The 274,411-nt window shown below is 45.6% G+C and overlaps 5 protein-coding genes and 1 non-coding gene across 30 annotated transcripts; 3 read left to right on the forward strand and 3 right to left on the reverse strand.

Moving 5' to 3' along the window:
* The first annotated feature begins 1,421 nt into the window (after nucleotides 1–1,421).
* On the forward strand, nucleotides 1,422–89,611 carry TSEN2 (tRNA splicing endonuclease subunit 2). 6 transcript variants are annotated; one of them, XM_089919737.1, is made up of 12 exons: nucleotides 1,422–1,498; nucleotides 33,731–33,945; nucleotides 35,664–35,745; nucleotides 39,872–39,908; nucleotides 46,429–46,954; nucleotides 48,118–48,195; nucleotides 54,279–54,329; nucleotides 56,650–56,788; nucleotides 62,884–62,920; nucleotides 64,056–64,167; nucleotides 65,211–65,300; nucleotides 66,161–89,611. In XM_089919737.1, the coding sequence occupies exons 2-12, from the start codon at nucleotides 33,757–33,759 to the stop codon at nucleotides 66,218–66,220; spliced, it is 1,401 nt and encodes a 466-aa protein (XP_089775863.1). In that variant the 5' UTR covers nucleotides 1,422–1,498; nucleotides 33,731–33,756; the 3' UTR covers nucleotides 66,221–89,611. The 6 variants fall into 6 exon arrangements, 5 of the variants coding, with proteins under 5 accessions (XP_089775863.1, XP_089775861.1, XP_089775862.1 ...); XM_089919735.1 differs by having other exon boundaries at nucleotides 65,211–89,611; XM_089919736.1 differs by lacking the exon at nucleotides 1,422–1,498 and adding an exon at nucleotides 28,642–28,703 and having other exon boundaries at nucleotides 65,211–89,611.
* MKRN2OS (MKRN2 opposite strand) lies at nucleotides 73,617–79,780 on the reverse strand. Its single transcript, XM_022562770.3, has 4 exons — nucleotides 79,529–79,780; nucleotides 76,290–76,339; nucleotides 75,128–75,290; nucleotides 73,617–74,326 (listed from the first exon to the last, which is right to left on the reverse strand). The coding sequence occupies exons 1-4, from the start codon at nucleotides 79,744–79,746 to the stop codon at nucleotides 74,086–74,088; spliced, it is 672 nt and encodes a 223-aa protein (XP_022418478.2). The 5' UTR covers nucleotides 79,747–79,780; the 3' UTR covers nucleotides 73,617–74,085.
* Nucleotides 89,612–90,202: 591 nt separating the features above from the next.
* MKRN2 (makorin ring finger protein 2) lies at nucleotides 90,203–118,607 on the forward strand. The gene is made up of 8 exons (XM_022562802.3): nucleotides 90,203–90,288; nucleotides 103,191–103,319; nucleotides 104,260–104,441; nucleotides 105,611–105,915; nucleotides 106,820–107,034; nucleotides 109,120–109,230; nucleotides 116,941–117,085; nucleotides 117,265–118,607. The coding sequence occupies exons 1-8, from the start codon at nucleotides 90,263–90,265 to the stop codon at nucleotides 117,400–117,402; spliced, it is 1,251 nt and encodes a 416-aa protein (XP_022418510.1). The 5' UTR covers nucleotides 90,203–90,262; the 3' UTR covers nucleotides 117,403–118,607.
* On the reverse strand, nucleotides 114,037–191,216 carry RAF1 (Raf-1 proto-oncogene, serine/threonine kinase). Of its 4 annotated transcripts, XM_022562800.2 has the most exons (17): nucleotides 190,898–191,216; nucleotides 148,071–148,303; nucleotides 141,059–141,171; nucleotides 138,183–138,285; nucleotides 137,733–137,890; nucleotides 136,032–136,130; nucleotides 134,274–134,427; nucleotides 131,143–131,170; nucleotides 130,908–131,035; nucleotides 130,439–130,556; nucleotides 124,288–124,372; nucleotides 123,324–123,500; nucleotides 121,843–121,889; nucleotides 120,543–120,661; nucleotides 120,021–120,152; nucleotides 119,750–119,884; nucleotides 114,037–119,521 (listed from the first exon to the last, which is right to left on the reverse strand). In XM_022562800.2, the coding sequence occupies exons 2-17, from the start codon at nucleotides 148,275–148,277 to the stop codon at nucleotides 119,378–119,380; spliced, it is 1,947 nt and encodes a 648-aa protein (XP_022418508.1). In that variant the 5' UTR covers nucleotides 148,278–148,303; nucleotides 190,898–191,216; the 3' UTR covers nucleotides 114,037–119,377. The 4 variants fall into 4 exon arrangements, with proteins under 4 accessions (XP_022418508.1, XP_089775858.1, XP_022418509.1 ...); XM_089919732.1 differs by lacking the exon at nucleotides 136,032–136,130; XM_022562801.2 differs by lacking the exons at nucleotides 141,059–141,171; nucleotides 190,898–191,216 and having other exon boundaries at nucleotides 148,071–148,266.
* Nucleotides 168,266–168,338, forward strand: TRNAR-CCG (transfer RNA arginine (anticodon CCG)). Its single transcript has one exon. It is a non-coding gene; the product is annotated as a tRNA-Arg (tRNA).
* Nucleotides 191,217–215,272: 24,056 nt separating the features above from the next.
* Nucleotides 215,273–269,184, reverse strand: TMEM40 (transmembrane protein 40). Of its 17 annotated transcripts, none has more exons than XM_022562791.3 (11): nucleotides 264,272–264,369; nucleotides 247,643–247,771; nucleotides 246,949–247,050; nucleotides 241,071–241,124; nucleotides 238,745–238,780; nucleotides 238,340–238,372; nucleotides 237,904–237,951; nucleotides 233,810–233,881; nucleotides 233,655–233,729; nucleotides 233,092–233,154; nucleotides 232,176–232,335 (listed from the first exon to the last, which is right to left on the reverse strand). In XM_022562791.3, the coding sequence occupies exons 2-11, from the start codon at nucleotides 247,761–247,763 to the stop codon at nucleotides 232,316–232,318; spliced, it is 624 nt and encodes a 207-aa protein (XP_022418499.1). In that variant the 5' UTR covers nucleotides 247,764–247,771; nucleotides 264,272–264,369; the 3' UTR covers nucleotides 232,176–232,315. The 17 variants fall into 17 exon arrangements, with proteins under 17 accessions (XP_089775888.1, XP_022418499.1, XP_022418502.1 ...); XM_022562794.3 differs by having other exon boundaries at nucleotides 247,700–247,771; nucleotides 264,272–264,368; XM_089919753.1 differs by lacking the exon at nucleotides 264,272–264,369 and having other exon boundaries at nucleotides 247,643–253,138.
* Nucleotides 269,185–274,411: the final 5,227 nt, after the last annotated feature.

Genomic DNA, 274,411 nt, shown 5'->3' on the forward strand with positions numbered 1-274,411 from the left:
GCTTCTTGTCCTGCTGGCCTGGCTGTGACCAGATGGCCGTCTGCAGGGGGACTCAAGGCTTTGGAGGACAGAGTAGAGCAGAAGGCAGCAAGCAGGGCGGCGCCGGGCTCCCCTCTCTGGCCAGCGCAAGCTAGCCCTGAAAGCCCCCCCTCTCAGGCCTGGCTCCCACTCTTCCCAGAGATCCCTGTCTGTTGGAAATATGGGAAAATCAGATTCTGATGATAATTTATGTGGGTATGGAGGAGAGGTGATTCAGACATTCCTGGGCCCGTCAGGTGAGCCTGTGGATTGGAGCCACAGAAAGTCAGTTCCGTGAGCAACAGAGAAGCCTGTGAATTGGGTTCAGGAGCCTTACTGGGTAACAGAGTCTTCAGTGTGGGGAGGTGCATTTCTGAGCCCAGCGGGGGACGGTCACTGAAATCTCTCCCTGGCCCAGCTCCACAGACTTATATCTGGGTCCTAGGAAAGAAGAGACCTCTGGGTTAAGCCTAAAAGAGCTTCTTTAATAAATCTCTGTTCCCAGTTCTTTTCATGGGTTCTCTGGCTGAGTCTTACAAGAATCCAACGGGGCTCTTGTAAAATTCCTATGCCCCTTTTTAAGAAGAGGTAAGAGAAGCTCAGAATTGCTGAGTAATTTGCACGTTTTTAAGTTGACAGAGAAAGGGGTGAGCCAATTTCCCACACTGCACCTCAGCCCCAGATGAAGCTCTGACACTCCCAAGAAGTCCAGTGAAGTCAGGCAGCCCCCAGACCAGGAACAGCCAGTCTTTTCAGGTAGCACCTGTCAACCTCTAGAACCTCAACCTGATTGGCCCACCAAAGTCGCATGACACACCACCTACCCAATCCCTGCATCCAGGAGGACGCTAAAAGCCAATGGGCTTATCCCTGTGTCTCATGCCCACCCCTGAAGCAGGGGATGGAGCCCCGCCCCCTCCAGCACTTTGGGAAGGTGAGGACATCTCTAAACAAAAACCAGGAGCTGTTGCTAAAGGAAAAGGAAGTGATTTCTGGAGGAGCAAATAGCTGGTGACGGCTTCAGTCGTGTGAGGGAAACGTGATATATTCCATCCACAGCAGACGTGGAGCACATACAGAATTGTGCCAGGGCCCCAGCAGGCACGCTCAGGCTGAGCAGTTTGAAGAGGGCTGAATAAAGGGGTCTGTTTCTAAAGGGGCAGGTAGAGTGTAGAGAGACCACAAGGGGCAGTGCAGACCGAGGGCAAGGCTTAGTGACAGAGAGACAACAGTCACCAGAATCTGGAGGGAGAGTAAGCTGTGGGGAGAAGACAGCTGGCAAGAGAGCGACTTTGGTCCAGGGAGGTGGCCAGCTCATGGGGCCCTGACAGGGCAGGAACCAGGGGAATAAGCCCCCATCCGGCTCTCTTTCTCTCTCTGTCTCAGGTGTGCGTCCTGTTGACTACAGCTGGCCAGAAACCACAGGGCAAGGATGTCGATTCATGCAAACTGCGCAGGTCAGCCTCCAGCCTGGAGAAAGGTAGGATGTGGATCTAGGGAAGCAGATAGAAGGTGCCCAGCACATTGATGGCTCAGCAACTCTTGAAAGCAGTGCCCTTGGTCCTCATGCTGGGGAACTCCACTGCAAGCAGCGTTGTCACTGTTAAGGGTGCTTGAAAACATGTCCCGGGACACGTCCAGACTCTGATTCGGTATGTTTTAGAATGGGTTCACCTGGGTCTTGGGTGCAGGTGGTAGCGGGGGGAGGTGATTACAGGAAGCAGCAGTGAGGGCGTGAGGAGAACCAGACAGGCAAGGAGAAAAAGTCAGTGTGAGTGTGTGGTGGCAACGTTGCTAGCCTCTCAGTGGATAAATACTCCCAAGATTGTTCACCGGAAGCGCAGTCCCCGTCCCCCACTGGTTGAGGACTGACCTTGGGGGTGTGCTGACCGTGTCTGCATGTGGGTCTCAAAGGCTCCCACAACCTGGGAGAAAATCCTGGGGCAGAATGTGGAAAGATGTGCTGCACGTACCAGACATGGGCCTCTGACAGCTCGAGGTGGGTCTGAGCCTGCACAAAAGCATCCCCACAGCTGTGGCTGATTAGAAGTGGGCCTGGGATGTGACGTGGGCACCAGGTGCATGTGCCAAAGGGGTCTTGTGTGCAGCCCCAAACCTGCACTGTAGGTGCACATCCCAGGTGCTCCTGAGAGAGACGGTCAGTAGTCCACAACTGGGCAAACTTCCAAGCAGGGTAAAACACTATGTTTTAGGTGCTGGGGGCTGTGAGTAAGTCAGAGTCCCTCAGAAGAGGGAATGAGCGGTTGATTGCGCTGATATGTAATCTTGTGCCTTGAGTGTGTCAGTTATCTACTGCTGAGTAACAAATTACCCCAAAATCTGGTGGCCTAAAACAATGATGATCATTTGTTGTCTCACACAGTATCTCTGGGTCAGATTTCGAGGCAGCTTAGCTGGGAGGTTTTGACTTGGATTGTCTCAAAGGTTGCATCCAGGTGTCAGCTGGGCTGCATCCTCAGAAGGCTTGGCTGTGGCTGTGGGATCTGCTTCCAAGATGGTGCACTCGCATGGCTATTGGCAGGAGGCCTCAGCTCCTCACCATGTAGACCTCCCTGCTTGAGTGTCCTCACAACGTGGCAGCTGGCTTCCCCCAGGGTGGGGGATCCCAAAGAGCAAGGCAGCATCCACAATGCCTTTTATCACCCAGGCTTGGAAGTCACATTCTGTCATTTCCACAAGGTCCTATTGGTCACACAGGCCAGCCCTATTCACCATGGGAGAGGACTACACGGGGCATGGATACCGGGAGGCTTGGATCACTGGGGGTCACCCTGGAGGCTGGCTACCACCCCAGTGTTTGCCCAGAGCCTGGCATGTACAGCCACCCAATTAGTGTTTGGCGAGCGTTGACTCTGTCCCAGCATCGTGCAAGGCTTGACGCAGCCCCTACCCACAAGGACTCGTATTATTCTTGGAATTTTAAGATAGAGATTTAATAAGGAAAGGCCAGTACAAGCTAGTGGTCAAGAGAACCATAAACGAATAGGCTCAAGGAGCTCAACATGGCCCAGGAGGCAGTCCAGACGCCTTGGTGGCAGGCGGAGAACCAGCTGAGCCCCTGTTCTGCCCTCAAGGGGAAGTTCCTTACTGCTTGCGAGTTGGGCGCAGGAGGTCCTGGGCCTGTAAGCCGAGTGGCTGGGTGACATTGAGCCGATTCTGCCCTCTGTTTCCTGCCCGATGACTGACAGCACCCAAGATGGTTGCTCCAGTTTGGGACAAGCCTGGAGGCTGAGAGCTGGACAGGCCCCGAGAGGCCGTCTAGTCTCACATCCAATGTGAAGAAAGTGAGTCCAGAGAGAAAAGGGGGTTATCTAAGGTCCCTGGGAAACTGACACAAACTCGGCACCCACTTTGAGCCAGGCCTTGTCCTGGAACCTTCACCCCCATCGTGCCATTTAGTCTTTACAGCAACCCTGAACTGTAGGAATGATAAACCACGTTTTACAGAAGAGAACTGAGCTGTCCAGGGTCAGAACTAAGAAGTGGTGGGGCCTAGATTTGAACCCTGGTCTCTCTGACCCTGAAGGCCATGCAGGGTAGAAGGTGGACAAATGGAAGACGGTAGAGTCGAACGTCTGTGCCCCTACCAACGGTGGGCTCTGGGGACCGTGTTTATCTCCAGCCCCCTCCAGCCCTGGCTGAGCTCCCTGGATGGTGCCAGGGACATGGGGCGTGTTTAGCAATCCCCGGGTAGAGCCGGCCGCTCTGGGACGGAGCACGCGGTGGTGACACCATGGAGCTCTTGGCTGTCTCCACCGTCCCCGTTGCAAGAAGGGCAGCCACCACGTGAGACAGTTATTGCCACACACGTGGGGCTCAGCATCTTAGGATAAGGCCACGGGAACTCAGGGGACCTGAGCTCTGGTGCAAAGGCTCATATGATCAGGACCGATGTTGTGTAATGGTTTGGGTCAAGGGTTTGCTAGTCAGAGGCCCCGATAAACAGTGCTGGACTCCTTAGATACAAACACAACAAGCGTTTATTGGGTATCCGCTGAGTGGCAGCCACAGGCCAGGGCGCCGAATATACATTATTTCATATTTTCACAGCATTCCTGGGACGGGGGCGGTATCGTCATCTCTCTTGTAGGTGAGGAAACTGAGGCTGAGGGGGGCGATGACATCCACAGTCACAGTTATTTAGGGCCTGAGTCAGCATTGGAACTCGGGGCTCCGGGACTCTCAGACCCCCTCCCCAGGCTGCGCCTCTGTTCTAAGGACGGGGATCTCTGCCCCAAGGGTGCGTGGTCAGAGGGGAGGCCCTTTCTTTGCATTGACCACAGGGTGCTTCATGCAGCACCCGTCCAGGTTTGCAGTTTCACCCAGGGGTTAAACATGGGCCATTAGGTGTCTGAGAGAGTGGCCTTCAAACGCTGCCACTTGCAAGCTTTGTGGCTTCGGACAAAGCCTCTCAACCCGTGTGAGTCTCAGTTTCCTCCCACCTAGAGCAGCCTAAGAATCTGTGCTGCGGGCTGCCCTGAAAGGGGGATGTGGCTCAGGTACTCCGTAGCCGGGATCTTGACTTCCACGAGAGCCTGGGCACCCCTTAGCGGGACAGTCACCATCTTATTAACCTTCGCATCTGCTGAACACGGAGCCTGGTGCACTCCAATCGACGGCTCAAGGCCCCGGGTAAATGTCATCACCTCTGAGAAGCCTCCCTCGATGCCACTGGCCCCCTTCACCGTGTTCTCAGTTCTGTGTTCCTTTAACGCCCTGGACAGACCTCTGTGTTGGCATTGATCGGGATGGAGAAGAATATAGTTTCATGGCGAAGATCAAGGCGGATCTGGAGTCCAGTCCACCCCTGCCTTTCTAGCGGCCCTGGACAGGTGACTCCACCTCTTTGATCGTCAACATCATTTCCTGAAGATAGGAATGGTAACCCTGTCCTCTCAGGGTAATTTGTTCATACTCCTAGCACAGGAATTGACACAAACTAAATGGGTAATAAATGGTATCATCGTTGTCATGGTTGCCGGCATTGTTACTGTTGTTATGCAAATATTCTTTTGTCTGTCCGTCTCTTCCCTCGGGCTCTGAAGTTGCAGGAAACCCAGGAGGACAGGGGAGCCTGACCTCTGCTGACCAGTCCGTTCTGTGCCAATATCTACGCTGGGGGCTTCGCTTATGCTGTGATCCTGTTTGACTCTGCTGGCCGGTGGCACTCTCCTCATTCTTACAGAGAAATGCCCTGAAGCCCAGAGAGGTGAAGTAACGTGTGGAAGGCTGCACACCATGGAGAGGTGGAGTGGGTCTTCTAAGCCCAGCTCCTTCCACCAAACCTATCTCGTTCATCTCTGCATCCCAGGGCCCAGCATGACAGGGACCCGAGAAACGCCTGTTGACGAACGATCAGCGTCCCAGCTCAGGCCGTGACACATGACGTTTAGGAGGGGGTCCGCTTAGGCCTCGGGGTGTGTACTTTGCAGAGGCAGAGAAGGGCACTTTCTCCCAGGTCTGATGCAAACACTCATGCCGGGATGGATGAGGGTTGCTGGACACACAGCCACTGGAATCCGGTCCCTCCCTGGCTGGCCCAGTGTCATTGCTCCACACTGGCTCCCGTGGGGACCGTCCACCTCAGCCCTGGCTGGGCTCCACATCACCTCTGGACCCCGACTTAGAGCATCCCCACCCCCATGTCCTTCTTCTGGGGCTGGAGGGAACAACCTTTCATTTATTTTTCTTCACTGTGCAATTCATTTTATTTTAGAAAAAATATATAGTTAATAGAGAATGAAATTCTCTATTTATTTCAAATATTTATTTCAAAACGAAAACTGAGGAGTTACGGATTAACCACAACATGACACAGAGAGGCAAGCGCCGTTCACATCTTCCAAACTCCCAGTCTACGTGGACACATGCATACCTTTACATAAATGTCTTTTTTACCAAAACGCTGTTTGGAAACCTGCTTCATCATCTAAAAAAATATTATGACAACAATAATTCCTGTTCGTGATAGACAAAGCGCAAACTGTGGATGATACAGGACAAAAGCAAACGTGGCCACCACTGCCGACCTTTGGTGGGGCTTTCCTCTCCATCGACATTTCTTCGCTGTAGGTGACGCAGACAAGGCTGTGCCACGGTGCTTGAGGATAAGCGTCAACATGTTTTCTCTCTAAATCCGATGAGGATGTTTTCAGGGTGGGTGAACATGGGAAGTTGAAGCAGGGCCTCTGGTCTTCACGCTCCCGTGGCCACGTGTGCAGGACTCGCTGGTCTCTCAGAGGCGGGCGGCTCTGAACCCGCAGGCCCAGCCAGGGTGGAATGGTTCCCTGACCCAGGTCCCCCCCCCACCCCAGTCACAGTCACTGCTCCAGCATCCACCCCTCCTCCCCGGCCTCCGTGCCGTAGGCCCATCAGCAGCTCAGCCGCCTCCAGGCCACCTCCCAGGTCCCCAGTCTCTGGGGACACAGCCCCTTCCTTCCCACTTCTACCCCTTCTATCCAGAGCCATCCAGCACCATCACCTCTGGGAGCACAGGCTTTAGGGGAGAAAAGGCCAGTAAATTCTTCTCTGGGAGAAGCTGATGTGGAGAGGTGGAGATGCAACCTCTCTTTCCTCCTGGAATCTCCTACAGCAGTAAGAACCAGTCAGGAGTTAATATGCCCACACAGTGTCCCGCCCGCAGCAAATGCCTATAGCAAACAAATGCACAGTGGCACTCTTTTGTAACCTCTTTCCATTCCCTCTCTCCTTAATGTTTTTTCTCCTGTTCAAGCTCTTCTCCTTCTCCTCTACTTTCCTGGCCCCTCCAGCCCTCGCTGGCCTTGCCTTCTTTTGAACTCCTAAGGCTGAAGGATCCCGGACTGCAGGGCCTCCAGACGGGGTGGCTCGGGTCACCGCTGTGTGCGCTGGGCTTGGCTGGTCTTCAAGCGCTGTGGGCTCAGGCACTGCGTCTGCCCTTGGTGGATCCCGGGAGGAAGCAGCCAGGGACTTAGCAGGAGGCACTCTTGACCGAGAGGTAGGAAGTTAGATGGAAGACATCTGTCCCCAAACCTCACCTCCATTGGTGCAACATAGAGGCTTCTTCTAGGGTGCGTCTGTGGGCCCAGAGCAGCAAGTGTCAGCCCGAGCTTAAGGGCAAACCTGGTGTCTGTGGCTGCCGTGGAGTGGTGGGGAAGACCTGGAGAAGCTTCAGCATCATCTGGGGTGTGGGCAAGCCCGAGGCCGGCAGCCGGAAGCCAGCATCCTGGTTAGTGGCAACACCACCTGTGCAAGGCGGCCCAAGACCAGGCGGTACAGACGTGGGAGGTCTTGGAGCGTCTGAAGGAAGTAAAGGTGGATGATGGGTGTCCGATGGCTAACCCAGTGACCCCAGTGGCAAAAGAGTGGCCTTCTCAGTGCCCCAGCCCCTCCTGTGGCTTCACCCAGTCGATCTGGTTTAGCTGGAGCCTAATTCGGGCCACACAGGTAGTCAAGAGGAAGGACCCAGAGGAAGGAACTGCTTTCTTTTTATGTGCTCTTTGCATCTAGATTCGTGGTAGCCATAAAATGAGCGATCCCTGCCTTGGCCAACATGGTGTCCAGACCATCGGTGACTTTTTCTCATTGCCAGTGTCATCAGGATGAACCCCAACAGGGCGGCTAGTGCAGAGCTGTCTGCCCCTAAACCAAGTGGTCCTGACAAGTGAACTCCTCCCTTCCCCTGACTGGCCTGTGGTACTTCTGCTTCTTTCTGTGCTGGTGGCTGCACCTCACATGAGTGTCGGGTTCCAGCAGTGCTGCCCGCTCCCTGAATTATCGTCTGCTCTCTGAAAACTGAGTCACCTCGTAAAAACTCTACGTGTATTGAAGTCATTTCTAAATCCAGCACGTACCCAGCACATCGCGGGTTCTCAACTGGCATTTGCGCTTTCATTCAGTCGGAGAACTCAGGGAAGGGGCCTAAAGGAAACCCATTTTCCCTGTCGACTCCGGTGTAGCTGCCAGCAGATCCAGGCCCCTCTGGCCAGGTCACTCCCTGGCTCAGACACCTTCAGTGGCTCCCTGTGACCTACAGGATAAGATTACAAATCTTAACCATCATTGAAGACCCTCACAGTCTGACTCCAGCTGGCCTTTCCAGCCTCACCTCCCAGTCTAGCCACACAGGGCCACGAAGTCTTCTCCAGCTGTCCCTGGTCCGTTCGGCGTTCGAGGCCCAAACCCTCCCTGGGTCCTTCCTTAGTTCTTCCGTAGCACTTTTATTCTAATCCTCGTCAAAAGGGAACTTAGATTCCCGTAGGGTTTTGGCCATCCGTCACAGGTACTGGAACTTCCTGGGTTGGAGGTGTTGTCTTAGCTGAGAATCCTCCATGCCCTGTGCTCAGAGGAGCTCAGTCGATACCCAGTCACTGCGCCAGATGCTTTTTACAAACAGGAGCTCATCACTATGGCAACCTCGCAACCCGGGCAGTGCTTTCCCCCAAACGAAGTCTCAGGTTAAGCAACTCGCCTGAAAGTCGCATCCACTTAGCTTCAAAGGTAGAACTCTTTCCAATGTGTCCAAAATATGAAAAATAAATCACTCTGCTTCGCAGAAGCAGTGTTACCTGGACCTAATCCCACCTCTCGTGGAGGCTCCCTACCAGGGCAAACAGCCCCCTTCTCTGAACTTCAATTTCCTCAACTGTTACGGGGCATGATATTAATAGCTTCCTTCTTGGGCTGACAGAGATAATGCACGCAAAGCGTGCGCCCTGGTGATAAGTCCTCTTCCTTCCTGGGTGCCCTGCCCCATCTCCATGTGGTGCACAGGCCCCTGCGATGGCTGAGCAGTGCTGGCTGGGGCAGGGCAGGAGGCAGGGCCCGGTCCTTCCTGAGGTTCCCCAGAATCCCACCTCTGGCCCCTCTGGGCGGGGGGTGGGCGGGGAGCCAGGCTCCCTGGTCGCTGATGAAATGTGTCTGTTGTGTGCCTGTTGGGAAACGCTGAGAGCGGAGAGGACGGCACAGCAGGCATTGCGTCTCCCTGCCGGGTCCAGGCTGCTTGAGCAACCCCCTAACCCTGGCAGTTGCTCCATCTGCAGACAGGGCGATGATGCCCCAGGGCGGGTGTTGCACCATGTTCTTAGAAAGCCGCCTATGTACAGGCATTTCCATCTGGGGCCTGGGCTGGTTTGTTTAGTCACTGTCTTTTTCACTTCCAAATTTCTGAGGGCAAATTGGGAGACAGCGAGATGGTGAAACGAGCATCATTAGCCAACTCTCTCTGAGGGCTCACCCTGCGCCCTGCGCTGTGCTGAGGCCTTACGTGTGAGATCTCGGGGAATCCACACCCCAGCCCTTGCACTAGGTACCGTTCTTCCCCTCACTTGCCGAGGAAAACACTGAGGTCCAGAGGGTCACAGGGCTTGTAAATGGTGGAGCCAAGATGTGAGCTCAGCCTGCGGGATTCTGGGACGCTTCCCCGCTGCTCCGCGCTGACCGAGGGCTGACAGCCTGGGTTTTGAGATCAGGTTGTCCTGGGGTTGAATCTCAGCGACGCTCCTGCCTCGCTCCGTGTCCTTTGTAGGCCCTGCCTCCTCTCTGGGCCTCCATTTCCCCACCTGGAGAATCAGTGGCTTAGAACAGATCACTGGTTCTCAAATGTTTCTTTAGTTTTCTGTAAAAAAAATAAAATGCTTCAAGCAGCTATGGACTGCAGACAGGCAGGAGGGAACTTCGTAGGGTGAGGGAAACGTTCTAAAAGTGGATTGTGGTGATGTCTTTTCTAAAAGACCTTGAATTGTATACTTACAACGGGTGAATTTTATGGTGTGTAAATTATCCCTCAATCAAGCCGTAAAGAACTAGAATGTTTCATGAAACAGCGACATTCAACCCTCAGGACCCCAAAGGATTGTTTGAAAGCCATCGGGCCACTTGGACTCTGGATGGCCTTCAGACTCTGACCTTGTGGAATTCTGAGGTCATTTTAGTTCACTTTGCGCAGCCGGCTGTGGGTTCTGTGGGGACAGGGATGCCACCTTCTCTGCTGCCACCCCAGCCCAGCACGTGGCCCATAGCAGGTGCCCCTGGGAGTCGTGAGATGAGTCGGTGCGTGGCGGGAGGGTCGCCTTGTACATTCTCTCAGTGTTCACACGCCTTGGGGCTGCTTGGAGGAGGGCATTATGTTTTCATTTCTTTCTTTCTTTCTTTTTTTTTTTTTTAAACCATGCTGCATGGCTTGCTGGATCTTAGTTCCCCGACCGCAGATGGAACCCGTGCCCCCTGTGCAGTGAAAGCACAGAGTCTTAACCACTGGACTGCCAGGGAAATCCCATGTCTTCATTTCTGAACCCCAACTCCCAGCAAGGATGCACAGAGTAGGTACCTGGTAAGGGTTTGTTGAATTAATTTAAAAAGTGAATGAATAAATGGCTCAGTCCCTGCTCAGGGGACAAGCTGAGGAGGCAAGACATCAACTTGTTTTCAGACCTAAATGGCGTCGGACGCACAGCGTATATGCACACTGTGTATTACTTAGTGTGTAACTTTAGGGCAAACGAAATTTACTGGGAAGGCCCGCGGGGGACTCGCAGCTCATGCCACGGGAAGGATGGGTCCCGGGTCTACGCAGCAGACCCAGCTCATCTCTTTAGGAAGCCTCTACGGGACCAGGCCGCTGTAACCATTCTCGTTCCTTGTGTTACTCCCCCTCGAGATGCAGACCCCAGGAGAAGGGCATCTGATTGGCTTGGCTGGGGCACTTCCATTAACAGACTGCATTTAGTGAAGCAGAGAGGGGCTCAAAACCCAAACTGGGTTCTGCTTCTAGAAGAAGGGGAGATACATGCTGGGCAGATCAAAGCAACCGAAATCCACCGGAAAATTTCTCTAATTGCAAAAGAAGGAAATGAGAGTTGGAAGAGTTACCAGGGGGGCCACCCAGGCAAGGCAGGGAAGGTCAGCACCGCGAACGTGGGGCCATCACTGAGCGCCAGATACGGCGCGGTGGGGAGAGGGGGCAGAGGGCAGAGAAGGAGGTAGGCGGTGGGCTAGGAAGTTAAGGAGAACCAGGGCAACTTATAGTTTGTTCTATAAAACTCTTGGCCAAGCTACTGACTAACCCTGATAGCCATCTCTCAGCACCCGGGGCCATTTCCTCTCTGTTCTGGAAGCCTCAGGAGCCCACTGGCTTTGATGAAATGGTCCGAGGAGGACCAGTGTGGGCCAGGTGCGCTGATGCCTCTGGGGTCCTCAGGCGCCCACCTGAGGCGTTTGCTGTGTAGCACTTGCTGCAGCTCCAGCCCCAACTCATATTCCATAGAAGATGGGGGAAAGCAAGAATACTTTGCTGTGGCCCCTGCTGTGGACCTGTTTTCTGCTTTAACGCTCACCGCTGGCCTGTGGGGCGAGTATTAACCCCATTGGGCAGTCTGAGCTGCTGAGAGTGACAAGTAGCAACGTCAGAATTTGAACCCAGGACCGGCGAGCTCCCTGCTTGTACCACGTGCCTCCCCACTGGTTGCTTCAGCTCAGACAAGTCCTGCGACTTCTGTGGGTTTCCCCACCTGCAGATCAAGGAGCTAAAAGCTGAAAGAGAGGGTCGTCTCCAGCCCTAGTGAGACTATTGAGAAGCATCCCAGACGGCCCCAGAGGCGACGGGGACAACCCGCCTCTGGTCTCCCTGGGCCCCTACCCCCCACCCCCAGAGGCGTCCCGTCGCCGGCGCACAGGCGCACAGCCTCTGTGGTGATGAGTACGTGCTCCGACACACACACAGACCTCGCAAACAATGCAGGGAAATAAAGTTCTCACAGGAAACATTATCATATTGACTCACGACAGACCCATCCATAAAACAAACTCCGGGTACCTGGGACCGGCTCACAGAGCAGCGGCCTGGGAGATAGCAGCCAGGCCGCACTCTCCTGGGCCTGGGAGGAAGTGGGTGCCGCCAGGGGGAAGGGCAACTTCCCCTGGCTGCTCTGACGCTGGCCCGGGATCTGAGTTATTTGTCAAACAGAGAAAAAAAATGATGATTTTTCAAAAGACGCACAAGTCCCAGAGCGTTATGGCCTCTTTGCCTTGTCACAAGAGCTCTGTTGCAAAAAGCCCGCTCAATACCGTGGTATTTTGCAAGTGACTTGCCATGTCGATGCAGAAAATATGACCGTCTCCAGAGGCCTTTGTCTTCATCAGCCCTTGCTCAGCAAAGCAGCCTTGACCATTGCCAGTGTGGAAAGAAGTTTCGATCCAGCCTCTTTTCAGATATGGGAAGGCAGGTTGGTGTGTGTGCGAGGCCTCAGGTGGACAGAGCTCTTGCTACATGTAATCGAACTCTGTTTCCTCATCTGCAAAATGGGAGCAGTCTTGAGACTTCAAGTAAGAAAATGTAGGTTTTACACACGGTCCAGCGTTTGTTTTCCTGACCCTTTGTGAGAAGCACCTTAGAAAAGCGACTTGGGAACCTGGAGACCTTCATCCGAGTTCTGACTCTACCCTTTCTTAATCCTGCGAGCGTGGGCAAGCCCCGGCCCCTCTCTATATCTCGTTTTCCTCCTCTGGCAAAGCAAGGGTCTAACCAGCCCTGACCCGCCTGCCTCCCAGGGTGTGACATAGCTGTTAGGGGAGCTGGGTTGTCAACCAGGCTTAGGCCACTGAGTCGTGAAAGGTTCGAGTACCAAGGAGGTGGTGCCCGGAGCGTTTGGGTGGTTGCAATCTCGGCTGAGCCCTGGACATGGTTTCACATCTTGGTGCCTTATGTATGTTCTTCTAACAGGTAGGTGGTTCCTTCTCTTATCTTCCAACAAACTTCTATTCATCTTTCAGAGCTCAACTTCAATATCCCCTTTTCTCTCTGACAGCCCTAAACCTCCTCCAAACAGTTGCTTTCTCCTCTGTGCTTCCACAGTGCCCTGTCCTCTCTGTCGTAACAGCTACCATGCTGTCTTATCATTTACTTCTTTATAGATCTGTCTCCTGCCCGGGGATAGAAGCTTAGTCAGTTCGAAATTGATTTCTGAGTATTTTGCTCTAAACTCTTAACATTTCCTCACCACTTTTAGGAAATTTCCCTCCCTACAGTGGTAACTGTGAGGACCGTTGTTCTTTAAGGAATCTCCGAGGATGCCCAGGTTTACAACAAAGTGTCCTTCAAGGAAGTCAACTTTGCCTTCAAGCTTTAGAAGCTTGTTTTTCTACCGGATAGACGCCCAACGCGTCTGCACTAAAGGCAGCTTATGCGCGCCTGCATTTTTAAGAGGTTTTAATGTGTAACTGTTTTAATTCTTCCCAGGAAGATATTTCCTAGGCGATAGAGATACTTTGTAAATAATACACTTCTTTTGTGTTGGAGGTAAAGTTTCAATGAAAAGTCAGTGCACCAAAGTACAACTGTTTCGCCGGCCCCTAAAGTCAGCTCTGAGGATGAGAGAGAGGATGCGTTTCAGCTCTAAGGAATGAACTCCTTGGGATGGACGTCTGTCAGGCAGAGTTGTCTAGAGCACTTCCTAGAAATCTTGACCCGTCGCTGTCAGTGGGGAAGGCTAATTAAAGGAAATAAAAGACTAGTAGCCAGGAGATTCCAATGTGCTGAAAAAACAAAGGCAGCCAACCTGGAAACTGAGAGTTGAGTCAGCTCTTCACTTCGTTCCGTCCGGCTCCCCCACCCACCCAGACACTCTTTTCTTTCCCTGATTTTTCCACCACCAACACCCACTCGCCTCTGTTTACCCCAAGGGATCAGTGGAGACAGGCTTTGAAGCTAAGGCTACTGCAGTCTCTCAGGCCCTGACACCAACTGTGGACCCCTTGGGGGCTGGCGCTGGCCAGGCAGCTGACCATGTGATTCAGAGTGAGGATGGGGAAATGCAAGGTAAAACTACAGCTGCCTCTCTTCCTCCATCACAGTGACTAAAACTAAAAAGACTGACCGTAGCAAGTGTTAGTGAGGATGTGGAACAGCTAGATCTTTCATATACTCCCGATGGGAATACAGAATGGTACATGGGGAACCACATTGGCAGTTTATTGTGAGGTTAAATATACACTTTACCATATGACCCAGCCGTCCACTCCTGGGTACTTTCTTTTTTTTTTTTAAAGGGCTTCAAATGCTTGGCTTTTTAAAATTATTATTATTTTTTTTTTATTTTGGCTGTGTTGGGTCTTTGTTTCTGCGCGAGGGCTTTCTCTAGTTGTGGCAAGCGGGAGCCGCTCTTCATCGCGGTGCGCGGGCCTCTCACTGTCACGGCCTCTCTTGTTGTGGAGCACAGGCTCCAGATGCGCAGGCTCAGTAGTTGTGGCTCACGGGTCTAGTTGCTCCGCAGCATGTGGGATCTTCCTGGACCAGGGCTCGAACCCGTGTCCCCTGCATTAGCAGGCAGATTCTCCACCACTGCACCACCAGGGAAGCCCCCTGTGTACTTTCAAAAGTGAAATGAAAACGTACATCTACACAAAGGCGTGTATGTGAATGTTCAGAGTAGTATTGTTCACAGTAGCCAAAAGGTGGAAACAACCGAAAGGTCCATCAGAAGATGAACAGATCAATGAAATGTGGCCTGTGCATACGGTGGAATATTATTTGGCCATAAACAGGGAATGATGTCCTAATAGATGTTCTATTACATGGATGAACCCTGAAAACATTATGCCAAGTGAAAGAAGAGAGTGACAAAAGACCACGTATTTTGTGGGAATCATTTTTATGAAATGTCCTGAATAGGCAAATCTATAAAGACAGAAAGTAAATTAGTGGTTGCCAGGAGTGAGAGGGAGGAGAGAATGAGGAATGATTTTACTAGTGGGTAAGAAGTTTCTTTGGAGGGTGTGAAAATGTTCTACAATTGATTGTGGTGATGGTTTCACAACCCTGAATATATTTAAAACACAATCGTACACTTGGAAAGGGTGAGTCGTGTGGTATGTGAATTACACAGTGCTGAAGAGGTCCGTGACTCCAGCCGACAGAAGCATGCACCCAAGGTAAGGAGTCCTGTAATTAGGTCTGCACATCAGATCGGGCTGTGGAATCCTGTTCGGCTGGCAGCGTTTGAAAACTGTATTTGATCTCTTTGCCTGGAGGCTGGGCATGTGCTCTCCAGTCCCCTGTTAGGCACTCAGGACTGACTTGTTCACTCAACCTGCTCGGCTTCATGTGTCCACCCCTGCACCAAGCCTGGGGGACCCCTGGGCGCCCAGGGTTGTGGGGACATCGCCCTGACCTGGACTGAGCGCCTCTGGAAGCTGCTGCACCTCATCTTTTCATGGTGTCCGATCATAAGATGCCCCACGGCTGGCAAATAGAGCTGCCGCGTCGGTGAATCGGCAGAGAGCAGACCCAGGGCTGGACCCCACCGTCAGATGGGTCTGACGTGCCGGTGTGCCCTCTCTTGCGTGACAGAAATAGTACAGACCACTTATGGGGCGCTTATTGTGCCAGCGCCAGAATAAACCTTAGTCTGTAGCATCTCACTTAATCCCCACCACGGCCCCACGGGGGACCCCCGGGTGCCCACTGGTGGTTGTGTACTTTGCTCAAGGCCACCCAGCCATAAGTGTAGAATAGGGAAGGGACCCCGGTTGGTTGGGCTCCAGACCCACAGGTGGCCTCGCCGGGGTCACAATGGCAGAGCCGGAAGGGCCAGCGTGTCACCTGCTCATACCGCACCTGCGCCAGGAGAGAGCAGAGGGCGGGGAGGACACAGGGCTTGCCCGAGGGCCGACAGCCAGAGCTGGGCTGTTCACCCCGTGACCCTCCGGCCGGTTATACTGGCTGCAGATCAGGAGCTCAGAGGAGTAGGGGTTTTACCCCGTGACAGGCAAGAAGAAGGGGACAGAAACACCATGGGCGTTTCTGACCTGAAGAGTTAGGTTTAGAAGATTACCAGGCAGAAAGTTACCACACTGAGAGAGAAGATGGGAGGGAGGGGAGGGGAGGGGAGGGGAGCATGGCAGGGAAGGAAGGAGGAAAGTCTTCTCAGCTCAATGAATATTTGGTAGATGAGTGGTTTTATTTCCTGGTTTGTTGGTTGTTTCTGGAGACATCCATAATGGTCCAAGCAGAGGTTCAGTTCTGTTCGAAGTAGTTCCAGAACCTTCTTTTTATTCTTTAAATATTTATTTATTTATTTGGCTGCATTGGGTCTTAGCTGCGGCATGCGGGATCCAGTTACCTGACCAGGGCTCGAACCCAGCCCCCTGCATTGGGAACCCAGAGTCTTAGCCACTGGACCACCAGGGAAGTCCCCAGAACCTTCTTATTGAAGAAAACCCCAGCGGCACACAGGTGGGAGCCCAAGAATTCTCCAGACTTTGAGAATGGATGCTTTTGCTTTTCATCTGTTTTGGCCTTTGCTGATGGCGGGCGGATAAGGCTTTCTACATTTGAGCCAGCTTTCTCCGCCGGGCTCTTTCACAAACATTCCAGATGGACTTACCATCTTGTGGGTTGTGGGAAGTTCTCATTCACTGAATTTATATCACAGCCTAAAAACGAAAGAAACAGGAAACTGTATTCACTTTGAAAATGAATTCACGTGTACCAATCAAAAAGAAGTCTGTAGCATTTTTGAAAACGCGTTTACAGATTCCTTTTTTCCTCTTTTCATTACTGCAAAGGACTTACTCTTTTCTGGTATCAGGACACGGACAGTTACCCCCCAGCTGCCGTCTCTGCCTCTCTGGAGGGGCTGGAGGCTGAGTGCTGGGTCCAGTGGGCACAGAGATGAGTAAGACCCAGGCCACCAGGTCTTCACAAGGCTAAGGCATGCTCGCTAAACAGCAGCGCATGCCAGGCCTAGGCTGATAAGGGCTGTGGGAGAGGCTTAGATAAATGTCCTGAGATTGTGGAGAAGGGAGAGGGCCTTCCGTCCAGGGGAATCGGGCAGGGCTGAAGGATGGAGACCAACTGGCTGGGGAGACTCAGTGAGGAAGGCCATCCTGGCCGACTGCCCTACTGCTTCCTCACCGGCACTGCAGCTGCCATGGGTGGTCCTCTGGCAGACACCGTGCCCTGCACATGATCCACACGTCGTTTAATCCTCAGAGCAACCCTCGGAGGCAGTCCCCCTCCTGCCCCCTCCTTTCAGATGAGCAAACTGAGGCCCCCGGGGGCTAAACCCCTGCCCAAGGTCACAGGAGAGTTGCAGAAGCAGGCTGTGAATCCCACTCTGTTTGAAGCCAAAGCCCTTGCTCTTAGGTCCACTTACCATTTTCAAAGAACTTTCTAACGCATTTATCCCATTGATCTTCCCGTACCTGAGTTTCTCTATGTCTCACCAGCCTGTTGGCACAGATGAGTCACTACCGGCAACGGCATGAATTTTACCTGCTCGGCCCCTCCCCTCCCCTTGCTCACCCTGGTCCTGGGGCCACGTGCCAAGCCTCACCACCGCCAGCTGGTGTCACTGGGAGTGTCCACCTTTCCCTTCACCCGCCCCCCCATTAAAGTTCACTGCCCAGGCCTTCCCCAGCCAGCAAGCCGAGCGTCCAGCACGTGATCAGCTGCCCCACTATCGCCCTTCGGTAAACCCTCGTCTTCTCCTCTGGGAAGGAAGAGGGGTCAGTTCACTTCCCCACAGGTTCCCTGAGCAGCAGCTAAATACGATGGTGAACCACAGAATTGAGAGAAACGTGTCAATCAGCCCCGGCCCTGGTAAGACACCCACAGGAACAATTACACCCTAAGCACCACGTGTGGGGAGAGCACCACCAGGGCATCCCACTGCTGTGGGGAGGGCCGGTCGTGGCTGGGGAGAGGCCCATGTGGCCGCCATCCACAGAGGCCGTCGCCTGCACCAGATCCCCAGCTCAGAGCTGTGCTGGCGTCAACTCCGTTCATCTTCCCCCAGAGCCAGCCGGGGCAGCGACCAGCGTTACTTCCACGTTAGAGAGGAAACGCTGAGGCTCAGAGGGATGAAGTCGCCCCCTGCCCGAGGTCACACAGCTAGTGAGAGGTGGAACTGGCCCACTCAGGTCTGAGGGCCGGTGCTCTTGGTGGCCGTCTTCACGGAAGTGGGGACAGCAGATCTCGGCGCTGGAAAGCCAGCCCAGTCCCGGCTCCATCCCTTCCTGCCTCAGGACTCTTGGGCTAGAATCAGGTTGTTACTTCCCAAGCTGCACAGTCAGCTGGAACAAGAATTCCTGGAGCTCAAGTAAAAACCATGGGGATTGTCTCCCAGTTCACAGAAAAGATATCAAGTGGTCGGTCAGAGCTGTTTTAGCCTCGAGTCTTTCTCCCGCACGGTTTTCAGAGGCCTTGGGAGCCCATGTCCCTCGTTCCTGCCAGATGGAGCGTGCGATGGGACCTGGCTGGTCAGGCACCGTGACAGTGAATATCACCCAGCCTGGCGAGCGCCCTACACGCTTTGCTTCGTGTCGTCCTCCACACGAGGGCATATTTGATCTCTGTCTGACAGGGAACAGCGACCCAAAGGGGGGCGCGTCCTGCCACAGGTGACCCAGGCGGTGAGTGGCCGGCCCTTGACCCACGTCTGGGGGCCCTCAAGCCGGAGCTCTTAACCGCGACTTGTATGCGTTTCTTATTTTCCATTTTCTCGGTGGTTCTCAGCCCAGGCCGCACATCTGAAAGGCCTGGAATACTGCCTGGACCCATCCCAGACCAGTTAAATCAATCTTCAGGGGTGGGAGTTCTAGGAAATGCCCAGTGGTCCACCGAGAGCCTGAGGCTGACCTGGAAAGAGGAGAGAATTGAACTGTAGGGCAGGGTCGGGGGTGGGGGGGAGCTGATTCTTCTCCCCCTCACCTTCCCTTCCATCTCCTCCGCCTCCGGCCCACCAGGAACTGGCTTCCAGCCTCCCTCGTGGTCTGGGACCATTTGGCATTTGGGCTAAGATTTCCGTGTGGCCCCTCCTCAGCCTGGTGCATAATAGGTGCTCAGTAAACATTTGGTGAACAGATTCATGCAGAGCCCCTCAGCCACTCCTTCCACGATGGGCTTGATGGTTGTCTGCTGCAGGAGTTTAAAGAGCCCAGCAGGTAGCATTAGGCTCCCGTCAGCAGCACATGGGGGTGCCTCTTGCATCACCCCTTTCCCAGCAATATGTATTCACTTAAAAAAAGAAATCCTTTCTAATTTAGTAGGTAGAAAACAATCTCGGTTTTGGTTTGAATTTACATTTCTTTGAATACTGGTGAGGATGAACATTTTTTTCATGTGCTTCTTAGTCATTTGTATTGCTTGTTCTGTGAATTGTCTGTTCCCAATTTACTAATTTACAACAAGAAATATAACTGCCAAAGGGACCGGATACACGTGTCCTCCAGCCAACACCCTACTCCCTGTAGGCACACTGCACGGGAGGCCAAATTCTAATCAGAACGATGCTTGGTGAGCACAGAATGAGAGAAGAGAGGGGTTGGTTATGCGATTCCAGGGTTTCAGGGCATCAGAGCAAGCTAGACCCGCTGCCGGGGTCCACCGAATCCCTGGCCGGGATGGCGTCCTTCCTTCTCTGTCCTCCGCCTCCCCGGCTGCCTGGCCCTTCTTCAGATGGACATGTTCTCTCTTTAGAAACATTACTATTTAGAAATTACTACATTCATCTTGGGCTCCCTCTGGCCTCGGAGCCCTCCTGGGTCAATGCTTGAACTCTCGAGGCGGTCTTCCGTCCTAATTCCTTTGCCTCCTTGGACCGCCTCCGCATTCCCCAGGGATTTACAGAGTGTAGCTGGTACACTTTAGGGTGTCTGCCTCTCTCTCGTTGTCTTGGAATTGCCCCTTCCCGTAAGTGAAAGCAGCTTCAGGGGGTCCGTGAGACTCCACACACATTCCACGTTTGGAACAGTTCTATCCTTGAGCAATTTTCCAAGCCTTTCCTTCGGCTCTCCTAGAGCTCTCTGACCGCCGCAAGGTTAAGATCCACGGCTAGAGAGAACCCTGAGAGTGCAAAGCAGCTACCCAAAGAATAAGAACTCCAGAAACCAGTGAGAGGGGCGCCAGGCAAGCATGTGGTCTGGGAGGGTGCCTAGAGCAGGAAGGACAGGAGATTTCCTTCGAGGGTGAGAGGAGAAGGAGGGTTTTAGGTGGGCAAGGCCTGGGGATCTCTGGCCTGGAATATGCAGCAGCCTCCTTCCAGGGGGCTCTCAGCCCTATTGACCCTCCTCTACCCCCGGCCCTCAGAGTGACCTTACGAAACCAAATCCGACCGAGCCACTCCCCGCCTTCAACCCTTCCTGCGTCCGCATGGATAGCAGTCAAGGCCTTTCACAGCCTGGCCTCCACTTTCCTTTCCAGGCCTGCTTCTCTTCCCCATTAGACTGCTGGATGGTTCCTGAATATCCCATGTAGGCAGGGCCTTCTGCCTGGGACGCCCTTCCTGACTTGGCCAATTCATGCTCATTCCATAAGTCCCAGCTCAAACGTCCAGTCCTCCCTGAAGTCTTTCCTGAGCCCCCTCCCCTGCTTGAAACCCTTCGTGGTAATAGCATTTACCACATTTACGAGAGTAGCTTTTCCAAGCATCCCTTCCTGCTGGACCCTGAGAACGCTGACATCAGATACCACATTTGGTTTATCTGAGGGTCCTAACCTCCAGCTCGGTGCCGCACGGAGCAGGGGCTGGATGGGACGTGCTCATGCGGAAGCACCAAGCCCAGAGAACAGGGAGCTCTGGACCTGGCTCTGGACCTCTGGGGCCTTGGGAAGATTCCTTCTTCTCTCGAGACCTCAGTCTGCTTCTCCATAGAAGGAGAGCATGGGGACCCAACTACCTGCAATGCCATTGATTAAGACTTACTCTGCATCGGGCACTATTCTAGAAATAAACATATTATAATAATTATATAATATACGTAATAATAATGTACATGAATATTTCTGGTAGAATGAAAATGCAGAAACAAAGTCCTTGAAGTTACTTGCAGTCTAATTATAGAACCAAGGAAGGCAGGACCAAGACCTCTCAGGGGGAGAGAGTTTTAACTTTTGGGGAGCAATGTATTTCATTACAAGAAAATCATGCTGCTCGTGGCCCCAAAGAGGAGGTGTAGAGAAGCAAAATAAACGTGGATGTGAGAGTCAGGCAGAGCACAGCTCAAATCCCAGCGCCACAACTCTCCAGCTGTGTGACCTCCAGCCAGTCACTTTACCTCTCTGAGCCTTGAAGGGTGGAGATTTTCTAGTTATCTCAGAGAGTTGCTCAGTGAGGACTCAGTTGGATGTAGGACTCCGTGAATACTAGGACCCCTTTTCTTTTCATCCCAAGGAGTGTAAGCTACATGGAAAGGGAGCTTGGACATGGGACTTCAGCCTTCTAAGCCTCCGTTTCCGCATCGGCCGAGTGAGGGCCGCCACAAGGGCTGAGGTGAACTGAGACTGTGGGTGCAGAGAACTGTGCTGAGATGTTGAAGGATTGTTAGCTTCCCTCCCAGCCTGGCAGGGGGGCATGAAGCCCAGCCCCATCTTCTTGGGCAGAAAGCTTAGAACAAGGGATTCAGAGCCCTGGAGACAGCTGAGAAGGAAGCACAGTCAAGAGTAAGAGTCAGAGGCTGTGGAACACACGACGATTTGCTTTCTCCCGTCAGAAAATGCTCTTAAACAAACAGCAAGTTTCCTCCATTAATAAGGCCTGTGGAATGCAGATGAGATTTTTTTTCCTTCTCCTTTTTTTGCTGATTAAGTTCCCTCAAAACCCCCTTAAGAATTTTAATAAGAAATGCGAAAATCAACAAAAGTCCAGCAAACCCTTTCCTGTTATTAAATAAAGGGAAAGTAAATATTGCAAATTGGACATATTTCATAAGAGGATGTTTTGTTTGGGCGAAAAAAAAATGAGAAAGAAAAGAAAAAGCTATTTGCTTTCTGGCAGCAAATACATGTCTTTGCTGAATTTTGGTTTCAAATTTGATGACTGGGGCATTATTCCTGGTTTGCCTGGAATTCAGGCCTTTTGACATCTGAGGCGGACATACCCAGGAGAGCAGGAAAGCCAGGTTGGGGCCACGTTGGGCCTCTTCTCCTGTCTCTCCTGTGAACAGACCAAAGAGTTCTTCAACCACCCAGGAAATTACAATCCTGAGCTCAGATGGGGATGACCTGCAGGGGGTCACACACAAGACAAGAGCAACTTGGAACAAAGAAAATTTCCATGGGAAAGAGGAAAAACAGAACAAAACACAAAATGTTCTCTTTACCTCCTTTTTAGGATAAGATACAAGACCATCAAACTTACTGTATCAGTACAGCACAGTGGCCCTGCAGTCAGGCAGACCTGGGTTTAAATCCTACCTCCGCCACTTCTTCACTGGGTTACCTTGGGTTAATTACATAACTTCTCTGACTCAATTTCCTCACCTTCAAAATGGGGAGTATAAATGTATTCACTAATAGAGCTGTAAGGAGGATTTAAGTGAGTGGGAAAATGAACCAATACAAGGAAAATGCTAGGCTCTACCTGTATGTCTTATTATTTTGTGTATTATGACAAATGTAAAGGATGAGGAAAAAGAGAAAAAGAAGACTTTATTACTTTGTAGTAATAGATAGTTAGCGCTCATGACCTCCCATGCTGGTCACTGCAGCCCCGGGAGGTGGACAGAGTGAGAACCGCCCTTAGTTTCTGGTTGCAGCACCTGCTTCTGGAAAGTGGGCGTGACCCCTCCAGGCCACACATTAAATGGTCCATGTCACCATGAGTTCAGAGAAAATGAGCAGAGGAAAGGGAGGGAGGGAGAGAAGCCAGAGGGTGTAACCGCTTCCGCCACCTCTCTCGCACACAGGAGCCACATCTTCCCGGGACTCCTGCACCCCGTCCTGGTCCTCTCTGGCCCCCTCACAGGGTTCCCATGGCCTCACCTGCCGCCTGCTGCTCCCCGGCAGGCACGACAGTCACAGGGTGGTGGGACCACTTGTGTGATGCCAGGATGGGCTCTTCCTCTGGAAACGCTGGAGAACTGGACCCCACCAGCCATATTCCCATAACAACAGAGCCAGGCCTGTGCATTTCCGGCCTAACCTGTGTGCCACTTCCTCTGATCACCTTCTCCCAGGTTCCTCTCCGACCCTCCCAGAGTACTGGCACCCACCCCCCCATCTTCAAACCGTTGATCCTAAATAGGAAAATTATTTTGGTTTTGTAGTTTTCTATCTTTGTAGTTATTGGTTTGACTGAAGCATCTGTTTTTGCAAAGATTAAAATGAGAAATGAATACAACAAATAATTTAACAGTCACCTACAGTCCCAACCATATATTTGCTTCTAGTTTTTTTTTTTTTTAAGAAATAAAATGTAAAGCTAAAACCCCTTATCTACTACCCAAGTCCCACAGATAACTAATGACTTCGGTGCATAACCTTCCTGTGATCTTAAAAGAGTTTAGCACACCTATACACTCAGGACTTGGTACTGCTTGGGGTGTGTTTTAATTTATACAAAAGGTATCATAGGATTCATATTCTGCTTCTGGCCTTTATGAGCCAACATGTTTGTGAAATCTATCCATGTTGATAATCATAGAAGAGCTACCTTTTCATTGCTGAATACTTTTCCACTTTATGAATCCTTCGTACCACATTTTATATGTCCATTCTTCTAGGGATGGGCATTTATGTTGTTTCCCTTTTTTATTATAAACCATCATGCTTCGATTTAAGAAAAAAAGGAAAGTCTTTGTATGTGTCTCCCTGGGCATCTCTGCCCAAGTTTCTCTAGGAAATTTACCCAGAAGTCGAATGTGTTTGATTAATCACAGGGAGGAGTAGGCATACCTGGGATCCCCTTCCCCCTCCAGTGCTTAACCCCAGTGTGTGACCTTGGGCAAGTCACGTCACCTCTCTGAATCGATTTTCTTACCTGTAAAATGGGTGTGTGTTAGGGCTTCGCTGGTGGCGCAGTGGTTGGGAGTCCGCCTGCCGATGCAGGGGGCGCGGGTTCGTGCCCCAGTCCGGGGAGATCCCGCGTGCCGCGGAGCGTCTGGGCTCGCGCGTCCAGAGCCTGTGCTCCGCGGCGGGAGAGGCCACACAGCGGTGAGAGGCCCGCGTACTGCAAAAAAAAAAAAAAAAAAAAAAATGGGTGTGTGATAACCCCTAACTCACTGGGTGGTTGTCAGAGAATTAAGTGAGACTATCTCTAAAAAGTAGTGGGAATTGAGCAAATGGTAGTTGTCCAGCGGCTCCCACCATCCAATCCACGCTACAGGTTTTTCTAGCAGCCAAAGTAGGATCTAAAGGCAGTGCGCCGCCCTTTGCTCTAGGGACTCTGGGCCCAGCAAAGCACTGCCTTGGGGTCTTGCCCAGCCCACCCCTTACACCTGCTGCCAACTCTACCTCCCTTCCTAGCCTGGTGTCACCTCCGTAAATAATTGAGCAAATGTAACCTTCAGCGTCTCAGTTTCCTCGCCTGTAAAATGGGACGATAACACCTGCTTTGAATGACTGTTCTGAGGCTTAAATGCTAGCGAATGTCTGCAGGGCAGTTGTTAAAGTGGAAATGCCCTTTCCTGCACGCCCTGGACCCTTTCTCCTTCACAGCAGAGAAATTATCTGAGGTTTCGTCTCGCCGGCAGGGAGAAGCTGAGCTGAACTGTGTCCCTCGTTTGATTTTCATTTCCAGCCCTTGCGTTTTCCGTTGCGTGCCGCGGGTGAACGCGTGGAGCCTTTCGCTGGGTCCCTGTGTTTGTTTTCCTCGCTGGAAATTGGAGGCTGGGTGGTTTAAATTTGCTAAAATATCCCCATCTAGTGGCCTCGCTGAAATGCTGCAGGGCTCATTCGGGCCCCCGTCTGGGAAAAACAATGAGGCGACGGCGGAGGCCGCCCAGCCCAGCTCAGAAACGCCAGTGGCTCCCCATTGTCTACGGGGTAAAGTCCAAATGCCAAGCCTGGAATTCAAGCGCCTGCACGATCGGGCCGCGCCCTGCCTATCGGACCTTATCGGCGTCTTCGACCTCGTAACCCGCCAAGCCCGGCTCCTCCCTCTGCAGAACTTCCAGGCCCACACCTCCTGGCACGTGGGCCTGCCCTGTGCCCCCGACTGCTGTCTCCTTCCTCCTCCACGCTCTCCCCAGGCTCAGCGCAAAGGCCACCTCTTCCCGGAAGCCTCCCGGGTCCTTCAACCCATCTGGGTCTTCCCTGACCTCCCACCAAAACTTGCTGTGGGTCATTTTTGTATTTCCATATTTAAAGCTGTGCTTTGTCAATGCACTGCCCTCCCATATCCCACATGATAGATGAAAGTGAATGCAAGCCCCTTGGTCCCGTGGATTTGGATCCTCACCTGGCCTCCACTACTTCCTAGCTCTGAGAACCTGGGCAGGGAGGGAACCTCAATTGTGAAATATTGGTGAGAACACCTATCTCACAGGACTGTGGTGACAGTCAAGATTGGATGCAAAGTGGCTGGCACATATGAAGGCCCAATAAATTGTTAGGTGGTCACATAAAATACAGGATACCAAATGAATTTGAATTTCAGATAAACGATTTTTTTTTTAGTGTAAGTGTATCCCAAATAGTACATGCAGGTTCTGTGTTACCCTTCATAGACACATGATGTTAAGGATTATTGTTCATTTTGTTAGATGTGTTAATGATATTGGGAATATACATATACAGTCAATCGTCATTATTGGCAGATTCTGCATTTGCAAATTCACCTCCTGGCTGAAATGTATTTGTAATGCCAAAACCGATATTCACAGTACTGGATCACTTACAGACACGCACATGCGTAGACAGGAGAAAAATTTGAGTCTCCCAATATGCATGTCCTCAGCTGAAGTCAACCGGTGATACTCTGTCGTATTTCAGCTCTCATATCATAAACAAGTGTGCTTTTTGCCATCTCGTTAGTGCCACGTTTTTCGTGTTTTTGTGATTTGTGTTGGTAATTTTAAAATGAACCCCAAGGGGCTTCCCTGGTGGCACAGCGGTTGAGAATCTGCCTGCCAATGCAGGGGCACGGGTTCGAGCCCTGGTCCGGGAAGATCCCACATGCTGCGGAGCAACTAAGCCCTTGCGCCACAACTACTGAGCCTGCGGTCTACAACCCGCAAGCCACAACTACTAAGCCCACAAGCCACAAGTACTGAAGCCCACGCACCTAGAGCCCGTGCTCCACAACAAGAGAAACCACCGCAATGAGAAGCCCGCGCACCCCAACGAAGACCCAATGCAGCCACAAATTAAAAAATTAATAAAATAAAATAAATTTATTAAAAATTTAAAATAAATAAAATGAACCCCAAGCAGAGTGCTGAAGTGCTGTCTAGTGTACCTAAGCCAAGAATGCCGTGACGTGCCCTATGGAGAAAATACACTTGTTAGATGAGATTTGTTCAGGTGTGAGTTATACTGATGTGGGCCATGAGTTCAATGTTCATGAATCTACAACAGACATTAAATAAAGTGTTTTTAAAAGAAACTACACATAAAATAAGGTTGTGTATCGATTGGTTGATGAAAATGTTGTGACCAGAGGCTGCCAGGAACCGACCTGCATTCCCTTAGAAGCAATGGTTCAGTGTTCACCAATTCAGTGTTCATGGTGACTCTATAGAACTTCTGTGAATAACAAGAATCAACTATATAGATATATATGTAATAAAATTTAAATTCTTACCTGTTAGAGTCACATATTTAAATATTATGAGTGAAATTATATGATGTCTGGAATTGCTTTAAAATACACCAGCAGTGGGGAAAAGGTGTATTTATGGAGAGTGTAAAAGAAACAAGATACCAAAGGTTGAAGATGCTGGAAGTGATCTACTTTTGTGTATGTTTGAAAAGGACCATAACAAAATGTTTAAAATACACACTATTGGGAGTTACCTGGTGGCCTAGTGGTTAGGATTCCACACTGTCACTGCTGTGGCCTGGATTCAATTCCTGGTCAAGGAACTGATTTCCCAAAAGCTGCACCACACAGCGGGGAGGGGGGGAAACACCAAGGAGAAAATCTTGGGGGAAGAATATCTTGTTCATTAGCTTTCACTCTGGACCCTCTGTGGGGACAGGGCTCCAGATGATGGCCCCTGAGATCCCATTACGGGCGCCTCCCAAGCCGAGTGCCGAGCGCCGAGCACCCGCTGAGGTTGTGGAGACCTGGCTCTAGTCTCAGCGCCCCCTCAGACTTGCTCTGTTACCTCTGGCAACTCACGGTGCCTCTGAGCCTTTTTTCTTATCAGTTAAGTAAGGAAGTTGAACTGGACAACCTCGGAGTTCCCTTTCATTTTTAAAAGCCTCTCATTCTAAATCCAGTATTTCCTCCATTGGCATGTTCTGGTGCAATATTACAGCCTCCCTCCACCTCTCTCTTCCCAGCCCAAAGCATCCTGATACCACTATTCTGTGAATGTTGCTCAAGTTCTCCCTTTTTTGCAACGTTGTAACCAGGAAGATATTCGGCTTTTGATTTCTCTAAAATCTGAACTCCTGAGCTAAGCAGTTAAGGCCCCTGCAGGCAGACCACCCACTTAATGCCACGTCTTGAGCTCTTTCTACTAGGAGCTCGCAGTCCAGTTAAGGAAGACCAGGCATCAGGGACAGCATAGGGGGCACCAGACTATTGTGGGAACACAGAGGCAAGTCACCCAAGCCAGCCTGGGAAAGCAAGAGGAAGTCTGAGGAAGAGATATCTGAGCTGAGGCCTAAAGGGTGACCGGGAATCACTGCTCCAGACAGGGGAGAAGGATGTTCCAGGTAGAGACAACAGCGTGTGGGAAGGCCTGGAGACAAGAGGAAGTTAGGAAAGGTCCAGATTTCAAAGCCTGTCTCACCTAGCCCCATAAATCTCTCTGGCACAATTTGCCACCCTTCCCTGTCACCCACCTTCCCCACCTGCCCAGCATGTGTGGTATGTGTGCTGGGGACCCTGGGGTTCATATTTAGGAAGGTGTTTATTACACTCCCTACCAGGCCTCCTTTAAAATAACCAGGTGGGAGAAACTTTTACAATTCCCAGGGCACTTTTGTTTTGCTCTTCCCTCATAATCCTGACGACCCATTTTTCAATAGAGGAAACTGTGGCCCAGAAAGGTTATGTCATTCACTCAAGAGCAACCACACAGCCAGTGAGCGGGGAGGTGGGGATGCAAATGCCGGTCTGACTCCCGGCCCGTTGTCCTTGACTTGTCCTTGACGCTGCACAGGGCGGCCAGAGCCTACAGGGGCTTTTGGTCAGTGCCCTGTGCGAGGGGGCACTTCTTACAGGTTCCCTGCATGCTGCACTTAACACAAAAAAGCATTGAGAAAGCTGAAGTCTGCGGGCTGAGCTCAGCGGACCCGCTTCCTCAGGGCTGGGGTCATATCAAGTCCGGTCGCTTCAAGAGCCCCATCTCCCCAGGGGCGAGGACCCCAAGTCCTTAGACCTGAGTTCTGAGTCTGGTCCTATCACTCTTAACTCCAGTACCTCCCAACTACGTGACATTGGATAAGTAACTTAGATCTCATCTGTAAAATGGATCTTGCGGGATTGTTTTGGGGATTAAACGAGAGCAGCATGTGTGCACGGGGGTAGCGCTACGATCACGGGGAAGGCAGGAAAGAGGACGCGCGGCCTCTGCCTTACACCTCGCGAGGAACGAGCAGCACCCACTGAAGACCCGCCTTAAGGCCCTGCGCTGCGCGGGTGCGCTCCGCAAACACCCCGTGGGCCCTCCCTCGGGCTCTGCGGCTGCGCAGTCGTCCGGCTTTGCGGCCGCACTGCTTGACGGCAGCGGTGCCGCGCCCTCCCCCCCCCCCCGGCCGGCGTTGCCGGGGTAACGGCGAGCGCGTTGGGCAGAGGAAGGTAAGGCTCCGGGGTCCGGGAGCAGGTCGCGTCCCGGGGAGCTGAGCGCGGTGCCGCAGCACAAGGGGGTTGGGGGGGGGCGTCTCCGCCGCGGGAGGAGACATCGCCTTTTTCGAAAGCCCTCTGGGGCGAGAGCGGAAACGGCCCACAGACGTTCCCCGGGTCTCAGGGTCGCACCAGACTGGGCCGGGACGCGGGGCCTGGCTTCCTTGTTCCACCGGAATTAGCCCCTTTCCCCTTCTCCGTGTACCCGTAGTCCTCTTTTTTATGTTCTTTCTGGAAACATTAACGCCACGTGCAGTGCTGGGGACAGAGGACGTCAAGGTGCACCTGACACCAGCTGTGCCCGAGTGGAGCTTTAGCCGCTAGTAGGATTGCTGGGGGCGCCACTCTAGGGAACCAGCAAAGGGATGCGTAATGACAAGGAGTTGAGGGTTTGTTGGGCCCTTAACACTTCTTGATCATTAGTTGCAGCTACAGCTTCCGTCGGGCTAGCACTTCGCATGGTAGGCCCAGTACCAGGCTCCTTCGCACAATTACCCATCTAATCCTCACAACAGCTTGCAAAGGTTTATCGTTTGTTTACATGTCTAGTCTCGGGTTCTAACCTGAAAGCTCCCCAGAGACAGGATTGTTTGCCTTCTCCCTTTAATCCTTGCCTCCCCTGGCCCAGCAGGTACGCATTCGGAGCTTCAGTGGTTTTTTAATTGGGAGAATGTGAGTTGTGCTGAGTGGGAGGTTTTAACCAGGCTGGTTTGGCAAGGTGGGCCCACAGGGTTGGAAAGTCAAATGAAGCTACCCCCCCCCTTTTTGTTTTACTTTGTTTTGTTTGGAATAAACATTTACTGAACACCTAAAAGGTGTTAGCTTATCTGCTCAAGGGAAGAATTAGTAACAAGTCCTGATTTTGATAGAAAAGTAAATGTACTTAACATTATTGGTGCCTCCAGTTGGTATGCCCAGGTTTAGAAAAGGAAAAGTAACAACTGCTTCCTTACATGTGCGTAGCAGTCAACCCCTGAGTCCCTTTCCTCACCTGTACAGTGGAGTTGGCTGTTGGCACTGAGTTTGAATAGGCCATCCTATCACCAGTAGTTGACAACTTTGGCTACATATTGAAATCACCTGGGTCCCACCCCAGAATTTCTGATGTAATTATAGGTAAGGCCTGGGCATTGGAAGTTTCAGAATTTCCCCAGGTGATTCTAAGGGCATCCAAGCCTTGAGAGCCACTGTTATATATGACCCCAGTTTAATTTTCTTAATCTTTTCTTTTAAACTTTTTTTTTTTTTTTCCCTCTGCCCTGCCGACTGGCTTGTGGGATCATAGTTCCCCAACCAGGGTTGAACCCGGCCCCTCAGCAGTGAACACATGGAGTCCTAACCACAGGACTGCCAGGGAATTCCCTCTTAATCTTTTCAGTTGTCATTCCCGGCTTGAGAAGCTGCAGAGGCATCAAGCCTTCACATCCCAAACCCCCTGACCAATGGCCCAGTCCTTCCTATACATTTGTGTGTGCTTCAGACAGGGGTCCTCTTTGAAGCCAGTCTTCTCACCGTGCCCTGTCTCCCTGCCTTACTGGCCTCTCATCTTCCCAGCTGTGGCGCTGTGGCCAAGTGACCTACCCTCTCTAAGCCTCCATTTACTCATCTGTGAAATGCGGGTAGTGGTACCCACGTGTGTAGTGTTGGCACAGTCGGTGCGTGGCATGTTGTACCTCCAACTGATGGTTAGCTGTTGTAATTGTACTCACATCCCACATCTCCCGTCATGCTGGTCTCCTATCTTGGCACTGAAGAAACATTTCTGAAATGCCTATTGCAGATATGGAGAATAACAAACTCAATCCTTCCTCCCCTGCTTTGCCTTCCCAGTTCCGCACAAGGCAACTCTTCTACGAAACTATGACACGAGAGATCTTCTGGTTTGTCCTATTGAATTTTTTCAGCTTTATTGAGAGATGGTTCATATACCATAAAATTAACCCTTGTGAAATGTACAATTAAGTGATTTTAATACATTCAGAGTTATGCAGCCAACACCATCAATGCAATCTAATTGTAAAGCTTTTTCATCCCTCAAAATAAACCCCATACCTATGGGCAGTCATTCCCCATAGCTCCCTTCCCCCAGCACCTGGCAGCCACTAATCTACTTGGTGTTGCCCTTTGGATTTGCCTGTTCCTGACGTTTCATGTTCACGGTCTTATACAATGTGTGGTATTTTGTGACTGGCTTCTTTCACTCCACATAATGCTCTCAAGGTTCACACATGTTGTAGTCTGTATCAGTACTTCATTCGTCTGTTAATTGCTGATAATATTCCATTATATGGATATAACCCATTTTGTTGATCCATTCATCTGTTGATGGACATCTCGGTTGTTTCTACTCTTTGACTATTATGAACAATACTGCTGTAAACATTTATTTATTTATTTATTTATGTATGTATGTATGTATGTATGTATGTATGTATGGCTGCATTGGGTCTCCGTTGCTGCGCGTGGGCTTTCTCTAGCTGTGGCGAGCGGGTCTACTCTTCATTGCGGTGCACAGGCTTCTCATTGCGGTGGCTTCTCTTGTTGTGGAGCACGGGCTCTAGGTTCACGGACTTCAGTCGTTGTGGCATGTGGACTCAGTAGTTGTGGCTCCTGGGCTCTAGAGCACAGGCTCAGTAGTTGTGGCACACGGACTTCGTTGCTCCGCGGCATGTGAGATCCTTCTGGACCAGGGCTCAAACCCGTGTGCCCTGCCTTGGCAGGTAGATTCTTAACCACTGCACCACCAGGGAAGTCCTGTGTACAAATTTTTGTACGAACATGTTTTCAGTTTTCTTTTATCTACCCAGGAGTGGAATTGCTGGGTCATATGGTTACTTAGTGTTTAACATTTGAGTGGCTTCCGGACTGTTTTCTAGTTCTGTTCAATTTGAAGAGGAAGAAACTGGGTTCAGGGAGCTTTACCTGGGGTGTTGAAAGTCACATGATCGTAATGGCAGCTTTGCATATATGGGAGGCCTACTAAGAGCCAGATTCTTGATGTGCTTCCTGTCTCATGTGCAGAGGTGGCACTAAACCTGGGATTTTGAGGTTTTGTGAAAAACTGGGAATCTTTTGTGGCAGGAGCCTTCTGTCATGCAAACTTGGGTAGGAGTACAGAGTTCTTGCCATCAAGTGTCATAGCTCATTTTTGCCTTTTTTTTTTTTTTTGAGAGTGTAATAGCAATCTGAAAGGGAAAATCCTAAACAAACCAGGCAAATTGAAACAGAACTATTTCACTTGTCTGAGAGAATTTAATTGGAAGTTTTTGAAGTTAGCCATTAAAATTTTCCCTTTCTTAAAAATCTCAAATGTAATATATACAAATCAAATACTAACCAGAGGTTAAGTTATAAAAGTGCAATGATCATAAAAGTTCGAATTATTCCTGGAAATCCCTAGAAGGTGCCTCACTAGAGACCCACATCCTGCCTCAAAAAAGCCAATACGACATCATTTTAATTTTTAGAAAAAATTGCCGTTCCTTCAATTGAATGCTAAATGCAGTACAATTGACCCTTGAACAACGCGGGGAGTCAGGGCTCTGACCTTCTCTGCAGTCAAAAATCTGAGTGTAATTTATAGCCGGCCCTCTGTATCCCCGGTTCCTTCATATCCGAGGTTCTGCATCTGCGCCAACTGTGGATGGTGTAGTACCGTGACATCTACTCTTGAAAAAACTCTGGGTGTAAGTGTACCCATGCAGTTAAATCCCATGTTGTTCAGGGGTCAACTGTAGTTGCTTGGGTTGAGTGATAAATTGGCAAGTGAAAATCTACTTACAGCCATTATTGAATTGCAGCCTGTGTGTGTTTTGTCCTTGTTTTGTCTCCTCGGGTTGAGGGTAAGGCCTGGAAGGGAGAGGTACTGGCTTCGCCTTCCTTTCCTCCTTCACAGTGCTGGGCGCATGGTAATTCCATAATTCTCTGTAACCCTTCAGCCCCTAACCTGGGGAAACAGTGAGCCTTCAAACAAGAGGAGGCCTGCCTGTGCTCACAGCAGAACCCAGAGGGAATAGCGTGGCCTTTGGCGTTCAACAGACCCGGGGTCATCCAGGGCCACCACCCTCTAGGCCTCTGACAACATCTGTCCAACCTGGCTCTGTTTCCTCATCTGTCACACGGTGTTCTTAGTGCTAATAGTAATAGTGCCATAATAGTAATCATAGTGGACGTGCAGAGCACTCAGTGCTGTGTGCCGGGGCTGTTCTAAGCTCCTATGGGTCTAAACTATAAGATGGAGTCTGTATTTATCCTTATTTTGCAGATGGGGAAACCAAAGCACAGAGAGATCAAGTAACTTTTGCCCCACATCACACAGCTGGGCGGTGGTGAAGCCGATTCCCATCCCTGCCCTCTGGCTTGACACTTGCTGCTCTTAGCCACTCACGCTTGGTGCTGAGGAATAGACCCTTAAATGATGACTGCTGCTGCTGTTGTCACTATTATTAATTTACCCGAAAAACTGGGAGATGATTGACCACATGTTTGGAACATATTTTAAGGTCCTTTTTTGGAAAAGGAGGTGCTCACTAGATTTACTTCTTTGAGGACAGGGTCCTTTTGGTTTTCTCTTTATATCCTTAGCACCTCTGATGACTGGGAGCCTCTGGTGGGTGCTCGGTAAATGTCTGTCGGCCGCTTGAGAGGCTGGGAGGAATCCTCATGGGCAGAAATCCTTTTGTGCTCGCTGTCAGGAGACCTACAAGTGGCACTGTGACCATGGACGTGTCACTAGGCCTCAGTCTCATCAGCTGGAATGAGAAATGGTACCACGGCATTGTCGTGGGAAGTAATCGAGATGCCCTAGGTGGGTAGGCTTTGTGCTGCGCAAACAAAATCTTCTCGTTACTCTCTCTTTTTGTTCACTGCTTTGTAAATATTTTTCCCACAGACCACAAGGTTTTCTGAGCCTGGATATAAATGTACTCACATGTTTGGTCAGTACAGTTATTGATTGACTTGTTTCTTTCTCCCTATTACAGTCTTTAAAGAACAGTTACCTTGGAAAATGGCAGAGGCAGTTTTCCGTCCCCCAAAGAGGAAAAGAAGAGTGTATGAGAGCTATGAGTCTCCACTGCCGATCCCTTTCGGTCAGGACTGTGGTCCTAAGAAGGACTTTAGAATATTCCGGGCCGAGATGATAAACAACAATGTGATAGTGAGGAACGCAGAAGATATGGAACAGCTCTATGGGAAGGTATGTGCGGGCAGCCTCAGCCCTGCTGCTTCCTGACAGCCCGGAGCCAGCCACTCTCTCCGCATCCACCCCCAGAAACAGACCATGAATGACCCATACGTTTTCCTTGCCGTTTAGTCCAATGTAGGAACAGAATCAGGTGCCCCGAAGCCATAAGCCCAGAGGACAGCTCCCAGCCACAAACCCACATTTCGTCAGTGAAGCTGGGTCAGTGCGTTGACCTTTCTTGTTTTTTGATTATAAAAGGAACACATGTTCATTGTAAAAAAAAAAAAAAAAAAAAAAAATTCAAGCAATTTACAGCAATGTAATGGGTAAAAAGTAAAGATTTCCCTCCTGTCACTGCCACTCCATCCCCAGAGGTAACTGCAGGATGGCACATTGTTCTGGCTCAGGACAAACCAGATGGGGCTTCAGCAGGTCCTTTGCTCGCTCTCCTGGTTGAGGACCTCTTCTTACATGAGGACGAGTTCCAGTTTTGGCTTTTTCCATCAGCCATAGGTTTGGAATGAGATTGGAAGCTTGCTTATTTTTTCCCCCATAGCCAATTCAACACTGGAGGCAATTTTTTTTTTTTTTTTTTTGCGGTATGCAGGCCTCTCACTGTTTTGGCCTCTCCCGTTGCGGAGCACAGGCTCCGGACGTGCAGACTCAGCGGCCATGGCTCACGGGCCCAGCCGCTCCGCGGCATGTGGGATCTTCCCGGACCGGGGCACGAACCCGTGTCCCCTGCATCGGCAGGCGGACTCTCAACCACTGCACCACCAGGGAAGCCCCAATACTGGAGGCATTTTTAAAGCAGCTTTATTGCGCTATAATTTACAGCCATAAAATTCACCCATTGTAAGTGCCTGATGCAATGACTGTGATGAATTCATAGAGCTGTGCCCCCACCATGACAGTCCACTTGTAGAGCATTCCCCGTGGCCACAGAAGGCCCCCTGATGCTCACTGTACTTAATCCCTGTCCCCACGCCCAGCCCAGGCACTGCTGATCCACTTCCTGTTTCTGTAATGTGCCTTCTCTAGACATTTTATATAAAATACATGTTGTAGTCACCTTCCCAAAGTGGGATACAGTGGGTGGCACTGACCCCAGTGAGACAGGGGTCTAGGCCAAGGGCAATCTCCTCCCCATTCGCGATATGTAACATTAAGCGGAGGCTTTGTGAAGCGCCATACACATGACTTATTGTGATTGTCAATCTGGGTGGAGGGTATAGGGTGTTCATTTTATTATTCTTTCAGTTTTCTATGGGTTTAAATATTTTCTAATTTTAAGAAATGGGGAATGGAGAATCAGTGTTTTTGGAGTCAGCAGGAGGGAGAAGAACAGTACCTCAGTTCTGTGAACAGGAGAATCCAAGAAGCTTTTTGTCCCTGGTGGACTTGGCTCCCGCTTTTAGGCCACTGTTCCTAATCCACGTGTGCAGAGGAGATCCTGCCTCTGCCTGCCCTTCACCTTCAGCTTACCAGACCTGGACTGAGGCCACTACTCACGAGACAAGCGAGGTGCCCTGGAAACTTCCCAGCTCCCTTCAAACGGTCAGAGAGAGAAGACGCTAAGATATTCACTAGTAATCATGAATTATCTATAATCAGAGGGAAGATGTCAAGCTGTGAAAAATGCAATGACTGTCTTGTTAACTCAAGTAGTTATTCTCCCTCAGCTAAAAAATTGATAACTAAACCTGAACTATTTTTTCTCTTCCCGGAAGGGTTATTTTGGAAAAGGTATCCTGTCCAGAAGCCGTCCAAACTTCACAATTTCAGATCCTAAGCTGGTTGCTAAATGGAAAGGTAAACTTGTGCAACATTCAGTTCTTTTGGCCAATTATCTTTTTCTTCATTTTTAGCTCTAACACCAGATTATACAGTAAAATTCTAGAGGAGAAGTAACATGCCACTGGCAGTTTTACTGGTAAAAATAGCAACTAGAGTAATTCTAATCAAGGTGAAAGGGTTCTTATGATTGGTGAAAATGTGTTTCGTCTAATTTCTGGAATTATCAAAAGTGTTATTTAGGCTTTTCTGTTGTTAAGCATTGCTCAGCAGAGTCCTGTGTGTGTGGAAGGTACTAGTAATTAAGTGCCTCCTCACCTGTGTGCAAGGTGGGTTTTATATTTTATCTCTAGAATTGGAATTTACAACAATAACCATGACATTGATGTATTTGTGAAAACATACTAATGTATATGGTTCCCATTTGCTGTTCCTCTTTAATTTATAAAGCTTTCATCTGGGTGTATTTTTCTAAGGGAGTCTCATGGTAATTACATAACCAATACCAGCAGGTTAAAACAGAATTAGAAAGGATTTTTTAAAAACATTTTATTGCAAGACAAAATACAAATTAAAACTGCACTGAGATACCATTTCAGCAATCAGAGTGACAGAAATCAGAAAGTTTGCCAATGTGCCCCATTGGTGAGCCCCTGAGAAGCACTCTCACGCATTGCTGGTGGGCGTGCAGGTGGTATGGCCATTACGAAGGGGACTTGACTGTCTCGAAAAACCATATATACATTTGCTCCCCCCCGTCCTCCTCTCCCCCTAACCCCTGGTAACCTTAATAGGCTTTCTGTGTCTTTGATTTTGCCCATTCTAAATATCTCATATAAGTGGAAACCTTTTGTGTCCTTCACCTAGGATAATTTTTTCAAGGTCTATCCATGCTGTCTATCCATATGTTTTCATTTCTCTTCTGTGTATACCTAGGAGTAGACTTGCTGGATCATATGATAATTCTATTTTAATTTTTTGAGGAACCACGAACTGTTTTCCATAACACCTGCATCATTTTACATTCCCACCAGCAATGCGTAAGGTTTTCCAATTTTTCCACATCCTCACCAACTTGTTCTTTTCTGTTTTGGTTTTTGATGATAGCCATTTTAATGAGTGTGAAGTGGTAAAAGTTTTTCATTTTAATGAAGTCTAGTTTATCGTTTTAATTTTTTTTTTCTTTTCATGTGCTTTTGGTGTCATACTAGGGAACAATTACCAAATCCAAGCTTGTGTAGATTTTCCCTGTGTTTTCTTCTAAGAGGTTAATAGTTTCAGCTCTTAAGTTTAGGTCTTTGATCTATTTTGATTTAATTTTTCTATGATGTAAGGTATGGGTCCAGCTTCATTGTTTTGCCTGTGGATATCCAGTTGCCCAGTATATGCATTTACTTTTTGGTTTTTTGTTTTGTTTTTTGTTTTTTTGCGGTATGCGGGCCTCTCACTGTTGTGGTCCCTCCTGTTGCGGAGCACAGGCTCCGGACGCGCAGGCTCAGCGGCCATGGCTCACGGGCTCAGCCGCTCCGCGGCATGTGGGGTCTTCCCGGACCGGGGCGTGAACCCGTGTCCCCTGCATCAGCAGGCGGACTCTAAACCACTGCACCACCAGGGAAGCCCCTATGCATTTACTTTTAACCCAGCAATTCCACTTCTGGGAATTTATCTTAAAGATACACTGGCAAAAATATGAAAAGAAAGAGCCCAAGGCTATTCATTGCAACACTGTTTCTAATGTTAAAAGACTGGAAACAACCAAAATGTCCATGGAGGGTGGGGATCCCAGCTGAATGAACTATAGAACATTCATATAATGACATGCTGTGGAGCTGAGGTAGGAATGGGACATCACTAGGATATATTTCTAAGCAAAGAAAGCAAGGTAAAGGAAAGTATGCTATGGCTTATCTAGAGGCAGGGGAATATAAATATATTTTTGGAATGTAAGGAAGGATAAATCATAGTTTTTTTAATGCCTATGGGCGAGGGATGGAACAGGATGGAGAGAGAGGTGAGACTATAGGTTTGACCTTGGAACCTTGTAAATGTATTACATGACAATAAGGTGGTGTAGCCACAGAGGAAGCTCTTTTGAGTGACTTTAAAACATGGTAATTTGACTGTTCAGTCCTAATGGGATAGACTTTGTATCTCCTGCCACAGTGTTGTTTAACAGACCACCCCCAAATTCAGTGGCTCTCAACAGCAACCAGATTGTTCATTTGAGTTGCTGGGTTTGCTGGGTGGGTCCACTGATCTTGGCTGGATGTGCTCATCCATCTGGTTAGTTATGGATCCACTGGCTGCACTATTAGAAGTCCAGTGATGGATGTAGCTGGACTCATTGGTGTCTGGTTGTCTGTTGGATGGCGGTCAGCTGGTCTAGGATGGCCTCAAGTGGGATGAGGCGGGGAGGGTACCGGGTATGTCATCCTCCACAGGCCAGCCCGGGCATGTTCTCATGGTGATCGTGGATGTACCGAACCATTTAGAGATGAAGTGATATGCGGGATCTGTTTCAAAATAATCTGGGGGCCAGGGGAATGGGCAGAAGAACAGGTAGAGCACCGTTGGCCATGAGTTGATTTCAAGCTGAGTGATGGGAACATGGGAATTTATTACACTGTTCTCTCTACTTTTGTATGTTTTCAATTTTTTCATAGAGTTTTTAAAAGGGAGAAAAAAAAAAATAGAGCAAGTAGCAAGCATAATGACCCTGCCTGTCCCCATCACCCAGCTTCAGCAGTTACTAATATTTGGCCCCCCAAAAATAGAAAGTTTTCAAATAGTGTAATGGTCTTAACAGTTGAGAATCTTTTCCTGATCTATGTAGTAACCAAGTTTTAAGTAGGGTAGAAATTTGAAGGAAGTGAATTTAGGCCAAGGAAACAGAGATTAAGGTTGTGGGCTGCCCTCAGGAAGTAGGTCTCAAATGTCCATTTGAACATTTTGGCTTCAACCTCATCTTCTACCCCCTCTCCACCCACGCTCTTCTACTCGTTGGTACCACGGCCACCTTGGGCTGCCGGCCGATGTGTGAAACTGCCATGCGTTTGCCATCCCCAGCCTTTGTGCATCGTGTCCTCTGCCTTTTTCCCCTGGTCCGCCTGGCGAACTCTTACTCATTCTTCAGAGCCCCACTCGATTACTCCTTCTCCTTTGTGTTTTCTCCTAACCCTTCCAGGTAAAGTAAGCCAGTCCCTTTACAATATGTACTGTCCTTGCTCAAGAAGGGTTAGAATCAGCTTGGGTTAGAGTCAGTCATGTCTGGTCTGTCTCCCCAACTAGAGTGTGAGTATCTCAAGGAGAGGGGATTTGCTTTATTACTTCTGTATATCTCGTGCTTGGCACATGGAAGGCTGTCAGTAAAACTTGCTAAATTGTAGCTTGTTGTTAAATTACCAGAGGAGGGAGGTCTCCTTAGGTCAAATTACTAAGGAGATAGGAGTCTGTGAACTCACCTCCCTAGGATTTTAAAGCCGAAAATCATCAATTCCAGGCCTTTAGGGTACCAGAGAGGAAGCCGAGTATGGATAAAGGAAAGATGAGCTGCCCAAAGGCAGGGTGAGGGAGGACCAGGACAAAAACCCACTCTGTTAGTGACCTGGTCAACATTTTAAGGGCAAGACTCTTCCAGCCAGATGCCCAGAGCTGGAACTAGAGCCTGGAACTCCCAAACCCACATCCAGAGCTAACACCGCCATGAGATCTACTCCAGCATCCCTTTCCTTAGGCGCATGTGAGCAGCTGTCACAGAAGGTGCTTGATGGAACACGGAGAACGGAGGTAAAGTGTGTAACTTTAGGGCTTCGGTACTCTCGCCTAGAAGTTGAGGGCCCGAGCATTCGGAGGTGGCAGAGTTTCCCCTTCCATGCTGCCACTGCTTAGCTGGAGTGTTGAGAAGGATTTCGAGGCCACATCTGAGCCTGGCAAGGGTCCTGACGGGTCAGCAGCGCCCGCCAGGGCGCGCGTGCAGGGAGTGATGGTGCATAAAGCATCTGTCTGGCTGCTTGGACAGGATTCATTCGACCTTCTAGATGTGAGATTTTGTGAATCTTGAAATTCTTTGTCGTTTCTGGGTTGTCAGTGTTTTCCCCCTTAAGGAAAATTTGTCTAAACTAATAGCACTTCTTTGTTGTTGCAGATGTGAAGACAGACATGCCTGTAATCACGTCAAAAAAGTAAGTCTTGGTGGACTTTGACCTTGGGCGAAATTATGGTTTAAATCAGATCTGTTTTCAGGTAGCCTTTTCTGATGTGGTTGTGCACACCTTTTTTGTGTGTGTGTGGTAGTAGTAGTAGGTGTGTCCTTGCAAACTATGTCCGAATTTAATGTGGATCAAATCATATTTGAATTGTACTAAGTAAGTTTATTTTAAAAAGTAATCCTAAGCCAAAACCTTTGCCAGTTCAATTCCTTCCAAAATATGAACACTAATCCTGTAATATATATTGTCTGTAATCACTAAGGTACTTAGGTTTGGAGCTGGCCTCCTGCGCTGTGTGGGCGTCAACAGCCCTGTCCTCTTTCATCGCTCCACACTTGCGGCGTTAGAGAAAGCCGCTTTCCCAGAGGCTCTCACACAGACCACCCACACAGCCACGATCCTTCCTTCCTCTGGGCTTTTGTTTCTGCTGTTCGCGTTTCCCAGAACACTTCTCCCTAACCTACCAGGCACGCGTGCTGCTGGGTATTCCTGCACGTCCAGCCTACGTGCCAGTTTCCTGGAGCGTCTCCGCGCCGCCCTTTCCTCCGCTGCCGCCGCAGAATCTGCCTTGGCGCCTGTCGCTGTGCCGTACGTCACACACTGGACTTAGACTGTCAGTTGTCAGAGGGCGGGGACCATGCCCGGTTCCCCTCTGCAGCCCCACACCCAGCGCTCCCTTGGTAGGATTTTGTTGGGTAAATGTTCCTCATTCTAAACGCTGGTCGTCCCTGCGGGACAGCTCAAGTTGCAACTCTTCCATGAAGCCTTCTGAAACCGCTCAAGCCTATAGTGGTTCTTCATCTTGCTTCTGGCATGTACTGGCAGAATCTGACAGCTCCTTTTCATGCTCTGAAACCCCACAGCCAGGGAGTGCCCGAGAGGCAATGGCACCTGGAAGATCTCAGGGGCTGCTCTGGCCATAGCCACAGGCTGGGGGACGGCATAGGGCCTGAGAGGGCCTGGCCGAGCCCCCGTTCCACTGGGAGCTGCAGTGTAGACTGGCTGCTGCAGCCAACACTAGGATGCAGAAACAGCAGAAGCCCGTCCCTCAGAACCGCATCCCGATCGAGCTGGCAGGACAGATGACACGGCAGCAAGCCCGTTTGAATATGTGAGGTTCTCGGGGGTGGGGGACTGCTGCCCCCCCCATCTGAAGGTTAACCCTCGGTAAGCTCTGTAGAATGTGCAACATTCCAGGAATTCTGTTGAGCCTTGCGTCAGTTTCCTAGGGCTGCTGTAACTAAGTACCAGAGACTTGGCGCTTTTTTGTTGTTGTTGTTGTTTTTTGCTGTGTCAGGTCTTAGTTGCGGCAGGCAGGATCTTTGGTTGCAGTGCGTGGGCTTCTCTCTAGTTGTGGCACGTGGGCTCTGTAGTTGCAGCACTGGCTCAGTAGTCCCACAGTACGTGGGATCTTAGTTCCCTGACCAGGGATCGAGCAGGCATCCCCTGCATTGCCAGATGGATTCTTAACCACTGGACCGCTAGGTAAGTCTCAAACTTGGCAATTTAAGAGAACAGAAATTTATTCTCACGGTTCTGGAGGCCAAAGTTCCCAAATCAAGGTGTCAGCGGGGCTGTGCTCCCTCAGGAGGCTCTAGGGGAGGGTCCTTCCTGCCTCGTCTTAGCCTCTCGTGGTGGCCAGCAGTCCTTGGCCCTCCTTGGCTTGTAGACACATCACTCCAGTCTTCCTCCATCGTCGCATGGTGGCCCGCCTTGTGTGTCTCTGTGTCTGTGTCCAAATTTCCCTTTTTTTGTAAGGACACCAGTTAGTCTGCCCTCATCTTGACTTCATTACATCTGAGAAGACCTGTTTCCAGATAAGGTCCCATTTGCAGGTGCCAAGAGGTAGGACTTCAGCACATCTGACAGTTCTGTCAGGAAAGTATGCCCTCCCCAGCGCCACCCCCCATCAATACTTGGTTCATCATTAGTTCGTAAAACTTGCGGTCACAAATGTAAATTTCGTTAACTCTTAGAAAAATGGACTCTTTTTCATACCTTGAGGTTAGTTTTCCAACTTAAGTACGTGTTACAATTGTTTATTTTCTCAGAACTTCGGATCCCTCTTTCCAGTGGATCCACTATAATCGGCCTTTTCCCAACAGTAGCCGTCCTGGGGTGATGAGAACCTTCCGTGTGATCTCTTCTGGACGTGAGCATCCAGACCCTCAGGTGATGCACCTGCGGGCTGAAGATTGCAGGGTTGTGTCGTGGAAGGACCAGCCCTGAGGATGGTGCTGGCCCCCTCCTGACCTGTGGTCCTCTCTCCAGCCAGCACTTACTGCGGGTGCCCACGTGTAGGGCACTGGGTAGGTGCTGGAGGTACAAGATGAGGAAAGATCTCTGTCCTCTTCTCGGGGATTTAGAGTCTAGTGGGAGGGGAAGAGGAGTAGACAAATGAGCTCTTCTGTGATAAATATTATGATGAGGTATCGCCAGCAGCAGCAGCGTTGTCATAGCCAATCGGTACTGATTCTCCAACAGTGCTGTTACCGGTCCACATGTTTTACCCGTATCCTCTCAGCTCGTCTTCTGGAGAAACCTTTGAGTTAGGTGTAGTTGTTTCCATCAAGTGCATAGGGAGCCTACAGAGAGCTGCCCAAGAGTTCGTGAGCTCGAACCAGGAAGCACGACTCCGGAGCCTGGACGGTAATCTCATAGTTGTATGTGCCGGCATTTCTGGGGTGTATTCCATGTAATAGGCACTGTGTTCATAACAGCTTTGTGGATTAGCTTTTCATGTCCTCACATCACCCCTAGGTGGTCAGTCCTATAATTATCTGTCTTGGAAAGCGGAGGAAAGAGCACCGGAGGAGGTTAATTAACTCGCTCAGGGTCAGTACTTGGACCTAAGCAGCCTGCCTCAAAACCGTTTTGCCGTGAACTTCCAGTAATAATTAGGCCTCAGTCAGTAAGAGGTGAAGAAGGATGTTGGCTGCAAATGGAAGAGGTGTGCTTGAGGGCAGAGGCACCTGAGAAGCTGAGCCGTATGCACACGGCCCCGCTCGGTGCTCTTGGGGCCCCAGAACGGCTCTGCACCACCAGGCGCTTCGCGGCTTCTCATCGCACCTGCCACCTCCTCCCGCTCTCCCCTCATGTTTTCCAGTTTTTACTTTTTACTCTTCTCTTCCTGCTGCTTCTCCAGCAGTGTTCAGGGTTAATCACAGCAGGACTTTCTAAGGCATTGCCAGCCATTGAGAGGACACCTTCTGCTCTGTGCCCCATTGCCATGTGTCGATCACAGGCTGAGTCAGAGGCTTCCTTCCACAGGCTTTAGCAGCCGCTGTTGCATTCAGCTTCCATAAACAAACATCTGAGGTCATCAGAGGCAGGAAAGCGGTGTGATCCCGGCATTTGGCAGAAGAGCAGAAGGTGTCAGATGCTGAGTGGCTCAGCTCAGAGTCACAGAAGAGCCAGCTCCGGAACCCAGATCTGGTACAGTGCTCGACCCGCACGGCTGCCCCTGCTCCCAGAGAGCGATTCATTAAGGTGTACGTTTCCATCCATTAAAATGTCATTTGTATTTTTAAATGTAATAAGTATTGAGTCGAAATGATTTTATTTTTCAAGTCTCCCCGAAATACCCCACAGTCATAAAGTAACAAATATTTATTGAACACTTACTATGTGCTGAGCACTTCACATGTCTCATCTCCTTTCATCCTTACACCGCCCCCTGGGGCAGGTCCAGTTATCCCCGAGCTTTGGAGGGGAGGGCACGTAGCTGGTACGAGAACCTCATGCTCACAGTGAGGACTTGAGCTCACATCTGCCTTGACCACTCTGGTGCTAAGAAACTGAGCAGGGACCTTTGTGCGTGTGCACTCTCTCTCTCTCTCAGTTCCACATCTCCTGCTCAAAGTGGGAGCTGTTGAACCTTTAATGCTGTGGTTCTTTCACATATTTTAAATCAGGGAATTTGATGAAAGTTGTGGATCCCTTCCCCAGGAAAATACACATGACACGAAAATTTGTGTTCAGACACAGGAGATTCATAGACCCGTGAAGGCTTTAGCCAGTGTTACTGGTGACACGAAGAACATAGATCCTTTTAGATCCCTCATATGAAAGTCCTTCTAACTGCACATGAGAGAGGCTGTACCTTTCATGCAGGAGAGGAGACACCCTGCTGCTCTCTGGGCAGCTACATTTTATGCTGATTATAAAAAGGAGTGCATAACGTGATCCTTATGAGGTAATGGTACTATTATCTCCATGTTAGGGGTGGGGAAACGGGCACAGAGCAGTTAATTCATTGGCTTTGTCACCCAGTTACGAGGGATAGAGTAAGGGCTGAACACAAAACGTGCAGGACCAGAGTCCGCATGTGTAATCGCTGCACCATCCTGCCTTATAGGTGTAGAGCAGCCTCGCCAGGTCTTAATCTTTACATCTAAGATACAGTCCCCAGTATATAGGGCTGCATGCTTATCCCCCCGTGTAGGATAAGCAGGGTGTGGACAGCTTGGAGATTGTTCTGATGTATCAGGGTTAATCAACCACAGATCTCTTTTTCAAAACAGCAGAATGGGACTTCCCTGGCGGCACAGCGGTTAAGAATCCGCCTGCCAAGGCAGGGGACACGGGTTCAAGCCCTGGTCTGGGAAGATCCCGCATGCCGCAGAGCAACTAAGCCCATGCGCCACAACTAGTGAGCCTGTACTCTATAGCCCACGAGCTACAGCTACTGAAGCCCGTGTGCCACATCTACTGAAGCCCACGCACCTAGAGCCCGTGCTTGGCAACAAGAGAGGCCACCACAATGAGAAGCCCACGCACTGCAATGAAGAGCAGCCCCCACTCACTGCAACTAGTGAAAGCCCGCGTGCAGCAACGAATATCCAGCGTAACCAAAAATAAATAAATAAAATAAATTTATTTAAAAAAAAACAGAAGCCAGCTTCCTTGCTTCACCGTGTGTAAGTTTATAGACCATGATGTATCCCATCATCCATACACAGGCAGGATACTCAAGGTGAAGAGAAAAGTGACATCTGTCTTCCCACAGCCACGTGTCTTCTTCCATTCTTTGCAGACTGATTGCTGTAGGTGGAGGCTAACGGTGCTTGAGTTTTGCAATGTCTTTCGCCTCTGCGGATCAGATTCCACACACGTGTGGCATCTTATGTCACATGACGCATCCCAGCAGCCTTGTCAGGTGTTGACGCTGCTTCAATAGGCAGAATCCTTTTGTGTTGCCTGTAACTTGGGAAGTGTTCAGGGCTTGCCTTCAAGTTTAAGAAACTAAGCATGTATTTTCTCATTAAAATATACTTTGAAAATTATGGGAAAAAGGGCCATTTTTTATTAAGATGCTTGGGTGTGTGTAACTGTACTCATTTCTTTGCGTACCCGGGGGAGACGTTCGTAAGTACTGTACTGTGAAAAATGTTTATTAAAATTCTCATTTTGCTCTCCAATACTAAACAAAGACTTCCTGCTGTGACTGAGACACACATCTGAAAACATGACAACCAAAACTGAAAATAACGCAAAACAAACCCTGACAAAGGATGGCCATTTTCTCTTTAAATTTACCTAAATCATTTGGTCCACCAGTTTTAAATTACATAAGTTTTCATACTTTGTTAAACTGGGGTCATTTTTTTTCAAATTAAGCAAATTAGATGAAGCTGTGTAATAAAAACAAAAAGTAATAGGGCTTCCCTGGTGGCGCAGTGGTTAAGAATCCACCTGCTGGGCTTCCCTGGTGGCGCAGTGGTTGAGAATCTGCCTGCTAGTGCAGGGGAAACGGGTTCGAGCCCTGGTCTGGGAGGATCTCACATGCAGCGGAGCAACTAGGCCCGTGAGCCACAACTACTGAACCTGCGCGTCTGGAGCCTGTGCTCCGCGACAAGAGAGGCTGCGATAGTGAGAGGCCTGTGCACCGCAATGAAGAGTGGCCCCCGCTTGCCACAACTAGAGAAAGCCCTGGCACAGAAACGAAGACCCAACACAGCAAAAATAAATAAGTTAATAAACTAAAAAAATAAAAATAAAAGAATCCACCTGCCAATGCAGGGGACACGGGTTCGATCCCTGATGCAGGAAGATCCCACATGCCGCGGAACAACTAAGCCCATGCACCACAACTACTAGGCCCGCACACCTAGAGCCCACGAGCCACAACTACTGAGCCCGCATGCCTAGAGCCTGTGCTTTGCAGCAAGAGAAGCCACCGCAATGAGAAGCCTGCGCACCACAATGAACAGTAGCCCCCGCTCGCCACAACTAGAGAAAGCCCACGTGCGGCAACAAAGACCCAACACAGCCACAGATAAATAAAATTTAAAAAAAAATTTTTAAAGTAGTAGATAATTATTGCAGAGCAGTTAGAAAGTGCAAAAAAGTATAAAGAAAACAACCTACAGCCCATCGTTGAGAAGAACTATAGACATTTTGGCCTACTGCCTTCCCATCTTTTTCACACATTCAGCTGTCTTTTCAATATTGAAATTTAAGTGTTGTTACTAACAGAATTTCTGCTTTGCAGGTATCAGCGTAGCGTGGAATGGGCCACAAACCTCATGCGAAGACAGGGCCAGGATGAGAGCACAGTGCGTAGACTCCTTGAGGATTACACAAAGCCCCTTCAGCATCTTTGTCTGCAAAGGAATGAAGAGGTCCAGTTGTGTAATGAGCTGAACTCTGGAATGGTTTCCAAAAGGGAAGGCACAGCAGATAGAGAGAAACTTTCTGCCATGAATGGGGTTGCAGGAAAGTCACACGATCTGGAGGATCCCAGCAAGCGATCAGACTGCCTGCAGGAGGGCTCCAGGCCTGACCCAATACCTACCCACGGCCCGGGTGAACATGTGGCGGAGGTCACCGCTTCTCTGCCCCACGTGCACTGGGGCAAACAGGATGTTCTCCTCCCGCCCTCTGGCGCTCAGCCTGGGGACAGCAGCCAACGAGCGGGTCTGGTCCCGGCCAGAGAGAGAGGGCCTGAGCATCACTGCGTGCTGGTGGAGGAAGTCGTGTGTGACGTGAGTGAGAGGGAAGACGCCTCAGGTGGGAACGTAAGTAGAAGGAGAGAGATCACCTCCTCCAGAGCCATCTGTGTCTGACCCAGAGGAGATGCTGGCCAACAGGGACGTCCCTTACTCGGAACTGGTAGCAGGCCCGTGTTCAGCACCCGGGACATGTGAGAGCTGGTGCAGGACACACACTGCAGACCCTCCAAGGGCACCAGCCAGCCCTGAGGGCTCAGTAGTCGTGAGGGCTGTTTCAACTGAAACTTCAAAGTCTGTGAATAGCTTAACTTTAAAAAATATATGAATATATATATATATAATATTTAAATAACGTATATCTGTAATACATAACACATAAAGTAAAGCAGGTCCAGTAACATTCTCTCCCTTGCCAGGGAGAAGAAGAAATGCAACGGTAGTTACGCAGTCTTGAGTGTAGCGGTGGGCAGGGGCTCAGGTGGGGAGGGCAGCCCTCACAGGAGGAGGCTGGGGCGCAGAACTAGACCCACTTCATTCAGGGACCTACAAGATAGTTGCCCCAGCAACATCTGTGGCAGCTAAAAGTGAGAAACAGTCTAATAGTTAAATAGCATGAGAAACACCCGTTTGAAGAAATATCTCGCCTTTAGGGTGGAGTTTATGAAGTCTCATTAAGAACTTGGCATATGCTTGTGAGGTGCAGTTGGGTGAAAAAAAGCAACACATTAAACTGACCAACCAAATGATCACAACTGCAGGAAAAGTTCATGGGCGATAAAAGAAAGGAACTAAGTCAAAATGTTAATACAGTTGACCCTTGAACAACATGGGTTTGAATGTGGGTCCCCTTACGAAAGAGGATTTTTTTCCGTAGTAAATACCGTACTGCTGCACGACCTGCGGTTGGTTGAATCTGCAGATAGGAAAGAACGCAGACATGGAGGGCCAGGGCCGGCTGTGAGTTACATGCAGACCTTCGACTGCCCGGAGTCAGCACCTCAGCCCCCTTGTTGTTCAAGGGTCAGCTGCAGTAGAAAAACGAAAACTTATTTTTCTGCATAAATAATAAATTATTTTTCTACATAAATAAATTATTTTTTAACAGAATTAATCCAACAAATGTGAATCGGGGAAATTTAGAAGAAAACGTTCGTTTTAAAATGCACCCTCCTCCAGGTAACACATAGTGCTTCCATTTGTTCTGTATGTATTTTTTTTTTCCTCTTCAGATGTCGCCAAAAAAGAGACTGATATGCAGAAGAAATCCATTTAGGCTCTTTGAGTACTTGCAGCTCAGCCTGGAAGAGGTATGTTCCCAGCATGTCGTCTTCTCAGCTGTCGGTCTCTGGGCCTGGGCCATGCCACGTAGATAAGTCCACCTCAAAATGCAGTTCCGCATGCAGTTCAGAGTCCACATGCAGTGAAATGCCTGCATTTCACTCCTCGGCCTTCATTTCATCGATTCTAAGATGTCCATTTAGGGCAGGCCTGCCCCGTATCACCCCACAGAGGTTTCAAGGGGGTTGTCTGAGCACTTCTTTTCACATCAGGGTTTCTGATTGTCCAGATATTGTGTTACTACTTTTTAGCAGCTTCTAAAAACATACAGGTTTATTGAGACACAGAGCACATACCATACCATTCATTCATTTAAAGTGTGTAGTGGGTTTTGGCATATTCGTGGAGTTTCACCAGCTTTTCACAGGCTTCGATGCATGCCCCGAGTCATGTAGCGACTGCTAATTACGTAAATGGATTCTAGGTATTTCCTTCTGCAGAATTACTAACACGTGTTCCCTTTACTGCGTTCTCAAAAGTTGCTGCAAGTGGCTTTCTGAACCTGCCTTATATTTTCCGTCTGATTTGGGGTTCCTCTGTCCTGTGTTCACGCGGCCATCAGTCCCCCCTTTTTTGCTTATGTCTGTACTGTACCCGAATTTGATGACAGCGCCCCTTCCTCTGTCTCCTGTCCTTGGCTGTGCCCTTCTGCAGGGGTGCTCCTGCCTGTCTGGAGGCTCCTGCAGCATCTAGCTCAGTGCTTGGCGTATCTGTTGGTCTCAGGCAGTGCTTGTTGAAAGCATCCACGCTGGTCATTTCATAGATGTGTTCACAGAGAAGTGACTGTGTCTCCGTATTCTCTTCACCTGCTAGGCTGTGCTTCCTTCCTTGCAGTGAGGCCAGCGGTACAAAGAACGGGCTCTCAGAGCAGGAAAGGACGTTGGGATTTATTTACTTCCTCTCCTCAGTTCACAAATGAGACAGCTTAGTCTGCTGTTGAACACAGCAGCCACTAGGCACATGTGACTGTTGAAACTAATTAAAATTGTGCAAAATTAAAAATTCTTTTCTCGGTTGTGCCAGCCACACTTCAGACGCTCAGCAGGCACCCGTGGCTGCTCTGTTGGACAGCGCTGGGGACACCATCCTCTAGGTCCTTGACTTCTCTGAGCCTCAGATTTCTGCTCTGTAAGATGAGGGTGATGTAACACCTTGTTCATAATATGTTCTGGAATTAAGTAGTGCACGTGATGGCTTCAGCACCGTGCCTGGTGTATCGTAGATGCTCAGTAAGCATTGTGCCTGCTGTTTCTGTCATTACCATCATTATTAAGTCACTTGTAAAAGCTATTTAGTGGCTGCTTGGAACTCTTCCTTTTGCAATCAGTGTTTAGCAAAAAGATTACCAGGGACTTGCTATGTGCCGGGCACTGGGCTGAGTACTAACGGTACAGAGAGAAGCAGAATGTGGCTCTGGTCCTGAGAGAGCCACAAATTGCAGTTCAGTGTGACGGGCCCCGTGTGGTGTGTGGGCTGTGACTGCTCCTCTTGTACCCCACATCTGACATCTGTGAGGCGCTTGATAATTATTTGTTAAGTGGATGTGTGCAAGGTGGGATGGGCACAGAAACTGGTGGGCTCCAAAGGGATGCGAGCCACCTGGAAAGACTTTACAGGGTTGGTGGTACCTGCAGGTGTTACAGAGTAAATAGGGGATTGCCACGTGGACACGGGACGGCAGGCCCTTGCATGCAGCGTGGTCCCAGAAGCGGCCGCCCAGGAGGGGAGATCACGGAGGGCGCGTCTATGAGTAGGGGTCTGACCTGGTCCTGGTGGCACCGGGGCAGTGCAGGTGGCTGTGCAGGGGAGTGGCAGGGACCGGAGCTGGCATCCGGGTGAGGGCAGGCTGGAGGGCTGAGCCGACAGGAGGCAGCCAGCCTCTCAGCTGTAGGGGCAGCAGCAGAGGGCGGAGGGAGAGGATTCGGTGTCAGAAGCTGGGGGCCGAGCCTCACTGCTCCAGGCGGGGACCAGCTGATGCTTTTCACTGACCGTGTTGCTCCCTCTTCCCACACAGTCGCTGAAGCAATGCCACAGTAATGGGAGGCAGGAGGCGAGGTGGTTCTCGTTCTTGGAGGCCACTGGGTTCCTGAGAACATTCCAGAGACGTGTTGCAGAAGTTTCCAGGGAGCGTGCAGTTAAGCCTGGCTCCGCTTCCCAGTTCTGTTTTGGCAGGTTCCCTTGGATGAATCACCCGTGTTTGGTGGCACCACCCCGTACAGTGTAACATGTTTCCATAAATGTCCCCCAGGAACACGGGCAGCCCTGCTGTGGTGATTCAAAGCGGTTCTTAGGTTTTGAGGGTGGTAACACCGAGCTGACTGAGAGATCTGTCTCTGAGAGCTGTTTTTCATTTTAACGCTTCAGGCCCTGACCGGATTTAGTGACAAGGCATTAAAACCATCATTAAGCTCATCCGTCCATCTTATTAGTACTATCACAGTAAAAACTTACTCATGAGATTTCGAGGGTCTAGTCTCCAGCCTCCACAGACCTCCCCGGTCTGCTGATGACTTAATTCTAAATAAAGCCAACTCCGTTGGATTAAGATCCTCCCCATCTATAATAAGTGCCTAAGAGCAGCTTGCATAGGTTCATAAAAGCTATTTTAGGCCAATTAAAAACAAGGCTTTGGTTTCATCAGTTCTTAGGGAAATGTGTGTTTGCTAATAATGGAAAGTTTCTGAGGAACTTAAATTCTGATGGATACCAGGAGGTCATCTCTTCCTAGGCAAGGACTGGATTGAACCTTTCCCAGCTACAGTGTCTTTTTAGAAAGGCAGGGAAACGAAATGAATTGAGCAGTTAGGTGCTTTGCATGCTTTTGGGGTGGGGGGGGGAGGGGGGTGCTGTGCCTTGCGGTTTGTGGGATCTTAGTTCGCCGACCAGGGATTGAACCTGGGCCACAGCAGTGAAAGCAACTCCTAACCACTGGACCACCAGGGAACTCCCAGCATGGTCTTTGTAAGTGTTCAGGAAATCTAACCTCATTAAATCTTTAAGAAGGCTTGATCATCCCCATTTTCTAGATGAGGTGGGAGGGTTTAAGTGATACTTCCAAGCTAATGAGATTTCAGCCCAGGTCTGCTTATCTCAGAGTGTCTTCCTGTTCTACCACTGTGAACCCAGAAGGGAAAGTTGAGGGAAAACGAAACGAAAAGAATGACTTGGCTTTTTGAGGAACCACGTTTTCTTTTCTGTTGCACCTTTTGGCCACCATCTGTATCCGTCTGAAAAAGCAGTGTGTTGCGTTAATAAGTAGTGGGCCACAGGAGAGCAAGCGGCAGGCTGTCACTGGTAGCTAAAGGAGAAGCAGGACAGTGTCCACCCTGAGGAAACGGAACTGGGAGACCTGCCCTGGGTAGCCTGGCCACGTGCTCCAGACCATGGGTGGGATCCACACCTGCTTCTTTATTCTTTCAGCACAAGCATTGAGCCCCTTCTAGGTCAAGGGCACGGCAGGCAGAGTTTCTTTCTCACAGAGTTTACATTCTAGCTGGAGAGACACACTTAAGAAAGACACTTTCAGGCGAACATAAATGCTCTAAGGAAGTCGATCGGGACGGGGTCACGCAAACTGGGTGGTCAGGGAGGAGCTCTCTGAGGAGTGACCTTTGACTCTGGGTGTGGGAGCAGCAGTTACAAAGGCGAAGGCAGGAGTGAGCTCAGTGTGTCCGGGGACGGAAGTGAAGCGACCGTCTAGGGAGAGCGCCGGGCGAGTGCCACGAGACACCTGGGAGCCAGGGGCCTTCACGTGCTGAGAAGGTAGCTCGGGCTGGCCTAGGGGACGGGCTGCAGGGCCGGAGCACAGAGGCCTTTGCAGAAGTCCAGGTGGGAGGCAGTGGCGGCCAGGATCAGGGCACTGGACCCAGAGAAGCGGGCCTGGCAGGTAACCACCTGCATCTTCAGAGAAGCTCTCGATTTGGATCTGGGTAGAACTCAAGTAGTTCTCAGGGACTTCCCTGGTGGCGCAGTGGTTAAGAATCCGCCTGCCAATGCAGGGGACACGGGTTCGAGCCCTGGTCTGGGAAGATCCCACATTGCCGCGGAGCAACTAAGCCCGTGCGCCACAACTACTGAGCCTGCACTCTAGAGCCCCCAAGCCACAACTGCTGAAGCCCGCACACCTAGAGCCCGTGCTCTGCAACAAGAGAAGCCACCGCAGTGAGAAGCCCGCGCACCGCAAGGAAGAGTAGCCCCCGCTCGCCGCAACTAGAGAAAAGCCCACGCGCAGCAACAAAGACCGAACACAGCCAAAAATCAATCAATCAATCAATCAAATTTAATAAATAAATAAAGTAGTCCTCAAACCACTGTACTCTTAAAAATTATTGAAGGACCCCAAGGAGCATTTTTACTTGGATTATATCTGTCAGCGTTTACCAAATTATACATTAACATGAAAACTTAAATATGTGTTTATTAACTCATTTTAAATTAATGATAATAAACCCACTATACATTAACATTATTTTTATTAAAAATAGCTGTATTCTTTCAAAACAAAACAAATCCAATGAAAAGAGTGGCGTTGTTTTTCATTTTGGCGAAGACTTTAAGGCCTGGCTTAAGAGAAGTCCCCCGGATTCTCACATTTGCTGCTGCGCTCAGTCTGTTGTGGTGTCACGTGTCTTGGAGCCTCTGGGAAGAATGAGTATGAACGAGGCCAATAATGCCTTGATCTCACAAAATGGTTTTGACTTTGAGAGCTCCTGCAAGGGTCACGGGGACCCCAGGATCCCCAGACTGACCACACTTAAAGGACCACTGCTGTAAAGAGAAGTGTCATCAGGTGGCCAGGAGAGGATGACGGTGGGGTGGATTGGGGCAATTCCTGAGGGTCAGGAAGGTGTTTCCTTAGCAGGACCTTGTCGCTGCTTGAAAGCCCTGCACCTTCACAGCCTGTGTACTCTTGAGTCCTGAGCCCTGAGCGGGGAGGAAAAAAGCCCTCAGTACCACTGTGGTGGAGCAGAAGCCTGAGGGCTCAGGGCAGGGACCACCTTCCTGCTGCCACCTGCACCAGAGGGCCCTCCAGGATACCTGAAATCTCACCTTCCATCCTCATGTTAAAAAAGAAAGTAGTTGGGCTTCCCTGGTGGCGCAGTGGTTGACAGTCCGCCTGCCGATGCAGGGGACACGGGTTCGTGCTCCGGTCAGGGAAGATCCCACATGCCGCAGAGCGGCTGGGCCCGTGAGCCATGGCCGCTGAGCCTGCGCGTCCAGAGCCTGTGCTCCGCAACAGGAGAGGCCACAACAGTGAGAGGCCCGCGTACCGCAAAAAAAAAAAAAGAGTAGCATTTAGAGCCACCATTTCTTCGTCACTGACTACTACAGACCAGCCTCACCTGAGCTCTTGAGGCATGAACGCAGACCCTAATCCCCTTGTACAGGCAGAGCTAACACCGGGGCCTGTTTGCTGTTGTCAGTGCTGGGCATCGTCTTGTTTTTGCCAGAAAGTTATTTTTATTTCCGTGTCAGTGTGATTTTACTCAACTGGGCCCGACCTTGTCTGCCGCTCCTCTTGCCTCCCCATGTGAGTGAAACATGGTGCCTTTTAATGAAGTTAATGGAAAGATGGGGTTTACTCGATCGGAAATCACTTTACAACAAGAGTGACCAAGAAACTCATTTGGTTTACACAAACCAAGTCTGCGTTGCCCACTTTCCACAATTTCTACTTATCTTTTTCTATAAATTCTTTTCTCACTTTAGTAAGGTTATTTGACAGAGGAAAATCCAATGAGCAAAGGTTTCTATTGTTGTTTTTGCTATTTATATCATTTTTCAGCTTAGCCGTGTGGTTTTTATAAAGAAAAAATACATGGAAAATTTCATAGAAATGTTTTGTACTGATTCTAAACCATTTTATTACATTCATATTTTAATCCTTGAAATTTAAATGAATTTCACATATTTTAAATGTTTAAAAATATGTGACCATTTGGATGGTGATAAGGACATTAATTTGTATTTAACGCAAAGAGAAATCAGTCTGTAAAATAATTTCTCAACGTGGAAGTTTCTGATGAGCATTTTCTGCTTGCCCTGTTTTTAGGCCTTCTTCCTGGTCTATGCTCTGGGATGTCTAAGTATCTACTATGAGAAGGTAAGATGTTTTATTCAGACACAGTCCACTTAAAATTTCCCTGATGTGGGCTTCCCTGGTGGCGTGGTGGTTGAGAGTCCACCTGCCGATGCAGGGGACGCGGGTTCACGCCCCTGTCCGGGAGGATCCCACATGCCACGGAGCGGCTGGGTCCGTGAGCCGTGGCCACTGAGCCTGCGTGTCCGGAGCCCGTGCTCTGTAGCGGGAGAGGCCACAACAGTGAGAGGCCCGCGTACCGCAAAAAAAAAAAAAAAAAATTTCCCTGATGTTAAAAGCAGGTTGTAGTAATTTCCATTGCTTTAATACAAATGGGTCCACTTTCACTGGATAAAATTGGAATTGAATTTTTTCTCTAAGTTTAGGCTTTGGGTCCTGAATTGGGATTGTTCAGGCAAAAGCCAGCTTTGACCCTTTCAGACTGAATTTCATTCCCAGAGACTAGGAGGATAGCAGTATCTTCTATAATGATCAGGAAATCTGTCAGAGCGGTACCAAAAATTAACAGCAAAGATAGAAACTAGCCGTGTTTTAGCACCTGCTTCGGTAAAGGCTGTGAGTTGGGAACTTTATATGCAGTACTTCTGGTCCTCAACTTGCGCCTGTAAAGACTTATAGACGGGGTAACTGAGGCTGAGGAAACACGTAACTCACCCAGGGTCACACAGCTGGTCTGGTTAGAATTAGTATTTGAACCTATGTCAGGACAGCTCCAAAGCCCATGATTTTGTGCTGTATCCTGCTGCCCTTAGCAGAACTTTAATCCCAGTGCTTGCCTCCTGGTAGAGGAATTGGGTGGAAGGCGAGACTTCACCGTACACTTTTGTACTTCTTGAATTTTGGCCCATGTGAATACAATACCTGTTCAAAATAATTCACGTGAAATTAAAATTAAGATGAAAAAGGTAAGCAGAACATTAGAACAGAGAAAATACATTTTATTCTGTTGTTGGGGGTACGTATTTTGTCATTCATCCGCTTCTAACTGTGTAAGTCCCCTTCATGAGTATCCCAGTGGTTTGGAAACGGGTGTCTGGCTGACGGGTGACCTATTGTCTGAGAGGGGGGCCGTCCTTAGCCCACCCCACCTCCTCCCCTGGGCCTTCACTGACATTTGTCGGGGCATTCCAGCTGCTCCGTAGAACCCTCAGCCTCTGAAACTCGGTGGGCTGTCCAAGCCAGAAGTTCAGCCTTCTCCACAAGACTGTTGCTTGTTTTGGAGGGGGGTGGATTTCAAGACCACACACATATGGAGTTTCCACCTTAGGAACAACCGGTTGTTTTGTTTGTTTGTTTGTTTTTTAAAGGAGAAAAGAAAAAACAAAAAAAACCCAACTCTAGCTCATACTTATGGTGTTAAAATCTCAGACTGAGACAAACTGAGCAAGTCTCATTGAGTGACCGATCCGTAAACCAACTAACTGAAGGACTGGCCGTTTTAGTCAGCACTGAAATGAAGCGGAAAACCTTCCAGACTTACCTGGTCTTTCCTGTTGTGTTTTTGTGTTGGCACATCAGAATGTTCTCTGAACCGTTCTCAGTGTCTTCAAGTCCGACCTTAGCAACAAAATTCCCTTTGAAGCAGTTGGATTACTGACTTGTGCCTTGCGATAAATGTTCTAGTTTCAAACACTAAATGGAACATCTTTTTGTAAAAATGTTACAGAATTATTTTTGGCTTTTCTGAATGTGGCCTGACAAACCGCAGCTACCCATTAGGGTCTGTGCGTGCTGCAACGTGCGCCCTCTGGCTTTGGTGGACACCCGGCCCGCCCCCATTCCTCTGCCTGGACTGTTCTCCCACCAGCAGCCCCTCCGCTGCCCTCCCCCGCTTCGCTTGGCTGTTTCTAGTCTGCAGGGTTGCTGTCTCAAGGGGGCCTCTCACAGGTCCTCTGGGGCAGTGCTGTCCAGTAGAAATATGATGGGAGCCTCAGATGGGAGCCACATGCATAGTTTTAAATTTTCTGGTAGACACATTAAAAAGGTTTTTTTTAAGAGTCAGCTGAAATTGATTTACATTATTTACACAGTATATTTAACCCAACATATTTAAAATTGCTGGGATAATTTATATTCTTTTTTTCATTCTCAGTTTTGAAATTCAGTGTTTTTTTTACACTGGCAACACATCTAAGTTCAGAGGAGTGGCTGGCTGCCGCCACACTGGACAGCACGGGTCTGGATCTTGTGGTTAAACCCTTTGTCATGGGCACCGTGTTTGTTTATCTTCTGCTCACACTTAGTATAGATGTTGTTGATTCACCGGCTGTGTAATGGGTGGATACATATGTCATAATGCTTTGTTTTCCCCCAACAACCGTAGGAGCCTTTAACGATTGTGAAGCTCTGGAACGCCTTCCGCGTAGTTCAGCCTACGTTCAGGACTACGTACATGGCGTACCATCACTTCCGAAGCAAGGGCTGGGTGCCCAAACCGGGACTTAAGTACGGAACTGATTTGCGTAAGTGATTCTTGGCTTGGCAGGTGTGAGCACCAGGGTTCACATCAGATCCTGGGGTGAAAATCGAATCGGTTATATGTGCTGTTGCTGTTTTTTCCTGAGATGATGGATGTCCTCCTGCCTTAGATAATCATGTTTGGATCGGGGTGGAGGGTATGTTTTCCTCTTTTCTGCTCTGAGATCTTAGAAGAGAGTCCACAGCCCCTACCCCCGCCTCTCTTTAGTGTGTGATCGTGTGATGTAGGGCAGTCCCTTATCTTCTGGGGTAGTCTCACCTGTCAGATTGTGTGCAATGCCATTAATAATCATTGTAGAACTGTGGTGATAATCACAGCTGACATTTATTGAGCCCTTATTGTGTGCCAAGCATTGTAGGAGACGGTTGACATGCACGACCTCGTTTAATCCTAATAGCAGTTCTAAGAGATCAGAGCTCACCATCCTCGTTTTTCTGATAGGGAGACTGAACTTGTGAGAGAAAGGGTCATTTGCCCCTAAAAGTTTCCCGGGTCAGTAACTCATAGTCCTGGGCTTTGAATGCTGGAGGCCAGGCCCTTGGAAACTTCTACACAGTACTGCCTCCCTCATCTTTATTTATAGGAGGGAGTTGGGACCTGCTGAGCACCTCATTCACCAGATAATTGCTCAGGGTCTTGTGTGAGCCAGATCTTCTTAGGTGCCGGGAACACAGAGGTGCACAAGACAGACAAAACTGCCTGGGTGGAGCTGCTCACATGCTGGGGCGGGGCAGGGGTGGGGAACAAACAAGCAAACACATAAATACGTACTGTAATTTCAGGGTACTAAGAAAAATAAAGCAGAGTAAAGGAACAGAGAGTAAAAAAGAAACTTAGGGTGGTTAGGAAAGGGACTCTCTGAAAAGATGTGCCCCAAACAACAACAGAAATATGACTACAGTGAGGGAACAGGTCACTTGACAGTCTGGGGAAGAATACCCAAGGCACAAAGGAGCAGCCAGTGCAAAGGCCCTGAGGCAGGACTTAGGAGCAGCACGAGGACAGTGCGTCTAGAACTTAGAGGTCCGAGGGGGAGAGTGACGTGAGGTGATGTCTGGGGAAGATCACGTGGGGCTGGGCAAAGACTTGGGGTGTTATTCTGGTTATTGGAAGTCCTGGGAGATTTTGAGCAAAGGAGTGACATATTCGGTAACTTGATTTAGTGGGACCTTTGTGTACTTTCTTACTAATAGACGGCGGGGGGCGGGGGGCAGGGGACGGGAATGGAAGCAGAGGGAGTAGTTAGGGAAGCTGACCTGACCAGCCCTGCGGACAGAATGATCAGGACCAGCTCGAGATTAGTTTGCCAGGTTTCCAGATGATTGCGTGGCCCACAGGTCACAGCGTTTCAATAAGTGACGTAGCTGTTGCACTGCCGCCACTGGCTCCCCGTCCTGCTCTCCTTTTCCTGCCCTGTGAGAATAGCCGCTCCGTGTGAGCGCTTGGCAGGCCAGTGTGCTCACCGAATGGGTGAAACCTGAGCAGAACTTTCCAGTCGACCAGGCCACAGTGATGCGCTCTGAGGAGGTAGGGGTAACGGAAAGAGCTCTCCGGGCTCACACCGGTTCCATGTCTTACTACCTGTGTGACCTCAGGGAGGTCAGTTCATCTCTCTGGGCTTCCGTTCACTCATCATGTAACATGGATAACAACATCTTTATAAGACAGCATCTTCTTTATAAAAAATAAAAACAAAACGTTGCCGGGGGAGGGACCTCTGTTGAGTGCCTTGTAAGCATACCTTATTGCGTGTGTTTTCAGTACTCAAGCCGTATTTGTGGATGGTGAGTAGAGAAAACTTTCCGCATTTAAAAATAAACTGCCTTATAAGGCTGGATGAAAGGACAGACAGATGGACAGACTTTTAAAAAGAAAAGAAATACATCAACTGCTGTTTCCCAGCCCCCCAAGGGCTTTGCCCCAGGAGGGGTGTATCGTGCCCTTGGAACTGCTTGTGTGATTAGCCTGAGACCAGGTTTCTGGCCCAGCAGTGCCATGAAGGGTGTCTTCACATCTCCTGCTTTAGGGAGAATTCAGGAGCTGTGCTAGCCTGGGGTGAGAAGAGCAGCTTCCTAAACTTGACCTCTTCTCCAGGCATGGCTACATGGTGCTGCTGGTCTTTTAACAGTATCATTTTAATTTTGAAGGCCAGTGACGTGATCACACATACCCTAGAACTGCCGACACAGGCTACACCCAGGACGTGCTCCCTTAACAATTGTTTCTGCTCACAGAGGTAATGACTCATGACAAAGGGCCGTTAGGAAATTCACATCTTATCAGGGAAACCCTTCCCTTGACTAAGTCTTGTCAATCAGATTTCATTCCAGGAGCAGCGCTTGGAACAGGTGATAAGATCTCAAATCAGGCACAGCTGCTGGGCCAGTTGACCTTGATTGCCCTGTGCTGAAAAACAGGCCAGAAATCACTTGGGAGCCTTTCCGTACATCCCCCCCACCCCAGAAGCTGCTGCTGGCTCGTATGGTGACCAGGTGCCAAAAGCACCAGGTGCCTTGGTGCTTTTCTTCTCCCGTCTTATTTCATCTTCACGCTCCGTGAGGGGTGTGGCGCTCACCTCCTTCAGTAGCTGAGGAAATTGAGGTTTCGAAGGGTCAGGGGAGTTGCCGAGGGTCCCGCAGCTGGTTAAGTACAGAGGTTAGGGCTGTTTGGGTCCCGGCTCTGTGTACTTCCCACCACACCTGACTAACATTGCCAGCCAGAAAGCCGAAAACCAACTCCAGCCTTCTATTTTTGTCTTACGCATTCCCACCCATTCCAATTTTGGGTCCACGTGGACTGAGTTTGACCATGTGATTCCCCAGCTCCCTGCAAATTAGAAGTTGCAAAACAGGTAGAAGGAGGGGAGCCGTTAGAAGCCAGCAGAGTTACAGGATGTCCAGAGAAGAACCATCGCTGGTCGTGGCATCGGCCCAGAGCTGGTGGCTGGCTCTGCCCCCGGGGAGAGGCACTGGGGCCCTGTGCTCCTCACAGAGCAGGGAGGTGCACCTTCCTCCCATCCCCATCTTCAGTTCTTTCCCAAGCCACCCTCTTGGCTTATTCTTCTAATCAGACTTTAAATGTTTTTGTTAACATTTTCCACATTTGCACACATAATCCATATTAAATCATAAGTGTTTTTGCATGCAACTCCTGAGAATATTCTCCTCCATAATTATGGCATCATATAATACCTAAGAGAAATCAGAATTATTCATTAATATTAATCAGAATAATTAACAATTCATTATTGATTATTCATTAATATTAATTAATTATTCGGTAATACAATATCATCAAAAATATCCAGTCCATATTTCAGTTTTCCCACTTGTCCCCACAATGTCTTTTGTGGCCGTTTGGTTTTTGATTTTTTTGACAGGCTCCACTCAAGATTCATTTGTCACATTGAGTGCATTTACCACTTTTAGTTTCCTAGGGAGGCCATGAGAAATGACCACAAACTGGGGACCTAAAGCAGCAGAAGGTCTAGAGGCCGGAAGTCTGAAACCACGGCATTGGCGGGGCCGTGCTCCCTCCTTTCCTTCCCGCTTCCAGCTTCTGGTGGCGCCAGCTGTTCCTTGGCTGTGGCTCCATCCCTCCAATCTCTGCAAAGATCCTTTTTCCAAATAAGGTCACATTCACAGGTCCCAGGGATTGGGACGTGGACATATCTTTTAGGGGCCACCGTTCAACCACTGCAGTCTCCTCAGTCTTTTTTAATCTAAAAGAGTCCCTCCACCTGTTTGTTTTCTGTGACGTTGACTTTTTTTGAAGAGTCCCGTAGGGTGTCCCACAGTCTAGGTATGTCTGATCACTTCCTCATGGTTAGATTCGGGCTTGCCGTTTTTTTGCAAGCACGGGTGATGTGTGTCCTCACTGGGCCACGTCCAGGGGTGCCTGATGTCAGGTTGTCCTACTGCTGGTGATGCCGTTTTTTATTGTGTTTTATTTTTATAAAAATAATTTTTTTTATTTTTAAAATAGGGCAGCCATTGTCGGGTGTCTGTGCTTTTCCTTTTGTAGTTCACAAGTGACTTGTAGGGTGACACTGAATATCTGGTTCCCTAGTAGTTAACAGTGGTTGCCCAAATTGATTATTGCCCTGATCACTGTGTTCTGACTCTATCATTCCTTCCGCACGTCACGTCTGGTGTTAGTGTGAGAAAGCACGTTTCCTCTCTTCTCCCTCTTCGTTCAGACTTTATTTTTAAATACCCACTATTTCTTAGACTTCTGAAGCTTTCATCTTTCTACCTGGGAGGCATTTTTGTAAAACTATTTCATTTTCCCCTCTGAATACACTGTTATCATCGTAATCTCTATTTATCATGGGTAACTCTTCGAGCACCTCCACCTGCATTATTGCCCCCATTTTCCATAAGGAGATTGAAACATAAGTGTCATCATATGGTCTTGGCACTGCTGAGCCTTGAGTTGGGGTCTGACTGATGCCATGTTTATGCCTTTAACCCCTAAGCTGCACCTCCATCATAGTCGGGCATCTGAATGGCCTGAGTTGGGGGTCGGAGCTGCTTTCAAGCTGTGTCACCTTCCAGATGCATCTGAGGTGAAGGATGTGTAACTGACCATAGATACTAGCATATGAGGGCTAGAGAAGATTTTAATTTCCCCTCGTCTTCATTTTATGATTTTGGAGACTGAGGCTCAGGGAAGTTAATAATGTGTTTAAAGCGACACAATTAGGAGTGGCAGAGATCAGGCCAAAACAGAACCCCGAATTCAGTCTCATCCCGGTACAGGGTCTCCTTCCACTGCACCACATCCCCAGAAATTGAGAAATGGGTGTTTAGATATTTACTTAAATGTGGGCCCTTACACAGTGAATTTGAGCTGACTTGCCAAATACTTTAAATACAATTTAAATAGGAAATATGTTCATAAGAAGGAAAGGTGACCATGGAAAATATACGTGAAGGGTTACTGTATCATCCATTGGGTCCTAAACTTGTTCTGACCTCGTGGTGCGTGAGCTAAAGGGAAACGTGATTAAATACCGGGTTTATGCCCAAAAGGAAAAGTTCTGCCAGTTCCTCGAAGGAAACAAAGCTTTTCTGCCTTGGTTTTTGCACAAGCTCACGGATATAATTGTTAGTTAAGGTGATTCCTGCGGCTGTAGTTACATATAAATTCCAGATTTCATGGGCTTAATTAACACTAGAAGTTAATTCTGTTCATGTGAAATCCAAAGCCAGTGTCTGAGTGGTAGGTGGACCAACTCCCACAGGGACTGCAGGGGCCTGGCTTCTTCTTGTGGTCCCATGAGCTTCACTCGGCCTCACAAAGGAACAAGCACAGGCTCGGTGCCAGGGAGGGTTTTCTGGGCCAATCAGGAAGTGCCCCGGGACACACAGCCACTCCTTGCTGCCTGGGAGGCTGATACGGTGTCTCTCACGTGCCTGGAGAGAGAGCAAACAGATCTGGTGGGCAGATCTCCGCACGCTGCCACAGGCTGTGTGCCCCCGAGGGCTCGCCTGCACTTCCACAGTCCACGGCAGACCCCGGCCAGCCACTCTGACCTCCACAGACTGAATGAGGTAGGCAGGCGGGTCTCCGAGTGGCGTGTGTGCTTATGTGACTTTTTCCCCACTTGACTTTGAATTTCCTAAAAGTAGGCATGAGTCTCATTCATCTTTAGCACCAGCACCTATCCTGTACCGGCCAGAGGAGCTCAGACCCTGAATGACGATTCAAAAGATTTGAAATGAATAACTGAATGTTGGTTCTTATTATACCAACTTGACATGCTTGACATGATTTCACACTCTCTCTCTGGAGAGTGTAAGACAAGAAACAGGACAAAAATTGCTTATACTTGGATTTGGAATTCATTTGTGGGGTGCAGGTGGGACGAGGGTATTAGGGTCTTGGCAACAGATTTGCTTTGCTAATTTTTGTTCCAGGGGAAAAGACAGTTTGGGTTTTAAAAATAGACCACAGGGTGTATTACGGGTTACCCACATAGAGAGCACTGGGTGTTTGAAGAAGAAAATACTTTATAAGTATAAAATGAGACTTTGATTTCGAGTGGTTACACGTTTTCTTTCTTTTTCTTTGCAGTGTTGTATCGAAAAGGCCCTCCATTTTACCACGCAAGGTTTGGAGTGATTTTTTTTTTATTGGAGTATAGTTGATTTACAGTGTTGTGTGTGTTTCTGCTGTACAGCGAAGTGATTCCGTTACACGTACACATATATTCATTCTTTTTTAGTTTCTTTTCTCATTTTGGTTATCACAGAATAGTTGAGTGGAGTTCCCTGTGCTATGCAGTGGGTCCTTGTTGGTTATCTATCTTGTACATATTAGTATGTGTGTGTTCATCCCAAGCTCATGATTTATTGGAGTGATTTGTAAATAAGTTAATGGCTTAAAGTGACAGGAGGAGATTTCTGAGCCCCAATTTAATCTTCGGAGGCACACAGATAATTAGAGTCAAATTCCTCCTGGTTTAATAGGAATAGATACTGTATGTCTGTCCCTTATAAGTTGAAGTTGTTACACTATCTATAAAATAATAAACAGGTCAGCATAATTTATGTTTTAGCATTAAACATTGAGTTAATCTATGCAGTTACTACTATATAGTAATTATTCATCTTCGTATCAGTGAGTATTATTGTCTAAACAGTTGAGCGAATTCACGGGTTTCACGCTGGGAGAAATATTTCTGTTCCTTTCCTGTAAGTGCTGAATCAGGCTTATAGTTTGTAATGTAAAGTGTGAGTTTTTCATTAATACTTTTCCCAGTAGTAGTCTAGGGGGATTCAGGATCAGATGCTGTGTGTTTTATTTTCTGTATTTTCGTTCTTGGTAGGACAAACAATGTTATTTTTATTTTATTTTAATATTTATTTATTTATTTTATTTTTGGCTGCATCGAGTCTTAGTTGCGGCACGCGGGATCCTCCGCTGCGATGCGTGGGCTCCTCGTTTGCGGGGCTTGGGCTTCTCTCTAGTTATGGTGCTTGGGCTCCAGAGCACGTGGGCTCTGTAGTTGTGGCACACGGGCTCTCTAGTTGTGGCCTGCATGGTCAGTAGTTGTGGCACGCGGTCTTATTTGCCCCACAGCATGTGGGATCTTAGTTCCCTGACCAGGGATCGAACCCACGTCCCCTGCGTTGGAAGGTGGATTCTTAACCACTGGACCACCAGGGAAGTCCCAAGCACTGTTCTCTGTAAATGGGTTGACTTCATGTTTTTTATTTTTAAAACACCCTTGCCTTGTTTTCCAGTTACTCTGTCATCATCGAGCTGGTGGATGACCATTTTGAGGGCTCTCCTCGCAGACCTCTCAGCTGGCGGTCCCTGGCTGCCTTGAGCAGAGTTTCAGTCAGTGTCTCCAAGGTAACACCGCATCAGCTTTGGGGTTCACGTGTCATTTAAATGGTTGGATTTTTCGTCTTAATTGTGGTAGAAGCATAAAAGTCACGTGTAGGGACCGCAGAGCATTTATGTGAACGAAGCTCTGGAAGCTGGTCCTCCTCTCCGTTTTTCCCCCCACCGGCTGGTGCACAGCTCCAGGGATGGAGCTCCGAGGTTTCCCATAGTGATGGGTGTCAGTGGGCATTGCCTTCCTTCCTGGGGGCAAGCCCAACCAGCACGTGCTCAGAATCCACTCCCACTCATTCACAGATGACTCAAAAAACATTGACGTGTTTGTTTTCATAGGTAGCAGGTCTCTCAAAGAGAGAGAGGAAGGGAATTAATATTTATCGCTAAACACCTTATGTCTTTTCTCACTACCCTGTTATTATCCTCATCCGAAGGGTGAGGAATCAGAGTCAGAGATGTTGGGTGACCAATCCAAGAGCACACAGCTCATGAGCAGAGCTGGGATTCAAACCCAGAGCCACGTGACTGCCCCACCTGTGTTCTCCGATATCCCACTGCCGTCAAGTTAGGAGGGACATTTCGTCTCATACCAGGACTACGAAGAATGAAAGTTTTGTGTGTTCTCTGTTACTCAGTAACTCTCTGAGTTCTCCTTCCCACAGCTGCTGGAGGCGTGCAGGGCGTTGAGGCCTGAAGGGCCAGCAGGGCCAGATGGCAGCTGCCTGGGCGCAGGCTACGTTGCTTAGGCTTTATCCTGTGCAAGTAACTTTGTCCTAGGGAAATAGGGGTCTAAACTGTTTCCAGTATTGAATATTTTAAATGCTGTGTTTGTAATCAGCATATGTGCTCTGTTTGCATTCTCCTGCCGTGTCAACGATGACTGAACGGCAGGTCTTTGGTCCAGAGTGGGGCCTGGTTACGTTCCCGGGAGGAAACGGACATGCTTTGTGAGCTTCGAGTAGCACACACTGAGAGGGGGTGGAGGCGGCTGCATTTCCTGCCCAGATTTGGATTTGTTTTGTGGGATACGGAGTTTGTTTTTCATGTCTCAATAGGAATTTATGCTGTGCTATTTGATTAAACCCTCCACCATGACTGACAAAGAAATGGAGTCACCAGAATGTATGAAACAAATTAAAGTTCAGGTAGGTGAACTCGGAAACAAATTCACGTCGTCACAAAGGCTCTGCCCAGCGTATTACGTCCCTTGGAACCGGTGGTCCCGAGACAGGACGGGAAAAGCATCTCGCCTCGGCAACGAGAGCCCTCTCAGGTCCTTCCCCTCTGAACCCAGCCTCGCTCCCCCTTAACCCTGTGGCCCCTTGTTCTGTGATGTCCTCTGGTTTCCGCCCCTGTCGGGAGCAGCCCAGACCTCTCCTGGGTCTCGGCCCCTGAAACGACAAGTATCACTGTTGGCTCGCCGCCTCCTTGAACATCTTGTCTGGCTGCTGGGGGCCTGTGTTGGGCTGAGGCTCCCGCATCTTCCTGGCGGGATTTTCTCTGCCGGCACTGCCGACCCGCCATCCAGTTGCCCATCCCGCAGCAGGCCAGCTGTTGGTCCCCAGGGCCCAAGCGCCTCGTCCCCCTGTTTATCCTGCTCACACCCACTGGCTCAGCTCTTCATAAAATGCCAGTCGAGACCCACGTCTCCCTTCCCCGTGCTGCCCCAGACACACCGGCACCGTCACAGACCTGGTACTGTGTTGAACAGTGGGTTCGCACCAGCACTCCTGTTCCTGAAATGTGCTGGTAGGAGACCACAGCAAGGGTAGCTCTTAAAATCTTGGGGTGATTACTGTAGATGCTGTAGATGTTTCCACATAAGGTTTGTTTGCTACATTCACATTTCTCCAAATGTTTAGTTACAAGGAATGGGGAGCAGGTATCATCCTTGTACAGACAGCTCTCTACAAAATACCTCTGCGATGCTGTATGCCTGGCGTGTTCACGTTCGTTCATTTCTGTTTTTGCAATTCAGTCGCCTTTGTATTTTGATTGGTTACAGGAGGTGATTCTAAGCCGTTGGGTTTCTTCACGGGAGAGGAGCGATCAAGATGAACTTTAACAACTCAGCCTCAGGTTTCTGATTTCACCAGCAAATATTACTGAGTCTCCTGTATAAGCCAAGTTCAGGGCGAGGTAAAGAGTCCTTTTATTGTAATTGCCCATTAATGTAAAAGTTTTAAAGAGCGTGGCACTCCCAGCACCGGAAAGTGTTAGTGTGTTAAAAATTGAAATTACCCAGGGAAGAAGAGCCCTGTGCGGGGACTACAGGTTCTGTCCTTGGAACGGTCACTCACTGACCCCGGGCCTCTCGCCTCAGGGCCTCGTCCTTTCTGCGAGGGGGCTGGACTAGGCCAGTCCCAAGAGGACCCTCCCAGCAACAGGCAACTTCTGTTACTCTCTGATTTTACCTGAAACGGTAGCTTCTCTCCAGGTGGCTCTGCAGTGTTCAGGGCACCACTGTGCACCTGCCTCTCTCATTACCCACATCCAATCTGTCCTGGAAGAGGGGCTTCTGTCCACAGGTCTCCAGCTCTCCAGGAACTTCAGCCAATTTCGCAAACATGGGAAATTCCATTTACTGCCTACCAAGGATTTCTGTATCATAGGAAGCATTTTAAAACACATTACCTCATTATTTAATTCTCAGTGAACTTATTGGTGGGCACGTTGTGTAGAGTACACAACGATATTGTACAGGATTAGATAAGAATTGTATCTTGCTTCACTGAACTCGTTATAAAATAAAAATATGTGGTGAAAAAATGAATGGAGATATATACTGAATGCAATTAATATTTGGTAAAACACAGTAAACGAAGCCCTTTTTTAAATTGTTTAGATGACAATGAAGAGTTGCCTGAGGGGCAGCGGGGGGTGGGGGGGGAAATGGGTGGAGGGGACGGTGAACGATGTCTGAGATTCACCCAGCGCCCAAATTCACATCACTGGCCGGCAGCCTTCTCCTTGACACCAAGTGCTTCAGAAGCGGACGGCTAAGAACCATGTTGGGAAGCTGTGGGATGAAAACACCAAAATGGGCCTCTGTTTGCATTCCCTTGACCTTGGGCTTAAAGCTCCTGATTCCTGAAGATTCTGCTTGAGGTTGAGTGTTTAAGGGGGTGCTTCTCTTCTCACGACCGTTTCGTCGGCGTGATCTGCATCTTACAGATTTGGAGTCCAGGTGATGGAGCTCCCCTTCCTTCCCTGTTTCAGACCAGTAAGGCCCATCCGTTTGAAAGAGCCTGTGGCAACCTTCTTGCTCTTCATCAGTGATGAGAATAGTTGGTCAGCATTTTTACCGTCCGCCTTGCTTACTCCAGGCTCCATACACCGCAGAAGACTTGGCTTTGAATCACCACTTTATCAAAACCTTGAAAGTCAGCAAAAAATTTCAAGAGCCGTTTCTTTCCTATTTCATTCATCATTTGTGATGACACTCCTTTCCAAGCCTAATCAGTGCATCGAATGCCTTTATGGTAAAAACTCTGCCATGAATCCTTCATCAAAGTTCAGTCACCCTGTCAGCTCTCCAGGTACTGTACCATCAGGTGATATGCTTTGAAGGTTGTGGTGACTCCTTGGAATAAAGGCTACATTAAAGGTGTGTGAAAGCGGAAAGACCACAGTTATTATCCGTAACTGAAAGCTCTAGAAGGATGCCTAGAAGCATCGTCTTCCGTCAAAGAAGCCTTGTGTGAAAGATTCTCCTGCGTCATGTGTATGGTTTGGACACCGTGTAGCAGGCCATGCGCTTTGTTTTCAAAAAAAAAAGAAAAGCTCAGGTTCATCAAGATTGGAAATTTGCTCTGCAGTACAGCCACCTTCGGGAATTTCAGGGGTTCACTGGGGGAGCTGCTGCAGCCTTACATGCAGCTGCAGTCAGGCTTACATAAATCTCCCAGACCTTCCAGGCTGGCTTTAAAACCGAAGTCCGCCACCAAATCCTCGTTCCCCATCACGTTTCTAACTCTCCATCTGTACCAGCATGTGCTCACTGGCATCACGCTGACTGGCTGTGCATCCTCCATACACGAATCTCACTAGCTTGATAAAAATAGCTCCCATGCTCCAGAAGACTGCGAGACTTTGTGGAACCCACGCATTTCACAAGTTGTGCTTTGTCACCCACCCAATGCAAAAACCATACACAGGAAAGGGACGCACGTACTTGGCCGAGGTTATATCTTTTATATGATCACCCTTCTCAATAGACTGTCGCTCCAGCTTTTTTTCCTAACAGAGGGGATTTCCTCAGCCTCTGAAACTCACCTGATTTCTTCATGGACTTCTCCACTTCCAGAGGAGACAGTTTCACCTAATAAAGTGGGGAAAGTGAGGTGGTAACACACTACACACCTAAACAGCGTAAGTTCCCGGCAGTCGCCTGAGACAGCGGCGTGTGCTGCGGCCTCTGTTCGGTTCAGACACTCAGAACTTGAGTGATCTTGCTGCAGGCTCTTACGTATTCGTCATTTTTCACTTGGATAGCCAATATGGGCTAATGTTTTTTTGCAAACCATTACAGCCAATATTTGGATAGTGAGAGTCGAGATGGGGCAGATACCTTGGTGTTCTTGTTTAGCCCGTAGCAGCCTCTGAGTTCAGGGAGTGGAACGCTCCACAGGAGGAATAGGGAGGCTCAGAGGTGTGGCCGCCGTATGCCACCGCCAGGATGTCCACGCGGGGGACTTGAACCAAGAGCCCTCGGTACCTCTGTGAGATCACCACAGCTGAAGTGACACCGGCCCAGAAAAATCATGTGAGTCAACAGAACAGCCCTGCTAGGGCACATCCAGTGGAGGTTAGAGGGGAAGGCCACCCACCACTCCAGGCACGGCCTGGGGTGTGCTGGCAACGCTGGGCAGTGGTCCCCACCTCAAGGTTGGGGTATAGCCCGGGTCCCCTGTCACCAGGAACGTGCTGGTCCATGTCACTTGGCACACAGTGTCAGGGGTTCGCAGGTTCCATGAGGACCCTCTGTGGATCCAAGGTCAGGAACGTCGGTGCAGAGTGTGGTTCTTAGCTCGTAGTTTCCCCAGAGAGAATTTTATTGAAGTCAGTGTAGTGGAATGAGCCTTCTAGAAAGGAAACATTGAGATCTCAGCTCTGCCTCTCGTGGTTCTGTGACCTTGGACGATTTACTTGCCCTTATGAGCATTGATTTTCTTATCTCTAAGATGGGCCGATGATACTGTTTATGACTCTCACCTCAGTAAAAGAAAGTAAAAATAATAATATAATGTCAGTGGGAATTCCCTGGCGGTCCAGTGGTTAGGACTCAGCACTTGCACTGCCGTGGGCCTGGGTTCAACGTCTTGTCAAGGAACTGAGATCCTGCAAGCCACACGGCACCGCCAAAAAAATAATAGTGTTCCCCCAGCGGGTTGCTGGAGGATGCAGCGGGCTGGTCCTTACAGGGTGCTTTAAGCACAGAGCCTGGCCCGTAACACCCTGCAGCTCTGCAGCTGTGAGGGTTCATCTGGGGGAAGGAGGAGGCACCATGTCCTTACAGCCACCATGCACACTGCCTGTGACAGTTGCTGTTTACACGGGTGATTATCGTAGGTTGATTCTCCTGCCTTTGTAGAGGCTGGCCTTTTCTGACCTCAGCCCCAAACTATAAGGGGAAATGGTGATATCTGTGCCTTCACTGTTCTAAAATTCCCTCATAAAGAGATTCAATTCTATAAAATAATTCGTTTGTATGTAACACTTGGCAGGGATTAAACCAACATGAATGGGACATAGTTTTAGGCAGGTTTACCAGGCTGGACCTGGTTAGGTTTCCCAGCATTTTTGAGCATAGTATACAGATCTGAAAGTTCATTGTTACTTATTGTTAAAGTTTTTATTTTGTCTTAATTATTTTACCTTTATTAAACCATTTTCATTTTCTTTAAAAAAAAAAAAGCTGCTCTTTACTTGAATGTGGTTTTTAGTGTTCCCCTGTGGGGAAAGTACTTAGGCTAAAAAGAAATTAAATGTCTCTCCTCCCCATCACCCACCTCCCGTCTGTGATTTTTCCAACCGAATTGAATTTTTAAAAACCTGATTACAGGGACTTCCCTGGTGGCGCAGTGGTTGAGAGTCCGCCTGCCGATGCAGGGGACACGAGTTCATGCCCCGGTCTGGGAAGATCCCACATGCTGCGGAGCGGCTGGGCCCGTGAGCCATGGCCCCTGAGCCTGTGTTTCAGGAGCCTGTGCTCCGCAACGGGAGAAGCCACAACAGTGAGAGGCCCGCGTACCGCAAAAAAAAAAAACCTGATTACAGACTCAATTATCCCATGAATGTTAACTTCCTTAAGACTGTAACTGAGGCCCATTTCTAAAATTGAGAGAGATTTAAATCCATGAGTTTATCTTAAATCTTTGGTTTTTTATATATAAGCTGAAAATTTTTAGTCTTTTTACCATTTTGTGAAATATACGGTTGCCTCAGTTAAGAATACATGATATGGAAAAGCAAATTTGTGAAGTTGTTAAACTAAGGCAGTACTTTTTATTTCAAAGTAATTCACTATGATTTCTTTTAAGTGAAAGTTTTTTAGCGTTTAAAAATTTTTGGAATCTTTCCATTTTCAGAAGCAGTATTTCAAAGGTAGATATTCTTCTTCCTGATGTTTAGATGGCACATTCTGATAGAGTAGAAAGGGTGGAATCAGAAAAATCTGGGTCCGGGGCTTCCCTGGTGGCGCAGTGGTTGAGAGTCCGCCTGCCGATGCAGGGGACACGGGTTCCAGCCCCGGTCCAGGAGGATCCCACATGCCGCGGAGCGGCTGGGCCCGTGAGCCATGGCCGCTGAGCCTGCGCGTCTGGAGCCTGTGCTCCGCAACGGGAGAGGCCACAACAGTGAGAGGCCCGCGTACCGCGAAAAAAAACACAAAACAAAACAAAAAAAAGAAAAACCTGGGTCCAAGAGTCCAGGTCTACACTAGGAAAACAGTGGTGACCTTGGGAACATTGATTAATCCCTCTGAACCTCAGTTTCCTCACCTGTGAAGTGGGCATAATTACTAGCTCCTGAGTTTGTTTTGCAGACTAAATGAGATGGTCTGTGAAAGAATCTGGCACATTATAGGTGTGCTTTTTTCCCTTCCAGATGAACCAAAAGTATGAGCATTGACATAATTATTTCCTCTAGGAAGTAAAAAGCCTATTTTATGCCCTGGTAGGTAACACAGTGGAGGAGGAGGTGACAGAAAAAGTTCGAGGTAAAGTAGTGAAGACAGCTCTGGGGATGGGGGAGGGGTACCATGGTAAGCACTTCCTGCACAAAGGGAGCGAGGTGCAGCCATTGCGGGTGGCTTCTTGTTTTTTTTAATATTGTTTTTGGGTTTTCCTGGTTATAAGAGTAATCCATGCACGCTGTGGAGGCTTTGGAAAAATGCCTTCGTGTGGGTTAGTTTAGTCTTGCGGATCGGTGACTCTGTGGCCTTGTTGTGAACGGGAGCCCAGCCGTCCATCATCCCAGGAGCGCTGACGGAGACAGATGTGTGCCCAGGGCTGCGCTCACCGCTGATGTGAAGGAGTGCACTTGGGCTGCCAGGTGGACCTCTGAGATTTCATCTGGGGTTGGAGTTGGTGCCAGTGCTGAGGATTCTCAGCTCACACTTCTGCAGAGCTGAGCCACGTCGCCCATCTGTCTGTGGTATTCTGATGCCCCATTTCCTTTACTGGGGTAAAACCTGTAGGCTGGTACTGTGGTTTTGTGAGCAGGGCATTTGTAGCCTGCTGAAGTGAAAGAAGAAATACGAGGCCGACCGCTACCAAAGGCACCTCCAGGGTGTAGAGCAGCCCCGAAAATAGGGAGTGGGGATCGTTAAAGCTTTGTTTGAAAATCAAGGTCAAGCACTTGGAGAAAGTAGCATGAAATTAGCGTTTCTAATATTAACAATTCTTTTTTTTTGACTGCATTGGGTCTTCGTTGCTGCGCGCGGTCTTTCCCTAGTTGCGGCGTGCGGGGGCTACTCCTTGTTGCGGTGCACAGGCTTCTCATTGTGGTGGCTTCTCTTGCTGCAGAGCATAGGCTCTAGGCGCACAGGCTTCAGTAGTTTTGGCACGCAGGCTTAGTAGTTGTGGTTTGCGGGCCCTAGAGTGCAGGCTCAGTAGTTGTGGCATACGGGCTTCGTTGCTCTGTGGCATGTGGGATCTTCCCGGACCAGGGCTTGAACCCATGTCCCCTGCATTGGCAGGCAGATTGTTAACCACTGTGTCACCAGAGAAGTCCCAACAATTCTTATTTTAATTGTTTTATGACATGTTTCTTATCTCCTGTTCATATTTGAGTGCTGATGAAAGCAGAACGCTTATCTTCTCTTAACGATGGCAAATTACTGACCCAGTTGCCGTGCACCCTGCGTGCCACTGGTCGCTTTCGGGTTGCTGGGTGCTGGAGGTAACTGCACAGGCTTTGCAGTCAAACCTGGTCTGAACCCTGGTTTTGCCACTGGGTGCCTTTGGGCAAGTCCGTTTCCCTTGTCATCTGTAAAATGGGCATGATGTCAGTACCTACCTCACAGGATGGTCTTAGAGATTAAAAGAGAAGAGTAAGAAGTGTTTACTCTGGTGTGGAGTCTTTTATGAATACGCGTTAATTGCAGCTGTTATGATTACTAATAATAGGTAAAGAACTGGTCCAGGGAAGCAGAGTCCTAAGACAGAGCTTAAAGAGAATGGGGCAGATCGGAATATCCCCCAAACCCCACGCTCCTTTCATCTTTACCCGCTGAGGTCTTTATGATTCCTTGAACACAGAGTAGCAGGCAGGTTGTTTAAGGTGGTCTCATTTTCCAGGTAGGAAGTTTTGTATTTCTTAAAGAACAGTCCTAAAACTTAACAAATGCAAATGTTGAGCTGCCTGCATTTTTTCCCACTGAAGTCGCTAGTGTGGAACACTGACCAGTGCCTCTTTGGAAACAAGCTTGAAGAATCTGTAGCAAGTTTTCGGAATATCTTTATTACTGAGTAACTATTGCTACCTTGAAGATGGGTTTGGTTTTTGGAAATTAGGCATCATTCGGTACCCACGCTGAGGAATAAGATTAGGTGGATAGTATATCACGTTTGGTCAAAAACAAAGAGTTCTGGAAGCAGTTTCCAAAGAGGAATCCTGAAATGTTTTGATCACTGGCTATTTAAAGTCTGATTATCTGGGTGTAAAAATTCTAATGTGCTTGTTAACAATCCTTGTGGTTACTCATCTCAGTCGTCCCCTTCCTCCTCCTGAAGGTATGAGAGAAAGAAGACGGACTTTCATCATGTCCTTTCTGAATTCTGCACCTAGAGTGGGCAGAGGAGGTGATTCGCTGTGGTAACTCCAACACCCCAACTCCCCACCTCAGGCCAGGGAAACAGCTTGATTGAGGAATTGCCAGTCCTGTTTGTGCATGTAGACACAGAAAGGCTGACCCAGGAGGAGTGCATGGTTCCCGGCTCAGATTCTGAGACCTTTTTTCTTTTTTTTTTTTTTTTAACTATTATTGATTGTCAAAAGGTTACCATGTGCTTTTTACATAAAAACAATGAGGTGAAGGCAGTCATTACTTCATAAACTGTAAGGGTCTCTTCCTACAAATCCCCAATTTCTGGATTCACAGTGGAAGGTGAATTTGTTCCCTACTTAATTTATAGGAAGAGTTCTCATTGCTCTGTGAAAAAAAGATGCTGCCACTTTACGCTGTAACATGGACCCCAAACTACTGTGAAAACAATTTTAGTTGTGGTGCCTACAATTTTGAAAACCCAGGACAATTTTTATTCATTTCGTAAATTCTTACACTGCAGTAAGCTGAAATATGCGTAAAGGGAAGCCGTCTAACTCTTTTTTATTAACCACAGTTGAAGACATGTAGAGGCCCAGTAGCTGTTCCAGGCGGGAACCCCCAGACATCACTTCCTGTCTGCTCTCAGGCGCAATGCGCGCTCAGCATGAGCCGCTTCCCGGATGTGGGCTTGTCTGGGGACCAGGGGGCTCGATGACGTAGAAGCCGTGCTCTTCTATCATGCGGTAGAGCATGATGTACTTGGAAGCCTTCCTCGTCCTCGGGATCACGAACTTCTCCGTGAACTCGTCCCGGTCCAGCCGCTCCTCGCCCTGTGTGGCCAGGACGCAGTTAATGAACTTGAGGGCGTAGCTGTAGCAGTTGTGGTGGTCTTCTTCGTACCTTATGGGGCAAGGGCGTCGAGAAGACAAGGCTTAGCCCTGAGCTGCCCAAGGCCTTTCATAATTTTAACCTCGCTGCAAGCTGGGCCCCCATGTGTGCTGGCCCCCTTGATGACAGAGTGTCCAGAGGTGCAGTTCAGAGGGACACTTGGCATCTGGGGCTATTTCTGCTTGCAGCTTAAGTACAGCTAGGACTCACCGAGATGTCCAGAGTGGTGACTCAAGTTGCATATAGGCCCCAATTTGGAGAACTTAATTTCACTGAAATTCTAGATTCTCGAAGTGGAATTCCATGTCTGAGTTTTATGATATCCTACAGTGTCTAAACTTATTTCAAGGGAAGCATCAGAACAATTTAAGTCCACAAGTATGCTATGTATCTTCTACAGTGATAAGGGGGCAAGGAATCGATAAATTAATTTCAAACTTGCTGAAACTTAAAATGGGGGGAGCTTTAGATAGGTTTACATTTTGAACCTCATTTAAAATTGTTTTGTTTTAAGGGAATATAATACTGTGGGTTTTGCTGTACGTATTATTAAATGTCAAGTGTGTAAAAGAGTCAAATAAGTAAAATAACTAGAGTACTAAGGTCTGGTCCCTTCAGCTCTTAGAGTGCTGTGGTTCTATTGGGGAAATGTGTGCTAGCTCACCTCTGCAGAAACCCCAAGTAATTCAGCCCCTGCTTAATTCTGTTACAGACGCTACTATCTCAGTACAGGCTGAACATGAAAGTCAGTGCAGCTTAGCATCCTCTGTGATCTGTGATGGCACCTGGTGGTGAGTGAGGGCCTTGTCCTACCTGTGAGGCAGCCAGGCCCCCGTGGTGGAGAAGTCTTCCAGGTACTTGTCCCACTGGTCCATCAGTCCGAACATGCCGGGCTGCAGGAGCGGGATGCTCACGCTCTGCCCCCAGCCCGCTTCGTCTCGCTGGACACCGTGCACCGTGTAATTATACACGACTCCTGCCGCCAAAACCAAAATCACACGGAGGCGTCAGGGGAAACGCACCCCGGTGAACGGGACAGCAGCCACCTGCTAACTGCACACAACAGGAGCCCAGACAGCACTTCCCAATTGCAGTCCGAGAGCTCTCGAACCCCCTCCTCCAGGGAGCCTCTGCCTCCTTGCTCTCAGCACCCGAGGTTGTCCCAGAGAAACGAGACAGTAATAGGTGCTGGGGTGATCATCTCCAGATATTTTTGTTGAAGTTCTCTGTCTACAAAGGCGTCCGTCTCACTTCCTTAAATCAGCAGTACATTTCTCCCGACAAAGACTGGTGCAGATTTGACTGTTCGTGACAGTCAGTGAGTTCAAAACCCAGTCCTAGGTTTCTGTTCACAGTGTCAGTTCTCCTGCCTCAAGGGAGCAGCAAGGGCTGTAATCAGACTTCACCTGTGGGACCTGATCGCAGCCGCAAGTGGCTGGCCTCGCTCACCATTCCCAGGCCTGCACCCTCCTGCTGGCGGCACTCCCCAGGCCTTTTCCTGCAGACTGTGCCCTCCAAGCTAAATCTGGCCAAAGGAACCATTTTATTTAAATGTGCTGCTTTTCTGAGTTTTTAAAGCAAACTTTCACAGACCCTACCGCACGCTCAGGTGCTGTGTCCCCCCAGTTTATCCTTGGTGTTCCTGCTTGGCCCCTGGAGACCCCGAGTATGAGGACCCAGTGGCAGTGGGCTGAGTATAGCATTGGGAGCAGAGGGTCTGCTTCTAACACAAGATGAGGTCTTGGACAACTCAACCTCTCTGGATGTCTGTTTCTTCCTCTCTTAAAAACTAACAAAAAACATACAGGTTTGCAATGTTTTTAATGTTTTCTCAGCTTTTGGCTGAGAAAACATTAAAGAGCTTTCACATACTTAGCATTGTGAGTAATGTTGCCACATTACTTTTTCTCTAGAAATACTGCTCTCTTCTAACCAGGTATTGGGGGAACTTTTTAAGCTATGAAAGTGCACTTACCATTTGTGTTGGTTATCCCCACGTGAAGATCAGACCTTCCGTCATACTCCCTAGAAGAAACAAGAGCGTTTTTGTCCTCTCATTTGCACACACTAGGCGCGTGGAATTGGTATTTAAAGTGGGAGGAGAACAGTGGGCCTCCCCTCTTGGCCGGTGCCAGAACTCGGCCTCGGTGCCAGAGGCCAGGTTAGTGGAAAGGCCAAGAGTACGTGTGAGGTAGAAAACAGTGCCCTGCACCCCCTCTGGATTTTCTTGGCCCCCGCAGTCCTAAAGGTGAGTGTGCTGGAAGGCCAGCCCTGCTGGAGCGTAATGTCAGCATGACGCCTGGCTCTGCAGCAGAGGGGCCCACCCGGCTGTCAGCTGTTGAGGAAGCTCCTGATTCTTTCCTCCTTAAGTGTGAGAGGGCAGCCTGTTCCTCAGGCCAACGTGGGTGGGAGGGTCCTGAAAGCACCTCAGTGGACTTCTACCTTTGAAGCTAATATGGTCTTGAAGCCTGTGGCCACACTCACTTTTCCTGGACAGCCCTTCTTTCCTGAAATTATTCTTCCCCCGTGACTGTGCACCAGATGTATAACTCCAGGTAATTTAACCTCTATGTATGATCCCAGGCTATCACTTATTTGCCCCGAGACTTTCTCACCTGTAAGATGGAAATAGCATTAGCCTCCTAGCGAGCTGGTTGTAAGAGTAAAATGCCTATTGAGTGCTACCATGTAGAGGTGTCAGATAAGTCAGGTAATTTTTAAATGACGAGCTCCTTTGTCAGACCACAGTTCTGAACGTTTGCTTCCTCGTTAAAGCAAGCAGTCCCGGGGTTTACAATGGCCAAGGACACAAATGGCTGCCCCACCTCTTCAGAGCAATCCCCCCAGGCCGTCTTGTTGCAGCCACTGTGAGTTTTCTGAGACCCTGTGGGTTCAGAGGTTGAGAATGAAGCTGGGAAAAACAGTAAGTCTTGGGTGGCCGATCACAGTGCTGGACCTGGATGTGTGCCATCCCCAGATCACTTCCTGCATGTACAGCCTCTCTGTTTCCTGCCTAAATCCCAGGCATTCCCTCTCACTCCCGCTCTCCTCCCTCTCCTTCAGTTATTTCTCATTCATGCAACATGTCAACTATGGGCCTGTCATTTGAAGTGAAGGGCTAGTGACACAACGGGAAATGAGGTCCCTGCCTCACAGGGTTTGCCTGCTTCCAGAGAAGACTTTTTTAGTTTTAGTTTAACAAGTTGTTAATAGATTGAGAAGTGTTACAGAAGCATGTGATGGGGCAGGGCCAGGGCCACCCCTATCCCATATGATAGTTTTGTACAGATTAAGAAAAGGTGCCCCTTCTTCCTGCAGATGCAGCTCTGCCCAGGGTGCTGCCCAGGGTGAGTGGAATGCAGGCTGAACTTCAGTACCCGCCACTGCCTTGGCCAGGTGCCTTTGTGCAGTCCACAAGCTGCACAGCCCTATATGGCAGCCCTGAGGGATCCTCATCTAGTTAGATCAGAGCCTCCGTGATTCCTTTGAGTCACTGCTGGTTCTCTTAAGAAGTAGATGAAATTGTCTCAAGATGAGTTGTGGGAGTTGGTCCTGAGGGTTTAGAAACAGGATGAGAGGGGAAAAAAATAGTCTGGAACTCGGCCTTCAAGGGACTGGTGGGCAGGGGGCTACTTGGGTTCTGCAGATCCTGGCCTGAGTTCCTGAGGGGGATTGGAAGATGCCTAAGCACACGATGTATTTCAACACCACCACCTCCTTTCTGCTGCTGCCGAGGGAGGCCAGGCCTGTTAGTGTCACCACCACATCACAGAAGAGATGAATGCTTTTCAGGGGCTAGCCTGAAAGCCTGTCGCGTGTTGTGTCATTTCTGGAGAGCAGGGCTGCAGCTTGTTCACTGTGACATCCCTAGCATTTCCCACACAGAGCTGCTCAGTGAGCACCTGTTGAATGAACCAGCGTTACAGGAAATGAACTCTGAATTTTAAGCTCTGTTCAAAAGCTTTCGGAATCCAACCAGTTACTAACTCCAAGTTAGCGTGAATGAGGGGCCTTATAAAACAGTTTGGGCTTCATGAATCTGGTTAGGGTAGAAATGAAGGTTCTCCCAGTCACGTTCTGAGCTGACTATGAAAGTATTGGGACAGGAAGGAGCGTGTTGGGCGTGTTGGTTCAACGTCGTGCCTGGCACCCGGGCCAGCTTTATAGGCCTTTTCGCTGACCCTCACAACTCTGCAAGGTCAGCGGGTCATCATTTTACAGGTGAGGAACCAGAGACTCGGAGAGGGTCCTGGAGCTGGTCTGAATCAGGGTAGGAATGGGGGGCTTCTTGGCGTACAAGCCTGCACGGTCCCCTCTGCATCCCGCTGCCTCCCCGAGGAAGGGTCAGGAGTGCAGTCTGTTGAGCCCCTAGTGTTTGACCAATGCCTTGTACACACATCGGTTCGTTTCATCCCCATAGGGACTGGAAGGAAATTGATTAAGGAAGTTAGCGAGCAGGGAAGTAGTCAACTCCAATTTTCTTATCCCAAACCGGCACTAGAGGGCACGAGGGACTCAGGAGGGTATGTTTCAAGGAGGCAGGAAGGTCTGGGCATCAGACCACAATAGTGAGCACGACACACTTCCCAAAGCTCACACCATTGCTCATCACTGTTCTCTTGAAACCTGGCTTGTGCAGGGCCAGTTCCAATTCCACCTGTAAACTCAGGACTCTGAAGAAGGCACCATCCTTCCTTTTGATTTCTGAAATATTTCTTAAAGTCAGGTGACGTCTACCATTGAAACAGACCAGCTCTAGTCTCAATTTCATGCACCTCCATGCAAAATAGTCTGTACGTGGCCATTCTTCAGGCTCTGTGCAGGGTACCTGCTTGTCACAAATGTTACAAACTAACTCGAAGTAAAGGTATTATTTTGATGAGATTAGCTGCTGGGTCATTTTCCCAGTTAGCCTCTTAGCACAAAATCTATGGGTAAAAAAAATCTCCAGGCTATCGATTCCTCTCTCTTAAAATTGTATAAGCAGGTTTGACCTTCGTATATTCTTGCACTTATCATTCCAGGAAAGTATGCACCCTTCTATTCTTATGAAACAAAAAGGCCTACATTTTAGGATTTAACACCAGACCACTGAAAAGATTATCCACCAAATCTCACACTGTATATATAGCACGTTAGAAAAAGAAAGTTTAAGTGACTAAAACAGAGAAGGGAAGCTTTGCACAATCTAGTGCAACACATAAAACACTGTACCTAAGAAACGTCCCTTGAGTTGGTCTGAGGAGGAATGAACACTCTTCTTGATGCCCATCCGTAAACGGATTAGGGATGCTGACAGGTGCTTCCTCCAGCTTCCTGGGGCCCATGTCCTGCCGGCAGAGGGGGCAGCATGGCGGCACGCTGAAGCTGTAGATGTACTTTTGACAGTGGTTGAATTTGATAATAGGCTTCCCAGCCTCTGGGCGCTGCATGGCTTTCTCCTCCTGGGCAAGGAGGGGTGCGTTCCCCAGGACTTCCTTTTCCGCGTTACATGGCCAGCAAATGCCCTCCATCCGAGTAACCTGATAACAGTGATGTCATTCTGACTGGTGGCTTCAGAAGCCAAAACAGCTAGGGTTAACCTGTAACCAGGCCTCCCCATAAACAGGTGTCTTAAAGAGCCAGCTTCATTTGTGCTCACGACGTTTCTTTCTAGCCTTTGTACGTTTTGCAACAGTCGATAGCCAGCTCTTGCTCATTCTCCAAAGCCCTACCTTTCTGTGAAACCTTCCTCAGCTTCCCCCAGCGTTCCCTTACGCTGGAAACAAACTGTATTTGTTTCCACCAGCGCTGTTATTTATTTTGTCTGTGAGCTTCTTGGAGTTAGTGACCCACAGTTACTTTTGGTTTTCTAGAATAGGTTATATCATTTGGGTTTTGGATAAATAAATGGAATCCTTACTTTGAGGCTGTTTTTCTTTTGATATTTTATATTGTAGAAGGACTCATGCTCATAAAAAATTAACAGCACAGGGATAGGGATAGTGGTTACCCAAGGTGGTGGGTGCTGACTGGAAGAGGGCATGAGGGGGCCCTGGGGTCTGGGGTTGTGCTGATTCATTATCTAGGTGTTGATTATACGAGAATATTCAGTTTGTGAAAATACATCAAGCTGTACGTTTTACTATATGCACTTTATGATTCTTCAGTTTTAAAATAATTTTAAGCAGCTGCATAAGGATATGTGGAAAGAAAGGTAATGCCCCGCCCCCATTTCTCATAGCATTTTTCCACCCACCATATTGTACTCCCGGGAGAAAACTGCAAGGTAAAATAAGTGACTATTTCCACATACTTTCTTCAAACCCCAATGTTGTTTTACTGTATACTGTTTGGAAATTTGTGGTTTTCTCTCACCTTGGAGACTTTTTCACACTATCAGTGGTATAGGTCCAGCTCAGCCTTCCAGATGCCTGCAGAGGAGTCCAAAGTTTGGTGGCAACACACTTTCCTTAGCCAATCGCCTCCCAATGCCTGTGGTTCCAGAGAAAAGCGATCATAGAGGGAAGACCCACAGAGAAGGTGTCATGGCAGGTAAAGGCGCTTCAGAAAGGTGTTTCCTAATGTGCATTTAAATAAGGCACGGTATGCTGAAGTGCAGAAAAGCACGTATTCAGTGTAATAATATGGAATGATGATCAGACTCACAGCAATAAAAGAGACCTTAGAAATCATTTCAACCAACTTTCTCTTGTTACAGCGAAGGCAGACAGCTTATAGCTAGACACGCAGCTCAGGTGACAAGGATCTGAGATTGTTCATTATTAATATAAACCACCGCTACTGTTCGATTGTTTGTGTGACCCAAGTTACTTTCAACTGAGAATATATTCATCTTCATGACACCAATACCAAGAGGTATTTTTAGTCCTCTGAAAAGAAACAGAGGAACCATGCCTTAATAAACATTTTTAATATGCTAGCATTCTTTTTCTTAAATCGTTTCTTGATCTTTTCAGTGAACAGAGCAGGGTAAAAAAAGGTGCACACACACACATGCATACATGCATACACATAAGGATTACATGCTGTTTCCAATTCAACTTCAGGACTAGTGTTTTTACTTAATCTCTTCTGTATTACATTTGTATCTCTTTTCCTCCACACTGAAAACCTTGGTCTCAAGGATACAGGGCATGCTTTATCCCACTTTACACAATCTCAGAGTAGCAATAGTAATACCACCACCTCTAATTACGATTAGAGTGTTTTTTAAATTTTTGCACATACTCTCCCCATCTTCCTCTCATGTATTTAAATGGTTATCCTGTTTCTTCACTGTCAAAGCATCTGCCATTGTAAACAATAACCTCTCCCCTCTAGCCCTTGCTAAGGCTTAGTTTTACACACAAATATCTTTTCATGCTCACTATTAGTCCTTTCCTCACTCTAATAATTATGAAGTTCATTCCTAGAAGATTCCTCAGGAAGGGCTCATAGGAAGACTAGTTTCTGAGTTCTTTCTTTTTTTTTAATTTATTTATTTATTTATTTTTGGCTGTGTTGGGTCTTTGTTGCTGTGCGTGGGTTTTCTCTAGCTGCAGCAAGTGGGGGCTACTCTTCGTTGCTGTGCGCGGGCTTCTCATTGTGGTGGCTTCTCTTGTTGCAGAGCATGGGCTCTAGGCACGCAGGCTTCAGTAGTTGTGGCTCACGGGCTCAGTTGTTCCGTGGCATGTGGGTTCTTCCTGGACCAGGGCTCGAACCCGTGTCCCCTGCACTGGCACGTGGATTCTTAACCGCTGCACCACCAGGGAAGTCCCTCTCTGAGTTCTAGTATGTCGATAACTCATTTCTGTTCTTTAGGTCGGTTTTGCTGGATATAAAATCCTTGGCTCGCATTTTCTTTAATATGTTATTCCATTTTCTTCTGGTATAAAGCACTGCTGTCAAAAGTCTGATGACAAAACAATTTTCTTTCTCCTATGTTCTTTTTTGCCAATATGCCCAAAGGATATTTCTTTTTTTTTTTTAAAGATCAGTAATTTTATTATACGTCTTGATGTTGTTTTTTAGGTTGATTTATTCAGGCTTGTGGTATGTTCTGTGTAGTTTTTGAACTTATAAAACTTTATTTATTTTAAAGTTATAGTCTTTATAGTTATTATAAAATATTGGCTATATTCCCATTTTGTACAATATAGTCTTGTAGCTTATTTTATACCTAATAGTTTGTTCCTCTTAACCCCCTATCCCTATATTGCCCCTCCCTGCTTCCCTCTCCCCACTGGTAACCACTAGTTTGTTCTTTGTATCTGTGAGTCTGCTTCCTTTTTGTTATATTCTGTGGTGTGCTCTTTGAATATACAGTTTCGTATCTTTTTTATTTCAGGAAATTGTTCATAAATTATAATTTTGTGGATTTGTTCTGTTTCCTTTGTTTTGGTTTTGGTTTTCTTTTTTTGGGGGGGGGAGTATAGTTGTTTTAAAATGTTGTGTTAGTTTCTACTGTACAGCAAAATGAAGTAGAGTTCCCTGTGCTATATAGCAGGTTCTCATTAGTTGTCTATTCTATATATATTAGTGTATATATGTCAATCCAATCTCCCAATTCTGTTTTGATTTTCTTCTTCATGAAATTCTGTTCTCTGTATGTTGGATCCCTTTTTCTATCTACAATATGCCTTACTTTTTTAAAAAAAATGAAACAAAATTTACATATAAAAATCACCCATTTAAAGTGTACAGTTCTGTGGTTTTTACCTAATCTAAGTTCAGAACATTTTTATCACTCCAAAAAAGAAACCTTGTACCTGTTAGCAGTCACTCCCCATTCTTCCCTCCCACTAACCCCTGGCGACCACTAGTCTGCTTCCTGTCAATGGATTTGTCTATTCTGGACATTTCATATAAGTGGAATTATATGATATGGGGTCTTTTGTATCTGGTTTCTTTCACTTGGCATAATGTTTTCAAAGTTCATCCATGTTGTAGCATGTATTGGTTGTTCATTCCTTTTTTATGGCTGAATAATATACCATTGTACAGAGGTACCACGTTTTGTATATCCTTTCATCAGTTGATGGACACTTGGATTGTTTCCATTTTGGGGCTATTATGAATAACACTGCTATAAACAAGTTTCATATTACTGTACAAGATTTTGTGTGGACATATGTTATCAATTCTCTTGATTATATACCCAGGAGTGGAATTTCTGGGTCACATAGTAACTCTGTATTTAACATTTTGAGCAACTGCCAAACTGTTTTTCAAAGTGGCCGCATCATTTTCCATTCCCACCAGCAATTTAAGAGGGTTCCAATTTCTCCACATCACCAACACTTGTTATTGTCTGTATTTCTTGTTTTAACCTTCCTAGTGGGTTCGAATTGGTATCTCATTGTGGTTTTGACTTGCACTTCCTTAATGACTAATGATGCTGAGCATCTTTTTTTTTTTTTTTTTTTTTTTTTTTTTTTTGCTGTATGCAGGCCTCTCACTGTTGTGGCCTCTCCCGTTGCGGAGCACAGGCTCCGGACGCGCAGGCTCAGTGGCCATGGCTCACGGGCCCAGCCGCTCCGCGGCATGTGGGATCTTCCTGGACCGGGGCACGAACCCGTGTCCCCTGCATCGGCAGGCAGACTCTCAACCACTGTGCCACCAGGGAAGCCCCGATGCTGAGCATCTTTTCATGTGCCTGTTGGCCATTTGTATTTCTTCTTTGGAGAAATATCTATTCAAATGCTTTGCCCATTTTTTAATTGGGTTATTTGGGGTTTTTTTATTGTTGATTTTGTGTTCTTTATATATCTTTGCCTTTTTTTTGTATTTTTTGTTTCTTTATATATTCTGGATATACTATATATATTCTAAATACTGTCTTTTCACTTTCTTGATGGTATTATTTGAAGCACAAATTTTTTAAAAATTGAGTAAGTCAGATGTATCAATTTTTTTTTTGTTTCTTATGCTTTTGGTGTCCTATTTAAGAATCCATTGCCTAATCCAATGTCATGAAAATTTATGATTATGCTTTCTTCTAAAAGTTTTATACAGGGTCATATCATTTGCAAGTAAAGATAGTTTTACTTTTTCTTTTCCAATCTGAATAACTTTTATTTCTTTTTCTTGCCTAAGTGCCCTGGCTAGAAATTCCAGTATAATGTTGAATAGAAGTGTTAAGAGTAAACATCCTTACCTTGTGCCTCATTTTAGAGGGAAAAGTTCTAGTCTTTCACCATTGAGTCTGATGTTAACTGTGGGGTTTTGGTAGATGATCTTATCAAGTTAAGGAAGTTCCTTTCTCTTCCTAGTTTTTTTGAGTGTTTTTGTTATGAAAGGGTGTTGGATTTTGTCAGATGTTTTTTCCATTTCTATTGAAATGACCATATTTTTGTTTTCTATTTATATGGTGAGTTACATTGATTGATTTACATATGTTCAACGAATCTTGCACTCCGGGGATAAATCTCACATGGTCATGGTGTATAAGTCCTTTTTATATGCTGCTGCATTCCATTGGCTAGTATTTTGTTGAGGGTTTTTATATTTATAAAGTATATTGGTCTATAGTTTTCTTGTGATGTATTTGTCTGGTTTTTGTATCAAGGTGTAGTACTGGCCTCATAGAATGGGAGGTATTTCCTCTTCTGTTTTTTGTAAGAATCTGTAAAGGATTAGTGTTAATTCTTCTTTGAATGTTTAATAGAATTCACCAGTGAAGCCATTGGTTTGGGGATTTTCTTTGTGGGAAGTTTTTTGATTACTAATTCAGTCTCTTGTTAGAGGTCTATTCATATTTTCTACTTCTTGAGTCAGTTTCAGTAGTTTGTGTGTCTAATCCAAATATGACGTGAAGAGAATGGCACTTCAGCTCCAAGTTCTTCCCCCACCCCTGAAACCCATAATCCCAGTCTAATCATAAGGAAAACATGAGATAAATCCCAGTTGAGGGATATTCTGCAAAATATCTCACCAGAACTTCTCAGAGCTGTCATGATCATCAAAAATTAGGAGATTCTCAGAAACTGCCATCCCAAGAGAAGCCAAGGAGACAGGATGACTAGATGCAACGTGGTGTCCTGGATGGGATCCCGGGACAGAAAAAGGTATAAACTAATGAAATCCGAATAAAGTATGGGCTTTGGTTTATAATAACGTATTAGTGTTTCAACATACATTGCCATATTGATACAAGATGTTAATAATAGGAGAAACTGGATGTGGAGTGTATGGGACGTCTCTACTATCTTCACAACTTTTCTGCAAATCTAAGACTATTCTAAAATAAAAGGCATGTTTTAAAATGGGAGCAAATACTCCCTCATATAATAAAGGCTGAGAAAATTAATCGTTGGAAGATCTTCAGTATAAGAAATACTAAAAGAGTTCTTCTGGCTGAATAAAAATGATCCTAGATGGAAACATGGAATGGTTGAAAGAAATGAAGAATACCACATTTTAAAACAACATTCATTACAATATGTTGTTGGGTTTAAACATATGCAGAAGTAAATTATATGATAACAATAGTACAAAATGGGATAGGAGAGTTAATGGAGTTATCATAGGTTTTTTGCATTGTTGAGGAAGTGGTACCAGTACTAATTTAAGGCACTAGTACTTTAGTAAATTCACAGACGCATATTGTAATCTCTAGGGTAATCGTTAAAAGAATAATTTTTAGGGGCTTCCCTGGTGGCGCAGTGGTTGAGAATCTGCCTGCCAATGCAGGGGACACGGGTTCGAGCCCTGGTCTGGGAAGATCCCACATGCCGTGGAGCAACTAAGCCCATGCGCCACAACTACTGAGCCTGCACGTCTGGAGCCTGTGCTCCACGAGAGGCCACGATAGTGAGAGGCCCACACACCGCGATGAAGAGTGGCCCCTGGTTGCCGCAACTAGAGAAAGCCCACGCACAGAAATGAAGACCCAACACAGCCAAAAAATAATAATTAATTAATTTAAAAAAAGAATAATTTTTCAATGATAATTAAAAGTGTATAATCAGGGCTTCCCTGGTGGCACAGTGGTTGAGAGTCCGCCTGCCGATGCAGGGGACCACAGGTTCGTGCCCCGGTCCGGGAAGATCCCACATGCCGCGGAGCGGCTGGGCCTGTGAGCCATGGCCGCTGAGCTTGCGCGTCCGGAGCCTGTGCTCCGCAACGGGAGAGGCCTGCGTACCGCAAAAAAAAAAAAAAAAAGTGTATAATCAATAAAGAAAAATATGGAATAAATGAAAATACTTAATCCAAAGGAATACAAGAAAGGAGAATAAATAACAGATTATATGAATGGAAAATTAATAGCAAGATGGTAAATTTAAATCCAACTGTATTACATTTAATGTAAATGGTCTAAATAATCCAATTCAAAACAAAGATTATCAGGATTTTAAAATTAATCAACTATATGCCATTTACAGGAGATACAGTTTAGATATAAAAATACCAGGTAAGTTGAAAATAAAAGGATGGAAAAAGATATACCATACAAAGACTATCTGAAAGAAAGCTGATATGATTATATTAATATCAGACAAAGTACACTTTTAAATTAAAAGAATTTCTGGACACATTCTAACACATTCTTTCACTGATATAACACTGCCCTAATTAACATGTGCAACTAAGCACAAAGAAGGACATTTCTTAGTGATGTGTTGAAACAAAAAAAAGCTAAAGCAATCTTAAATTTGTCTGAACCTAAAACACAGCTTCAAAATATATAAATCAGATGTTGACCAAACCAAAAGGAGAATAGACAATTCCACAATGGGATTACACTAGAAATCAGTAAGGAAAAGATAACTAGAAAGTCCTCAGTTGTTTGGAAATTAAGCAGAACACTTCTAAATAACATACGCGTCAAAGAATGGAAATTAGAAAATATTTGAACTGAAGGATAAGGAAAATATAACATAAAAACTTGTGGAACACAATTAAAATGTACTTAGAGGGAAAATTATAGCTTTAAATAGTTAAAAAAGGAGAACATTTGAAAACTGGTGATCTAAATTTCCATCTCAGGAAGCCAGAAACAATAGCATTGTGAATTCGAAGAACATAGAAAAAGAAAATAGTAAAGATATGAGCAGAAATCACTGAAATAGAAAAAAACATGTACAATAGAGAAAATGAATAAAGCCAAAATCTTGTCCATTGAAAAGATTAAAAACATTGATAAATTTCTAGTAAAATGGATTTTAAAAAGAGATAAAACACCAATTATTAATATCAGTAATGAAAGGAGACACCATTACAGATCATTTTTTAAAAGAACATATTATTAACAACTCCATGTTTCATAATTTAGATGAAATGGACTAATTTACTTGGGGGAAAAAAAGCTTCCCAAACCTGATAGAAGATAAAATCTGAATAGCCCTATATGTAATACAGAATTAAACCTTTAATAAAAAATCTTATGACGTTATGTGCAGGCTGAGATGGCTTCAGTGGTATGTTCTTCCAAATATTTAAGGAAAAAATTAATAGCTATATTACAGACTTTTCCAAGGAATAGAAAAGAGGGAAGACTTCCAAACTCACTTTATGAGGCCAGCACATCTCAGGTACAAAACTTGACATGGACATTACAAAAAAGGAACACTACATACCAATATGTCTTATGAATAAGGATGCAAAACTCCTAAACACAATATTAACAAATAGAATCTGATGATTTATAGAAAGAATAATATATCATGGCCAAGTGGGGGTATAGCCAAGGAATCTGAGGTTGGTTTAACATTCAAAAATCAATCAATATAGTTCAACACATTAACCGAATAAAGGATAAGACATGGTTTTCTCAATAAATGGTTTTCTCAATAGATGGGGGGGAAAAAACAGATTTGATTTAAAAAACAAGACATATTCATGAGTAAAAACTCTAAGAAAACTAGAATGATAAAGAAACTGCCTTAATTTGATAATGGATAGTTTCAAAAACTCTAGGGCTAACATTTTAATTAATGATGAAATATTAAATACTTTCCGTGAACTCAAGAACAAGACAAGGTGTCCACTATTACCACTTCTATTTACACTTGCACTGAGATTTTCAGTAGTGCAATAAGACAAGAAAAAGAAATAAAGGATATGAAGGTTGAAAATAAAGTGAAACTGTCATTATTTGTTGATGGCATGATTGTGTGTGTAGAGAATACAAAAGAAACAAAATTAATACATGAGTGTAGTATGGAGCAAGCAACAAACAATTAGGACATTTTAAAAAATATCATTTAAAACAGTATCAAAAAAACTCATCTGGGTACCTGGGAATAAATCTAATAAAAGTTGTTGAAGACTTGTACACTGAAAACTACAAATTTTCCAATATTCTTCCTAAGTTTCTGAGAGAAATTTCAAAAGGTCTAAGTAATTGGAGGTATATACCATGCTCATTCATCAGAAGACAGTATTTTTACAGCAAAGTAAAAACAACAAAGAGCTGTGTATAACAACATGGGTAGATCTCACGGAATGTTGGTCAAAAGAAGAAAGACAAGAGTACATACTCAATTATTTCATTTATATGAAAGTGAAGAAAAATTGAAACAATTGTTCAAAGAATTGAACAATTGGGAGGTATTGACTGGGCAGTGGCATAAAGGAGCCCTCTGGAGTGTTGATAAAGTTCTTTATATTGATCTAGTTACTGGTTTCATGAGCGTATACATACGTAAAAATTCACATATGTATATATGTATTTTGTGCACTTCCCTGTACTTTGCTATTATCTCAAGTTTTTACAATTTAAAAAAGAAATTTTGAAAAAAGCAATGGGAAACTACTGAGAGGTTAATAGAGGTGAATGACATGATCCAATTTATGTTTTAAAAACAGGTTTTGTGGGCTTCCCTGGTGGCGCAGTGGTTAAGAATCCGCCTTCCAATGAAGGGGACACAGATTTGAGCCCTCGTCAGGGAAGATCCCACATGCCCCGGGGCAGCTAAGCCCGTGCGCCACAACTACTGAGCCTGCGCTCTAGAGCCTGTGCTCCACAAGAGAAGCCACAGCAACGGGAAGCCCACGCACCGCAACGAAGAGTAGCCCCGGCTCGCCGCAACTAGAGCAGGACCGCGTGCAGCAACAAAGACCCAACGCAGCCAAAAATAAATAAGGTAAAATTAATTATTTTTTTAAAAACAGGTTTTGTGTGACAGACTAGAAAAGGGCAGGAGCAGAAGCCAGAAGACCAGTTAAGAGGCCAGTGCATGGGCCCAGGCAAGGAGTGCCACTTGCTTAGACAGGAACCATGACGGTGGAAATGGAGAGAAGAGGGACGCTTTGGAGACGGGTGTGGAAGCAGGATCTGCAGGATGTAGTCAACCAGAGGAAAGTGTCACGAATGTCTTTTGGGGTTTCCACCAGAGGAAATGGAAGATGAACAGTTGAGGAATGCCAGGAAAGAAAATGAGGTCTAAAACTTGGGGTGAGAATGGAGATTTTGAAGAAGAGCAAAATCTTTGGATTTTGCCCAGGAGAGGGCTAAGGAATTCCTTAAGTGGGAGGCGAGGCTTGGCGGGAACAGCTGAGGCCGGGTTTGAGAAAGGGACCTAGGGAGGGTTTGGGTGGGTAGGAGTATTTGGGATTAAGGTGCGCAGCGGAGAGGCGGGAGGTGGGCCTCGGGAGGGGTGCGGTAATTCTAGGCCTTGAGAAGCCGCTAAGAAATGCAGTTGGAGAAAGGGGCAGACCCATAGGAACTAATGGTCGGCACCCGGGATAAAACCCGCAGGACTGGGAGGCTAGCCAGGACCCGCCCAGGAGGTTTGAAAATGCCGGATTAGGAGCGCCCGAGATTGGGGGTCGACTCAGCCTCACCCCTGGGGCGGAACCAATTGTGACGGCGGCGAGGTTTGCTGCCGGCGCTACAAAGGTGCCGCACGGCGACGACGGCGTGCGCCGGCGTGACGCGGCCGCGCGGGATGGGCAGGGCCGAGGCCTAGGCGGCGACGAGAGCGAGAGGCCGCGGCAGGACGGCGGCTCTTCCACCCGACCGCCATGAGCACCAAGCAGGTCACTTGCAGGTCAGTGCGAGGCTCCGCAGGTCCTTCCCCGGGTGCGCCCCAGACCTGCGTCAGGGAAACAAGCCGGAGCGGTGTCGTGGAAAGTGGCTCCCGGTTCGGGGTCCGGCTTCCGCAGGCGAGGCGGGCGCGGCGGCCGAAGCCTGGGGCCCGGCGGCAGGAGCCTGGGACCCGGCGGTGCGTGGCCGAGCCTCGTGGCGACATCTGGACGAAGCCAGCGCGGGCGGCTGGAAGGAAGGAGTGCTGGTGGGGTCCTGGGGGCCGGGCCAGGAGGGTTTAGCTGGAAAAGGTGATTTGGAGTTGAGTAAAGGGGCACCAGGAGGTGGCTTACAGATGGAGATACCACGCAGGTGTAGGCTGTTAATCGTCGGTGAGGGCCTCAAAGAAGCTGGGGCCCCGAAAGCGGCCTTGGTTTCCTAAGAGTTTGGAGAATTCCGATGCAGCGTAAACTTGCAGAGTTAGCGAGTTAAGAATTGCTGTGTGGAAAATAGCATTTACTGGAAGTTTGTTCGTTGCCCCGCATATTCCCAAGTCATTTATACTCGTCACCAGTCTTCACTACTAGGCAGACATTATTCCTGTTTTGCATTGCAGGAATCTCAGGCTAACGGAGGTTGAGATTCTCATCTTACTGAGAGACCCATTTCCGTGGAGAAATACAACATTAATGGGTGGCTGGTTGTAGAAAATTCAAAGCCGGGTGGCTGCACTGCTCCTGTTAAATACAAATAACTTGATGAGTAACACCCTCATTCCTTGCTAAGCGTGTGGCTTGAAGGTACTGGGATCCTAGTCTTATTGGACCTGGAAAGTACGATTTTTCTTTTCATAATTGGTTTAAGTCTGTGTGGGAAACATTGATTAGGGGGGAAAAAAACCAGCCCACAGTTGTATGGTTTGATTGTGTAATGAGCAGTTTATTTAATTATCATCTGTGTTGTTACCTTTTTTCGTTAGTATGAATAGTTGAGACAGTGTAATGTAAAAAGTTTCCTGTTAGCATTAGTCTATATTAACTGTTCAGTCAGTTTATGCAAGGCCTAGGTGACGTATATTTAGCAGTTGTCAGAAACTTGCACGTAAGTGTCTACAGAAAAGAGTTTTACTAGGTTATTTGTAATAGAAGGTCTTTTGTGAAGACCTTTGTGTATGTTTATTTTTATTTGTATAAAGTTCCCCCTGTTGGAGCAATATTCTTAGTCATTGTGGACTGTATAGCAAATTTTGGTTACTGCTCCGAAGATGCGGCCACATAATGGTGCACGTTTATATGATGCTTTGTAATTGAATCTCAACTCTGTGTGGTAATCTAATTTTACAGATAAGGAAACCTTATGCTCAGGCTTGAACCTTGCCCCTAATTCACATCTAACTGCAGGAACAAAAATGTAAATCAGGATCATCTTGGGTTTTCTCCTTCTATACTAGGAGATGGCCTGACCTAAAAGCTTTAATTCTGTTTTTCCCAAATAGGGGTGTCCTGCAGGAAGTTGGTGCAGAGAAACTAGAGTGGGTTGGAACGTTGGGAAGGAATCAATTCTGTTTAAGTACTAACTGTTGTTCGTTGCAGGGGTTTGCAGTGTGCTGGGTGCTCTTTGAGGTTCTTTACAAACGTGTCGCATGTAATCCAGCAACATGCACCATTCCACAGATCATAAAACCAAGCCTCGGCATTGAAGTGACTTGCCAAGGTTATTCAGCTTCCAGGTGGCAGATATGTGGCATCAGAATTTATGCTCTTGTAGACCCTATGGCTCCCAGATAAGTTTCGGAAATGCTAAATTAAAGTTTCTTTATACAGGAATTTTCAAAGCTTTTAATATGGTCATATGAAAGGAACACTCAGCCAAAACCATAAGGAAAATAAAGGTTACTTGCAAAGAGATGTGAAGGAGTTGGGCCTCACAAGGGCTGCCTTGCCAAATAAAAAACAACACATATTTAAACAGGAAAAACGACCATATTACCAAGCGTACCAGGTTTACGTTAGTGTGCTCATGATGGGAAAGCTTTTCTCACTTGATTATCTTATTCACTGAAGTCATATCTCCACACATTGGTAACTTACATGAAATGATCCAGGTATGATTTATTTGGGGGACCAGATCTAAACTGGGTGGTCTGCTGTTTTTGGTTTATGTCAGGGTGCAAACTGTTTTTTGGTTTGTTTTCCTTGCTGTGGGGTGTGATATACTTGCTTATTCTGAATGTCAGCTGGACAGGGAGTTTGTTTTGCTTCCATTCTAATACGAATTATTTCTCTCAGAGAGATGGATGTGAAATGTTAGGATTCCGAGACGTAATGACAAAGACACTGCATATTTATTGCCTGGAATGCAAGAATGGCCCCTCACACAGTTGTGCTATCAGTCAGCTCCCCTGATTTCTTGACATTCCACTCTATCCAGAATTTCAATCTGGGGATCCTTTTTTGCTGATTCTTTTTCCAAACCATCTCCCTATGTCTTCCAGTCTGTTTTCAAAGCCCTGGTGCAGGCCTTTATTATTGCTTGGTAACCAGTTTGTTTGTCCTCCTCCTCAATGTGATGGAGGTCCCTTTGTTTTATAATCAGTAGTACAAGACCTAGAATTACAGTTTCCTGAGAGTCGGGCCTAGAGCTTTTGACTCATTGAAAGTCACAAAATATGGGGCATCTTGTGGCCAGTGAGTGGTAGGAGGAGCTTGAGCTCCAGACTTGGGCAGTTTTGGATTCTGATTCTGGTATCACAGCCTCTTTATCTGTAAAATTGGGATAGTAATGCCTAACCAGCAGCGTTGGTTAAGAGATTAGATAACAACGACTAACCGTCCTAAGAGCATTTATGGTCTGTTAGGCTAAGCCCTGACGTGCAGTCTGTGAAGTACAACTATATCATATTACAGATGGGGAAGAAGGTTTGGAGATTTAATTAATTTGCTCAAGGTCACAGGAAGCTCTCTGACCTCAGAGTCTTCCTTTACCCACTACGCTGTACTTTATTTCATCCCCACCTCTTATCAGTTATTTCAAGCCTACTACCATGCCTCGCATTAGCTGTGTCCCCCTTGATGGACCTTTTGTCACAAGCGGTACGGCCATAGAATTTAAGTCTGTGAAATTATGTGCGAAAACAGAAAGGAAGGTGACACTGAGAATGCAAATTACCCATATACCTGGAAACGATTTGCAAAAGTGTTTTGCTAGAGGCAGGCACCGTTGAAAGACCTGCAAGAAACCAGATTGATTCTGTTTGGTTCAGCCGTCAGGCACAGCGAGAGCCGCTGGCAGTTCTGTGGCCAGTAGTGAACCTCATATCCTTTGCAGCGTATAATAGCCACACCATCTGAAACGGTCTTTGGGGTCACCCAGGATAACACATGACTTTGGAGTGTCCCCTAGAAAGAATCTCCCTGCTCTGAGTCTCCAGCCATGCACTTCCCCCCTCATACTAGCAACAGCCCACACTCCTCCCCAGCTCCTGTCTCAGTCTTCTCTCTAGGAAGATATAAGGGATGGTTTGGCCGTAGGGAAGGGTGAGCAGTTGGAAGTTTATTACAGGGTGTAACATGAAAAGGGCCTGGATTAAGTTTAGTATAACCTAGATGCTGAGGAATCGCTATAAGCGGATGACAGAGATGCCCCGAAGGACAGGCAGGATGCGCTCAGGGAAGTTTTGTGTTTGTCACTGGGGAGTGGAAATGGTGACATATGCTACAAAAATAGGGCTGGCTGGCTCTACCTCTTATAACACTTGTTTCACACCCACCTTTGTTGAAGGCAGTGATGGTGGCCTAGAAGCTATTTTTGAACCTGTTAAGATTTCAGCTCAGTCACTTACAGAAGTAAAATGGCTTGCATGAAGTCACCAGCTTATACGTGACAAAACTAGAAGCTTTAGGTGGTGGTTAAATATTTTGGATTTTTGACGGGAAGGATAGTGCAGTTTGGAAGGCAAGTTTTCTGAATAGGACTTCCTCTTGCATGCCTGGTTAACAGGTAGTATCTGGTAGAGAAGCTGTGGTAGTCTCTTATCCTGATTCTTTCAGGAAATCTTGTCTAGTTCTCCAAAAGAAATTATTAATGAAGTATTTGTTAGATCTCTCTTTTGTGAACCTGTTTATGTAACCAGTGTGAACCTGTTCTCTTCCACTCGTTGTGAGTTTACTAATCCCGATCATCGGATTTGGCTCTTGGCACTGATTTTCTTTGTTTTTTTACTTTTATACCTTCAAAGATTACCATACTTGAGGATGATTGGAACAATGTCACAGTGTTGAGTAGCATTTCCCAAGAAGAATTACCAGACTGCTTAGAAGCGTAATAAACTTTCGTGTCCAGGATCCCAAGACCACCCCTACAGCTGGTGATTGGCTACCGTGACCCACGGGACTTAGCGCATAGTCGTACTCAAGGCTGAGATTTAGTGAGGAGTCAGATGGATCACAAGGGAGAAGGACTCAGGCGGCATCTGGAGGAGCCCATGTGCAGGCTTCCTGCCCTCACTTCCTCCCATAACGGGTCACAGCACACTCTTCCTCCCGCAGCAGAAATGCAGCAGCAACATGTGCCCAGGGAAGCCCACTAGAGATCCAGTGCCCTGGACGGTCACCCTCTGCCCAGCAGGTACCCAAACCAGGCTCCCAGAAGGAAAGCAGATGTTCAGCGTAAACCACATTGTACACAGTATAGGCACAGTGAGCCACTTCGATCACTTAGAGACAGTTTATATCAGCGTAGGGGACTGTTTACCAGCCAAGTCCCAGGTGCTATAAGCAGGGCCTTGCCTCGTAAGCAGGCTCAGACCTGCTCTATTAACTCTGCTGCATACTTTTTAAATCAGTATTGTGACAAGATTCTTTTCATATAGGCCTTTTTTTTTAAGTTTCTAACAAGAATACCCTTCGTTTGCCAGATTCTGAGCCTTTTTTCTTTCTTTTTAAGTAAATCTGCAGCAGCCTTATAGCAAGTTACTACACAATCTCTGATTTAGTGGAAGACTCCCAGTGGGTGTTGCCTGGGAAAAGCATAACTGACCACCTAGAAAAGACCCTATAAGACGCCACCTTAGTATCGTCACTTACATCACAGGTCCAGTCATCTTTGTAGGCTCAGAAATTTGATTCTGTTGGTGTATTTAGAGATGGCTCATGCTACCCAAACTCAGTAGAAACTGACATACAAAGTAGAATACCCTTTTAACATTTCCCGGGAGAAAAGAAATTGTCAGGTGGGCCTGGTCAGCACTTCTGCTTTTGGGGAGATAGACAGGTGGAGAAAGTTAGACGTGTGCTTAGGGAGCAAGGAGGGATGGAAGGGCTTCAAAACCTGTGGTCTCCAGCTCAGCAGCCTCCCAGGCCCATTGTAGGGCCGAGGTGCAGCATGACTTGCCACCTGTGTTCTCTGGTCCCCTTTCTCTGGGAAGGACAGTCCGGACCTTCTGACCTTCCTTAGAGTCAGCTCCCTTTCCCAACGTTTGAACGTTGTCAGTAGTTCTCGGCACAGCCACATAATTGGTTAGGTTTAGGCTTTCTGTGTTCAGTCGCATTTGGTGATGTTCCAGCTGCGTCTTCCTCAAGTTATTCCCAGGCTTTTTTTCCCCCCCCTTGATGTATACTTGATGTACAATATTATGTAAGTTACAGGTGTACAATATAGTGATTCATAGTTGTTAAAGATTATACTCCATTTATATTTCTTATAGAATATTGGCTGTATTCCCCATGTCATACAGTATATCCTTGTAGCTCATTTTATACCTAATAGTTTGTTCTACTTAACCCCCTACCCCTATATTGCCCCTCCCCCCTTCCGTCTTCCTACTGGTAACCACAAGTTTGTTCTCTGTATCTGTGAGTCTGCTTCTTTTTTGTTACATTCACTAGTTTGTTATATTTTTTAGATTCCACATATAAGTGATAACATACAGTATTTGTCAGACTTATTTCACATAATGCCCTCCAAGTTCATCTATGTTGCTCCAGATGGCAAGATTTCGTTCTTTTTACTGGCTGAGTAGTAGTCCGTTGTATATACATGTACCACATCTTCTTTATCCATTCCTCTGTTGATGGACATTTAGGTTGCTTCCACATCTTGGAAATTGTAAATAATATTGCTGTGAACATTGGGGTGCGTGCATCTTTTCAGATTAGTGTTTTGCATGTATCCTTTCAAATTAGTGTTTTGGAGGTTTTTTTATATACCCAGGAGTGGAATTGCTGGGTCACATGGTGGTTCTTTTCAGTTAGTTGGGAAACGTATGTACTGTTTTCCACAGTGGCTGCACCATTCTACATTCCCACCAACAGTGTAGGAGGGTTCCCTTTTCTCCACACCCTCACCAACATTTGTTGTTTGTGTTCTTTTTTATGATAGCTATTCTGACCGGTGTGAAGTGATCTCTCACTGTGGTTTTGGTTTGCATTTCCCTGATGATTAGTGATGTTGAGCATCTTTTCATGTGCATGTTGGCCAGCTGCACGTCCTCTTTGGAAAAACGTCTATTCAGGTTTTCTGCCCATCTTTTTTAATCAGGTGGTTTGTTTTTTTTGATGTTGAGTTGTATGAGCTGTTTATATATTTTGGATATTAACCCGTTACCAAATCATTTGCAAATATTTTCTCCCCTTCAGTAGGTTGTCTTTTCATTTTGTCGATGGTTTCCTTTGCTGTGCAGAAGCTTTTATGTTTAGTTTGTTTATTTTTTATTTTATTTCCTTTGCTTTAAGGGACAGATCCAAAAAAATATTGCTACGATTGATGTCAAAGAGTGTTCAGCCTATGTTTTCCTCTAGGAGTTTTATGGTTTCCAGTCTTAAATTTACGTCTTTAATCCATTTCGAGTTTATTTTTGTGTGTGGCGTTAACCGGATGTTCCCAACCATGTGTTCAAGAGCCCCAGCTCTCTTGGGTCAGGGGCCCCAAGTTGGGAAGCACTATACCGTGGAGCTGCCAAGAAAGCACACTGTGGGCTGGAGCGGTGGGAAGGTTTCTTGGTCCAGCCAGGACTCGTGCTGGTCATGAAGGAAGGTGGGTCATCACAGTTAAGTACAGTGAAAGATGGGGTACAGTGTTGCAGAAAGGGGCCACGGTATGGACAGAGGCAGACTGACAGGAAAATCAGTTTTGGTGGGAAGAGGTCAGGGCTGTCTTGGGAAGACCAGAGCTGGGGTCCCCTACTCAGCAATTAGATCTTCTCTGAGTCGTCACACCTCTCTGAGCCTCAGCTTTCCTGTCTGCATCATGGGTATAGAGCTAATATTCCTCAGAGTAGTATCAGGATTAAGTGAGATAAAGAAGTAAAAGTGTTAGACAGAGTGCTGATGGCACTGCTTGTTGGAGTTGTTGTATTTTTCCTCATTTCATATATTTCTGATCACACACTTGTTCAGAGGGAGGGAGGGCCCTCCTTGCCCCGAAGTCTTCATTCAAAAGGTATGTGTTATCCCTCGCTAAAAAGATAAACTGTCACAGCCATACGGGAGAGGGGAGAAATGGGTGAAACCAGAGTGCTTGGGAGTTGATAAGGTGAAAGCTGGTGTGGAAACATCTTGGGAGTTACCCTACCACTGTCTGCTTTTGTATATGTTTGAGACTTTCCATAGTGTATTTTTTAAGTTAAAACATGGGTTCACAGATAAAGCCCCTTTACAGAGCAACCTCCTGACGGGCTCCTCTCACCTACACTTCCAGCCTCTCCAGTCTGTCTTCGCCCTGCAGCTCCAGTGGCCTTTCTGCAAGAGGCCTAGGAAGGGGGTTTAGTGTGTCTCAGGGCTTGACTTGGGCCCCTTGTCCCTTATTGGGAGGCACACTCATCACTATTCCAGCTGCCCCAGTCAGGCCTGATCCTCCATCTGTCTCAGCAGGCCTGCCACACCCTCGTGGGGCCTCACTTCCCTGCCTTTCTGTGTGTTTCTGGCACATACTCCTCCCGCCCATCGGCACCCGGGCATTCTGTAGACTGCTTGGCTAGGCGGCCCCTGGGCCAGCTCCCCCTTCTCTCTGCCTCGGTCCATGGACTGTGACTCCTCAGCCCTCTGCGTGCATTGTGATAAGGCCCAGGTCCCTCTTGTAACTAACTGTCAGCTTAATCGGCAGCGTTTTTTTACTAAACTAATAAGAGCTGAACTTTGGGGGTACCCACTGTGAGATAAGTATTGTACTGAGCATTTATGTGGGTTTTTTTAAACCATACTCTCTCCAGTATTCGATACTTACCGTAATTTTTTTAAAATAAATTTATTTTTGGCTGCGTTGGGTCTTTGTTGCTATGCGCGGGCTTTTCTCTAGTTATGGCGAGCGGGGGCTACCCTTCGTTGCAGTGCGCGGGCTTCTCACTGCGGTGGCTTCTCGTTGCGGAGCACGGGCTGTAGGCACGCAGGCTTCAGTAGGTGGCTTGCAGGCTCAGTAGTTGTGGCTTGCACGCTCAGTACTTGTGGCACACGGGCTTAGTTGCTCTGTGGCATGTGTGATCTTCCCGGACCAGGGCTCAAACCGGTGTCCCCTGCATTGGCAGGCGGATTCTTAACCACTGCGCCGCCAGGGAAGCCCTTCATAATCTTTTAAAACTAAAGCAACCATTTACTATTACAAAAGCAGTATATGTTCATGGTAGAAATATTAGAAAGTACAGATCAACAAAAATAAGAAAATACCATGGGGGAAGGGTAAGCTGGGACAAAGTGAGAGAGTGGCGTGGACATATATACACTACCAAATGTAAAATAGATAGCTAGTGGGAAGCAGCCGCATAGCACAGGGAGATCAGCTCGGTAGTTTGTGACCACCTAGAGGGGTGGGATAGGGAGGGTGGGAGGGAGAAGCAAGAGGGAGGGGATATGGGGATATATGTATATGTATAACTTATTCACTTTGTTATAAAGCAGAAACTAACACACCATTGTAAAGCATTTATACTCCAATAAAGGTGTTTAAAAAAAAAAACAAAACACCATATGCCTTACCCTCAAGGATTGCCACTCGTAAAAAGGCTGTTGTCGGGCTTCCCTGGTGGCGCAGTGGTTGAGAGTCCGCCTGCCGATGCAGGGGACACCGGTTTGTGCCCCGGTCCGGGAAGATCCCACATGCCGCGGAGGGGCTGGGCCCGTGAGCCATGGCCGCTGAGCCTGCGCGTCCGGAGCCTGTGCTCCGCAACGGGAGAGGCCACAACAGTGGGAGGCCCGCGTACCGCAAAAAAAAAAAAAAAAAAAGGCTATTGTCTGTCTTTCCACATTGTTAAAATGCAGATGTGTGCATGTGTGTAGTTAGTGTTTACCAAAATGAGAGCATACTGTATGTGCTGTTTTAAAATTTTTTAATTGTGGTAAAATGCGCATAACATAAATGTACCCTCTTAACCATTTTTAAGTGTCCAGTTCAGTGGCATTAAGGACATTCATACTGTCGTGCAGCCGTCACCACCATCCACCTCCAGAGCTCTTTTCATCTTCCCAACCTAAAAACTGTGTCCCCTTTAAACACTGACTCCTCATTCTGCCTCCCCCAACCCGACAACACCCATTCTCCTCCCTCTCTCTCTGAATCTGACTATTCTAAGCACCTCTCATAAGTGGAATCACACGGTGCTGTCTTCCTGTGTCAGGCTTCCGTCAGTTGGCATAACGTCTTCAAGGTTCATCCCTGTTGTAGCACAAGTCAGACTTTCCTTCCTTTTTAAGGCTGAGTAATATTCCGTTGTATTTGTAGACCACATTTTGTTTATCCATTCATCCTCTGATGGACGCTTGGATTGTTTTCACCTTTTGGCTACTGTGAATAATGCACTCTGAACAGGGATGTACAAATACTTGAGTTCTTGCTTTCAGTTCTTCTGTGTATATACCCAAGAGTGGAATTGCTCAATCATGTGGTAATTCTATTTTTAATTTTTTGAGGAACAGTTGTACTGTTTTACGTAGCGGTTACACCATTTTACTGTATATTCTGTTATATAATATGCTTTTCTCAGTTAATAATCTTCAACTTCCCATGTCAATAAATTACCTGATACCTAGTCCGTATTCAGATTTCCCCATTTGTCCCACAGATGTTTCTTACAGCTGGTTTGTCCAAACCAGAATATAATCCAGGGCCAAATATTGCATTGGTTATTACATACCTTATATTCTGTCTACTAATCTAGTGCAGTTTCCTCCTTTTTAAATTTTCTTCTTTTAACAGCTTTATTGAAGTATAATTTACATACCATATGTAGGGACTGTGTCTATACGTAGTCTATATAGGCTGTATAATCTTTATAAGGACCATTCTGTTCCTATAGATTTGCCCCTTTTTTAACACTACTTATAAATGGATTCATACAACGTGGCCTTTTGTGTCTGACTTATTTCACTTACTGTAGTGTGTTTGCATCTCATCCTTGTAGCATGTATCATTATTCCTTCCTTTTTATTGCCAAATAATATCCTGTTGTATGGATATATTACATTTTGTTTATCCGTTCACCAGTTGATGGAATTGTCAGTTTTCACTTTTTGACTATTATGAATAATGTTGCTATGAACATTCATGTATTATACACGTATTTGTGTGAACATATGTTTTCATTTCTCTTGGGTAAACACCTAGGACTGGAATTGTTGAGTCATATGGTAAATTTATGTTTAAGTTTTTAAGAAACCACCAAATCATTTTCCAGACCCAGGCCCCCTCCCCTTATTTTTTTCCATGACGCTTCGTTGGTAAAGAGATCTGGCCCACCTGCTGCCTCTTCTTTTGTATTAACCTGGTTGCTTCCTCATGAGGTCTTTTAGCTTGTTCCCAATCCCCTGTATTTCCTGTAAACTAGAAGTTAGATCTGAAGTTTTGTTGGATTCATTTAAATGTTTTTGGCTAGGATACATGGCAGGTTATGTTGTATACTTCATTCATATTGGGTAACATCAGCAGACATGTAATGTTTGAGGTTTTTTGTTTTTTGTTTTTCCATATAGATACTGGGTCCAGCATCATTTGTTGAATTACCTTGACACGTTTATCAAAAGTTAATTGATCGTGCATGTGTGATTCTATTGACAAGCTTTTTTTTTTTTTTGCGGTACGCGGGCCTCTCACTGTTGTGGCCTCTCCGGTTGCGGAGCACAGGCTCAGCGGCCATGGCTCACGTGCGCAGCCGCTCCATGGCATGTGGTATCTTCCCGGACCGGGGCACGAACCCGTGTCCCCTGCATCGGCAGGCGGACTCTCAACCACTGCGCCACCAGGGAAACCCCCGTTATCCTTTTTAAATATAGCAGTGTGTACATGTCAGTCCCAAACTCCCTAACTATTCCTTCCCTCCACCCTTCCCCCCTGGTAACCGTAAGTTCGTTCTCTAAGTCTGTGAGTTGTTTTGTTTTGTAAATACGTTCATTTGTATCATTTCTTTTTCGATTCCACATATAAGCCATATCATGTGATATTTCTCTTTCCCTGTCTGACTTTACTTCACTCAGTGTGACAATCTCTAGGTCCATCCATGTTGCTGCAAATGGCATTATTTCATTCTTTTTTATGGCTGAGTAATGTTCCATTGTATATATGTACCACATCTTCTTAATCCACTCCTCTGTCGATGAACATTCAGGTCGCTTCCATGTCTTGGCTATTGTAAACAGTGCTGCAATGAACGTTGGGGTGCATGTATCCTTTCGGACCATGTTTTTCTCCAGATATATGCCCAGGAGTGGGATTGCAGGGTCATATGGTAGCTCTGTTTTTAGTTTTCTAAGGAACCTCCATGCTGTTCTCCATTAGTGGCTGCACCAATTTACATTCCTACCTACAGTGCAAGAGGGTTCCCTCCTCTCCACACCCTCTCGAGCATTTATTGTTTGTGGATTTTTTGATGATGGCCTGTCATAGCTGGTTTTAAAGTCCTTGTCTGCTGAGTCCATCATCTGTCATTCCTGTTAATTGACTAATTTTTCTCCTGGCTACGGGTCACATTTTCCTGCTTTTTGGTATGTCTAGTAATTTTTGATTGGATGCCAAACATTGTGAGTATTTTTGAGCATTTGGATTTTTTGGTCTTCCTTCAAAGAATGTTAAAGTTTGTTTTAGTTGACAGTAAGTTATTTGCTATCAGCTAGATCGTTTTGAAGCTTGTTTTTTTTAAAAAAAAAGAAAAGAAAATGTTTATTAGGGCAGGTCTAAAATCTCTTTATTTGGGGACTTGTTTACCCTTAATGCCAAGGCATGTCCCTCTACAGTTTCCTCTGAGTATTCAGCCAGGCCTCTCTGCTCTGGCTGGACAGAACTAGAATGCCTCCCAGTTGTTCTTTCAGGGCCAGAATTGGACAACTTAGTGGAACATTCTTATATGTGTCTCCTGGTGCTCCACTATCTTTTTTGAGCCTCACCACAGTTTATAGTAGAGTAGGCAGTGTAATTTTTGTTTTATAGGTAAAGGTAGGAAGGCCCAGGGGAGTTGGTTTTGTGACTTGCTTACACGTGGCACAGCTAGATCTCGAGCCCAGGTCTCTGACTCCTTTACAACCATACCCTTTAAAATCCATGAGAACAGAGCAGTCTTTCAGTGTGCATTTTCTCAATCATGAGGCTCACATTTTACGTATGTGGCCTATCTTAAATCAAGAGGATATATCTTAAGACAAATGCATGGGATCATTTTTCTTCCAGAAAAGCTGTCATTGAAATAGATGTGGTGCATCTAAAATCACTGTCTTGGGCTTCCCTCGTGGTGCAGTGGTTGAGAGTCCGCCTGCCAATGCAGGGGACACGGGTTCGTGCCCCAGTCCGGGAAGATCCCACATGCCACAGAGCGGCTAGGCCCGTGAGCCATGGCCGCTGAGCCTCCGTGTCCGGAGCCTGTGCTCCACAACAGGAGAGGCCACAACAGTGAGAGGCCCGCGTACCGCAACAACAACAACGAAAAAAGTTTTATGCCTCTGCTTGTCTCATCAGGTATTTTATGCATGGTGTGTGTCGGGAAGGAAACCAGTGCCTGTTCTCACATGACTTGGCAAACAGCAAGCCATCTACCATCTGCAAATACTACCAGAAGGGCTGTTGCGCCTACGGAACTCGTTGCAGGCAAGCACCCGCTTCTATCGCCAGCTGTTACACTGAGTTCACTACCTTCACGGATTTAAATCCTGGGTCTTGATGATGGCAAAACTTTAGTTTAAAAGTAATGTTACAAAAATAATTTTGAAACCTCAAATTGAGCACCATAAAAATTTTAATTTTTCGAAGTCACTTTTCATGTCTATTCTTATGAGTCTATAGTTATAAATTTGCCCTCAGAGTATACATAAGATTTTCTATCTTGCCTTTTTTTAACATGTCACAAGCTCCGTCCAGTGCTGCTACTTTATGTCTTACCTGTAATTTTATAGTTCTTCATAATGTTGACGTACCATCATTTTATTAACTATCCCTGTATTAGATACTTAAGGGGCTTCCAGTTTTTTGCTGTGAGTGCTATGAACATTTATGAGCATGTAGAATCATCCTTTTTTACTGACATCTGTAGGCAAGTTTTGTAACTTCTAGACAGGAGAAAATTCCAAAACCTGTTCCTGTGCTGTTGTAGTGAAGGGCTGATCTGCTTTCCTGGGCTGCAGAGCTCCCTTCAGTCCTTCCTCTGTGCTGCCTGGGATGTGGGAAGTTGGCCCACTCAGCCCTCCCCCTGCCAGTGGGCGCCCCCAAGAGACAGTCCAGGAGAAGCCAGTCAGTCAGCATCTCCGGAACCGTCGGGCTCTCTTTGTGTGGTCTGGGCAGTGCACCTGTCCCACCCAAGCCCCACAGGACACTTAAGTGGAGGTGATAGACAGCAGTGCACTACTCACTCTGAATTGCCAGGTAATGCTCACTAACTGATAAGACTTTTACCAGTTAAAAGACAGGGAACGATTGTCTCATTGTCCCCGTCTGCAGATGGAGCAGAAGGAGGGGTGTTCCAGGTCTGGGGAATGCGGGAGGCATGTGCCTGTGGTGTGTCCGTAATGCATCTGCTGTGTGTTTTGTTCAGGTACGATCACACGAGGCCCTCTGCTGCAGCTGGTGGGGCCATGGGCACTGTTCCCCACGGGGTGCCCTCCCTGGGTTTCCACAGTCCTCACCCTCCTTCCGACCTCACTGCATCAATCGTGAAAACTAACTTACACGAGCCTGGGAAACGTGAAAAGAGGACATTGGTACTTAGAGACCGAAGTGAGTGAGCAGAGTCCTTCTGTTGCCTTTTTGAACAGCACTCTTGCTTTCCTTGGCCTTCTCTTGTCAAGGGGGCTCCTAACCTCACACCCAGAACAGTCCTGAGAACAGGCTACATCTGGCTGCAGGGCGTTCAGATGACGCATTAGGCCTCGTGTCCGTGGTGGGGCAGAGCGCCAGGTTTGCCTGGCAAAACATTGAAAGTGGCCTTTTTGTCACCATGTAACTGTCATCTGCATAGTGTGGTTGCCCAACTCCGAGAAGCACCAAGCTGTTCATTTCAAAGCTACATGTTTTGTTGAAGAGCACGTTTCACTGTTTGTCTTCTTGGTCAGTTCATAGTCTTAGTTCTTAGGCTGAGCCAGTTCCATCTTTGGAAATAGAATAGCATGTTCAGGTTTGGGGAGTGATCTGTACCCTGGAGCAGGGTTTGTGTGGGTAGAAGGCTACAAATCGTAGTTGTTTTTATTGGCTGGTCCTCACCAGGTGAAGGGGTTTCTACTTCTGGAAATTGTTCAGCATAAGATAGGCAGATCCCATCCTAAGCAAACAATAAATCCATTGCGTCAGATATATCCCCTCGGAAAATGTTAGAAGCATGATGGGTAGGCAGCAGCTCCCGTGTGAGAAGCGGGTGGGTGGCCAAAGGACAGTTTGACTCTGGCCTCAGGACCCAGAGACTTGCTCCAGATTTTCATTCTCCTTCACTTTAAAAAGATTGGTAACTTTACTGGTAAAAAGGAAACCACTGTATTCTATTGACCTCATTCTGAATTCCTTTTGACTTATACTTTGTTTTCTTTTAAATTTTTTTTTTTTAAGTGTAACTGGTCCATGTGTTGAGATTTCCATACTTGGCATTCTTAAAAAGGAACTTTAGTGTTATTTTATATAAATATATCATGGTCTGCTTTGCTATTTCCCTATGTTGCCAATTATGTTTTTTTGTTTTTTTATTATGATTCTAAGTAATATCACTCTGAACATTTTTTCTTTTATTTTTCCCCTCTTGGCCTGTTTTTTTCCATACATCCCAAGAGTGAAATTCCCAAAGTCAGGGTTAATTTGTCAGGTTTTGACTGATTGCTTACCAGAAGGGTTGGGCCAGTTTTCATGTGTGTGTGTGTGTGTGTGTGTGTGTGTGTGTGTGCCGTGTGTTTTATTTTAAGATCTCTCTGGCATGGCTGAAGAAAAGACTTGCCCAAGTGTGGTGAGTAATCCCGGAGGCTGCAGCGACCTGCAGAACAGCCCGGAGCTGAAGCCGCTTTCCTACCTAGAAGCGATCAGGAGTGGTCTCGACAGCTTGGAAGCTAGCAGCTCCTACAGCAGCGAGCAGCAGCTGTGCCCCTACGCAGCTGCCGGGGAGTGCCGATTTGGGGATGCTTGTGTCTACCTGCATGGCGAAGTGTGTGAAATCTGTAGGTTACAAGTCCTGCACCCCTTCGACCCAGAGCAAAGGAAAGCTCACGAGAAGGTACAGTTGCAAGCCTTTACGGGAACTCTTTTTAAGGAATTTGAAGTGCACTAAGTGACAGAATCGGTATTTCTGTAAGCAGCTTTCTGCCAGTAATACCTGCATTGTGTACCTGGCCAGCCAGGCCGAGTTCTGGAGAATTTGAGGAGTTCGGTGTCGGAAGGGACCTTGCAGGTCATTAGGCTCCCGTGTTTGTGCGGGCTTCTGCTCAGCACAGAGCTGTGGAGGTTGTCTGAACCCTCTGCCGTCCCCCGGGGGGTGTTCAGGTGAGCACGGGTTAGCGCTTCCCTCCTCCCCAGGGACATGACATCCGGGTGCTGTGCTGTGGGTTCGGCTCATGTGTGCATCCGCTGTGCGAGGGCCTGGGTCCTAGGTCCTTTGCATTGATTCTGGTGCCTGATGCGTGGTGCTGCGCAGGGGACATGCTCTGTTCACCTGCCTCCTGAGTGTGAAGGGATTCGTTCAGTAACTGGTTCTCGTAGGAAGAAGTGATGCTGCTGACCTCTGACCCTGGCCTGTCAGCCTGATGTTTTAGATTAAGGGTTATTTGGCATTAACGGTGTTGGTGTTGGGAAAGGCGGTACCCAGAGGGGCAAGGAGACCAGGGTCCCAGTCTTTGGGACCTCTTTGACCCCACAGTGGCCCTCTAATCTTCTTGGGCCTCTGGTCTCGGCTTTAAATTGGAAGTGACCGTGGAGCAGTGCCGACAGGCGGGGGCGACCCAGTGGTGGTCTTGAGAGAGCTTTGTGTCCCGAATGCAGTGCATGGCCGGGCCTGCCGGAAGCAGCCACAGTCCCCGTTCCTTCCCGATCCTGGTTGTACTGTGTGGCCGGCAGTCATTCTGGGCTCTCACCACTCCCCAGCCCAGAACCAAAGGTTTCCTTCCCACCTCCCTGTACTTCAGATCTGCATGTCAACATTCGAACACGAGATGGAGAAGGCCTTTGCCTTCCAGGCGAGTCAGGACAAAGTGTGTAGCATCTGCATGGAGGTTATCCTCGAGAAAGCGTCAGCCTCAGAGCGGAGGTTCGGGATCCTTTCCAACTGCAACCACACGTATTGCCTGTCCTGCATCCGGCAGTGGAGGTGTGCCAAGCAGTTTGAGAACCCAATCATCAAGTAAGTGCAGCAGGGGTACCTATAGAATCTGGGAGAAGGTTTGATTGGGGATTTTCTTCCATCCACAGGGAAGCCTTCCCTTGTCCTCCACAGGTGAGTGGTGAGTCCTTGAGCAAGGACTTGAGCAAGTCGCAGACCCTCCCTGAGCCCAACTGTCTTTTCCTTTAAAAAGGAAGGTGACAATTCCTGCCAGGCATTTAGGGTGTTGGGGGGGACACTCAGCAGGGATCCTCTGTGTGAGAAGGCCCATTTGCCTCTGGCACAGTTACTGGCGGTCCGCCCGTAGGCCGATTGCCTTTTTTTCTTTAATCTGTAACGTAGGGCTTATTTGAGGACTAAATGGAATAGTGCATGTAACACATTTCACATAATGTCTGATACATGGGATGTACTCAGTGAGCCAACACAGGGTTTTATCCCCCAGCCTTATTGAGAGATAACTGACACACAACATCATAGGATTCTCAAATTCCGCAGTGGGGTGGGAGAAAAGCTAAGTCATAGTGAGAAGTTACCGCGTGCTGTGTACTGTCAGAAACTTCACATACATTAAGTCATAATTCTCTCAGAGACCCTCTGATCATCATTCTCATTTTATGTATAGGGAAACTCAGGTATGGTGAGGTCAAGTAACTTGCCTGAAGTCACACATTCGTGTGGTAAAATAACAGCTTTATTGAGATAAAAATGTACAATTCAGGGCTTCCCTGGTGGCGCAGTGGTTGAGAGTCCGCCTGCCGATACAGGGGACATGGGTGTGTGCCCCGGTCTGGGAAGATCCCACATGCCACAGAGCGGCTGGGCCCGTGAGCCATGGCCACTGAGCCTGCGCGTCCGGAGCCTGTGCTCCGCAACGGGAGAGGCCACAACAGTGAGAGGCCCGCGTACCGCAAACAAAAAAAGTACAATTCATGGTTTTTTTTAATATATATATATTCTTAGTTGTGCAGCTGTTGTTACTATAGTCTAATCTTAGAACATTTTCATCATCTTAAAAAGAAACCTCTGCCTACAGTCACTGCCTGTTCATCCCTCTTTCCAGCCCCTGGCAACCACTAATCTCCTCTTTCTCTATGAATTTACCTGTTCTGGACATTTCATATAAATGGAATCATACAATATTGTGGCCTTTGTGTCTGGCTTCTTTCACTCAGCATGTTTTCAGAGTTCACCCATATTGTAGCATGGATCAGTACTCCTTTTTTTTTTTTTTGCGGTACGCGGGCCTCTCACCGCTGTGGCCTCTCCCGTTGCGGAGCACAGGCTCCGGACGCGCAGGCTCACGGGCCCAGCCGCTCCGCGGCATGTGGGGTCTTCCCGGACCGGGGCACGAACCCGTGTCCCCTGCATCGGCAGGCGGACTCCAAACCACTGCGCCACCAGGGAAGCCCCTCCATTCTTTTTTAGTGACTATAAATAATATTCCATTGTATGGCTAGACCACATTTTGTTTATGCATCCATCAGTTGATGGACATTTGGGTTGTTTCCACCTTTTGGCTATTATGGCTAGTGTGCCTATGAACATTTGTGTATTTGTTTGAATACTATTTTCAGAACTTTTGGGTATACCCTTAGGAGTGGAGTTGCTGGGCATATGGGAACTCTGTGTTTAACATTTTGAGAAACTGCCAGACTGCCATCCATAGTGGCTGGACCATTTTACATCCCCATCAGCAACATAGGAGGATTCCAGTTTCTCCGCATTCTTGCCAGCACTTAGTTGGTCTTGATTTCTGATGTCAGCCATCCTTGCAGGTGTGAAGTGATACCTTAGTGAGGTTTTGATTTGCATTTCCCTGATAACTAATGGTACTTGAACATCTTTTTCTGTGCTTATTGGCCATTTTGGAGAAATGCCTACTCAAATCCTTTCCCCATTTTAAAATTAGGTTGTCTTTTTTATTGTTGAGAAGAACATGTTTCAACAGTAAATTAGGTTAGAGGATTGCGTTTGTACCTTTTAGAATTCCGGGGTGGGAAAAACACCTGGAGCGGTCACGCATTTGAGCACAAGGTTTAGTGGTGGAGTACGCACAGGATTTGTAACTGAGTCTCTCCCTTACTAACCTGATTCTTACTTCAGGTCTTGTCCAGAGTGCCGTGTGATATCAGAGTTTGTAATTCCAAGTGTGTATTGGGTAGAAGATCAGAATAAAAAGAACGAGTTGATTGAAGCTTTCAAACAGGGAATGGGGTAAGTACTCTGCGCTCAAGCGTGATCTGGTGCGGGCCTGGCTCTTGTTTCCATCTTTGCTTCATGCAGGGCCTCCCCTGTGGGGAGGCCACTCAGTGTCTTTTCTCTCGGGCAGCATGCTGGGCTCTGGGGACACAGAGGTGAGCAAGCAAGGCTGTGGTGAAGTGGACTTGCTTAACGGTTTTTAAGCTGAGCAGTGTCCCTTAGAAATCCTGCTTGTAGTGCTAAGATAGCCTTTTTAGCTCTGATCATTCGTTCAACAAATAGAGATGAAAGATCTGTCTGATAGGCCTTTTCTAGTTGCTGGAGCTACAGCATTAAACAAACTAGACAAAAATCCCAGCCTTCACACAGTTCACATTCTACTGAAGGAAAAAAATAAGAATAATAAGAAACAAACAAGAAAATAAGAAAATGTTTATTATATGGTAGGGCTAAGGAGTGAAATAAGCCTGGGAATGGGGATAGGAAATGAGGGGATTGCAGTTTCCATGCTGGACCCCAGAGGACACGTCAGTAAGGCGACCTGTGAGCAGAGATCTCGAGGAGGCAAGGCGGCGAGCCATGTCCATGTGACTGAGAAGAGCGCTCAAGAGGGACGGGGCTGTCACTGCAGAGAAAGCTCTGAGGCTAGAGCGTGTCTGCCTTGTTCGGAACAGCAAGGCGGAGCTGCAGGAGAGAAGCAGGTGGGGAGAACACTGGAGACGAGGACAGGGGGAGTGGGGTGAATTGTGTCGGGCTCTGTACGTCATTGGATAGACTAGCTTTTTTATTCTGGCTGAGGTGGGCAGCCGTCATACGATTTTGACCAGAGGAGTGACATGATCTGATATATTCTGAAAGGATCACTGTGGCTGAACCACTGAGAATATATTGAAAGAGGAGGCAAAAGTGGAAATGGGGAGACCAGTCAGGCTGTTACAACAGTCCAGGCGAGATGTGGCAGTGGCTTGGACCAGGGTAGGAGGCATGGAGGTGATGGCAAGTGGTCAGATTCTGGACCTGTATTAGAAGAACTGGGATGGATTTGCTGATGCGTTGAATATGGCGGAGGATTCAGATTTCACTTCCAGTGTTATACCACTTGTCATTTCTTTGCTGCACTTCTATCTTTGTTGGCCAGTTTCCTCTTTCAGTTATCCGTTTTTGTAAAATGTCTTGTGGATGTATCACTGGGCAACAAGGAGGCAACACAGCTCCACTGAATAACAGATGCACAGTGACCAGTCACCGACAGACTTGGGAGGAGAGTTAAGATGGTCAGTCACTGACCATGGCGCACATGTGCTGTTCGTATGGTGGTTTGGACTGAAGAGCTGACAGTGTGTGCTTCACATGGTTACTCACAGTTGTGTGTTGTGGTGACAGAAATTTGAACTGTGTTGCTGGGGGACCAGTGGCACTTAACGAAACCATGGTGGATTCATTTCCTGTGGCTGCTGTAACATTACCACAGACTGGGTGCTCAAAACCCCAGACATCTGTTCTTTCACACTTGTGGAGGCTGGAAGTCCAAAATCCAGGTGTGGGCAAGGGTGGCTCCGGAGGCTCTGAGGGAGAATTTGTTCCAGGCCCCTCTCCTGGCTTCTGGGCGCAGCGTAACTCCAGTCTCTGCCTTTGTCTGCTCTGTGTCTCTCTCTCCCCTCTGACTCGTGTAAGGGTCTCTCGTAAGACCCTCCCATTAATCCAGGATGATCTCATCTTGAGATCCTTAACTCCATCAGCAAAGATCCTTTCTCCAAATAGAGTCACATTCACAGGTAGCAGGGCTTAGGATTTTGAGCTGTCTTTTGGGGGCCGCTATTCAACTCACCGTACATGGTGTATCAGTCTGTTCCAGATTAACAGCAGACTGGGTGGCCTATAAACAGCAGGCATTTATTTCTCACAGTTCTGGAGGCTGGGAAGTCCAAGATCAAGGTGCCAGCATGGTCGGGTTCTAGTGAGGGCCAGCGTCCTCTCACTGCGTCCTCACATGGTGGAAGGGGTGAAGGAGCTCACCGGCTCTCTTACAAGAACACTAATGCCATTCTTGAGGGCTCCACCCTCATGACTTAATCACCTGTCTCCTAATTCTGTCCCACTGGACATTAGGATTTCAGTATATGAATTTTAGTGGGATCCAAACATTCAGACCACAGCACATGATCAGAACCTTGCAAAGCAAGGGCTGCCTGTTTACCCCGGTTGTTCTGTGCCCCTGCTGATGGATACCTCTGCTGTTTCTGCTGTGTTAGCTATTTTGAATATTGTTTAGAATTCCATTTTAACTTGCATCTTTTTAGCTTATCTCTTTTTTTTAAATGGTTTTTTCTTGGGATTACAATATACTCCTAATATTTTAGTCAGAATTAATGTTCCTGCTGCCTTATATAATATGCAGTTACTTCCTCATTACCATCTTTGTGCTACAGATAGAATGCATATCATACATTAGAACTGCACAAGGTAATAATTTTTTATTATTTAGGTATAATTGACAAATAAAATTATGAAATACTTTAAAGTGTACATCATGGTAACTTGATATACACTGTGATAGGAGTCCCCCGTCTAGCTAATTAACACATCCATTGCCTCACAGTTTTTTTTTCTACCGTCTTAGCAATAGTGTTGTCAACCAGAGTCACTGTGTTTTATCTTTATTCATCTTAATAGGTGATAGTTTGCACCCTTTCACCAACCTCTCCCTATTTTACCTGCACCCTTGCCTCTTGCAACCACTTTTCTACTGTTTCTATGAGTTTTTTTTTTTTTAGATTCCCACATAAAAGTGATGCCATCCAGTATTTGTCTTTCTCTGACTTATTTCACTTAGCATAATGCCCTCAAGGTCCATCCATGTTGTCACAAGTGGCAGGATTTCCTTCTTTCTTGTGGCTGAATAATATTCCATTTTGTGTGTATGTGTATATACACAGTCACATACCGCATATTCTTTATCCATTCATCTGTTAAACAACTTTTTATATCCTGGATATCGTGAATAGTGCTGCAGTGAACATGGGGGTGCAGGTATCTCTTCTAACAGGTGTAAGGTGATATCTAATTGTGGTTTTGATTTGCATTTCCCTGATGATTAGTGAGATTGAGCATCTTTTTATGTGCCTGATGGCCATTTGTGTGTCTTCTTTGAAAAACTGTCTCTTCAGTTCCTCTGCCCATTAAATCTGATTGGTTTTTTTTTTTTGCTACTGAGTTGTATGAGTTCTTTGTACATTTTGGATATTCACCCCTTATCAGATAGGTGACTTGCACATATTTTCTCCCATTCAGTAGGTTGTCTTTTCATTTTGTGATGGTTTCCTTTGTTCTGCAGAAGCTTTTTAGTTTCATGTGGTCCCTCTTGTTTATTTTTGCTTTTGTTGCCTTTGCTCTCAGTGTTAAATCCAAAAAATCATCTCCAAGACAGATGTCAGGGAGCTTGTTGCCTATGCTTTCATGTCTTACATTCAAGCCTTTAATCCACTTTGAGTTAATTTTTATGGTACAAGATTGTGGTCCAGTTTCACACTTTTGCATGTGGCTGTCCAGTTTTCCCAGCACCATTTTTTGAAGAGACTGTCCTTTCCTCATTGCATATTCTTGGCTCCTTTGTTGTAAATTAATTGACCATATATGAACAGGTTTATTTATGGGCTTTCTATGGTGTTCTGTTGATCTGTGTGTCTGGTTCAGTACCATACTGTTTTGATCACTATAGCTTTGTAAACTAATTTGAAATCAGGAAGTGCGGTGCCTCCAGCTTTGTTCTTCTTAGGATTGCTTTAGCTGTTCAGGACTTTGTGGGTCTGTACAAATTTTAGGATTGTTTTTTCTATTTCTGTGAAAAATGCCATTGGAATTTTGGTAGAGATTGCTTGCTTTGGGTGGTATGGACCTTTTAACAGAATTCTTCTAATCCGTATGCATGGAGTATCTTCCCATTTATGTGTTGTCTTTGATTTCATTCATCAGTGTCTTGCAGTTTTCAAGTGTATGACTCTTTAACCTCCTTGGTGTTTCTAGGTATTTTATTCTTTTTGATGCAGTTGTAAATGGTATTTTCTTAATTTCTCTTTCTGATGACACTTCATTGGTAGTATATGAAAAAACAACTGATTTTTGGATATTGATTTTGTATCCTGCAACTTTACTGTAATGTATGGGATTTAATATTTACATGCATTAGAACCTCACAAGGTAATAACTTTTGCCTTAAAACTTGTCAGATATATAATATTTCCAGTGCTCTGTCATTTGGTGTGTAATTCCTTCCAGTTGATACAGTTGCCCTTCAGCCTCAAGAACTGCCTTTAACATTTTTGCTGATCTGCTGGTGATGAGTTTGAAGGTTTTCTTTTTATCAGAAATGGGGTTTTTTTCCCCCATTCTTGCAAGATATTTTCATTGAATTTATTGGTCTAATTGGTCTTATTCACATGTTTGCCACCTCTTTCAATGAGTAAAATTCTGAGATGATAGTTTGGGGTTTTCCCCTCTCTTCTTTCAGCACTTTGCAAATGTCGTTCCACTGTATAATCTGGCCTCTGTAGTTTCTGATAAGTCATGTGTGATTCAGATTGTAGTATGTCATTTTTCTGGGTCTTTATCCTGGTTTTCAGCAGTTTCATACTTTGCCTGGGAGTGATTTTTTTCATATTTTACTGCTTGGTTTTCTCTGAATTTGTAAGTTTATATTATTCACCAAATTTAGAGAAATTCTGGCCATTGTTTCATCACATTTTTTACTACACTGCTTTTCTTCTGGGATTCTAATTACAGGTGATAGACTTTTTTATATTGTCCTATAAGTTTCAGGCTCTGTTCTTTTTTTTTTGTCCAGTCTTTTTTCCCCTCTGCTCATGTTCTTGAACACATGTATAGTAGGTGATTTGAAATCCTTGTTATCTTGAAGTTAGACTCTGTTGATTGTCCTTTAAGAATGGGTCACATTTTACTGATTCTTCATTGAGTTGAGTCATTTTGGATTGTAACCTAGACACTGTAAATCTGACCTTGTAGAGACTCTGGATTCTGTTAGGTTCATTTATAAAACGTTAATGTTTTTGTTTTAATAGGCAGAGAAATTGTTTCGACTCAAACTCTTGGGCAGCAGTTCAAATCTCAGTTCAGTTTTTTTATCCTTAGCTGAGTTGCCTTGAGCCTGCTGCATTGATGTGTGGGTTAGGGACTGGCCTGGGATTTGGGAGGACTTAGTATGCAGTATTTGGATGGGTCCCTCTCAGGCCCTTTTCTTTGGGGGACTGTTTCCTCTCTTCCAGTGGTTGATTTCCACCAACTCTTTTTGTTCTTCAGGCCAGAAAGACTTGATTTTTCCACTGGAGTTTTAGCCACCCTACGTAGATACTTGCCTGGAGCCTGCTCTAGGTTAAGTGCTATTTTTTCTTAAAAAGATAACTCAGTCTCTTGCCATTCCATTCTTCCAGGTGTCTAATCTCTTGAAGAATCCTACTTTTGTTCACTCTCCAGTGCCTTCAGGTCTTTTAAGAGTGTCTGTATTTCTAGTTCATCTGCAGGAAGGGTACTAAAAGCGAAACTGTGTATTATCTTTTTAAATAGTTCCTTTAAGTTGCATATTGATTACTAAAGGCTTGATATCTTCTTGTTTTACCATTTTTACCTCCTGCGATGTTCTGTGTGTCCACCAGAGGGCAGGAGTGGCAAGGCAGAGGGGTCCAGCCTGAAGAAAGGAGCTCTGCTGCAGTTCTCCGAAAAGTCACGTTATTGCTGTTTGGGTCTTCCTGGCCTTGCTTTCTGTTGATGACAGTGTTTTCATGCATTCTACAGACATTTACTGAGCTGCAGGCCAGGTTCCCTCAAGCTAAACACCAATGTGGGATATAGAGTAAAAATCAGTCATGGGAGATTACAGAAGGACAATTACGATACAGGTTATCTGGTGACAGATTCATCATGAGAGGCCGGAGCCAGATGTCACAATAGAGAAGGCACTGGGATCCACCTAGGAGTGTCAGGGAAAGCAGGATGGGAATGGGACCCTGAGCCCTGAAGCATGAATAGTTCGTGTGTCGGGGTTGGGGGCTGGGATGGCAGATGCGATGACATGGATGCAGAATGGTGCAGATTTTGTGTTTGGGGAGCAGTGGGTGTGGTCCCTGGGGTTGAAAGAAGTGTATCGAAGGATGTGGGACCTACAGGGACACAGGCACAAGTCTGAAGGGGCCTTGAGTGGTCTTTAAGAACAGGACGACAAGGGACACACTGGGGAAGCTCCTCTGAGGTGTGTGAAGAGAGTAGAACCTGGTGAGAAGGCCAGTTGAGACTGGACCACAGCAGGCAGGCAGGCAACAGAGGATGGTGCCCCGAACGCGTCAACGGTGTGGGAACCGAGAAGATGGTCGACTGGGGAGGTGCTTTGTAGGCAGAAGTCACAATTGGATGTGGGCGCTGAGAACAGAGATGGAGTAGGAGTGATCTGGAGGCTTATGTCCCTGGTAACCAGATAAGGCTGGGGGAGGGGGGCAATCATTTTGGGGTGGGGACCAGAGAATAATGTTTTGAACCTGACGAGTTTGTTAAAGCCAGCGTCCCGCAGACCCTGTTAAGAACTTGCCACTTGAGCGGTCATTTGAAGATCTGCTCAGAACCTTGGGGACAGTGGGCCATGGATGGCGTCTGGTCCACAGACTTCTGTTCAAATCCACTCCCTGGTCACCTGTGCTTGAGTCAGACCTGGTGGAAATGGACAGCTGCTGGGGAGCTTTTCTTTGTGCTGCTCTGAGGCCTGCCTCAGGGGCTTTCACCACTGTCTCTGCCGTTGTCCCCTCGTCTGAGAAAACAGGGAACACTGACGTCAAGAAGGTCCCTTCCTTGTCTGCCACCGCCACGTACCCCATCCCCGCGGCAGCCTGCCCTTTCTGCTGGGATTTGGCTTCATTTCTGCACCTTCCCCGCCCTTCTGGCTTCTCGGGCATCTCTTCCTCTGCTACGTGGGATCACTTATGATCACATAAGCCAAATTTCATTTCAGCGAGAAGGAATGGGAGTTGTCTGTTTGGTTCTCAGTTTCCTCAGGAGCAGGGGTTCGTAACATAGGGGTCTGTAGCTAGAAACTGAAGATGGGGGGAAAATCTTTTTTAACTTTCTGGTAACTGTATTTTGTAGACCTATGTGTCTTCTTTTATGCATTTAAAAACATTGTTCCGAGAAGGGTTCTGTAGCACATAGAGTTACGAAGCCCTGCTCTGGAGGGTGGGGAGCAAGGAAAATTGGAATGAGACTTGTAACTTTAGGCAGCTGCTAAAGCCTGCTGCTTTCGCTGTGACTCCTAAGTGAAGGCTTCCGGTAGTCACCTTGGCGTCATTGCTGGCCAGGAGGAAGGAGAACTTTCCTGGGTGAACCTCCTGTTGGGACTTTGAGCTGAGGCAAGTAGCCCAGCTTCAGAACCTTGGAGCCCAGACAGCTGGCCCAGAGGAATGCTCAGGCCTACCTGCCCCTGGAGGCCTTTGGAGCACTGCAGGCTCAAAACACAGTGGGGGCCCTGTGCACGTTCAATTCCATGTGAGGCAGCATATCGTGGTGCAAGTACCGTCCAGCTTGGAAATCGGCATCCAGCCTCTCTGACCTCATTTTCAGCCCCTCTGACCTGAGGCTGACCTGGCTCTGATAGGGATGGAGGAAGACAGTGGTTCATCTGCACCCCAGATTTTCCCACTGTTCTTTTGATCCTTTCTTTCTGCTTTTCAGAAAAAAAGCTTGTAAATACTTTGAGCAAGGCAAAGGGACCTGCCCATTTGGAAGCAAATGCCTTTACCGCCATGCTTACCCTGATGGGCGGCTAGCAGAACCAGAGAAACCTCGGAAACAGCTCAGTTCTGAAGGCACCGTGCGGGTAAGGACTTCGCCATCTCTAGTCAGGAACACCCACCTGTAGGCATTTCCGGGGACTGCTCCTGGCCCCTCCTCGTAGCTTTGGCAGAAGGGCATGTGGTAGGCAAACAGAATAGAAGCTACTCAGCTTTCACGTTGCCTTTAGCAATAACCAGGCATGTTTGCTGGCTGTTTTTGCAGTTCTTTAATTCAGTGCGGCTCTGGGATTTCATTGAGAACCGAGAAAGCCAGCATGTCCACAACACTGAAGACGTCGACATGACAGAGCTTGGGGACCTCTTCATGCACCTCTCCGGAGTGGAGTCATCAGAACCCTGAAGAGTAGGTGGTCGCCCTGCGTCTTCGGCTCCACCAGCCGAGGCTTCCCCAAGCCAGGGTGTGCAGAGCTTCCTTCACGGCAGCCTGGGGTGGCGTGTCACTTGAATTTGAGTGGGGTTGTATTTAACCTTGGTCTCATCCACTCCATTATTACAGCCATGGGAAGAGTGAGGATATAAAATAACCTGAACACATACATGGAATTGCTGCTTCCCTAGTTGCTGTTTATGTTAGTTGCACCTCAAACTCCTCAGGGGGGCCAGCTGACCAGCCAGCGTTTTCACTGATTGATTCAGACCAGCCTGGCTTCCGTCCTCGAGGACCGTGCGCTGCCCCTAAAGCAGCAGATTCATTTATCTTACCAAAGGATTCCTGTGTGGTGAACCTCCCTAGTATACTGAAATAGTGTGGTCAACACTGGATTTGTATATTGCTTTTCAAAAACCAAGTGAGCGCTGCACACCTCAGCACAAAACTTGACTTAGGGCTCTGCAGTGTCCCAAATCAGGGGAGAAGTCTTGTTGCAGGACGTTCAGCAGACAGGTATAAACCTTTTCTTACCTGGGGGTGGGGTGGGGGGGCTCTTGAAGTAGCAGGAAGCAGAGATATGGCCCCTCTTTTCCGGTTTGTGGTAGGGTAGGGTCACAATCGGAGGGAAACTCTCACCTGCTGGCTTGTGCCCCGAGGGTTCATGTATGTTCTTATCTGTAAAACCTGGCTTTGATTTTAAATTTTATAAAAACAGCACCCAAGAACAGTTTCTGGTTCTTGTCTAGCGGTGGTCCTAAAGAGAGTACAAGTCTTCTGTCATTAGTAGTGATTTTAATTGAAGGAGCATAACCTTGTGAATCAGAATGCAATCCAAGCCTAAATTATCTATTTTTATAGACAGCTGTAGACACCAAATGTTTTATAAAATGCATTACTTTACTTTAAAGAAAGTCTCCTCTTTACCTGAGTTTGGAGTTCTTAAGTGAAGGGTGACAAAGGCTGAATTCAATTCCCAGCAGAGGCTCTGGGCCCATTTCCTGTTTCTTGAATTCTGCTCCCAAAGGCATGAACAAAATGGAGTTCAAGCTGTGAGCTCAGGATTACTTTAGGAGGAACAGCCATTAAACCCTACATTTAATTTATTTTATTAAAATAACAAATTGAATAACTGTATTTTGTCAGGCGCAATAAAAACAAAATTAAACCCAAGAAAACCTGTGTTCCTGGCTTCCTTGAATACGATGTGATGTAGGGACAAGGCTGGCGGGGCAGGGGTGGGGGGGGCCCGCCCCCGCCCCATAGGGGCAGCTCCTGGAAGACAAATTCAGCACAATGGAAGACTGCTCCCTGAGAGGGCGGAGACTGGGAGGGGCAGGCCAAGCACCTCTTCTGGAAAACCATCCCAAAGCACTAGAGACCTTCAAGAAAAGGCAGTGTCCCCAAAGTCAAGTCCATAGTACCAAAGCAGGCTCCTCCAGGCTGCCACGGTCTCGACAGTCCTGGGCTGTTTGGTGCATTATGTGCAAAACTACCTGTTTGGTGCCACACCACGTATCTCTGAAGAGAAGTCCTGTGATAAGCGTTCCTCATAGGAGCTGATTTCCAAAATCCACATGTCCCCACGTCACGGCTGGTTTGCCTGCTACCTGCATTTCCCCTCTGAGTGCTTTTTCTTGCCCTAAAAATACTTGAAACAGCTGGGGCCCCAGATCATGTACTGCCATCAGCAGCCACCGGTGCATCTGAAGGAGGCTCAGCTCATGAGCACAGGGGTTGTGGGGGAGCAGGACAAACCAACACTGCAAATGGCTTCCTCCTCCCAGGGCCAGAGGGGTAGAAAAGGCAACGTGAAGTTAAGGCCCTGTGAGTGGTCTAGAAGGTCCTTAGCAGCAGCTTCTCTGAAGACGAGCTCTGTCCCCGCAGAAAGGTGATGCCTGCTGACTTCCCTTCCCACCTGGTGGCCTGAGTGCAGGTGCAGAGTCAACTAGAAGACAGGCAATCTAGGGGATGTGGTCAGCGTGCAGGCATTGATGTCCTCGGTATGGGCCGCCCGGTGCAGGGATGGCTCAGAAGCGCTCCGGTTGATTTTCGGTAGAGAGTGTTGGAGCAGCTCAATGGAAGAAAGGATCTGAAACAAGGCCATAAAATGCTCTCATGGCAGGGGACAGGGCATTCTGCAGCAGCAGCTTTCAATCTGGGCCAAAGACACAGGCTGTTCTCCCCACCCCCACCTGCATCATCTTGTGGAGAACACAAGTCCCTCCCTATAGAACAAACAGCAAGAAATTTCTCTCCTTGTTTGTATCACTAAGAACTCCTGCTTTAATCAGTTCTAGCACCTTGAGCCAAGTCTTACCTGGGGAAAAAGAGGCCTCTCTTCCTTAACTTTCTTCACACAGTCGGCTACCAGCCTCTTCATTGCTTTGGGGCAGTTCTTGTACAGTTTACTAAGGTCTGGGGAGGCGTACCCTCGGCCTACCATGAAGATGATCTAAGGGAGAGAAAGCAGTTGAGGGAACAGGTGGATGAACAACAGTGAAAGCAGCACCTTCCACCCTGTGTTGCTCAGACGGGCAGAGCCCGGGGGCTTCCACGGTGAGCGGGGTCGTTGAGCACCAGTGACGCACCTGATCGCGGTTGCTGATGTGGGAGTAGGGCAGCTCCCCCGTCATAAGCTCGTACAGCACAATGCCGTAAGAGTAGACGTCAGACTGGAAGCTGAACGGGTTATTGTCCTGCATTCGAATCACCTCTGGGGCCTACGGGGACAAAGTGCATTTGTCACCATCTGTGCCCCACAGACATGCAGGAGCCAGGCTGTCCCTTGGGCTGGGTATGAAAGTCCCCGCCTCAGCCCTGCTGTAGCTCTTTCCCAAAGGGCTCCCACTCTCAGGCTCAAAGGAGCTCAGGAATCCTGTCTCTGAGATCCAGCACTCCCCATCACCTAACTCCCCCCGAGCTGTGCTTCAGCACTTCCTCATCGCCAGCTTCCTCCAGGAAACCCAAATTTGCCCAGGGGCTGCCAACACTACAGGTGTCACCGAGGTGGTCGGGAAATGTAGAGAAATGCGGGAAGCCTGCATACAGACCTCCCATCACATCACCCCTCCTGGCCCTGCACCCTGCTAGAGGGAGCCCAGCCGCCTCACCATCCACAAGATGGAGCCGGTGGGTTGTTCAACCTGCTGAGAACCACTCCAGCGCGACTTCACTGTTGCCAAACCAAAGTCTCCAATTTTCACCGTCAGGCCTTCATGGAGAAATATATCTCAATGCCTGTTAAGGACTGTGGTTTTAAAAGAATGGTCAAGTTACTTTTGAAAAACTTACCCAAGTTCTTAACTAGCACCATCTCTCGGCCTCCCATCTGCCCCAGCCTTCTCTGCACTGGGTTTGCTAGTGCTTTAGAACACGGCTCCTTCCAGGAGGTGCTCCGGGCACCAGATTCTCTGGCTCCAGCCACAACAAGCCAGTTTGCCCCCCACTGCTGCTGCTGCCTCCATTTACACACCTAGGAGCCGGGTCTCTGGCCTTGTGACATTGCCACATAACGTAGGTGCCTTTACGCCCCAAGACTCTGAGCATGGCCTGCTGACTGCTTACATCCATTCGCCTGCATCCTGCCCTCCAATGGCTAACGGAAACACCCTGAGTCCTGAATGCTGTCTGCCTGAAGGCATTTCTCACAGGATAGGTACCACTTGGTGACTTCGAAATCAAAACCAAACACCTCAGTTCTGAGTAAAGAAGCCAGGCAGTTTAAGGCCGACTTGTGTGATCTGCTGATGCCCAGTAGTTCATACCTCCTTAAAATCGGTGGTGTCTGCCTTCATGGTATAATATGTTGGTCCCCAAAAACCCACCACTAAAAGATATCCTGTGTCTCAGACCCATGCCCAAAATAGGCCACATCCCATCATGCGACCCAACACAACTGCTGTGCCTCTCACTGGCCAAGAAGCAAAGTGTAGCTGTAATGCCATACTCCCTTCAAAGAGAAAGGCTGGTGGAGGGAGGCAGATGTAAAATTGTTACATTTCACACTCTACAGCAAGAAAAACACCTTTATTCATTCCCCTTCCGTAAAAGCACATTAAGTCTTGGAAAGGGTTGATTCCAACAGTAATCTCTGAGGAAACCATTTCTGTGCATTCAAGAAACAATTTTAAGTAGTAATTTTTAAAATCTTGCAACTTTTGGCTTGCAGCTACTGTCTGACCAGATATACAGTCCACAAACTAGAAGTAAGCATAAAAGACAAAAGGCCCATTCTCCCAAGTTAAATTTAGTAATAAAGAGCATTTAAAAATTGGCCTGTTTCAAGCATAACCCAAACGGGTATCTCAACTTTCATGGAACTCTTTCCAGAGTCACTTTTGCTGAGGTAAACTTTAAAAGTGTCCTAAATTTAGAACTGAGCAGTCAGATGAAACTACCACCAAAGGATACTGTTGGATTTCATGTCTCTGTGGATGATGTTCTTTGCATGCAAGTAGCTGTGAAGGGAAAATAAGTCTATTAAAACCAGTTTGAGAGATATTGGTAGAAAGCAGCTTCAAATTACATCTAAGAAGTAAACCACTTGAAGGCCTGACTCCTAGTTGAGAAGTCACTTTCGGGGATTGGCCCTGCACTGGTTCAGCCTGGTCCACGTCAGGACTTATAACCTGAAAGTGAGGCCACAGCACAAACAGGGAAGGTCTTCTTTCAGCATCAGTTTTATTCAAAAAGTAATTCCAACAACCCAAATATCCATCAACTGATGAACAAATAAAACGCTGTATACAATGGGATATTCTTCAGCCATAGAAAGGAATGGAATACTGATACACACTACAACATGGATGAATCTCTCAAAAACACGCCAAGTGAAAGAAGCCAGACACAACAGACTTCATCTAGTATCTTGAAAATCTTCTAAAATTAGTGGTGATGGTTTACACCTCCGTGAATATACTAAAGAAACTGAATTGTACACTTTAAAGGGGTGAATTTTAAAAGTGAATTTCATCTCTAAAAAATAACTGACTAGTCATTTCTGGAAATGTACACAATGCAAATTCCATATGAATTTTAAAAATACAACATGAGATTTTATAAACCACTTGCAAGCACAGCTTTAGTTAAGTTCCTAGTCGTCGGGGGGTATGAGGAGTTCCCCCTGCTCCACATTAGGGGTACTTCAAAGGAGAAGTTTGAGAAGCACTGCCCTGGCTTAGCCAAGAATGAAACGCACACGCACACCCCTTTCACAGAGAAATGTGTCAAAGCACAAAGACCCAAAACAATAGTATTTAATGGAGGTGCTATGGATCACCTTAATTTAAGCATTCTCCAAAAGGAAAAGTTACACAGAACGTGACACCTGATCAAACCTTTACGTGGAATAAGCACACTTGATGGGCTACGCCTCAGACACGATGCCCACCAGAAGGTGGCAACCCGCACTGTGTTGAGTGTTTGGCTGAAATTTTTTTTTTTTTTTTTTTTTTTGCGGTACGCGGGCCTCTCACTGTTGTGGCCTCTCCCGCTGTGGAGCACAGGCTCCGGACGCGCAGGCTCAGTGACCATGGCTCACGGGCCCAGCCGCTCCACGGCATGTGGGATCTTCCCGGACCGGGGCACGAACCCGTGTCCCCTGCATCGGCAGGCGGACTCTCAACCACTGCGTCACCAGGGAAGCCCCTGTCTGGCTGAATTTTAAGGGCAGTTGCTGGAACCTGAATCTGAGCCCTAAGGGGGTAGCCTCAGCTTGGGCAATAAACCTGAATTTCTTGTTCCTTTGGCCCACCACACAGGTTCATTTCCAGCTATGCAAAAATATCACAGAAGTCACTTAACGGGCTTGGCTTTTCCTAATCTTGGTTCTGATTTAGGGACAAGTTGATCCTTGGACCCCAGATTTTCTACGCGTCAGGCCATTCACTCACTCCATTCCCTGAGCCGTCTGCCGGGCAATGTCAATCAACTGGAACATCTGGAACTTGGTCTCCTGGACGTGCAGGTGTTTATAGAGGCTGCTGCCCTCGCACCACTGGGTCACAATTGCCAGGTTGTCCTTCGTCATGTATCCCATGAAGAGCAGGATGTTCACGTGCCGGGTTTTGCTGGAGAGGGGAGGGGAGGAGAGAAGGAAGGCTCTGAACCTTCCGCTGCTGCAGAACAGGGAGATCTAGTCTGCTTTCCCACTGTCTCCGACCAGACCCTGCATGTTCCTGACACCACCCATGCTTACAGTCCAGGGGCTGGCAAAGCAAACACAGCCGACTGCTGATGAACCAGCTGGTGTTGTGAGCTGATAGAGGGGCTGCCGTCACTGCCCTCAGTGCTGGCCTTGATCATACAGAGGACGTTCTCTTTCATCAGCATATATTCACCAATCTCCCCACAGGGGTCACAAGGACCCCTCATCTATGGAATCCATCATTATTCAGTTTATTCCTACGAGTGTAAACAGTGACTCAAAGACTTCAAAACTGACGGTTCTGAAGTCCAAATTAAGGCAACTTAGCTATAAAGAGTTCTTGTAAATAAATGTGAAAACAGAACCCATCTCTCCCTACGCCAAAACAAAACCCAGAGATAGAACCTGGGCTGTTCTATCAGCGTAGTGAGCCCAGAGACCTGAGGCAGTGGAAGGGGGTATGCTCATCAAAGGGGGCTCTTCTAAAGGCTTAACAAGCGCATAAGCTGGAAGAAACCTTCCACTCCTTTTCACTCATGAGGGAGTTGTTTCAACCATAGGACTCCACAGTGAACACTCACCACCAGTCCCAGCCATCAGCCCTCAGAGACAGGTCATGATACCATGCAGCCTACTTCCTCTGCGGTGCTTGTACCAGCATCCACGCCCCGCCCCTGCCACACCAAGGGACAGGCCAGCTTTCTACTCACCGAAGGACAGCCACTTCATTCCTGAAGGCCTGGAACTGCTCTGGTGTGGGGTCAACAACCTTTAGAATCTTTACTGCAACGTCTCCTGCAAATTAGTTTACAGTCAGTGCAGTTGAATGATCTTACTTTGTTATTTTTCATGTACACTAGATCTGAAGAAGATATAATTAATCACTTATTCAAAAATCATACACCTACACAGATGGAACAAATACTATGCAAATTTCTGAATTATCAAGTAGCTTAAAAAGTTAGATTATACTACTGTCCTTAAAATACTGCCCCCACAGGCCTTGAACCAGCTTGGTTTAAACTGTTCCTGTCAAGCCTGGCATCCCCAGCGGTGAGGTCATGTGTGACAGGTCACAACCTGGGCCTGTGAAGATGACATCAGCAGATGGATATGAATGGCCCAGCAAATACTGAGTCTTCGGGGCCAGGAGGCTGGGGCCCGGAAGCAGGCCAGTTAGTAAGCAGTTGATGCTAAACTCAGCAGCCACATTTCAATGAGACCTGAGAAGCTCCCTTGTACAAATTCAAAGACATATATTGAAATTAAGCGTCTCGGCCTTCAGTGCCGTTAGAAAGTAATCCTAATGATTAATACTGATTGCTTACTATACCCTGGCACTGTCTGCTCTCACAGGTATTACCTCCTTTAATCCTCGTAGCTGCTCTATGACGTTAATACTGTCGTCCTCATCTTACAAGCAACAAACTGAAGTTTAGTTACTTGGCCGAAGTCATATAGCCAAAAGAAAGTGCTGGAGCCAGGATCAGAACCCTAGTCTGACTCCAATAGCTGTACTTCTAACTAAAATACTGACTACTGACTGTCAATCACTGTGAGTAAAAACCAGCCTCTTCATATAACTTCAGAAACATCCAGGGATCAATTCTACTTTACAGGTGCTACCGATTTAGAAGCCACTTTCAGAAGTGTTATGTCATACTTATAATAGTTGTAAAGCTAGTAAATTACCTGAAGCCCCATTAGGACCTCAGCTTTTCATGACAAATAACTTTACTAAATACAATCATCAAACAAAGTAGGAGTTAAGTTCAGTGGCACTTGGAGGTGACTTAGTTCCTCCACAGCTGAGCATGTGCCCTTGGCAGCACCCCCCTGCAGTCTGCTGGAGCACTCATTCCACTTTTGGGGAGCACCAAATGGTACAGAGATGGTTCTTATGATAGGTCCCTAACTGTTGCCCTGTGATCTCTGTTTGTATCATCTAAAGCTAAAATCCCCACTTAGCAGCAGCTTCCAAATTGGTTCTTATCCAGTTCACTGGCACATGAACTTACTGAGGGCCCAGGGCTGCCTGGAAGGTGCTGCTGACTTTGGATGGCAGAGCTGCATATGCTATATTCAGAGCTACCTTATAACTAGGAAGATGGAGCTGGTAAACTATGCAGCCCCAACCTCAAGTTCCTTATGACTGAGTAGAGGGACAGGAGTCTTTTGCATAATTGCCCATTCTGGAGCAGTCTGAGCCAAGACAGGATTGGGGTCAGGGGATGACAGAGGAGGGGAGTAAATATCTTGGCAGAGAGGATATAGAAAAGTTTTCTGAAGGAAATGCGATATAAGCCAAAGGAAGGGGCTGTTCTAGACTTGGTACACCAGGAACAAAGGTGAGGTAAGGGGGATGAGAGAAACGCCAAGTTGTGTTTGGGAAACTCTAACATAGCATGTGATTTGACACCTGTAGGACAGGAGGGAGGCCAGGGAGGAGGAGTCTGCTACAAGAACGTGGGTGCAATGCAGGCACATTGGTGACAGCAGGGATAAAAAAGGAGGAGATGGAGGCAAGAAACCCTGTGAAGGTGAACTGACTCAATGTGGCAGTCAACTGAGAGGAAGGGCCAGGAGATGGCCAGGCAATAGATGGGGGTTTAAAGGGACAGGCTGGAGATAGGGATGCAGAAGAAAGACTTGGGGAGATGCTGGATGGTCCCTCAGAAGGGGCTGCTTCCTAGTTCATGAGCCTAGTTTTGCAAGCCCTTCCCTTTCTCACAGCTTTTCTCTGGGCATGCTCCAGTCGTCGCTGAACTCACCCTCAGCGTCACCCATTTTGGACCTGATCAGTAATGCAACCTCAGACCTCAGATGATCCATCAGCAGCCAAAGCCTGTTCACAGTGACTCGCTCTGACCTGCTGTCAGCTGAACATCCTCCACCTCTAGCCTCTACTTTCTGGACTCGTGAACAAGACTTATTCCTGTTAAAAGTTCATCCTTTCTTTGTTCTATCATAGACACTTCAAATCCTCCCATCTTTCTAAATCCAAATTCTGTTATCCAAATCTGCATGACACCGATGTGTAAGTCATCTACAATACCTGAGTCATGCAAGTCACTGATGGGAAGACTGAACAGGGTCAAACTAAAAACAGAGCCCACGGCACCATAGGGATCCAGAGGCCAGGCAGCTCACGGTTAACAGTTACGGTAATAGATTATGTGCACTTTCTTACTGAAACCCAGAGACCATACTCTGCGTTACAGCACACCCTCATTTGTATGTGTACCTTCCAAGGACTGCCATACCAGCGATTCAGTCTGGTAGGAACAATGGGCAAACACCATAGGAAAACCAATTTCAACTCCTATACAAAATGGTTTTCTACTGGTAGGAAATGCCCAGAGCTAGAATGACTTTTCAGGTAACTCATGAGCTCCCTTATCACTCTGGTTTTCAGGACAAGGCTGGGCAAACCTCCTAAAGGTCTTACACAATCTGAGACCCCCATTTCACCCAAATGATATCCAAAGTCTTTATGGCACCTTATAACCCACACCCCAGACCTCACTGCTATTAGCCTCTCCCTCTCTCATTCTACTAAAGCCATTCAGACCTCCTTGAGTTCCTCCGACAGGCCAGGTGAGTGGCCCATTTTGCATCTGCTGTTGCTGCTTCCCAAATGCCACTTCCTCAGCAGACTCCTCCCTAACCAATCTACTAAAAACTATGAACCAGGCCTGCCACTCTATACCTGCTTTCCTCCATTTTTCTCCTTAGCACTTAGGACACACTATCTCCTTTGCTTTTCTTGGTTATTATGCCCACCAGAATATCAACTCCGTAAGAGAAAGAATTTTTATCTGTTTTGCTCAGGGCTTCATTCCTAGCCCCTAGAAAAATGCTCGGTATTAGAAGAATGCTCAGGAAACACTGGCTGAAGAAATGAGTGAATTCTAAGATGCAACTGTCAGCAAGGCAAGTTATGAATTGAAAAGCTGTCTGTTTGAAGCTCTGGAGTTGGAAGTGGCCACAGCCTCTAGCAGGGAATACCGGGGACTTAGTTGCTCAGCAGTCCTCGGCACCAAGCACATCATGACTAAGTCCACCTCTCCAGCATTCCGTGCAATAGGCATTCAGCAACACTGCTTAATAACTACATGAAGTACTCATTATTTGTCAAACCAGAACTTCTTACTTTCCCTTCATAGTAAAGTCAGAGGCAAATGTAGTACAAGCAAGTTAAGATACATGGCTGTTGGGTATCATGTTTTTAATAACATATTAATATTATTCATCTACCATTGAAGAAGGAAGAGCTATCATCACTGGTGAATTTCAAATGTTTTTACCCTTTTTTTTTTTTTTTTTTTTTGAGAGGTACGAGGGCCTCTCACTGCTGTGGCCTCTCCCGTTGCGGAGCACAGGCTCCGGACGCGCAGGCTCAGTGGTCATGGCTCACGGGCCCAGCCGCTCCACAGCATGTGGGATCTTCCCAGACCGGGGCACAAACCTGTGTCCCCTGCATCGGCAGGCGGACTCTCAACCACTGCCCCCCCAGGGAAGCCCTGTTTTTACCTTTTTAAACACCAATTAATTTCCCTGCTTTAATCATCTGTGATTGTCTAAAACTTATTATACACACCCCTGCTTTCTAGAATGGAAATAGAATGAACACCATTCCTCCACTTCTTATTGACTCAGTCAAAATGACAAACCTCAGCCTTAGGCTGGGCTGGGGATCCCCATAGATGGTTATACCAGGCTGCTGACTTCACACTGTGGCCCAAGAGTGTTCTCAGGTTTGGGGATCTGCTCTTGAGGGGGCTGCCGCCTTTTTCTCATGCTGTAAGTGACCTCGCTGCTAAAAGTCTGACAGCTTCAACTGCTATATTCATCTCTTTTAATGTGTTGTTTGTAATTAGCAGAGGCTGCCAAATCAGACCCCAAATTCATGCCCCAAAGGACACTCTGCACTTGGGCCCAAAAGGGTCTCTTCTGTACATAAAGTAAGTGCGCTGATTAGTTCACTGATCTGAGGCCTCCACTTTGGCTGCTTTAAGACCTTTTCTGTTCATAGCCGATGGGCAGAACTGGCAGGGGTGGGGGGGGGAATCACCAAAACAGCTGTAATTTTTAATAAATTGAATAAAACGTTCTATTATATATAGGAATTAGAAAAGCAACGGGGAAAAAAAAAAGGAAGCAAATATAGCACAAAATACTCAATCTAGAAATTACGCTTTCCTTGACCCTCTCATTTTCCTCTTCATTCACAGACCACAGCTTGCTTTCTGAGGGGCTAAAAGTCCACTGCTCCTCGCTCCTCTGACTTTTGACACTCTTAAGTTAGAAAAAGTAGAATCCTAAAGCATTAGATGTTAGCTACATCCTGACAGTTGTCTTTATGGAAGGAACACTATAGCAGATACATCTCCTTACCATCATCTAAAAGTTCGAGACTGAGACAAAACGGAAGCTCAAGGCAGTACTGTGGCAAATCTAATGCTCTGAAAAACTATGAACCCCCAAATAAAAGTGCTCAATCAGAGGAAGCTTAAATTTGGGTGCAACTTAAACTGCATGTATTGGCTTTTAGCTGAGGCTTAAAAACAGATAAAAATGATAAAATGCTCCTAATGGAAGCATTAAAAGCAGTGTTTTCTGCTCCACTTCCTGCAATTACTTATAGCCTTCTTGTCTCAGATACAAGCACTCAATCTCACAAAACTGTGTTTTTCTTTTCTAAGGGATCACCAAGACATTTATGACATCTATGTAGAAAATATTCTGCAACAGCATAATTTCTCAGTGACCCAGGAGGCAGGCCAGTAGTATATTAGACGCAATTTTTGAAAGAAAAGGAATCACCCTACATGTATCTACAAACGTTCAGTCCTTTGCCAGTTCCTGCAAAGAACGAGAAATTTGTCAGATGATTAGTTATAAGTGGAAAATCCACAGTGTTTCTGTTTTTAACAACTTGAATTTTAATGCTCTAATGTATTTTACGCTCATAACTTTGTCCATTTATGTATAAAGATAAATACGGTGGCATCCAAAGTAGAAACACAGGCATCTAGGCACCCTAGGTTTTGTGTGTGGTTTTGTTGTTGTTGTTTGCTTTATTAAAATCTGAATTTAGAAGAGATGTCTTTTGGGGAACATGTAGCATTTTCCAGAAAACAGTCTATTTTCTGGCTGACATCCTAAAGCCAGAGGCATTAAAAACCTGACAGAAATGTTAAGTATGTTGACAAAATACAGAAGCTTTGGCTACAGACCTTAAAATAGAAAGTTTCTTCCAAGTGACAAAGTGTTTCCATTAAAATAAGAATGCCAACTCCCCACAGATTCAAGAATTAAGTCTGTGCATTCCTGTTTGATAGAGATTCCCACAACCAATCCCAGGGCAGAGCAAAGAAAATCGGTTTTAGGAGGCTCCTGGCTTTCCTGTGCACAACTGTTTGACCATGGGTATGTGAGTTCCCCCTCTTGGGGACCTTGGTTTTCTGGCATGTAAAATCTTTAAGGTCCTTTCCAGTTTTAAGTTTCCAGAATCCATGCCCCTCCTAATAGCAACAGACTCTTAAACACATTTAAGGAGTTTCAAAGCATGTTCCTCCCAGGCGCACACTGTATTTAATCAGTTTATAAGAGACTGTGACATTTCACTATGGTGCTCAACTCTTTTTCACCAATTTCTCATTATCCTGAAAACGTTTTCACACCAATTATAGCATTGTTGAGTCTTAGAACAGTATGAAACGTCACTGAGATACCATTAAGTTCAATCTTCAGATGCAATCAAGTACCCTTGGAGAGGTGCTGCTGTGAGCCTGCCTGGCACTCTCTGGACTGAAACGTGACTTCACCCTGGTAGTAAAGGAAGGGCCCCAAACTTACCATGCCACTTGCCCTTATAAACAGTCCCAAAGGAGCCTGACCCAATCCGAGTGGAGAGCATCACTTCACTGGCTTCTATTTCCCAGTAATAGCTTGAATCTCTCTGTCCACGAGGCCTCTAAAACAAGCAGAGATCACTGTTATACTTCATGGACTGTTAAAAGTCTGTTGAACGAGGGTGTCAAAGAAAAGATCAACCCAACTCCATCCATTCCCATATCTTTTAAAGATAGACATATTAACTATAATTCCAGTTTTTGTCTTTTGAGAAAATACCGTTTTAGTTGTGCCCTGCCTTGCAACAAACCAGCAAGTTTTCCAATGTAAGCATGCCAAAAATGGCATTGATATTTATAATGTATTCATTTAATTAGAGTCCCCCAACCCTAAAATTAAAGGCATTCTCATTTCTGACTAAGCTTTTCTTATTGAACCCTAACATGCAAGAGGTACTGTTAACCATACTCACAATTTTGTTTTTCTCCTGGGTGCTGGATCCCGGTGCCCGCTCTCTCTGTGCCGGCACAGGGGTTTTGGGCTGTGACCAGCCTGTTGGGCTCAGATTGTTGGGACTGCTGGACAAGGCTGAAGGTGAGGCTTAATAGACAAGACAAACAGAATTCACACATGGGTAAGTCAACAGAAGATGCACAGCATAAAGAGAAAAAGCCCATGACTATTTGCTAAATGACTTAGACAAGTACCTGATTCACCGTGACTTCGAATTGCATCCTGAAACAGAAAAGGAAAGCTGGTCAATTTCTGCACTAGAAAAGATGTTCTCTGGGGGAGGGAAAGGGAGAAGGATTTACAGGAGCAAAGTTGATTATAAAATCTCTAAAACACCAAAGGTCTAATTACATACTCTAACTTTTCTTTGATTAAATTCATCAAATGTCTGTGGTCAATAGCTCCAAGATCGTTATCATCAAATATTAGGAGGACTGATGCTAATTTCTCATATACAATAAAGCAGCATTCTTTTTTCTCTCTAGAAAGCAATGCACACTGCAGACTGATACTCTTTAAAGGAAGGCTGGCAAAGTTACTATCAAGGTGAGCTCCTTCCAGTGGCTGGGGATCTTGCTCCACTAAAGCTCAAAAAAATAATAATAAAATATTTTTAATGAAGGGTTCAGTGGCAAGTTCACTGTTACTCCTCTAGGAGTTGGATTTGCTATGGGTAAGCACCATGACTACATATTTTATCCAAACCTAAAACCATAGAAAGCTGGAAGGACCGTAAATCCCCTAATCTAAAACCTACATTTTACATATAAGAAAACACATATGAACAGATAAAGGAACATGGCGAGTGTCACACAACCAGTAGGCGGCAGAAACAAAACTAAAAATCACCACCCACGGATCTCAGCCATGAGCTCATTCATCACAAAATGCTCCTCAGATCTTATGGGTAAGCTCTGAAACTAGTTACATTCTACTCAGGTGAGAGGTCAAAGGCTACCTTGAGAATTTATTAAACTGTTTAGTTGGAACAGTTTAAATCACAGGGCTCTCCATGAGACCTAAATCCTCATTTTTATAAATCCTCACTTGGAGTATATAAATAACAATAATAGAAAAACACTTGGTCCCCATATCCTCAAAGAGAATTATTTCTCTTGGAAGTCTTACTCTGTTTTCTTTGTGTAACCACAGTAAAGACAGGATCCTTTTTTTCACACAACTGTTACCAGAATGCTCACACTCTATAACATCTTTACAAGAGATAAGAAGAATCACAGGCCAAGCTGCGCCTCCCCCACTTTCGCAGCCCCACCCAAACATCTTCAGAATTTACCAATAAAGCCTGGTTCTGGGGTTCTCAAACCTGGCCAGTCTTCAGAATCACCAGGAGAGGTGTTTAAGAATACAGATTCCCAAGCCCCTCCACCCCACTAGGACTGATTTAACTATGTCTGGGAGGGAAGGCGGGAAACCTAGGAATCTGCATGCTTTTAAGTATGACAGGATGACTGCCAGGTAGACAAAACTCTGTCCAAAATAACTTGAATTTCAGTAGAATATTTAGCAGCTGTAGCTTTATTATTCAACTAATCTATTCTTTGTTTTTAGTCAAAGCGTGGCACAATGTATTTTTACTGACCAGAAGTACATTCCCATGCACTAGGATTTTTTCTTAATGTCGTAATTTTCTTCCCTGTATCCACTTACATACCTCATACTTAATTCTGTGCTAATTTCTACAGTTGGACTGATTTATCATCATCTCGAAATCTAAATATTAAAGAGAACTAAGATGGTTTAAACAAAGCAAGAAAGTGTACTTTTAAAATGCTGAATCATATGTGATTTTTAAAAAACAGGAATCAAAATTTGGTCCGCTTCTAAAGTACAGAGAGGATTAAGCACCACAGATGTGCTAGTTATTCTATAATAAAACTTCAAGAATTTTCACTTTTCATGTTCCCTCTAAGTAGCAGAGTGTTTATACAGGACTAAATCACATATCAGAAGAAAAGTAACTGGTATATTACTGTATTATTATCAGGGCTAGTGACAATACAATAGAGACAATAAAACTCATAGCTTGCATACACGACCCCCTCACAATAATCTTGTGATAACCAAAGTGCCCCCAAATGACAAGTTTAGGCCCCACATTCGAAAGCCAACTCTTTTGCTGAGCCTCTCCCACATCTGATCGGTAGGACAAGTATGTCGAAAATGATCTGAGGTCTGACTGAGGTAAGCTGTGCCTGAGGTAGTGGGTGGCCCTGAGGTTTTTCAAGGAACAATTCATGATGTAGATAGAGCACAGCTGTCTTTGATAAAAGCTTATCAAAGGATTTTCAGGGCATACCAACCAAACTGACATATTTTGTTTCTAAACAAAATATAAATAGAATAGTGATGCTGTTGAGTAACAGCTAAACAAATCTAGCATTAGTCTTTAGTTGAAAATGATTTTTAAAAAAAATTTTTAATACCCTTGGCCTCAAAATCTCACTTGAGAAACTGATTTCACCTATCAACAATACCACATAAAGTTATTTTTTTATTCCCAAATATGCTATTGCCAAAAAAGAAAACATGAGACCAAGTCTGACAAGAAACATAAAATTTAGTGATTGTTTCATTTTTGACAGGCTACTGTCTGACAGTCTTAGCAATCCTGCTACTTTACAAGAAAGCAAAGGCATGAAGAAGAATACCTACTCTTCCCCTCAAACAAAATCGTCTGGACCACGCCCTGGGAGAAGCATTCAGGCTGTTATTCTAGTCCAAAGCAATGAGAAATAAGAATAAAGAACAAAGGAAGTATTTTAAGTGTATTCAGTTGTTAATAAAGATGAACTAGAAAGCAAACCAAACAGAACATACAATAAAGCCAAGGAAAGAAAAAGCAGTTTGAAAACACTAGCTTTGCGCATTTTTATCTTCCTAAATACCTGCTTATTAAAATCCTGTGACTCCACCCTCTTATTTCTAAATAAAATCACTTAAAAGTCTTTCAGAGAGTTTGTAGTCCTCTATCACTATTATTTTCTTTGCCACATGAAAAAGAAACTACTCTTTATGTATCTTATTCACTAGCTCACTGAAATCCTATTCAAATCTAACATGGAAACAGTTCAAATGTTAACATTTCTTCAGGAAGTTTCAGTTCTCCATTTGAATGATATACCAACCAGATTAATTAAGCTAGTCTCAAGATGCAGTGAATAAGAAATTCAGAAAGTCCAGAGACCTGACAAAGTGCTGCAACATTCCTTATCAGGTTTGAAACCCAAAACTCTCTTGACACAACCCTCAACCCCACCCAAATAACTAACTGACACTCTTCACCACCCGCAAAGGACCCTATTACCTCAATCATCCTGCTGTCCACGGGCAAGGTGGTGCTGACCATGTGGACATTAGGTGTGGACGTCGACCTCTGCCTCTGGGAGAGGGAACCTTCAGAGGAGGGGCTGGAGGTGTTGAATGTGAAAGCGTGGGGTGTGGAGTATCTGTGCTGGGAACTAGGTGAAAAGGAGAAAGAAAATTCCATGGTTGACACTCAGGCCTCTGTATTGGTAAAGTCTTTCAACTACCTATTTTCTGTTTCTTCTGTTTAGATGCCTTTGCATGCAAATTTTTAAAAAGTAAATAATATATGTGCTCAGAATTCATGTGAAAAGAAATAATACGTTATAAGTTTTCTTCTATTTAATAAATCACCTCTACAGGATACTCCGAATTTTTAGACCATCTCTGGGAAAGAACAGATTAGTATTTGTCAACCAATACTACCCCCTACTAAAGCTAGATGGAACTCGCCCAGGTTAATTTAGAGACTAAATTAGAAAACTTTAAGGAAGATTTTTTAATAGACGGTTAGATCTGCCAAGCATGTCTGCAAACAGGCCAGCATTTTATCCACTGTGCATTCTCTCCCCCCGTAAACAGCTCACAAAATCAATTAATGTGAATTCAGTTTTTAGGTTTCAATACCTAACCGTGAAATTTATCACTGGACTCTTTTACCCAACGCCACTCTCCCACCAACCAAACTGGGAACACGCATTAAGTATAACATTTTCATTATTTGCTCCAAAGATTACTCGGGAGTTTTGTTTAGATTCAAGTAGCACCATGCATAGATTCAAGAGATAAAAGACTTTTTTTCTAAGAGAAACTGCTCTATCACAATTGCCTTTCCAGGCAATTCAACATTAATGCCTTCAGAGGCCTGGTTTCTTCTACCTAAATCTTCAGAAGCAAGTACAGTTTTTCAGTCAGGTTTGCTTTTCAAATTATCAAGAAAAATAAAAGTCATATACAAATATATCCAGATATCACTTCGGTACAAACTCCTTGTTCTGAGATATACTGCCTTTAACAATTTCCATGAGTCTTACAAAGGCCAGTAAATATTATATGATTATATATAAATTAAAGTCAGATATTTTGGACAAAGGTGTAGATTTATTTTAGGTTCCAAATTCATGTGTAACAGTAAGGCATGTGGACTCAACAAAACTCTGATTTTAAAGCTGGAAAACAGAGTAAAGACAAATTATGTGCAAACTCACAGGCACGTTAAAACAGGTATTTATATTAAAAATCTAATTAGATTCTTTTCAAGATGGCAGTTTATTCAATATTGGGTTGGCCAAAAAGTTCGTTCAGGTTTTGCCGTAAGATGTTACGGAAAACCCCGAACGAACTTTTTGGCCAATCCAATACCATGGTTTTAGCAATGCAAGGCCATAAGAAGCATTTCAAAGTTGAGGGTTTTATTCTTACCGAACCATTGTATATTGTTTTGGGATGCTTTCCCTGAGGCTCATTGCATACTGAGGAAGGCAAAATCTCAAACTCTTTAAAATGTAATGAGATACAAGGGACATGCTAGGATAATAGAATAAACTGCAGTCAGAGTCACTTTCCAGAGTTTAAGAACTAGAGGACCACAGAGAAAAAGTTCTGTTTTGCTCTAACGCCAATGCTGAGTTCCACAGAAGCAGCAATGGGTTTACACAGAGAAAGGAGGGAACGCAAGGGAACTCTTGTATTCATGCTTTCAATCCCACCTGCCCCAATAAAACTTTCCAAAAGAAAAGCAGTAGGTAAAAAAAAATACCTAACAGGCATCCGGGAGACAGACTCTCGCATCCGACGCATTGTCAAAGAAGGCAGTGCTGGGATCCCACTATCACCAACAGTGGAATTTGGGAACAGCCTAAATGAAATCAGAGGAAGACTGGTTTATAGACTTGCAGTAGTAATTTTACAGTCAGTGGGCCTGGCCTTGCAAACTCACAGCTACTCAAACTCAACTTTTCCTAGTCACATTTTACTGGACCATTTCAGGCTACCCAGGGTAAGGGGGTACCCAAGTGACTGGGTTTGAATGACTACAGAATGTGAACAATCTTGACCGGCCAATGAGCACAGAGTCTCTAGTGTGCATTTCTAGGGAATACTGGCCAAATGTCCAGCCATATCAAAATAATGTGTTCTTTTAAGCTAGAGTAGGGCAATTCATAACCTGTATCACACAGAGCTTTTCAGAAACATTCTGTCTTAGAAACGCACAAATGAAAAGACAGAAGTATGAAGGATAGATCACCTTCAGCACCAAAAGTCATAAATAAGAGGAAAAGTGATATTAACATTAACTGGGCATCTTCCCTCCATGAGATGAGCACTTGGTGCCCGGTAAGTTCACATGTTATCTCAGTTAAGCCTCAAAAGAACACTGCAGGGCTTCCCTGGTGGCGCAGTGGTTGAGAGTCCGCCTGCCGATGCAGGGGACGTGGGTTCGTGCCCCGGTCCAGGAGGATCCCACATGCCGCGGAGCGGCTGGGCCCGTGAGCCATGGCCGCTGAGCCTGCGCGTCCGGAGCCTGTGCTCCACAACGGGAGTCTACAACAGTGAGAGGCCCGCGTACCACAAAAAAAAAAACAAAAAACACTGCAACCATGGTAATACCCCCGTTTTTCAGATGAGTGAGCTGAGGCTCAGAGGGGATTACAGATAGTTAATGACAACATTGAGATTTTGACCAATGTCTGCTGGACTCCAAAGTTTGTGCTGTTTATGCTACCCAAGCTCTCTTTGCAAAAGCAACACGTGACTACCACGTAAGCAAAAAAGATGTTCCCGTGGTAGTTTAATGATAACGTTCCCTTAGTTTTTCTGGTACCTTCAAAATAGGATAAAAGTTCACCTTTGACTTTTCATATCCCTGTTAATAGTTTTTAAGAGGTTCTTTGGAATATGTAACTTTTAATTTAAACCTTACTAAAAAAAACCAGTTTGTCTATATGGAATATATTTTAGTAACTGGTTTGTCTCCTGAGGGATACATGTGTTTTTTAAGGTTTACTGTAATATCATTTTAAGACTAATGTTTTCCCTAGTTTGAGGTGAAGAAAACAGCACCAACCACACTTTCTGCTCCTTCTCGATGTCAGAGGTCTGTTCAGTGTTGTTTAAGAGTAGACAGAGTACTGTCTACTAGCAACCTAGTAAAAAAAAATCTGGGGGGGGGGGTGGGGGGTCATATCCCTCTGCTCTTTGCCTTACTGAAGCACAGTATATCAATCTCTATTTGACAGGTAATACTCCTACCAACTCGTTTTAGAGTGTTATATACCACCTTAAAACTTGCTAGTTTCAGAACTGTCATGTTTCTAAAGTAGATCGTTTCCAGATCATGATAATTCATTTAATAAGTCTAAAACCCAGACTTGTCAGTCAAATATACAGTATGCATCCTCAAAAGGGGTTTATATCTCCCTGCCCCCTTATATTCTTTGAAAAAAGAACAATGCCTTACAAGAGTTGTCTGATATTACTCCAGTCCACACACATAGTAGGTACTTTGGTGCTACAATGCTCGTGAAACTTGTAGCCACAAGTCTGACATCTAAACCCATTTAGCAGGAACTTCTGACAGATGTCACAGAAGGCAAGTTTCAGGAAGGTCTTCCGAGCCTGGAACAAGAACACAGGTGTAAATTATACTGAATAAACAACAAAATAATTTCCTTCTTGACCCCCAAGAGGTTTTATGAGAATGGAGAATCACACTTCCAACATCTGTAAAATTCATACACAGAAATTAAAGTACATCTGTGATCTAATGACACCTAAATTGCTTTACTGTAAACAATGGCACAGCTTTAAACAATCCAACAACATATATACTTATTATCTCTGAGAAATTCCTATTGTGCCAGCCAAAGCACCCAGCATACCACAAAGAGAGAAGAGATCTGCAACTTACAAAGTTGTGTGTTGTGAGTGGAACATGATCCAGGAAATCTACTTGAAGTTCCTCTCCAATCAACGAGGCAGCATCAGTATTCCAATCTAAACGTGCTTTTTTACTAAAGAGGATTTTAAAAAACATAATATGAAAGGGAAATACTTAAATTAGGTGAAAGAGTTGAATACCAGTAATAACAACAGCTACCATTTAGCTCATGCTACATAAACATAAAACTTAACTTAAATCCCATACAACACTGACATTTAATTCATACAACAAACCTATAAGGACTTCCCTGGTGGCGCAATGGATAAGACTCCGTGCTCCCAATGCAGGGGGCCCGGGTTTGATCCCTGCTCAGGGAACTAGGTCCCACATGCATGCTGCAACTAAGAGTTCGCATGCCGCAACTAAGGAACCCGCCTGCCACAACTAAGACCCAGTACACCCAAATAAATATGAAAAAAACAAAAACAAAAAACCTATGAAGTGGACATTATTATCCCCATCTTAGAAATGAGAGAAATGGGGCTCTAAGAAGGTAACTTGCTCAAGGCCACACACAGAGTGTAAGGGCCTATTTGGAATCCAGGTCAGTCAGACTCCAAAGCTTGTACTCTTAGAATAAAGTTTTTTTTAAACAATAAAACAATCTCATGATAAAGGAAATATGCAATAAACTGGACTTTATAACATTAAAATCCTATAAAAATCCTAAAATCCTACAAAATGGGTTACAAATATTGCTACAGTAGCAAAATTTAATCACTAGCCTACTTCAATCTAGAAAATACATAAATAGAAAGGAATCACAAATAAAATGCACTTTTCTATGAAGATTGGGCTCAAATCTGTAGAACTGTCTGCAGAGTCTATACATATAAATTGATGAAAGACTCAACTGTCTTAAAATTTACTCTGAAACCACTCTTACTGTGCCTAAACAAGACAGAAAAATAGGTACATTTAAGTAAAAATTAATTCCCAGTTCCTTCCTCATGTCTTATCTAGTTTATCTGGCCCATTTCCTGAAGGAAGAATATTCTCAGGTAGGGAGAGAACACCACATACACAGCACCATTCTAACCTCTCCCTTCACCTTCGAGAAGCCTATTAGAGCCATCTTTCTCATTACATGGCAGTAAATAATCCATCCCTTAATATATTTCCCTATACAAGGTCTGGGAAACCCAACATTACTCCAAAGTCCTGTTTTGCCCTAATGAAGAGGGAGAGGGTCAGTCCTGTTTCCTAATCAGTCTTGAGGTGCCATCCATCCAAAAGAGAACCTAGGGTAGCTTCAAACAAATACAGCGTGGACAAGAGTGGCTCAAGCCCCTCACTGTCTCAGAGTCTCTCTAGTCTTTAGGGAGCGCCAGGCACTGGCTTGGGGACCAACCTGGGACTGTACCCACATAAAACTGGCATCTGCTTCAAAGATTTTGCACTTCAGCAAAAAGCCCCTAAGCTGAGAGGAATAACATAAACAGATGAATTTATGCTCACCCTTTTTGTTGCAGCAAAAATAGAAATGAAACTTTTCTGATAAGGAAAATAAACAATGAACAGGCTGGGGAAACAGCATAAACAGGACTGAAAGAGTTAAGCAATCTTGGTTATTCTTTAGCTGTTACTACTAACAATCTTGGTTATTCTTTAGCTGTTACTACTAACAAACACTTGTAGCTAGACTTGTCCTTCACAAAGCTAAACAAAGGTAATTACTCTCTGATTCCATATGAATTGTTCCCTGCACCTGGCATTTATTCTGGCTGCATTCTCTTGTAGCAAATCACCCCTTGTAGATGTTTACATTCATAAAGTAGGTCACCCGGCTGATAACCCAGAGATAAATGGACCCAATTACCAGACTGCCTGATGCCAACGGTGACTGTTTTAAAATACTGCAAGAAGAATACAAGACCTTCACCACTCTCATCCTTATCACTTACCCTGGACTGCTAGTTCCACCTGTAACACCCCCTGTAATTCCCCAGGACAGGGGGACACAGTTCTTGAGGCGCTAGCCTGCTGTGTCTTCCCTTTGCCTGGCAAAGAAAATAAAAAGCTTCTCTATTTCTTACCTTCCAAATCTCTGTCTCCGTATTTTTATTCGGCATCAGTGAACAGGGAGCCAAATTCTGGCAACATTTTGAGTACTCATTACCTAAGCTAGTCTCTCAAACTAGGGAGCCCCTTGAAATATAAAAGATGCAAGCTAAAGATCAATAACAGAACTAGCACTTTCCAAGAAGAAGGTAAAATTAAGGTTGTTATCCCAGATTTGGGGGGAAACAGTAACAGGTAACAGTCACAGATGGCTCTGATGCTACGGGGTATTACTCCTAGACTTTGAGGCGATGCCTCTATCTTGCTACCACCATTAGGAATAGGATGAACTACACTGATCCTCCTTGAAGCAGAAATTCTCCTGCATCTTTTAGCCCTGTATCTGTCAAACTGCTGGGATTCAGTAAATATTAACTGAATAAAAATGAGTGAATTATAAAAGTTAATCTCTTAAAGACAGTATTCTTTAACTATAAATAATAATGAAACACTTTCTGAGTACCCGCTCTGTTAACTGCATTATAGCAAACACAAAAATCTTGCTCTTGAGAAACATACCATCTGACATTACTGTTTCCTTCTATGGAAACACTACCCAACAACTAACATGTATTTTATATTCCAATGCAATATTCAAGCAAAATTTTCAAGTTCTTGGTATCTTATTTTTCTGAATTGTCTCTTTATAAACAAGGGTATTCAAATATTCACTATTCTATAGGAAGCGAGTACAATTTTTTTTTTATGGAAACACTTATTATTTGAAGCTAGGAAATCCTTACTAGTATGAAGGAAGAGCTGGCTGACTTTTGAGTTCTTACCCCTTGTGTTCGTGGAGAAGTCTGAAAACTGCACAGCACTCTGGTTGCAGGCCCCTCACCTTGAGAGCTTTCATAAGGCAGTCATGCAAGCTCATTCCATTCCGCACATTGACCTACAAACAAAGGATCACCTTTAGAACCAACACAGGCTGCACAAGCACATCCCTTGGAAAGGTGAATACAGAAATAAATCCACCAGTCTGTAAGGGTATATGTAGAAGATTTTATGACAGCATTGCTTGTACAGTTGATCCTTCAACAACATGGCTCTCAACTGCACAGGTCCACTTACACGTGGATTTTTTTCAATAGGAAATACTACAGTACTACATGATTTGTGGTTTGTTGAATCCGAGGATATGGAACAGCAGATACAGAGCACATATACCAAGGGATGACTGTAAGTTATACTCGGATTTTCAAGTGCACACGGGGTTGGCGCCCGTAACCCCCTTAGTTGTTCAAGGGTCAACAATAATGGCAAACACACACACAGAGGAAGCACCCAGAATGTCCAGCAATAGGTAAGTGCTTGAATAAAGTACAGAACATCTGTATGTGTCACACGGTGCTGCTAATATATTACTTATAATGACTCGTCAGAGGGTGTTCATATTAACTGGGGGAAAGTATTTTTCAGAATGATACAAAGAGTAAGATTATTTAAAGGGTGAGGAACCTATATATGTTTATATATGTTATATGAGTGTGAAAAGATACTCAGCTGTTACCCCTATGAGAAAGTGGTTGGGAGAGAGAAATGATCAACTTTCCCTTTCTACATCTCTAATTTGTTTGACTCAATGAAATGTTCATGCAAGCATAAATATCCGCCAGAAAGGAAAATAAGCCAACCCAATCTATAAACAAACATGAGTTCTTCTGATCAAAACTTTGTATTTCAACCTATTTTCAACAAAATGGTTGATATTCCTAACAAAAATTCCATCTCACATGCACTTCACACTAGGGAGGGCAAGCAGGAAGTGGAGGAAATAAAGCCTCTGCCCTGCTGTCAGGACAAACATCACTGCTAGTTTAAATAAATCTGCACACCCATTCCAGACAGCCTTAGCAGTATACGCCCCTTCACATCCCCCTGTACCCAATCCTCAAAAACTCAGCAGGCACTCAGAAGCCTAACAGAGGGACTTCCCTGGTGGTCCAGTGGAAAAGAATCCGCCTTCCAATGCAGGGGACGCGGGTTTGATCCCCGGTCAGGTAACTAGGATCCCACATGCCGCGCGGCAACTAAGCCCGCACGCCGCAACTACTGAGCTCATGCACTCCAACTAGAGAGCCTGCGTCCTGCAAACTACAGAGCCCACGGGCTCTGGAAGCCACGCGCCCTGGAGCCTGTGCGCCACAACTAGAGAAGAGAAAACACTGCACCCCACAACTAGAGAGAGAAGCCTGCGTGCCGCAACGAAGAGCCCACACACTGCAACGAACGATCCTGCATGCCTTAGGACTTCCCTGGTGGTGCAGTGGTTAAGAATCCACGTGCCAATGCAGGGGACAAAGGATCGATCCCTGGTCCAGGAAGATCCCACATGCCGCAGAGCAACTAAGCCCACGAGGCACAACTACTGAGCCGGCGTGCCTAGAGCCCATGCTCCACAACAAGAGAAGCCACCGTAACGAGAAGCCCACACGCTGCGACGAAGGGTAGCCCCCGCTCGCCACAGCTAGAGAAAGCCCGCATGCGGCAACAAAGACCCAACGCAGCCACAAATAATTAGTTAAAAAATAAAAAACATAAAAAGATCCTGCATGCCTCAGTGAAGATCCCGCATGCCACAACTAAGACCCGATGCAGCCAAAAATAAACTAAATAAATAAATAAATCTTAAAAAAAAAAAAAGCCTAACATAAAGTGTGAGTGCCAGGCTGCTAATAATGGCAACTATATAAAAATTTCACTGAAGCTCTTAAGCATTTCAATAAAAGCCCTATACATTTTGTTTTTAAAGCCAATAAAGTTAATCAAAAGTAAGGCAACTAGACAGTATGGGCTGCAGAGAGAGCAGAATGTAGATTAGCAGTGCTTGCAAACTGCCCAAAGTAGAGTCCTTCCACTGGGTGAAAGTGTGACAGCTGACAGTGGCCAACCCAGCCCCTTCCCAGACGGAGGTGAGTGATGTGTGTACTTATTTTAAAGGTTTAAAATATTTTAAAATATTCATTTACAGTGTTTCACAAGTTTATTTTAAAGGTTTCTTGAAGCAGTGATACCCTTAGAAATATCCCACTAACTTCCAGCTTCCAGACACAAAACAACAAAGTAAAGGGAGAGAGAATGATCTGAACTATGAATACACCAAAAATAAGGACAATGAAAAGTAAATCAACACACACATTAATAGAATCATGACCTGTATCAAATACTGTGCAGTAGTACTTTGAAAACCGTAAAGTGATATCTGTGCTATTTAATCTTCATTAAAAGTCACAGCTCCAAGAGCTAAACAGTTCTTTAAATATCTTCTAATCCAGTGGGGTTCCCAAATGTGGCTGATATTACAATCATCTGAGGAGCCTGTGAAAATATTTTCCTGGCCTGCCCCCTCTAACACATCCATCTGATTCAGTCATCTTGAATGAAGCTCAGGAATCTGTATTTTAAACTGCTTCTCGGGTGATTCCAGTGGTAATTAATGGGCCTCAGCTATGATCCAATCACTCATCCAATAATAATTAACAGCAGCAGTTAGTCAAAGAGACACATGTTTACAAACAAATGACAAGAAAAATTCAAAAAACAAGCAACTACTAATTATTCTAAAATTATTTAAATCAGACGTAGATCCTCTCTATCACTCTTCTCTACAACTCCCCATGGACACAGGTTGTAATCAGCTAAATCTGACTAATCTCTGGAGCCCACTAAGTGATTATGATAGTCATTCTGGGCTCCAGCAGTGAAGCAACCTGGGGATGATTAGAAACAGCTGACTGGCCATGCTGGCCAGCAAATGACTCCTTCCTCCTTCAATGCTCCCCTGAAGCTGGGTGCCTAGTGAAAGAAGGTGGTTCTTGCAGAGACACACAGTCCATCTCTGGTCAAAGAAACAGAAGAAACTAACTTTCTCTGACAGAACCTTCTCAAAAGCTGTCGGAGAAGTCAAGCTTCCAAATCAGTCATCCCCAACCACCAGCTGTGCTCAAATGAAGGCGGTCAAGTATACACAAATGCCGGACTTCCCTGGTGTCGCAGTGTTTAAGAATCCACCTGCCCATGCAGGGGACACGGGTTCGAGCCCTGGTCCAGGAAGATCCCACATGCCGTGGAGCAACTAAGCCCGTGTGCCACAACTACTGAGCCTGCGCTCTAGAGCCCGCGAGCCACAACTCCTGAGCCCACACGCCATAACTACTGAAGCCCACACGCTCTAGAACCCATGTGCCGCAACTACTGAGCCCATGTACTGCAACTACTGAAGCCCACGTGCCTAGAGCCCGTGCTCTGCAACGAGAAGCCCCCACTCGCCACAACTAGAGAAAACCTATGCACAGCAACGAAGAACCAACACAGCCAAAAATAAAAATTTAAAAAAAAAGGATACACAGATATAGAAAACACTCAGAAATAATCATAACTGCCATTTTACTTATGAACATGTAGTCAGCATGAGCCTCATTTCATAAAGGTCAGGAAACAGAGGCTAAAAATATTATGTAATTTGTTTAGATGATACAGCTTATAAAAGGCAATACAGGGATTTAAATTTGGGCCTTGTTGTCTTAAAGGCCCATACACTTAATTATTATGCCAAACTAAGTTTCCCACTCTTCCAGGCAAACTGGTAGATGGGGCTGGAGAAGATAGTGGCAGTAATGCCCAGAAGCAGCACCAGATGATCTTCAGCTTCCCATCACATTCAGACTTCCCACCTGGGCTCTCCACTTAAGGTAAGAAAGAAAATTATTGAGAAATAATGGGTAAAAATCACTTTGCAAATGAAAGACTACTGTTGAAAGATAAGGGGATTATTATTACTATTTATTTTGCCAGCCATTAAACTTTCATTTGTAGGAAAGGGAACAAAAATAAATTTACTCACACTTTAAAATGCCTTTGAGTTTTGCCTTCAGTTCAAAATGTACCTAAATGTACAACACTATAACTGGAAGGCTCTTTAGGGTCACAAAAGAAGTGTAAAGGAAGTTTTAGTAAAGTGGAGAGGTTGAACTGTTAGAAACAAACTGAGAAAACTCTGGACTGTACTTGCCAACCTTGGAACCTTGCCTCGCCTAGGTACACAGAATAAACAAAATGCACTGCTTTTACACAAAAAACAGAGGGTGGGAAAGGAGGAGGTGTGGACGTTTTGAGGGAAGGTTTTCACAAATGTCCCAGGGCAAGCAAAATTAGCACAACTTCACTTTTCAGTTTCAACCAGGTGTTTTTTTTTCCCCCTCCCAGCATAGTAAGAAATTTTTTGAGCAGTAATTTCTTAGAAAAGTTGAGATTTTGTGTCAGAAACTATGCAGGAATAACTGGCTAGTTTAGTGCCCTTGGAAAACAGCTGTGATTTTTAAGCTACCTCCAGCTTTGCCACAAGTCCTAGGAAATTTACCAAAATAATTTTTTCTAGGTAATTTTATTTCCTTCAATATACCTGTAATACCAAAAAATTTTTAAATGAACAGTTTGCTTTAATATCAGAACAAAACAATTTTTTAATCACCAGAAATGTCTAAGGGAATTTTTCAAAGAACCCTTTGAAATACATCCCCATAAGAATGTACTATTTTCACCTCACACCAGTGAGAATGGCCATCATCAAAAAATCTACAAACAATAAATGCTGGAGAGGGCATGGAGAAAAGGGAATCCTCCTACACTGTTGGGGGGAATATAAATTAGTACAGCCACTATGGAGAACAGTATGGAGATTACTTTAAAAACTAGAAATAGAAGAGCTACCCTATGATCCAGCAATCCCACTCCTGGGCATATATCTGGAGAAAACCATAATTCAAAAAGATACATGCACCCCAATGTTCATTGCAGAACTATTTACAATAGTCAGGACATAAAAGCAACCTAAATGTCCAACAGCAGAGGAATGGATAAAGAAGATGTGGTACATATATACAATGGAATATTACTCAGCCATAACAAAGAACGAAATAATGCCATTTGCCGCAACATTGATGGACCTAGAGATTATCACACTGAGTGAAGTCAGACAGAGAAAGATAAATATCATATGATATTGCTTATATGTGGAATCTAAAAAAAGGGTACAGGGCTTCCCTGGTGACGCAGTGGTTGAGAGTCCACCTGCTGATGCAGGAGACACGGGTTCGTGCCCCAGTCCGGGAAGATCCCACATGCCGTGGAGCGGCTGGGCCCGTAAGCCGTGGCCGCTGAGCCTGCACGTCAGGAGCCTGTGCTCCACAACGGGAGAGGCCACAACAGTGAGAGGCCTGCGTACCGCAAAAAAAAATAATAATAAATAAATAAATAAGAGTGTACTATCTGTTTAGAGGAAATGTCAGTAAAGAAGACATTTCAGGCAAGACAAACAACAGAATGAAGGCCAAGAGCTGGGATAAAGCAAGGGGTGTGAAAAGAACATAAAGCAATAAAATCTGCAACTGGAACGCCAATTAACAAAGACCCTAAGTGGAATCCTATTACACTGCTGGTGGGAATGTAAATTACTGCACACACTATGGAAAAGAGTATGGAGGTTCCTTAAAAAACTAAAACTAGGGACTTTCCTGGTGGTGCAGTGGTTAAAGAATCCACGTGCCAATGCAGGGGACATGGGTTTGAGCCCTGGTCCAGGAAGATCCCACATGCTGAGGAGCAACTAAGCCCATACACCACAACTACTAAGCTCTAGAGCCCTTGAGCCAGAACTACTGAGCCCGCACACCACAACTACTGAAGCTCGCGTGCCCTACAGCCCACGCTCCACAACAATAGAAGCCACTGCAATGACAAGACCACACACTGCAAACGAAGAGTAGTCCTCGCTCGCCACAACTAGAAAAACAAAGCCTGCATGCAGCAACAAAGACCCAACATGGCCAAAAATAAATAAATAAATAAATTTATTAAAAACAAAAACAAAACTAATACTAGAGTTACCATATGATCCAGCAATCCCACTCCTGGGCATCTATCCAGAAAAGATGAAAACTCTAATTCGAAAAGATACATGCACCCCAGTTGACAGCAGCACTATTTACAATAGGCAAGACATGGAAACAACCCCAATGCCCACCAATGGAATATTACTCAGCCATAAAAAAGAAATGAAATATTGCCACTGAAGAATACCATACTGGGATTTCCCTGGTGGTCCCATGGTTAAGACACTGAGCTCCCAATGCAAGGGGCCCAGGTTCAATTCCCGGTCAGGGAACTAGACCCCGCATGTCGCAACTAAAGATCCCGTGTGCCGCAACTAAGACCCAGCACAGCCAAATAAATAAATACTTAAAAAAAAAAAAAAAGAATACCATACCAAGTGAAGTCAGACAGAAAAAAACAAATATTATATGATTATCACTTAAATGTGGAATCTAGAATACAGATGAACCTATACACAAAATCAAAATAGACTCACAGATATAGAAAACAAACTTACTGTTACCAAAGGGGAAAGGTGGGATAAATTAGGAGTATGGGATTAAAAGACACAAACTACTATACATAAAATAGATAAGCAACAAGGATTTACTGTATAACACAAAGAACTGTTCAGTATCTTGTAATAACCTATAATGGAAAAAATCTGAAATTTTATATATATATATATATATATATATCGGAATCACTTTATACCTGAAACTAACACAATATCATAAATCAACTATACCTCAATTAAAAACAAAAAAACAGGTACAACTACAAAACACTAAAATAAAATTTTAAAATAAAGACTCAACGTGACAGTGAAGTTTTGCCTGCCTATAAGATGGGCAACATGATCCATAACGTTTTCTATAGGGTGATGGACAACTACATTTTCTGAGAGGAATGTTCACGTACCACTGTTCTTTGCTTGTTTGGCAAAAAAACACGGATAGTGTTGCTTGTCTTAGAAGGGTCCGTAAGTTTGCCATCATCTGATGCCCGACGCTGATAGCCAAACTGCTGAACTATTGTAGGGGAGATGCAGCTGGGGCCATCAAACACAGCGTCTTTGAATCCAAAACCATTGCTGATCGTCTTCCAGGCCCCCTGTATGTGCTCCATTGATGCAGCTTACACAATACTTAAACCTGGTAAAAATAAATAGACAAATAATTAGAATTCCTGAACAAAAGTAATTAACAATACAATATACAGAGTAATTGTGAAAACAGTAGTATGTGGGCTTTCTTGTAGGTGACATCTTCTGCTTAAATAAATTACTCAGAAAACTTCTATTTTAGTGTATTTCCATAGAATATTTCATAGACAACTCAAAAATTAACAAAATGGGGATTAGAGATCTAAAGACTCATCAAGGGTTATACCACCCGTTAAAAGCCAACCTGGAACTATAAGCCCAGGTCTCTTGACTTCTTATTCTAATATTGGGTAGGCCAAAAGGTTCGTTCGGTTTTTTCCATAAGATGGCTCTAGTAGCACTTAGTTGTCTTTAACTTCATTTGAAACAATTTTGTTAATTGTATGTGACAGCTGTCATATCAGCGTGCATTTAAAACAAGACATCGGGGCTTCCCTGGTGGCGCAGTGGCTGAGAGGTCCGCCTGCCGATGCAGGGGACACAGGTTCGTGCCCCGGTCTGGGAAGATCCCACATGCCGTGGAGCGGCTGGGCCCGTGAGCCATGGCCGCTGAACCTGCGCGTCCAAAGCCTGTGCTCAGCAACAGGAGAGGCCACAACAGTGAGAGGTCCGCATATCGCAAAAAATAGATAAATAAAAATAAAAAAAATAAAACAAGACATCAAAATCGGTGAATTTTTGTGTAGCTATTTTAATATTGAAGATGGAAGGAAAAGAGCAACATTTTTGGCATATTATGCTTTATTATTTCAAAAAAGGTAAAAATGCAACTGAAATGCCAAAAAAAGATTTGTGCAGTATATGGAGAAGGTGCTGTGACTGATCAGACGTGTCAAAAGCGATTTGTGAAGTTTCGTGCTGGAGATTTCTCACTGGACGATGCTCCACAGTCGGGCAGACCAGTTGAAGTTGACAGTGATCAAATCGAGACAGTAATTGAGATCAATGTTTTACCACGTGGGAAATGGACAACATATTCAAAATATCCAAATCAAGCACTGAAAATCATTTGCACCAGCTTGGTTATGTTCATCGATTTGATGTTTGGGTTCCACACAAGTTGAGCGAACAAAACCTTCTTGACCATATTTCCGCATGCAATTCTCTACTTAAACGTAATGAAAATGTTCCATTTTTTTTGTTGTTGTTGTTTTTGTTTTTTGCGGTACGCGGGCCGCCGTGGCCTCTCCCGCTGCAGAGCACAGGCTCCGGACGTGCAGGCTCATCGGCCATGGCTCACGGGCCCAGCCGCTCCACGGCACGTGGGATCCTCCCGGACCGGGGCACGAACCCGTGTCCCCTCCATCAGCAGGTGGACTCCCAACCACTGCGCCACCAGGGAAGCCCAAACGTTCCGTTTTTAAAACAAATTGCGACAGGCAATGAAAAGTGGATACTGTACAATAACGCAGAATGAAAGAGGTTGTAGGGCAAGCGAAATGAACCACCACCAACCACACCAAAGGCTGGTCTTCATCCAAAGAAGGTGATGTTGTGTATGTGGTGGGATTGGAAGGGAGTTCTCTATTATGAGCTCCTTCTGGAAAACCAAACAATTAATTCCAACAAGTACTGCTCCCAATTAGACCAACTGAAACCAGCACTCGACAAAAAGCGTCCAGAATTAGTCAACAGAAAACGCATAATCTTCCATCAGGATAACGCAAGACTGCATGTTCCTTTGATGACCAGGCAAAAACTGTTACATCTTGGCTGGGAAGTTCTGATTCATCCGCTGTATTCACCAGACATTGCACCTTCAGATTTCCATTTATTTAGGTCTTTACAAAATTCTCTTAATGGAAAAAATTTCAATTCCCTGAAACACTGTAAAAGGCACCTGGAATAGTTCTTTGCTCAGAAATATAAAGAGTTTTGGGAAGATGCAATTATGAAGTTGCCTGAAAAATTGGCAGACGGTAGCTGAACAAAAGGGGGAATATGCTGTTCAATAAAGTTCTTGGTGAAAATGAAAAATATGTCTTTTACTTTTACTTAAAAACCGAAAGCACTTTTTGGTCAACCCAATACTTTTTCAATTCCACTTCTCTCCATTTGTTACTGTATATTAAGTATGAGCAACTATACTTGAGTATGAATAACAATTAGTACTATGAGAAATTAAAAAAAAAAGTGTAAGCCATAACTTTCTGCCTTTGAAGAAGGAAAAGAAACTAGTATTCTAGGATGTGTGTTAGACACTTAATATATAATCTCATTTAATCTGTGTAAGGACCCCAAAAGATTTTAAATCCCTTCCTCCAACCACCCTTTATTTTTTAAACAAATAAGGCACAGAAAAACCATGCTACTTGTCCAAGAACACCCAGGTGATAGGTAAAATAACCAGATTCTGTATCTGTTTATATTTAAAGTACACGAACTTTCCAACATAACATTCGGAGTTCAGTTTTAGTGCAGAAACAAACCTTATAAACCGAAGCAAGGAGAGACAGTTACCTAACAAAAAATAATCAAATGTTTTAATTGGTCAACAAGAAAACTGCAATGAAAGTCCATAGACAGTCACACAATGACAATAAGTCAGATACTATGCAGTAAGGACGTGCAATGCCCTGACGCTGATTGGGAATCAGCAACCATGCATAAGTGAGAGATATTTATTTCCTCCTGTAGAAAACAGTGAGGTTGACGGGGAATCCCATCCTTCTCAAGCCTTACTCCTTCAGAAACTTGTTTTATCTTATTATTAGCATTATGAGCAATAGTTACCTTTTACTAGGTGCCTACTATTATGAAACAGTATATACTGCATACATCCCACTCATATTACCCAACCTGATCCTTAGAGGATACTCTAGGTAGGAATTACATCCCCATTTTTATAGTTGAGCTTTAGCGGGCAGAGGAGGGATTCAGAATTGAGCAGCTCTATCTGACTCCAAAGCCCTTAACCTTCTCATATATAACAGTGACACTTGAAATCATTTAGTTAGAGCTAAAATGGCCTAGAGTTAATCCAAACGTCTTGTTCTTAACCAGAAGTTTCTGTCTGAATACCCACTATGTACTATGCTCTTTCTCACATCACATGCCTGAAGCAAAAGGGGACAACACATATTAACTATTCTTAGCTGACAGCTGAGAAAACTAGAAAAGTTTAGAGACTTAAGATCACTACCTGGCATTACTCTCACAGTCTTGGCTCAACTTTTTTGGAGGAGAATATGGTAAGAAACTATTAAAGTTTTGAAATGTTCTTAAAGACTGATCTGGTAATTCAATATCACTCTAGGAATGTATGCTACAGAAGTATAAGGCAAGTGTATAAAGATATATGTATAAGCATCTTCATTAGAGCATTGTTCATATCCTTAAAAAATTGGGGAGAACACCAAATACTTAACAATAGGGAATTATACAAATCATGCTAATTCCCACGTGATAAGTAAAGTAGATCTGTAGGTGCAAAGGTGGAAAAAGCTACCCAAGACAAAACAAAAAATGACAAATGTAGTTTGAACCTCTTTCATACTAATCTAGAAAGAGGGAGGGAAATCTAGAATCATAAAGAAGTGAGAGGGGCTTCCCTGGTGGTGCAGTGGCTAGGAATCCGCCTGCCAATGCACGGGACATGGGTTTGAGCCCTGGTCCGGGAAGATCCCACATGCCGCGGAGCAACTAAGCCCGCGTGCCACAACTACTGAGCTCGTGTGCCACAACTACTGAAGCCTACACGCCTAGAGCCTGTGCTCCACAACAAGCAAAGCCACCGCAATGAGAAGCCCGTGCACCGCAACGAAGAGTAGCCCCCGCTCGCTGCAACTAGAGAAAAGCCTGCGCGCAGCAATGAAGACCCAACGCAGCCAAAAATTAAAAAATAAGTAAAATAAATACATTTTTTAAAAAAGTAACACAAACCTATTTTTTTAATTCAAAAAATAAAAATAAATAAAGAAGTGAGAAAATATAGAATAATAAAGTACCAATATTTCAGCAAGATGATTAAGGAATTTTAACTTTTTATATATCTTTTTGCTTTTTTATTTTACTATTTACTACAAACATCTATAAGCCTATTTTATTTATGCAAGGGGGAGGGGCAGGACAAAATCCTACAGCCTTCAAGTGGCAGGGCCATGACGCACTGCCTCCCATTTCTGGCACCTCTACCCAAGCCCCAACACACTCCTAACTCTAAAAGCTAAACTTCTTTCTGAACATGCCAAGCTTCACACCTCAGCACTTCTGAACTTCCTGTTCCCTTCATCTAGAAGGCGAAAACCTCCAAAAACAAGCAAGTTGGCTTTTTCACATCATTAAGGTCTTCACTTAAAAGATCCCTTTAGAGACACCTTCTCTCTCCACCCTAGTCAGAAGACCGCAGTCCCCTACCGCCATCAAATAACCTTTATTTTCTTCATGCCACTTACCACTAATGTTAACTGTCTACAGATTTTGGTCAGTACCTCCCACCCCCTTTCTGCTCCATGCCAAGCTTGCCAGTACCTCCTGCCAATCTTGTTCACTACTGTATTCCTAGCCCTTTATACAGTACCTGGAACACAAGCACTCAAATATTTATTAAATGAATTCAGCTATGAGCCAGAATAATGCTGCAAAAAATATAATTTTTTTTAATAGAAAAGACCTGTCAAGAACTAGTAAATGTGAATTAAATCTCCAGTTGGTAGTACGCCTTTAAAAAATACCTATTATTCAGCAAAAGACAAACTGCAATAAATTGCATTCTGTATTTAATTATGAGGGAAGACTGTATTACAATCTATTGGTTAAAGAACCCACTTACAAGACTTAACTGTAGACTAAGTCCAAGATCATAGTTATTTTATGACAAATTCTAAGTTTTGTAGGCACTTGGAAAATAACAGTGCTGGTGCGTAGTAGAGAACATACTACAATAACTGTTCATAAAAACTGATAAAATAAATGCAAATCCAGCTTAATTCTCAAGTTTTTGATTATAATTCATAATTTTTAATTTTCCATGTCTATATCAAGACCACTTACAGGCTGAGAAGCACACGAAGGCAGTGCCTCCCAACCTTTTTCATTTCACTCGTAGAAAATGATGGATCCTATTTGTAAGGTATGCCTACATAAGCAGACAAGCCCAGAAAGGCCAAGGCCCCTACCAGTTGCCCCAGGACTGACCTGTTTATCATAGGAAGCTCTAAGGCAAGGTACTCTGTTATCAATTAACAAGAAAGGGTACACATCTAAAAACAAGAAAGAAGCATCTTCTAAAAACCATACAGCAGGACTTCCCTGGTAGCACAGTGGTTAAGAATCCGCCTACCAATGCAGGGGTCACGGGTTTGATCCCTGCTCCAGGAAGATCCCACATGCCACGGACCAACTGGGCCCGTGTGCCACAACTACTGGGCCTGTGCTCTAGAGCCCATGAGCCGCAACTACTGAAGCCCGCGCACCTAGAGCCTGTGCTCCACAACAAGAGAAGCCACCACAATGAGAAGCACATGCACCACAACGAAGAGTAGCCCCCGCTCGCCTCAACTAGAGAAAGCCCACACGCAGGAACGAAGACCCAACACAGCCAAAAATAAATAAATAAAAAGAGGAAATTGTTCATGTTCAGAGCAATTTTTAAAAAAAGATAACTTCGGTAACAAAAAGTTATATGGAATCTAATTTTAAAAGCTCATTTCTGTCCAATGATTAAAAAGTAATCTTTTTAAAATAACTTCACATATACAAAACAGTAGCTTTATTATGACAAAAGTTCGTTGACCTTAAACACTTACATGTTTATAGTTATATATGGTGAGACAGCCTGAGAATTTGTATTCAACAGACTACACATTTACCTTTTACCAGAAAGGACACAGCATATTCATAATTTCACTTATTATGATAGCGAAATTCTATAAATTTAGGAAGTCTACAATTTACTTAACATGAATTCTTCTAGCCTATTCTAGAATAGGATATTCTAAAACACTCTAGAATAGGCTAGGCTCAACTGGTTTTCAAGCTGCTTCCTTCTGCATTCAGCCCTCCTCTCCTCCAACCACCCCCATTACAGAGCACCTCAGAAATCAAAAAGCCTAGATCCTAGGCTACTTTGCTTCCTCCACTACTCTTCCGTTAAACATTTGCCACAATGGGCTTAACCCCAGATTCAGTCTCTGAAAGACACCAGGGGATGGATATCTTATGACAAAAAACGGGACAACTCATTAATTGCTAGATATCTTAGCTTTCTGTAGTCACACACTCAACATTTGTCAATCATGAGTAGATCAAAATTTCTCTAAATTTATTTTTTCTAGCACAATTTCTGAAGCTGGCAGGTTCCATAGGTTCACCAAAGTTTCCCTTTTATTGACTTCATGCTTCATTCTGTCACACAGGAGTTTGAAGATACATTCACTTTAGCCATGTAATTCATGATTTTTTACAGTTTGAACTGTTTCAAAGCTACATCTTTCTATACCAAAATGTCTGTTTTTATTATCATAGTTCACCTCTCATAATCATTCAACCTCATTTATTCTCTACATGAATATTCCTTTTTAGAAAGTTAGAGAATGATACCTTTTCTACATCTAAGTTAAAAAGTGGTTTATAAATTCTAAATAGTACTGAGTTTGGGAGCAAACAAAATAACCAAAATAGAAAGACACATAGCCCTGAATTATGCAGCAAGGGGACTCAAGGAAGAGTCAAAGACCAAACCCCTGAATCTTGAGATCCATTTCAGTTGCCTTCTTTGGGCCCTTTTGGTTGGTGCAGTAGTGCTCCACCTTAGAAAGTTTTGCTTTCTGCAGTTTCAGTTACCAGTGGTCAACCATGGTCTGAAAATACTACATGGAAAATTCCAGAAAGAACAATTCCTAAGTTTTAAATTGCATGCTTTTCTAAGCTTTTTGATTTCTAAGTCGTGTCATGAAAACTCACACCAACCCGCTCCCTCCTGCCTGGGATGTAAATCACCCCTTTGTCCAGCACATCCACACAGTATACTCTACCTGCCCTTTAGTCATTTAGCAGCCTTCTGGGTTATCAGATGGGCTCTCAGTATGGCAGTACATGTGTTTAAGCAGCCCTTATTTTACTTAACAATGGCCCAAAAGTGCAAGAGTAGTGATGCTGGAAATTCGGATATTCTCTTACTGTGCCTAATTTATAAATTAAACTTTATCACAGGTATATATGTATAGGATAAAATAGCACGGAGTTCAGTACTATCTGCAGTTTCAGACATCCACTGGGGGTCTTGGAAAGTATCCCTCACAGATAAGGAGGAACTACCATATAACTAAAATAGCACCCAATATGTTTCGAACAAGGACAGAATAAGTACCTTCTTAATAGCCAGCTTCTTCAAGGAAGACTTCAAAAACTCAAGTCTCTTTCTTTCCTAGACTGTAACTCAGCACTTTTTCAAGCTGTAGAGAATGGCCCATAAGTGTTCAGAAAATCATTTTGGTGAGTCATGACCAGCTTTCTTAAAAAATAAGGCAGAGCACAATATATCCACATAGTACAGGTAAGTACTATTTTGAGAAAACTTTAATTCAGGTACACACACATTATAAAATGTATTCCTTAGTGTGGAACACTACTAAGTTTGAAAGCAATTCGTGTAATTCTAAAGCCCAGAATTCCTACCAGAGCTTCCACTGATTTCCCAAATGCATTTATCCACACAAAAAACATCTTCTTGCACTGAATAATAAATTTTTTTAAGGATCCATCTAGTCTTAAATTGTCTTTCTTAGCTCTACCAGTGAACTCTCTCCATGTGTGTGCTAATTCCACCTTACGTTACATTTTAAAAGTCATTTCTGACGATCCAAAACCTATGGGATGCAGCAAAAGCAGTTCTAAGAGGGAAGTTTATAGCAATACAAGCCTACCTCAAGAAACAAGAAGAATCTCAAATAAACAATCTAACCTTACACCTAAAGGAGCTAGAGAAAGAAGAAGAAACAAAACCCAAAGTTAGTAGAAGGAAAGAAATCATAAAGATCAGAGCAGAAATAAATTAAATAGAAACAAAGAAAATAACAGCAAAGATCAATAAAACTAAAAGCTGGTTCTTTGAGAAGGTAAACAAAATTGAAAAACCATTAGCCAGACTCATCAAGAAAAAGAGGAAGGGCTTCCCTGGTGGTGCAGTGGTTGAGAATCCGCCTGCTGATGCAGGGGACATGGGTTCGTGCCCCAGTCCGGGAAGATCCCACATGCCGTGGAGCGGCTGGGCCCGTGAGCCGTGGCCACTGAGCCGGCGCATCCAGAGCCTGTGCTCCACAACGGGAGAGGCCACAACAGTGAGAGGCCCGCGTATCGCAAAAAAAAAAAAGAGGGAGAGGACTCAGATCAATAAAATTAGAAATGAAAAAGAAGAAGTTACAACAGACACCACAGAAATACAAAGCATCCTAAGGGACTACTACAAGCAACTCTATGCCAATAAAATGGACAACCTAGAAGAAATGGACAAATTCTTAGAAAGGTATAACCTTCCAAGTCTGAACCAAGAAGAAACAGAAAATATGAAGAGAACCATCACAAGTAATGAAATTGAAACTGTGATTAAAAACCTTCCAACAAACAGAAGTCCAGGACCAGATGGCTTCACAGGTGAATTCTATCAAACACTTACAGAAGAGCTAACACCCATCCTTCTCAAACTCTTCCAAAAAACTGCAGAGGAAGGAACACTCCCAAACTCATTCTATGAGGCCACCATCACCCTGATACTAAAACCAGACAAAGATACTACAAAAAAAGAAAATTACAGACCAATATCACTAATGAATACAGATGCAAAAATCCTCAACAAAATACTAGCAAACAGAATCCAACAACACATTAAAAGGATCATACACCGCGATCAAGTGGGATTTATCCCAGGGATGCAAGGATTCTTCAATATATGCAAATCAATCAATATGATACACCATATTAACAAATTGAAGAAGAAAAACCTTATGATCATCTCCATAGATGCAGAAAAAGCTTTTGACAAAATTCAACACCCATTTATGATAAAAACTCTCCAGAAAGTGGGCAAAGAGGGAACCTACCTCAACATAATAAAGGCCATATACGACAAACCCACAGCAAACATCGTTCTCAATGGTGAAAAACTGAAAGCATTTCCTCTAAGATCAGGAACAAGACAAGGATGTCCACTCTCACCACTATTATTCAACATAGTTTTGGAAGTCCTAGCCACGGCAATCAGAGAAGAAAAAGAAATAAAAGGAATACAAATTGGAAAAGAAAATATAAGACCGTCACTGTTTGCAGATGATGTGATACTATACACAGAGAATCCTAAAGATGCCACCAGAAAACTACTAGAGCTAATCAATGAATTTGGTAAAGTTGCAGGATACAAAATGAATGCACAGAAATCTTTTGCATTCCTATACACTAATGATGAAAAATGTGAAAGAGAAATTAGGGAAACACTCCCATTTACCACCGCAACAAATAGAATAAAATACCTAGGAATAAACCTACCTAGGGAGACAAAAGACCTGTATGCAGAAAACCATAAGACACTGATGAAAGAAATTAAAGATGATACAAACAGATTCAGAGATATACCATGTTATTGGATTGGAAGAATCAAATTGTGAAAATGACTATACTACCCAAAGCAATCTACAGATTCATTACAATCCCTATCAAATTACCAATGGCATTTTTTTACAGAACTAGAACAAAAAATCTTAGAATTTGTATGGAGACACAAAAGACCCCAACTAGCCAAAGTAGTCTTGAGGGGAAAAAACGGAGCTGGAGGAATCAGACTCCCTGACTTCAGACTATATACTACAAAGCTACAGTAATCAAGACAATATGGTACTGGCACAAAAACAGGAATATAGATCAATGGAACAGAATAGAAAGCCCAGAGATAAACCCACACACCTATGCTCAACTAATCTATGACAAAGGAGGCAAGGATATACAATGGAGAAAAGACAGTCTCTTCAATAAGTGGTGCTGGGAAAACTGGACAGCTACATGTAAAAGAATGAAATTAGAACACGCCCTAACACTATACACAAAAATAAACTCAAAATAGATTTGAGACCTAAATGTAAGACCGGACAATATAAAACTCTTAGAGGAGAACATAGGAAGAACACTCTGACATAAATCACAGCAAGATCTTTTTTGATCCACCTCCTAGAGTAATGGAAATAAAACCAAAAATAAACAAATGGGACCTAATGAAACTTAAAAGCTTTTGCACAGCAAAGGAAAACATAAACAAGACAAAAAGACAACCCTCAGAATGGGAGAAAATATTTGCAAAGAAATCAACAAAGGATTAATCTCCCAAATATATAAACAGCTCATGCAGCTCAATATTTAAAAAAAAAACAATCCAATCAAAAAATGGGCAGAAGACCTAAATAGACATTTCTCCAAAGAAGACATGCAGATGGTCAAGAAGCACATGAAAAGCTGCTCAACATCACTAATTATTAGAGAAATGGAAATCAGAACTACAATGAGCTATCACCTCACACCAGTTAGAATGGGCATCATCAGAAAATCGACAAACAACAAATGCTGGAGAGGGTGTGGAGAAAAGGGAACCCCCTTGCACTGTTGGTGGGAATGTAAATTGATACAGTCACTATGGAGAACAGTATGAAGGTTCCTTAAAAAACTAAAAATAGAATTACCGTATGACCCAGCAATCCCACTACTAGGCATATACCCAGAAAAAGCATAATTCAAAAAGACACATGCACCCCAATGTTCATTGCAGCACTATTTACAAAAGCCAGGTCACAGAAACAACCTATATGCCCATCGACAGATGAATAGATAAAGAAGATGTGGTACATATATACAATGAACTATTACTCGGCCATAAAAAGGAATGAAATTGGGTCATTTGTAGACACGTGGATGAATCTAGAGACTGTCATACAGAGTGAAGTAACTCAGAAAGAGAAAAACAAATATCGTGTATTAACGCATGCATGGGGAACCTAGAAAAATGGTACAGATGAACCAGTCTGCAGGGCAGAAACTGAGACACAGATGTAGAGAACAAACATATAGGCACCAAGGGGGGAAAGTGGCGGGGTGGCGGGGTTTGAACTAAGAGATCAGGATTGACATGTATACACTAATATGTATAAAATGGATAACTAATGAGAACCTGCTGTATAAAAAAATAAAATTCAAAAAAAATAAATAAAAATAAAAGATTAATATAAAAAAATAGTCATTTCTGCTACTTCATGTGATTCTTCCACTTTTCACATACCGCACTGCCAAGTAGACTCAAAAAAACTCAGTATACTAAGTTTTCATTCTTTCCTCAGGTACCATTAGTTATTCTGTGACTTTATTTATCATTCAAATTTACTGTGAAGATATCTACTTTAATGGATTCACTGACAGTAACCTGAGACCATTCTCTAATGCTTATTAGGTTACATGGCTCACTAACTTTTAAATATGACATTTTTAAGGCACAGAACTTATATACCCATGGTTCTCACACTATGACATCTCATTTACTAAATTATTTTACCCTATGTAGAAGTTTCAGCATTTTGTTCTCTCTCAAAATAGCCATTCCTCTTTACCTTTTCATTTATCACTTCTTATAATGATCTTTATTGCTGTAAGGTCTTCTGTTTCCTGTTCTTTTCTGCTTTTAAAAGAAAATACCAAATAAGAGTGTGATGTTACATCTATTTCACTGAACTTAATGTAGATTCCACTCCCAATTTAAACCCTTCTCCAAAGTGCACACAACAAAGATTATACTCACTCACAGTCCTGTAACTTTCTTTTTAACCTTCTCTTCTTGATCTTCAGAGATCCAGTCTCTGTATAAGCATGAGAACCTTCAAAGGTACAAAGTAGGTTTCTGGAAGTCTTCTTTTGAGGGGAGCCCCTGAGTAGAATTCTATACACCTCTATTGAGGCTTTGGGTCCTCTGTGATGTTCTTCAGGTAAAATTCTCCCCATAAAGCCTCCCTTCTTTGCTCCCTTATTCATAAAGAATTTACCACTCCCTCCTGTTTTTTATGTTATTCACATGTATATTAATAGCCCTTCCCACTCTGAACTGTAATTATTTATTTACATGTCTGCCTCCCTACCTGACTATAAGCTCCTTGAGGATAGAGTACATGCATGCTTCTTTGTTCTCCTTTGTTTCCCCAGAACTTAGCAGGACATGTGACTCACAGTAGTTATTCAACCAAGACTTCAAAACCAATGTGATGGTAGTTGCAGAATCCATAATACATTAAATTTATGTAAATTATTAAGGAAAATGGCTATTTTAATATGTAATATAAAATTATAACCACAAGCAAGCATTCATGAAAAACACAAATACTAACAAAAACTAGCTATCTGAACAATAACAATAGTGGTTTGCTCTGTTTTGACATCTGCCAAAACTCACTAGGAAACAAGATATAGTCACCAAATAATTAATTTCTTAAAATTCTGTACCAACTAAATAGTAAAAATGATAGTAATATTAACTAACAGCTACTGAGTTCTTGACATTTCAGTATGTACAATACTACTGAGTAGATACTACAGTATATATAATAATATTGAATTTTTCACATATCATTATGTTAGTATCAGTTCTTTAAACATAATATCTCATTTAAGCCTCCCAAGAACTCTATGAAAGATACTATTATCCTGATTTTGGAGATGAGGAAACTGAAGACCACAAACGTTAAATAAAATTATCCAAGATTACACAGTAAGCTAGAAAGCCAAGATTACTGACAGAATATCTAAGGTCAAAAGCACTCACAAGTTTTACCAGAGCTTTATCACACCATCATTCTTTATTCTTAAGGCAGTTGTGAGACAGGCTGTTGCTCAGATGAGGTGCCAGATTTCAACCTTGTGGCTGCCTGCTCTAGCTTCCTGCTACTGGCTCTTTCCTTCCACTCTGGTCATTTGTTTTTATTACACTTTTATTTAAGATGATATAATTAAATTTGGGCAGGGGAACAGAGGAGAAAAGTTATCCATAGCCTTATTCATCCTAACAAAACATTTTTTTGATATCATCTTCTAACATTAGAAGCACAATACATGGATATCTGTTCAAAATATACTTCCACCTTTTATTAGCTGTGTGGCCTTTTGCCAAATTGCTTAACTTCCCCCACACCACCTCACTCAATCTCTCATGCAATAAACATTACTGAGCAACTATTATGTACCAGTCACTGCTTTACTCTAGATGCTTGGGTTAATTCAGTGAATTAGAGACGAAGACCCCTGATCTCAGGAGAAGCATATCTTCCAGTGGAGGACATACAATGAAGTGAATTATATAACATGACAGTGGATGATAAGTGCTGGGGGAAAGGAGACAAGTTGCAATTTACATAATGAGGTCAGAGTAGGCCTCATTGAGGAGGTAAGAGCTGAGATCACAAGTCAGCGAGTTTGACTTGCAAGTAGCTGGGGGGGACGGTCAAGGCAGAAGGATCAGCCAGTGAAAACCCTAAAGCAGGAGTGTCCTGTGTACAAGGAATAGCAAAGAGATCATGGAGTTCAGTGAAGTGAGAGTACAGCTGGGGGAGGAGGAACAATGTGGTTAACATACTGTTTTGTAGGTCACCGCTGTAAGGACTCTGCCTTTTACTGAGCGAAATGGGAAGCCACTGAAAAGTTCTGAGCAGAGGAGACGCACAATCTGCCTAAGGTCTTAAAAGGCCTAGTCCAGCTGCTATATTGCAAATAAACTACGTAGGCAGTAAACACACAATTATGGAGTTCAAAAGATGTCTGCGCTGAAGGATTAACTGTAAAAAGGGATAATAATACTCACTGAGTTGTCATGAAAATTGTTCAACAATGTTTGTAAAGCATTTAGCACTGTGCCTGACACTGATATTGTTATAGCTTCTGCCTCAGACAAGGACGCTCAGCATAGGAAATGAGAGGGTAGAAAATGAGCCTATGCCTCAATGAGCCTCGTACACAGACAGCATCAGCCTAAAAGAAAGGGATTCTCCTAAATCACATGAAGGGGACAGTCCTGCTAGCTGAGCCATGGACCTTTTGCTATTTAGCAATGGTGTCTTTGGGGCTAATTGTGGCCTTAATCCTTGTCCATATGTGTACATGTGCACAACTGCAGTCTCAATCCACATCCTATGTTATACATTATTCTCCTTCCAATTTTAAATATTTCAGTTATTTGTCTAATCATATACCCCATTGTGTTGGATGTAATTCATCCTTAACCTACTTTTTAATATCTTTATATTAGAGTATAATTGCTTTACAATGTTGTGTTAGTTTCTGCTGTACAACAAAGTCAATCAGTTATATGTAAACATATATCCCCATATCCCCTCCCTCTTGAGCCTCTCTCCCACCCTCCCTACCCACCCCTCTAGGTCGTCACAAAGCATCAAGCTGATCTCCCTGTGCTACGCAGCAGCTTCCCAGTAGCCATCCATTTTACATTTGGTAGTGTATATATGTTGATGCTACTCTCACTTCGTCCCAGCTTACCCTTCCCCGTCCCCGTGTCCTCAAGTCCATTCTCTACGTCTGTGTCTTTATTCCTGCCCTGCCACTAGGTTCATCAGTACCATTTTTTTAGATTCCATATATGTACGTTAGCATATAGTATTTGTTTTTCTCTTTCTGACTTCACTCTGTATGACAGATTCTAGGTCCATCCACCTCACTACAAATAACTCAATTTTGTTCCTTTTATTCCAGTGTATATATGCATCCTTAACCTATTTTTAAGTCACATATTTTTTCAGATTTAAAAATCTCTGAAATCAGAACACATCTTAAAAACAATGCTGTGCCTTATTTATCCTAACAGAGAACCTTAAATGAACACCTCAGATATACAGGTATTTTGCTTAGCAACTAGGTGTGAGATTACTGGGTCAAAAGATAAGAATTACGGATGAGTGCTGCTACTGTCATGTTTTCAATATTTTAAAATTGGTCTGGGGTGAATTTTTGTTTTTAAGATAAGCTTATTTGCTGAAGCAACTGGTTGCTATTTATTTTCTCTGATCTTTTTTTGTTTTGAGGCAGGGGAGTAAGGTAAGTTTAACCAGGAAAAGGAAGGTTGTGTTGTTTCAATTTCTTAGAACTGACAAAGGCTTCTAAAAGTTTAGAGAGGGTAAAGATACTGACTGATAAAGGCAACACCAGTGTAACTTTAAGAATTTCACATTAGGTCAGCTTTCCAACAGCAGGTTAGGTGTTGAGTGAGATTATTTTGTGTTTTTTTATACTCTATCGAAGAAAAGTAGAACTCAACAGCTTAATTCCCAAAGAGCTCTCTGAAACCCTTCTAAAAAGGTGGCCGCCTAGGGGCTTCCCTAGTGGCGCAATGGTTGAGAGTCCGCCTGCCGATGCAGGGGACACGGGTTCTTGCCCAGGTCCGGGAGGATCCCACATGCCGCAGAGCGGCTGGGCCCGTGAGCCATGGCCACTGAGCCTGCACATCCGGAGCCTGTGCCCCGCAATGGGAGAGGCCACAACAGTGAGAGGCCCGCGTACCGCAAAAAAAAAAAAAAAAAAAAAAAGGTGGCCCCGGTCTTTATTCCTGGAAAAGGTAAAAGGGAGGGTCTCTAGACTGGGGGATTTCAGGTACACTTGAGAGCATGGATGCTATTCTGAAAACTATGAATGCTTAAATACAAAGACCAAACAGCCTCTTCCATAGCTGGGCAACCAGGCGCAAAAAAACTGACATTAGTTCCCCTACCTTATAATGAAGCTCAAAGACAGCAAGCCTAAGCCAAGCATTCCAATCAGCTGTTTAATACTGTCCTTTTAAAAATAGACTGCCAAGGATTACACGACATTTTAGGAAAGCTTCTAACATGTATGATAGAGACCAAAACACACAGGCAACACACACACACACACACACACACCTGAATGACTTCAGCTATCAGATTAACGAATTATCAGAACGTAGTCCATCAAATGCCTATCACATTAAATTTTACAATAATGGGCTAACAGAAAATTCTACTAACTTCTACAGAAAAAAAAAAAAAAATACAAGGGATCGGGAATCAGAATGGCTTCAAATTTCTCAACCCTGCAAGCCAGAAGACATAATGAAGCAAAGTCATCTAAATTCTGAAGGAAAAGTATTTCCAATTTAGAATAATCAGCAAAACTATTGTAGTAGAAAGATATTTTCTGCCATTCATTACCAAAAATATTTTACCCTTCACTATCCCTGTCTCAAGGGATGTTTTACATGAATAAGAGTAAATCAAGAAAGAGATGGCATATAGGAAAAAGGGGATCCAACACAAGAAAGAAACTAACAAAATCCCCAAGAGGTCAGTGGAGGGAAATCTCTGGATGACATCTGTGCATCAAGAACAAGAATCCATAATTTTGTGACCCTTTCTAGCAACCTCAAACTATCACCAACAACACTCACCAAGACGATGCCTTTTTCTTTTCTTCAGAGACAGAGAGAGGAGAGAGGGGAGAGAGGAAAGGGTGGGGTAGAGAAGTGGGGGGAGAGAAGGGATGGAAGGAAACAGCTCACGTTTTTAAAGTTTTACATGATCCTGTACTCTTTTTAATTGAAGTACAGCTGACTTACAGTGTTGTGTTAATTTCTGCTATACAACAAAGTGATTCAATTATACATATATATACATTCTTTTTTGTATTCTTTTCCATTATGGTTTATCACAGGATATTGATTGAATACAGTTCCCTATGCTATATAATAGGACCTTGTTGTTTATCCATTCTATATATAATAGTTTGCATCTGCTAACCCCAAATTCCCACTCCATCCCTCCCCCACCCCCTTGGCAACCACAGGTCTGTTCTCTGTCTGTTTCTGTTTCGTATATAAGTTCATTTGTGTCATATTTTAGATTCCACATATAAGTGATATTATATGGTATTTATCTTTCTCTTTCTTACTTCACTTAGTATGATAATCTCTAAGTCCATCCATGTTGCTGCAAATGGCATTATTTCGTTCCTTTTTATTGCTCCACTGTGTGTGTGTGTGTGTGTGTGTGTGTGTGTGTGTATATTTTCTTTACCCACTCATCTGTCGATGGACACTTGGGTTGTTTCCATGTCTTGGCTATTGTGAATAGTGCTGCTATGAACATAGATAGGGGTGCATGTATTTTTTTGAACTATAGTTTTATCCAGATATCTGCCCAGGAGTGGGATTGCTGGATCACATGGCAACTCTATTTTTAGTTTTTTAAGGCACCTCCATACTATTTTCCATAGTGGCTGCATCAACTTACATTGCCACCAACAGTGTAGGAGGGTTCCCTTTTCTCCACACCCTCTCCAGCATTTATTTGCAGACTTTTTAATGATGGCCATTCTGACCGGTGTGAGGTGGTACCTCACTGTAGTTTTGATTTGCATTTCTCTAATAACTAGCGATGTTGAGCATCTTTTCATGTGCCTGCAGGCAGGCCATCTGTATGTTTTCTTTGGAGAAATGTCTATTTAGGTCTTTTGCCCATTTTTCAATTGGGTTGTTTGTTTGCTGTTGAGTTGTATGAGATGTTTGTACATTTTGGAAATTAAGCCCTTGTCGGTCGCATCATTTGCAAATATTTTCTCCCATTCTGTAAGTTATCTTTTCATGTTATTTGTGGTTTCCTTTGCTGTACAAAAGCTTGTAAGTTTGTTTACGTCCCGTTTATTTTTGCTTTTATTTATACTGCCTTGGGAGACTGACCTAAGAAAACATCGGTACAATTTATGACATGATCCTATGCCCCTTTAAACACATTCTCCCTTGTAGAGGAGTTAGTGAGACCTGTGCTGGGTCTTGAGACATTCTGGGTGGTTGATCAACATGAATAGAATAGTCAGTCTAGCAGTATACAGTTTCCCAAAGCATGGGCCATACGTTATTCATGGTTTACAAAAATTATTTTAGAGGATTTGTGGACATGACAAAAAATAACATTAAATCAATCAGATAAAGATTATGATAAGGAAGAATTGTCAGTTTGGTATCTTTAATACCTCTATAACACTTCTTAATCTCCCTTTTTAATTAAAAAATATAGTTTTCAAACTCAAAGCCACTACAGACCCTAATATTTAACTACAAATTAATACTGTTTTTATTTTATTAAAATAGCAGCAAAGGAATGTAGTACTATATGTGATTCCTATTCTCCTGGCAGCTTCTTCTGGATTCTTTTTTTTTTTTTTTTTTTTACATCTTTATTGGAGTATAATTGCTTTACAACGGTGTGCTAGTTTCTGCTTTATAACAAAGTGAATCAGTTATACATATACATATGTTCCCATCTCTCTTCCCTCTTGCGTCTCCCTCCCTCCCACCCTCCCTATGGATTCATTTTGACTGTGTATTTTGGACGTGCTTATAACATAGTTCCCTCCATTTTTGTGCAAAAGAAGTCAACACAAGAGAGTGAGTCACAGCCATCCACCCTTGATACATCACTACATTTCCAGCAAAGAAGCTTGCACCTGCTTTGCTCCTGCAATTTAGGATGAGGCTATCACCTAGCCTTTATCTCTGTAACTCAACAGCCTCAAACTACTTCACTTTTTTTAAAGTTCCAGAGAATCCCCTGGCAGTCAGTCCAGTGGTTAGGACTCCGCAGTGGGCACAAGTTGGATCCATGGCAGGGGAACTAAGATCCTGCAAACCCCAGCATGGCCAAAAAAAAAAAAAAAAAAAAAAAAACAGTGAGCTATTTAAGAGAAAATATTAAATAAGCACTACTATAGGTGGTTCTCTGTTCTAGTAAAAGTTAGGAAGATGATACTTGAATGACTGAAGTTGTGAAAAACTAGTCTAGCAGAGACAGTACATTCTTTAAATTAATGACCTTGTAACTCTGCCATTACTTATCTATCAGGCTTTTAAGCAAGTCTGATCAATAAAACCCTAGTAATCAAATCTAGAGTGTTTCTCAGCCTAATGCTCCTTCTCCCTTCCTCCTAAAGAAACTTTGATTATACTGCACTTCCAGGGGTTTCTTCTGTCTCCAACTGTATCTCCTCTACCTTGTTTATTGGCTTCTAGTCTTCCTCCTGCTCCAACCATGGATGTACCTCAAGGCTTCTATGTTGCTATACTTTCTTAGTATTCCACAGCCTTTCCAACCTGCCTACATACATTGCCTCCATCAATGAAAAGTGTGGTGGGCAACTCTATGCTGTCTCCCAATCCCACACTCCTCTTTTGAGAACATCCTTCCTTCACCCATAGGAATAAGCCCTGAGCAGTGATGTTTACATTTTTATATTCATGATCCTGCCCCTTTAGAACCCACTACAACTGAATGGAGCAAGGATCCAAGCTGGGAACTTGATCTGGAATTGAGAGAATATATAAACTCAGAAGGTATAAGAATGTTGGTCCATGGATGTCCAAAGCAGTAAAAGCAAGTTTGCTGTTAAGACAGCAATATTCTCCAAACTGACCTATAGATTCAATACAAGCCCTAACAGAATAGGCTTCTTTACCAGCTTCTTTGTAGAAACTGACAAGCTAAAATGCATATGGAAATTGACCCTAAAATGCATATGGAAACTCAAGGGAGCCAAAACAGCCAAAATAATCTTGAAAAAGAACAAAATTCGAGGACTCATACTTCCCAATTTCAAAACTTATTACACAAAGCTACAGTAATCAAAACAGTGTGGAACGGGCATAAGGATAGACATATAGATCAGTAGAACTGAACTGAGAAGGGTGCCAAACAATTCAGATATCCACATGCAAAAGAATGAAGCTGTACCCCTACTTAAGAGCATATACAAAAATTAACCCAATGGATGAAGACCTAAATAATGTAAGAGCTAAAACCATAAAACTATAAAACACTTAAAAGAAAACAAAGGAGTAAATCTTGATGACCTTAAATTTGGCAGTAGTTTTTAAGATATAACACTAAAAGCACAAGCAACAAAAGAAAAACAGATAGGGACTTCCCTGGTGGTCCAGTGGATAAGACTCCGTGCTCCCGGTGCAGGGGACCCAGGTTCGATCCCTGGTCAGGGAACTAGATCACACATGCATGCTGCAACTAAAACCCAGCACAGCCAAATAAATAAGTAAACAAAATATTTTTTAAAAAAAAGGTAAATTGGACTTCAACAAACTTAAAAACTTTTCTGCTTCAAAGAACACTATAAAGAAAGTAAAAAGACAACCCAAAGAATGAGGAAAAAATATTTGCAAATCATGTATGTGGTAAGCGACCTGCATTTAGAATATAAATATTCTACAGACTACAGAATAAAGAATTCTTAGAACTCAATAATAAAAAAAAAAACCACAATTTAAAAAGAGGCAAAGGATCAGCACATTTTTCCAAAAAAGATACAAGAAACAGCCAAGAAGAACATGAAAAGGTACAACATCAGTAATCATTAAGGAAATGAAAATCAAAAACACAATGAGATAGCACTTCACATGGCTATTATCAAAAAGAAAGAAAGAAAAAGAGAGGGAGGGAGGCGATGGCAAGGATATAGAAAAACTGGAACTCTTGTGCATTGCTGATGGGAATGTAAAATGGTGTAGCTGCTACAGAAAACAGTATGGCAGTTCCTCAAATATTAAAATTAGAATTACTATTGAATATATGATCCAGCAAGTCCACATCTGGATGTAGACCCAGAAGAATTGAAAGCAGGAACTCAAAATATTTGCACACCCACGTTCACAGTATTATTCACAACAGCCAAAAGGTGGATGCAAGCCAAGTGTCCATTGACCAATGAACTGATAACAAAATATGCTACATACATACAAGGAAGTATCATTCAGCCTTAAAAAGCAAGGAGATTCTGGACGTCCCTGGTGGCACAGTGGTTATGAATCCATCTGCCAATGCAGGGAACACGGCTTCGAGTCCCGGTCCGGGAAGATCCCACATGCTGCAGAGCAACTAAGCCCATGTGCCACAATTACTGAAGCCCACACGCCTAGAGCCGGTGCTCCACAACAAGAGAAGCCACCACAATGAGAAGCCCACGTGCAGCAACGAAGAGCAGCCCCCGTTCGTCGCAACTAGAGAAAGCCCGCGTGCAGCAACGAAGACCCAACGTAACCAAAAATTAATTTAAAAAAAAAAGACTAGCCAGATTAAAAAAAAAAAGGGCAAGGAGATTCTGATATATGCTACAACTTGGATGAACCTTGAGGACATTATGCTAAGTGAACCAAGCCAGTGATAAACGGACAAATATTTTATGATTCCACTTACATGACGTACCTAGAGCAGTCAAATTCATAAAGAAAGAAAGTAGGATTTAAAACAAAGAAAGAAAGTAGGATGGTAGTTGGCAGGAACAGGAGGGGAGAGTGGGGTGGGGAATTTAAGGGTACAGAGTTTCAGTATGGGATGATGAAAAAGTTCTGGAGATGGATGGTGGTGATGGGTGCAACATATTGTAAATGTACTTAATGCCACTGAACTATGCGGTAATTTATATTATGTGTATGGTACATGGTGGTAAATTTCTGTTATGTATATTTTACCACAATAAATTTTTTAAAAAGAATGTTTATAGTTGCCTAAACCTACATGTCATTAAAAAAAAAAAGATAGCATGTTGATCATTACTAGTCAAAACACCATTAAAGTCATCGATACTAAATTTGGAGGCACTGGGAAAGCCCATGCATCTCCATGGACCTTGTGGCTTCATCTTAAAAATAAGGTACGAAGGACTAAATCAGACCTACTTCTAGTTTGCAGTCTCAGGACCCCTGTGAACTCCAAATGTTATATAAAAAAAAAAATCCTCCCTGGAATTCCCTGGGAGTCCAGTGGTTAAGACACTGTGCTTCCACTGCAGGGGGCCCAGGTTCAATCCCTGGCAGGGGAACTAAGGTCCCGCAAGCTGCACTGTGCAGCCAAAAAAAAAACTCTGGTTATTTCTATTTCAATATTTCCAAATAAAACCTAATAAATTATTCTTTAACCTTTCAAAAGTCTGCCCAGAGCAACAAAATCATCAGGCTTCTCTCTCTCCTGCAGACTGGAATTATAGGACTTCAGGGTAGACTTGCAGGTTATTAGAACCTTAGGACATCAGAATGTTCATAGCAGCATTACTCCTAATAGCCAAAAGGACATCAGAATGTTCATAGCAGCATTACTCCTAATAGCCAAAAGGCAGAAACAGCCCAAATGCCCACCAACTGATGAATGAATAACTAAAATGTGGTATAATCTTCCCTAGGTATCTGCAAGGGATTGGTTTCAGGACCCCCTGCAGATAACAAAGTCCAAGGATGCTCAAACACCTTATATAAAACGACACAGTATTTGCATATAATCTACACACATCCTTCCATACACTTTAAATCATCTCTAGATTCTTTACAATACCTAATACAATGTAAATGCTACGTAAATAGTTGCCGATAGGTGACAAATTCAAGTTTTGCTTTTTGGAACTTTCTGGTAATGCCTTCAGGTAAACAGCATTTCCCAGGGAAGCTCTTCAGAGTAGAGCCCCAAACATGACTTCACATCTCACTGGCCTCCAGTGAGTGACTCTGACCAAATCATTATGTCCAAATGGTTGGCCTTTACTGACTGACTGAAGCTAATCAGTCTCTCCACTAGAGCTAAAGATGGGGTCAATCTCATTAAAATGGCTCAAATGAATGGCTAGGTAATAAGGATAAGGGCTGACAGTTCCTGAGAGAAAAATATGGGATACAGTTACAATGAAAGGGGGAAACAGAAACAAACAACAGGTGTTCAGTTCACTGGTTAACAGGTGTTCACTGGTTTACAGGTGACAATCAGCAAGATCAAGGGATTAAAGGAAGGAGCTTAGAGAAATCCTTAAATTGACCTACTGTACATACTCTTAAAGGTACAATCAAAACTCAGGTGATACATTTAAATTCAAGCTTCTCAGATATTGCCACTGTTTATAAAACACACACACGTGACCAATCAGGCAAGCAACATGGGTCTTCTTAAGCCCTTGTAGCTCTGTTCAGCAAATCTCAAGGGAAGATACTTGAGCATGCAGGGGACAAGATACCAGACGTTTTCTTGTTCAGTGACTTCTCTGGAACACATCTATCTCTAGGACCAGGAAAATAAAATTTCCAGAAAGTGAAATATGAGAAAATATAAAAGGAACAGACTGGTCTTCCCTGGTGGCGCAGTGGTTGAGAGTCCGCCTGCCGATGCAGGGTACACGGGTTCTTGCCCCGGTCCGGGAGGATCCCACATGCCACAGAGCGGCTGGGCCCATAAGCCATGGTCACTGAGCCTGCGCGTCCGGAGCCTGTGCTCCGCAACGGGAGAGGCCACAACAGTGAGAGGCCCGCGTACCGCAAAAAAAAAAAAAAAGGAACAGACTTGACAGATAAAGAAAAACAAAACCCAGCATCTTTTAGGCATCTACTATGAGCTACGCAACACCCTGAGCAGACAGGTGTTTATATGCTATTTCATTTAATCCACATAACCTCAAGTTACCTGCCTCCTCTGCAAAATATGGAGTTGGAAGAGATGATCTATAATGATCCTTCTAGCTCTAACACATTATGATGATTCTAGTGCCATGAAAATCTAACATATGTTAAACTTTTCTGATATAGAATATCCTTCCCTAGCTTTCCAAACAGACTATACTTCAACTTTCTCTTAATGATTTATAAGTTACTATGAGTAACCTCTGGCTATCTACAGAATACAAATATAGTAGATTTTCCTAAGAAAACAATTTTACTCAGACTTGAGTGAGGGAGGTTAATAACGTAACTAATATTTTAAAATATTTTTATAATACACCTGTTTTGAAGTAAAATTCAAAAACCAAAGATTTAAGATAAAACATGACTTCAAAGAACTTTCAGGTTTAAAGAGTAGGCATTTAATCTAATTTTAGTGGTAGTTTGATGGAAAAGTTTCAAAACAATAATGATAATGAATGTAACAGAAAACAGAGTTCTGTGTCTCCTTTCTACTCTTCAGGTATTTCTTACACTCTGGTTGTGCCACTTCTGACTTGATAGTATTTACACCTCTATGGACTCCCCTACTCCTCAGCATTTGCTATTGACAACCCAATATGAGAAAGAGAGATAATCAAGCCTATGTATTAAGGAGCACAACAGAAGAGAAAGAACCTAGCCTACTAGGCTAGAAAGGGCCTAGCCTACTGAGTAATGAAAAGGCTTCAGGACAGGCTTATGTGCATGGTCAAAGCTACATTCCAGAAGATTAAGGCTACCAAAAATCCAATATTCCTGTAAGCAAGGTCCTCCTACACACTTGGTCTACAAAACTGTACAGACTCTTACGGTAAAATTTTTTAACACCCAAATTATAAATTCTTAAACTCCATGAGAACAGTGACTCAGCTTTGATAACCTCTGTATACTTAACTCCTAGAAGAGTACTTGTTGAGTGACTAAATAAACTGAGCTTGCACTTTGAAGTCAAAGAGACCTGTTGATGAGTAACCTTTTTGGCTGTGTGAACTTCGGCAAAAAACATCTAAGCCTTAATTTCTTCATCTGTAAAGTAAGCACAACTATATTTTAAGAGGTGGCTATGAGCAGTAAATGTAACACTACAAACTATGAAAAATTCACTGTCTGGTACACAGTGGTCACTTAATCCATGACAGCTATTACCACACGATAGCTATATTACTATTTTCGGTAATAATAGTGCTTATCCACACAACAAAGTAACCTAGATATGATCCTTGATTCCTTTAGTATTTTCCTCACCCACCACATTTAATCATCCATCATGTACTGTCAGACCCTCCAAAATCCAACTACTTTAACCCAACCCAACCAATCTAACCTAAAGCACCATTTTCTCTTGCCTAGATTACACCAGGAGTCACAATGTCCACTCCCAAAGCCTCTAAATCTATTCTCTACTGAGAAGCCTTAAAACACAAATCTGGTCACACTATTGCTCCGCTAAAATCCTTAAGTGTGACTGGTTCCCTATCACACTCAAAATAAAACCCAAATTCTTTAACTATGACCTACAAGGCCTTACGTGACGACCTGGCCTCTATCTTCCTTCTCCACCTTATCTCCTACCCTGCTCTCTCTTGTTCACTTTATTTCTGTCATACTGGCCTTCTCGTTGCTAGTCACTTCTCGTCAATCATGTTTCCACACAAATGTCACTCCTCAAAGGGGACCACCTTGACCATCCTGTTTTAAGTGTATCCTGCCCCTCCCCATCATTCTTCTCTCTTTACCCAGCTTTGTGGTTTTCATAATACTTTATTACCATCTAATTAATACTTTGAAATTATATTAGATATCTGCCTAGCCAATGATTGTCTGCCTACCCTACTAGATAGTATGCTCCAAGAAGCTAAGTTCAGTTCATCCTAAAAACCCCATCACCTCTAACAGTGTCTAGCATACAACTGGCCGTTAAAGACACCTCCTGAATGAGTAACAAATGCTGGCACCTGGGTCCAATGGGTTCTGAGTTCTAACAGAAATCATCAGTGCATTTATGAACCACACTATGCTGAGGGGCTACACCCTAGGACTAGAACACTGACAATTGTGGAATTCTGCAACTGTAGAATCGGCACAGTGTAACTGCTGGCTGGCAGTCAGCTAAATTCATTACAGCAGCTCCATCAGAGAAATCCCAGACAAAAACCAGCTGATTAGAGCCAGCTGAAGCCATTATGTAATTCTACTATGCTTGAGTTATTTCCAAAGTTTGATTTACTAGTATTGTTTGGCATTTTTCTTCATAGTTGTTTTATTTTAAAAATAAAACCAAGCACCATTCTTGCTCTGTCACATTCACCTGCTCTGTCACACTAAACTGTAAATGTGTTCCACCTACACACACATCCATTTGTCCTAAATATACACTACTGAAAATAAAACGTCGTTTTAAACCACAGTGCCCCTGCTAAAGAAATGTAGAAGTGTGTTTTTAAACATGCCTAAGATCATGTAGAATGCAAAAGAATGGGTAGAAAGAGGATTTCAGATGGAAGGAGGGGATTGCTCAACTTAAAGGAAATACAATAATTAACAAATATTTGGAGTACATGTCTCAAAACAAGAATGCTTTCTTAAGCATAACCAAATTATAGTTTAGGTTCTTGGATGTTAATCTAAAATATTCTTCATATACATAAGCTGTCAACCATGAAACCGATCAGCAAAATTAAAGAGGAAAACAAACTCAATTTCAGAAAGTACAAAAGCTAAAATCTGGGAAAACTGCTACATTTTCACATCAGGTTTGCAAATGATTCTAGAATCAGACAGTAGTCACCACTTTCTCTGTATTTGCTATGGGCCAAATACCATAGGCCATAATGTTGTAGCCCTAAAAATAAGTCTCCATCTTAGTAAATGATGAAGCCGATTTCTCAATGAATAAAAAACAAGTGACTGTTGAATGTCAACAAGTTTTACATGCCACACCTAATTAGATGATTAAAATGATAAAGTTCTCAAACTCTTTTTTAAATAATTCAACTATAGGAATGTTTAAAAAAACTCAGCTTTTACAGCAAATTCATATTTCTTAAAATCAAGAACACATTCCTGGGGGTTTCCTTGAACAATATGCACCAGGACAGCCAAGCAGGAAGCGCTGAAGAAAGAGAACAAACAGAATTTTCATCTTACACTTTCAAGAAATAAGTTTATCTTTTTGAAAGTCTAAACACTGGTAAAGCAAGGTACAAATCCTCCCCATAATATTGCACTTTTGTCATCAGGCAACAAATCAAATGGGCAGTAAGAGCACAGTACCTACCACTCAACTCCCAGGCATTAACAGAGAAGTCACAAACATTCTCTCAGCTAAGGCAAAAAGCTTTACTGTATTTCCAAAGTCTGCAGAGTTCTGAGCACTCTTTCCACAATTCTCATGCCCCAATCTACACAAAACACCATGTGACTGAGAAACTGGTTATAGCAGGAAGGGACACTCTTGGATATGCAAACAAAGTAAGAGAGTAGTAAATATAAGGGCCATACTATGTCTGTGAAAACTGACAAGAATTTCAGAGAAATCAAGTTATTTCCTAGTACAATTCCTAACAAGTGATAGTACAAAGGACACTTGAATAGTTTATTCTAAACTCAAAATCCAGAATACCAGGTTGTGATAAAGGCATTTTAAATGCAACACATTCATTTCAGCCTTCTCACCCTGTGACCCAGCTCTAGCAATAATTTCAATGAACTGCTGCATTCAGAGGCATTTCTAAAAATGAATAAATAGCACCAGATTAATAAAATAGTAATTATTAAGAGATTCATTATGCTGGGAGAGTCTTGTTTTTTGCTCTTTTACTTTACCAGACGCTATAAAAAACATTTTGAAAGCAAGACTGTTTCAGGTGCAAGATTATTAGGGAGCAGCACACATACAAAGTACTATTAAAGAGCCTCAGGACAAGTCAAATCTGATAAGACCACAATTATGAAAATACCAGTACTTAGGGTATAATTTTTTTAAGCGATTTGAGTCCTATGCTTAAGGTCCATCTACCACCTTAAAGCCTAATCTGAGGCATACATGTTTGACTGGAAATGTTACTCTATCAACTTCTGGAGATACCTCAGCAGAGCACTCACTCAACATTCCTCATCCATTGTCTTGTCACAGTTACTCTCCCGAAGGGTTAGACACCTTTGGACCATGGTAAGAAAAACCAATTATAACAACCCTGATTAATTCAGGAAGCTCTTCAGGAGTTCAGTGTGCTGTGCAAGAATCAAAAAGTCCTAAAACTTCTGCCTAAAAGAGTCAAGAGGCAGTTGGGCAAACTTGGGGCTAAGGTTGACTTTGTTTCACCCTCTCCCTACCTCAGCCAAGCCAAACAGCCAAATAAATTTTACTATCCCCTCCTGACTAGGGAAACACACACACACACACACACACAAAATATAAGTATTTTCACACAGAGACATTCTGAATTTTCTTCAAAATGCCTCGGCAAATCAGCATTTAAAATTAATCTACAAAAAGCCCTCACTTTTGAGTTTTTATTCAAATACTACTATCTTTTATTTCACTCAAAAATATTAAAGTGGTAGAGCAAAAAACACCTATGGCAGCTAGCACTTTGGCGTTGAATGAGATTTTAAAGAAATTCTTAATCTACCTAAACTCTAGTTTCTGAGAATGCAGCAATGCATTCTGTGGTTGAGATTGATTGCAGATAGTTTACTTCAAACAGGACAACTTAAAATTTTACAGAACTTTACAGTTTATTCCTCTCCACTATCTCATAGTGCTGTTAGAATTAAACAGACTAAAAGCAGGTATTATTCCTCTTTGTAAATAAAGAAAATGTGAAGTTCAAAAGATCTAGTGACAGTAAGGGAAGCAAAACAAACAATTCAGGTCCTCAGACTCTTAAATTACAGCTCTATTTTAACACACTGATTTAAAACACAAAAAATAATCATTTAACATTGTTACTATTATACTACTTTGAAATAATTACTGTTTATTGTTTATAAGTGATCCATCAGACCTGTATGTGGAAGAAAGGAAAATATGTTTTGTATATCATAAGCAATTTAAATTTGCTTCATATTTAAGAGATTTTTATGTCATTTCTAAATAATAAATGGTTTACCTTAGAGCGGTTGTATTACTAATGCTTTTTCTCACATGACCTTTCTTCTTATCCACTAAATGATACAGAATAGAGAATGTATGAAATATATAATAATAATATATAATATATAATAATGTATGAAATATATTATATAATATATAATCTTTTATTCAGAAAGCTAACTCTTATTTAAGACAAAAATAATGAAGTCTAAATTGCTTTTTACAGCTCTGTAGCTCAGGGGTTAGAGCACTGGTCTTGTAAATTGCCTTTAAGTCATTCTTCTTTATCTTCAATCCAAAATTTTTCTCCCCAGAGTTGGTAATAAATACAGCTTAGATAAAATAAAATCTCCATGTAATTAGAAGACTGCTGAACTACAAACCATGACTCACTATTTCTGAAGATTAGTCAATACAAAAGAATTCCTATACATCAAAATAACCTGGGCACTGCCCTAGAGTTAAAATTCTGCTGTAATATTATCTAGCTGCTGTGAGTTTCTCCTTGGTTTGAAAGCAGAGAAAGGAGGAGGAGGAACTGGTAGCAAGAGCTTTAAAAGACTACGACTGGTATAACTGACCTGAATCCACTATGGTGTCTATAGTTTTAAATAGCCTTTGATTTACGACACCTAAACTTAAGATTTACTTGTATTTCATTCTCCTCTACTCAGCATGTTTTATAATATGTGAGAGTTAAATAACACGTGAAACACACAGTGTTGGCCTGAGACAGTAAATGTTCCCTATTATCATGATATACAACAATCAGGAACTCTTCTAGATAGCCCTTACACCTCCAGCCTGGGTTTTTCTGAGTTAAAAGCCTAAAGCTCTTAACCGCTACTGGTACTGTCTTCCAAAATTAAGTCCCAGGTTGCAAAATACAGATCAACTGTTAAGCTCTCACATTACTTGGGGGAATAACACTGGCCATATGCTATCTTGTTCATCTGATCTTTGCAAATTGTCTCCATATTCCCAGAGATCCTCTGCAGAGACTGCACGGAGTAATAATTCCAGATACTTTACCCATTAGTCTATAACTCGGAACCTGTGAGTAACATCGGCACGCTCCTAAATTACCTACAATTAACCAATGTAACTTTTTGGAAAACACCTCTCTCTCTGCTTGGATTTATCATTTCCTCAAAAAGCCTATTTTTTTCCCCATGATAGGAGAAATTAGACAAGATTTACTATCAAAGAGAGATAAATCAAATGCTATGTACAACTTACAGTGACAATGCTTAAAAGACATGTAAAATACCCTCTTTCACTGTTCTTTAAGTAAAATACAGTTAGAAGTAGCTCTATTAACTATATATAGTATACAACTTTATCTGAAGTATTTGTCAATTTATATTTTAATCAGTTAATTAAAATATTCTAACTCTGTATCTTCCTGGTAAATCAGAAAATTAGAAAATAGGCTAAGAGTATAGAGTAGGAGAAATGGTAGCAATGAAATAAACTTAGTTCATTGATTTTTAATAACTCCAACAGCCATTCTGATCAGAACACTAACACTATTCCAAAGACTTGTGTCTACTCAGTTTTGATTACTTAATCGTCTAATGAATCTTTAAAAATTACAAAAGCCAACAAATCATTTCAGAAATCTTTCCACTAAGCTCACTCTTCAGAGTATTACCTATCATATAAAATTCTAAGCATCTTAAACATTCTCATAAGAACTGGCAAAATTTGCACAGAAAACTTTCCAGAGAGGGAAGTCTCCCCATTAAATGGTAAATGTTTAAGATAAAACATTAGACAGGTATCCCCAATCACTCCAAACTTTAAAGGCTTCAGTGTGAGCCCACAATTGTTTTATACAAGTGATTAAAAGTTCCTAGAACTTTATGAAACATTGATTAGTGGTGGAGAGAAACACATTTTGGAAAGAAGAATACTTTTTTTTTTTTAATTTATTTTTGGCTGCATTAGGTCTTCATTGCTGCATGTGGGCTTTCTTTAGTTGCATTGAGCAGGGGCTACTCTTTGTTGCGGTGCACGGGCTTCTTACTGCGGTGGCTTCTCTTGTTGCGGAGCACCGGCTCTAGGCGCGCAGGCTTCAGTAGTTGTGGCACACGGACTCAGTAGTTGTGACACACGGGCTTAGTTGCTCCATGGATGTGGGATCCTCCCGGACCAGGGCTGGAACCGGTGTCCTCTGCATTGGCAGGCAGATTCTTAACCACTGCACCACCAGGGAAGCCCCAAGAAGAATACTTCGTAAAGTGCTATTTTAAACTAAATCCCTAAATTAAATATGTAAGATTTGAAGAAAAGTTTTCACATACAAAGTCATAACAAACTGATTCCTTATCATCTTACAGAAAAAAAGTAATGGAAGTAATTATTTCTACTCAAGTCAAAAAAAGTTTAGGAAAGACAACTCTTCAGAAGGGATACCTCTGAAGGCTCTATGAAAAGTAAGTACTTGGGAGAGGCCAATTTGATTAAGACTTGATCCCGGCCCTCAATAAATTTATAATTTAGATGAAGAAGTAATACAGGGATGAAGTGGGGTTAATCATCTAAGGCCTATAAGAAGGAAATGGAACTACTCTAAGTCATAAAGAAAATTATAAGGCAGACGGCATTCCCAGAAACCTAACAAAAACAGTAAGTTTGCATCACATCTAGAATTTAAACTCTAAGGTGCTGATAGGATGTAGGATGAAGTCAAAACTAACCCAGAAAATCTCTCTCTCTAATCTCTCCTTAAGTAGATGGCCTGTATTTAGGGTATTTACTCCATCTGTCTCTGTGTTTCTTCCTCTTTAAAATAAGGATCACAATGTACCTACATCTTCAGGCTGATGGGAAGATTAAATGAATTAAGGTAGGGCTTCCCTGGTGGCGCAGTGGTTAAGAATCTGCCTGCCAATGCAGGGGACACGGGTTCGGGCCCTGGTCTGGGAAGATCCCACATTCCGCGGAGCAACTAAGCCCGTGAGCCACAACTACTGAGCCTGCGCGTCTGGAGCCTGTGCTCCATAACGGGAGAGGCCGTGACAGTGAGAGGCCCGCGCACCGTGATGAAGAGTGGCCTCCGCTCGCCACAACTGGAGAAAGCCCTCGCACAGAAACAAAGACCCAACACAGCCAAAAATAAATAAATACATTTATTAAAAGAAAAAGAAAAAAAATGAATTAAGGTAAAACTCTCAGAAGAACCTGGCATATAGTAGTTAAGTCAACAAAGGTAAGCTATTATCTTTACAGACCTTTTTTTAAAAATGTATCTTTAGACATAACAATCACACTCAATTGTGAGATGGTCAAACTATAAGGCTTGGGAGGATTGAGAATGACAAAAGAATAGATTCACTTTCTTCAACTGCAATCAAAATCTCACAAGAACATAGACTCAGTATGAGGAATGGTGGCTAAAATTGCCTGCATTATTAAAACACTTTTTTTGGCAGGGCAAAAACACAGATGAATACTCGTTTTTTGTTTGGTTGTTTTGTTTGTTTTTGCCGCACCAGGTGGCTTCCGGGATCTTAGCTCCTTGACCAGGGACTGAACACTGGGCAGTGAGAGAGCAAGAGTCCGAACCACTGGATCGCCAGGGAATTTCCTACTCGTATTTTAATGTATTTATAATGCGACTTCACTCTTCATTTCTCCTTTAAGCTCATCCCTTTGTTCAATCCAGCCTTGGTCCATCTGAGAGACTGGGTGATCAATTTTTCAAGATTACTCTAAGCTTCCTTTAAGGATTAAGTGTTTTGTTTTGTTTTGTTTTAATTCAGCTGGTCACGCAACACTGGAAAAAACCCACCCTCACACATAAAAAGTTTCTGCTGAACAGAAACGCTCAAACACTTAAATAAAATGTCGTCTTGTCCAAGCTAGGAAACAATAATACGTCTAATTTGGAAATGGCTTAACTACAGTTTCCCAACCAGTTCAAAAGGGCACTCTGATGCACTGCAAGGTGGTGTGTGTGTCAATATTTTGAGTTTTCTCACCCCTCTTTCTCAATTTCTGACCACAAACTGGTAACTTCATCAGATGACTGGCCAGCATACACAAACATGAAAAAATGTGATACTCTACCCTTCTAATAGTTAGCAAGCAGGGCCACCGGAGTTTAGAAAAGAGTCTAACTTTTTAAAAGGATAATTAATTTCAAAACAAGTTAATCAGCTAGTCCAAACAATTATGTTAAAGCAATCAGTTCCACAATGAAAGACATCTGGAGCCAATTTTATTTTTAACTCTTACTTTTTCATTATTTTCATTTTAAGTCACTTTGTCTGAACTCTTTTTTAACCCAAGTTTTACTTTTCATCTCCAAATCAGTCACTGCTTCTTCATTTAGGCAGCAACTGCTCATTTTTAAATGAAAAGAGCCATTTACAAAGTAAAACCATTAACACAAGCATGAAAATACATCAATGCACAAATAAAATATGGTTTAGGAATGATCATTTTGATGGCTGGGTAATAATGAAGTAAAAAACGCCTAGTCAGTGGAAGGGGATGGAGAGGAAATAAAAACCACGCAGAGGGGCTTCCCTGGTGGCGCAGTGGTTTAGAGTCCGCCTGCCGATGCAGGGGACACAGGTTCATGCCCCGTTCCGGAAGGATCCCACATGCCGCGGAGTGGCTGGGCCCATGAGCCATGGCCGCTGAGCCTGCGCGTCCGGAGCCTGTGCTCCGCAACGGGAGAGGCCACAGCAGTCAGAGGCCCGCGTACCGCAAAAAAAAAAAAAAAACACGCAGACATCTCATCCTGCTAATAAGTTAATGCCTGAAAACACTGTCTTAACCTTGTACCAATAATTTCTGTTCCACATAAAAGGCATCAATTTCAGTGGCAAGTCCTGCATAATTAACAAGTGACTTAAAAAACAGCATTAGCTTTCCTCAAAAATAAAGACATGAAATATAAAATAAGTGAATCCACTATGCTGCACACTAGCATCTCTCAATTGGACAGACACTGAGATTTATCCTCAAGATAGGAGGTACTCCTCCAGGTTTACAATCTTGCCAAAGCTATTTCAAGAAGTAACCATCTGATTCGGCCATTTCTCCTACAATTCACTCTGGAGTCAATGGCTTTCATACACAGAAAGATTCCCTACTCTTCAATGATACCCCCAAAGGTAATCAATCACCTTGCTTGTTTTAAGAACTAGTAACAATTACAATAAGGTATACCTGTAAAACTGATAGTATCACTTGTTTCCCAGAAAATATTTTAAATCAACTTTTCAAGAATAATCTTCTTAAAACAAGGAAATGTGCAGAAGTTTTCTCTGTAAATTAGACCATTGAATCATAAAGCCCTAAATTATACCCAGCTACTTTGCCACAGGAGCAAAAAAACAAAATACGAAAATGTAACCTATGTAATTATACACCAAAGTCTGAATGCCTTAAGGAAAAGAACTATACGCATTTCCTACATCTTGTTATACTCCATCATCCAGTATAGTACCTCGCACAAAATTAGATGCTTAAATATCAGAATAAAATATTAATGGAGAAAAGCTATAATTACAATATTTACCCTAATTCTTTTCCATGGATATTGAATCACTATCTACCACATAAAAGTACTGATATATACAATCTAAAGAACCAGAATGCCTCTCTGTATACTGCAACCTGGCAGAGAACTGAGTGGAAAAGTATAAGGAGCACTATCATTTAACAATTTCTAAGAATCTATTTCAACTGCTAATTGCTTCGAAGAATATAAAGTTCAGAAAGACAGACCTTGCCTTCCAAGAGTTTTTAAAGTAGAAGAAAAAAAAATCATCATTTCCCAAAGACTATGTGCTATGAGCTTTCAGGATGACAAAGAGGCCTACAACAAGATGTGACAGCTTTTTTGTGTGTGACAGCTTTTTTTGGTGTGGTGATGGGGCGGAGAGGCGTAACTTCTTAAGAAAACTATAAGAATTTGGAGCATGGAAAGGTCACTTATAGCTCAAGTGGAGGAAGAGGTAGACACTAAAGAATGATTTCATTGTAGTATTTGAACTTGAAGGGGTAGCATTTTAATAGACGCATGTAAATGTTTTTCTTTATAAAAATGGAGTCTTATTGTACATATTTTAGTACCCTACTTTTTTCACTTACTATATCTTACCACCCAGGATTAACTGAAATCACCTTTTACAGGTTAACTGAATACATTTTAGATTAAAAGGGGATGAGGGTAGGGACCTCCCTGGCGGTCCAGTGTAAGACTCCTCGCTTCCAATGCAAGGAGCTCGGGTCTGATCCCTGGTTGGGGAGCTAAGATCCCACATGCCACGCGGCCGCCAAGAAAATTAAAGAAAAAAAAAGTAGGGGGGAATGAGGGTACAAAGAAGGTAACTACAACAACTGTATATACCAGCTTAACAAAAAACTTTTTTTTTCAAAAAGTGAGTCACTAATTGTGTAATTAATTTATCTCTTTCAAGAACATTGTATACAAATACATTTATAAGGAAGGAAAAAGTCCATGCGATGCAAATACAGCCAACTTCCTAACCTTCTGGTTTGACCATTCGATCTAATCAGCAGTGAGAAAAAAGCCTAGAGCCACTTCACATCCATTAGGACAGTTACTATCAAAAAACAGAAAATAACAAGTGTTAGCAAGGATGCAGAGAAGTTGCAACTCTCATACATTGCTGGTGGGAATATATAATCGTTCAGTTGCTGTGGAAAATAATTTGGCAGTTCCTCAAAAGGTTAAACAGAATTACCATATGATCAGCAATTCCACTCCTGGGTATATACTAAAAAGAAATAAAAGCAGAGATTCAAATAGATACCTGTAAACCAGTGTTCATAGCATCAATATTCACAAAAGCCAAAAGGTGGAACCCAAGAGCCCATCAACTATTGAATGGATAAATAAAATATTTTATGTGTGCACACATGGGAGCATACACATACACACATACACACACACACATAATGGAATATTATTCAACCACAAAAAGGAATAAAATTCTCACACACAATATAATATGGACGAACCCTGAAAACACAGTAAGTGAAATAAACCAGATACAAAATTATAAATATTGTGTGATTCCCCTTATATGAGATACTTGGACTAGGCAAATTCACAGAGAGAAAGTAGAACAGAGTTTACCAGAGGGTGGAGGTAGGGAGGAATGAGGAGTTATTCTATAATTGTTACAGAGTTCTCCTGTTTGGGATGATGAAAAAGTTCTGGAAAAAGATTAGTGGTCATGGCTGCACAACACTATGAATGCACTTAATGCCACTGAGTAATACACTTAAATATGGTTAAAACGGTATATTTTATATTTTGTATAAGTTACCACCACCACCGCCACCACCCCCAAAAAAAGCCGAAAGGGTCCATTTTGCATTGTCAGACAGCTAGATAAATACTAGTCGTGAAGGACATATCTATTCTCACATTCACACTTCTCTAATTCCAGTCCAGACTAAGATCAAGGAAGGCAGAAGAGTATCATTTATCCCCTCATTCTCTCTGGCTGAAACTTTCCTCCACGTATAAAGCCTATGAATGCAGAAGAAAATAGCCAGTATGGCAAGAGTGGCTTGAACCAATGAGTGAGCTGCCAAAGCAGGCAAATGTCCTCAAGGAGCTGGCAGTGAGAACCCAGAGCACTCTACTGATAAAGCAAAACAGACACGGTAATTCCTCCGACAGATGTCTAAGTTACAAAGTTCTGAGTATGAGTTTAATAAGTAGTATACCCTTTTAATTGTAAGCATTTGTGTGGTGGGCAGTAGGAAGGAACTAAATCCACAGGTGATTAACCTGTGAATCTCTACTCATGCAATTAATGTTTATTACATAATCAAGAGAAAGTTTTAAGAACTAGAGATTTATAAATAAGACATGGCTCAGCTCTAAGGAGCTTAAGTTTAGCCAGAGATGTAAGACATCTATACAAAAAATTCAATTCAATAAACATCATTTAGCACCTTACATTCAACAAATTGAACTGAAATCAGGGGGGCCAGCCACTGTGCTAAACCCTGGGTATTCAAAGATGATTAAGATACAGTCCTCCAAGAAAAGATGAGAGGTAAACAAACACTTTAATAAAATATCAATACGTCACAATAAATACATATAAAGTCTACAGTGCATAGTACCGAAAAGTACATACAGAAACCCTGTTAAGTTTAAATAAAAGGTCTTATTATAAAACCTAATATTAAATGTGGTAATTTAGATTCAATACTTTCACCAAAGCACACAGGCCTGGTCCCTCAGCCTCTCAAATTTTTTCACAAATATCAATAAAGAAGGACTTGCACATTGACTAGAAAGCATTAATTTGAGTTGATAACCTAATGGGATGATAAGCTCACAAATGACTATATGATAAAGACCATAAGAAAAATAAATGCAAGGGTTTTAAGGTGGGGTTCAAAGAAGGAAACAATGAGTGAGAAGAAGAGAAAAAGATCGGGAAATGATATTTAGAAGATGGTGTTCAAAATGACTCTTAAAAGAGGAACAGGTAAAAGTGAGGAAATCTGTGAATCTCTCCTCATTAGATAAGGTCGCTGAAGGCAGGAACTTGCCTAATTCACCCTCCACCACACTAGCCTTCTGCACCCACTTAGGTGCTAAAAAAAAAATGGCTTCTGAATTCCACTGAAGATAGTAAGAGGAATCCACATTAGCAAGACATAGAAGCAAGAACTGTATGCTTAGTCTGAAAAGCAATGGAGACTCTTGGACAATTTGCCAAAGGAAGTAAGGCCAGCACATCTACGCTTGAATATTCTTGTATCATCACAAAACAGGAAACATAAGAACCCCATAACATATTTCCCTCCATGAAAAAAAGCTGGGTATCTGGGAAACAAAGGGGAAAGCAGAATTACTCTGCACAGCATAACTTTCTGTATTCTTTGAATTTTGTAGCATGTGACTGTACTATCTATACAAAAAATTAATGAAACTCAATTTTTAAGATTCTACACATTTAAAAAGTGAATCTGGCAATAATGTGAAAACTGTACTGGCATGGGAAAAAATACGAAAAAGAAGTTCAATTCAGAAGTTCTAACAACAGTCAAGGCAAATACAGCATAAAAGCCTGAACTAATCTGGAGGAAGTAGAAAACAGGTGAAAGAAGCTCAAAAATATAGTTGTCAGTGTAATCTGAGAGTGACTGAATGGTTTGGAGGGACATAAAGGCCCACACCACGAATAGAATTTAACTTTATTATATGTATTTTTCTATTATAAGCCAATATATTCAGAGAATATGAAGAGTATAAAGAGGAACATTATCCATATTTCTACTGTTTAACAACCACTGTTAACATCTACATGTGTTTTCTTCCTATGGGTAGGTTTTGAGTTTTTTTAAAAAGCTTGAGATATAATTTACATACCATACACCTCACCCATTTAAAGTGTACAATTCAATGGCTTTTATTATACTCACAGGGTTGTGCATTCACCTCCACAATTTTAGAAAATTTTCAATACTTCAAAAAAGAAACCCCTCTCACAGTCACTCCCCATTGCCCACTCCCTCCAGCCACTGGCAAGCACTAATCTACTTTCTCTGCAGATTTGCCTATTCTGGACACTTCATATAAAAGGAATCATACAATATGTGGCCTTTTCTAAATAGCTTCTTTCATTTAATATAATGTTTGCAAGGTTTATACATGTTGGAGAATGTACCAGTACATCATTCCTTTTTATTACTGAGTAGTATTCCACTGTACTGTTTCGTTTTTTAACACAACTGTAATCATTTGGATATAGCATTTCCCGCGTCATAAATGCTTCATATACGCCACAGTTAGTGAAAAGCATAGGGCCCCATAAGTGGCTGTACCACAGTTTACTTAATCATTTTATCATTGTTGTACATTTGAACTTTTTCTAGTTTTTTCTACTGTAAACAAACTTCCTTAAATGCAAATGGGAGTTCCTTTCTGAATGATCTATCTGGATCCAGGGAAATGCCTCTCCCAAAAACTCTGAGCTTCCTAATGAGATTTGCCACACAGAACAAGAATCATGTTCTAAGGAAAACTCAGTATTTCATCTACCCCAAACCTAGGTAAAGGACAGATGTTAAAAGCGATCCGAGATTGAAAAGTATGCCTCCATAAAACCCAGATTATGAATGTCATAACTTTAAAGACCTATTAACAAAGTTAAAACATTAACTACCCTGATTCTTCCATCAGAAATGTTTACGGGTGGAGAAAGGTAAATACTTTGTCCAAATATGATGCCTAGAAAGAAGTAGCTTCAAAGAAATCAGACTACTTTTGCCTTCCCTAGCAGGCTGGAAGAAAATAAATAGGAGACAACATCTTGACTACAACAGTAAAGATGTACTTATCTTCCTACTGGATCATAGTAAGTGGAACCCAACAGGTAGAAAGATGTCATCGGTAGAGTCTACAAGGGTCCTCAGAAGCAATTAGACATATTTGGTTCCCTAAAACACTGTCATTGCCTGCAGCTTCCCATTCATTAACCAAAAATGTAAACAGTCTCTAAATCACAAAGGTTTTGATTCCAAACTAGTTTTAGGGTTGTTAATCCCCACCCAGTAAAATCCCTTAGAATCTGATCTAAAAATAAAACTCTGTGTCAAGTGTTCCTAAGAAAAACTATGTACACTGATTGGAATGTGAAGCAATTAACACACTTCTTGAGTGATTTGCCAAAGAGACTTGAGATAGCCTGGGCCAAAACCAGTAACAAAGGAACAACACCCGTTTGACATTTTCCTTGGTTAAACTGACATTCTAGGAGTAGTTTTAGAAGAAAAGCTAACAGATCTGAAGTTAACTATTAAAATCATTGCAAGCTACACAGGTATTCTGGGAGAAAAGGAGGAACAGAATGACTCAACCACCGTAAAATGAAGATGAAAATTTTGATATGTAATTAAGGAATTTTTACTCACAACTTTAAGGCAATACCCAGACATTACTATCCTGAGGATTACAGGCAAGGTAGTTAAGCCCTATACCAGAAATACTAAGTGAATTATAACACAAATATCTAGTATCACATTTTCAACCTGGTCAGTTTAGCAAATAAGCATTCTTATACATCCATACACATACATAGATATAAACACACTCTCACACACACACCCCAACCTAAATCCTAAACAACCTTATCCTAAATGAACCCAAGTGTTCTTTGGATTTCCCAATTAATTTAGCCGAGGTGAGCAATTTTCCAACTACAGACATTTGTTATGGAGAACTGACATCCATGACACGCACAATTTAAAAAACAGAAGACCTTTTAATAAGTCAAAGCTCGATTTTGTGGTTTCATTAAGCCCCATCCCGCTGTAACATTAGTCCACTGCCTTTCAAAGGCAATATTTAAAATTCTCTTCTGCAAGTCAACATTAAGGCATGCTGTTTGGCTAACAAGCTCCTCCCAAGACCAGGATTATTATATATGGCCTACTATGTTAACATGCAAACAAAAGCACTCTCCAATGTAACATTTTTCTACTTTAAGCAATAGGTTATTAACAAAGTTTTACCTGGAATTAAAATGTGATAGAATCATGCACCTACTACTAACAGGCTATTTGAAATAGTAATTTCAAGTTATTAATTATATTTTCCATTTAATAAATAATCTGGTGCTTCTGGAAAAGTCAAATTCAACTTCCAAGAAGTTGTTTCATCTTTGGATTTCACAGACGGCATGTTTTAAACTAAAAGCAACCAGTCTCAAAGCAGTTATAATACAATACTTAATGTTTAACCTTTCTCCATTTCATCTTTTAGATACTTTTCATCATAAGTGACCAGCTTAACCTGCTTCTCACTGTTTTCTTCTGCTAAACCAAATCCCATAAAATATGTTCTAATGTATTTCACTCAAGCCTTCTATTTTGAAGGCATGCACATCTTTTAAACTATTTGACAAGAGTTTAACAAGACTAAGCAGTTCCACTACAACTTACGATCACAAACACCGCATACCTAAAAGATAAACTTTTACAACAGAAAGAGTAACAGGTTAATTTTCCCAAGTATCCAGTGTTCAACTGGGTCAAACTGTCTCTGTTGCATTTTCAACAGCTTATCCCTTGAAGTGATAAGGGTGAAAACAAGCCAAAAGGTTCTCCAGTGGTATATAATCATTACAACCCAAGAAAGATTTAGGAACTGCTAGATTAAGTCCGTTAATACCATAATAATCACTTTAGCATAAACGTTAATCACAATACAGATCTTTGGGGAAAATTATGTTCATAGAGCTAAAGACTTTATAACAGAATTGGAATCCACGGAATCAATCCAAAGAAACAGTTTACTATATAAAACATTTACTTAACTAAAAATATACTCACTTGCATTCTACAATTTTTCAGATGTTTCATATAATCTGCCAATTTCTAAATGACTGGGGAGCATGGTTTACATTGTCAACAGCCACTGAAAATGTAGTATTAGTAGAGTGTACTACATTTATAAAATCAACATTTTTGTTAGCAAGTGTAACTTTAGAAGAAACGTTTGCAAGAATCCCTAGGAATATGAGTTCAGTTCGTTCACCACAATGCAAGTACAAAACATGTGACATAAAGCCCGTATCAAAATGTTCTTAACTGGGTTTAACAAAGTCAATCTGTGCAATTACTATCAGCTTTAACATCAACAGAAGGAGGAAATAAAGTTATCAGCAAGAAAAGAGAATCAGCAACACTCGTTTAAAATAATCCCAATTAAATCAACTAGTTCACTATCTTCAACAAAATCCTTCACAAGCTAGCCAACTTTTGTTTCAGACCCTAATCTCCCACCACTTCCTTCCTGCACCCCAGACTGCTTGCTGCTGCTCCCCAAACTCCTGCACGTCTCCGTGCCTCTGTACCAGCTGTTCCCTCAACTTAGCATGCGCTCCCCTCCTCCTCACCTGATGAGCACTTACTCATCAGCCCAAACCTCAGCACAAAAGTCCCCTCCAGTCTACAAGCTTCCTCAACTCCCCCAGGCAAAACTAGTTGTTCCAAATTCCCAAGACGCTTGGTAAATCCATCCTAATCACAGCGCACAGCGTTCATGCCTCGGGAGCTAACAGAGGGCAGACTCCCTCCAGCCCGGAGAGGACGAATCAGGCAGAAATGATGAACGTGCGCTGAATCCATTCCCTACTTAGACTGGGTGATCCTCTAGAACCCGGCCACATCTCGAGGAGACACAGGAGACCCTATCATGCTTCCCACCAGAGAATGAATACCAGGGGGGCACACCCAGAGCCCTTGAAAGAGAACAATGAATGAACAGAGCCGCCTCGCCTCTCCTGATGTCCAAACTCCTCTCTCTGGGCATCGACTAGCTCTGCAGAGCCTCTGCAGCTGCAGAACTGAAGCGTCCTGGAGGCTCTCACTTCACACACATAGAGCCCTGGATCTTCATTCCAAAGGCATCCCGGGGCCAATCGTCAGTATAAGCACCACAAACGTCTCATTAGGCACCCGCAGAGTCCTGAGACCCAAGGGGAGGCCCCTATGCCTTTGTGGTGGGGCATCGACCTATTTCCTCCTCCCGTCCCTGACTGCTCTCATCTTCCGGAAGAGGGTGTCAACTTGAGAGAAGATGCAAGCCCGGGTCCCCCACTCCGCGGCCAAAAAAACATTAGCCCATCTGAGTGACAACACAGATCCGAGACAGCTCTGGGCGGTTTTTCTCGTGGCCAAAATATAAGGAATGTACACCGGGTACAGGGGTAGTGCCGGCACATTTCCCCAAAACACTAGGAAACCTGAGTGGGGATGTGGGAACTCGGCTCGCCGGCCATGACACCGGGCCCCAGAGCCCCCGCCCGCCCAGCGCCACCCGGGGTGACAGCGGCCTGGCCCGGGCCCTCCGCCCGGCAGCCGCGGGGCCGCTCGGTCAGCGCCGCCTTGGCCGGGCCTCCGGGGAACCCGGCCCCCTCAGCCCCGCCGCCGCCCGGCTCCCCCGGCATCCCGGGCCCGGCCCTGCAGCCTACCTGAGGGAGCCCGGCCGCCTCTGTGTCCAGTCGTCCGGCAGTGGCGTCTGGTCCGCTCCTCCTCCCCGCGGCGGGCGAGGGAGCGGGAGGCGGTCACATTCGGCGCGTCCCCAGCCCAGGGGACGGGGCCCCGGGCAGCCCTCGCATCGTCGCTCTCGCACTCCGCACCTCAGGGCACACACCCCAAAGCCCGGCCAGCTGGCCCTCTTCAGGGCCCAAGAAGAGCGGTAGGGAAGCCTTCGCTTCTCACGCTCTTTCTCGTCTTACTCCCGCCATCTAAGATGGCGGCCCCAGTGCCCGCACTGAAGACGCTTTCGGGCGGCCCCGGCAAGCGAGCCCTCCACTCGATGCTCCTCCTCCCGACCTGCGACGCCACCAGCTCTCTGCTTCTGCGCGAGCTCGCCTGGCGGCGGACTTCAAATTTGGCTCGGGTATCCATCGCTCTGGCCTGAACTCAGGCCCCGCCTCCCAGGGGCGTGGCCTTGCCATCTCGCCGGTCGCCATTTCGGAGCCGTGAAGGCAGTAGGGCGGGTCCTCCCTGGCCCGGGTTGGCAATCGGGAAGGGCCAGGGTTTGGCTGACCCGAAGGAGCCTGAGAATTGGCGGGGGGAGGAAGGTCAGCTTGCCGGCATCGCGAGGCCCAGAGATAACCAGACGTGCCCGAGGACGCATAGCATAGAGGACCGTGTCCACCTTTGGCCCGTCCTCCCTGGAATCGGACACATCAAGTGGCAAATCGCAACCCATCATGCGGGAAAGTCCCTAAACTTCTCTGAGTCTCAGTTTCCTCACCTGTAAATTGAGGGTTCCTTTTCCCCCGTCAGACTGGCAAAAAGTTTAAAAGACTGATAATATCCAGCCTGGTGCAAGATGTGTGAAAACCTGCTGTGTACCTTCGTCCAACGCTGGCAGGAATGGATATCGGGAGGGCAATTCGGCGTTATCTATGGACATTTTAGTGTATATAGTATTCCTCCCAGCAAGTCCACTTCTAGGCACCCATGCTAGAGAAATAGGTACACATACGCACAAAAAGTCACCTGCTAAGATGTTTATTACCATGTTGTTTGTGTTAGAGATAACACTGGAAAAAATGTGGATTAATTAAATAGGAAACAGGTTAAATAAAGTGTGCTAGCTACACAGTACAGGATATCCATCTGTTAAAAAGAATGAGCTAGGGCTTCCCTGGTGTCACAGTGGTTGAGAGTCCGCCTGCCGATGCAGAGGACACGAGTTCGTACCCCGGTCTGGGAAGATCCCACATGCCGCGGAGCGGCTGGGCCCGTGAGCCATGGCCGCTGAGCCTGCGCGTCCGGAGCCTGTGCTCCGCAACGGGGGAAAAAAAAAAAAAAAAAAAGAATGAGCTAGATCTATGTACTGATTTTTTTTTAATCCAGGACATTAAATTTTAAAAAGTAGAACAGGTACAGAATGATTTTATTCATTCAAACACAGGCACACAAAGCTACCCAATACCATGTACAAGTCATTCATTTAAATTTTTATTGCAAGCCTATTGTGTACCACACATTGTTCTCGGTATTGGGAAGTCAACAGTAATCAAAAGCTCTGTTTTGCAGAGATGGGAAACCCAAAGAAAGCATAAATAATAAATTCAGGTAGTAATATGTACAGTATAAAGGGAAATGAAGGGACTTCCCTGGTGGTCCAGTGGTTAAGAATCCACCTTCCAGTGCAGGGGACGCGGGTTCCATCCCTGGTCGGGGAGCTAGATCCCACATGCGACAGGGCAACTAAGCCTGCATGCCACAACTAGAGAGAAGCCTGCGCCGCAACGAAAGATCCCACGTGCCGCAAGGAAAATTCCCACGTGTGGCAACTAAGACCGGACACAGCCAAATAAATAAATATTAAAAAAAAATAAATAGAGGGAAATGAAGATGAAGAGGAGATAATGACAGGAGTATGTGGACCTGTATATAAATACATAAATATATAAATACATAATAATAAAATAATATATAAATATGTAAATACACATAAATATACATAAATGCAGGGGAAAGACTGGAAGGCATTGAACATGTAGGGACCATGAAGGGATTTTTTTTTTTTAATTAGGAATAATGATGTTACCTGCCAGGGTTCTTGGCCTCCTTAATCAATAGAAATTGATCAGAGGCCAGACAAGAAATTCAAGCAAGGCTTTATTGGGTCCCCTGCTGCAGCAAGGGGGAGTGAAAACAAGCTCACTCCCCAGGTGGGTGGTGAGGTGTTTCCTTATAAGGGATGAGGGTAGGGGCGGGTCCAGAGTCAGGCTGGATGCGGTGCTTAGGTGGTCTGCCCACCCCCCTCGTGGTGCTGTGTGCAGGGGGCACGCGAAGTACCCTGCTTTTGCTCCCGACACCTCAGAAGCGACAGTTGGGTTTTTGGTCGTTTGTATCTTGTTCTCTATAATTTGCCCCAACTGCATGCACGCAGTTATTTTTAGTCCCTTATAGTTTCTTTGTATTTTGTCCAGGTGTAAGCACTGCAGCAAAGGGTCCCAGGTCCCAGATCACATGTCCCAGCCTGTCTCAATAATACGTACCTCACAGGATTAAATGAGATAAAACATGAAAAGCACTTAGCACAGAGCCTGGGGGTTGAGGCTGACTGCCAAGGTTCAAATTTGGACTCTGCCCCTTCCTCATCCGTGACTTGGATAAGTCATTTAAACCTCAGTTCCTCAGTTTCCTCATCTGTAATGAAAAAGCGATAGCACTCACCTATTAAGGGTTGTAAGGATTTAGTGAGTTTAAGATGTAAAGCACTTGGAACAGTGCCTGGTTCACATTAAACATTATAGAAGTGTTAGCTGTAATTATCATAGTTAACTCTTATCATCCTATCATTACTGCTTAGGGCAGAGCAGCAAACCACACTTGCCGACCCCTAGGCCATTCCTTTCTTCAGCCACCCCCAGCTGGTATTTGCCCAGTACTTCACAGCTTAGAAAGTTGGAGTCTGTGCCTCATTCAAACTTCCCAGCTCACCAGTAAGAGTGGCTACTTCATTTTTTCGAAAATAATTTATTGAGGTGAAGTACACATAACATGAAATTAGCCATTTTTTAAAATTTTATTTTATTTGGCTGCATCGTGTCTTAGTTGCAGCATGCAAGATCTTCATTGCAACATGTGGAATCTTTTGTTGTGGCGCTCAGGCTCAGTAGTTGTGGCATGTGGGCTCAGTAGTTGTGGCACGCAGGCTTAGTTGCCCTGCAGCATGTGGGAGCTTAGTTCCCCAACCAGGGATGGAACCTGCGTCCCCAGCACTGGAAGGCAAAGGCTTAACCTCTGGACCACCAGGGAAGTCCCGGAATCAGCCATTTTAAAGTAAACAACTCAGTAGCATTTAGTACATTCACAATGTTATCCAACCACCACCTCTACTTCCAAAATATTTCCATCACTCCAAAGTAAAGCCCCTTACCCTTTAAGCAGTTTCTCCCCCTCCCATCCCCACCCAGCCCCTGACCACCACCACTATGTGTTCTATCACTATGGATTTCTCTGTTCTGGATATTTCATATAAATGGAATCATATAATATGTGACCTTTTGCTCTGGTTTCTTTCACTTAGCATAATGTTTTCAAAGTTAATCCCCGTGGCTGCACATAGCAGTACTTCATTCCTTTTTATGGCTGAGTATGTAAGTATATACCACAGTTTGTTTATCCATTATCCGTCAATGGACATTTGGGCTGTTTCTATCTTTCAGCTCTTGTGCATAGTGTTGCTGTGAGCATGCATGTACATGTACTTGTTTGAGTACCTGTTTTCAGTTTTTTTCAGGCATATACATAGGAGTGGAACTGCTGGGCCATCTTGCACTCCACTGGGTTGCATGTTCCCTACTTTGCAGACCTCCGGTTTGGTGGTAGGAGAAGTCAGGAGAGCTAGAATTCCTAGGAAAGGTCTCAGAAGACGAATGGAAGTGGGGAAAGGAATGAGTCAGAAACGGCTTGAAGAATGGACATGCCATGAGCTCAGGTCAAAGAGAAGAGGGAAAGAATGGGAGGAGTCCATTGGTGGGGGAAGGGGATGAGGGGAGGCTAACCTGGAAACTTTCCTGGGTGTTGGAATGTTCTACTTCTTAATTTGGGAGGTGGTTACATGAGTGTGTAGATATACATATGTATGTAGAAATGGCTGTATGTAGTTTTCTATACATTCGTTACACCTCAGTACAGAAAAGATGGGCAATAAGGTCTCCAAACCTGGCCAAAAAGGGTGCATTTTTCAGAAGAAAGAAAAACTTCAGAAATAACAGCTACCATTTATGGAGCCTCTTCATGTGATCAGGCATTTTTCACAATCTTCAATACACATCACAACTTAAAAGGCCTGATCTTCAAATGAGGAGCCCCTCAGAGAGGGTAATTAATCTACAGACAAAGCTGGGAAGTGGTGGAGTGGGGGTCAGGACCCGTTCCTCTGTTCATTCCTCATCCAGTCGCTGAAGATTTCTGTTGTGTCTAGTATGTGCCAGGCCCCATGTTAGCTCTGGGCCCATGGCAGCGAATAAGCCACAGTCTCTGCCCTCAAGAACTTTAGGGTCACAGCGGGGCAGACAAGCAGCGAACAGGTAAACCAACACATCAAAGTGAGACTCAGGATTGTAGTAAATCCGTGAAGGGAATGACCAGAGAACAAAGGAATGGGGGGCAGCGTGCCTTTAGACTCAGGGGCCAAGGAAGGCCTTTCTCAGGAGGAGGTGATAGTTAAGGTGGGTACTGGAGGTGAGAAAGAGTCGGGAGAAGGGCATTCTAAGCAGCTGGAATAGCACGTGAAGGGCCATGAGTGGGAAAGGAGTGTAGGTCAGTGTGGTCAGAACACAGCCAAGGAGGGGGAGCTGGGGCTGGCGCAGTGGGGACTGGACAGAGGATGGAGTCACAGCAGCCTGACTCCCACGCCTGTGCCCTTTCCATGCCATCCTACCTCTCCAGCAAGTTTAATTTTAGTCACAGATGAGTTGGACGTGTGGGTCCAGCCTGGGCTGGGTGCTGGAGAGACAGAGCCATGTAAACAGACAGTTACCCCACCGGCTGGTGCAAATGTGCTCGAATGGCGAGGAGCTGCCTGCGTTCTGTGGGAGGGCACCCAGGGGAAGGGGGCAATGACCGGTTCTGCCTGGGAGGGTCAGGGAGGCCTCTGCAGAGGCAACCTTGAAGCTGAGTCTTAAAGGAAGAGTCAGAGTTTTCCAGACTGAGAATGGAGGGTGGACAGGGCAGGAGGTGGGAACGATGTGGGCCAAAGTGTAGAGGTGTGACTTATGTTTGGGAAACCGCAAGCAGCCCTCGGGTGCCCAGAGAGAATGGTGAAGGGGAGACCTGGAGGGCAAAGGATGTCTGGCCACAGTCAACCTCCCTCAGGCCATAACAGGGCAGTCTGTAATGGGGAGGTAAGGAGCTGCCTCCTGGGGGGGGGGGTCAACCACACTACACGCTGTGGAGTCACGTGCAGGAAAGCCTAGTGCAGTCATCTTGGAAACCAGCAACAATTAAGGCCTGGACACCCTCGGAGATTACTTGGGGCTTATAAACTGCAACAATCTCTACGTAAGTCAATCTGGCAATATCAGAATCACAAATGCGTAAACCTTTTCCCCCAGAAATTCTCCTTCCGGGAATTTATCCTACAGAGGGACTTGTAAATGTGTGAAATGATGTGTATATGGAAAGATGTCCAAGAAATTCTGTTGAATGAAAGAAAAAGAACCAAGGGACAAAACAGCATGAACAGGGCTTCCCTGGTGACGCAGTGGTTGAGAGTCTGCCTGCCAATGCAGGGGACAAGGGTTCATGCCCAGGTCCAGGAAGATCCCACATGCCGCGGAGCGGCTGGGCCCGTGAGCCATGGCCGCTGAGCCTGCGCGTCCGGAGCCTGTGCTCCACAACAGGAGAGGCCGCAACAGTGAGAGGCCCGCATACCACACACACAAAAAATAAATAAAATAAAATAAAACAGCATGAACTGTATGCCACTTTTTGTGAGAAGGAAAACATTTGCTGGTAAAGGCTTAAATTAACTGGGAAGGACACACAAAATACTACCACTGGTGATCACAGGCTAGGGGGAGGGTGGGATCCCAGTAGATGAAGTACCAGAGTGGAAATAATTGTTTTCACTGCCTAACTTTTTATAATTTTTATTTCTTTCCTTTTCTTTCTTTGTTACTTTTTTGTTTTTTCCTTTTAATTTAATCTTTGGTTTCTTTTGTATATCTTTTTTTTTTAATTTATTTTATTTTATTCCTTTTGGGCTGTGTTGGGTCTTCGTTGCTGTGCGCGGGCTTTCTCTAGCTGCAGCGAGCGGGGGCTACTCTTCATTGCGGTGCGTGGGCTTCTCATTGTGGTGGCTTCTCTTGTTGCGGATCATGGGCTCTAGGCGCACGGGCTTCAGTAGTTGTGGCATGCGGGCTCAGAAGTTGTGGCTCGTGGGCTCTAGAGCACAGGCTCAGTAGTTGTGGCGCATGGGCTTAGTTGCTCCGCGGCATGTGGGATCTTCCCTCATCAGGGCTCGAACCCGTGTCCCCTGCACTGGCACGCGGATTCTTAACCACTGCGCCACCAGGGAAGCCCCTCTTTTGTATATCTTATTTTTACTTGTTTAGTTTTCTTATCTTTTTTCTTAAACATTTTATAGTTACAAATTGTTGAACCATGTGAGCATGTTACCCACTCAAAAATTTAATTAAAAATAAACAAGCCTGGGGGCTTCCCTGGTGGCGCAGTGGTTGGCAGTCTGCCTACCGATGCAGGGGACATGGGTTCGTGTCCCGGTCTGGGAGGATCCCACATGCCGTCGAGCGGCTGGGCCCGTGAGCCATGGCCGCTGAGCCTGCGCGTCCGGAGCCTGTGCTCCGCAGCGGGAGAGGCCACAGCGATGAGGCCCGCGTACCGCAAAAAAAAAAAAAAAAAAACAGGCCCCTCACCCACAAACTTAGCGTGACCCTCACCAGGACACCAATCACCCAGGACTCCAGGGCTAGGCCTGAGGCAGTGCCCTCTGGGATGCCTGGGCCCCTGGATGCCTGACCAGCTTCTCCACACTTCCCAGGACCACATACTTTTCTACTCTAGCTCCTCAGCTACAGGGCCTGGAGATAAAAGGGGCCCTGACTACACAGCCACACCTACAGTGTCTGCTGGGGGGTCCACCTGCCTTTTGAGCATGGCCGTCGCACAGCCTCCAAGGGCCTCTCCCACCACCTCCCTCAGGTGATGTAGGAGTAAAAACACTTGCCTTTAAGGGTTATTGGGAAGAAAGGAAATGGGAAGGTGGCACGCAGTAGGTACCCTGGCACACAGTGGGTGATCAGGGAGCACTGCCCCTCATCCCCTCTCCCACACCTCTTCCTGACTTCCTGCTTTCTGCCCTCAACGGACAACTCTGCCAGGTCTTGGAAAAGGAAAACACCCGTACTTTCAAATGTCCCTTTCCCCCTTCCAGTTACCACCGTAATTCTTTCTTCCCTTTTAGGGTCAAATTTATCCAAAAATGGTCTAGACTCAGGCTCAATTTTCTCACCCGTCCCTCCACGAAGCCCCACAGTCTCCTTGTCACTGAGCGCACTCTCCAGAAGGCTTTCCCAAGCCCAGGCCTCAGTGCCCTTTATGACGTTTGGTAAAGGGCATCATCCCCTTCCTGTTGAAATTCTGCCTCTGCCTGACGTCTCCTGTCACAGGACCGGCCACCATTCTCCTCTCAGGCCTGTGGAAACCAGAGAACGTGGCAAAGCAGCTCGTGCTATTCCCTCTGCTGGAAACGCTCTTCCCTACTCTCCATCCCAGCTTCAGGGCCCAGTCTCCACAGAGCCGCCTCTGGCACCTGCAACCTTCAGTGTTCTGTCCTTTCTCTGCATTTTTGTGCATTTCCTGCTTCAGCCCCACACCTCATCGGGCTGCCTTTTCTCAGGCTCTCACTGCTTCAACTGGCAGAAAAGGCCTGAGGTTTGGAACCAGACACTGAATTTCCATCTCCTTATCCTTTTAGCTGTGTGCCTCTGGGCCAGGCAAACAAGCCGATACACCTTTCTGAGAGGTTTTCTTATCTGTGCACAGGGATAATAAAGGCCCACCTCACAGGGCTTGGGCGAGGCTGACATCCTTATTAAAGCATCTTATCTTGTGTTCATGAGGGGCAGGGTGGGCGGCATGGGCATGAGATTGGGGAAGTCACACAAGGCCCCTTGAACTCAGAAGGCCCAGCACTTGGGGTTTAATGCTCTGTGGTCTCTATCGTGAAATTCTTTTTTTTTTTTTAATCTTGAAATTCTTGATAATTTCATCTCTGAATTTGTGTTTTGGTAAGTGAATCTGATGGGACAATGGAGCCTGCACCCAGGGCTATGGAGCCTCCGCTCGCACATAGTCATGTCTCCTGCCTCCCAGGGGTTCTTGGACGCCTGCTTCCCTTCCTTTCTGGCACTTCCCTCCTGACCAGCCTCCAGGTCTCCAACCCCACCCAGCGACCTTTGCCATCCTTGTCCTCCAGCCCCGGAATGGACTCCTGCAGCCAGGAGGCCCACGTGGGCCCCTCTTGGGGTCTGCACTCACGCTGTGAGCATCCCCACACCTCAGAGAGCCCGGTGTTTAATAGCAGATACAGAACGCCAAGACAGGTCTAGAGAAAGGAAAAAGTTCTACATTTTAGTACCTTTAATGGCAACTTTTCCTGCTTCATGAACGAGAGCCCCACACTTTGCACTGGGCCCCAGAAATTATGTAGGTGACCCTGGAGAGAGGCCAGCAGGGTTATATGGCCCTGGAGGGGTCTTAAAAATCGCCAGTGCATCCTGCAGGTTTAACCTGGAGCCTTATCATTCCAGTCGCCCCACTGTGTAACAAGCCACTGTGAACTTAGGGGTGTAAACGTGGTCTGCTTTGTTATGCTCACAGATTCTGTGGCGTAGGAATGCAGACAGGGCCTAGCAGGGATGGCTTGTCTCACAATTTCTGGGACCTCAGGAGGAAGGACTCCAGTGGCTAGAGGTGATCTGAATGGCTGAGGGCTGGACCAGCTGGGGCTGGAGGGTCCACTTCCAAGATGGTTTCCTTACTCCTATGTCTGGTACGTCCATGGGGATGTCTGGAAGGCGTGTGTGTGTGTGTGTGTGTGTGTGTGTCGGGGAGGGAGGGGGGCGGTGGATGTTGGCCAGGACAGTCTGCCTGAGCACCTCCTGGCCTTTCCAGCATGGCAGCCTGAGGGTAGTCAGAATTCCTACCTGGCAGCTCAGAGCACCAGCAATCGATGCAGAAGCTGCACCATCTTTTATGACCTGGTCACCCAGGGTCACGTATGGCGTACTGCACTGGCTGAAGTATTCACAAGCCTTCCCAGATTCAACAGCAGGGAACACAGACTCCATCTCTTGAAGGGGGACTGACAAGGTTACAGAAACTCATATGCGATGGGAGATATTGTTGCAGCCTTCTTTGAAAAGTACAATCAGCTACAACTATGATTTAAGCTTTAAAATAAATTGTGATTATCTTGTGAAGAGCATCATTAGTTTGCATTATGCTTGTAATGGGATTTTGATTTAAAAAGCATCGTATTCATTACATTCAACAAAGCAATTTGTTAAATATGAGCATTTAAAACACATCATTGCCATTTTTTAATATCTGCTTTGGCATTTCTACGTTTGAAACTATAAATAACGGGAGCTTCAAAAAATGCAAGTGTCTCGGGTCTCTCTCAATCTCCAGAACAAGGATCTAATTATTTATTTTTGTAATATTCTACTACCCTGATCCCCCAGCGTGTAGCACTGAGCACACAGTTGGTGCTTAATATTCAGCAATTTCACTATTCACTAAGACAGAAGAGAAACTGTGGCTCCAGCTTTGAGGCAAATCTAAAGGAACAAGATGTACTGGATGACTAAAACTTTAATTTCAGGTTGTTTCACTGTCACCATTATCCAGAGTCTAAAATGGGTACAATTTCTTCACTGGCTTGGCTTGGCTGATTCTACAGGGAGAATGAAAGCCAGATAATCAGGACCACAGATGTGCTTGTGTTGCTTTGTTTTGCATAAATCATGTGGACAATCATCTCAGTTCTCCAGTTCACTCTCCATTACCTACAGTGCCATTTATTTCAATGAACGTTTACTGAGCATGCTGGGGGCCACATGCTGAGCTAGCCACTGGAGATGTAGAGATGCCCAGAGTGGTCCATGCCCTCAAGGGGCTTACTGTGCAGTTGGGGGAGGGGGAGAAACAAATGAAATACAGCCACATGCGAGCAACTCAAACATGATAGTGTGTACGGGGCTTGACCTTTCCCAGAGCACTTGACTCAGCCTGGTTACTGTGATTGGTTCAGGGATGGACATATGACCCAACTGGATCCTATCAAAGTGAATCTCAGGATTTTTGAGGAAGCTCCCATATACATCTTCTGAGTTTTTCCCCTGGATTTGAACCCTGAGGCAAGGGAAGGCTGGGGATGCCTCGGCTACCTTTACACCTTTACAGAGCTGAGCCTGGAGTCCTGCAGGAGCCTGCTGACCTCTGCTGAGCACTGAAATCATCCAGACCTGAGCTTTTCAGTTCCATGCAGCGTGATATTCCCTTTTTCTGAACCTAAAACCACTGAGTTAGTTTTCCCATTACTTGTAATAGAGTCCTATTAGATGCTCATGTGATTACCTGTTGATTTCCTCTCTGGCAATATTGACAAGTCGGTTAAGGTCATTTCTCTTTGTTTTTCTGAAAAGAAATCTCCTAGAACATGGAAATCACTGGAGGCTATGCACACACTTCCAGAGGGAGAGGGTCTGTGAACTGAAGGACCACCGAGGGAGAAGCCACCCAGCATCTTTTGGCCCTCAGCAGCTCTGTGCCCTCAGACAGCCTGCTTCACCTGGCCAACCTCCGAGGCTCTTGCGGATTTACGGTTTGATACTGGAGAGCCTAACTGGCCATCTTCACCAGACTAGGTCCAGCACGTTGTGAGAACTTGGGAATTATTGTTATTATTACATTATTAGCACTATCTGTGTCCTTTATAAGTAGGCATTGGCCTCCTAACTAACTTTGAGTAGGTGGGAACTGAGGGGCCTTTTTTATTGGGATCCTCTGGTATTCAGCTTCCACCTGTACCCCTTCACCTACCTCTCCGAAAGGGAAAGACTTAGAGATGGTACCAGAGGTCAGGCTTAACTAGAAGCCTCTGACACCAGATTTGTAGAAATCAGGCCTGTGTGTGCAGCCCTTTTCTCAGCCTCAAATATGGTTTGCACACTTCAAATTCTAGATATTGTTTTCTCATAGTTCATTTCCTCATTATGGTTCTGGGCAACTTTGGTTTTATCTTTCTCCTCGGACCACTCCTCGTAATGTTGGTGTCCAGTCCACATTTGCTCTATCAGGAAAGTCAATGCTTTTCTTCAGAAACCATTTCGGAAGGCAAACAACTCCAAAGCAAGTCGGTCAACATAGAAAGGAAATTAACAGCAACAGGAATAGCTGACAGTGATTGAGAGCTAACTATGTCTCAGGCATAATGCCGTAAGGCATATGGCAGCAAATCCTATGACTGAATCTGAGATGCGTGCCAGGATCATCCTGTTTCACACGCAAGGGAACTTAGGCAGGGACATGCTGCTAATGGCGGGTGAGCTCTGGGCAGAATCCAAGCAGTCCAACCCTACCCCCCTCTATTTTTAAGAAGATAACTATTTATTTTGATATAATTTCAAACGAAGAGAAAATTCACAATACTACTATAAGGAACTCGCATATATAGAACCTGCATTTTTAATCATTACACTATATTTGTTCAATGAATAAATAGGTACTCAAACATAGCAAGTAGCTAATCTTAATTAAGAAAACACCAGGGCTTCCCTGGTGGCGCAGTGGTTGAGAGTCCGCCTGCCAATGCAGGGGACACGGGTTCGTGCCCCGGCCCGGGAAGATCCCACGTGCCGCGGAGCGGCTGGGCCCTTGAGCCATGGCCGCTGAGCCTGCACGTCCGGAGCCTGTGCTCTGCAATGGGAGAGGCCACAACAGTGAGAGGCCCGCGTACCACAAAAAAAAAAAAAGAAAACACCAACATACCCACGATGAAAATCCAAAACAAAGATTAATCTTGGATGAAAGTCCCGAAGCTGAAGAGGGAGATGAAGGGTGTCTAATATTTTTTGTACAATTCTTACTCATTTCTGTATTTATCCTTCCTGAGGTTTACTTACAGCAATAAATAGATTCACAAAAGCTTAGCACTTAGAAATCTTAGAGACCCTGCAGTGCAAGCCCCTCTCCCACCTCCCACATTTAGCAGATGGGTGGGAGCTGGCTTTAAGCAGCAACTAGGGCGCTCTGCTTCCCAAGCAGCCATGGGGAGCCGCGAGCCCAGGGCCTTTAGAACTGGATCACCTCACATGGAAGCCCCACCCTGTCACTTACAGCCTGTGTGACCTTAGACAAGGCCTAACCTCACAGAACCTTGGTTTCCTTGCCAGTAAACGGCGCTAAGAATGCTGACCTAGGGAGGTTATGGAGAGAATTTAATGAGATAAGCTTGCAAAGAGCTTGACATTTAGCAGGGATCCAATAAATATCCCTTTTCTCTACTTTTTTTTTTTGGGGGGGGGCCAAGCCAAGCAGCTTGTGAAAGCACTGGGTCCAAACCACTGGACTGCCAGGAAATTCCCTGTACCTTTTCGAATAGCTTTTTCCATACTTCAGATGATTTCTCTAGAATAGAGTCCTAGAAGTAGAATTATACTGGGCCAACTGGAAGAAACATTTATATGACCCTTGATCTGTATTGCCAACTTCTTTTCCAAAAGGGTCCTGCCACTGGTGGCATGTGAGGTTGCCAGTTTCACCATTTCTTTGCCAGACTAAGATTTTTTTTCCCCCCTTTTTGGGTATTAGAAAAAGAAAAGTATTGTATCATTGTGTTAAGTTGTATATCTTCCATTAATTGGCAGGTGAATATTTCCCCACATCTACATTCCCTGTTTTCTGACTTGCTTGTTCGTGACCTTTGACTATTGGGGTATTGGCACTTTTTTTCTTATCAATATGTGTGAATTATTTTTTACAATAAAGAAATTAACTTCGTATATACTGACTGCAAACATTTGTTCCTAGTCTTTTCTTTGCTTTTTATTTTGAAGCTGATGGGAATTCCCTGGCGGTCCAGTGGTTAGGACTCAGTGCTTTCACTGCTGGGGCCTGGGTTCAATCCCTGGTCAGGGAACTAAGATGCTGCAAGCGGTATGGTGAGGCCAAAATAAATAAATAAATAAATAAAAATAAGTCTTTTTATTTGAAGATGTTTCATTTATTTTTAGTGATTTTTGTTGTTATTGCTGTGGTATTTTTGGAGGTTTGTAAGCCACAGAAGTGTTTCATCTGTATTTTGATGTTTTTCTTTATAATTTGTTCTTTAAATTTTAAGCTGCCCCATCTGGGAGTTAGATACTCTTGAGGAATCAAATGTTATGGGTTGAACTGTATCCCTCCAAAAGAGATGTTGAGGCCCTAACCTTCCAGAACCTGCGAACGTGGCTTTATTTGGCAATAGAGTCTTTGTAGACATAATCAAGCTGAGACGAGGTTATACTGGAGTAGGGTGGGCACTACCCCAATATGACTGGTATCCTGAGAAGAAGAGAAGACAGAGACATACAGAGAGAAGGCCATGTGACAACAAGAGCAGAGACTGGGGTGATGCAGCTACAAGCCAACGACTGCTGACCACCACCAGAAGCTAAGAGAAGGGCAAGGAAGGATGCTACCCAGAGTCTCAGAGGGAGCACGGCCCTGCTGACACCTTGATTTCACACTTCTGGCCTCTAGAAGTGTGAGAGAATAAATTTCTGTTGTTTTAAACCTCCCAGTTTGTGGTACTTTGTTATGGCAGCCCTAGAAACTACGCCAAATTAAAGACAAATTTTCCTATTAAAATTGGACCCAAGGAGAACTGGACAGAAATTATCCCATGATAAATGTGGAAGTGCCAGACATATAGAAGAAAAGTGATGTTTTCCTACTACCATCTGGAAAAAGGGGGGGGGATTTTGATCTCTACCTTGTAATTTACCTTAAATTACACTGAAATAAACCCCAAATGACTGAAAGATTTAAATGTAACAAATGAAACTAGAGGCATTCTAGAGGAAAACATGTGAAATAAAATGCTTTTTCAGGGCAGGGAAGGCATTTCTAAGCATTAGACAAATGCCAGAAGCTGTAAAAGGAAAAGTTGACACTGAACCACGTAAAAGTCAACTTTCAGCACAGTAATAAATACCTTCAGCAAAATCAAAGATCAAATGGCTGGGAAACAATATTTGCAACTCAATTCACAGACAAAGGATTGGTTTCTTTAATAAAGAGAGCTCCAAAAATCAGTAAGAAAAGACCAAATAAGAGAAACTACACTGAGAGACCACTTCTCACCTATCAGCTTGGGCAAAGTCAAAAAACATTTGCTGGGGCTTCCCTGGTGGCGCAGTGGTTGAGAGTCCGCCTGCCGATGCAGGGGACACGGGTTCGTGCCCCGGTCCGGGAGGATCCCACATGCCGCGGAGCGGCTGGGCCCATGAGCCTGCGCGTCCGGAGCCTGTGCTCTGCAGCGGGAGAGGCCACAACAGTGAGAGGTCTGCGTACCGCAAAAAAAAAAAAAAAAATTTGCTAATTACCTCCCAAACATAGTCAGTGTATTCTTGACTGAGAAAAGCAGAAGGTTAAGATCACAGTCTCTGGGTGACCTCTTAAGATTCTTTGCAGTGTTGGGACTCTATGATTATCATAATTGTCCTTGTCATTATTTTTACCTATTAGCATTAGCTGAGTGTCAAGACATCAGTGGTACTTGAAAAAGCAACTCTAGCAAATGGTTAACTAAAGTGTAATGGCTAACTGCCTGGGTCTGATTCTTGGTTCTGCCATTTTTTAGCTGTATGACCCTGAGTAAGTGGTTTAACTTTGAGCCTCGGTTTCCTCATCTATAAAATGGGGATGATGTAATGCCTACTTCATAGGGTTGTTTTGAAGAATTTATGAGTTGATATATGTAAAGCATCTAGAACAGTGTCTGGCGCATGGTAAGTACCATGTAAGTGTTAGCAATTTTTATCACCATGGGGTGACCCTAAAGTCTGGAAATATAGAGAATTTTATTATGTATAATCAATAAACCACTTATTCTGAAAATTCCTATGTGTTTCCAGATTTGGTGGCCACTCTATATATGCTAGATACTTTTAAATACATTATCTTTTTTAATCTTCCCTATAGTCCTGTAAGATTTGCTTTACTATCTCCATCTCACTAATAAGAAAGCAAGGGATCACAGAGGTAAAGTTACCTTTCCAGGGTCACACAGCTGCAAGGGCCCGGGCCAAGATTCAGATGTAAGTTTGCTCAGGTTATTTCTACTCCATCTCAGGCCATCCCCTACAGAGTGTCCAGAGGCACCCTTTGGTCCACTGAGGGTGGAAAATTTCAGCCCAGTTCCAGATGGCAGGCCCCAACAGGATAGCAGGCTCCTCCCTGGCTCCGACGCTGCCGCCTACCTCGCTGATTTACAGAGAAAGTGGGGAGCATTCCCCATACTCCAAGTGGAGAGAGAGGCAGACTGCTGGCTCCGCCCCCTGAGAACTTGCGGGTGGGGGGGAGGGGAGGGGGATGGGAGGGGGGAGGGCATGTGGGGGAGGGGTGGGGCGGGGCATGTGGGGGAGGGGTGGGGCGGGGCATGTGGGGAAGGGCTCAGAGGCCCAAAGAGAGTCGCTGGGCTCGCTGTTACAGTCTGGCATAAACAGTGCCAGCGATTTCCTCCAACTCTGCTGCTCGGGTGGGTGTGGGCCCCAGAGTCTCTTAGATGCCTCCAGCCGCGCTTGTTCTACCGGCCGATCAACGCGTGCGAAGTGTGCAGTGCGACCTGTTTCGTAAATAGATCTCATTTGGGCTGTGACTTTGAAAGCCAGCCAAAGGCCCCAACCTAAAATAGTCAGCCTACTGCCCTGTTATTTTCACGGCTTAAAAAAAAAACCCTTCCAAAGCAAAGCGTGTATATTTTTATCACAGGCCCGCTTAGACTAGCAACACCTATTTACTTGGAGGGAGGAGTCTGCGGGGCGACTTTCCGCGCTTCGGTTATTATCCAGACCCGGGGACCCAGTGCACTCAGTCCACAGAAGAGGGTCCTCCCCATCACAGGGCCAGTCCAGCGGCCCCTCCAGCCTTCACCCCTCACCCCAGTACACAATCCATATCCTGGCCCCCACGCACCTCACTTTCTACACTGCTCCTGGGCCTCCAGGTCATGACCACAGGCCTTGCTTTCATGCTGGTTGCCTCCCCTCAACCCTCAGACTGTGTGCAGCCTTCACCCTTTGCTTCTCTCCGTGGCCGGAGTGTGGCTTGTCTGTGGCCTGTGGCTCACGACCTAAGGAGCATCCATCAGCCATGAATAATCCTAATCACAACTGAATTTTTAGGGAGCACTCACTAGCTGCCAAGAACCATGCTAAGCATTTCTCCCCTATTATCTCACTGAATTTTTAGGCCTGTTCTGTGAGGTTCCCGTTCTGCAGAAGGGAAAACGGAAATTTCGCTGAGCTGCCCAGGGTCACACAGTCAGAGGACAGGCTGGGAGACCTGAACCCAGCTGAATGGCTCCCAGTGCTGTGAGTTCTACATAATTCTCTCATCATTGTAGCTTTTTATTACATGCAGGTGATATTATCCCATTTTGTATAACATGTATTTGTGACCATCTGCTAACATGACGCCAAAATGCTACTTCTGGGGAGGGGCAGGGAGTGAAAGTTTGAGACATTTTTTACTTGTTTCTTTAAATGTTCCTGTTTATTTTTTTATGAGCATGTATCTGTTATATTAGCAGAAAAACAAACAATAGTTTGAGAAAAACAAATAGAAGCAAGCCCTCAGCGTCTCTGGTAGAGGTAGTGTGTGTAGTGGCTAACAGCCCACACACTCAGGAGCCAGGCGCCCCTAGCATTGCCACTTCCCAGCTGTGCGACCTTGGGTAATTCATCTAGCATCTCTGTGCCTGTTTCCTCACTCATGGAATGGAGGCTAAAAATAACATCTACCTCATAGGCCGGGCAGGAGGATAAACGTGTTATAAGTGCTCGAAGCAGTGTCTGGCACACCCTAAGGACTCCAGAAGAGCTTGACACCATCCAGCACCTCAGATTGTAGAGGGAAGGCAAGGAGGTGCAAAAGCAAAGGTCCTCAGGGGCCCAGCAGGCATGGGGAGGTCAGCAGCTGTCAGTACTCCAAGGGGTAAGGCTTGTGGCAATCGGCAGAGTGCAAAATTGTGGCTGGAAGAGGCTGCAGTGTTTTAAGATCCAATGCATTTTCTGAAAGAGCTATAACTCCAGGATTTTATTAAAAGTCCCTTAAAGTTTAATGTTGCCTCAAATTGAACAACACAAAGAAGGACCTGCAGAGCCCTTTGGCCCCAGGCTGCCAGCCTGCAGCCTCGCTCCCATGGGCCTTCTGCTTCAATGGTGCTGGCTCCCCAGAGGAACCCTGACACCCAGCAGCTGACAGTGAGAGGCGCGATGAGTAACAGATACCTGTGTTTGGAGGGAAGTGGCACCAGCTAACTAGACAGGGATCCTCATCTCCATTTCACAGATGACGTAACTGAGGGTCAGGGAGGGGTAGCAATTTACCCAAGGTCCTGCAGCACAGTGTCTTATAGAGCCAGGATTCAAACTCAGGAACTTCTGATTCCAAAGCCTGTGTTTCTAGGGCTATTTATGAGTCTCGTCTTTTCCTTCTCTAACAGTTCCTCCAACATCAGCTTTCTGACAACAGTAATTAAGAAAAGAAATTTGGGGACTTCCCAGGTGGTGCAGTGGTTAAGAATCCGCCTGCCAATGCAGGGGACACGGGTTTGAGCCCTGGTCCAGGAAGATCCCGCATGCCGCGAAGCAACGAAGCCCGTGCGCCACAGCTACTGAGCCTGTGCTCTAGAGCCCATGAGCCACAACTACTGAGCCTGTGAGCCACAACTACTGAAGCCCGCGCGCCTAGAGCCCGTGCACTGCAACGAAGAGTAGCCCCCGCTCACCGCAACTGGAGAAATCCCACGCGCAGCAACAAAGACCCCACGCAGCCAAAAATAAATTAATTAATTTTTTTAAAAATGGGGGAATGGTATTGCCCACAGTACCAGCTCAATTAAAAAAAAGGAAAAAAGAAAAAAATTTCTCCCTGTAGCATTTTTTTCTCTTAATTTTTTTTTTTGCCTTGATATAAAAACTGTTGACTCCAACATCATCTCTAAATGAAATGAGGTTTTCCTCCACAGGGCATACAAATGGTCAGATTAAAGGTTTAGCTGGCCGCACACGCTGGCGCTGGCTTGCAGTCATCTGCCTCTACTCAGCATCTCTCTGAACACGTCAGCAACCGTTCTTGAGGTGCCCACTTTCCATGAAGGACTCTGCTAACTGTTAAGAAACTAATCAGAGCCCTGCAAGCACGAGAGGCTAAAGCTGGGTGGAGATGAGGATGCAAAGAGGACTTGTATCCAGTCAGCCCCCACTGCACGCCAGGCATGCTGACTCTTCCCAGCAACACACTTCTAAATTATTGTGAAACCTCCTGGGGGTTTCCTGTGATGTGGGTATTACTATCCCCATTTTATAGCTGATAGATCCAAAGTTCTGAAAGAAGGAGGAATTCCCTCAAGATTATGTTCGTTGTAAGAGAGAAGTTACATCTCTCTAGATTCTCACTCCTCCACGCATGGTCCCTGGACCAGCCACATTGGAATCACCTGGGAGCTTGTTAGAAACATAGTATCAGGCCCACCCCAGGTCTGCTGGTCAGAAGCTGCATTTTACAGGACACTGCAATGAGTCTCATGCACACCAAGGTCTGAGAGGTGCTGCCCTAACTAACCCCTTCCCCCCCAAGTCCTCCGTCTCCTGTGCATTTCAAATTCTGTGCTGGGGTACAGTTGGCAGCTTTCTGCTCTTTATTCCCTAAGTTCAAAAGTACTTTGGCATCAAACCTGACAGTTGAAAGAAAATCCTAAACATAAGTACCACAAATCAGCATTTGTGCATCATTTCCTTAACGGTAGCCCAGCTTACCCAGGACTGAGGGAGTTTCTTGGGATGCAGGATTTTCAGCGTTAAAACTGGGGCAGTTCTTGGCAAACTGGGATGGCTGGTCACCATATCCCTATTCCCAGCCTCTCAAACACAGGTAATTCCTTTCGTATAGTAGTTCTCAGCCCTGGATGCACCTTAGAATCATCTGGGGAGATTTGAAAAAAACAAATGCCTGCTCACTAACCCAGATGAATTAAATCAGAACCTCTGCGGGTAGGTCTGGCCACTGATACGTTAAAAAAGACTCCCCATGTGCTTTGAATGCACAGGGTCTAGAGCCACCGTTCCTGCCTAAAGTTATTTTTTGCTCTGAGTAGCACATTTTTCAGGAACATGAAGAACTGACTGAAGGAAGGAAAAGGGGGAAGGGACTCGCCCTTACTGGGTCCATGCCTCTCATGCTGGTTAGCACCCAAGTGCCAGAAGCCGAGCTACCTGTGAAATAGGAGTTATTTGTGTCCATTATGCAGATAAGAACACTGAGGCTGAGAGAAGTATCTCACCCAAGTTCACACAACTAGGAAATGGTGAACTGTGACTTCAGGTCTGTCTTCTTTTATAACCCCGGGAGGATGTTCTACACACTACCTCCAAGATACCTAGATTTTAACTTTGCCATTGATCATGAAGAGATTCTGGATACCTCCCAGCTGAGAATGGTCTGCTGCAGAGTAGAAGATGAGGCCCACCTGTACAGGTGGACTATTTTCACGCTGGAAATTCCTTCACCATGGAGTCTTTCCCCTGAATCTTATAAAACCCAGGTAGACCCAGCAATCCCACTCCTTGGTGCCTACCCAAGAGAATGTTCATAGCAGCATTGTTTATAATAGCCAAAAGGTAGAAACAAGTCAAATATCCATCAACTGATGAATGGATAAAATGTGGTATCACTGTATAATAGAATATTATTTGGCAATAAAAAGTATTGATACATGCCACAACATGGATGAACCTTGAAAACATTGTGCTAAGTGAGAGAAGCCTGACACAGAAGGCCACAGACTGTAAGGTTCCATTTACATAAATGTCCAGAATAGGCAAATAGAGACAAAAGAGTAGATTAGTGGTTGCCAGGGGCTGGGGTGGGGAGGGGAGAAGGGAGGAATGGGAGAGATTGCTAATGAACATGGGGCTTTTTTGGGGGTGATGAAATGTTCTGGAATCAGTGTGATGGTTGTACAACTGTGAGTATCCTAAAACTACCGAATTATACACTTTAAAAGAGAGGATTTTAGGGTATGTGAATTCTTTCTCAATCTGCTAACAGGAGTTCTCATCCATAGCTGGTGGGAAAGCAAAATGGAGCAGACACTGTTGAAAACTGGAAGTTTCTAGTAAGGCTAAACTTACACCTACCATATCATATAGCAGTTCTACTCCTGCATACATTCCCAAGACAAACGAGTGCTTAAGTCCATCCAAGGACACGTACAAGAATGTTCCTAGCAGCTTTGTTCATAATAGCCCCAAACTGGATGCAACCCTAATATCCATGCCAAGGAGAACAGATAAATAAACTGTGCTGTATCCACACGATGGATACCACAGAGCACGACAAAGGGACTACTTACTGCTACCTGCCAGACAAAAATGAATCTCACTGATATGATGTTGAGCATTAAGAAGCCAGACAAAAGAGCCCATCTGCTATGATTTCATTCCTATGAAGTTCAAGAATATGCAGAACTAATGGATGACGATAGAAGTCAGAGGAGCATAGACTGGGAAGAGGCACGAGGGAGATGGTTAGGGAGCTGCAGGTGTTATACATCTTGATCTGGGTATTTGTTGATTGGGGCTGCACATCTGTAAGGATCACTGGGTTATACATGGAAGATCCATGTGCTTCGTGAACTTCACCATGTATACGTACGTCATACCTAAAAAGTCCAGAAGCTCCTCAGCCAATGGTGGCCTTGTTCTGGGGTTCACTGACTGACCCTGGATGTCTGCACAGTGGACTGAAGAGGGCACAGACTGTGGAGTCAGGTGGACCTGGATTCCAGTCCAGCTCTGCCCCCGTCTAGTCCCATGACCTTGGGCAAGTCACTCAACATTTCTCAGCTTCATGAAATGAGGAAGCAATCTCTAACAGGGACGGCCTTGAGCGTTAAGAGAAAAAATACATGGCAAGTCCCGAGCACAGGGCTCAGCCCAGGAGAGAACAGACGAATCCCAAGTGGTCAATAAACGGTGGCTCATACAAGACAGCTGCTCTGTCAGAAGGATGCAGAGTCGCAGCCTTCTGGCAGGAACAGGGGCAGATGAGTGGGCACAGCCAGGACAGTTTATGAAACTTGTCCGGGTTGTCTGCCCTGTTGAAGAGACCACCAGGAGAGATCACACGAAAAGCCAAGGAGGGGGCTTCCCTGGTGGCGCAGTGGTTGAAAGTCCGCCTGTTGATGCAGGGGACACGGGTTTGTGCCCCGGTCGGGGAAGGTCCCACGTGCCGCGGAGCGGCTGGGCCCGTGAGCCATGGCCGCTGAGCCTGCGCGTCCGGAGCCTGTGCTCCGCAACGGGAGGAGCCACAGCAGTGAGAGGCCCGCGTACCGCAAAAAAAAAAAAAAAAAAAAAGCCAAGGAGTGACAGAAGAGAGGCCCAGTGTCCTAGGGCCCCAGCTGAGCCCAGCTTCCGAGCTGTCCCCACCAAGGTGCAGCCATGTGAGTGAGCCGTCTTGGAGCAGGGTCTGGAGGATCACCGCCCCAGCCAACATCATGTGGAGCTGAGCCGGTCAGTCCACAGAACTGGGAGATCATGAACTGTCGCTGTTTTAGACTTTGGAGTGATTGCTATTCAGCCATAGACAGCCCATACAGGAATTGCTATCCAAGGGGGGGGCTCCAATAAACAGCACTGAAAACATGGGACACTGGCTTAGGAACAGGGCAATGGGCAGAGGCTAGGGGGCCTTGAAGAGATTGTTATTGGAATGTGGAAGAATGTGAGAAATTGTTACGGGAGCCTGACCAAAGGGGACGCGACTTACGTACTGACAGAAAAATGTAGTAAAACTGTTCCCTGTAATATCGTGGAAAACAGAAAGTACAGTTCATAGCCTTGTTGTTTTGGCTGAGGAGATTTCAAGGCAGAATGTTGAAAGAATCAACTGGTTCATTTTAGCTGAGGGACGGATGGAGGATGAGCTAAAGAAAGAGCTGTTCCGTATCACAGAGGAATCTATAGGAAACGCTCCTTGCCTCAAGCTTGTTAGGTTGGAAAATGAGACCGTTTCTCATTCCCAACATCCATAGCCCAATAAAGAGTCTCAAAGGAAATAAGAACCTGGGGAAGGGAAGGAACCTGGTGGCAAAGATCAAATACAGGGTGCTTCCCGTGACATGTGGCCTCCGGGTCAAGATCAGATGAAGGATGCAGATACAACAGACTTTCTTGAGAACTCAGATGCATTTCAGGGTACGGCGTAGGTAGAGCCTCTCAGCTAGACAACAGGCTTCTAAGAACCTCTGAAGGCGTATCCCTTAGGGCTTGCATGTGGCCCAAAGTGTCTGTTTCAGAAAGAAATGTTAAGTGTGGCTTTTGTCTAATGGAGTAGGTCATTTGATACACAGGAAATGCACAAAAGCTTTCATTTTACTAATTTGGACTGAGAGGAACAGAGACATTATACGTATATAGTTGTACCTAAGTATCCATGGGGGATTCATTCTAGGACCCCCGTGGATACCAAAATCCACAGATACTCAAGTCCCTTATATACGCGATGGCCTACTATTTGTATATAACCTAGGCACATCCTCCCGTATACTTTAAATCCTCTCTGGATTACTTATGATACCTAATAAAATGTAAATGCTATATAAGTAGTTGTAAATACAACGTAAATGCTGTGTAAATGCTTGTTGGAGGGGCAGTGCACCGGCTGTCCCGAGAATGTGTCTCTAGCTTCTACAGTGTTTGGACAGAACACCACCAGGGACGCCCCTTCTTCCAGCCTCCAACCACCCTCCAACTTTTTTCCCAGCCACAACCTTAGGCACCAACCTCTCAGCCAGCCTCGGCTTCAGGGACCAACCAACACCATATTCGGAGTTTCTCTCCGTATTGAGGATCAGCGGAGCTCCCACATTCCTCAGGATTATTTCCCTGTGGTGGAGGCCACAATCAACCACCCGGTCAACACGCGCCTGCGCGCCTCCCACACCCAGCTCTCTCTGGGCTTCTAGTTCCACCGAGACCACGTGGCTCTGGAGGGCGTGGACCACTTCTTGGGCAAGTTGGTGCAGGAGAAACGCGAGGCTGCAGAGGGTCTCTTGCAGATGCAAAACCGGCGTGGCTGCCGCACACGCTTCCAGGACACACAGAAGCCATCCCAAGATGAGTGGGGTAAAACCTAAACACTGTGGAAGTCGCCACAGTCCTGGAGAAGAAGCTGAACCGAGCCCTCTTGGATCTGCATTCTCTGAGTTCTGACCCCCCCATCTCTGTGAGTTCCTGGAGAGCCACTTCCTGGATGAGGAGGTGAAACTCATCAGGAAGAAGGGCGACCACCTGACTAACCTCCGCAGGCTGGCCGGCTCCCAGGTTGGGCTGGATGAGTATCTCTTTGAAAGGATCACCCTCCACTACGGCTAGAAGCCTCTGGAGCCCAGCGGACTTTGATGACCCCTCTGACAAACCCCTGGTGCCCGGGCTTCTGCCTGCCGCCACTAGGCAGCTTTTTAACCAGCCTGGAGCCCTCTCCCACACCGCAGAGCAAATGGAAACAATAAAGCTTTTTGCAGGAAAAAAAAAATGGTTGGAGTGCAGCAAATTCAAGTTTTGCTTTTTGGAAATTCTGGAATTTTTTTTCCAAATATTTTCGGCTTGTGGATGGTTGAATCTGCAGATGCAGAACATGTGCACGTGGAGGGCCAATTGTATGTTTGTGTATATGTAAAATAAAAATACAGGGACTTCCCTGGTGGTGCAGTGGTTAAGAATCCGCCTGCCATTGCAGGGGACACGGGTTCGAGCCCTGGTCAGGGAAGATCGCATATGCGGCGGAGCGACTAAGCCTGTGCGCCACAACTACTGAGACTGTGCTCTAGAGCCCGCGAGCCACAACTACTACTGAAGCCTGCGCACCTAGAGCCTGTGCTCCACAGCTAAGACAAGCCAGTGCAATGAGAAGCCCTCGCACTGCAAAGAAGAGCAGCCCCCACTCAGCAACAAAAAAACCCAACGCAGCCAAAAATAAATAAATAAATTTATTAAAAAAATAAACATATAAGGTACATATACACACATTATATGTACTTTTATGGGTGAAGGGTGTCAAAAGGTAAAAAAAAAAATTTTTTTAAGAAAGGAACAGAAACATTATAAAACAAAATGTAGCCTCTGTGACTTTCAACTGCCTAAGGATGGGAATCAGGCAAACATGAACCATTTCTTAAGTAAAACAAGGATGACTCAGAGGCCAAGAGCCAAATAGAACCATTCCCAGGGAGCAGACCTGGGCCCCGATCAACATACATTCCCTAGCCCTGGAGCATGGAGAATTGTACCCAGAAGAATTTCAGAATTGTGATGGACCTGTGACTGCTCTGTCTTCCCTTCTGGATGCGAGTGTACATTGTGGTGCTGCAGCTCCTGTCTCATTTTAATGTGTTGGGTACGTGAGGGCAGATAACTTCTCTCTGGTCCACAGGTCTTCAGATCAAGAGGAGCCTTGCCCAAGTGCCTCATCAACAATTGGATGAGAAACCAGACTTCTGGCCTGAAATAGGATGAGAGTTTGGGGGTTATGGAAAGTGGGGGAAAACATTCATTCTGCACAAGAGAGGGAGCTTGAGGACGAGATAGGAGACTGTGGTGGCTAGTCTCCAAAGACGGTCCCAAAGGAATCATGCGGCCCGGTGTTCATGCCTTTGTGCAGTCCCTTCCCATGCTATATTTGGCCTGGTCCAGTGACCTATTTAACCAACAGAGGCAGCAGAGTGATGCAGTGCCAACTAGGGACCCATGAATTAAGGGGACCTGGCAGTTTCAGCTTTTGCAGTTTGAGGAACCCTGAGCTGCTATATAAGAAGTCTGGCTCCCTTGTACCAGAAGGACTGTGGGAGGGAAAGGCCTTAGGGAGATGGGGAGGCTCTGAAATGCCTTGGAAAGAGACAGAGTTTCAGGCTTCCCAGTCCTGCTGAGGCCAGACTTCTAGCCATCCCCACCAAGCTGCTAGACGTGAGAGCACCATCTTGGGTGTTCCAGTTGAGTCCCCAGTGGACTACCCCTATGTGACGTCAGGTGGAGCAGAACTGACCCCAGATGATCCCAGTCAACCCACAGAATCATGAGAGATAATAAAGTGGTGGCTTTTTTAAGCCTCTAAATTGTGACATAATTTGTTATGCAGCAATAACTAAAACCCAATCCAAAATTAAAGAACAAGCAAGCCCACTCAAGGTATCCATATAATCGGCTTCCTGAGGCAGAGACCCAAGTGGAGGGGACTTCCCAGCAGTCCAGAGGTTAAGACGCCGCACTTACAATGCAGGGGGTGCAGGTTTGATCCCTGGTTGGGGAACTAAGATCCCACATGCCTCATGGCGCGGCCAAAAAAAAACCAAAAACAGAGAGCAGAGTGGAGAAGGGTGGAGAGGGGATTTGGAAAAGAGAGAGAAGGTCAGAGTAAGATGAAAATAGGGCCAAGGACTACTCCCTGAGGAACCCAACAATTCACAGTTAAGCCTTTGCAGGAGGTCGAGCCTGCAGAGGGGATAGAGAGCGGGCAGCCAGAGAGGCAGAGAACGTTAGGTTTGTTCACTGTCAGGGAAGCCAAGAGCAGAAGGTGATGGGAGGAGGGAATGGTCCACCGAATCTCACACAGCTCAGATGGCAAGTCAAAGGAGGATGAAGGATCCATTGAGATTGTGGCCTTCAGGAAAGCCATTTAAGTCTGCCTTGGGCTTAGTCCTGCACTCCCTCCCTTAGTAGGTAGCACTAAATGAGGGGGTCTGTGAAACCAGAACTGGCAAAGGAGCTGGGGCTGTTCCCAAAAAGTGAAAATCCAAATTGCCGGTAAACCCATGAAAAGGTGCTCAACCTCCTTAGTCATCAGGGAAATGTAAATTCAAACCACAATGAAATTCCATTTCACACCCACCAGACTGGCTATAAATAAAAAGCCTAACAATACCAGGATCTGGCAAGGATGTTGAGCAAATGGAACTCTCAGGCATTGTTGGTAGGAATGTAAGTTGGTACAACCATCTTGGCGACAGTTTGATACTAACTAGTGTGGTTGAGGATGTGCACAGTGTGTTGGGCCAGGTTCCCTGGGACACAGAGTCTGAGGAGGAGGTTTGCACACAGGAGCTTTACTGGAGCGCACTCTCAGGAACACCACCTGCAAGGGAGTGGGCTAGACCTTCAGAACTGTCCTGAGTTGATGGTCTGGGGTCAGGCCCTTGTACCCCTGATTAGGCTACTCATTGGCTGGGGCTGCCCCCAAGCAGGGGTCCTAAATGTAGACAAGGCAGCCCCATTCATAAGACTCCAAACTCCCAATGCAGAGGGCCCAGGTTCGATCTCTGGTTGGGGAACTAGATCCCACACGCTGCAACTAAGAGCCCGCATGCTGCAGTGAAGATCCCATGTGCCGCAACTAAGACCCAGAGCAGCCAAAACAAACAAACAAATAAATAAATTTTTTTTAATTAAAAAAAAAAAACGACGGTCCCATCCGTTAAAAGGCAAGACTCCTGATGGCTGGTGCCTCAGTCCCGCGGGAGATCAGGATGCACACCACAGCATTCACTACAGTTCCATACCATCTGGATCTCCTGCTTCATAAGTTAACACCATCTGAGAACATCTCCAGGATTCTGATCCATCTCTTTTTCTGGGAAACTTACAGTTAGCGGAATTAGCTACAGCTCTCACACTCCAGCTGGTATAGTCATTATCTCCCTCCTTACTACCTGTTCTAGACCCCCTAACCGTCAGCTGGCTCCTCTGCTGGTCAAGGTGGCATACCTGGCCAGACAGCCCAGACCTTCATCCCTGAGATGTCTGAGACCCTGGTCACCATGCTCGTCTTAGTTATGGCTGCTGCATCTGTCTATTTACCATCAAAATCGGTCAAAGAAGAACCAAGAAACACTCAAGAGGGTCACCTGGAGTGTCGAATGTATTTGTCTCTGTCCTGGTGTGTAACAGCAGCCCTGTCTCCTGCTGATGTCACAGTCAATTCACCCGCCAGGAAGGTGACTCCTCTTCTTGCTTGCTGGTCTCTTGGCACAAGGAGCCTGAAGCAATCAGGTAGCCGCTATAGCTGAAAGTTTAGTGGGATTCTTGTGTATCCTGGTGGAAGCATCCCCCTGCTGGGAACCCAGACCTCAAGGCCTAGAGCTGTGAGGATGGGAAGCCCACATTCTCCCAGTGGCTCATTCGGAGTACGAGGAAAGGAGTAACTCTTACTTCTACCTGCTGATCCCTAGGTCTGCTTCTTCTATGTACTGTAGGCAGCACCCAGTCACGGTTTTGGTTTAAGGTGAATTGTGGAAGAGGATGCTCCATCCACACAGAGTATCTTTTCACAAGTTGGTGCCTCAGTTGCATCTCTTTTTTCTAGCTAAAGTGTTTCCTTTTTAGACCTATCAAACTTTTTTTTTTTTGCGGTACGCGGGCCTCTCACTGTTGTGGCCTCTCCCATTGTGGAGCACAGGCTCCGGATGCGCAGGCTCAGCGGCCATGGCTCACGGGCCCAGCCGCTTCGCGGCACGTGGGATCTTCCTGGACTGGGGCACGAACCCGTGTCCCCTGCATCGGCAGGCGGACTCTCAACCACTGCGCCACCAGGGAAGCCCTATCAAACATTTTTAATATAATTCTTTTTTTAAAATAAATTTATTTATTTATTTTTGGCTGCGTTGGGTCTTTGTTTCTGTGCATGGCCTTTCTTTAGCTGCAGTGAGTGGGGGCCACTCTTCATTGTGGTGCACGGCCTTCTCATTGTGGTGGCTTCTCTTGTTGGGGAGCACGGGCTCTAGGCCCGCGGGCTTCAGTAGTTGTGGCTCACGGGCTCTAGAGTGCAGGCTCAGTAGTTGTGGCGCATGGGCTTAGTTGCTCCGCGGTTTGTGGGATCTTCCCAGGCCAGGGCTCGAACCTGTGTCCCCTACATTGGCAGGTGGATTCTTAACCACTGCACCACCAGGGAAGCCCAACAATTCTTTAATATACAAACTTCACAACAGCATCCACAGAACAGGGCGGGGGGGTGCGGAGGGGATTATGAAGGGGAAGGGCAGGTTTTCAGGTTCCTGACTGCTTCCCTCACCCCTATTGCCTGTGAGAACATGGTCTTCACAGAAGACAAGTCAGTTCAGCCAGAGGCCAGGGGCCACACAGCACACTCTAAGGCGGCCTGAGTGCAGCCGGCGCCTCCAAGATAACATCATCACCACCTCTCGGGAAAGCCAGATCCAGTTAAGAGACAAGAGGAAAGTGGCTGTTACTGAGAGCAACCTTATCATTCCTCAGCATTCTGCTGATCATGCCTTTGGGGCACAGAATAGAGTTTTCTAGAGACAGCTGGATTGGAAAGAGCTAAAATCCTCCTGGGAGAAGAAGAGAAATTGAATGTGAGCCTACCTCCTACCAGGATGTCTTGCCTGTGACTCTAGAAAGCTAGCATCTTGGTCTGCTCAGATGTTTGCAAGGGGAAGGAATGACAGAGCCTTTGGCCCAACAGGGCTGGAAGTCTTGCCAGGTATTGACAAAGAAAGCCTCCAGGCAGGCCAGGGAGTCTGTGGGAAGCAGCATTTGGCCAGTGGTCCTCAAGGGAGCCTGGTGGTACATTAGCTTTCAGGAAGAATTTATTGCATGTGTGGAAGAGAGAAAGGATTCAAGTCAGAGGGTATTAAGAACTAAAATACCTCCTTCTTACAGGTCTGTGGGGTAGAAATGAGATAATACTTCTGGGTTGGGGAGAGACCCAAAACCTGTTATCTTTTGGGGGCCCAGTTTGACTGGCTTGGATGTACGTTTTAGCCCCAAATTCCTCATAAGTCCAAAGCCTCCCCCAAATCAGCAGTTCCTGGGCAATGTGGTGTGTGATAAGTCCAGTGGGTCCCATGGTCATACGTCTACTGCTGCACCTTCTTTGCTGTAAAGTGAGTCCCTCGGTCCAAGGTGATGTTTTCTGAGACCAAATGGCGGTGGATCAAACACTCTGCAAATCTCTAGCTTGGCCGAGAACGTGTAACCAGGAAAGGTAACCTCATACCCAAAATATGTGTCAGTCCCACCCAAGACAAATTGCTTCTTGGTAGAAGACGTCCAATGTAATCAACATGCTACCAAGTGACCGCTGGGTTCCTTGAAGGGTGGTGCCATGTTGGCAGCTCCATGTTAATCCTTGTTGCTGGAAAAGTGGACGTTCAGAAGTGGCAGTAGCCAGATCCTTCTTAGTGAATGCAGAGCTTCTACCCCTGCCACATACCCTCCATTCATGTGGCTATTGTGCCAAAACTGGGGTGACCAGTGACAGAAGCTGACTGCTGACCTAGCTGAATCACTCTTTCTGCTTGATTGATTAGTACCTCTTCAATGATGAATGCTTTCCATGGACACCAACATGTGGTGCAAAGACCTTCACACTTTGTGTCCATCCCTGTGGGTTCACACACATCCCTCTTTCCCAGGCCTCTTTGTCCCCAGTCTTCTAATATTTATCCTTCCTTCTTTCCCCACTGCCCATGAGGTCTGTATTTATTCTTACCTCAGACCACTTCTCTTGTCCACAGAGTGGATGCCCACATACACTGCCCAAAGCCCTGCCCATTGGGAAGATTCCACCTTATTTATTGTCTTTCAGGGTCACTTCGGAATGAGGCTGCAGTGTGGCCATCCTCTATTTTCAGCTTCTACCCACATACCAAACAGATCCATCTGTGGATCAAGCTTGGCCCTTTCCCTCCTTATCAGGTGGCCATGGGGGTCCCATGCAGCCACAGGTGTGAGATGAAGGAGGTGTGTTGGTGCAGTGCTGGTGGATGACATGGGGGTCTCGGCCATCTGCCTGGGCAGCTTACTTGTACCCTCTGCCCTACTTGTGCCCCATCCGAGATGTGCCATCTGACTTTGGATTGTTGTCACTCCCACCTGACCTCATGACATGGTAGGTCTGACAGATCCCAGCTTGTGAGGGGCTGTTTGGGCTGCAGGGTCACTTCATGTTCCATGGTCAGGTGCACCGTCTCTGCCAGGGCCCACCCCAGGAGAACTTTCTCAAATGGTGATAATTCTCTGCTGTAGAGTGAACAGCCTTTCTCCAGAACTCTAGGGATCTGGGTTGTGATATTCCCATCAGGGCTTGCCATAAAAATGTGGCACCTTTTCCCTCTAACGCTATAGGTTCTCCCAGGTTCTATGGCCCAAGAGGTAGAACTGCTTGCAGGACAGCCTGGCTCTTCTGCAGAGCTCTTTTCTGCCCGGGACCTGCTCAGAGATGGCAGCCTTCCACATCACTCAGAAAATAGGTTGGATCAAAATTTCCAAGTATCAGGACTTCCCTGGTGGGCAGTGGTTAAGAATCCATCTGCCGATGCAGGGGATGCGGGTTCGATCCCTGGTCTGGGAAGATCCCACATGCTGTGGAACTACTAGGCCTGTGTGCCACAACTACTGAGCCCACGCGCCTAGAGCCTGTGGTCTGCAACAAGAGAAGCTACGGCAATGAGAAGCCCGCGCACTGCAACGAAGACCCAATGCAGACAAAAATAAATAAAATTAAAAAAATAAAATTCCCAAGTATCAGGTACACCAACCCCAGCCTGCAGAGGTCTACCGGCACGCTGGGCTTCCTTCTGGACGGTGAGAGGTACAAGATGCAATCAGATGTCCTTTACTTTGGAGAGGTTATCCCAGCATGCTCCAGACCACGGAACCCCCCAAACTATTGATGTGATGAGCCCCTGAAACTTAGAAGTGTTAACTAACCATCTTCTAGAGTGCTTGAATTCTTGTACGGTTTATCTACTACCCTCTGGAAACATGTCTTGTTCTTCGAGTCCTCGTCACACTATTTCACCAACAGAATGGAACAATGTGCTGTTTTGCAGAATGTCCAGGTAGTCCACTCCCTTCTGACTGTAGTAGGACAGAGGGCAGGAGAGTTAACATAGGCTGAGCTGGACAGTAAATGTGTACTGTTGTCTGCCCCACATAAAAGTGAACAGTTTCTGGTCCTTTCTCCTGTTAGGGATGTAAAAGAATGTATAAGCCAGATCAATGGTTGGATACCATGAACTTGGAGCTATGTTAATGTTTAGCAAGGCTACCACATCCAACACAGCAACTGCAGTTGGGGCTACTATGTGCTTGGGTTTGCAGTAGTTCAGTGTCAGCCTCCAGGAACCACCTGGTTTTTGCCTGGGTCAGAGTCATGAATTAAAAGGGGGGACAGATGGTGACCACTACCCCTGAATCCTTTGGCTCTTACATAGAGATCTCTGAAGAAAGTATTCTTAGACCCATTCGGCAGATGAGGAAACTGAAGCTTAAAGAGTTAAAAAAAATAGTTTACTTATTATAAAACTTCCTGCTTTGTCAAACCAAAGCATTTGCACTTAACCACTAAGCTACCCAATCAACAGCTGTAAATAGAGTTCATTTAGGAAAGTGAAAAACAAGATCTCACTGAATTGCTACATGTCCAAACACATCCATCATGCTTTTTGTTAGTTTTCCTAACAAGTCTAATTTTGGAATCAGAGGGGGCAAATTCTACCTAATTTCTTAAGAGTAGAAAATCAAACTCAGTTGAGAAAGTTTTGTTAGCTTTTATTCCTGGCAGCTTTTGGATGAGCTATATTTCCTAAGCTGTATGCCAGGATGTTTCCTCATTTGATTTTTCCAGGGCATGATGGAAAGAAAAAAAAAAGAAAAAGAAAAAGAGTTGCCACCCCAAATTAAAATATTCCCTTCCATGAGGAACAATGAAGCATGAGGCTGCCTAGAGCCGACAGTGACTCTTTTGTGCAAATGATGAAGCAGCCCCAAGGTACGACTACCCTCTGTGTCTTCATAGGCGAGTCATCTCATGGGTCTCAGTTTCCTCATCTATACAATGGGAATAGTAATAGTCTCTAGCTCATAGGATTGCTGTGTCTTGTTCATCTTTGAGTCCCTAAAATACCTGGCACAAAATAGCATTCAATGAATATATGCTGGGCTTTCCTGGTGGTGCAGTGGTTGGGAGTCCACCTGCCGATGCGGGGGACACGGGTTCATGCCCCGGTCCGGGAAGATCCCACATGCCGCGGAGCGGCTGGGCCCGTGAGCCATGGCCGCTGAGCCCGCGTGTCCGGAGCCTGTGCTCCGCAACGGGAGAGGCCACAACAGTGAGAGGCCCGGGTACCACAAAAAAAAAAAAAAAATCATTTAAAAAATGGAGGCACTAGTGTTAATTATGATTGTTCTCTTGGCCACCTAACTCTTCCCCTGTGTTTTCAATTTTTTGCCATCATAAATAATGCTGCCACCAATATTTGCACATACACTTTTCCCAAATTTCAAATTATGTTATTTAGATAGGTTCTCAGAAGGGGGGCTGCTGGATCGAAAGGCAGAAACATTTTTATGGCTCCTGCTATGTGTTGCCAGGCTGCTCTTCCAAAGAGTGGCCACTGGTTTCCACTGCAACTAAGTATTAGAAAGACTGCCAGTTTCCAAACAGCCTCCCCAGGGTGAGGGATTATGATTTAAAATAGTTTTGCTAATTTAATGGAGAAAATAAGTTACCTTCCTGCTGTTTTAATTTTACTTACATTATTAGAGACAATTAACAGCCTCTCCCCTTGAAAAATAAACTAGTAAATATTTATTCTTTTGTAAACTGGGTTGGGAGGAAAGTTCTGGACTTCTCACCATTTAACATCTTTGGGCTCCAGTTTCTTCATCTACAAAATGGAGTGATACCAGAGTGACTGTGAAATCAAGTGAGACAAAGTATGGGAAAGCTCTTATTAACAATGCATTCTGTGTGTAGGTGTTACTATCACCCACCCCCACTTAGCTTCAAATGTACCTATCTACTAATTTATTTTAAAACGTTCTGAAAAAAAAAACAACAACAACCAACAACTGTGTTTTGTCAACAATCCAGAAAACCTCCAATCACAACCCAAATCTTGAAAAGCCGTCTTTTTTTGTGATGTGGTGCCTTCGAAGGCTGTGGGCAAAGCCCCTTCTTACTTTTTTCAGTTTGGTATTTTGTTCTGTTTTTTTTTTCTTTTCTTTTCTTTTCTTTCTTTTCTTTTCTTCCCTCCCCTCCCCTCCCCTCCCCTTCCCTTCCCTTCCCTTTTCTTTTCTTTTCTTTTCTTAGAAACACTACGACCGTGTTTGGAGTTTTCTGGAGAAGGTCCCTCAGTCCAGGCCCTCGGATATCACTACCTGACTCTAGCAGGCAAAGAGCTCCGCGATGCGAGGGCGCAGCCTCCCGGGCTCTGCCGACCCTCTCTTGCCTTTGGAAGAAGAGCACTTCTCATCAGGAAAGGTCAAGGACGCTCTCAGAACCAACAGAGACGCTTCATGTGTCAGAAGCGGACCTCGGGCCCACCTGGCATGTACAGGAGCCAGAACACACTGCTGACCCCCTCTCAAGAATCGACCTGCTCAATGTCTTTCTCCGTTGCCAGGAAACCTCGCTTTCCCGCGGCTCACCAGTTAGAGCCCCCTCTTGCGTCCATGCCCTGTAATAGCACTTTCAGTTGAGCGAAGAACAAAGATTTTTTGTTTTTAATACTTGATTTCAGTCATTTTTATTGTGCAATATAATATGCAGAAAAGTATCCAAGATATATTCACATCTTGAAAAATAGTTATTAAGTAAACCCCGGGTAGCCACCACCTAGGTAAAGAAACAGCATTGCCAGCACCTGGGACACATTCAAACACCCTTCCCCCATCACACTCCTCTCTCTACAGATAAACCTCTCCCAATGCTTCGGGAACCCCTTTTTCGCTTTCCTTCATGGTTTGATTACCTGTACATGTGCCCTAAACAATATAGCTCTGGGTTTGCCTGCGGACTTTATATAAATAAAACCGCATGGTTTTACTCAATATTATAAGTTCCATCTGTGTTGTTGTGTACAGGTGGAGTGCATTCATTCTCATTGCTGGGTAACTTTCCAGTATGTGACTGTGCTACAGTTTATTCTCCTGTTGATGGACGTTGGGCTGTTTCTAGTTTGGGACTATTTTGAACAGTGCTGCTGTCTCAGAGTGAAATTGCCCAGCAACAGAATGTGTATCTCTGACTTTACTAGATAATGCCAAACGATTTTCTGAAGTGATTGAACAAATAAATGTTCCCACCTGGCATCGGATGTTCGTTCCCAGTGCTCCATGGGGCTACAGTTGATATTGGCAGACACGAATTTTTCCAATCCGGTGAACGTGTAGTGGTATCTCATTGTCATTTTAATTTGTATTTCCTGGTAATTAATCAGATCAAGCACATTTCCCTATGTTTACTGCCCAGTTGGATTTCCTCTTATTTGGAGTGTCATTAAATTTTGTATCCATTTTCTTTTGGGTTGTTTGTGTTTGTAGCAGAAATCTGTAGTTCCTGCACTTTGCCAGTCTCTCTCTGCCTCTCTCTGCCTGGCCTCTCCCAATGGCCAGCTTGGGCTTTCTCACTGCAGGAGGGCTTAGGACAGTCAGATTTCTTACACGGAGCCTGAATTCCACTAGGAAAAGCAGAAGCTGCCAGGCCTCTTAAAGGTTTGGCCTGGGTTAGTCACATGTCACTTCTGCTCCATTCCATTGGTCAAGGTAAGTCACAATTCCATCTGAGAGTCAGGGGTTGAGGAAACAGACCCCCCCCCCGCCCCGCCCCGCCCCACCCCCCGATGGCGGAAGCAGCACATGTGCAAAAGGAGGGGAGAGATGGTTGGGGTCCATGTGGGGAGACTCGTCACCTTGTGACCGGGTTCTGTTGAGTGCTGAGCCTGGATTAGTTGGTTTACAACCTCTGTGGCTGTGTCAGAGAGACCCAGAAAGGGAAAAAGTAAGAAAAGATGCTGGGGGACAACCAGTGCCCCTGCCACATGCCCAGCCCTGAATCAGGGACTAGGATGTGCCGACTGGCTAAAGCCCCTCGGTACCCACCGCCAGAGCAAGTGTGCGGTTGACCCTCCCAGAATCCATTAGGTGCAGGTTTCTGTGGGGGGTTTTTTGGTGGTAAAATACACATTAGATAAAATTTACCTTTTAACCATTTTTACGTATATAATTCAGTGGCATTTCTAAATTCACAGTGTCTTATAATCATCACCACTATCCATTTCCAGAACTTTCTCATCGCTCTAAACAAACTCTGTACCCATCATGCAAAAACCGCCTCTCTCACTCTGCCCATCTCTGGTAACTTCCGTGATACTTTTTGTCTCTGTGAATTTGCCTATTCCAGTATCTCATATAAGTGGATCTCGTATCTCATACAATATTTGTCCTTTTATGACTGGTTTATTTCACTTGACATAGTGTCCTTAAGGCCCATCCATGTTGTAGCAGGTGTCAGAATTTCATTCCTTTTTATGGCTGAACAATATTCCGTTGTGTGCGTAGAGCACATTTTGTTTATCCATTCACTCATCCGTTGATGGACACCTGAGTTGCTTCCCCATTTTAGCTGCTGTGAATAATGTGCTGTGAACATGGGTGTGTAAATACCTGTTTGAGTCCCTGTTTTCAATTCTTTTGAGTATATATCTAGGAGTGGAATTGCTGGGTTCTATGTTTAACTTTTCGAGAAACTGATAAACTGTTTTCCAGGGTGGTTGCACCATTTTTTTTTATATTCCCACCAGCAGGACACAAGTGTTTCAATTTCTCCACAGCCTCACCAAGACTTGTTATTTTCCTTTTTTTTTTTTTTTTTAACATAATAGCCATTATAATGGGTGTGAAGTGGTATCTCATTGTTTGTTTTGATTTTTGTTTCCCTAATGACAAATGATACTGAGCAAAGCAGATTGCCCTCCCTAATGTGAGTAGGCCTCATCCAATCCGCTGAAAACCTGCCTTCTTGTGCTTACTGGCTATTTTAAAAACATCTTCTTTGGAGAAATGTCCATTCAATTCCGTTGCTTTTTTTTCTCTCATTTTTGAATTGGGTGGTTTATTTTGTTGTTGAGTTGTAGGAGTTTTATATACATATATATATAGTCTGGATGTTAAACCCTTATCAGATGACTTGCAATAACTTTCTGTCCTACGGGGGTTGTCTTTTCACTCTTGATAGTCTCCTCTGATGCACAAAAGAGGTTTAGTCTTCAAAGGAAAATTGCAGTGGCAGAAAAAACACCGGGCAAATACCAAATACTGGCTACAACCAAGTGACCCCAGCTGGAGCTCCGGATCATCCTAGACTCCTTTTTTCCCTTCACTTCATTCATTCATTCACTTGCTTAATCATTCATTCATTTATTTATCGAACGAACTCAGAGCCTAGTTGAGAAGACCAGTATGGACATAGAGGACTACCATGCTGCATGCTGAGAACGGCAGCCATGGGGAAAGGCCAGGGGGCTGCGGTGGGCGCACACTTCCAGCCATACAGTGGATTAGACCTTCGTGTCTCCAAATTTGCCCTTCCTCTCTGCTCCTATCGCCCCTCTAGTCTCATCCCATTAGTCTGGGCCCTCTGAGAAGCTAGCACAGGATGAGGTGAAATATGGAAGGATGTCCTTAGGGAAAACACCTATGGGAGAGAAAAAGGGAGGGAGGGGAAGGCGGGGATGATGCAAATCTAGCCCCAGGGGAAGAAGACAGGGAAGGAGGGTCAGGTGGAAGGGTTTTGTCTGCTGGACATGCTAAGGAGAGTTCGGCAGGCGTCAGGGAGTCCTCAAGCTGAAGTCAACTGTCAGGGGAGTCCTGTGTCTCCCAGGAAAGGGCCTGCTTAGTATGTCTCCTGAGTCAACGGCAAAGAGCATCCCACGGGAAGCATGGCCTCGGGGCACACACAGAGCGCAGCAGCCCTTGGTCCATTATCTTCCCCGTAGTTGGAGGTCATGCTCATTCGCATGGCCCCCACAGGGCCACCAGAGTGATCTTTCTAAAATGCAATCTCACCATGCCACTCCTCTGCTCAAACACCTTCCATCGCTCCCCACTGTCCTCAGGCTAAAGCCCAGCTCCTTACCCCAGCTCTCAAGGTTCTCCAGGGGGAAGCAGGCCATTTGCCCTGTGTGGTATCTTGCCCACTAATCCTCACTCCTACCCAGCCATGCTGGACTGATACCTGTTGCCCCCCAGACATGCTGTCCTTTCACTCCTCCATGCCTTTGCCCACCTTGGGCCCTCTGCCTGCAAAGCCCTTCCCTACATCTTCCTCGCAAAGCCTAGCCTCCACGTCAAGTACCTTCCCCAGCTTCCCAGGCTCAGTCAGCAGCATCCCCTGGCTCCATCTCTGGTCCTGCCTGGGTCCTCTGGAGTAGACGGAGGATTCCTGGGGCCATGTCAGGAGAAGGAGACAACTGCCACAGCACTGCTGGGCTTCCCTCTTTTCCTCCCAGTGCAAGCTGGCTTGGATGGCCTCGAAATACCCTCATACCCGTGTCCTCCTCTGCTGTGGTCACAGCAGAAACCCAGTGCCCAGTGTCCAGGACAACCAGGGATAGAAGCCCAGCCCATCCAAGCCCTGCTCCACCGCCCCACTTTGCAACCCTGCCTTCCTGGACTCAGGATTCAATGCTTTATTTTTAGACCACTTGTTGGACTGGGGCTCCAGGAATCTGCCTGACGCCTGAGGTGTAACCAGACCCCACTGGTACTGGCCTTGAGCTGTAGTTCGGCAGAGAAGCAGTGAGGGGTTCCAAGGGCAGTGCTGGGGGCTGGGGCCCCAGGGAGGCAGCACACTAGGGCAGGCAGACCCTCCACTGAGATCTGGAGGTGGGGGTCTTTCTCTCCCAGCGCATGAGGGGCCCCTACAACCTGACCCACCTGAGCCCCTCCTTTGACACCTGGGCCCAGAAAGCCCAAGGATACCAGCAGCAGTTCGAACTCACGTCTTCACAGGCAGTCACCCTTAGGTCAGGTATCAGCTCCCTCGGCCCCCTCTCTTCCCTGCTCCACACTGTTCTACACCAGGCTGAGTTTGCCTGCCTGCCCCTGAGGGCCTTAATATGTGCCTCTGCCCAAATCAAGTACCTCTACTCTGTGCCAGAAATGCAATCATCTCACATAACCCTCACCACACACTGTGAGGTGGGCGCTGCTGTGATCCCCATTGTACAGATGAGGAAACTGAGGCTGGGACAGGGAAAGCTAACCACACTGCCCTCAAGTCAGCAAGTTCATGTTTCTATTGTGAAACCTTGCATGCTGTTTGTTCATTTGATAAATATCTTATCTGTGCACTCCAGGCTCCCTTTTGAGGAAAGTAAGTTATACACCAGTGCTTGAAATCCAAACCTCAGAAACTAACTTTCCGTGTCTTAGTTTTCCTGTCTGTACAATGGGGATCGTGGACAGGTGCTACCTCTCAGGGTTGTGATGAGGATGAAACGACACGGTGTATGCAGAGTGCTTGGCTCCACATCCAGCACAGAACAAGTACTGAACAGATGTTAGCTGCGGATATTATCTTCTAAGTATAGACGGATTATTCCGTAAAGCATGAAATACCCAGTGGCTGGAAATGATGCTTAGGGAGAGTATGTAGGAACGGAAAAATGCTTATTATATATGAAAGAGAAAAGGGCCCAAAATAAAAATAAATGCCCTCATGCACTAAAAAGACTCACAGGAAACACACCAAAATACCATCTGTGGTGGATTTTGGTTCTGGGATTTGGGGCAATTTTTTTTCTAACAAAATGTAAAAGGAGGTAATACATCACTAAGAAGAAGCACAGTTCTCTTCACACTGATACTCAGGTGCAGTGCAATCCCAGCAGAGCTCCCAACGGCTTCTCTGCAGAAGTGGACAAGCTGATCCTAAAACTTGTGTGGAAATGCAAGGGACCCAGAACAGCCAAAACAATCTTGAAAACGAGGGACAAAGTTGGAGGGCTGGGCCCCCGGTGCTGCTGTCAGGGCTGAGCTGAGAGCCGAATGTTGAGATAACATAGCCATGACTATCAGGAACATTCCCTACTCGTGGGTCATTTGTTCTGTTGAAAGAAGGCCTTAAGCTTCATTGACAGAGGCGTCTTAGCACAGAGCAGAAAAATTCTTGCAGTACAAGGTGCTTTGGGAGGTAGCAAGCCTTTCATCCTTTGAGGTGTGGGAGCTGAGTTGGAAAACCCCCAAAATGAGAGAATGTAAAAGTCCTGAGGAGTTCTTTAGTCTCACGGTTTCCGAATGATAAAATTTTCACCAGACCACAGTGACTTGAGGGCAAAGGACACAGAGTGAGATTTCCATAAAGCTTCATTTTTCATTTTAAGCCCCACTTTGTTTCTGATGACAATTTCCCTGCTTTTTTGATGCGGGACTATCCTTTCTGTTATAAAATGATGCTGACAGTTGATGTTTTTTGCTATTTTTATTTCCTTAATTGGCAAGATAAGGAGTTGGCAGCCCTCCTTTTCTCACTTTATAAAAATATTCTGGGGGACTCCCCTGGTGGCGCAGTGGTTAAGAATCCGCCTACCAATGCAGGGGACACTGGTTCGAGCCCCGGTCTGGGAAGATTCCACATGCTGCGGAGCAACTAGGCCCGCAAGCCACAACTACTGAGCCCGTGTGCCACAACTATTGAAGCCCGCATGCCTAAAGCCCGTGCTCGGTAACAAGGGAAGCCACCGCAATGAGAAGCCCGCTCACCGCAACTAGAGAAAGCCCGTGCACAGCAACGAAGACCCAATGCCAGCCAAAAATAAATAAATAAAATAAATTTTTTAAAAATTAAAAAACAATTCTGTAAGTCTGAGAACTCCCAAATCTGGGAAATACTGGGAATAAACTGCAGCTGCCTCAGGGATGCTCTGCCTGGGGTGGGAGACTGCGCTAGCCAAGCTCTGTCAGAACACAGGCTTGGTTTCCACTCACAGCTCTGTCACTGACTTGCTGTGGGAACTTGACAAGTTACTACAACTCCTCGAGTCTCTGTTTCTCCATCTGCAAAAGGAGGATGATAGGATGATGTACACACCTCAAGGCTGTTGCGAGAATTAAACCACATAACGGACGTGGACAATCACAGACACTTGAGAAAGTGTCTTTCAGAGTCCACGAGCTCAGTAAAGGTCCCCATTTTTTTCTTCGGCAAGTCAAAGAGTTGTCACTTCTTCAATTATTCTTTACATCCCCACTCTAGTTTCTTCTTCCGTGTATTCTCTAGTTTGTCACTGTCACTCTTGATATATGAATCTAGAACATATTCTACTGGCGTGGTCTGGCTGTGTACAAGAGAGAACCTACTATCACCTCCTTCAGTCTAGACTCGATACCTCCACTAACACAACCCGAGTTTGCAATGGACTTTTTTGTGCTCTTATCTCACTTCTTTGGTATTTGTTGAGCTGAGAATACCTAACAGCTCCAGATCTTTTTCACAAGAACGTTTGCAAAACCCTGCCTCCTATTCCAAACCTCTGCAATTGAAGTCTTGGACCTAAAACGAGGGGCTTTTTGCATTTATTCCCTTTTATACTTTGTCCAGTAGGACAAGGTGCCCCCTCTGACTAGATGGGGTCAAAGAAGACCTCAAATGTATTCTCACACTCAAGAAACTGAAAGGAATATTTAGCTGACTCTTTTTAGTCCAGGGAAGAGAATGTTTATTTGAATCTTAATGGAGTCCAAGGACAGCAGGGCTGGCACTAGGTAATAGGAAGACCTGGATGCTGTGGATTTAGTTCCCCCAAATCTCACCTGTATCGGGTTCACCCCAGGGGCCTGACGTGGTACTTCCCTGCCTCAGGGCAGTGGACCATCTGTCTGTCCCGGGATGGCCTGGGGACTTGAAAGAATTCACAAGCCCCGACTAATTACACCTTGCAGGGCCGAGGGGTCTCCCACTGTCTCCTGAGAGGAGTGATGTCCCAGGATCCTCCCGCTGATCCAGGCCCCGGGAAGGGCACAGGCCCGCACCCTCCCTCTCCTGCCATCCTGGCAGCTGGGTTGCATGCCAACACTGCCCGAGGGACACCTTGGCCCAGCTGGTGCCAATGTTCAGACCACATGGAAGGCAAAGTGCTCTCTTTATTGCTCTAGCTTGGCCCGCCAGCGTGTCTCCCAGGACGCTGCTCTGTCCTCGTGGGCTGAAAGGATGCAGTGGTGGTCACACCAGGGCCTGGCCTGGCTGCCCACCTGGCACTGGCCTCAGTCGGTCTTCCTGAAGCCTGGAAGGCAAAGCCCACAGGATGGCATGAGATTCTGAAAGCAGCCAGGCCTCCTCCCCACCATTACCCCAGATGCCCAAATGCCCCTCATAGCTGGGATAAGGCAGTCATGACCCACAGCCATTGCAACAAATTTCCCCTTTATGCATGAGATGGATTAAAGGAGACAAAAGTTCATGACACGGAGGCACACAGCCCCTGGTCTCTCAGTTTTGTGATTTAATGGTAGACACAGAGCTGCTGGTCAAGAAAGGGGATCTCCTTTAGCCTGCCCAGCCACCCTAGCTGTGTGACTCTGGGCAAGTCACTCTACCTCTCTGATGAACGTAACTGACTAATGAGTTTCCTCATCAGCCAAGTGTAAGATAACTGAAACCCCCTCTCACCCCCAGCAGGGCAAATAAAATCACAAAGAAGATACTGTTTGGAGAGATGCAAAGTTCTATGAGAGAATGAGGAATACCACGTCCCCTCCACTTTCCTACAATGGTTCAGACTTAAGGACTTTTACATCCATTCCTCACTTGATTTTCACAACACCTTTGTGCTGTAGGTATTATTACACCCATTTTCCAGTTGAGGAAACTGAGGCTAAAAGAGGCTCTAGAGCCCCAGAAATGCTAAATTGAAGGAGGCAGGACTTGAACCCAAGCCCATGACTCCAGGCCCTGTGCTCTTTCCAGTATGCTAAGCCTCATTTGCAACAGAAGACCCTGGCAGGGAGAGAAAGTGAACATAGAAGAATGTAAAAGTTACCTATCAGCCTAAACTTCTGAAAGAGGGGAATGAAGCCATGCAGGATGCTGTGGATCCGGTACACTGTCAAGAACGGAGGAGAGAAAGGTGATGGAGCTCTGTGTCCCCTCGAAGGATCCGGGGTCAGACCTCCCCCTGCCTGCCCTTGAACAAAGGTCTAACCCGTAAAAACAAAGCTCTGATGGTGGAATTTCAGGCTGCAGGTTAAGCTTAGATAATGGTATTGAGTACTTATTATTAAAAACAACCATGAGCAGCAATAACAATGCCAGGAAGCTCAGAGAATTCAGTACCTCACTCCATTAACTGCCTTGTTTTCAGTATCTGGCTAATTCTGTTTGTTTGCCACTTTAAACTGTCTTTGTTGTATTTTTATGGAGCTGCCCATTTTTTCCATGGGGTTTTGCCAACGACCTCACATTGACCTTGAAAGCGGTCAGGAAGCAAACACGAGCATAAAGAAATCTTTATAAAAAGTTTAGGTCGTGGCTTTCCAGCCCTTGGCGAGCCCCTGCGGCCAGCCCAGCTGCTGCCCTCCCAGAGACAGTGTGCGAGGGTCTTACCCAGGCCAAAGTAGATGCCAACGGTCTCCAAGGAGGCGAAGGTAAGCAGCCCGACCCCAAGGGACATGAACCAGTCTGCAGGGGCAGCGGGGGAGAGAATGGTCATCCTGCAAGTCTGGACCTCTGCCCCCTGTCCTCACCCCCCACACACTCACCTTTATAATAGTGATAACACACCAGCAAGGCCCCAATGGCAAAGCAGAGGAGGATGAAATGGAAAAACTCATCTGTAAAGGCAGAGGTGAAGATTACTGTTTGCTTCTTTCTCTCTTTTTAATTAACTAAAATATTCCTGTCTCTGCTCAAAGGGAGCTTTATTCAGAGAAGCTGCTCCTGACCAGCCCAACTAAAACAGCACCCCAAGCCCCACCCGTTTCAGCCCTCACCTCACTTTATTATTTTTCTAACACTTATCACCACTCAGCTTGCTGGATTTTCACTGCTGTGTTTATTCTCTGACCCACTCTGTAGGATGGTGGTTGGGGATTTTGCCCATCATCTAAAGCGGCGCCGGGCATGCAGAGGTGTCCGACGCCTTATTTGTCGAATGATGCTAAATACAATTGTAAAAAATGCACGTGCCTAGTTTAAAACTTTCCCATTGCTCCATTCTCCCTTCCTAATCCAACTCCTTAAAAGCAAGCAGTGATTGACAAAAACTTTTCCAAGTATATACATGCACATTCAAAAAAAACAAAAGCAGGATCGGTTTGTGTACCTGCTGCTCTATGGTTTGTTTTCCTCTCTTTGATAGATTGGGGCCATCCTTTCTATCTCCGAGCATATACAGATCTGCCCTGTTCTTTTTTATATATATATAAATTTATTTATGTATTTATTTTTGGCTGCGTTGGGTCTTCGTTGCTGCGTGCGGGCTTTCTCTAGTTGCGGCGAGCGGGGGCTACTCTTCGTTATGGTGTGCGGGCTTCTCATTGCGGTGGCTTCTCTTGTTGTGGAGCACGGGCTCTAGGTGTGCGGGCTCAGTAGTTGTGGCTCGTGGGCTCTAGAGCGCAGGCTCAGTAGTTGTGGCACACGGGCTTACTTGCTCCGCGCCATGTGGGATCTTCCCAGGCCGGGCTCGAACCTGTGTCCCCTGCATTGGCAGGTGGATTCTTAACCACTGCGCCACCAGGGAAGTCCCTGCCCTGTTCTTTCTGATGGCTGCATAGTGTTCCATGGCATAAACTTACCCTAATTTATGTAACTAGTCTCCCATTGAGGAAGCTAGAAGGGACTGATTTTCTGCACCAAACATCACCGCACATGAATGTGTCTGTGCCCTTGTGTGTGCATTTCCGTGGGCCTGGTGCCCAGAAGCAGCATTGCAGGCTCTTCCTAGTAGTTAATGGAGGTAGAGAAAGCAGCTGGGAGGCAGGGCCCATGCCCTAGGCAGGAATTCAGGGATGGTTTGTGAAGGAGGACCTCCTGCCCTTTGCCAGGCGCAGGAGTCATCAGGGGAGAGAACACAGGGGCCTTGACCCAGGCAGAGGGCTGTGATAGGGAAGATGCCAAAAAGGTTTTTAAAAGAAAGAAAAAGAAGAAAGAGAGGACAATTCAGAGACGGTTCCCTGGAACGAGGCAGGCTCTCTGAGTGGCCAAGGCTGCTGGGAATGTGTCCTACTTTAGTCCAGTTTGGCCACTGATGTGCTGTGAACTTTGGACAAGTGTCCTGACTCCCTTGAGCCTCAGCGTTCTCATTGATAAATCAAGGAGAGCAACCTCTACCGCACTGACGGAGGGATGGATGGGGGTCTTGGAGGGGAAAGTCCTTTGTAAATGGTAAAAGGCAGAGTGAGACTACATATCACTGCTGTCAGGTGGCATGTGGAAGGCAAGTGAACAGAAGTGAGGAGGGTATTTCTGGTTTTGTTTTTGTTATTTTTTTTCGGGGGGGAAATCAAAAGATTATTTCTAGAACATTCTTGGCTCTGAAATCAATTTGTCCTTTAGGGGAAAAAAAGACGTCATGCAGAACTAGACTTAACGTTTAAGAAAGCATCAGGCTTAGGTCTGTTCAGAGATGTGACAGAGTGGGGGTGAAAACTCTTTCCTCACCCAAATCTTCAGGAATGCAAAATGAATTCCTAGCAGAGAATTTCTCCCTGATCTTTCCCCCATTTTCTTATGAGTAAATACTTAGAAAATACAAGTGTTTTTAGAAAGAGAGAGACTGCAGAGAAATGTAAGACCAAACAGAGGGCTGGATGGGTAGGGCAGCTTAGTTTGAAAGAGCAAAAAATTAGAAATAACCTAAACATCTATCAAGTGGGGAATGGTAAATACATTATAAGGTACCCACACTGTGGAATTGGATGCAGTTGTAAGATGTCATAAGCATTCAGGACTCACCATATCTGGGACAGGGATTAATGGAAGAAAGAGAGTTTGAGGTAAGCCTTAAAGATAGCCAAGGCAGTAGGAGTTGGATGAAAGGGAAGATTTTGTGTGTGTGTGTGCACGCGCGCGTGCGTGCGCACATTCACGTGCCATGAGACAGGTAAGAAGGTGGGACCAAGGCACAGACCCGGTACAGTGAAGGGTTCAACCAGGTGAGCGCAGGGTAAGTGAATTTCTGGGAAGAGAACTTCAAGTTTTAGGGAACTAGAAGTTTTGGGGGCTGAAGAGATCAGGCCAGGATAAGGACTCCAAGGTGTATTGGAGCCAAGAGGGACCTAGGGGATCACCCTTGTCTGTTTTTTCTGATTTCAGCCATCCACACACCACCTTTGTGGGTTTTGCCCTTTCTACGTAGCACTGCTTATGACCTTCACAATTTCTTGCTACCCAAGGACCACCTGTACTATTTACTTAAAGTTTTTCTTTAAGCAGATTCTTATTTTTCCTTAAATAGATTTACTTGAAAAGGAAACTTCATGTCACAACACTAAGTGGAAAACTAGGATCCCATGTCTTAAGAACAAACACAAGGCCCATAAAGCAAGACGGTGAAGGTCTGCCCGCCGCTGCCTGCAGACGGCTCTGCGCACAGTCCTGATCTCTGTGTCCGGAGGGCAGTGAGCAAGGGTCAGGGTGGCACTAAAGGCCCAGGGGCTCCAAGCAGAGAAAGAGAGGGGAAAGGGCAGTCACCTTCTCACTTGGGGGTATAATGCCATGTCCTGAAGCAACCTGGACATGGCCTGCGCTTTGGGAATCTCGGTTTTAGTGGGATGAGGCTCACTTCATAGCCCGGGACAGCTCGACAGCACGTCCCAGTTCATGTAGCTTGATGGAGGCAGAGCCAGGGGCTCAGACACAGGTCTCCCACTCCCTAAAGGCGGGCTTTTGAACAACTCAAAATATTTCTAGAGGGCTTCCCTGGTGGTCCCGTGGTAAAGAATCCGCCTGCCAATGCAGGGGACGTGGGTTCGATCCCTGGTCGGGGAACTAAGATCCCACATGCCGCGGGGCAGCTAAGCCCGCGCACCGCAACTACTGAGCCTGCACTCTAGAGCCCGTGCCCTGGAACAAGAGAAGCCACTGCAATGAGAAGCCCACGCACCGCAACGAAGAGGAGCCCCCTCTCGCCACAATTAGAGAAAGCCTGCACACGTATACCCAATGCAACCAAAAATAAATAAATACATTTATATATAAAAAACAAAACAAAACAAAAACTATGGTCTCGGGAGTTCCCTGGTGGCATAGTGGTTAGGATTCCAGGCTTTCACTACTGGGACCCGAGTTCAATCCCTGGTCAGTGAACTAAGAAGATTCCACATGCCTCGCAATGTGGCCAAAAAAAACCCCCAAAACCCCCCCAAAAAACATGGCCTCCTTTCCCACCCTTACCCTCCTCCCTGAAGCCCCCATGATTCCAGGCCTGGAGTCGAGGCAGTCCCTCCGGTTCTCATCACTCCTTCCCTAGAGTCCAGTCTAATCTAACCTCACAGCTTCCTCGGCCCAGCCTGTTCCCAGCTCCCCATTATGGCCATAAGGTCTGGAGGGCGTTTATCATGCTAGTGACTCGGCGTACAGCAGAAAGAGCACAGGACCAGGATCCAAGCCCAAGTCGTGTCACTCACTAGCTGTAAGACCACTCTCCGTCCTTGAGCCTCAGTTTCTATATCTGCAAAACAGGAATCATTGTACCACCTTCTCAAGGTGATTCTAAGCTGAGGATTTTGCAAACCGCAGGGCCCGCAGCAGAGACGGGCCATGATTACTGTCGTTCCAGGCCACCAGCTGACTTTCTACCCAGAGAAATCTGGACCAGACAAAAGCAGCAGCCCTGGAACCCCAAGTTCCTTACCATCCTTCTTTATATTTAGTGTTCTTAACTGAGAGGGCTCCACTTCTCCTTGGGAACAAGAGAGAGATGAGGGTTTAACTCTGACACAGTATAGCTGGTGGGATTCTCGCTCCCCTGCCTCACTGAGAATGGCTCTCCCAGGTTCTATTTCCTGGATCAGAGGGCACTCACTGCAGGACCGGTCAGGGCAAAGCTTGAAGGTGGGGTGGCTGTCCTTGGACCTCCACTGATGCCCTCCTCCTCCACAGGCCTGTGTCTGTTCTGTTCCATGTCCCCTGAGCCCGGAGGCCCCTTTCCTGGATCACGGTGACACTCTGGCTGGTGACGGCATTGCTGCTGGGACTGATCTCCCTCCCCCCCAGGCTGCCTGTGGTCCTGTCCCAGCCCCTGGAATCCAGGCCGCCTCCCACTCCCCTCTCGGAGCTTGCATATTTACCACTCTCTGGATTAGAGCCTCTCCTTCGGAGTCCTGGAAATTAGAAACTCAACATTAGTGCCCAGGCCAGCTTGGGGCCTTAACGAGTGCCACAGGTGACTTCTGAAAACGCCCCTGTTGAATTCTCCAGCCCCCAGGGGATCTTTCTATCTATAGATTGTTATTAATAATCCCTTTGTTCTTGCCTGGACCCCCTTTCTAACCCCACTGGCCCCCTGTCTCATGCTACAGCCAGCCCCGCCTGCTTGCTGAGCCCAGGTCAGAGCCCCAGGCCCCAAGGAGACTTGGAGTCCCATCTCTCACAGCCGTGCACCTGATAGCACCTGCCTCTTTTGGGGGAAAGACGGTGCCCAGACCTCGTTCAACACCAGTACCAACGACCCCTCTCCCCTAAAAGACACTCACCTGATTCCTCAGACGGCACCACCTCCCCGGGGGCACCTGCACAGAAGGGAAATCAGTGACTGCATATTCATATCCTCTGGGTGGGGAGAAGTTACACTGCAGAGAGACTTCCCATTGATCTGCAGGGGGCACTGGAGCAAACTGGAGGGTTCCTCTTTCATCTAAAGGGGCAGGCACCACCCCACAGTCCCCGAAAGCTGCCGCAGCAATGCCTGCCCCATGTTACAGGTCTTCTAATTTTCCATGAGAAGCCAGAAATCCAGGTTTTTAAATAAACTTCTTGACTATAAAAAAAGCTGGCAATTCATATTCCATCGAAGCAAATATATCATGGTTTGTGAGAATGACGTCATTTTATGGAAGGAAAACTACTGCCAATTATAACTGCAAGTTGCCAGTGATTTTAAGAGGCACCCTGATTTCACAGATCTCCAGATGTGAAAAACTGTTAGTTGTAGACGTGATGAAATATATTAAGAAAATAATAATAATAAAGATACTCTGTGAGCCAGATAATATACATCTGTACACACAGGCCACCAGTTTGCAATCTGTGCCTGTTCATTCCTATCCAGATGCAGGTGAGGATACTTAGCCACGTGGCTCCAGCCCCACCAGGCCCTGAGCTTGTGGAAGCCAAGCTGGGTTGTACCATGGGGGCCCTGGCCCCTGACCCCAGTGTGGAGCTCCTGTCTGGGCTGCCTAGGGTGAATCGAGCCCTATACCCGCCCTGAGGTGCAGCCTTCCCTTTAATCTGGCCTGGGTGGCCCTCCCACCTCATTCACACTCTGGTTCTTTTTTTTTTTTTTTTTTAAATATTTATTTACTTAGGCTGCGCTGGGTCTTAGTCGTGGCACGCAGGAACTTTAGTTGTGGCATGCAGACTCTTAGCTGTGGCATACATGAGGGATCTAGTTCCCCAACCAGGGATCGAACCCGGGCCCCCTGCATTGGGAACGCGGAGTGTTTCCCACTGAACCACCAGGGAAGTCCCCACCCTCTGGTTCTTGGCGCCTACTCTATTCCCAGTGACTTCTCTCCTAGCCTGTTACCTTCTTCCCCTCAAGGGGAGGCAGGAGTCCCCACTCTGTACACTTCCACCCTCCAGATCAGCCCCAGGACACAAACACCTGAAGGGGGCACTCAGCTCATGGCAATAAACACTCAGTATGCTGAACTGTCTTTAGGCTAATGTGCAAACAGGAGCCAGTGTCTGCAAGTGACCAGAGAGGCCAGCACCAAGGGTACAGAAGGCAAACCAAGAACGGCATGAAATGAGACTCCGGCCGTGTAATTACCAAGTACCTCTGGTGTCTCGGGAGGGGGGAGGTGGGGCGGGGAATTCATTACTTGGGGGAATTAATTCACAAATACGTGACAATATCTACGTTTTCTACAGTGAACATGACTTACTTTTTGATGAGAAAAAAACATTTAAAATGTATGTATATGTAACAGTTTCTCTCTCATTTTACACTCAGTGAAAACTTTCTTACACTACTTAATTAACAACATTTAAAAAAATTAGATAGTACCTGTTTTTGTTTAAAAAAAAAAGAAAAAGAAAATCAGAAAATTCAGATGAAAGAAAAGTGTGGAGATTACTCACAATGCTGCCACCCAGTGGCAGCCACTGGTAATACCTTGATGCAGAATATTAAGGTATTTCATTTCCATTTCTTTGAATGTATATGTGTTTCCCGTTGTATTTCTTGGGTTATTATCTGGCATTAGGAGACTAAGCAGATTATGTAAATGTTGGATTAAACAAAGTTAAACAGGTTTTCTTATCTGGCAGTGTTCATTTATGAGGCTTTTTGGCAAACTGGTTCATTCCTACAATTCCTCCATCTCATCAAAGTGCTACCAAGCAAAGTGCCATAATATTTATATCTGCTCGCTGTAAAAATCATGATGCTTAGAGACAATTACTCCGTAATTTGAGTTTTGTAGAAATCAGGTCCTTAATTTTCCCTTGCATGCTTAAACAACCCAGTATTCCAAGAGAGAGGGTACTGATTAAGTTCCATCTTGCTGGTTGGAAAGCGGAGGCCCAGAAAGGTTGGGTGACTGGTCACAGTCAACCTGCAAGTCAGGGTTATAGATCAGAAGAGATTCCAGGACAGTCTGACTGTGGCAGAAAATGCCTGCCCCCACCTCCATCTGCCCATGTTATAACCACTCACCTTGCCACATCTCCTATATCTGCCCAGGACTTTGAGCTCATGAAACACCCTCATCACCTTGTTTCCTCCCAACAAAGCCCTAAGCCTTCATGTCCTTTGTTTAATTCTGTTTCCCCCAAAGCCACTGGACAGACAATCACCTTCATAGAGTTGAAGCTCATCCTTCAAAACGTCAGGCTCCCCATGCTCAGCACCTGGGTGTAGACAAAGCCTGTTAGTCAGCTCCCCCCAGTTACAGCACCCCAGAGTGGCTTCCCTCTCCTGGTGTCGGAAGCCTTAAAAAGTAACATAGTCTTTGCGCTGGGGGTGAGGTGGGCGCTCTTCAAGAGGCAAGACAGCTGTACAAGAGCTTTCCTGCTGCTCTGTCTGACGCCCCTCACACGCCCCGAGGTGACTGTGTTCAGCTGACTAAAGAAGAATTGGGGGCCTGAGAGGACCTGGGCCTCGTTCAAAGTCAGTAATAAGAGTCGCCATTTTCTGAGCACTTACTATGTACCAACACTGAACTAAGTAATTTATAGTTAATATTTCATTTGATCCTCTTGGAAATGCTGTAAAGAAGGTATTAATGCCTCTCCCTCCCCATTTTACAGATAAGGAAACTGAGGCTCACAAAAGTTAAATTATTTGCTGAAAGTCACACAGTCAGGAAGCAGAAATTCCAGGGTTCAAACCCAGGTCTGTCACCAAGGCCTGCATTTCTAATCATTTTTATCTCCAAAAATAGAACCCAGAGCTCAGCTCCAGAGTCATGAGAGCATTTATTAAACACCTTATGTGTGCCAGGATCTGTACTAGACATTAATCCAGGCTCTTTCCCCCAAGTTCTTTTCTTCCCACAATCAATTTAGGCTAACATTTATTAAAGTTTTTTTTTTTAAAAAAATTATATTCTTCTGGTTATAAATATAAAAAAGATTATTGTAAAATATCTATGGTATAAGTCAATTCAAAAAAAAACAAGAAAATGAAAATCACCCATAATTTAACCATCCAGAGATAACCACTATTAACATTTTGATATTCTTCCTTCCAGTCTTGTTTACAATCATGTATGTGTGAATTTTTACAAAGTGTATATGAGATCAAACGAATTCTATGATTTGAATTTCTCTTTTTCACTTTAGAGATGTATGAAGACCAGAGCTCTGACCAGGACAGGGTGTAGCATCACTGCTCTATGTTGCTGTTGTTGGACGTTAGGTTGTTTCTATTGTTGCCCTACTATAAATAACACTGCAAGGAACAAATTTTCACACGGGGGACTTCCCTGGTGGTGCAGTGGTTAAGAATCTGCCTGCCAATGCAGGGGACACGGGTTCAAGCCCTGGTCCAGGAAGATCTCACATGCCACACAGCAACTAAGCCCATGCGCCACAACTACTGAGTCTGTGCTCTAGAGCCTGTGAGCCACAACTATTGAGCACGTGTGCCACAACTACTGAAGCCCTCACACCTAGAGCCCGTGCACCACAATGAAGAGTAGCCCTCGCTCGCCACAACTAGGGAAAGCCCGAGCGCAGCAACTTAGACCCAACGCAGCCAAAATAAATAAATAAATAAATAAATAAATAAATAAATGTATTTATTTATTAAAAAAAAAAATCTTCACACGGACATGCTCAGGCCCACTGAGAAATTCAACCATCAGCCAAGTGGGCAAAGGAGAAATGGTGAGGCCTACTGCCTACTGGGTGAGCTGCCCCTGCAGGGGAGACCAGCCCCCGTCTCTGCCAACGTTTTCCAGTTACTCAGGGGCGCTAGTCCTCATTGCTGCTCTTTGCAGGGAACAAACACAAGCTGTGGGAGAACCTCAGCCTGGATCGAGCCTGGAATATCTCATTCTGGTGTCGGTTCTCAAAATTTAGTTTATGTGAGGAGTGTGGTCTGGGGGAAGAATTCTGCTTTGAGGGTTAGGGGACAGGAACTGCCATGAACTTTCTGTGTGACCTCAGACAAATCACTTACTATGTTCAATACGGCTTTCACTAAGATAAGACAAGGTCCTGTGAAGTATCGTGTTACTGAGGTGCTTTCCCTCCTGCCCAGTATGGGGGCTGCATCAACTGTGATGCCACCAACGCCACGCTGACTCTGGGTTTGCTCGTGCTCTGTCTCCCACCTGGAATGCCCTTCCCACTTGCTCCCTTATCCTGAAGCTTAAGCTGATGTCACACCTCCTGTAGAAGGGCTTTTCCAGCTGCCCCAGCTCACACGCATCTTGCCCACCCTCCTCTGGGGTTTCTATAGCATCAACTGTCTGTGCTTGACACAGTGGGCATGAGGGTCCCTGGTGATGCTCATCCCTCCAACCACCTTGAGCTCCTGAAGGACGAGGCCTGGGTATCACTGTCCTAAGGCTGCCCCGCCTGCAGCAGGAGTTTGATTAAAGCCTTGAAGAATGACCGCGTTGTTGGCACTCTTGGATTGGTCAGCATTCTGGGGATTCAGGCCTAGGAGTTTCTGGCTTCAGGTCCAGAGGACTCCCTTTTCCTCAGGATGACCAAGAGGGCCCCAGCAGTCCCGATGTTCCTCAGCGGGCTTGGGGACCTCCTGGTCTATCATGGATAAATTTTTTAATTATAGGAAACCAAGTTAACTGTGCTTAAAAATCAGTGCGGAAAAAAAAAAAAATCAGTGCGTATGTGATCTCAACTAGGCACAGAAAAAGAGGTATCAGGAAGTACATCAAGATAACAACAGCGGTATTTATCTCAAGAGATGGGATTTTGAGTGGCTTCTATTTTCTTCTTTTCTGTATTTTACAAATATCAATGCCCCCAAAAGGCTTTTTCATCATATTTTGCAAAATATCAAACAATACAGAAAATAAGAAAGCAAAAATTACTCCAAATTCTATCCAACAGGGACAATCTCTATTAACATTCACATGAATATTATTTTAGTTTTCTCCATGATATATTCATAATTTTTTTTTTTTTTTTCTGTACGCGGACCTCTCACTGTTGTGGCCTCTCCCGTTGTGGAGCACAGGCTCCGGACGCACAGGCTCAGCGGCCATGGCTCACGGGCCCAGCTGCTCTGCGGCATGTGGGATCTTCCCGGACCGGGGCACAAACCCGCGTCCCCTGCATCGGCAGGCGGACTCTCAACCACTGTGCCACCAGGGAAGCCCCATAAGATATAATTTTTAAAACTTGTTCAAGGATTGATTTTTTTCCTTTTCCATTATTGTTTATTACAGGATACTGAATATAGTTCCCTATGCATAATATATAATTTTTAATAAAAGGTATTGTAGAATTGTATGCTGTCAAGAATGAGGATAATTTTTCTGTGTTCTAATTCAATTGTTTAAAAAATTAACTCTGGCAGAAAGAATCACGTTTGTTTCTGGTGTCCCGAGTATCCATCACTGAGCCTGGCACATAGTTGATGCTCAATAAATATTTATTGAATAAATGTAAGGAGATACACTAATATGTGTTTAGTGGTTATCTAACAGAGCAAAGGATGATTTTTTTCCTTCTTTCTACTTCTTTGTATGTTCCATATTTTCTACAATGTGCCCATGTGTAATCTTTCATAATGAAAAAACGTTTGAATTTAAAAATAACAGGATAGGGACTTCCCTAGTGGCGCAGTGGTTGGGACTCCATGCTCCCAATGAGGGGTGCCCGGGTTCGATCCCTGGTCAGGGAACTAGATCCCACGTGCATGCTGTGATTAAGAGTTCACATGCCACAACTAAGGAGCCGGCAAGCCTCAACTAAGGAGCCCGCGAGCCACAACTAAGATCCAGCATAACCAAATAAATAAATATTTTTAAAAACCCAAACAGGATACATTAAGAACAAAAAGCTGGGCTTCTCTGGTGGCGCAGTGGTTGAGAGTCCGCCTGCCGATGCAGGGGACACGGGTTCGTGCCCCAGTCCGGGAAGATCACACGTGCTGCGGAGCGGATGGGGCCACGAGCCATGACTGCTGAGCCTGCGCGTCCGGAGCCTGTGCTCCACGACGGGAGAGGCCACAACAGTGAGAGGCCTGCGTACCGCAAAAAACAAAAACAAAAACAAAAAAAAGAACAAAAAGCTATGTAGGGAGAGTGGTGCTGCATGCCAGACTCTGAGTTAGGGCCCTAACGTGGAGGAAGGTGGGGGGCTGCTGGGAGGCACTCAGGCTTGGGGCCCAAGGACTAATGGTCACCGTCTGAGCCTGAAGAATGGGCAGGGTCTGAGTTCCAGCAGCAGGCCAACCAGGGTAGGACCAGAGACCAGGATCCTGAATGTCAGTCTGTCTCAATGCTTCTAGGACTCCATGTTTATTTTCCTGCTGCTTTCTTTTAAGTGTTCAGTTTTGTTAACTACGCCCAGTCCCATGTGTATGTACTCTGGAGACCAGAAGGAAGGAACTTATGCCCACACTTGGGGGAGAACATTTGTGGGGGAGCAGCAACCCCTGAGGGTCAGAATCAGAAGACAGAATGTCCCTTCCCACCTAGGGAGGACAAACAAAGGGACAGAATCCCGTGTTGTAGCCCTCCTGCCTCTGGAAGCTCTTCTAGAACTAAACCTCACTGGCCTCGGTTTCCTCACCTGTAAAATGGGAATAACAACAATGCCTTCCTCATGGGTTGCTATGAGAATTAACTGAGTTATTCCACATAAAGTGCTTGGAACGCTACCTGGCACAAAGTAAGTGCTCAATAAATGCTAGCTGTGATGTTGCTGCTGCTATAAATTCAGCCTTACCTTTTGAGTTAAAAGAATAAAAGTAGAGAGACATCCTGCTTCTTTTCAGAGAATAATGTGGCAATTTGTAATCAAAGTCCAATTAGAGATGCTCATCCCTCTAAACCCATTAAAGTGCTTGTGGGAGTAGATATGTAGGACTTGATTTGTATGAAAAATTCAAAAAGTAAAGGCTTTTGTGCAAGGATGCTCTTGAGCATGACAAACTGGGGTGGGGAAGAGGGAAAATCTTAACAATAGCAGTTATTTTTAGAGCTATTACTATCTGATAGGTGCTAAGCCTTTGCACCTGTAGAATGTAATCCTCACAGGTATCCTATGAGATAACTTTTGTTATCATCCCCATCTTATGCATGAGGACTCCAGGGCATACAGGGTTAAGCAATTTACCCAAGGACGCTTAGCTAGTTAGTGGCAAAGAAAGGGTATGAACCTGCAGGCTGCTTGAATGGACACATGCACTGCCCCTGATTCTAAAGTGCTCCTACGAAACTTAAACGTTCCTTTACATGAGATGCAGTCACTTGAGGGGCTACTTGGGAAACATGAAAAATAGCCGCTAAGATATTATGGAATAACATGGCAAAATGCTTAGGATAAGATAGCAAAAAGAATTGTAAACCAAGGACAAAATTGTCTATACGGTAATTTTTTGGGTTCTTTTTTTTTGGCCACACTACGTGGCATATGGGATCTTAGTTCCCTGACCAGGCATCGAACACGTGCCCCCTGCAGTGGAAGCGCGGATTCTAAACCACTGGAACACCAGGGAAGTCCCTATATGGTAGTTATAACTGTGTACAAGTTACATGTACAGAGAGGCAGGCTCTGGAAGGGAACATGGAAAAAGAGAGCTGTAGTACCGAGGTGGGAGGTTCAGGAGACTGGTTTTTCTTCTTTTCTCTTTTTGTTAATTTTTTTCTTTTTTTTTAATTTATTTTTTTGGCTGCGTTGGCTTTTTGTTGCTGTGCGCGGGCTTTCTCTAGTTGCGGTGAGCGGGGTCTACTCTTCGTTGCGGTGTGCAGGCCTCTCATTGCGGTGGCTTCTCTTGTTGCGGAGCACAATCTCTAGGCGTGTGGGCTTCAGTAGTTGTGGCACACGGGCTCAGTAGTTGTAGCTCGCGGGCTTAGTTGCTCCGCGGCATGTGGGATCTTCCCAGACCAGGGCTTGAACCCGTGTCCCCTGCTTTGGCAGGCGGATTCTTAACCACTGCGCCACCAGGGAAGTCCAGGAGATCGGTTTTTCCATGTAAATGCTTGTCTTTAATATTTTAATATAGATTTATTCAATGAAATCATTGCTTTACCTGAGGAGGAGGATGAAGAGGAGGAAGACTTGCCTCTCTCATCTTGGTCTTGAGAATAGAGCTCAGCCTCCTCGTCTTGCTTGTGGAAATCCGTCTCTCCATCTGGGAGGCACACATAGGCAAGGATGAGTGTTTCCTGCCCTTCCCACCCCAGAGACCACCCAGGCCTCCCCAGGGGTCTACTTGGATGTGGGGAGCCAGGAGTGACTGGATTCACTGGGACACTCTTCCCAAGCCCCTAGGGCCAATGGGAGGTACAGGAGACCAGGGATCTCAGAGGCCCTAGAGGCTCTAGGAAGGCCAAAGGCAGACTTTTCTCTGAATGTGGAGCCCAGAGAGGGGCTTCTAAGCCCTCCATCCTTCCCAAGAGACCACTACACTGTGTAGACCAGTTGCCAATTTAAAATTCTCTGTAAATTACAGGGCAGGTGGGATCCGATCAAGCCATTCTGGGGCCATGCAGGACGCTTCCCACCTTCTGAGGACACTCCCTAGTGCAAGTCCAAGCCCCCAGAGCCTCTGAGATTTGGGGAGCAACTGAGGGTCCACACAGCTAGAGAGCACTGGGGGACAGACTGGACCAAGCACACACATGTGCATGTGTGTAAAGTCACTACTTCTCTAGAGGTTTTGACCGTAACTTGGGCCATTCATTGTGCCGCATGAGCTGAGCAGGGTCTTCTGTTCCACCTACTGCTGGACTTCACCTCCCATGCGGCTTTGCCCAGAGGGTCAGAGAGAGCAAACATACGGTCTAGATCTTCTGATTCTCCGTGGACTCGACTGTGGTCCTGAAGTGATCCTGAAGTCTCCATGGCCTCCCCTGTTGGAATAACAATAGTAATTAATATTACCTTAGTTAATATGTTTAATATATAAAGAGCTTGGCAAATAAATAAGAAAAATATAAACATCCAATATTCAAAGGTACAAGAACAATTTATGAAAAAAGAAATACACAATTAGGGAAATTTGAATAATGATCACCTTTTGATACTATTAAGAGCTTATTTTTTAAAAAAGAGACTTTAGTTTTTACAGCAGTTCTAGGTTCACAGCAAGATTGAGTGGAAGGTAAAAAAAAAAAAAAAAAAAAAAAAATTGAGTGGAAGGTACAAAGGTTGCCCATATATCCCCTGCTCCTAAACGTGCATAGCCTCCCCTGTTATCAACATCCTCCATTAGAGAATTTATTTTTTTAGGTGTGATATTTATATTGAAGTTATATTTATTTAAAGTATTCTTAAATTTAGAGATAAATACTGCAATGTTTATGATGAAATTATATGATGTCTAGGACATGCTTCAAAATAATCTGATTATTTGAATAAGGGAGTTGGAGGGCGTAGGTGGGGGTCCAAATATAACAAACACGACCACGAGTTAATAATTGTTGGAGCTATAACAAAATATAAACAGTAGTTAGATCTCTGAGAGTTAGCATTATGGGTATTTTTACTTCGCCTTTTCTAAATTTTTAGCAGTATTGCTTTTTTCTTTTCCTTGTTTTTTCTTTTTCCACTATAGTTTATTACAAGATATTGAGTATAGTTCTCTGTGCTATACAGTAAATCCTTGTTATTTATCTATTTTATATATGGTGGTGTGCATCTGTTAATCCCATACTCCTAATTTATCTCTCCCCCCATTTCCCCTTTGGTAACTGTAAGTTTGTTTTCTATGTCAGTATTTCTATTGTTATAATAAAATAACCAATAATTTTTCATTACTTAAAAATGTAATATACCACCTTATATCAGTACAGTACTTAACAGTTTTACAAAGGGCTTATGTGTCTGTAATTCCATCTGAGCCTGATCACAAACCAGTCTGTTAGGAATTGGAATTAATTACTTCACACCTGAATTGTAGTTTCTAGACAACAAAACTTCCCCAAAGATTGTTTCACTTGACTCTTACAATAACCCTGCAAGGTAAATTTTTTTTTTTTTTTTTGCGGTACGCGGGCCTCTCACTGCTGTCGCCTCTCCCGCTGCGGAGCACAGGCTCCGGACGCGCAGGCTCAGCGGCCATGGCTCACTGGCCCAGCTGCTCCGCGGCATGTGGGATCCTCCCGGACCGGGCCACGAACCCGTGTCCCCTGCATCGGCAGGCGGACTCCCAAGCACTGCAACACGAGGGAAGCCCAAGCAAGGTAAATTTTATCATCCTCATTTTATAGAGGAGGAAACTGAGGCTCAAAGAGATGAAGAGATTTGCATGAATTGGGACTCCAGAACCCAAGTTCTGTTTAATGTACCCCAAATATTGGTGTGGAGCACAAAACTGCTCAAAGTCAAGCCCTGCTGGTATGGCTGTCAGGATTACAGATGCAAACGGTAAAGCAAGGGCAGGAAGCAGGCACTTGAAGGTGCAGAATGAGGTTTGGGAATCTGTCCCTTCAGGACACCATACTCTGTGCTTTCCTGAAATTCTGAGTGGGAGCTAGTGGTAACTCGAAGCCGGCCTTCAGATGAGGCCATGAGAAGGCCATAAGTGTGGCCCTGGAAAATCTAAACGGCTAACCCCAGTGAGCTGGTGCTCTCCTCTGGGGAAAATACACGGGGCTGCCATGGTTGGGCTGCCTTGATTTTAGCTGGGCACATGGCCCCCAGCTAGAGACTGTATTTCCCAGCATCCCTTGAAGCTAGGCGTGGCCTTGGGACCATGTGACTCATATTCCCGCCAACAGACCGTGAATGAAGGGGATCTGCGTGGTGGTGAGCTGACAAGATGTTCTAGGGTTCTGGGGGAAAAAGTATACACACACACAGATATGTCTGCTGTAAATTTTACTGATGTAAAGAATGTATGGGGGGATAAATTAGGAATTTGGGATTAACAGATACACACCACTATACATAAAATAGATAAACAACAAGGATTAGCACAGGGAACTATATTCAATATGTTGTAATAACCTATAATAGAAAAGAATCTGAAAAAGAATACTTATATATGTATATGTATAACTGAATCACTTTGCTGTACACCTGAAACATTGTAAATCAACTATACTTCAGTAAAAAATAATAAATAAAATTTTAGAAAGAATGTATAGCACAGAGTTACAAAAAATAAAAATACAGTCCTCTTTATTGTGACTTTCATACACCTCTAGCTTCAGTGTGACTTGGAATTTCTTGCAAAATATACTATCAGTTTTTACAAATCTATCACCAACAATAGTGTCACAAAATCAAACTACAAATAAATGCTCAATCACTACCAAATTCAGAAAAGAGGCTGCTCACATCATGGATGAACAAGAGCACTGCCAACGTGAATGCTGGCTGATAACTTCTTTCATGTTAATAAGTAAGATGAAAGGCAAACAACAAATGCCTTTATCGTCATAGTTTGTCAGTGATATAAGCAACCTCTTTGCTGAATCGAATCATACTTTACAGATTCTGGAAGAATATTTTCTCAACTTTTTGTGTTATTCACAGTGTAATGGCAACAGGTGTAATGCAATGCCTACAGGTTTGAGGTTTAATCTCCATTATTAACATTTGCTTGATCACTTTCTTAAATTTAGACAATCGACAAAGCAAACATTCAAGCTCTGATTTGTAGTGTTTACTGATCTCTGTGACTGATACCACTGTGATGCCATGGACTGCAAAGTTGGGAAGGCTGGGCTTCTCTGGTGGCGCAGTGGTTGAGAGTCCGCCTGCCGATGCAGGGGACACGGGTTCGTGCCCCGGTCCAGGAAGATCCCACATGCCGCAGAGCGGCTGGGCCCGTGAGCCATGGCCGCTGAGCATCCGGAGCCTGTGCTCCGCGACGGGAGAGGCCACAACGGTGAGAGGCCCGCGCACCACCAAAAAAAGTTGGGAAGGCATGGGTAGTGGAACACAGCATTACGCAGTGATTCCACAATACAGATAAAACAGATGTGAAAATCTCAAGGGCCTAGGTAATGGGCAGAATGTGGCAAAATTAATTAGGAAGTGATACATTTTGAATACTTATTAACCTTTTTTTAACATAAATTAGTTATTTATACATTTATAGAATTTAATTTAATAATGGTTCTGTTTAACAACCGATTCCCAGCTCTGGGCTTATAAACTTCTGTGCCTTCTACCTCCTCTCTCCTGCTTTTTGTATGCTGGAATGCAGACATGGGGTGGAGAATAACTTCAATCACGCAAACTGAGCCAACACCCCAGGGAATCCCTGAGCAACAAGGCAAAGGAATCTGGGCCCTGAAAGGCCTCATGCACAAAGCCGTCTGTGCACATGGACCTGTCTCTGGTCATTTATGTGCACAGGAAATGAGTTTCTCGCTTATGTAATCCCAGGGATTCGGTCTCTGTTACAGCATCTCAGCCACGCTGTGCAGGTATCGTTCTGAAGCACCCCCCTGCCATTTCTTCTCCTCCCAGCTCTGAGACTAAGGCCTTAACTTCAAGAGGAGGTAGATTCACTCCTCTCTAACAAGTTTAGACCTTGGTTCCCAACCTCAACGCTCCCCACGTTTGGGACCAATGATCCTTTGCCGGTGTGTGCATTGTAAGGTGTTTAGCGGCCTCCCCACTGGATGCAGGTAACACCCCACCCAGTTGTTGTGACAATCAAAAATGTCACCAGACATTTCCAAATGTCTCCTGGGGGCAAAAATCACCCCTACTTGGGAACCACTGGTCTAGAGAACCTACTCTTTTTTTAAAAGTTTAATTTAATTAAACATTTTTATTGAGGTATAACGCTCATATAACATTATATTAGTTTCAAGGGTACAACATGATGATTCGATATTTGTATATGTTGCAAAATGATCACCACAGTAGTCTAGTTAGCATCTGTCACCATACATCGTTAACACAATTTTTTTTCTTGTGATGACAACTTTTAAGGTCTGTTCTCTTAGCAACTTTGAAATATGCAGTACAGTATTATGAACTATAGTCACCATGCCGTACATTACATGCCCAGGACTTTTTTATTGTGTAACTAGAAGTTTGTACCTTTTGACCCCCTTCACCTATTTCACCCACCCCCAACCCCCCATCTCTGGCAACCACCAATCTCTTCTCTGTATCTAAGACTTTGCGGGGGTTTTGTTTGTTTTTAGTAGAGAATCTACTCTTAATCCACCACAAGACCTTGACAAGGCAGCATCCTTCCCCGTGCCTCAGAGCTGGATTGCCTGGCTGTGAATCCGATCTGACACTTCTAGCTGTGGGATTCTGGGCCAGTCACTTAACCTCTTATGTGCCTCAGGTTTCCCGTCTGTAAAATGGGGACAATGATAGTGTTTACCTCATAGTATTGTTGTGAAAATGGCATGACTTAAGATCCATAAAGCACTCAGAACAATGCCTGGTATAGAGCAAGGGCTGAACAAATGCCAGCTGAGATGATGATCATTATTATGACGGGGCGCAGCAACAAGACAGCATATGCTTTGGGGTGAGACTGACCAGGGTCCAACCCCACTTCCGTCACCTGTGCACGAGATGACCTTGGCAGGACAGGCCCCTTCTCCAAGCTCTAGTTACCTCAATTGTGAACTGGCGATGGCAGCACCTTAGAGAAGAAAGATGGCCAGTGCCTGCCCATAGGAGGGCTTGGTGAGTGTGAGTTCCCTCTTCTACAGACCTCCTATGACCCCTGGACATTCGGGGTCCAGACCCAGCCCCACTCATCTCCCATCTCCTAGGGCCCAGGCTCCATTACCCCTTTCTAGAATAAAAATTCCTATTTCTCAGGGCAGAATTCAGCTAAGCATTAGGAGGTCACTAGCCAATAAAATGAATCGATATCCAGGTATGAATGACTGATGACCACAAGCCTTCAGGGCATATTTATATTTTGAAAAGGACTCTTTGTTCATAGCAGGTGTCCAGTATGTCTCACTGGCTGAGATCATCTCTCATGGTGGAATTTCAGGTGGAGTGGAGGAAGAGACTTAGAGCTGTACGGGGACAAGAGAGCTGCTGGCTGACAGCAAATACGCCGACAGTTCGCCAAGCTCGTCCTACCTCTTTCCTGCTCTAGCTGTCTCGGTCACGTGGCAGCCCCTGGTGACACTCAGCATTTTCAAGCCTCCAGACTTCACCCATGCCATTCTTCCTGGTTACCAAAATTGTATCTGACTTTCCAGGCACTGTGCAAATACCACCTCTTTCATGAAGCCCTCTGCTGGTTGTCTAACCAGTACCCACCCGCCTTACCCCCACTCCCTTATTCCTTCTCCCCCCTCCGTCACCCCTGGACTTCTTTCTTGCGAGCAAAACTGAATTTTGTTCTTCCATATCAAGTAGATACTTGTTTTCCCAGCTAGGAGTGGCCATGTGATTCAGTTTAGGCCAAAAAGAAGTGAGAAGCCTGATGGGGTTCTGGGAAGGAGTTTTGCTTCTCCTGACCAAAGAGGCCAACAGTGTTGGTGCTGTGTCTTGCCTCTCCTTTCTTTCTTGAACATGAGTGTGATGGCAGGAGCTACAGTGGCCATCTTGTGACCATGAGGAAAAGCCAAAGCAAATGCAGGGTCACTGAGCTGATGAGCCCTTGACAGCAGCTGCCTGCTTTCTTGTTATTTAAGAAAAATAAACTCCATTTTGTTTAAACCTCTACAGTCAGGATTCTTGGCATTTGTAGCTGAACACAATTCTGACTGATACACCTTCCCTCCCCTACCTTCATACATTAATTGAGCACCTACTGTGTGCTAGCACTGGGGATACCGTGGTGAACAATTTGCAGCCCTGTCCTCAAGGAATTTCACGGTAGACCCAGGGGGTAGTCCCATGGGAGCCAAGGGGCCAAATCAGACCACGGTCAGTCAGGGCAAGTTCCTGAAGGAGGAAACGCTGCGGGTGAGTTTGGAAGGGCCAGAGGAGCCGTGTGCAAAGGCACAGAGGTGAGGGGCCTTGGCCCACATGGGAGACAGTTGGCACGAAGAAACTCTAAAGAAGGATGGGATTTGGGGGGGGGCCCGAGGGCACATTGCTCTCCTGAGCCTTCATCAGCTGTGCCTTGTTTCAGACTCTTCCTTCTTGAGGGAGGAGGCTTGTTGCACAACTGCCGGGGCCACTGTTCCTTGTTCACCTTCAGATCTCCAATCAGGGCCCGGCAGAGGGTCTGACACACGCAGGGTGAGTCTCTTCCACTAGATCACTAACAAGCCAGGGTAGGGACCGTGGCTGATTCATCTCTGTGTCACCTGGGCCCTGCACAGGGCCCGGCAGAAAGCAAACAAGATGATACTGATGATGAAGACAATGACAAATAAGTGCTTCCTATCTACCAGGCAAGGATCTGAGCACACGACACGTGTGCCTCACATATGCCTCACCACAACTCTATCAGGGCTCACTGTGGTTGTGCTCATTTTATAGGTAAGAACATTGAGGCACAGAGAGGCAAGGTAACTTGCCCAGGGCCAGAGAGCTAGTAAGTGGTTGAGCAAGGGCAGTTGCTCAGTCCTTGTTGATGCTGGCACCTCTTCCCAGGCCTCTGTCATTAGCACCAGGAAAGAAGCCACTAACAGTCATCGAGTGTTATGCAAATGATGCTGACTTGGCTTCTGTTTAGTTCTGGAGCCCTGAGCAAGTGTCCCCAGAGCCCAGGGAACCTTCTCGGGCAGTTTTTCAGCACACTGATCCATCAGGAGGAGAAACAGAACTATCATGGAGGCAGGACCTGAGGTAGCCCTGTTTCTCCTTTTAATATCCTTGCCTCATCCTCCTCCACCCATATTTCTGCTGTAAGAAAGGATAAACAGAAATGTAAAAATTTTAAACTCTAAGATCAGTGTGTAGGGCAGTGCTTAAGACAAAAGGACAGCGCACTAGTGGTGGGACATCAGGCAGAGGGATTGCCGTGAGAGGCTTCTGAAAGTTCAAGTTCACAGCATGTGACCGCCTTTGAGCCAAGATGGAACACGGAATTGAGACAGGAGAAGTGAAGACAGAAGAAAGCAGAGAGAGGAAAGAGCACATGGCGCAATCCCCGTGATCTTATTTCACCCTTGCAAGTCTTATTTTACACAAAAAGAAACTGAGGTTCAAAGAGACAAGTGACTTGTCCAAGGTCTCCCAGCTTACAGATGGACTCGAATCCACCCCCTGCCCTAACAGAGAATCCCCGTTCTCTGGCCCTGGTTAGAGGCCCGTAGGCCTCCCTCTTTCAGGTGCCCCCCACCCCCCCACCATCTGAGGCTGTTCCTACAAGGAAATGCAATGCTTAGCGCTTTTCTCCAAAAAGCCCAGCCCTGCTGAGTCACTGGTGGTGCCAGGGCTGCTGCACCCACAGGCTTTGCTAAACTGGATTTCCACTTCAGTTCAGCCCAGATTTCCTAAGCTCCTGCTATTACAAGGGCCTGGGTCCGAGATGGGAGGGATAGTAGGGGACACCAGGCCATCACAGCCTCACAGAGCTTTCCCCGCTCAGCTCACTGGATCCTCACGCTAACCAGGCAGGAAGCAGGGTGGAGATCCGTGTCCTAGTTTACGGAAGGGGAAACTGAGCAATGGAGAGGAACTTGCACAGGATCGCACAGAGATTCAGGGGCAAGGCTGGCTCCAGAACCCTGTCTCCTGATTCAGGGGCTGCCTCTCTTTCTCGGGTGTCCCACCTTGGAGGAGAGGGCTTACTAAGATTGAGTTGGATTTTAACATGTGGCCAAAGTGGGATGAAGGTTTAGTGGAGGGGGTGGGTGGCAGTGGGCTGGTGAAGGGGTAGGAACCCCGTGAGGCTGGGGAATCATCCAGGGCCTTGAACGCTTGGCTAATGGCCAACTTTCCCCACAGGTGGACTGAAACTTCACCCCTGAGGGCCACCAATGTTGGACCAGCTCAGTTAAACACGCCCAGGGCAGGAAATGGGATGGGAGGCCCTGGGAACAGAAACAGCAGCTAAGAGGGGGACAGAGCCAACAGAGGGGTGGAAACTTACTGATTTTGCCCACCTGGCATCAAAGCCCCTTCTGGTGATTGCAGCAAAGGAGAAAGTCAGAGCCCTGGATAATCTCCAGCTTCCCAGGCCACCCCAAACAAGCATGCGCCCTAATTCCAAGCACATCCTTGTCAGGCAGACACTGCTCCAGGACAACCGTATGGGAACTCTGGAGGGGTGACTGCCCTCCACCCAGGCTAGACCATCAGCTTCTCCCTCCCGGGAATTGGTCTTGTGACGTGAGTGACACAAAGCCCTCAATCTGTGGGCGCTGGTCTCCCCTGAGACAGGGCCCTCTTGTTTCTGCTCCTGGGCACCATCTTCTCTGCAGTCTGGCTCCTCAGAAGTTCCCTCTGTTCTGTGAGACCTCCGTATCCTCCCAAGAAAGTCCTGTTATGGTAGCCTGTGGTGGTTTCTGTTACTTGCAACCAAAGCATTTGAGATGAGATGAATGCGGGGGGAGGGGCTCTGAGAGCGCAGGCAGAGCGAAGCGGGGCTCGCTGGGCAGGCCAGGGTCCACAGATTTCACTCCAGCCCCCAGGGCGGGACGGGCAGGGCCCCTGAGGTCTCCCACCCCATTCGAGGTGTTCTGTCTCAACTCCAGGCTGGGCTGGGGAGCTCCCGGGTTTCCCCAGCACTGTAACTGCCCAAGCCAGTTGTCCTGAAGATCTTGCCCTAGAGGCCTGTACACTTGCTGAGGACAGAGACCATCTTGGAGCTGGTTCAGCTCCTCACTGGTTTTCTATTTCTTCTGTAACAAATTCCCACAAACTTAGAGGCTTAAAGCAACACCTGTATAGCATCTCACAGTTCTGTAGGTTAGAAGTCCAACACTGGTTCACCGGGCTAAAATCAAGGTGTCAGCAGGGATGCCTTCCTTCCTGCTCTAGGGGAAATCTGTTTCCTTGCTGCTGCTTTTTCTCCTTCCCCTTTCCCTCCCCCTCCTTCTTCATTTCCTTGCATTGTTCAGCTTCTAGAGGCCACCCACATTCCTTGGCTTGTGGCCCCTTCTTCCATTTTCAAAGCCAGCAATGTCAGGTCAAGTCCTCACACTACACTGCTCTGACCTCTTCTGCCACCCTCTTCCACATTTAAGGACCCTTGTGATGACACTGGCCCCACCCAGGTCACCCAGGATCATCCCATATGTGACAGCCAGCAGATGAGCAACCTTAATTCCATGTGCAATCTTCATTCCCCTCTGCTGTATAACCTAACAGAGTCGCAGTTTCCAGAGACAGGACATAGGCACCTTTGGGGGCTATCACTCTGCTTATCACAGTCTCTCCACCACAGTGCGTGCCTCAGCCCGGAGCCCTCAGATGCTGACCATCTTCCTTCCTAACTTCTCTGACTCCACCACCCTCCTGGGCCCCTAAGCTCCAAAGGCAGGAAGGATGACACGGCTCCTCCCTCCACAGCCAGCCAAAGCCCAAGCCTGTCCCATCTTCCTGACAAGAGGAGCTGGGTTCTCTACTCCCACTGCCTCCCTCCCAAGAGATCCTACAAGGGGACTGAGGGTTTGGGACTTGGTCATAACTGTGTTCCTGTCCCTGTTCCTTTGCTGCCAGACTCCACTCAGCTTCTATAAAATGGTGTGTTAATATCTATCCTCCAGAGTGTTGCGGGGATAAAAGGCTATCGCGCCCACAACAAGCCTAGAATACTGGCAACTTAATAAATGAGAGTTTCCCCTTCCTTTCCCATGCTCAATGTCTCTCAAATTTGGGTAATGGTCAGATGTCCTTGGGAGCACTGTTGACAGGGCAGATGCCCAGGACTCTCTCACTCAGAGCATCTGGTGTTCAGAGCAAGGTTAGGGTTAGGGTGTGGCTCAGGGAAATCTGTACTGTTAACAAAGGCACCACATGCTAGGCAGAGTGTGGTCCACTGAGGCCGCCGTAAACTCTCCCCTGAGTGTTACAACAGTCTCCCAACAGGCTTGTCTGTCTCTGACCTCCCTCCTCCAAACATGTTGCTGCACTGCCCTGGCCTTCAGTTCCCACAAATGGAGAAGCTGGGCTGCACCCTGCAAGGTTCTTCCAGTTCGGACGTTCTAGGATACTAAAGCTCTGGTCCTGTTAAAGCAGTCAGGGTTCATCCACTCAATCGGCAAAGGCGCTCAGGGTTGATGTGACCCAGGGGAGGGCCCAGAAGAGCATGTTCTAACAGTAAGATACATACAGTATCTTGTAGGGCCCTTGAAATGCTCCAAGAAAAAAGTGGATTTTATGTTCAAAGAAGTTTGGGCAACACTGCTTTCCATAGCCCCCCACCCCACCCCGGAGCTGCATGAAGTGCAAATTGTACACTAAAGGCTCTGAGAAGTCCTGCAGGATAGAAAGCTCTTTCACTCTAGTTAATCCAATCCTTCCCCAAACTACACAAGAGCATAGTCCTTTTCCCCAGAATGTGGTTCAATGTCTTTTGGTACAGCTTTGGGAAATGCCATCTGCTTCAATCCCTGCTGTGCCTGGGGCCCGTCTTTTTGTCCTAGAATCCAGGCCTGGGCACTCTCGCTGCCCCCTCTGGACACTGCCAGCTTCCCAGGTCCAGAGTTCCTCCACCCGTCAAGCAGGACAGTTGGGGAGGGGAATGAATCAGAAACAGATCCTGGGAAGCCAGAGGCATGGAACAGAAACTGTCTTTTCAGAGCTCCAGATCCCAAGGTATGGGTGGGAAGTCCTCTGGGCACCCTCAGGGCAGGGGCTGGGAGGAAAGAGAGTTAGCTGCTGTGAGACCAAGGGCCTGGCCGGGCCCTGCCACCAAGCCCTGGGCACATCGCTTCTCTCTTCTAGGTCCTTTTTCGCATTTTTGAGACAAAGAATAGTGTCACTCACCAAGGGTTTTGGAGCTCACCTGGGGCTGTGGACAGGACAGTACATAGTAAAATGACATGCTATTAGCCAATACTCTGTACTGAGAGGTATCTTGATTAAGTCACTCTAGCAGTGGGGTCTGACAGAGCCCACTCCAAATCGTGCCTCATCACTTTACTCCCCAGCTCGGTGACTTTGGGCAAATAACTTTACACTCTGAGCCTCAGTTTCCCTGTCTGTAAAATAGGGATTCTGTCACTATCTTGCAGCGTCACTGTGAGGATTCAGATAAAATGGACTTAGATTCTGGGCTCCCTGGGATTAGGAATCATGTTTTTCTTGCTCCTATATTCTAGCCCCTGGCTTAGAGAAAGTGCTTCAGAAAAAGAAGCCGTAAAGTGCTGGATTTAAGAGCTTAGAGAAATAATGTTACGCCAGCAGTGTCTCAGCATCTCCCCCTTCCCTTTATAAGATCCTCCGTTTGCTCCCGTCCCCCTTCTTCTTCAGCCCGCTACACCTCCTGCCTCAGCCTCACCTCCCACCTCACCCCACTCCCCAGGCTTGGCCCTCTCTCTCTTTCCCCAAGCTTGAATTCCACATAGTTACAGCCAGGAGATCAAAGCTGAGGCCCAGAGAGGGAAAGGGGCTTCCCCACAGGCCACGAAGCAAATGATATGAACTCGGATCTGAGGCTGAAGTCCAAGCACAAGGGGACCCTCACAGAGGAAAAGAATGAAGACGCCACCGTTCCCACCTCCTCAGCCGTTTGTCTCAAGTCCATCCAGGCAATTTAATGGTGGGATAACAACCCAAACTGCTCAGCCAGCTGCCCACAAGCTGGACGGACCTGTCACGAATCTGGGTGAACCCTGCGGCCACAGCACATCCAAGGATGCAGCGAGGGCCTGAGAAGTGGGGATGGCACCAAAAGAAGAAGGTAAAAGGGACAAAAATCCAGTCTGTGCAGAAGGAGGATGGGTGGGCCCAGCTTGGAGGCTGTTCATACAGAAAGACCTAGGATTTTAAAAACACTCTCTGAAAGATAAGTACATTTTAGCACAAGCATCTGACTGGACTCTAGCACTCAAGAGGTACATAACCAATGTCTGTTAAAGTGAAATACGAGTCAACAAGGTGATAGAGCAACAAAGCAAAGCTAACACAGCCTTAGGTCATATTAACAGAAGCACAGAGTGTACAGTGAGGAAGGTGACCTATACCTCACCAGCTCCTATCCTAGGCTCAATCCTAGGTCCTGAACAGAACAGAGTCTGGACAAACCAAGATAATCCAGAGGATGTGAGTGGTACGGAGACCACATCCAAGAGCAGTGGCCGGAGGAGCAGGGTGCTCAGCCTAGGGATAAGCACTGCATGAACAGACCTGGTCACTGTCCCCAGGTCTCTGCAAGGCTCCTCCAGGACAGGACGACCAGGTGGGGCTGTGAGCCCAGAGGGAGGGGTTGGGACCTTGCGGAGTCACCAGGGCAGATGCCACCTCAATATGTAAAGGAATTTTCTAAAAATGGGAGCTGCTTTGAGTGGTCATGAGCACCCTGCCATGAGAGGTGGCAAGCGAAGGTGTGGCAGAGGTGGGCTTAGATGTCTTTAGTTCAGAACCTATTAGTCTGTCAAATAATAATCTCCAAAGCACAGGAGGAAAATATTAGGTCATTATTTCTACTTAAGTTTTAGCTAAAAGTAGTTAAGAGTATATAGCTCAGGGCTTCCCTGGTGGCGCAGTGGTTGAGAGTCTGCCTGCCGATGCAGGGGACACAGGTTCGTGCCCTGGTCCAGGAAGATCCCACATGCCGCGGAGCGGCTGGGCCCGTGAGCCATGGCTGCTGAGCCTGCGCTCCGCAACGGGAGAGGCCACAACAGTGAGAGGCCCGCGTACCGCAAAAAAAAAAAAAAGAGTATGTAGCTCAACCCTGATGTGCACCCTTGGCCATATGTCAGACACCCAGTGCCATGTCCATTAAGTGGGGTCTCCAGAGGCCAAAGGCAGCCCACAATGCAGACAGGTTTGCTATGCCCATGTCTTCTGTTCCTTTACATTCAGCCTACGGCTGTATACTGTAGTGTCCTGGTGGCGGGTTCGGTGGAGCTGAGGATCAAACAACACAGCTGTAACTGAATCAATCCCTGTAGTGTGGACAAGTGGCTTCTAAAAGTCCCTGCCAAGAAACTCCATGGATGGAGATAACGCTAATCGAGAAAGTGCAAGCCAGCGACAGGAAAAGTGTAGGACAAACCCACCACTGCTCCTAGTTCAAGCCCTGCAACAGCCACCCTAACGTTGAAAACAATAAAGAATGGCATCTCACATACACATTACTGCTGACTGAAATCACAGTAAGAAAACTCCTTGAAAGGTGGACTTCTATCCACTACTGTTGGTGATGAAATTCACTCCAAATATATACTGGGCCTTGAGACATTAGTTAATTGTCACAGTACTTGTATATAATTTCTAAATCCATATATATATATATACACACACACACACATATATATATACATATATAAAATGTTGTGGGTGCCTAAACATTTTTCTTTTTTTTTTTTTAATTAATTAATTTATTTTTGGCTGTGTTGGGTCTTCGTTTCTGTGCGTGGGCTTTCTCTAGTTGCAGCGAGCGGGGGCCACTCTTCATCGCAGTGCGCGGGCCTCTCACTGTCGCGGCCTCTCGTTGCGGAGCACAGGCTCCAGACGTGCAGGCTCAGTAGTTGTGGCTCACAGGCCTAGCTGCTCCGCGGCATGTGGGATCCTCCCAGACCAGGGCTCGAACCCGTGTCCCCTGCATTGGCAGGCAGATTCTCAACCACTGCGCCACCAGGGAAGACCTAAACATTCTTCTTGAGCAGAGAGTGACATCAAAGTGTGACGGGGCTTCCCTGTTGGTGCAGTGGTTGGGAGTCCGCCTGCCGATGCAGGAGACGCGGGTTCATGCCCCGGTCCGGGAGGATCCCACATGCCGCGGAGCGGCTGGGCCCGCCAGAGCGGCTGGGCCCGTAAGCCATGGCCGCTGAGCCTGCGCGTCCGGAGCCTGTGCTCCGCAACGGGAGAGGCCACAGCAGTGGGAGGCCCGCGTACCGCAAAAAAAAAAAAAAAAAAAAAAAGTGTGACAAACACACAAAAAAAGTGTGACACTGCTCCGGATTCTTAGACACAGCTAGACACTAGGGGGATGCTATTCCCTGTTTAGGTTTGGGGGTCTAATCAGATGTTTCGGATTTAGAGACGAAGAAAAACCAGGAGGGAGTGTGCTCCTCAATAAACTTTTTGAGGCCCCCAAAATGTTTGAAGAGGAATGGGAAGAAACCAAAAACTCTGAAAAGAATTTTCCCTGGCTCTGACTCTCCAAGGTGGGTGTCTCGTTAAACAGCCAGTGCCAGGCCAGGCTCCTCTTTCTCAGCCTCTCAGGCCAGTTTCTCTCTGTCTCTGTCTCTTCTCGCTCTCTTTTCCATCTTTTTCTCTTGGTCTCTCACATTCCCTCCCTCTCTCTCTCTCTCTCTCTCTCTCTCTCACACACACACACACACACACACACACACACACAGACAACTGACAATAGCAAAAACCAGAAAGGAGGCACCCAGTGAAACAGAAAGAGCTTTCTGGCTCTTGAATATCAGACAGACCTGGACTCAGTTCCTAGCTCTACCCACCACTAACTGTGAGATCACTGCAAGTCTCACCCATTCTGGAAGCCTCAGAATCCTCCCCTGGAATGGGCACGCCTACAACTCAACAATAATATGACATCCTAATTTTAAAATGGCCAAAGGATTTCAACAGACATTTTTCTAAAGAAGATGTACAAGTGGTCAATAGCACCTGGAAAGTTGCTCAGCATCATTAGTCATTACGGAAATGCAAATCAAAACCACAATGAGATACCATTTCATATGTGCTAGGATGGCTAAAATAAGAAATACAGACAATAACAAGTTCTGAAGAGGACGTGGAAAATTTGGAGACTTAACGTATTGTCAGTGGGAATGTAATATGGTGCAGCCGCTTTGGAAAACAGTTTGAGCTCCTTACAATGTTAAACATAGTTTCACCATAAGACCTAGCAAGTCCTTAGTATTATATCCAAGAGAACTGACAACCTGTGTCCACACAAAGACTTGTACATGAATGTTCACAGCAGCGCCATTCATAATAGCCAAAAAGTGGAAACCACCCAAATGTCCATCAACTGATGGATGGATAAACAAGATGTGATATAATCATACAGTACAATATTATTCACCCAAAACGAGGAATGAAGTGCTGACACACGCTAAAACATGCATAGACCTTGAAAACGTTATGCTAAGTGAAAGAAGCCAGTCAGAAGAGATCCCCTATTGTATGACTGCATTTACATGAATTGTCCAGAATAATCAGATCCATAGAGACAGAAAGTGGATTAGCGGTTGCCAGGGAGAAGGGGATATGGTGAGTGACTGCTAAAGGGTATGGGGCTTACTTGGGGAGGATAAAAATGTTCTAAATTGGACAGTGGTGATGGTTCACAACTTGGTGAATAAACTGAAAACCACAGGCTTGTACACTTTAAAAGGGTGAACTTTATGGCATGTGAATGATATCTCCATAAGGTTATTTTCTTTAAAAAAAAAAAAAAGACAACTTCCCACATACAGCTGTTATGAAAGTGAAATGAGCTGGTCCTGGCATGTGGCCAGCGTGTGAGAGATGTCTCCCTAAGAAGGTGGCCTGGTGAGGAGTTCAAGGAACAGGGACCCTAGCCTTTTAGAGGGCTGCACCAAGTTCTGGGAGATCCAGAGACAGGAGAGGGGTTCGTTATTACAGATCCGCTTGGCTTGGACTCCGAACAGGACACACACACACTCCTGACTTCACTTTTCTCTCAGTTTCTAAACAAACCAGGTCAAAATGATAAGCACAACCCCATAATCTTTCTTGTCCCCCATAAAAGGAAAATGGGTTGGCTTCCCGCCCAAAGGCTGCCTCTGAGGAGAGAAGCCGGGATGCTCTGAGCACAGATGGGTCCTCCAGACTCGGGATGACGGCCTGGGGGACCGGGGTGGCTGGGGGCTTCCTCTAGGCCGCACCCTCCACCCCGTGAGCCTCTGACTTCAGCGGGTCTCCCAGCGCCTTCAGCTCTCTGTTCAGCACTTTTTCCCCAGAGATGCCTTTGAGCCCGAGGCCAGGGCAGCTTCTGGGCAGAACAGGAGGGCGGCTGCCTTCACTCGCCGGTCAAAGCGCAGAGTCCGGGCGTCTGTGAGGAAACACCCTCCAAAGCTGTAAGTCCCACGAGGGCAGAGTGGGAGAAGCCTTCCGAAGCTAGGGGGACCCTTCACCTCACGAACGGGACGGGTCACCTGCGGGGGCGGGGCACGGGCTGGCTGGAGGCTCACAGCACCCCTGGAGAACTTCACCCTCCCCTGATTTTCCAGAGATGGAGACACAGGCGCTCACCCAGCTGGGAAGCCACTGAACTGGGACTCAAACCCAGGCCCACAGGTAACCACAAAATGTCAGGCCTGTTGAAGAGCCTGTTCCTCCCCAGTTCTCTTAAAAATCACCCCCAACCCGCCTCTCACGCTCCGCGCGCCCCTTACCTGTGTTCCCGAGGCCGGTGTGGGCTGGAGGCTAGCGGCGCTCAGACTCTGGGGGCGGGCGGGGCGGGGCCGGGAAGAGGGCAGAGAGGCGGGGCCGCCCCCATGACAGGCAGGGGCGGGACGTGACATCGCCCTGGGCCCCACGCTCACCCGCCCACGCGCCCACGCTCAGCCGGGGGGCCCTCCTTCCTGCGGTGCTGTAGGCGCCAGGCCTTCCTGTCTGACTTGGCTACCCTCCGGATGTGCCAGGAGGGCAGATGGGGCGGCTGCAGACCCGAACCGGCCCCGGGCCGGGGCCATGCCCTCTGACTTAAGGGGTGGTTACGTGGGGTCAGTCGTACCACCCTGACGGTGCCAGGCTCTGGGCGGGGAGGAGGTGGCGTGTCCCAGATGCTCCCCACCCGCCTGGGTGAGGCCGACTCAGGGCCCAGCCATGTGGGCCAACCGGATGCTCCCCCAGAGGAGTGAGGTGGGGCTGGCAGCATAAGAGGAGGCCCTGGGGCTCAGGGCTGGGTGGGGGGACTCCTGTGGGTGGGACTGGCAGTGCCCTCTCCTGGTGAGGAAACTGGGCAAAGGCTAGAACATCCACTGCCTTGTGGATCCCAACAGGGTAGGGGGTGGGGACTGACCTCTCAAAGCTGAGGCCGGTCCTCTCACTCACCTCTCAAACACTCTGGAAGCAGGACAGTAAACAAGTCCTACACTGCCATGGGGAGCACCCTGAGGGAGACAGGCCACGGCAGCCCCCATGCGGGCAAGGCCCAGGGAGCGATGGGTTCCCAGGAGGGCTTCCTGGAAGAGGAGTCATCTAAGCTCAGGACTCATCCTTGGAGTCATCCTTGACCCTTTGCTCTCTCATACTCTGGTTCTGACCTATCTGGAAAACCCTGTTGTCCCCACCTTCAACATATTCTGAATCCAGCCTCTTCGTTCCATCGGCTTGGCAACCACCCTGGTCTGGCCACCACATCACTAGTCTCTATGCTCCTGTCTGTTCTCATCATGGCAACCAGAGGGATCTGGTTAAAACTCAAGTCAGCTCATGTCCCTCCTCTGCTCAGCACCCTCCCAGGGTTCACACCTCACTCCCTCCCGTATTTACACAGCCCTGTATGATGTGCCACTCACTCCTTGCTCTCTCTGATCTTGATTTCTATGACTTCCTCTCTCACTCCGCCCCAGCCACCCAGGAATGTGCCCCAAACACTCCAGTCAGGCTTCCTCCTCAGGGCCTTTGCACTGGCTGTTCCCTCTGCCTAGAATGCTTTTCCCTAGACAGCCACCTGGCTCCTTCCCTCACTTTTTCAGGTCTCTCTACTCAAATGTCACCTTCTCCAAGAAGCCTTCCCTGACACCCTGTATACAGTAGTAACCGCCTGCACCACCTTTCCCTCGCATCCTGCTTTACTGCCCACTGTCTGACACACCGTATATTTTCTTGTTATGCATATTTCCTTCTTATGTATTGGTTTGTTCCAGGATGTGGGACAGTGTCCAACACATAGTAGGTGCTCAATAAATTTTGAGGGTACTTCCCCTCTCTGAGCAAATAGGAGTTCACCTCCTGCAGCATCTGGCACAGGGTGGAGGCACAATCTCAGGGCATTTCCTACCTCTCTGCCATGGGCGGATCTCCAGGGCCACGACAGAGCTGCCAGAGGCGCAAGGCAGGTCCAGCTCAGCTCCATCCTGAGGTGACCTCACTGCCCTGCGTGTGTGTGTGTATGTGTGGGGGGGTGATTCATGGGGCAAAATCCCACCATCCTGTGGCCACAGCTGACAGCCCCAGGGAGCCAGCTCAGCAGCTGAGTGTGGCATCTGGCTTCCCTGCATTCTAGAACTGACAGCCAGGGGGGCCCCCCTGACTCAGCAGGCATGTGAATTCTGGAGGCAACAGTTACACAGCTTGGCCTCAGTCTCCACATCCATAAAAATGGGGAGACAGCAGTCCCAATCCATGGTGAGATTATTTGAATGAAGTACTCAGGGCAGTGCCTGGACACAGTCGGCCCTCCCCAGGCCTTGACACTCTTGTGATGAGGCCCTGGGATCCCTCAGGCTGATGGGAACTCCCCAGAGACTTCTTGGGTCTGAGAATGATACCCTGTGGGTGTAGAGGGCAAAGAATGTGCCCCTACTATGAGCACCCTGGAGCCTGGTTCTTGACATGAGTTTTTACTTACTCAGCAAATGGATGCCTCTGAGGGCAGGGCCTGTCTTAACCACATTAAAACATTTATCAAATGAATGCTCTAAATCAGGGACTATCACCCATTTCATGGATGAGAAAAGTGAGAATCAGAGGGGTGAATGATTGCTCAAGGTGACGTAACTGGGATGTGGCTAAGTCAGGACTTGAATCCTGGTTTCCTTGACTTCAAAGGCAGGACTTTTTTCACCCCTCCATGGAGAAACTCCAACCTAACCTCATTTAGAAGCCCCTGTATGTGTCATTTAAATCCATGTTTGAAGAGGTAGCCTCTGGCCTAGACTGGACTCTTTGCCACTCCATATTCTTTGGGAAACAATGGCTGTATCTGATGCAATTTGAGATGGAGTTTAAAATATTCCTAAATCTAGATTAAGCCTGACTCACCCTGGGCCTCTGGATCTCAGTAGTTTCAACTGTTGGTTCTAAGGAAAACCTCTGCAGCTGAAGGCAGAAGTTGGACCTGGTCATCCTGAAAGTCCTCTGACTCTCAGATGCCAGTGTCTCAATGCCTCTTCTAAAGAACAAGGACTAAAGTTAAATTTTTTTTTAAAAGGGGGGGTGGCGGGGAAAAGGTCAACCCTAGCTCATTCTGACAAATGCAAAATGAGGGTTCAGACTCAATTTAAGTGGCTTTCAAACTTCCTTTTTCTTTTTTTAAGCAGAAAGATCCTTTTAACAAATAAAATTTAAGACGTTCTAGCAGATCAGAATGGACTTCTTTCTAGTTCAAGTGGGGATCTTGGGGCTATTGATGGAAGCACCTGCTCAGCATCACCTTGCAGGCAGCCACTGGAGTGCCCACTGAGAACCCAAAGGCTCTAGGGAACCCAGTTTGACAACCACTGGAGGGCAGCAACGCAAACTATCCCTGGAAATCTCTTTGAGGGGGACAAATAGGTCCAGAAAATATTCCCTTTGGTTTCTAGGGGAAACTACCTCTGCTTGACCACATTTTCTTAAAATTAAACTTTTTGAGATAATTATTTGAGATCACCACATGCAGTTTTAAGAAAGAACACAGAGACCCCCATGTACTCTTTCCCAAGCTTCACCCAATGGGAACATCTTGAAAAACTATAGTACAATTTCCCAACCACGATATTAACACTGATACCATCAAAATACAGAACATTTCCATCACCACAAGGACCCCTCATGCTGCCCTTTTATAGCCACACCCACTTTCCTTCTCACTCCTCCCCTCCCTGATCCCCGGCAACCACTAATCTTTTCTCTATTTCTATAATTTTATTTCAAGAAAGTTATAGAAAAGGAACCATACCGTTTGTAACCTTTTGCGATTGGCTTTTTTCACTCAGCGTTAATTCTCTGTAGATTCATCCAGGTTGTTGTATCAGCAGCCTGTTCCTTCTCATTGCTGAGTAATACTCCATGGTACACAGGTAGGGCCCACCCCACCCAGGGCTGCTGGACCCGGTACAGAGGTTAACAGGGAACCTGGCCTCATCTTGAGGGCCTACTGTGAGCTAGCTTGAGTCCAGCACACAGCGGGAGGTTTTAAGAAGGGGTAGGATGCATTCCTGTCTCCATGCCCCTTATAGCCCATCCAGGAAGCAAAACATGTGAAGTGCCACAGTTGTGGAATTCAGAGCCAAGTGAATTTCGTGAACACGCTTCTAACAAAGTAATTGCCAACAGACATCTTTGACACGATCTGGGAAACCTGAATATGGACTAAATATTAGATTATTTATGGGTTTTTGTTATTTTTGTTAGGTGTGACGTTGGCACAGCAGTTATGTAAAAATACCATCTGTTGGCATGGCAGGCTGAAGCGATTACTAGTGACAGGACATTGCGTTTGGTATTTGCTTTAAGCACTCCAGCCTCGGGAAAAATGGGGGAGGGGGAGAGAGGAAGCACGACTGACCAACATTGACAGTAGCGGAAGCTGGGTGATTCGTACGTTGGAATTCATTACATTGTTCTTCCTACTTCTGTGTACGTTAGGATATTTCCATTTAAAAAAAGTCTTGGAGCATGCTGTGTTACTGGACTTACATTCCACATCTGGAGAGAGGCGCTCTTGTCCTACCATAGTGTCTGGACTGTGGTTTCCATTGCTTTGCTTGAAGCCAGTATTTAGCGACCAGACACCAGGAGACTCCTGGCTGCAGCTGCTGTTGTGGAATCTCCCACTTTGGATTGTATCAGCCTTGGTCATCCCATTCTAGTGCTGTCTGGTTTGCAAGTATAGTTCTGCTCTTGAGGAGGTGTCACGAATCTCTGTAAATAAATGTGTGAGTTGTTAACCTTTATGATGAATAGAAAGACTGGAAGGAAGAGAGGGAGGTAGAAAAGAAGAAGGGAGGAAGGAAGTAGGGAGGGAGGGAGATTTTTTAAAAGGCTCTTGAGAGCATCTTGAGATGCAAGACCCAAATGTTTGAAACGGGCTCACCTGTGCTGGAAGGACCCAGAGCCTTCAGCCTGGGAATTCTCCTAAGAGCTCGGGCAGTGACTCACCTGTGAGCGATGTCTGAGCAGACTCAAGCCTGGGCAGATGTCACAGGATGCATCTGTCCTGTAGGCGTGAGGGGCAGACCCAGGGCACCTGATGATGGAGCCTGAGGTTGTGAGTATACAGGCATTCGTGTCTGGAACGCTGGCCCGGTTCTCTGCCTGGAGGATGTACTGCTCCTCAAGGCCTGGCTCACACGTCCCATCCCTCTCCTCTGTGTCCCCACAATCCTTCCCTCGACCATCATACATCAGCATATGTCTCCCCTACAAGGTGTAACGATAATAAAAACAACCAATAGCTACCATTCGCTGCAGGTTTGCCATGTGCCAGGAATTCTGCCAAGAGCTTTGCCTTATTGGGTGGGTGCTATTATTTCCATTTTATAGACGTGGAAACTGAGGCTCAGAGGGACTGAGTCACTTGCCCGAGGCCCCACAGCTAGAGGTGACTCAAATTCAGCTCTGTCTTCTCACTAAGTAGTTGTTCTTAACCACATCCCTGATCAGCTTTCCTCTATACCCCCCTGTGCTTAGCACACGGTCTGGCTCTTTGGTAAGTGCTGACAGGAATACTCACTGCTTGGATCCTTGGCTCCCCCCACAGGCTGGGGGGCTGTCACCCTCTCCCAGCAACCTGCCTGCCTCGTTCACTCCTAAAAGATGTGATAGAACAAGAGTTCAAACTTGTTTGCTTCAAGCCACAAAAATCTTTCTCCATCCCAGAAAGAAGTGGTTTAGTATTATGAATAGCCCTCAAGTGGTTCAGTATTTTAAATAGCTGGGAGACCCCAATTTGAGTGCTGGCTCTAGCTGTGTGACCTCAGCCAAATCACTTAACCTCTCTGAGTCTCAGCTTCTTCATAGGTCAAATGGAGAAATCACCTGCCCCACACAGACAGCACCTGAGAGTACTAAGCAAGTGTTCCTTTTTTAGTTCTCCAGGAGGAGGCCAAAGGATTCCTTTAGTGCCCCTCTGAGGTGGACTGGCATCTCACAACTTGGAATACCAGGAGATGGGCAGAAGCCCCTGCTGAGGTCCAGACAGAAGAAGTGGGACCCAGAGGGAGCAGCCCAGCCTCTCACACGGCCGAGTGAGATGACTCCTGGGGCAGGGGCTGTTTCTGGGGGGGAAGGGAGTGGTTCTGCTGCCTGGGCCTTCTCCTCAGGCAACACCTCAAGCCCTGGCCATGTACGAGTGGGGAGAAGCATTTGCCAATAAATTCCATCTTCAGACCCCTGTGGGGCACCTCCTGGGGGGAGGGTCCAGGAATGAACCAGTCCTGCCCCCCATGCTAGGGGTATAGCGGGCACATGGCCACCAGAATAAAGACTACATTTCCCAGTGCCCTAATACCTATGGGTGGCCAATGGGTTGTAAGTGAAGTATCAGCTTCTGAGAACTTTCCTTAAAACACATCTGGCAAATTGCCCCTTTTCTCTTCTCCTCAATCCAACTAGATGGAACGTCGGTGTGTGACAGGAGTCACAGTAGCAATATTTGACTATAAGATGATCTTGGGCAGTTTAGTTATAGTGAGAGGAGGAATCTAAACAGCAACAGGATAAGCCAGAAAACAAAGAACAATGTCTTCAAAGTGCTGAAAGAAAACATCAACTTAAAATCCTAAATCCACCTAAATATTTAAGAGCAAAGGCTTAATAAAGACATTGTCAGGCAAAAAACTGACAAAGTTTATCATTCCCAGATTCTTGCTCAAAGAACTTTCCTCATTCCCTAGATGAGGAAAAAAGAAATTGAATATGGAAGTAAAGAATCAAAGAAGGAATTGCTGGGCTTCCCTGGTGGTGCAGTGGTTGAGAGTCCGCCTACCGGTGCAGGGGACACGGGTTCATGCCCCGGTCCGGGAGGATCCCACATGCTGCGGAGCGGCTGGGCCTGTGAGCCATGGCTGCTGAGCCTGCGCGCCCGAAGCCTGTGCTCCGCGACGGGAAAGGCCATGGCAGTGAGAGGCCCGCGTACCGCAAAAAAAGAGAAGGAATTGTTAGCAAAGAAATTGGTAAACATAGGTAAATCTAAGTAAGTGCTCTCTAAAATAATAATAAACAACTTGAGATGTATAAACAAAAGGTAGAATCCAAATTCATATTAAACAATAATACATATCAGACTGGAAATATTAGAGTTAAAGCATTTTAAGATCCTCATATTATTCAGGAGGAGGGTAGAGGTATTGATTAACTTACAAATTAAATTAAGTTATAAATGATTTAAATTACAAGTTTAAATTGTTTTTGATAAATTATAAATTTAAATCTAATTTTTAAAAATTAATTTGTTGGGCTTCCCTGGTGGCGCAGTGGTTGAGAGTCCGCCTGCTGATGCAGGGGACGCGGGTTCGTGCCCCGGTCCGGGAAGATCCCACATGCCGCAGAGCGGCTAGGCCCGTGAGCCATGGCCGCTGAGCCTGCGCGTCCAGAGCCTGTTTTCCGCAACGGGAGAGGCCACAACGGTGAGAGGCCCACGTACCGCCAAAAAATAAATAAATAAAATAAATAATCAAGTTGTACTCTTAGGATTTTTGCACTTTGATGTATGTATGGTAGATTTCAATTTAAAAAAATTTTTAAACCTTTAAAAAAAAAAGAATATAAGTGAGGATAAAAGTCGACCAACCATATCAGTAATCACGATGAATATAAATGGAGCAGACTTGCCACTTCAACAAATTGGACTTAAAATATTTAATCTAGCCATCTCAGCTCGCTGTAGCAAAGGTAAATTATTTTAAACTTCTAATTTTGATACAAATTATCAACTCAAATAAAGTGGCAGAAATAATACATAGAGTCCCATGTACCCTTCACCCAGGTCCTCCCAATGGTGACATCTTATATAACTGTACTACAATATCAAAGCCAGGAAACTGACACTGATACAGTACCATTAACTAGACTATCAGCCTTACTCCATTTTCACCATTTTTTATATGCATTCATTTGTATGCACAGTTTCTATGCATTTTAGCTCATGTATAGATTCATATAACCACCACCATCATCAAGATACAGAGCTGATACACCGCCACAAGGAAATTACTTTGTGCTATAAACCTTTATATTTGTGGACATTTTAATACATGATGCTGAGGCAACTGGGTAACCATTTGGAAAAAGTAAAATTAGATCCATATCTCCTACCATACAGAAGAATAACATATTTTTTAATTGCATGGCAAAAATCATCATAAAGTCAAAGACAACTGACAAACTGGAATAAAACGTTTGCAAAATATACCATATATAAATATACCACATATAAAGAAGACTCACGATTGAGGACAGGACTTCCAGTTTTAACACCAACACACAAAGAGCTTGGAAGCCATCATTCCCATCCTTGCAACAAGAAAAGGCTGAACAAACTGAAAATCAACAACTTTTCTTAGACCCAACTGAGAAGTGAGGTCGAAGGGCAAACACCACCCCAAAATTTAAAGAGGCAGGAGAATCTCGAAAGTTACAGCTGAGATCTGCTTCCCTATAGCAAAAGCCACTGGAGCCATAAGCTGGTAGGAACATTTTTACGGCAATTTTGACAAACTGAGGGAGGCTGACTGGGAACTAGCGGGAGAGTGAGAAACTCCTGGGGCCACAGCATCAAGGGAGCCCCCCACACTTTTTTGGGTTTTACCTCCAGGCACCTCACTAAGTTCTCATAATGAAGAGAGCTCCCCTCTGAGTTCTGAGAAGGGGAGGCAAAGAGTAACCTCTGCGAAATACACCCAGAGTGTTCTCCATAACAAAGGCCTACTCTCCAGGAAAAAAGTCTTTACAAATCCTTATCCCACCTGTTTTTGGTGATTATAAATAAAGCTGCTATGAACATTTATGTGCAAGTATTAGTGTGAATATATGCTTTCATTTTTCTTGGATAAATACCTATGAGTGTAATTGCTGGGTCATATGATAAGCATACTTTATAAGAAACTGCCAAACTGTTTTCTAGAGTGGCTGTGTCATTATTTATTCTATTTCTATAACATACCCAAATCTGTCCACTTCTTCCCACCTTCACCACTACTGCCCTCATGCAGCCCCCATCACACTTGACTGCACGACTGCTCAGCAGTCACAGGGGTCTTTCCAAAACACCAATCATGTCACCTCCTTGCTTAATGCCCTCCAGTGGCTCCCTAGAGATATGACATAAAATCCTAACTAACTCCTCAGCTTGGCCTGAAAGGCTGCAAATGATCTGGCTCCTGCCCACCTCTCTGACCTCACTTCCTCCTATACTTGTTCCCACCTCAGGACATTTGCACTTGCTGTTCTCTCTGTCTGAGGAGCTCTTCCTGCAAAACTTTGCCCAGCTGCCTCCTTTCCTCTGTTCAGGTCTTAGCCCAAATGTCTCTTCCTCAAAAAAGGCCCTCCCTGAGTAACATGGCTAAAGTTGCCCCTCTACACCCAGGCACTCTCTATGCCCTCACCCTCTTTTGTTTTCTGTATAGCTCTTATTTTCCTTATCTAATCGCTTACTTCCTTAATGCTCACATCCTCCATTAGAATGTATGGTCCCCAAGGGGCAGAAGCTGTGTGTGTCTAGTCCCCTGCTGTGTCCCTACTGTCCAGAAATGCACTGTCCACTATGGTAGCCACTAGCTGTAGGTGGCTCTTTAAAGTTAATTAAAAGTAAATAGAAATAAGTATTCCATTCCTCAATCATACTAAGTCACATTTAATTTAAGCCACATTTCAAGTGCTCCATAGCCACATGTGACTGATGGCCACCATAATGGACAGTGCAGATGTATAAAATCTCCAACACTGCAGAAAGTTCTGTTGGACAGTGCTACTCTAGAGCCCAGGAACCCATAATAACTGGTACCCAAGGAGTGTGTTATAAAATAAAGATTAATTTTATCCCTATCTTATGGGTGAGAAGAACATAGCTCAGAGAGCTTGTGTCATTACCCCAAGTCCACACAGCCAGGAAGCAGCCTGGCAGGGATTTGAACCCAGGGTTGTCTTACACATGCGACTCACTTTCCCAAGAGCCAGCAGCCTCCTGGCTGTTTGGAGAAGTTCTGCCACTCTCCTCGTCCTCCTACAGATTCTCCCACCCTGAGCTTGTACCTACCTGGGGAGAAACTGTGCACAGCTTCATTCTGGGTAAGAACTGTTGCCCAGTCTGGGGTCAGTCCTGATTCCATTCCAGATTCACTGGCCATGTGACCTGCAGCAAGTCCCTTTGCCTCTCTGGGCCTCAGCTGTGTAGCTATAAAATGAGGAAACTGGCCGTGATGTCCTGAGGGTTGGAGGTGGCAGGCAGGAGGCCTGGGGCGATAGGGTACACTCCATATCCTGTCTGGCTTTGGGGTGGACCGCATGCGGAGCAGGGTGGGGGTGGAAGTGCTTTGGTTGGCTTGACCTACAATAGCAGCTCCTGTTCCTTGAATGCCTACAGATGAGAAAGCTGAGGCTTAGAG

This window comes from Delphinapterus leucas, chromosome 10 (assembly GCF_059928025.1).
Source record: "Delphinapterus leucas isolate spDelLeu-1000000601 "Yukka" chromosome 10, BTC_Dleu_Yukka2, whole genome shotgun sequence".
NCBI classification, from domain to species: Eukaryota; Metazoa; Chordata; class Mammalia; order Artiodactyla; family Monodontidae; genus Delphinapterus; species Delphinapterus leucas.

Excerpts from the sequence above, each read along its gene's own strand:
- TMEM40 (XM_089919753.1), bottom strand. The coding sequence starts at position 247,862 with ATGTTTATATTTTTCTTATTTATTTGCCAAGCTCTTTATATATTAAAC. Across the intron at positions 241,125-246,948 it reads CTCTTCATCCTCCTCCTCAG|GTGCTGAGCATGGGGAGCCT; the intron begins GTAAAGCAATGA and ends GTCTACACCCAG. Across the intron at positions 233,155-233,654 it reads TGGCATCTACTTTGGCCTGG|TGTACCGGATCCACAGCATC; the intron begins GTAAGACCCTCG and ends CGTTCTTGACAG.
- MKRN2 (XM_022562802.3), top strand. The coding sequence starts at position 90,263 with ATGAGCACCAAGCAGGTCACTTGCAG. Across the intron at positions 104,442-105,610 it reads ATTGGTACTTAGAGACCGAA|ATCTCTCTGGCATGGCTGAA; the intron begins GTGAGTGAGCAG and ends TTTTATTTTAAG. Across the intron at positions 117,086-117,264 it reads GTTCTGAAGGCACCGTGCGG|TTCTTTAATTCAGTGCGGCT; the intron begins GTAAGGACTTCG and ends CTGTTTTTGCAG.
- TSEN2 (XM_089919735.1), top strand. The coding sequence starts at position 33,757 with ATGGCAGAGGCAGTTTTCCGTCCCCCAAAGAGGAAAAGAAGAGTGTAT. Across the intron at positions 33,946-35,663 it reads TGGAACAGCTCTATGGGAAG|GGTTATTTTGGAAAAGGTAT; the intron begins GTATGTGCGGGC and ends TCTTCCCGGAAG. Across the intron at positions 35,746-39,871 it reads GCTGGTTGCTAAATGGAAAG|ATGTGAAGACAGACATGCCT; the intron begins GTAAACTTGTGC and ends TTGTTGTTGCAG.
- MKRN2OS (XM_022562770.3), bottom strand. The coding sequence starts at position 79,746 with ATGCAGCGCCCAGAGGCTGGGAAGCCTATTATCAAATTCAACCACTGT. Across the intron at positions 75,291-76,289 it reads GGGGATAACCAACACAAATG|GAGTCGTGTATAATTACACG; the intron begins GTAAGTGCACTT and ends TTTTGGCGGCAG. Across the intron at positions 74,327-75,127 it reads GGGGCCTGGCTGCCTCACAG|GTACGAAGAAGACCACCACA; the intron begins GTAGGACAAGGC and ends TTGCCCCATAAG.
- RAF1 (XM_022562800.2), bottom strand. The coding sequence starts at position 148,277 with ATGGAGCACATACAGGGGGCCTGGAAGACGATCAGCAATGGTTTTGGA. Across the intron at positions 124,373-130,438 it reads TTATAAGGGCAAGTGGCATG|GAGACGTTGCAGTAAAGATT; the intron begins GTAAGTTTGGGG and ends ACTAATTTGCAG. Across the intron at positions 120,153-120,542 it reads CCGGCTCCATCTTGTGGATG|GCCCCAGAGGTGATTCGAAT; the intron begins GTGAGGCGGCTG and ends TTGTCCCCGTAG.